Genomic DNA, 288,358 nt, shown 5'->3' on the forward strand with positions numbered 1-288,358 from the left:
TAAGGATGGTGCCCCTATCCTCCTAGTGTAGCTACAGAGGAAGGGAACTCCTTCGATTTGGTGGTGAGGAAGGTGGCTGAGGTCTTGGACCTTCAGCTACCCTCAGTGGCAGTCAAGACAGATGTACTGACAAAGGTGCTTCATCTGCGGTTCACTCACTCAGAAGCCCTTCTCCCTGTTAATGAAGTCTCACTGATGTCCTGCTCGAGGCAGGGATCAGGCTCTGCATAGGGGTGCCTGTGCACAAGACATTTTCCCCACCACCATTGCCACACTCCTGAGAACCAAGCTTTCCTCAGCCTGCACCCCACCCTTGAAAGCCTGGTCGTCCAGGACCCCACTTCCAAAGTCAACTCTGGCTCATTCTCAACCACCCAATGAATAGAGAATCCAAGAGGCAGGACACCTTTGGGAAGAGGATGTCTCTTCTGCCAGCCTTGCACTGAGTTGGTGATCCCTACGTGCCTTTCGGACCAGTACGCCCACATGGTTTGTGATTTGGTTGTGCAAGTGCTGCTCATGGTCTCGAAGGAGGCCTGAACCATACTTAATGCAGATAGCAGAGATGCAGCAAAGTTCACCATCTGCTAAGAGCTGGGTACAACTAACTTGGTAGGCAGAGCGATTGTGTTGTCAGTGGAACTAAGACGCCATGCCTGGCTGAGATCGACTGGCTTTTCGGGGATGTCCAGGCATCCCTAGTGGACATGTCCTTCAATGCCACCCGTCTCTTTGGAGAAAAGGCAGATGAAGTGCTGGAGCACTACAAGGACTGCCAATCAGCTGTCATGCCATTGGCCTCTCCCTGACACCCCAACCCTGTTCTGCCTTCTGCCTTTTACCTCTTCTGTGGCTACGGTAGGGGCTATCAACTTTGTCAATTCTCGCCCAGCCACCAGGGCCCACAGACTCCCCAGTCCTTTCATGGCCACAGACACAGATGTGGTTCCCACAATGCTTGTGGGACAATCAGCCAGAGGTAGACCTGGTCTGCCACCAATACCTGCCGCCCAGGCAGACGCAGCATCCAAACCACTGAAGTTTGCCCTTATATCATCACAGGCACCCAGTGGGTGACAGGATCTGATATTACCTGCCCCATTTGACAGTCCATAACACCAGACAAGTGGCTACTTCAGACCGTTCAGCAGTTACTCCATCCCTTTTCTAAAAACCCCACCACCCATGCCATCATTCTCAGACCGGCTGATGGAGGACCACCTATCCCTGCTCCATCAGGAAGGACAGGATGTTTTGGCCAAAGGAGCCATTGAGAGGGTGCCAGCATCAGAACTAAATTGTTATTCCTGCTAGTTTCTGATACCCAAAAAGGAGATCTCCACCCTATTTTAGAACCACATCCCCTCAGTTTCCTTCTGAAGAAGGAGTAATTCAAGATGCTTACTGTAGCTCAGATTCTCTCTGCCCTAGACCCTGGAGACTGGATAGCTGTGCTGGACTTGCAGGACACCTATTCCCCTATTGTTGTCTTGCCTGCCTACAGTCACTCCCTCTGGTTTACGGTGGGCCACAAACATTATCAGTTTGTTGTGCTTCCTTTTGGCCTTACCATTGCCCCTCTGGTGTTCCCCAAGGTGTTGGCAGTGGTTGCAGCACACCTGTGGAGGTCAGAGGTTCCAGTCTTTCTCTACCTCGATGACTGTCAGTTGCGATTACCGATGAGTACTCCTCTCACACCTCTTAGATTTGACTTAGCCCTAAATGAGATCCACAATGAGATTTCCCTAAGACCTCTTATGAACTGGGTCCGTCTTTGGACATCCGAATATCTGTCCACCTACCAAGTAGCAGTAGCTGAGCTTTTAGCGGACGGTGGTGTATTAAAAATCCCTTGGCTTAAATACATTAGAGATACGTGCCAATTTATCAAAATGGAGGAGGTGTGGAGAGATCCTTGTAATCTAACAAAGGAAGTAAAGGCACAAATAAGTCGGTGTTACTGGGAGACCATCTTGGTGCAAACTTGGACCAATAAGGTCCATGGTAGCAGGACGCTACAGTTTTTAGACCATAAATGTAGCCCTAAATTTGAGGCCTACATGGATAACATCAATCCCCCTATGTCAAAACCCTTTTAATTAAATTTAGGCTAGGGATATTGTCACTTAATACATTCACTGTAAGATGGAGCAAGGAGGATCATAAATCGAGCTTTTGTCATTTCTGTTCTGAGCAACCAGAGACACTCGCACACTTTGTTTTTTTTGTCCTAGATACTCGGTGTCCAGGAAGAAGTGGATTATCCCTTTATGTAGACTAATGGGGATAAGGAAACATAACACATCCTTGCGAATTCTTGCAAGTGACCCAAGTGACAAGGTAGTTTTTCCAGTCGCAAGGTTTCTACAAAGCGCATGGGCATTAAGAACTAGAGAAAATGCGGCTGATTGATTGGTATAGCCATAACCACTTTAGGCAAAAGAAGACTACTATGTGCAATCAAGCTACGAAGGCTTAGCTTTAAAAAAACAAAAAACAAACAAAAAAAATGAAACTATGATATTAGTCTTGTATTGTTGTTATAATCCTGTATATCAAACATTAATTTTAGATCAAATTATTTTAGGCAGAACAGACCACTATGTGGAACTACGAAAAGATAGGCACACAGGATTTTACAACTTGATATCCGTCCTGCATTGTTTTTATAATTGAGTTTTAACAATTTAACCCAGTAGAAATGTAAGCGCTTTTTAATGTATTATGTGGAACCCTTCTTTTTATCTTTCTATAATTTTCATGTATGATTATGGTTTGCTGTTTATTGGATACTTTTATGGCTTTTAGCTGAAATAAAGTTATTTATTGATTATTGATTGATTGACTGTTGGTTGAAGGTGGGTTTGCCCGAGGCAGTCGTCTCCCACATGCACTACTAAGGCAGACCTCCTGCATGTGCTGAGGTTCACTCTCAGCATGCCAGGGACACACTTGATTCTCGCTCAGATGCTCCCTTTCATCAGAGCGTTTCTGGATATGGTGCAGTTTTGGGCCTATCCTCTGGATATTTGGGCTATGATTCTGATGTTTCAGTCTCTATCCTGGATTTCACTGAGATTGAACCTGAGGCTTCTGGGTCTCAGGGTCTTCTGCATCCTGCTGATAACACATGCCCTTTGGCATATGGATGCTCTGCAGTAGGATCTGAAGTTCCAGTGGGCACAGCACCAGAGGAATCTCTCCAATCTGGTCCAAATATCATAGAGAATTGCAAAAGACCTGAGCTGTCTATAGTGACAGACGTGTCACTCCTGGGCTGCATCGGCCATCTGGATGAGGTGGGGATCAGAGGACTCTGGCAGATTCTCAACTCTACATAAACTTGCTGGAGCTGAGAGTGAGCCGAGTGGTATTGAATACCTTCCTCTCTTCTATCAAGGAAAGGCTCATTCAGGTGCTCATGGACAACACCACTGCCATGTGGTATTGCAAGAAAGCAGGGCGGGTGGGGTTGTGGACCTTCTGTCAAGAGGCCCTGTGTCTCTGGACATGGCTGGAACATTAGGGCATTCTATGGTGGTTCAGCATCTGGCGGGCTCTATGAAAATCACAGTGGTCTAACCCAGTCTTTGATGCCTAGGAGATTATGTATGATGTCTCCATCTGGAGGTGGTGCAAGGTCTCTATAGAAATTGGGGAGAATTTTGGTTAAATCTATTCACCACCCCTGAGAACGCTCACTGTCAGCACGTATGTGCTGGAGTTTCCAAGGCGACTCTTGCTCTGAGACTCATTTTGTCTCGAGTGGAACTCGAGCCTTGTGTACGCCTTTCTGCAGATACCACTCCCGATCAGAGTTCTCAAGAAGATCAGGAATGACCAGGTCCAAGTCAATCTTGTGCCTCTGGATTGGACACAGAGAGTATGTTATCCCAAACTCCTAAGCATGAGCATCGGTCCTCCAGTCAGGCGATCACTTCGGGTGGATCTCCTGTTGCACCCGAACCTGCATACACTGCCTTCATACATGAAAATTGAGCTGCAGCAGTTAACAGTTTTTGATCTTCCTTCAGAAGTCTGTGATGTAATTCTGGCAGCCAGGGGTCCCTCAGATAAGCCAGTATATGCCTGCCGTTTGGGCAAATTTGTGGCTTGGTCCATCTCCAAAAATGTTTATTAATGCACCTCTGTCTGACGTTTTGTTGATTGTTCTGTTATTAGCCCGTCAAGGCATTGCTTTGGGCACAGTTAAAGGGTATCTGTCAGCCATTTTGGCATTCTTGCGGTTGCTGGGTCAGCCCTCCCTGTTTAAGTCACCAGTTGTGACTTGTTTTCTCAAAGGACTTCAGCATATGTTCCCTCCAAAACCCTTCATCATGCCCCAATGGGGCCTAACCTAGTTCTAACTTTGTTAATGCACGCGCTCTTCGAACCCTTGCATAATTGCCCCATTCATTTGCTGACCATAAAAACAGCCTTTCTAGTGGCCGATATATGGGCCAAAAGGGTTACTGGACAGCAGGCACTTTCTATGCACCCTCCTTAAACAACTTTCTACCCAGACAAATAGGTTCTGAGAACACGTCTCTTTCCTACCAAAAGTGGTAATGCTTTTTCATGTAGGCCAGTCCATCACTTTGCCTACCTTCTTTGCTCTCTCTACGCCTCACCCCTCCAAAGAGGAGGAGGGACGCCACTTCCTGGAACCAAAGAGTGTTGTCGTTCTCAATTGATCGTACTATAGAGTCCTGACTTGACAATCAACTCTTCATTGGATTTGTTGGGGGCAAAGAAAGAAAGAAAGGAAGGCTGTGCAGAAAAGGACCATCTCTCGAATGATATTGCTCTGGATTAAAATCTATTACTTGTGGGCCAAATAGTAACCACCTGAGGGCTTGCATGCTCAGTCCACCAGGGCCAAGGCTGAGACCACTGTGTTTACTTGTGTAATCCTAGTCCTAGACATCTGCCAAACACTGCTGACCAGGTCAGTTGTGATAGGCACTTTGCCAATTTTGTTCTCTAGAACTTCCTGCTCTAAATCTGTTCGCAGACCCACCTCCGGAGAGGTAATGCTTGAGTATCTATTCTAAGGTAAGGAATCTGCAGCTAGAAGTCTCTATCAGATGAACAAGTTACTTACCTTCAGTAACACCTTATCAGGTAGAGATTCTATCTAGCTGCAGATTCCCTTCCAACTCTCGCATCCTCCCTACTCTGTGAATCGATGTATCTATATAAGGTAACCCTTATAAGATCCTTAGTATCTACGCACTGGTACGTCAGTAACCTTCATGGCTACGCACTTCTGTTAGGAAAGATCGTGAAAAGTAACTAACGTCAGCATGCTGGGGTGGCACCTATAGGGGCACTGCACATGTCCCTTCCGGCGTGGGCGACACAGAGTCGAAAAACACCAACTACTCGTGTGCAGGGGTATTGCTCCAAAGGTTTCAGATCCAGTCTGCCACCTGGGGATTATTTTAAAGTAAGGAATCTGAGGCTAAATAGAATATCTACCAGATAATCTATTACCAAAGGTAAGTAACTTGTTTGTATGAAGCATTTGGATTATGATCTCAATTTGTCAGCCTTTGTCCTAGGTCTTGGTGAGAGCAGTTGTGAGGTTTCTTGATCTGTTGACCTCCTGCTTGTGAAATACGCCAGGTAGAATATGTGTGCTCTGCAGTGGAATTTGAAGTCTCAGTAGACCCAGCACCCACAAAAGGAATCCTGTCAGATCCCATACTGGTGTTTGTTAGACTCCAATGGGAATAGTGGCAGACATATCTCCCCACCCCACCCGAGTGTATGGTGGTGAGAGATGCATCACCACTGTATCAGGTGAGTTAGAGATCAAAGGGCTGTGGACTGTGGTGGAAACCCAGCTTCACGTCAATCTGTTTTAGTTGTGATTTATTCGCTTGGTGCCGAAGACCTTCCTGTTGTTCATCAAAGAGAGGCTGGTGCAGTTTCTAACAAACATCAATGAGGTAGAAAAATAACAAGCAGGGTCTAGTGAAGTCGTGTGTCTTTTGTCAAGAAGCTCTGTGCCTCTGGAGTTGGCTGTAGCATCAGAGCATCTGCCAGATGGTGAATAACTGGGAGGCTCCTTCAAATGCCAGGGTGGATGAGCTCAGCCCCCAGTGTCTGGCAGATGACAAATAGCAATTGCACCCTGAGGTGGTGTAGGAAAGTACCATCTTTCTTCGCATGTTACCCCCATTTTTACGTGTATGTCAGTATGTTTTTGCCTGGCTCACTAGGATCCTGCTGGTCAGGACCCAAGTGCTCATAGTTTGTGGCCTAATGTGTGTGTTGTCAGTAGTGCTTAACTGTGTCACTGAGGCTCTCCTAACCAGAACCTCAGTGCTTATGCTCTCTCTGCTTCTAAATTTCTCACTTTAGGCTAGTGACTTCATTTACCAATTCCAATTGGAACACTGGACCCCCCTTATAAGTCCCTATTATATGGTACCTAGGTACCCAGGGCATTAGGGTTCCAGGAGATCCTTATGGGCTGCAGCATTTCTTTTGCCACCCATAAGGAGCTCAAACAAACCCTTTTACAGGACTGCCACTGCTGCCTGCGTGAAATAATGCACACACTATTTCACAGCCATTTTTACTGCACTTAAGTAACTTATGAGTCATCTATATGTCTAACCTTCATTTACTGAAGGCTAGGTGCAAAGTTACTAAGTGTGAGGGCACCCTTGCACTAGCAAAGGTGCCCCCACGCTGTCCAGGGCCAAATCCCCAGACTTCGTGAGTGCGGTGGCGCCATTACACACATGCACTACAAATAGGTCAATACTTATATGTAGCTTCACAATGGTAACTCCAAATATGGCCATGTAAGGTGTCTAAGATCATGGAATTGTCCCCCATTCCAAATCTGGTATTGGGGAGCCAATTCCATGCATCCTGGGGGCTCCACCATGGACCCCCAGTACTGCCAATCCAGCTCCCTGAGGCTTGCACTGCAGCTACAACTGCTGCCTCCTCACAAACAGCGTTCTGCCCTCCTGGGTCGGAGCAGCTCAGTCCCAGGAAGACAGAACAAAGCATTTCCTTTGTGAGAAGGGTGTTACACCCTCTCCCTTTGAAAATAGGTGTTACAGGCTCGGGAGGGGTAGCCTCCTAGAGCCTCTGGAATAGCTTTGAAGGGCACAGATGGTGCCCTCCCTGCATGCCAGTCTACATTGGTTCAGGGACCCCCAGTCCCTGCTCTGGCACGAAACTGGGCAAAGGAAAAGGGAGTGACCACTCCCCTGTCCATCACCACCGTAGAGGTGGTGCCTAGAGCTCCTCCAGTGTGTCCCAAACTTTAGCCAGCTTGTTTTCCAAGGTGTGGGGACACTCTGGAGGCCTCTGAGTGGCCAGTGCCAGCAGGTGACGTCAGAGACCCCTCCTGATAGGTGCATACCTGGTTAGGTAGCCAGTCCCCCTCAGGGCTTTTTAGGGTCTCTCCTGTGGGTTTCCCTTCAGATTCTGCTTCCAAGTTTCCATCAAGAATCATCTGCAACTACTACTTCATCCTCTGACCTCGGATCGACCGCAGACTGCTCCAGGAACCGCTGTAACTGCAACAAAGTATCAAGAAGGGCTACTTCGATTCTGCAACTTCAGCTCTAGGCAGCAACTGCAACAGTTTCCACGGTGTGCATGCTCTAGGGACTCCCTGTCTTCACCCTGCACCAGAAGGACCGAGAGTCTCCCGTGGAGTGACGGAGTCACTTCCCTGCTACAGCAGGCACCTTCTAAGACAACGACCGGATCTCTTGGACTCCTCTCCTGGTGACGAGTGGGCTCCTTGGAACACAGGTGGTGTACCCCTTCGACACAGACTGTCCTAAGGTCCTGCTGCCCAAATTTGGAGGAGAAAAGAGCTTGCCTTCCCTTTTTGCAACAGTACCCCTTTTCACTGCGTCATCTTCACCTCCTGATGCCTCTGTGCACTATTTGAAAGAATCCTTTGTGCACAGCCTGCCCCAGGTCCCCAGCACTCTATCCTGCGACACTCAACTCACTGAGTTTTTCTCCGGCGGCGTGGGAAATTCTTTTGTAATGCTGCAACAACCGCAATTTGCACCTTCTTTGTCCCTGTGCCCTGGGACCTCCGTAGGTGCTGCCTGGTCATCTGTGGGTTCCCTCCAGTGTTGGGAGCCACCTCTGCCTCCTCAGTCTGAGTTGAGGCCCCCAGGTCACTCCTGGGTCCAGGCAGTGCCATTTTGATGCAATCCTCAACATTGCTTGAACTAAGGCTTGCTAGACGAATCCAGCGCTGCACCTCGCCTGCATCCAACATCTCCACGTGGGACATCCTTTGCATCACGCAGGAACCCACAGCCATCTTCTTTGGTGCTCTTCTGCAGTTCAGCCTAAGCTGCTCTGCTACAGCTACCTCTATCAGCCTAAGCTGCTAGAACACTACTACATTTCACTAATAAGGGATACCTGGTATAAGCTGTAGGTACCCAAGGTAACCACTACAAGCCAGGCCAGCCTCCTACAGGTGGCACATGGCATCTTTCGACAATAGAGAGGACCCTGGATGGACCTTTTTTTGACAATGCAGAGATCGCGCTGTGTCACAGCTTTTGCATATTATAGTTCCCAAAACAGCTATGTCTAGAAGGCTCATTCAAGCTAGAGAGGCGAACAGACCTCCTACATGCTTATCCACCTCTGCCTCCACTACCCTAAGTTCGGAAGAAGATTGGGAACAACCAGTTCTAAGTCATCCTTCTGTCTCCGGATTGGGCCAAGGGAGAGTGGTACTTGGAACTTTAGGTCAGGAGCACCTGTCCGTTGACCATTCAAGAGGATCTTCTGCCACAGCAACAGACAGTGTCCTGGAACCGAACCTGCACAACCTGTACCTCAATGCATGTAGAATGAGTGGCAGCAGTTGGCTGCTCTTGTAGTGCTTTTGGTCTAAGTCCACTTCACAGACTCACCACAGGAGCTACTGCTATATGGATGGCCATTATATGCAATATCGCTCAGTCACTTATGTGGTGGAACAGGGACAGTGCAGTACAGCATAGCAACAGATAGAGGCACACAGGAGCACTGCTGAAAAAGTTTTCAGATTCAGTATGGCACCTCATAGCTGACAAGTTCCTCAGGTCCACATGTGATGTGCTGCTCCAGTGCATGTTTTTCTCTTTGAATTCTGAGACTTGTAATTGTGGTTTACAATGGAATAAAGCTTGCTGGAAAGTTGGGTAATTGCTCAGGATCCCAGTTCCGGATGCTATTTCTGGCCGGACCTGGGTTCTGACTGATCCAGGGAAACATGCTCAATTTGTTCTGGTGCCATTTTCCAACACCAGGACACATTTCAGCAGCACCAGCACATAGTCTGCATTTCATTTGGAGCAGCAACATTCAGAGGGCTTTCTTATTTACTGTTCCAGCTGGGCACAAAACAAGGGCCTGATTACAAGGGCTATCAGCCCTCCTGTTTTAGCATAATACTTGATGAGAATTATTTGGAGCCTAACACCTAGATTTTGAGCAGTGGTAGAAAACAAGGAGCACAGCATGCTATCACTTCACAAGTGCTCAAGTTAAAGTATGATTTGGGAGCAGGTTTTTAACTTTGTTCAACTTTCTATCTAATAGTTGTGCTTCCACTGTAACGATGCAAGATTTATTTGTCTTTATAAGTAATTACGCAAATATTGACGTAGATAGAACCCATTTTTTTTAATTTAATGTTTTTAAATTGCTTCTCATCCCAGGATAGGGTGCAAGAGTACTTTACATCACACATACTCAGGCACAACAAATCATAGGTGTGTAAATCATTGTACAGGAAATGTTACATAAAACAAGGTGGTTAATAACTTATAAGGTGTATGAATCACATACCATCCATACTTATAGACATTATGCGCCTGATTACGACCTTGGCGGATGGGATACTCTGTCACAAACGCGATTGATATAAGCCCGCCGTATAACAAGTTCCATTATATTCTATGGAACTTGCAAAACGGCGTGCTGGATATCGGTCATGTTTGTGACAGAGTATCCCATCCTCCAAGGTCATAATCAGGCACTATATGTTAGGCGTGAACAGTCAGAAGAAATTGAAAATTAGGATATAAATCTTTCACGCAATGACAGTGGATGTCTGTGCTACTAAGACTTTACTACTTCCCAAAGGAGCTCTTCTTAGAATAACAACAGATTGAGAAAACCTAATAAGGATAGAAACCCATGACTTACAGTTTGCATGCGGCTCCTTGATGCTGATAAATAGTTGCCAGTGCTAAATTAGAAGGCTCGCAACTTATGAACTGGAGGTAACAAAATGATCTCTGTGTCAGAAGCAGTGGCCTGTTTGCCTATCTAAATAAAACACAAATCTTTGAGCTGCATGTTACACAATGTGCTTTGGAGCAGGCACAATAACCCTCTATACTACTTTATGAGTCAAAACTGTGATTGGACAAAACACAAAACTCTCCCAGCACTGTGTTAACCACTAGAGTTACCTTGTCATCATTATAATTCTTTCAGAATTGTTGGGCACACAATGAACTCAGCAGCAGCTGTCTTGTAAGATATTTTGAAATGCAGCCTCTTTGTGAACAATTAAATAATCTTGAACAGATTTACTTTCACATATGTGTGTGTTGCCAGTTTCTTTGCAGCAAATTCTTTTTTTTTTTTAAATAAATGTATAAATTGACTGTCAGATTGTGCATTTCGAGATCTGCCCCTCTGACTCCATCACATTTCTTTTACCACACTTTGACTCCCAAATTATCAGTTTCCGGGATAGTTTTTTCCCCAATTCCAGCACTGGGAATAAAGAAGACTACAAGTCCCAGCATTCAAAGAAAATCCTGGACTGGTTCAGAACATCATGCATGGACTGGGAAAACTTGGCAGGGCTGGTGCCTGGGGATATTACAGTCTGGGTTTAGATAGAGTAACCACAGTAGAAAGTGTTACAGAAGTTATGTAACTTGTTGAGAACAAGGCAACTTTCATCCATACAATATAACAAGAGTAACAAGCACTTGCAATGCAATGAGTCTCGCATTTGCTCGAGTTAGAGCTATTAGTGTTATAAATTCCTAACTGGACTTTTCTTGCCACTTAAATTGAAAATGAAAAGTAAAAACAGTTGACACAAGTGAGCTGATTCAAAGTGCCATGAGCATGAGCCCAAAGGGGAGACACAAAAAGAAAAAGAAGTTTGCTCACAGTAAGACATATCGGCAGCTGTGCAGTTACCCATGTAACAGGGTAAGTCTGCAAGATGGTAACAAAACTGCCCCAAGGGGGGGACAAACCTAAAGCATCTACCAATGATAACAAAGGATTTTTGAAAGGCAAACCCAGGAAAGGTTGAAAGTGATGGGTGTGGTTAAAATCCCACAATACTTACAACAGGTCAAAGCGCTTGCGTGCTCAACCTAAAAATGACTAAAAAGTATAGTAACAAGAAACAACAAGCCTTGGCATAGTCAATAGGTCACGTCTATGCAATTGTGTTTTAGCCATGTGGTACACCAGTATGGCTGCTGTTCGGCATGGCTAAAAGTTAGTTTGTGCAGTGGGGTGGAGTGGGGGAAGACTCAGTAGATTGGAATAGGGTAGGTTGGGGGTATAGTGGAGTAGAGTGGGATACAGTAGGGTAGAATGGAGATGGGTGGATTGGTGTTAGGGAGTTGATTAGATTAGCATTTTTAGATCGGAGTGGGGTAGATTGAGTTGAAGTCGGGGTAGTGTGGGGGTGGAGTAGATTTGAGTAAGGGAGAATGGAGTGGAGTAGATTGCAGTAGGATAGATTAGGGTTGATTGGAGTGGAGTGGGGGTAGACTGTGAAAGAGTTGAGCACAGGGGACTGGGATAGATTAGATTGGGGTGGGGTAGATTGGAGTGTGGTGGAGTAGGTTAGGGTGGAGTGGGATAAATTGGAGTAAGACAAACAGGAGTGGGATGGATTTTGATAGATTGGAGAGGAGTGTGGTAGACTGGAATGGAGTAGGTTGAAGTGGACCTCCGTGTCTTTAATAAAATCTAGACTTTCAAACACCACGCCTAGGAAAATCTCAATTTTATTGCAAGACCGAAGGCTCATATCATGCTTGTTCAAAGCAATGATATAACTGGGTCATATGGATGATTAATTGGTTTACAGTAAAAAGTTCTAAACGTATTAACATTTGACCAATATGCAGATCTGAGAATGTCATGTAAACTTGCCCATGGTCAGAAAGCCCAAGAGGCCATTGCTGTTCTGAATGAATGGGTGCCAAAGGAAGTGGTACAAATGTCTGCCAAGGACATGACCCACCTAACCCAACATGCCAAAGAAGGAGCAGACACAGGCTTATGGGTTTTTTAAAAGGAAATAAGGAGTTGGGAAGAGGAGGAACTTCTGAGATCTGTAGTTCGGGAAACATATGTTTTTAAACAATTGCCAATACATAATTTAGAATGCAAGGGTTAAAAAGGATTATGAACTGATGATAGATTAGTTTTGGTACATCTATTGACTTTAAAATGAACTCCTAAAGAAGAATAATAGAAAGAGGAAACATCTAGGACTTTAACATCAGAGACACATTAGATAAAAACCAAACACAAAAGCATAGTCAGTTCAGCAGATAAATGTTTGAGAAATAAGCCAGCATTGTCTGGTCATTAGCAGATAAATGTTTGAAAGATTAATCAGCATTGTCTAGCCATGAGATAAATAAGCGAAGTACCAAGTTAACATCCCACATAACATTGTACTTGGGAACAGGAGGTTTAGCAAAACATGCTCCCTTTAACAGGAAACAAACCAATGGGTGTTCACCAATAGGTCTTCCATTCACTTGCACCTGTTCTGCAGATATTGCTGATCTGTAAGTATTAATGTTGTGATACGTTTTCCCTTGAGATGCAAGGTAAGCTAGAAAATTTACTAATAAGGTTACACTGGCTGAAAGGGGATCTGAATCCCTGTCCAAACACCAGCTACAGTAGACCAACCAAGATGATTTGTATACATTTGCTGTGCCCGGAGCCCAGGATTGTTGGATAAATGGGGCAGCCTACTCCAAAATTCCTGGGGTTCTGCGGGAAGCCCTGAAATCCTCCATGCTATGAGGGATAGGAAGCCCTCTAAAACTAAATTGTGATGAAGACCCTGATGGTTGAGAAGCAAATCGGGACATGAAGGAATCCACACTGAGCGGTCCAATGATAGTTCTAATAACGTTGGGTACCAAGGTTGGGATTGCCAAAAAGGAGTGATCAGAACAAGGGATGACTGTTGTCTGCGGGCTTGAGCAAGGACTCAGGCAATGAAAAGGATTGTAGGAAAGGCATATAGGAGGGATTGAGGCCATGACTATAGGAAAGCATCTGTGGCAAGGGCTAGAGGACCTGTTCTCCTACTGAAAAAACAAAGGAGATGAGTATTGATGCAGGCAACAAAAAGGCCTATTGATATGGTCACGAAGCTAGGATAAAGATGATTGAATACTGAAGGATGAAGTCTCCAGTTGGTTGAATTGTGAAAATTTCTGGAAGACCAGTTGACCACCATGTTCAAGTTGCCTGGAAGATAATCTGCTTTGACAGAGATATTCCTTTGGAGGCAAATTCCGAAAGACTCCTAGCGAGAGTTGCCAGAGGTTTGAATCTTGTACCTCCAAGCAGGTTTAGGTGCCAAAGATTTAAAGCAATACAACTGAATAGTAAAGGGTTAATAAATGCTGAGAGCCTGCAGAGAGGGCCAGGGCCTTAAGGGAAGCATGTTAGAGGGCAGGCCAAAGGCTGGGAAGCTGTAGAAAGAAGAGAGCAAGGACACATTGAAGCGGATGCTTTCAGAAACCTGAAACCTCCCTCAGAGGTGAGCGCAAATTCAGCGCGCCGACAGAGAAATCTTCAAGGAATGTAGAGCAGCCTCCCTCAAAGTCTCAGAAGAGTTGCAACAGAAGTTAACAAACATTCTAAAGGAGTGCTGCAAGCGCAAGAACAGCAGTGCGAAGTAAGGTTTTAACCATTAACAAGCATGAGTACATAATGTTTAACACAATATTAAATATGTGCACACAATAAAAATATAATTGTGAGCAGAGTACATATCTTAACTGCAAGTAGCAAGAAAAGAGGGCTTGTTGCGCTTAGTCAAGATAATTATTATTTCCAAAGCATCTTATTGGTTATAATACTGTGATGTAATGTTGTAGTTCTTTCCTAGGGGTTTCTGGGGATTGATGTTTTTCGTGGCTGCAATGTTAATAAAGCAGGACAAGTAAACATAATGTGAGCCCCCGGTATTGTAATAAAATGTAGTCAACCCTGCTACATAATAAAATATTTTCTTTATTATTATTATATCCTTTCGATCATAGCGGACAAACTAAAACGGTTTAATTAAAATTCATATTTTTTCTTATTTCTGGCTATCCAATTCATAAAAAGAGATATGAACTCAACAGTTCCTACTGTAGCAGCATGGCGTCAAAGACACTCTCGCCTTTTCTATCCATTCTTCAGAACTTTGCTTTCTAGTCTTTTCATGCTCACTCTCTGGAGCGGCTTGCGTCAGTCTCTCGTCTAAAGTCTCCTGACCTCTTCCGGATGTTGTGCCGCTCAGCTGCTCCCGTGAAGTCACGTGACATTAGTTCGGTTCGGGATCACGTGCTTCGAACCCGGCAGGGTCTGCAAAGAAGATGATGCGGCCGTGGCTGCTCTGTTTACCCTGTATCCTGGGGGTCGTCCTCCACCAGGGGGGCGCCGCAGAGGAAGGGTACAAGAGAAAGGTGAGTTAATACCCTGCGAGGGTGAAAGTGTGACCGAACGTGTCACCCGTGAAACTCTGAGAGGTCGAGAGAACGAGGGGCGAAGTGGTCACTTGGTTGGAGAGTGAAGAGGCAGAACCATCCGACGAAGTTAACTTGGTTTGTTTTTTGTTGTTGGATTGGATCGTGATTGTGTGAAAAGAGACGGGGTGGTGGAGAGAGAATAGCTGCGGTTCCTTCACGTGGACGTAACCTAGTGGGAGAGACAATTCCCATCGGCGGAGGCCTTTGCTGGGAGCCGCAGGCAGAGTTCCGAGCGTCAACAAGCCTCAGTTTTCGGTCGGTTAAATTACTTTGTGGAAGGAGTGTCGTGACAATGGCGGAAGTTAAACCAATCTGCTTGCTCAACTTTATCGGTTCTCTTTAAACCCGTGTAACCAGTTCGACTCATCAAACCCAAGCGCACCTTCTGGAACAGAAAAGTGGCAAGGGATTCACACGCACTTGGAAGAATGCACCGCAGTCTGTATTCGCCCCACCCTAGCAAGTGGGGTTTCATGGCCCCACTGCCTTCCCCCTAGGGCGCCTTACCCCCCGAGCTTCCAGCTCAGCGAATGAAGTCAAGTCTCTGTTCTCGAGTACTCGGATCACCTATCCTCATTTCTGAACCGTGACTCTGCGCTATTGTAGTAACAGACCACCACGCAGAGGAGTGGGAGACACTAAGGGCCAGATGTAGCAAAGGGTTTTTCCCATTCTGTGTCAATGGGAAAATGTGTTCGTACATATGGCCCTAACTTTCTTGATGCTAGCCCTGCGGACTTTATATTGACCCATTTTAAATTGCTCATGGTCTTCGAGATGCAGGCTACAGTAATCGTGTACAATCAACATTTTGAAGTGAAATATAGAGGCAGGTTTGCAAGTATGCCGTCTTGTTGTTTACGTTCTGCAAAGTAATCAGAGCGGATGTCAAAAACATGTTTACAAACCTCGCATCTTCATGTTCCAGGCTTCGGTTTGGAGGAGAAAAAGTAGAATAAACAAGATATTATTAGCAACATTTCGAAACCTAAAGTACAACAGGACTAAACAGAAGCCATTCTTTCGTGTTGCAGCATCTATAATAAAATTCAAACTTTAGTTTTATAAAACAAAATCTATATGTTCTTGCATCATTGAAGTAGGAGAACACATTTTTTTGCTATTGTCTGTATGTCAGCTGACTTAATCATTTCTTTATGTTTGCTTTCTGGGATATCGTTGACCATAATCAAGTTTTCAGTCAGCAGAAATCACTATGCCTCTCAAGAAGATACTGGAATAATTAAGAAAATCTGTAGTAGTTTTTGAATTGGGTGAATAATGTTCTCTCTGTATGAAGCATTTATAACATATTTAATTGTGCTGTGGGTCAATTTCTCTTTAATGAGCGATGCCGTTGCCTGGTAAAAGCAACAGATGATGTTTTTTGTAGGTTTGGACGCCTACCTGGTCAAAATGCTGATTAAGATCAAGAGAAACCATTAAAAATGCAAACTATTGAGGGCAGTGGCAGTCCTTGTGAGTTAGAGGATGAACATTATTTGCTGGTCCATCATCCGTTTAGGTATTCTCCCATGTCAAGACACTTCAGTGGCATTAAGATGGTGCTTAGCAGGCATGTGGTTAATTGGAGTTGAGACGATTTGTTAAAAGTATTGTACTTTTTGTTAAATTCGCAGCAGCTAGTAGAACCATTATAGTCTACTGTTCTCTTTGCACTTTAGTATTCACCCTGAATCTGCTGTCCTTTGAGAGCAATTGTAAGCTGTAGGGCAGCTGTCCCTTTCAGAAAATTTGCTCTCAACATATGAGGAGTCACATCGCCATTGTTCTTATTTACAATAGAGAGGCAACCTGAATGAATGCTATCCAAAGAGAAGATCGATCAAAGTAAAAATCAAAGCAGAATAGGTAGTCCTTTTGACCTTTATTCTTGTTCTTTATCAATGCATGTACAAGCACAACCTCTTTTTCAATACACACACAAGCGCAGCCAACGTATTTCACCCTGTGAAGGGCTTACTCAGGGCATTTTCTAGTGAGAAAGGAGTTGTGGACCAACTAAAGTTCTAAAATTTCCTTCTAGGATAGCAGTCATCCGAATACCATTCAATCTAACAGAACTTTAGTCATACCAGAAAAACCCTGCTATATTATGCACCCTTAGTACAAAGCACATCAGGATGAAAACTGAGAGCCCCTATCAATTTGAGACATTTTACAGATAATAACAATGTGAGTAGGCCACACTTGGAAGAGGGCATGGCCCCAGAAAAGAAAGAAACATATCCATCCGAAAAAAAAGTATTGCCAGTATCCCATATCTCTTTTAGCCCCACAATATGGTGATCTTTAAAATAAAAAAAAATACAGCCTTCTACCATCAGGTTGCTTATTGGCTAGGCCAGCTCAAGAGATGTTCGTCTTGGATATTGCTGTGGGAATTAGGCTGGGCAATAGCACATCAACACTCCCCTGTATCGGAAGTGTGTTTGTGTCAGAGTTGATCAGTCAGTCGTTACTCTAGGTTGCTTAATGGATCAAATCTGTTCTCTGACTGCATTCTTTCTGCCTTGACTTGCTACCTTGCCTGTTTCCCTAACAATTTCATAAAGGTTCTCTCATGGGTAGAAAAATATGGTGGGTAAAAGTACCTTAATTGAAATACCTTGAGCCTTGTTAGGGTGGGGCTGATCTGAGAGTCTTGACATATTAATTGCCCTGCAGTATATGGTTGATTGAAGTTGATAACAATACAGTTCCCCTCCAGAGCTTTCTCCTTAGGCCCTATCCACTCAATTCTTCTGACCATAATAATGTGGGGTGGTATATGATCCCCACCCCCATCTTACACCTGTGCATTACTTTGTTTTTTGATTGGAGGGTAGTTTCATTCAATTCGTGTCTTAAAGATGGAACTCCAGTTAATATTGGTACCAGAGGAGTCGATTCAGAGGCAAGTGGAGTCTGCCTAAAAGAATAAGGAAAGGGTTGCTCCTCCGGTCATCCTCATCAGCACTTCTTCAATTGGGTTTGTCTAATTGGTTACTATATAACTAGGTCAGTGGGGATTCAAACCTCTCGCGGCCCGAGCTCCTATACTGCCATGAGTAGTAAACTGATGTCTATAGTTCTCCCTCTAGCCGGTTCAGTTCCAGGCCACATTAGAGGAGTGATGGAGGGGGCAATTCTGTGCTGAAATACTATGATGATCTTGCAATGGATTTAACAGCTCAGCACAGGGGCATTTGTTATTTGCTCTTGAAGTAAGTTTATCAGTCAAAGCAGGGCCTACATTTATAAGATTAGACTCTGTTGGAGACATTTTCGCAAGCAGGCAGCCAGTGCATTCTTTGACTTTCCCAAGTAGATTATTCAACAGTGGTTCAAGACTCAACGCAGTTCGATAGAGGAGTTAAGTCGTCATTAGCTACCTTGGGCAACATATCCACCTTTAGAGCAGTGCCGTCTTCAATTATATTAGCTTTACCTGTAGCGGACCCTTTTTTCACCCCCATATCTTTTTTTTTTTTCTCTCTTTTCTCTTAGCTGGCTGAACCAGTTCAAAAGAAGTACATGGTTCAGGATGACTCTCCGCCACCGTAACCCCCATTTGGGCTTGGTTCCTTAATGGGGCAATTATTGATCATGGGCCTAGCAACTCTTCTTCTTCCTCCTCATTTGACAGGCCAAGAAGGTTTTAGGGTATTCCCCTACCAAACCTCGTTCTTCTTCTACAGAATCAAATTTGTTCATTTAAGGCTCCATCACAGAGCTTAAATATGAAATAATGGATGGGCAGTCCCCCAGGCCTCCCTGAAGCAGCTGCGCTTAAAGAACAAAAAGAATTTCCTCTTACATATGGCCCACCTCGGCTTCCTCTGGGCTCTGACTGCCAGAGGCAGGCCCACTCTTGGCTTTAACTTTTCGCGGGTGCGACCAATGAACATCCTGCACCATTGGGAGAAAAGGGTCCTTATGAAGCCCCTTTCTGGCATGCCATTGTAGTGCCCCATTTGCTACGTGAGCAACACTCTGGGGGCTGAACCTTGCCCCTGCCAACAACACAAAAGCATCCTGGACATACATTTACTATCCCATCAGATGTGTATGCTCGAGGCTTTGACAGAGCAATACCATGACAGCACAAAATATCCTTTACAATTGTAGTGATTGCAGTCCAAGTGAAATAGTAGTATCAGCCTGATACCATCAAATAAAATGCTCATGTGGGTACAGATCTTGATTAGTGGAACAAATACAAAAGCTTTGTTGTCCTGACAAGTGATGTGCTGTCATCAAATACTGCATATGGATTGTCACCAATATTTTTATGGATTTTATGCAAAATGATATAAGATAATAATTGTAGAATTTCATTTTTGGTATCTGGATTGTCATAGTCTCCTTGAGTTTCTGTAATTGACTGTTTCAAAGAAGGTACATTCTCTGCATGCAAATTGAGAAATTTATGGAAATTCCCGTCACTGTCATCAGCGTATTGAAGTGCAAGGGCTTGTTTTGCAACACTAGCAGTGGTATGACTCAATTTGTTAAGACAAAGCCAGTTTTCTTGTGTTGTTGGAATTGCATTGATAACTGATCAGTCAATTGGTTGTTCTCCTTTATAATCTGACACTTGCCTTACTGCATGTAAATGACCATAACTGTTCTAGGGCTTGTTGAACATTTCTAATCATTCTTCCAGTTGCTATGACAGGTATTGCAAAATGCTTCCTCTATGTTCTTTGAAACTCAGCTAAATTCAGTGACTTAACTGTGGGACAGTGAAAGCAAAACCCTCCTGCCACTGGTGCTGTAGTACAGGCGTGAAACATCCTAGAACAGTCTTCCCTGAAAATGCAGAATGTGTTTTCTCTTAGTTTGTGACTGTGTTACAATGATTTGAAATCACATGGTGCTCCTGTGTTGTTGGTTTGGTGTCACCGTGTTTCCAAGTGTTCTCTTGTTATCCTGAAGACTGGTGGTTGTGGCACAAGAATTGTTTCTGAACTTGTCAGTAGTGGTGCAACTTGATAAAATGCTCATGGTGCGCGATCACTCTATATTTCTAAGTCTGCGCTGCTCCTACTCCTTATTTAATACCAGACTACAGATCAGTAATTTCATAACAATCTATCTGATTAGTTCGCAGCATATGATTATAGGTTCACTTCACTTTGCTATTTCTTTGCAAATAATTTACAGAAGACCATCCTAGGGAAAAGAGAAACAAAAATTGTTTCCAATTTGGTGACATAGGAAACAATCAACTAAAGCTTTTACATTGCAATCTTTCGCATGTAGTCAATATGGGTAGTGCTAGGTGCAAAACCTATCTCTTGTCTGCTGCTTTAGTTGGTACCATTAGTTTCTGTAACAAGACGAGCATTCTAGCCAGTGACTTACCTGACCAAGTATCCCAGGGCACTTTTTACGGTGGCAGAGTATACTATGTGAAAGAGATCATTAGCGGAAGGCGAAAGACGGGAGTGTCTAGCATGTCTTACAATATCCAAGTGCTTTTGTACTCATGCCAAAAAGAAATTGGGAAACATCATGCAACATTTGTAAGCTTTTTGATTCTGCCCACAGTAATACCAGTAGTACTAAACACTTATTTATAGTGCACAGCATGGAAAGGGAAATGTATAGATGACGCGATGGCTGAGAAAGAGAGTCCATTATTCCCAAACAGATTGGGCAAGTCATACATTTTGTACACCAGGCACGGCAGTGTAGTATACTTAGTAGTAGTAGTAGTAGTATTAGAAGCAGCAGTAACTGCCCTCTTCTATGTATATTTTTCTCCACTCACTGGCTATAAAGTGCTGGTCTGACCAAATACTGGATTTTGGTGTCTAGTGGTGCTGTGTTAACCGCCAGTCCAGGCCTCTGATAACTTACCAGTAGATAATACTTCTGGTGAACTGGAGCCCAGTCTTTGGGCTGGTGGTGGAAGAAACGCTGGCTACTAAAGGGAAGTGCAAAGTTGGTCCTGTTCAGTGATTACAATTGTGGGACAGCTATACAGGGATGAGACTGAGGAATATGCCCTAGAAGTACCATTCATTTTGGGTCAAATCAACACCAGGCTTTAAACTCTATACAGTTCCTAGGGCAATTGGGAATGACGAGCATTGCTAAATATTTATTTTGCCTCCGACATGTGAGCTGTGGCAAGACTGAGTTAAAATGCTAAACTCGTCACATGTATATTGAGTGTTAATGTGCTATATCACTATTCCACAAAAGTGTTTATCTGGCTACAGCACTGGCAAGAGTAACTGCCTCACATTGCTTTAATAATCATTTGGGGAATATTTAGTCTTCGCTGCACTACATTTAAAGTAAATGTTTTTATTACAAAGAAGTGGAAAATTTAAATGTTGCCAAACTTTTTAACTGGATCGTTCTGAAAATACTGGTGATATAGCTAAACATTTGGCCCGGTGATGGCACCCGTTTGTACTACACAAATAATTCTTCTAGCCTAGAAAGCACACTGGAAGTTTTTTCAAAGCATTACATATTTGTTGAGCTTTTGATAAGGTGTACGCTGCCAAATTATGATGTGCATAGATGGCAGCATTTGCGGAGGCGAATTTGGAAAAACAAAACTGAGTAATTAGCCCAGTAATATAAACTGAAGAAATATTTGTATGGTTGATTTTATTTATTTGGTTTTCACTGGACTTAGTGCGTAAAATGAGCTGATACTAAACACTATGGTTGTGCTATTAGTATTGGATGAACTGTGTTCGTATTTATAGGATGACCATGGTCTTAATTTGAAATAGCATGCTTTTATTGTATCTTTACGGTATTTTTACCTAATATAGTTAATTGACTGACAGAATTGAAGGAAGTCAATCTGCAATACAGCATTTACTATTTAAGCAAAATATGCAGTCTGAAATTTATAATTTGTACAAAATGTTAAATTGGGCCGAGAATTGACCTCCCTTCATTGCCTGTTTTCACTGACCCTGCACTGCTGAGCTACTTTTAATATAGCCTTAGAACCCGCCGTAGCGGGCTCTACCGGCTATTAAAGGCCCGCTCCCCGCGTTAAATGCCCGAGCCGAAGGCGGGTTCTAAGGCTATTAGAACATTCTGCCACTCAGGGCAGAATGTTCGATTAAAAAAAAAAAAATGTTCACGGAGCCCGAGGGGATTAAAATCCCCTCGGGCTCTGTGAGGCTTTGTTCAAAGCTGTTGCTGTGAACAAAGCGAACATTGGAATGTTGGCGCTGCGGGCTTTTACCGGCCAGTAAAAGCACGCAGCACTCCATTGTTTTCAATGGAGCCCCCAGCATTCCAATGTTCTAATATATGTTAGCTTTTGAAATCTGTAAAACAGTCTGAACTCAAAAATTTCCCTCTGCTGAAATGTCAATCGTGACCTTATTTTTAAGTCTTGCCTACAGCTGTCTGTAGACGAGGCCTAAAAGAGCAAGACCGTTAATATCTTGTATTTGCTAAACGTAATCACATCATCCTTCCTTTACTCAGTGCCATCTCTAGTTGCACTGCTTCTGTCTGCTGACAAAATATCTCCAGGCCTGTACATATATTTTAATTGAATCTATTTGACTAATTAACCTTCACCACGAATTCTGTATCTGGGGCCAATTTACATTATGTTGACCACTGTGAAAGAGGGTATGTAGTTATCCAACCCAGGGATGTGTTTTGTTTTCAGGATTGCTTCATTTCAATCCTATCTATATAAGGTGCTGTAATAGCCTGAAAACCACCCATCTGTCTTGTATACTTTGCCTCTTAACGGCCTTTCTTACATATTCTTTTTAGCCCCCCCAATCTTTTAACTATGCTCACCACTACTCATTTTTTTTGTTTTACAAAACTTTGAACTACAGTTGCTACAACCAGTATCACTGGAAATGATTCTCAGGATCTAGTATTTCAATTTTTCTCTTGCCACTGTTCCAGCTAATCCTCTATGTACCATTTATCTTCCTAAAACAGTCACTGAACCATCACAGCCTCTGCTGCATCGGAGAAAATTTATGCAACCCTTAAAGCACTGTTATGATGATAGCCACCATGTCGCACGAAAGTTTCCATCAAAAAAGTCTGTGCTGCCAGAGACCTGTACCCTAGTTGCTCTAAATATATGTTTGGGGTTCAACACGCCTCCCATTCCCTCCTGCCACAAAGCACACTCCCTGGCGCTACTGCATTTGGTGCAGAAATACAGTACTAATAACTGATGCACTTTTTATGGTGTTGGAAGGATTTTTGGGCAATCAACACTACCAGATGGGCCAGCTTGAAATGGTCTCTGTGTTGGCCATTTTTTTTTTTTTTGGACTAATAGGCCATGACATTACCAAAAAGTAGCCCCTGCACTGCCCTTTCAAGCTAGCCCATCTGGCAGTTCCAAACTGCCCGAAAAGCCAGTCAGACACTGCCCTTTCCTTAACTGAGTGACATCTGACCTTGCCTTTTACCTTTTGTATGAGCCCTCTGTGTCAGTAGTTGTGTACGAGCAATCTTGCTAATTGGTCCTGTTTAGAGCCCATGAGTGTCAAGGTCATTGTTGGCACTCCAACCTCTTTAAATCCCCTCAGCACCCTCTTACACCCTTCTGCTTTTTTGCAGGACTAACAAACAGGAAATCATCAATGTCTTGCTGTGTGTGCTCTCATCTCAACTTTTCTTCTCCGCCATTGGAGGAAATGTATCAAACGTTTCAAATGTTGTGCATGCCACAGAACAGCCCCTGGACGTTAATCTGGAGTTGTTGATTTTAAATTAGAAATCACCCAGATTCATTGGCTGCTGCCGAAAGACACTTTTAAAATAAATCTTTGTTTTTGACAAGTACACAGAATCTTCTCATCAGTATATGGCAATACTACATTAACATATTCTTCTAGTAAATAAGAAAGTATTCAATGAGTGAAAGGCGCTACCAACCCTTGATGCCTGCTGACTAGGAGGGTGCACTGATCCGGGTGAATACTTCAAAGACCCTGACTACCAGCCAAGTACTGGTCCCCATACAATTTAAATAGATTATCAGACACTCACTCAGTCAGTAAACGTAAAGTTCAATCCAGTAGTCCAACCATAAAGTTCATAACAACAATTCAGCTTTAATAGTCCATATTCTCAATCATCTAATATTACATACAAAGTTTGATGAAATATTTTGATTCTCAGTAGACCAATTGCTTAGGATAATTTTCGGACCCAGTTCGCCTAATTCAGCTTTTATAGACCATATTCCTCAATCATCTAATGTTACACACAAAGTTCGATGAGATGTGTTTTGATTCTCAGTAAACCGATTGCAAGTGAACTTCACATTGGGTCCCCGGTAAATATTACCAATCCGGTGTAACCTTAGGATAATTTTCAGATCCAGTCAGCCAACACGTGTTTCGTCAGGGATATTGCCCCTCTGACTTCTTCAGGGCTGTACTAATATATATCGCTCAAATTAGTCAAACTCATTCAATACTCCTTCAAAGTTATTGTGATTAATCATGCAATGTAAAGCTTGTGATTGTACATGCCAGATGTTCCACCAATTTACCTTCTGTTAATGTGACACAAATATTCTTAATGGTAGTAACTTCATACTGACAAATGTGAAGATTTAGGAAAACCGTGCAAGTTCTATTCCTCCTAACAAGGTGCTAGTCCCAACTAGTAAACACTATAGCCTGTGTGTATGCACAGACCCTTGTGTCTAACACCAATAGTGCGAACAGTCTAACCTTGGAAAATAGGTTCGTCCCTTCGAATACACTCACAGTATTTGTTGTTGATGAATTAATCTCAGTAAAGCATTTTCAAGGTCAATATTATTAGATTGTGGTTAGCCTGTCCAAATAACAGAACAGCAGTGTCCAGTATAAACTCGAAATTAATAATTGATGCCTCTATATTCCATAGAACAATATTACACCTAACCCCCTAGGGTATTAATTAGCCAGAACCATAATCCAAGCATCTAATCCCACTTTATAGTCTTAAGAAAAGTTTATGCCTCCTCCGTTAAGCTACTTAATCATCATATCATTTGCTCATAAATCGTCAGTAAAAATGAGAGTGCTCATAATAGCTAGGTTACCTGAGTTTCGATTATAGTTATCTCTGGGATTTCTCTTACCTCAACATATGAAATTGCCCATATCAGTGTCCTGATCCGTGAATGCGAGTACGCTCATCACTTGAGCTTAACCCGCAATGAGAGAGAAATAGCCGTGTGCTCGCGTCCAACGCGTGTACGTAAAGTGAAAACGTGTGTGTCCTGTCCCGCTTTCCATAACACGTGCATAGACACAAACAGAGGACTCGGATCCCCTCGCTTACAGCAGAGAGACGTTCTCTAAATCGTAACGATAATCACAGATATTAAGTACCACATCAACTGCTTCAATATTAATCTTATGAATCAGAGTAATATCATTATAACTGATCAATTACACATTGCAAATGTACACTATTATTCCTAACCATAATTCTACTGGCTTCAGTGTATCAGCTTAAAACCTATACTCATAACAGCGATGACAGAACTATCGTAATGTAAATCCAAAACCTTACTCATAACAGCAATGACAAACCTATCGTAAAATAAATCCAATTATAGTAAACAGACGGAGTAACAGAGACCTCCCCGTCCTCCTCCTAGCAGTGAAAATAAAGTTTACAATGTCGAACGTATCCTTATGACGAATGGTGGCGCAGTCTCGGAGTAATAGGAAGGTTGCTAGACCAGCTATCATTTATAGTGGCATTGAGGGCAGGCTCTTGCCTTGTATCCACTGAGGTCTGGATGGGAAACTTGTTATTCATCAAGTACAGGGTCCAGTGGATTTGACTGGAGATAATTGTGCAGAGGTTGCCAGATATCACGGTGGTGGGATGTGGGTGGCAAAAAATTATGCTAAAGTTGTTTGTTGCAATCTATGAGGTCTGTGAGCCAGGCCATGAACATTGGCGCAGTCCTTTTCTGCATTTGCAAGCCACCCTTCTCTTGGCCAGTGGTAATGCTAGTGCCACTTACCTCCAGCATTAGGTGGATACATCTTTTAGATAGCCTAGTAGTGCCACCATGAGGGATAATGGTTTTCCTTCTTTTGTCGTGATAGAACAGTCTGTATTTCAAGACAGTAGGATTTTACAGTGCCACAGGACCATGCCAAGTGCAAGAAATCTGTTCCTGCTGCCCCACATCCATCACAGTGATCTCCTGATCTCAGTCCAACTCTATGCAAGCTGACTGGGGTATAATAGGCTGTCTGAAGAAACTTGTAATGAAGGATCCAGAGTCGGCTGCTGAAGACATCTGACCCGTCTGCATGCAAGAATATCTCCATTGTTCATTAGTCAGTACAATTCCCCAGCTCTGTCTCCCATCGCTGTCAAGTTGTCCACTAGGGGTCAGAGTATTCTCCATGTGCCGAACGATAACAGGATGAAACTAGATGCTTGCTGTCTATTGCTGGCAAAAGGTTATGTACGGTACTAAGGACATAGGGTTCAGCCGGGGAGTCTATGATGGCAGCCTTGCTATTGCATTTCAGTCTAAAGTATACAAATATCTCAAGGGATGATTAAGAAGTGTCTCCCATATACTCCGCTTGCGTGAGCAACGTGCCATTTCTATAAAGATCATCCCACTTGAAACCCCTCGTTTTAAGTTGAGATCTAACCAACATTTCATGTGTGACTAGCAGAAGTGGGTGAAAGTCGAGCAGGAGTCTTAGCGCGTACATGAGGCCCTTGACTACCTGGCTCCAAATTTATTCCCAAGCTTTATTGGTACAGGCAACAATGGATGGACTTGCTGTGATTTTGGGATGTGGGATCCCTGTGAACGAAGGAGGAGGGATGAGGGATTAGAGCCATATAGCACTTTTCTACGGGTAGACAGCTTAGTGTGCGTTAGTGGACAAATTATACAGTTACATATCTCGTGCCTCAAATCCACGCAGGCTAACTCAATCTCATGTGATTTTAATCCAATAAAGAATGTTTTAGTGAGTCAGATGGAAATATTTGAGGAAAGCTACAATAGCTACAATTGTTTCGGAAGACGTATGCTCTTCATCAGAGCTATCTGTCCTGCCAAGGACAGCAGCAGTGAAATCCAGCAAGTAATCTGGTTAGAAATATTACTGAAAGTGACTCAGTAATTAGCACAGATCACTTCCTCCCTGGTTCAATGCACCCATAAGTCTAAATATTTGCGTCCCTCTGTGCACCGTTGCAGGGGGGAGTCTGGGGTGTACTGCATTGTTTTAGGTGTGAGTGGGAAAAGCTGAAACTTTCCCCAATTGATATACACTCCCAATAGGTTTATAAACCTGAGGGAATCTTCCAGGACCTCATTTAGATGTGAATGGGGGTCTCCCTAGTGAAGGGTGATATCATCCGCAAATAGCAAAATTAAAAGATGCCTACTAGTGTAGCAGATGGCATATTCTCTGTAAAGTTGTCGCAGCTTGGAGGCCAGAGCCTCCATTTTCAGGGAAACAAATGTGGTGATAGTGGGCACCCTTGACAGGTGCCTCTCAACATTTCAAAGGAGTTTGAAACTGTTGGGGATGGTTGAATAATAGGAGAATCCAGGCCATGAATGTTTCCGTAAGGTCCATTCGGGTAAGCTTGTAAGTAGTTCCACTCCAGCAAGTCGTATGTGTAGGTGACATCCAAACAAACCACCTCCACTCTCAGTTAAGGATTTATATCCTGCAAAACTGTAATCAGCGTTCCTGGATTGTGAGAGGTAGAGCGTCCAGGATAAAGCATGACTGGTCTGGGGGTACTAAGAGCGTCATCAGGAGGGTCAGATTATTTGCCAGTAATTTAGCCAGTATTTTTATGTCTCTGTTTATGAAAGGGAGGGGCCTGTACAAATTACACTGTTCTGGAGATTTCCTGGGTTTTAGCAGCACAATAATCAGAGCTTCACACATGGCTGAAGAGAGTTACCCTGACTGGCATGCTTCTTCAAAGATTGTGAGGAGTATAGAGGCTAGGGTGTCAGTGTATTGCTTGTAGAATTCTTTAGGGAGCCTGTCTGGCCCTGGTGGTTTCCCAGATGGGAGTTGATTTATTACAAAAATAAATTTATTTTCACTGAATGCTTGGTCCAAAAAAGTTCAAAGGGCATCGCTCACTCATCCTAAAGCTACATTGTCAAGGTAGGGGGGGTCATCTCTTCCAGTGCAACATGTTTGGGTGTGTATAGGGAGAGGAGAAAGGCAGTAAGTGTGTGCAGAATGCAAGTGGTGTGTGTGTGTATGTATGTATGTGTGTGTGTGTGTACATATGCCCTCGAGGATCCTGAATACTGACAATAGGGTTGTTTCACCATGGCGCCCGATGTCTTCCTTGCCCTTTCCTCCTCCATATTTTCTTGCCTCTGTAGATATCCTACAAAACTGACATCCTCTGGTGGCTAATTCATTGTATTTCATCAGTTTCGTCCTGATCTGGTTTGCTATTGTTGGGTCATGGCCAGCTGATTGCTGCATTTTTTAAAAGCTTTAATTCTCTCTCTCTGGCCAGGAGAGAGTATCTTGAAGTGTATGCCATACTCCTCTTTTGGAAATGCATAGCCCCCTGATAGCATCTTTAAATGTCTCCCATACTGTATAGATCAATTCAACAGACCCCCTTGTAAAGTAAAAAAAAAATCTTTTATTTCCTGTTAAAATTTGTCTGCAAACAGACGGCCCAGCAGGTTAACTGGGGAGAGATGCCAGCGCCATCTTAGCCCTGGTAGGGCCACAGCTGATGTTTCTAGTTCTAGTAAGACTAGAGAGTGATCAGAGAAAGTGTGCACCAGGTAGCTGAACCTAGCACATCCAAGTTCCCGCTCCTCTGGACACCAGACGAAAGTCTAGCCTTGACCAACCACTGTTTACCTTTTGAGTGCTGTCGAGTAAGTGATGCGTCCGCCAGATCTTGATGAGATTGTGTGCCATGATGATGTCCCATAGATGACGAGAGGATGCTCCTCGGTAGCAGACTTGGACCTGACATCAATCTACTTGTTCTTTGATGTTACAGTTAGTGTCCTCCCAAAAGCAGAGAGAGGTTGGGTTCATGCACATAATCTTTTGACAGAGGCCCTTGAAGTCATGGTGGTCTGTGTTAGGACCATAGCAATTAACAATAGTGATTGGGAGTGACCAGAGCAATCATTATGTATGCACCGGTCGTCTATATGAGACCCCTGAGGTGTGAAGGGTACTCCTCTTCGCATCAGGACTACTATTCCCCCCCCCACTACACCCCCAGCATACATAGAGTAGGAGGGTAAACAGTCTAAATGAGGCCCATTTTGCTGCAAAACATTGGGAGTGGCACAGACCAACTTGTTTCCCTTGCTGTAAGCCTATACCAACTCTGTGCCTCCGTAAATATGACTTGATGTGCCTACGTTTACGGGAGTTGTTCAGACTGCACACGGTCCACGTTACGCACCTATAGGGTGTGTGTGATCTGCCATTGGAGTTACCTGTTACATCAGCCAGGATATAAGAGAAGTCAAGGAATAGCGATTATGTACCTTTGAAAGGGGGGGTGTCAGCCATCTGGCTCTGTGTCTACATTGCCATGTTATGCCATGTGAAGTTAGAGTTGCATGTCACCTTACCCTTGCTTCCTCACCCACCCACTTTGGTGGCTCTATCCCACCAAGAATGCAATCTCATTTAAAAAAAGAATTACTATGAAGAACAACAAGCCAATTAAACACCATAGATGCTTTAAAATAACCTTATTCAAACCAGAGGGGTAGCCTTTGGTGAACGTCTTAGAGCCGAGGGGGTCCACTCTGACAAGCCATGGGCATTGGAGGTAGAATTAGTACAGAATCCCCAGGGCGCATTCGGAGAGTCAGTATGTTCTGCATTCATATGATAGGTCCGTTTTGGAAGAAGCCAGGTCGTGGAGACAACGTAAACTGCGTCAATTGAATGCTGGTTGCGACAGACAGTTCTGTCTGTGGAGCTGATCAGGTATGATGGGTCTGGATCCGCCAGTGGGGAGGGGAATCTGGAAGATGCATACGAGTGGGTGCCACCACCTTTCTGTAATGGTATCTTTACACAGGCAATCCCAAGCTTCATGTGGGTAGTTGAAGATGTGTTTGCCATCCTGCACTGCTACTGTAAAATCTGTAAATAGGGAAATGTCATTGCCATCAGAATTCAGGGTGCACTTTTCTCAGGTTACATCCCGGTCACGGAAATTTAAAAGTCTATCTATAACGGGTCTCACGGGTGCACAGGCGGGGACCTTTCAGCTAAGCAACAATGTGCTCGCTTCACTTTTATCATGCAAGAAAATAATTCTGGCCCAAAGAGTGCTTCCAGTCTGCTGATGTCTGTAGATTTGGGGAGTCCTAGATTTCGGATATTATTTTGCCTGGGGCATGCTTCTTGGTCCTCATCCTGCTATCCAACTTTTAGGACTTTTTCCATAGTGAGGAGAGCTCCAGTGCTAAATGTCAGAGCAATTGCAACATTAGAAATACATTCTATTCTTTAGCCTCTTGCAGCCTCTAATGTGTTGATAGTGCCTACTTTAGCATGTTAAACCAAGACCTGTTCACTTTGCCAATGTTTTTTTTTTTTTTTTGTAAACAGCTGCCACCCACCCCTTGCCCTATCATTTTGACCGATGCTTCTTCCATCAAACTCAACTTTTTTTTTATTTTTTTTTGATTTGCACACTTTGGTCTGGGGTACTTATAGAGTTGTTCAACTAGCTAGCAATCTGTATGTGGTGCACAACAGGCAAGCTTTTTTGTTGTAAAGTTTATCCTTGACAATCATTTATTGCTATTGATTGGCAGGATCATAGTGGATTGTATAAGAAATGTTATTTTTTGTTATTAATATTGGTTAAAAAAAGTGACTCTTGTACAAAATTTAAACTCGCTAAATTTTTCATAATCCCTTGAAATACTGGCTAACAGCCCACAAGCCTGTATCTGAATTTGAGTCTTGGAAGCAGACTTGGTGTTATGTTAGTACCCTAAATATTACTGCAGCTAACTATTGGGCCTTGTTGCTACTACACTACCCCTTAGCAAACAGAAGTAGGAAATCTCACTCTTGCATTTCATTTCCAAAGGTCACCATCTATCAATCGCTATGTGATTCTTCTTTTCATTTACTTTTTCTAAGAGCCTGCTCATTTCAAGTATGGGGTTTTACCACTGTTTAATAAGTTGTAAGGATTCTTCCCCTTGCCTAATGATCAAAACCCACTGTTAAAATGTTATTGGCAATTTGTTGTCCTTCTGCTAGTGGTACTGTTGATTGTTTAGTTAAAGTTAGGCACAGCAGTAACCTCCCTGAAATGAGCTTCCTTTTCGTAAGTGTTTCTTTTCAAGGTAGGATGGGTGATTATTTGCATCACTGTATGGGAAGCTCAAAAATATACTGGCACTTCATGAAATGACAGCCTAATTTTTCTTATGAGATCTACCTAAAATTAGTTGTCTCTGAGCAGTGTTTGTGTTCAGAAAAATAAATATTGAAAACATTTATGATTCTCTCCTGCAGGTTCACATCGAATTCAATTCCACATATAAAGGAACAACTGTAAATCTCCTGCACATAAGGGCTGTAGGACTGGAGGACACTGTTCACTATGTGTGGAGCACCATGGGAGTCCCTACCATGCTTCTTGTGCATACAAACAGTGCACATAGCATGCTGCATTTGAATTGGACCAAACTGGTATCCTCCAGCCCCTTTAAGGCGATTCAGATTGAACCTTCCACAAGTGTCCAGCACGCCACAGCTTTAATGTTTACCAGGGTAAGTCCTGAAAAGGTTGAGATCCATTGGATCAAGAAGTAGAAGAAATGTGTACGTTCGTCAAATGCGAATGAATCCACAAGATCAAGATATGTAAGTGATCTGGTTGTCCGTTTTTGGTCTGAGAGCAAACCACTTAGTAAGCTGAAAAATAAACCTATATCGGTTTGATCAGAGGATGTTAATTTTCACTGTTGCCTTTGTAATAAAATCTACTGTAATTTGCCCGCAGTATTTCTGATCATAATGCACTCAAACAGAATGGTGCAATTTTGAGCATAAGGAATAATAACAGTTGAACAAAATAGGCACAAGATGGGTGTGGTTGTTTCTACCTATTGCCAAAGTAAGGGTTAGAAAGTCCCTTGTATGACAAGGTCATTAAACTAATACAACCTAAAGTCCTGTGCTGTGTGTGTGCTTTTGTCCCTTTCCAACAGTGGCAAAATTACCGACAATCACTCGGTGATGCTACATCAAATTAGCCATTGCCACTTAGGGTTACAGGTAACGGCAACAAAAAATGACACTGAATAGTTGACTAGAAAAGTTGATCATCTGTTCCCTACAATAAGTTTTAAAACCTAACCTGAATTGTAAGCACAACCTGAACTCTTATATTTAACTTAATAATGTGTCTTAAGGCAGGCAAAGGAGATACATAAAAAACAATTAGAATGAACTTGCAGGGTTACACAGAACAAAATGTGTGACACTAAACCCATTTGAGACAAGCAAGAGAAAGTGGGAACTTGGTAGACCAGAGTGTCTCTGGAATAAGAGCACAGGATGAGTCATGAACTGTCCCCAAGGATTCCAGCCTTGTTTAATCTAAAAACTGTGCAAAAAGTTAAAAAAACAATGAAGTATGTTAGAAACAGGAACTCAAGCCCACTTGATAATTAAACATGTACATCTTATGAGTCGTTCAGAGGCAACGTTTGATATTTGCTTTGAAGTGAGATTTACTGTCTTTCTAAAGTAACATGGAGTTTTGTCCCATGTGGGACTTGCAGCATAGGTTCATGAGTATAATACTTTATTAAATTGCTGCTAATGCTAAATGTATTTTATTGCTGTTCTGTGATCTTTTGACGTTCTGATCAACTGCCATTTCTGATTTCTAAACAAGACTGCATTTCAGAGACAACGTTAGATAATTTAATCTGGGTGAATTTTGGCTAATTCCTGCCATAAGGGCCTCTCAACCGATTTATTTCCATGGGCAGCAGTATGCAACATTCAGACGCCTCTAAAGGGATATGCCAAATATTGTAAGCAATTTATTGAAATGTCGGTTTCCTAAGTAGTTGTTAACCTGTGTTGGCTGATGCCTTCCAAAGAGTAAGCTGTCTCTCAAGCACAAATGTAAATTCACTATTTCCTGAAGAGTTGTGGGAACAGTCTGCATTCTACTTTTTCCAACGAGTAAGGGATTGTTGATGACAGCTGAATATGTGAATGTGGTCTGGATGCTTTATAACCATGCTTGGGAAGAGTATTTTTATGGTCTTTGAATTTTGTATGATATAAGTACTGGACTCTGTAACACCCACTATCAAAAACTATTTCCTTACTGTAATTCAAGCAACAGTGAAATGGTTTCTACCTGAACTTTTAGCAATGAGGCAAATAAAAAATGGACCAAAATATCTACTGATCACAGACAAATAATGTTGGCTACAAAGATACCAGCTGCTCTTACAAAATATATAGCTATGGTTATATCATTTATAATTCTCATTCTGCTTGGCAGGATTGTTTCCACTTATGTTTCCCAGCAGAAGCCTTTGTGATGGATCCCCTTTCTCCAGCATGACCTTCTAGTCCCTGGCAATATAAATGTAGTCCATAGACTGGGACTGTGGTTTCTCTTTTTATTAATTGAGGCAAGATCTTGCTTGTCCTTAAGCATTCTCCAATAGCCCACACAAGGCTATTTGTGCATCCACCAGTCATGCTCTTCTTTTGTGCTCCAGCCACCCCAAAGGCGATCCGTTTTTGCTCCACTCAGCTAGAACCCTCTTCTCTATGAGAGATGCTGTCTTGTCTCTTCTCCAGGCTCTTGTAGCAGCACATAGTGTTTCAGTGTTTCTGCCTTTTGACAGTAAGGAGGCTCTCCGAAAGACTAAACGTAAGAGGAACAATGTCTCTACAGGAGCTCAGAAACTGCATCTCTAGCGCCCAGGCAGTCAAGGAAGAATACAATGAAGTTGCATATAACCCAGCACCTACAAGTCCCTCCACATTCTCGAGGCATTCCATTATACATCAGTATCTCAAAGCAAAATAGGCACATATACAAGAGGATATTTTATAACCAAGTCCCTCCTTTGGGTACAGGATACAACTGAAACACAGAAGAAAGGATTTAATTCTTCTCAAAGCCTGTCAAATCTATCCATGATCACATAATCCTCTGAGTAATCACATAGACTTCAGAATAGCTGTTGGAATCCTGGTTTATAATGACTTTCCAACATCTCTGCTTATTTCATTTAATTTGTGCTTAGAGAATTAGAATGCCACAATATGTTGTATAAGTGCTCTACAAACTCTATTACAGTATTGGATAGCATCTAAGAGTGATCCTATAAGGATTTCCAATGCTCACTTTCCCTAGAATTTCCTGTCACTCAATGGTGTATGGAATCGCTATTAAACATAGCTAACAGACTTGGATCATTGATGAAATGCACCGTAAAGCCATGCAGATTATAAGTAGTAAATAGGTTTAATGAAGAATAAGAACCCCGCCAAGATAGTTGATGTTGAACCACCAGAGTTTAGAATAACACACATACTATACAACATTTTGTGCATCATTCATAGTAGAAAACAGAGAAAACACTTAAAGTGATGCTTTGATATTATGTTTTCACCACTTCCCTCATCACCAATCTCGCTAATCAATAAAACAGTACTTTATTCGATTAAAATAATTAATCCTAAAAGTGCACAGTTAAAATATGTAATAAACTTAATTTCACATTTAAAAGTGCACCGACCTCACTAAGATGAAACCTGCTCTCCACTTCACTGTTTCCTAACACTAATGAATTTCTTATCAGCTCTCTGGTTTTAAATGGCATTCTGTAGGCTGGAAGGGTCTTACCTGGGCTTATAGCCCACCCGTTGTTTACAGTCTGTTGTCTTTATGGTCCCTCGTTTGTTTTGCATCCTATTTGATGACTTTCCTTATCGTAGCTTGTCCTTCTTTTATAGCCCCTTTACCTTCTCTCTGAAGGACTGGTTTCTGCCCTTTAAATTTTAGGGAACTACTTATTTCTTTTTACCTAGGCACTCAATTGAGTGCCTGTGTTTTCCAGCTGTGTCTCATACGTACTTCTCTACCCCCTCCCGAGCTGTACTCACACCCATTTTCCATTTCCTCTCACTCCGTGCACTCATTGTGCAGTTCCCAGTATTTCACTGTCGATTGGGTTGTTTAGTATTTTTAGAGGCTGTCATGCCAGTATGTAGGCAATTCCTTCAACGGACTTTGAAATATTTGCAGTGGTCTTGCGTAACCTGTTTACCTTTTAGATAATGTTTCACCAGACATGGGAAACCTGCTCTCTTGATGCTTCTTTCGATTAGACCAGCTTGTTTCTTTTTTTCCTTGCAGCAATGTCATTTAGTTTGTTTAATTTTTTCAGTGGATACATCGTTGCATTTACTTTACTTATGTTCATGACCGTGAAGCACTGCATTTTTAAGTACTTTCACTGTAACATCTCCTGTTACTGCCCTACTTAATGACACCTGTGCTAAATAAATGTTTTGTTTAAGATTCTTTTTAAGACGCCTCTGATGCTTGCTGCTGCTTCACCAAATCTTGAGGGCCAAGCTCCATCTTTCACTAGGTCATCATGGCACTCACACTTGAATGCATTATTGCAAGTGCCGGTCATGGTCCCTAAAGTATTCTGTATATTTTACTGTGTTGGAAAGTATTGTTTAATCACGCTCTGTAGGTTTTTATGATGCGTTTGAAAATGCTGTTACATCTCCTTGAATTGCTGTATTTATATTTACACTTTCTTACACTTTTATTTGACTTGATTTTATTAGATATTTGTATGCTGTGGATCTGACAATGGTATCGTTGTTAAAGGGCCACATTTCCATTTCTGTTGTGCTTTTGGTGCTGTTAGTTTTAGAGATCCTGTCAGCCGTTAATATGGCTTAAGCTACACCAGTCCCAGGAGTAAAAGGTTAATGCATGGAAGGACTCATTTCAATGTCCATTCCTGAAAAGCTGTTGAATGCTGTTCATATGTTCACTGGAGCTGCCACCATCTGTCACTAGATGATATGTTTTTCAGTTTCACGCTGTTTCCTTTTTTATGTTTGAGCTTCAGTCTCTCTCGCTCTCTCACGCTCTCTTCCCCCCGCCTTTTTTTATAATCAAGCATTTATTTAAAATCTCTTTGTGGCTCTAAAGCTTTTAATAACATATTTATATAACTCCTGTTTGTGATGGATATTTCTAGCTGCATATTCCTCATCTTTTGACTATCCCCAGGTGCCAGACTGGATCTGGAAGATTTAAACAGCATTGCTCCCAAACGTTGATTGATGGTACTGTGGGGCTCGGCTTTGACATATTTCACTGCTGGAAGTGATGATGGAGCCACATATAAATGACACCTCTGTATGTCAATGTAATTTCCTTCTTTCTGAGCCTTCGGGATGGGGATTGGTACCTCGCTCCCACAAAAAAGGACGTTTTTACAGTGTGCACATGTCCATTCCTAAAACTGTAGTGTTTAATCCTTTTAGGGACTATTGTAAACAGTTGTCTGTGACAGATCCACCTGAGGTGTGCCGCTGGTGTTTGGTTTCAGGACACAAAAAGGCCCTGTGCAGAGAGTGTGAAGTGAAACTGTACATCGCTGAACACCGAAAGAAAGTATCTTCCTTTGAAGTAGGGTTTGGACTTGTTCTTGCTCTTGGGGCCGCTCCCATGAAAGGTCCTTGTTACAGTCCAAGTCTTCTGGTAAGTCATAATGAAAGCAGAAGGAGGTGAAGCAGGATTTGTCCCAGTCCAGCCAGTCTCAGCGTGAGAAGTCAAATAGACGATTGGGTGCCTCTCAGTCCACACTGAGGAGCCAGTTTTGCAACTGCTCCGATGCACCCTGAGTTTCTTGAGTCACTGGCGATGATGCAAAAGACTGAGGCCTTTAAAGAGGCCTTGTTGCAAATCTTTTGCTCTCTTCAGATGCCCTTTTGGGATTCAAGATCATGCAAAGACCTTGTGTCGGATTACTGCTGGCAGGCCACCCTCTGCACCTCCTGAACCCATCTCTGGTTCCTCTCCAGTTCCAGTTCCGGAGCCAACTTTCAATCTGTCACTGAAATCCATGCCACTCTCCTTGACATTCACGCAGGCCCGACACCACCAACCCTGGAGGATGACCCTGCCACCAAAGTCCTTTCTGACCACATGGCAAAATTGTCTCTAAGTGGAGGTGAAGGGTATTATTTTTCCGACACTATGATGAGGGCAATTTGAGCATGGACTTACTGGAGGCCAGTGGGGTGGATGTTTTTCTGGACACTGGGTGAAATACTTTCTTGGTTCTTCAATGGACGAGAGTGCCTCCTTCGCCATGGTTATGATATGGGCAGTGGAGGTATTAGATTTGCAGGTGCCAACTATGGAAGTCCAAAATAATGTATTAACTACAGTTTTCCTTTCCACCTGGTCAAATTCTTCTCAGCCATTACTTCCATTTAATGATACCCTGGCTTAAATCCTAATGAGCTCCTTGTCTAGGCCTTGCTCCTGCCTGACTTCTTGACACAGTACACTCTACACCATAAACTTTGGTGATTTAAGCTTCTATTAGCAGGCTGAACCCAGAATCATTTCCTACAGTTCCACCCAGACAGACTCTAACCGTTAAGAAGCTTTTGGGAAAAGGATTTTTTCTTTGGCCAGTCAAACCTCTGGTCAGTCAGTGCCAGCTGCTTGCCAGGGATAAATTCACATTCTTTATGGCATATGGGTGGTGAGATCTTGCCAGCCATCGCTGAGGAATTTCGAGCTAACTTGGCTCAAACAAACCCTGGTGATCAGGATGTGGCAAAATACATCATACATTTAGAATTAGATACCATCAACGGCTTGGGTGGTCATATTGACACTAGCCTGGTGCGCTTTAATTAGAAAACATGGAATTTGTGGTGACGGGCATGCCTCTTTTGATAGATTAAACAGATCTTTAGTACCTTTAACAATTTTGCCCCTTTTGATGCTACTTCTGAGGGTTGGAGTACCAGCTTCACCAAGGGCCACCGCCCCCACAGCAAGCGCCCTTGCTCTTTCATGGTCATGGAGGCGGTGAAGTAAGCATCATCTAGGCCATGAGGGACAATAGACTTTCCATCCCTGCCAGTCCGGCTTCTGCCGCAGGCCACTCTGGTTTGCTCATAATCGTGTGCAACCACCCTGTGGGAGCCAGGATCAGAAATTTCCTCCAAAGTTGGGAAAATAAAACATCTGGGAGGTGAGTCCTTCAGGTAGTCTGAGACTATGCTCTGCCATTCCTTTCTGACCCGCTGCATCTTACACCCACATCAAAACATCTTGCAGATGATCACTTGTCCATCATGCTTCAAGAAGTGCAGACTCTTTAAGCCCAAGGAGCAATTGAGCGAGTCCCAGCCCTGGAAATAGGGACTGGCTGTCACTCCCGCAAGTTCTTCCTGCCAAAGAAGGGAGGAGACCTTGGTCATATAGTAGAGCTGCAGGGCACCTGCTTTCATGTACCTTTCCTTCAGTTCCACAGATGCTACTTGCAGTCCAAGATGAGCCAGGAGCATTAGCAATTTCTCGTCCTCTCCGTCACCTCATAAGTGCCACTCGGATCTTCACAATAGTGATGCAGTGGTCACAGCACACCTTTTGGAGTTTGGGAATGCCAGTTTTTGCCTTCCTTGATGCCTGTGAGTTGAAAGCAGACTCACCGTACTCAGTCGTGTACCACCTCCAGATGACTGAACATCCCTACTTAACTGGTGATCACTGTCAACTTGTTGGAATCGCACATGACTCCATTGCGGAGGCTCCCTTTCATTGCACCAATCTTGGTTACGGCACAGTTTTGGGACTTTCCTTCATCATGAGTCCACAATATTTGGGCTACGATCTTGATGTTTTACTCCTCAGAGACTTCTGGACTTTTGAGTCCTGAATTCTGCTTATTGACTATGCCTATGTTGGCTCTGCAGTAGAACCTGAAGACTTAGAGGGCACAACTCCAGGGGAATCTGTTGAATTCCATAAAAATTTCAGAGGAAATTGCAAAAATATTGCAATGGTGGCTCAGTGGCAGTTGGACCGGCGGCAGACCCCTCTCCCTGCCCCACCCAGGGCTGACTGTAGTGGCTGATGCATCAGTTATTAGATGGGAACCACTGTCTTGGAGAAGTTGAGATCAAAGGACTATGGTCTCTGGCTGAGACCTGACTCCATATCAATCTGCAGGAGTTGCAGGCCATTTGCCTGGCGCTGAAAGCCTTTCTATAATCAAGCAAAGAGGGGTTGGTTGAGGTTCTCTTGTACAACACTGCCTCCATGTGGTACTGCAAGAAGCAGGCAGAGTGGGGTCCCGAGTTATCTCCCAAGAGGCCCTTCACTTCTGTAGCTGCCTTATAGAGTATCAGGGCATTTCCCTGATCGTAAACCACCTGGTGGAGCCCAGGCAGACAAATGAAAAGGCACCTGGTGGATCACAAATGACAGTTATATCCTTCCAACAATGCCGCCACAACCAAGAATGTGCTGTGTTAAATATTTTGCATGCTGGCATTTGTAAGAATTCTGTCTCTTGGAGGAATTCGGATGGATTGGAGCACAGAACTCCTGTATGCCTTTCCACTTCTGCCTCTCCTGTCTTGAGTTCAGAAGTCAGGAAAGACCAGGCCCAAGTCTTTCTAGCTGCTTTGGATGGGCCAGGAGAGTGTTGTATCAAGAACTTCTCTGCGTGAGTATCAGGCTACCACTTCTGGAAGATCTCCTGCCGCAGCAGCATGGCAAGGTCCTGCTCCGGAACCAGTGCAATATGCACATCCATGTATATAAATTGAGTGCCGGCAATTGCATATGTTTGATCGTCCTTCCAAAGTGTGGATGTAATCCGTGCCACCAGGTATCGCTCCACAGTCTGTCGACTCCTTGCACTGGGACAAGTTTGTAGCCTGTTGTGATACTTACAATACAGACCCATTGCAGGTCAAACTTTTGATGCCTTGTTTGTTTCATCTCTGGCCCACCAAGGACTAGTAGTGGGCCCTGTCTGACCTTTTTAATGTTAGCCGAACCAGCCATTCTTCTTCAAATCACCTGTTGTGATTACATTTCTCCAGGGTTTTACACGTTTACCTCAAAACCCTTTATGATGCCACAAAGAGATTTCTATATGGTCCTCAGTATCCTTTTGGTCTTTTTTTGAATCAATACATATGTAATATGTACCTGCTGCATCTCCTGATTATGGTGACTGCTCCTGGTTTGCCGTAACTTATACTTGTTGCATGAGTGAACTCGCATTTTTTTCCCAGACCGTGTGGCACAAACCTCATCCTAAGCCTCAACAGTGAAGGAGATCCCAGCTTTTCATGTTCGGCAATCCATCACTCTCCGCCTCACCCTTAAAAGAAGAGGAGAAACCCAATCACCTGGATCACAGAAGAGCTTTTAAATCAATCACTCCACAAAGTCTGTCGACTCCTTGCACTAGGACAACTTTGTAGCCTGTTGTGGTACCTACAATAGAGACCTATTGCATGTCAAACTTTCGATTCCTTGTTAGTTTCATCTCTGGCCCACCAAGGACTTGTAGTGGGCCCTGTCCACCTTTTAACATTTGCCTAACCAGCCAGTCTTCTTCAAATCACCTGTTATGATGACATTTCTCAAAGGTTTGACACGTTTCCCTCCAAACCCTTTATTATGCCACAGAGGGATCTCAATTTGGCCATCATTATCCTTTTGGTCTTTCTTTGAATCAATTCATATATATCTGCTGCATCTCCTCATTCTGGTGACTGTGGCCCTGGTTGCAGTAACTTATGCCAAAGACTCTGGGGTGGATGATCTGCTTTTTTGGGTTTTCTGAGGTGAACAAAGACAAGACATTGGAGAATAGGGATGGCTCAAGATGGATAGCTCTCTGCATAAACATTTGCTACGTACCGGCCCAAAAGTATCCTCCAAAAGGACTGAGGGTCCAGTCCACCAAGGCCAATGCTGCAAACACTACACTGGCACACCGAGTGCCTGTCTTTAACTTCTGTTAGACCACAACGTGGGAGTTAGTGCACACATTCACGAATCACTACTGCTTTGACTGCCAGGTCTGATAGGAAGGGAATATTGGCTGCTCGGCCTGAAGGTCTTTTTGGTGCGAGTCTTTCAAAAGACCAACTTCCTTTGGTGGGACATGGCTTCCATTTTAAAGGTAAGGTATGGTTAGAAGTGTCCATAAGTAGAATAAGTTACTTCCCTTTGGTAAACCTCTTTCTGGTGTATACTCTTTCAAACCGCATATTCCTCACTCCCACCCTCCTGATTCTGTGGAAGGGTCTTTTTTTTTCAAATAAAAAGGTCCCAAGCTATTGATTTGCGCACTGGTACCTCTGATTATTTTTGGACTCTGCAACTGAAGGGAGGGTTAGAGTCATTAAAGAAACTGACATCAATGCCCAGGAGCTGTGCTTTATATGAGGGTTCAACATCCCTTACGGGGCAGAATGAAATTAATGTGAAGCCAGACAGAACCAGCCTCCAGTGCGTGGGACCAACGCTGTTAAAAATTGTGTGTCTGGGAATATTCTAAAGGTGATGAAGCTGCAGTTAGGGAATCCACCAATAAGAGCTTTACCTAAGGTAAGTAACCTTTCTTCTGGGTGGTTTAATTTCAGCCATCTGAAATACATTCTGACAATACCTAATCTTCTGAAGCTCATGTATTAAACCATCAACAAATTGATGAATTTTCATACCTCAGCCCCACTACAGATCTTAGCTCACTACTAGTAATTTAATTCACCACATAGAATCTGGCATAAACATCACTGCAGGCCCATCTAGCTCCAGTCTAATTCTGCTTCCTGACATCTCAAAATGGCAGTATCATATGTAACGGTATTAACAAAGTCCTTACTAGCAAGTCTCTCCACCATTTCCCCCCCTTTAACCTATGCCTGGTCAGGATCATAAATAAAATATCTCAAAATGGGCAACCTAGCGCAGAAACCTGCTAAGTGAACAATGAGCATTAGAACCATAAAGGGACCTAGAGAGCTGGTCAAAGCTGCCAGCTTACTGAAAATCATAACCTGCATGTGTGTCTTTCATACTTCTTAATTCATTACACTGCTAAGCGCTGCGTCCCATAAAACGATAACCGGGCCTGAACGTTCCTCATGCATCACAGGGAAACACTTCCTACACAAGATGAAAACAAGACACCCCACTATTCCAACCACACATCTTACTAGGTGTAGTGTTCTACCCATGTAAGCCAGCGGTTCAGCACCCCACATTGGGCTAGGAAGTGCTATATAACTGTTGCAATGCAATACAATACAATATACTATCTACTTCTCAACAAACGTGATATTGTATTTTACAGAGAGAAAGTGCAGGCTTCCTCTTCTGACTCAAAAACGTTTACAGTTCAAAAGTTCACTTACATTATATGGACAATGGACAGCAGGGATCAGTTTTGTTCATAGAGTTGTAACTTGTTAAAAACTCCCAAAGAACATTTTCAAACTTCTTCCTGCTTTTTGTCCAATTCATCCAAGTAACAGGCACCCATGTCCACTACTCCCAATAACACCTTTCCATTTCTAATCCACTTCTATTATTCTGTCCCTACTTAAAACACTACTAATTGCGAGACCTCGAGAGCCCAAATTTACCACAACTGATCCACTAAAAATAACATATTATTAATCTGCTATTTAACTCTAATCTTGGGTTCCAGAGTAGCATACTACTCGCTGAAAAGTGCTTAAATGCCTCTTTGAGGATAGTAAGCACTATATTAATTTGATTTATGATTACAAACCGCCCACAATGGGCCAGACACAGTTGCTACATTAACTGCACAGTAAAAGTTAAGTTTTTCATTTCACCATTATGTAGCATGTTTGACATCACTGGCCTCTCTACTTTCAGAGCGGAAGCTCTGTCCTGTGTGTCAGTGAACGTTTTTGTTCCTAAATACCACTTTACCCTCAATCTTTATGCTGGTTATCGCTCCTTTCTGAACTGTACAGCGTCCAAACCCAATGTAAAATTTGTTCCCACATAATTCCAGTGTTGTAAACTGCTGCGCTGTTTTGGGAGTTTCATTTTTCAGCTTCTCTTCCTGCGTTACCTTCATCTTTCTGCTTCTCAATGAACGAAGGTATTCTTTTCGGTGTTATTTTACACGTCTTTAACATTCATCATCTTAGCAATATACACGTGTTTCACGTCTCCTGTTTGGTTTCTTGGACTTCGTAGGTCTGACAATGTTTTCCTTCAGCTAGTGTGAAGGAGCGCATTCCCATTATTAAGTTTACTTTAAAAAGTCCCATTTTTTATTTGTCATATTCTCGTGCCATCTGACGGTGTGGCCTCCAGCTTGACAAACCAGACAGGTCAGACATGACGCATTTTAATAACTGGTTACAGAAACGTACCAATATTTCCCTTGTCGTGGGTTTTGTCCACCTTTTAAAAAGTGAAGCGCTGCACTCTTCTATGCTCTAATTGCCACAGCTTTTCTTACCATGCTGCTTTATATCCCAACATCAGATAATTATTCGTAAAGTGAACCAGAAGAGTGGCTTGGCGCCGATTACCAGATATTCCTTGTTACCCATCTCAAGCATACTAAATGTATTGACCTCAGAACGGTGAAAGGCTGAGTGGATCTGCCAGAATTTCAACCTCTGACCACGAGGTCATATTCCGTCTGCTCAATGCAAAGTTATTGTGTTTGCAAGCTAGTATGTAATGTGCTTTGCTCAGTGATCTGCAGTACTGCTTAGAATCTAATTTCAGCTTTTATTTTACAAACGTTTATAGGATAGAAGAGTTTTTGACAGATTTTTATAAAGATCTACACTTCCTTTTTTTAAATTCCATTTTACAAGAACTTAGGAGGTGGAGTTTTAATTAATTTCATGCAACCACTGAGAATTCTGCAGAAGCTATAGTTAAGAAACTTAGGTCCCTGATAAAGTAAGTGTGTTGGTATAACTGTCTTTTATACCTTTTGTAATCATTCATATATATATTTCTCTTTCTAGTCGAAGCTCTCCTTCACCTATCCGTCACTTTCATTTTCAAGTTGTTGAATAGTAGTTTGCCCTGCCTTAAATGATGTTTATTACCCCATTTCAAGCAGTACAGCCATCAAACCTTTGTTTAGCATTTCCTTACGTACTTTTATGCCCCTGAAGTGTTGCACTCTTCAGTATTTTCATTGTTACTTCTTCACTTACTGTGCTACTTTGGAACATAACCCCATATACATGTTTGTTAAGTGAATGTTCGCCAGAAGGGTATCTTGGCACTGTAATCCACATGTTTATTTTTCCCACAACTCAAGACTACTAATTTTATAGACCTCAATGTAATGAAAGGCTGGGTTGATCTACCAGGATCTGCACTTGAGACCATGACGTCAAACGCAGGTCCCTGCAGTAGTCCAGTGTGCCATTATGAACACTTTGCAATGGGCTTAATAAATGCAATCCTTTTGGACACTTTTTAACTTGCATTTCATGCTCCGTGCTCATTCTTCTAGCAATAGCTCAACACACATATTACAGGCAAGACCTGTTGAGTTTGCCAGTGCTTGTTGTACTTGGTTTGGACTAATCCAGCTCTCTGCTTCACTGTGCCAACTTCCTTAATTCGTTTCCTACCACATAACCATTATGGAGACAGTTTTGTTCTAGCCACACACCTCTTGAATATGTCTGTTGACACCACTGCTATCTGTATAGCCTCCAGAATAGTTGGCCGAAAACATCTCCCTCCACACTGTTTAATTGACTAATCCATTTGGTAAAGCCACTTCATTACACCTCTTGATCACTCTGATCATTCTTTATACAATATCATTGCCTTGCGGTGGGTACAAACCTATTTTCTAATTAACCAGATGTCACGGGCAACTTGTCTTTTAGGTCTTTGCCCCACTGGAACTGCAGAAAGGTCTTGATTCTTGCAAGTTCTGCCTTGAGCTAAGTAAGGGCGGCCCTTTCTGGTAGCCACGGTGCTGCCGATGGAGGAACGCCAAAAAGCAGTCCGTGCCCTCCAGAGGGAGTCCAGAGGGAAAAAACCCAAAGGGAAAAACCTTTAAAGCAGGAACTCCCTGGAACAAAAAAGAAGCAAAAAGGTAAGTCTTCCAACAGGAAAAATAATACCGGAAAAATAACTGGAGAAAAAAAGTAGCAGGAGCGAAGATCACCACCAAAGGAAGTGTTGCAGCGCAAGGAGAACAAGAATCACTCACCTTATATACCCAAGAACAGGAAATGACCAACAGGAAGTAGAAAGTCACCATATTGGATTGGGAATGAAACATAGAAATATATAGAGAAAAGACACCATGTTGAAAAAGGTTCCTAACACATGCAGGGAAAAAGAAGGCATGCTAGGAAAAAGAAAGAACATAGCTGCTGAATATACACTTAAAAAAACAAGGAAAGAAAGAAAAAGGACAGGCTCACCAGGTAAGCGAGGGGTGTAGGGGAAGATGCCCAAGTGAATGCCAGAGGCATATCAGCACAAAATATTCTTGTTGGGATTGTACCTTTACAAGACATGATTATCTCAGAAAAACTTTTTTTCTCAAAGTGCTGTAACCAACTCCACTACGATCCTGGTATTCCGCATTCTACCACATTTTGGCTCACCAATTAGGTTGTATAGTCAAAAAACACTAGTAAATAGTGCTATACCACATGCCAGTCTATGTCAAACACCATCTTCACCCATGGCCAATATGTAACTTAAGCTGGTGGCAGAGTTGGCCTTGTTGTTTTCATCTTGTTGCTAAAAATACAGTTTTACCTTTTATTCTACTGTAGAACACATCTTGGGCCACCAGTTAGCCTACTTAAGTGAACTTAGTTTTCTGCTTATCCCTGCCGGTGTGCATAAAGCTGTGCAGCTGAAATTAGTTTGCTGCATAGGCAAGTGCTGGTCCCAGAAGATGTAAATCACCTCCACGATTCCAAGGGATCTTCTCATCTTCACACTCTACATGGAGATCGTTTGTACTCTACTCTCATAGAAAATCACATCAAAATTTGCCAATAATACGCAACTATATTTGAAAGCCTCCTCCTTTTCTCAAGACATCCACTGCTTCACATCATCTAGACCTAGATGTCCACCCCCCACATGAAGGTTAATCACACAAAAACAAAAGTTCTGCCTTTCATTTATAGGAACAAGCATCATCTATTCCAAATTATTCTCATCGATATAAACGTGGGCATGTTAGAACCCCTAACTTTCTTCCAGTGCTAATTCACTCTTTCACCTTGGACACCAGTCTCTCTCTCTCAAATAACACCTCATCAGAAAAGCTGAGACTGCCTCATAATGTCTCTTTCTACTGAAGAAAGTTAAACCATTCCACTTGTCACAGCACACCTAATCATGGTCCTCAAGAAATGTACCCACATCACCTTCACACTGTTGGTACTGAACTGATTTCTCTTGCCAATCCACTCCATCTTCGCAACCAGCTGCATCATCATCTACAAAGCCATCACGACTTGTACGCCTGTCGTTCTGGCTGGAAAAGAAGTGCAAGAAATAACAAGTCAAAAGGCCTTCTCAATCTATGCAATCAGGCTATGGAACAACATTCCTGTATCCATTAACACTGCCCTGTTCCTTCTCCAAATTAGAAAATAGCTGAAGACGCCCTCTTAAAAGAACACTACATCTTGATGGAATGACAGTCCACTTTCGCTCATAGCCACTAACTCCCAATTTCACACTGGTTGTGTCTTTTCATTGGAGTCTGTACATTGTTCCACTGACTTGTGGCTATGTTTGAATGTATACACATACATACATAATCCTTTTCCACAACTTCTACGATGCTCAACTCTTCTCCAACCTGCTGGAAGTTAATTTCCTTGCCCACCGAAGTTTGCTTATTCAGCAGTCCTTGAACCACTCAGTCTTATCATTCCATTATGTAACACATCCTCCCTTTGTGCCTATTCTCACTCTTCCTTTACCATGATTCTCTCTTGTATGCACATTTCCAAATAATTCCAGCTCAAGATTACCTTCTTTTCGGTTAATACGGTTAATATACATTTCAAACAAGTATTCTGTCGCATTAATCGGTCACCTAAAAAGACACTTTACATCAAAATGTTATCTGTGAAGCCAGCCAGTCACCTCTAGCCCCTGGTGTGGTTTTGTTGACTTTGTGTGAGAATACATGTACAGGCAGCTTATGATCAATCCTAATTAATGAGGACAGTCTCCACAGAAAAATCTTAATGCTTTATTACTCACTATCATGCTAACACTGCCCTTCTTATCACTGAGTAGTTAGCCTGGCAGAAGATTGTTTTCATCTAAAAGCCATATAAATAGGGAACTTCATGAAGAAACATGATTAACTTTTGTTCCAGTTAGAGCTGTAAATGTATGCAAACCATGCTGAAACTGGAAAGCGGGGAAGATTATTTTTCTTTCCAGTCTTGATTTAAACAAAAGTAACTCCTCCTAAGCTCATTCTGTGTAAGCTGCCATACTGAAGCAATGGAGGATGTGACGGGAAGAAAGATTGCTGGTTTATCCACTGTGTAGCTGAGTGCAGTTGTTTTCCTGATGATCTAAGGCCCAGATTGCCTAAACAGAGGGACACGTTTTTCCTTATGTGGAGCTACTCATTTTTCTGCAAGAGTGGGAAGTGAGTTATTCTTCCTAGTCCTCCCAGTTTTCAGGTGTATTAACATTTGCAGTTGTCTTTATTTGACACTTTCGTGATAAATGCTTGTAATGCTATAGTTCCAAGCCTAAATTTTAAATACATGAAAATCAGGCTCCTGGTATTGTGTTGAGATAAAAGTTTTGGCCATTTTTAGGTCTTGCGTTAGCGAAGACCTTTTAGATTTTTATTATTAAAATTATAGATAAAAGATACTTCCAGCAGCTTTCAGCACGCCCATTTCAGCCTTTGGTATGTTTGTGTGTCATTCACATTGTTATTCTGCCATTTACTGCTGACGGCATGAGGCAGTGGGTCAGCCCACTTTAGTCATAGGCTAACTTTGTTGCGAGTGACTGCGTACTGCCCTTTCACAAGCAGCACACCGACACGCAAAGTACTTCTTACCCAACATGGACTATTGTGGTAACATGTGCTTTTTAAGATCAAAACCATTTAAGATCAAAACCATTTTTGCTTTAACCCAGTGTTTTTTCGGTCTGGTGTTAGCCAAGACCTTTCGATTTTTCTAAAATATGTATAACATACTTACATATACAGGCTTTCAGCTACGTCCCTTCATCCATTGGTCTGTTGTTGTGTCATTAACATTTTCCACAGATCAACCACACCCTTATTGTCTCATTGATTGTACTTCAGCCTACTTTGCACCCAACTTGGATTTCACCTATCACTAAACCGTTTCTTTCACGCTGTAATCTTCTTTTTACCTTGTACATGCTCCAGACCCTGAAGCCAGATCTACTGATTTCAGTGCTACCTACAGAGTAGCCCATACCGAAATTTGCAGCCATCATGGTGACATCTAGGAGGGAGGCCCAGTCGATAGTGGAGGAGAAAACATGTAATGAGGAACTAAGAGATGCTGTGTTATGCCCGCATTATTGCACGTGATGCACAACCTTTTCAGCTCTAACTCTGATCATCTTCAGGTGGTACAGCATGATTCATACAATAGTAATATAGCAGCCTATTTACTGTCAACCTCTTCTGATACAGCACTCTGCTGGAGTATGCAAGTATGCTGGACAATTTCCCCTGACATAGAAATGGAGAATGCTTCAGGACCAGCCCCCAGGGAACTCAACACTTTTCAACTTAACCTGAGGAAGGAAGCTGGCATACTAAAATGCCTCTTCCCGCTGTGGAGTGTAGGATGACTATTATAACTGAGGTACTACTACACTCTCCTACATCCTTGGCTGAGCGACTTCTGCCTGCTCAGGAAATCAGTGAATAAGGTGAGGGAAAAGTCCACATTAGTCCCTGCAGTAAACCAAATGGTTGCACAGTGATATAGGTTAGCATGGCACAACCATCCCTGTTTAAGAGTATCTGCTTCAAAATCAGTTCAGTAGGTGAGAATCCTCACTGTTCCCACCCAATCCCTTACTGAAGAATTATGATGTGTCACACTTGTTAATGTTCCAGCCTAGATTGATGTACTGTAACTTCTCAAATGGATCAACACTTCTTTGTCTCCGCCTCTTAAGCACACATTAAAAATAGAAGGGGAATGGACTTTGATGCCATATGGTTCCAGTCATTTCACATGGGTGTCTTTTCTGTCACTGTGACTGAGCCCGCTCTCCCTATTGTCAATGGAGAGCTATTGAAAATGTTCAGATCTAATATGGCGCCTAAGCATAATTCAACAGCTGAGGAATTTGCAGGTAGAGATAGTATATAGTGTATCCGCTAGAAAGAGTGTTAGGGAAGGTAAGTAACTATTTGTTAATGCTAAAGGTGATCTTGTAATGGACATTTGTGTTGTTGTTGTAGGTCTTTGAGTATTACGATGGTAACAATACAGCGGACTTCACTCACATCTCAAAGCCAAATTTCTACCCTGCGTACGATCTTGAGTACCTTGTTTGGGAGCATGGGGATTGGATCTTCAATGCAAGTACTCGGACAGCAGTGTTTCGTGGTGCAAATGCTTCTGACTCTAGCCACTTCCAGAATGGTAGCATCTCTTTCCAGGTAAGTATATGTTTGTAAACAGCTATTCAGTACATTGAATAACAGCCTGTTGTGTCAGAAAATATGTCTGGAATTTGCTCTTGGATTGCAAAGCTAGCTAGGGGTAGAAAAACAAACAGTACTCTGATGTTTACCTTAATATGTTTATGCACCCTTCTTTTTTACTTACTATTGAAGTATATTTCACAGTCCTACTCTATATTCACCACACATGTAGTTTTATTAAATTCTTTATGAAGTCTTTTCATGCATCATATTTAACTTGTCCTCCTGTTAAATACGGTTACAGAACAAGACTTTTCTTTGCTCTGTTAGGCTTTTCCTGTATTTGAGGTTCTTTAGAGAATTTCAATGGGGAATGAATTTCAATCTTTGTAGTTGGCTCGCTTTGGTATAGGCTGATTCCTAACCTTCATGCAATTCCCCTGCCACCCTCTGTTTGCTTTTAGAAGTGGTGTAGGCAGAGTAGGATTTTAAGTTGATTGCATTACAGGGGTAATAAAATATCTACTTGTCAATGAGGCAGGTTGCGTCATAAATCTACTTGTCCTGTAAAAAATAAAAAATCTACTTGTTCCTTTGGTGCCATGTAGTGCGGTGACAAATTACGGCAGCAATTCCATTATATAAGAGCTCCAATAATAGCCTCTCTGATTATGCCAGGGGCTAGTACTGTAGGGCTTCAATATTAGCAGGTTTCTTATTTTGCCACCTTTCTGCAGCTCATCATAGTGGGTTGGAGGAAGCAGTAAACAATAATTTACTGCCTTTGAGTCTGTGCAAACATACTAACTTGCATGTTTTAGGGGTTTTCACCAGCTCTTCTATAATCTTTTCCCATACTCGGAAATGTTGGAAATTTACTACTGACAAGGGCAGAATTAGAAGTTCTTCCAGGGTTGGGATAAAGTTGTTAAAGGGAAACTGAACTCGTAAAGGCTCGATATATTTTTTGCATGAGCAAATCTACACATGCATATTTGCTTGTACTAAAATGCAGTTCACAAATATTTTCTAGAAGTACGATTTCCGAGTCTACTTCTGTAAATTCTTATGAATTAATGAAAGCCATAATTCTGCATTAATGCAGAGACCTATACCACAGGTGCAGTTTTGTGACTTTCTTTAAGAATTAGGCTCTTGACTAGGTCTGGCGTTAACCAAGGCCTTTTTGTTTTTATTAGAATTCTGTTTCTGTCTCTATCCATCTATTGATTGGATTTACTGTGAGTGATAGCATTCTGCTCTTTCATAAGGAGCATATTGGCACACAAAGTAGTTTAGTTCAGTGCCCAGAACTACTTTGGCAATGTGTGCTTTTGGAGATCGATTTTTGTTTTTTTGCCTTTTGCTGATGTTTGGTACAATGGTGAGGGTCTGGCAGCTCCAACAACATTACATTTTTACAAGAGCCATGTCGAAACAAGATCTACGTTTACAAAACCAAAAAACTGAACAGCAATATTGCGTCTGTTGGCTTTGCCAGAGCTTGTTTATTTTCATGTTTTTCATAATCTTGTTAAAACTAGTTACATTAATTTTCCATTATGAATATTGTTTGGAAATACTAGCATGCATCAAAACATTTTACTGAATGATGCTTCAAAGAAATGGTACCTAAACTTTCACAGTAATTTAGCGAAACTTTTTTTTCAGTTGTTTTTTTTTCTGAACATTTTATTTTGAAAGTAAGGAATCCTCAATCTTGCTTACAAGCTTCTGCAAACATTTGCATCCAATCAGAGCATTCTGGGAATATTACGCACGGCTTCATATTGTTAAACTCTTCAAACACGCATGTCCACACTTTATTCAGTGGAACCACAGTCAGTAGCGCAGTCTGCGCTTACAACAATTATTTAGAGAGCTCACCCTAATAATAAAGGTTTTGCACTGATGAACAAGAAATAGAAGTTCAAACAGCTTTATTGTATAGACACAAATAGGACCTTAACTGCAGATAGCTCCCTTCCCTGTAAACTGGCAACTAATGGGTTTGTGTTTCAGGGGGCTAGGCCTGCGTGTCCCAAGGACAAAATAAATGTGAAGACTTATTTTCCTTGACCCCAAGCAATAAGTCCTGGGTGTTGGGCTATAGGAATTCCACACATCTGGACTTTATCACACTTGATGCTACTTGGAGGTTTTGTGGAATGCCATTTGGTCTGCCATCCACAGCATCTTGATTTACCTATGAGAGTAGAGTCAATGTTGTTGAAGCTCTCACAGAAATGGTCATGCAGGGGGTACTCTAAGTCTTGCTGTGTGGAAATTGTGTTTGAGCTGATGAGAAATGTGGGGTATTACACAGCTGTGTCAGTTGTAGATTTTTTTTTTTTTTTAAACCAGATTTTATTGATTTTATAAACAATTCAAAACAGCTTACACTTTACTTCCATCTTCACATCTCTCTGTTTAGCACATTTGTCTTAATTTATTTGCGTGCCTAAACTGGTAGGGATTCATTTTTAGTAAACATTATTTATTTGCTAGCAATAAATTCCAACTCCCCCCCCCCCCCTCACCCCCCCCAATCCCACTTATTTAGTGATAATACATTTGCAACAGAGAAGCTAGAGACTTTCAATTAACTCAATTGAGTCTTTGGGAGTTATTTGTATATGTAGGGGTCTTCTGATTTTGTCAATGGGAAGGCCTTATTCTGTTTTTGAGTGTTGAATGTTTTTGTGCATTCGTATAGGTAACTTGGACTTGGTTATGGAGTGTTGGGGGAATGCTGTATGGATGGCTCAGTTCTAAGTGAATCCATAATTAATTCCCAGTTTTCTGATACTTCGGGAGGTCTGATCCCGGTTTTGGCTTCTTTTTGCAGCAGTAGCCCACCTAATTAGTTCATTTTTCCAGTTTATTAGCTTAGGACCCACAGGATTTTTCCAGTTGCTGGCTATTTCTCTTTTCGCTAGTGTTAGGGCTAAGTCTAGAAATCTGTCTGAGGCTTTGTTTAGTAGAATGTGTAAATGCGTGCAAAAGGCAGGTGTCAATTGAGCATGTCACAATCTTACTTAGTATCTGGGACAATGTTTGGCAGATCTCAGTCCAGTAAGATGTCAGTGTTTGGCATTCCCAAAACATGTGATTAAATTCTGCATCTATTAATCTACACCTTGGGCAACTCCCTGTGGTTTTACTGAAGTATTTGTTAATGCAAGCGGGTGTTAGGTAGGCTTGATGTAGAACATAGAAATTAATCCGTTTAAATGTGGCATTCCGCAAAACTTTAGGCAGGTTCTGTAATATTCGTTCCCATTCTATTTCAGAGATGTCTCGGTTAATAGTTTTTTCCCATTGTTGTTTTAGATAGGGAAGGGGGACTGTATTATCTGCTCTAATCAAAGCATACAAAGTAGAAATAACCCTAGTCTTGGGATTTGAGGATGCCAGGTACGTGCACATTTCTTGCTCTGCTGGTTCAATATTTTTTGTTCGCCAGTGATTGCATATACTAGCTTTGATGGTCCCGTATGTTAAAAAATGTTTCGCCGGGATGTCCTATTGTGCTCTAAGGGTCTCAAAAGATTTCAACTTATTGTTCTCGAATAATATGCCTACCGTATTAATTCCGGCTTCCAGCCAGTCTCTAAGCTTGAGTTCAGTCCTCTTCTGAGTTATTACTTGCAGCGCACTGAGAGGAAGTTCCGCTGAATCTGGGGTCTTGGTTTTAGTTTTGTGTAAGTATGATTTCCAACATTTAGCGATTATTGTCACTTCTGGGCTGTCTTGCTTTCCTTCTTTTGTGGAGCCTAGTAGTATTTCAAACAGTCTTGCCTTCTGCGGCAAGGAGGTCTCTGCATTAGGTTTTAACACCAAGCTGTTAGAGATCCAGAGTGCCAGCCATTGTAATTGAGCCGCAAGGTAATACGACTCAAAGTCTGGAGTTGCTAGGCCCCCATTTGACATCTGTATTTGGAGCATTGTCAGAGCCACTCTTTTCCTGCCGTTACCCCATATAAATGAGCTTACTGTTGAATTCAGGTCTCTAAAGAAGGACTTAGGAATCCATATTGAGAGGGAGTGTTTGCCAGAATGTCATGCAGGATTTTATGGAGCAGACGGCGCCGCCTAAATTTCCATCAAGAATGTCTCTGGTCTCATGATATATTTTACCCCTAGATATGGGAGCCCATCCGGTATCCATCTTACCATTCCTAAATTCAGGGGGGGTTGATGATGCTTCTCTAGGGGGAATAAACCTGTTTTGTCCCAGTTTACCTTAAGGCCTGAGTGTTTTTCGAAGTTAGATAGCATTAGTTGAGCCACGGGGAGATCCCTCTGTATATCGCTCAAAAAGATCAGGAGGTCGTCTGCGTACAGGGCTATGAAGTGTCTTACGTTTCCGACCAGTATCCCAGGTCCTCCCTGTCCCGCCCTGGCTGCCGTGGCCAGGGGTTCCGTTGCCAGTGCAAACAACCGGGGAGAGAGGGGGCAACCCTGTCTCGTCCCGTGTTCCACTGTGTATCTGGACGATATTATACATCCTGTACGGACTCTAGCTGCGGGGTTAGTGTAAAGTAATTTCACCCATGCAATGTATTCAGGGCCAATTCCCATTTGGGACATAAACTTATAAAGGAAGTCCCATTCCAGACTATCAAAGGCTTTTTCGATGTCTACTGCCAAGATGCCTGGAGACTCATTTGTGGGTGTTATTCCACTCATAACTGCTATGAGCCTGCGGATGTTTCCTGCTGTGTTACGTCCTGGAATGAAGCCTGCTTGTTTTGGGTGGATGAAAGAGGGCATCAGAGGGAGGAGTCTGGTTGCCAAGATCTTGCAGAGTATCTTATAATCGAGGTTCAGCATGGAGAGGGGTCTGTATGCCCCATCCCAGTTGGATACCTGCCAGGCTTAAGCAGCGGGACTATAATGGCTTCCCTAGTAGTTTCGGGTAATAGGCCTTGGTCTTTGGTGCATTTAAACATTTTTTCTAGTCGGGGTGCGAGTATTTCACCTAGGTTTTGTAAAACTCGGCCGGCAGTACCAGGCGTTTTTCCTCTTGCCAGATCTTTCACAGCCCCTTTGATCTCATCTAGTGTGATATTTTCTTCTAGTGCGTCAGTGGGTGTTGGTTCCCAGGGTTTTAAGTTTATTGTTAATAAATATTGCTCAATTAGGTCCCTGTTTAGGTTGGATCTTTTTTGGTATAGTGATTCATAGAAAGCCAAAAACTGGGTGTTAATCTGTTCAGGGTCATGTGTTAGGGTCCCATCTCTTGTGGTCAGGCTCATTATGGGGGGGGGGGGATTTGTCTGATTGCGATACTACCCAGGCAAGCAGTTTACTCGCTATATCTCTTTCGCCATGTACTCTTACAAGGTATTGCTTATGGTCGAAACATCTGAGACGTTCGACACAATGTGCTACTTTTAATTTGATCTCTTGTATTCGGGGTTGTAAATGTGGGTTTCCAGGCCTATTTTTCTCTGTTTCTCTCAGTATAGCCTCGGCTTTCTCAGTTTCTCCTAATAAGGTCCTACGAATTCCTACTGTTTTGGCAATGCATCTCTGTAAAGAAATGGCTCCCTGTTGCAGTTACCCCCCCACTTTTTGCCTGATACTGATGCTGACTTGACTGAGAAGTGTGCTGGGACCCTGCTAACCAGGCCCCAGCACCAGTGTTCTTTCACCTAAAATGTACCATTGTTTCCACAATTGGCACACCCTGGCATCCAGATAAGTCCCTTGTAACTGGTACCTCTGGTACCAAGGGCCCTGATGCCAGGGAAGGTCTCTAAGGGCTGCAGCATGTATTATGCCACCCTAGAGACCCCTCACTCAGCACAGACACACTGCTTGCCAGCTTGTGTGTGCTAGTGAGAACAAAACGAGTAAGTTGACATGGCACTCCCCTCAGGGTGCCATGCCAGCCTCTCACTGCCTATGCAAGTATAGGTCAGTCACCCCTCTAGCAGGCCTTACAGCCCTAAGGCAGGGTGCACTATACCATAGGTGAGGGTACCAGTGCATGAGCATGGTACCCCTACAGTGTCTAAACAAAACCTTAGACATTGTAAGTGCAGGGTAGCCATAAGAGTATATGGTCTGGGAGTTGGTCAAACACGAACTCCACAGCACCATAATGGCTACACTGAAAACTGGGAAGTTTGGTATCAAACTTCTCAGCACAATAAATGCACACTGATGCCAGTGTACATTTTATTGCAAAATACACCCCAGAGGGCACCTTAGAGGTGCCCCCTGAAACTTAACCGACTGTCTGTGTAGGCTGACTAGTTCCAGCAGCCTGCCACACTAGAGACATGTTGCTGGCCCCATGGGGAGAGTGCCTTTGTCACTCTGAGGCCAGTAACAAAGCCTGCACTGGGTGGAGATGCTAACACCTCCCCCAGGCAGGAGCTGTAACACCTGGCGGTGAGCCTCAAAGGCTCACCCCTTTCACAGCACAGCAGGGCACTCCAGCTTAGTGGAGTTGCCCGCCCCCTCCGGCCACGGCCCCCACTTTTGGCGGCAAGGCTGGAGGGAACAAAGAAAGCAACAAGGAGGAATCACTGGCCAGTCAGGACAGCCCCTAAGGTGTCCTGAGCTGAGGTGACTCTAACTTTTAGAAATCCTCCATCTTGCAGATGGAGGATTCCCCCAATAGGGTTAGGATTGTGACCCCCTCCCCTTGGGAGGAGGCACAAAGAGGGTGTACCCACCCTCAGGGCTAGTAGCCATTGGCTACTAACCCCCCAGACCTAAACACGCCCTTAAATTTAGTATTTAAGGGCTACCCTGAACCCTAGAAAATTAGATTCCTGCAACAACAAGAAGAAGGACTGCCTAGCTGAAAACCCCTGCAGAGGAAGACCAGAAGACAACAACTGCCTTGGCTCCAGAAACTCACCGGCCTGTCTCCTGCCTTCCAAAGAACTCTGCTCCAGCGACGCCTTCCAAAGGGACCAGCGACCTCTGAATCCTCTGAGGACTGCCCTGCTTCGACGATGACAAGAAACTCCCGAGGACAGCGGACCTGCTCCAAAAAGACTGCAACTTTGTTTCAAGAAGCAGCTTTAAAGAACCCTGCAACTCCCCGCAAGAAGCGTGAGACTTGCAACACTGCACCCGGCGACCCCGACTCGGCTGGTGGAGAACCAACACCTCAGGGAGGACCCCCGGACTACTCTACGACTGTGAGTACCAAAACCTGTCCCCCCTGAGCCCCCACAGCGCCGCCTGCAGAGGGAATCCCGAGGCTTCCCCTGACCGCGACTCTCTGAAACCCAAGTCCCGACGCCTGGAAAAGACCCTGCACCCGCAGCCCCCAGGACCTGAAGGACCGGACTTTCACTGCAGAAGTGACCCCCAGGAGTCCCTCTCCCTTGCCCAAGTGGAGGTTTCCCCGAGGAAGCCCCCCTTGCCTGCCTGCAGCGCTGAAGAGATCCCTTGATCTCCCATTGACTTACATTGCGAACCCGACGCTTGTTCTAACACTGCACCCGGCCGCCCCCGCGCCGCTGAGGGTGAAATTTCTGTGTGGGCTTGTGTCCCCCCCGGTGCCCTACAAAACCCCCCTGGTCTGCCCTCCGAAGACGTGGGTACTTACCTGCAAGCAGACCGGAACCGGGGCACCCCCTTCTCTCCATTATAGCCTATGCGTTTTGGGCACCACTTTGAACTCTGCACCTGACCGGCCCTGAGCTGCTGGTGTGGTAACTTTGGGGTTGCTCTGAACCCCCAACGGTGGGCTACCTTGGACCAAGAACTGAGCCCTGTAAGTGTCCTACTTACCTGGTAAAACTAACAAAAACTTACCTCCCCCAGGAACTGTGAAAATTGCACTAAGTGTCCACTTTTAAAGTAGCTATTTGTGAATAACTTGAAAAGTATACATGCAATTGAAATGATTCAAAGTTCCTAATGTACTTACCTGCAATACCTTTCAAACAAGATATTACATGTTAAATTTGAACCTGTGGTTCTTAAAATAAACTAAGAAAAGATATTTTTCTATAACAAAACCTATTGGCTGGATTTGTCTCTGAGTGTGTGTACCTCATTTATTGTCTATGTGTATGTACAACAAATGCTTAACACTACTCCTTGGATAAGCCTACTGCTCGACCACACTACCACAAAATAGAGCATTAGTATTATCTATTTTTACCACTATTTTGCCTCTAAGGGGAACCCTTGGACTCTGTGCATGCTATTCCTTACTTTGAAATAGCACATACAGAGCCAACTTCCTACAATCTCCCTCTTATTACTCCCTTAAAGGCGATCCATTCTACCAGACTGTTAGTCGTGGAGCAATAGTTTAGCCACTACAGGTCTAGCTGGGGCGCCCGGCGGGGGAGGACGTGCCGGGACTCCGTGTGCTCTCTCTACTGCAAAAAACTGGGATAGGCCTTCCTCCGCTGTATTTTCCTTCAACCATTTTTCAAGGAAGTCAACCATGTTGGTTCCTTCAATTTTCTCAGGTAGACCCATGATCCTGATATTATTTCGCCTCGATCTGTTTTCAGCGTCTTCCGCCCTTAGCTCCAAGTCCTTTATTCTTTTCTCCATTTGTTGCGATGTTTTGGAAGCGTCTTGAAGCTCGGGCCCTATTTCCTTCAGCTGTCTTTCTGCGGAGGTCACTCTTTCTGCAAGGCGCCGGTGATCATCTGAGCACCGAGAAGTCTGATGCGAGAGAGTCTATTTTCTCCTCCAGAACAATTCTGGAGGCAGTGATAGCTTGCATTACATCCTGCAGTGTAGATTCTTTTGGAGCTCTTTCCTCCTCCGAGGAAAATTTCCTCGCGCCCTCTTGTTCTGGCGGTGTACTGTCCGAGACATCTCTGGTGTTATCGGCTTCTCGCCTTCTGCTTGGTTTGCCCATCTCTGGAGATGTGTGGCACTTTTGCTGGAGGTTGCTTATTTTTAAGAGGATGCAATTCTCTTGATAATGTAAGGGCAATATGGAGCCAATAAGTGTTTATTTATCTGTTTTCCAGATGATGCTGGGTGCAGGGAGGGCCCACCAGGGGGGCTACGATCCAGCACCTGGGAGGAGGTGGCCTGTCTTTTATTAAGCCAAATGGCCTATATACAGACTGTTAAACTGGTCCGATGAATAATCTGTTGGCCTTTCAGATTTGAGCTGTTGGCTGGTTTTATCAGCGTATTGGATCCTAAGGGTCAAACGTGAAACCAGTCCGTATTTTTAGTTACGCCATAGTCCCCTTCTTTATTCGATCGCTAGTTCTATATTGGCTCAACCATTAGGAGGGTCTGAATCTGTTTTGTTAGGCCGGTATTTCCCAGCTAACGATTCTCAGTTTTCTAGCTTGGGGGGTGCCCCTCTGCTCCACTCCCCCGGGAACCCCACATGGCAGGCCCGGTCAGTCTCTCATGCTCTTCCCAGCGGTCTCACTCGGGATGGGTTTCAGCCTCGTTACGCCGGGCCCCCCCTCACCTGCTACAGCTTTCTCGTTGTTCGGTTCCCTGGGCTATAGTACCCCAGGTCAGCTCCCCCCCGGCGGGTTTATCACGGTCTGCTGTGTCAGATGGACGCGCCTCCGCTCCTGATTTGATGCCGGGCCTCCTCACCTCCTCTCGCAGTGACTCTGCTGTGTCGGGCCGTTTCTTCCGACATCATCCGGTCTGCCTGTCCCTTTCTTCTCTCTGCTCGTCTTGGATCGGCAAGGTTCGATCTGGGCCGCCGTGTCTCCCTTTGTCCGCCGACCCCCTAGGCCCCGGAGCACCCGGCAGCCGCCATCTTGTCGCCCCGATCGCTCCTCCACCTCGCATCGAACCCGCTCATGTCGGAGCCCGAAACAGTGGCTTCTGGAGGTCAGAAGCCAAAAAGCGTTAGCCCGGGGGGGGGGGGGGGGGCACCACGCATTCCGCTCCCTCTATGTGGAATTTGGAGCCGAACTGAGTGTTATAGCCCCAGGGGCGAGGAGAGAAGGGCGGGAGCCTCAGGAAGAAGCTGCTACCGCCATGGCGCCAAGCCACGCCCCCTAGCTGTGTCAGTTGTAGATGTGATCTCCATAAGCAAGGAGGGAAGCAGCTAAGAAGTTGTGGAAAGCCACTTGTGATAGTAATAATGCCAAGGTTAGTGGGAGGTCTGGATTGCAGAGTAGAAATAAGAGGTATCATTCATCTGCCGTTGGTGAGTGTATGTCCCTCATACAACCCATTTTCATATAGGATGTACTCAAGTTTTGGGATCAGGTTCAGGTGGAAGAGGCAGTAGAGAATGCTGTAAGAAAAGTGAGGGATTGATGGTGAAATGCCAAGAGAGTGACAAAGTTTGTAAAACCTGGATAGAGGAACAGCCCAATATGAGGGACATGTTGAGTTCAATGAAGAGAGAGCTGCGATATTTTGAAGGGGATTAAATACTGTTCTCTTAAAATAAATTATTGGATATTATTAGTGTTAACATAGTATTTCTAGCGTATGCTGTCTGTGGTTTTTATAATTGTTTGTCCCCCATTTCTTAATGTAATTTATGTATATTACTTTAAAGATAATATTATTGGGCAAATGTGTGGTGGTCCTTCTGTGTGTTCCATTGTGGAAAACAAATAGTGCTCCATGCTGGTTTTAGTTGTTTCCGAGAACCCTATCCAGGATGTGGTTTGTCTGCCCTAGCTCATGGCACTAACAATGTTCCTAATAGTAGCATGTGTTCCTGTAGATACACATGTTGTGCTTACTCTTGCCTTCAAGTGTTGGAGTTGGATGTTTACATGTTTGTTTTGAAGAAATATTTTGAGTCTCAAGGTTTAGTGACTTCTCCCGTAGGCGGCCATGCGCATGGGCATTGACTCCATGTTAGATTGCTTTTTTCTGCCTTAGGTTCGGACGTGTACCAACAGGGAATTGTGTTTGACGTCTTGCAGCACTTCCTATCGGACCTAATTGGTTGTTTTGACTCTGGTATTAATGGAAGAAACTCTGCGCAGCAACAAATCTTCAACTTTTCTTCATTCCCCAAATGACATTCCACGAGTACCGGCCTCCCATCAATGCATCACCTGCTGGGCCTTGCCTCCAAGACTTTGTCATGAAGAATACATACATTGTAATGGAAAGCACGCCCATCCAGTACTGTCCCTGGTACCTCTCCATGTCTTGTTCATGAAGAATACATGCACTGTAATGGAAAAGATGCCCATCCCGTACAACCCCTGGTGCCACTCCAAATTCCTGTGGACCTACCACCATGGGTGTTAAATCCCAGCCTCTCTACTGACCATGACAATACCATTTGCTCGCCCGATCTCACCATTTGGAAGGCTGTTTGGCACTGATGCAAGCAGAGGTGTGCACATCAGAGGATGCGATGGTAGGAGTCTGACGACACCCTGACATCTTCAAGGTACTCAGTGTCACGGCACAGGAAGAGGCTGGCTTCTTGGAGGCACAGTCCCTCCAGTCGTCACCCAAGTCCCAGGAGGAAGAAGATCAGGCCCCTGGCTTCTCATAGTATACTATGAGTATGGTCGGCACCGACATACTAATTAAGCCAGCACAGCGGGCCCAAGTTGAGGCAAAGCACTGCCCCCAGGGTTTCGACCATTGAACCTGTTGCCAAAAAAAGCCAGCTGGACCACCTCCGCGTTTGGGCCATGGTGTAGACTGACTGAAACATTCAAAGCTGACAATGATTTCGATTCTGGGCACTCATCTATCTTGTCCATGGAGCCCAAAAATACTACACAAGATTCAGGGTCCCTTTGTAGTAGAAAGACCCATTGGTACCATCACTGATGCCCAAATAGGCACCAAAGTTGACTCTGAAACCAGTTTTGATGTTAAGAACTCATAGGCTTCTAGAGCACAATCTGTGCTGAACACATCCTCCATGTCTGACTACGAAGAGTCTGAACAATCCATTCCCCATTGGCTGCAGGAGGAGGAGGTGAGTGCACCACAGAAAACCTGTTCATTCAGACGAGCAAGATCTCCACCAAGCTCACTCCATAGCCAACCAAGACTTTTCCTTGAAAGAGGAAGTGCACCTTCAGGATGAAATTGCTCTGGAACCCCCGCCCCAAACTCCTCTAGCCTCCACGCACACAAGGTGTAATGATATGGGTACCAGCCCTCTCCCTTTTGCAACTCCACCACCTCTACTTTTCCTCCACCGCATATGTCCCCTCTTGTTACACAGCCCTGCTATATTTGCAGGAACCATATATTAGACCAACACAAACTTCACAGTATAGAAACTCAGTCTGCATACATCATCAGTAGGTGCTGCCGTAGTTTGGCTAGCTCACAGTACCACAACCACCTTCTAAAATGACCAGGGTAAACATTTTGTTGGCAACCTCCAACATGACACTGATTCCCAAGCAATTAGCGGAAACAGATCTAACCCTTTCATTAGTCACTCTTGCACACCCAAGGTAAACACAAGAAAGATGTGAAAAAGCATTTTCAAAGCATTTATTAAAATGACTGTTTTCTTGTATAAAAAAACATGTGCTGCGATTATTAGAAAAACAAGACATAACTATCGTAACTAGCATTATTTGAATGGTAAACAATATTAGCAATTCAACCATGGTAATTGTTGCCTATGTTTGCTTACTTCCATCTATATCTAATACTATACCATAGAGAGCATATCGGGAGTACCCTCTGTCGGATCAGTTAGTCCAACCTCCATAATTTGGTGTTAGGTGTCAGGAAGCCAGTACAAGTTATCCTTCTTAACAGCATAGGGGTCTATGTCAACAGGGCTTTATCTCCGTCACAGCTTGCAGAGGTTCAGTGATAGTCCCATCATAGAAGTGCTCCTCTCGCTGAGCCTTAGCATGGAAGCTGTTTATTTAATAATGTAACGTTCTTATCACACTGTGGCGGAGGCACAGAGTAGCTCATTCCTTTTGTTTGGCAAAAATTAAGGGGGTCATTATGACCCTGGTGGTCGGTGATAAAGTGGCGGTAATACTGCCAACAGGCTGGCGGTAACTACTGCCAAATTATGACCATGGCGGAAAGATATCCGAAAGACAGCCAATGTACCACACCAACAGCCAGGGCGGAAACAACAGGCACCACAGCGGTAGCTGCCTACAGCCAGGTGGACGTCAAAGTTCCGCCCACCATATTATGACCAGACAATGCGTCATCTTTTCCTAGGCAGTACCAATGACATCAAAAGCCTGGCGGAAACACTGCACAGAAGTGAAAGGACTCCCCATTGGAGACACAGGGAAGATCCAAGGTGGGGAGTGGGGGAACGCGCCTCAGCCGGAGGTGGAAACAAGACCTTTGGTTCTGGAGGGTGCAACATGCCCTGTGCTTGGTCCTGGGGAGTGATAGGCCACAGTCTCTGAAGTGGGTGTCTTCTCCACTGGTTCTGGAGGGGGCAACATGCCCTGTGCTTGGTCCTGGGGAGTGATAGGCCACAGTCTCTGAAGTGGGTGACTTCCCCACTGGTTCTGGAGGGGACAGGCTGCACAGCAGGCCATGGAGCCAGGATTACATTGCGTCCACCAGCGGTGACGCCTGCACTGTGGTGGTGGTGGTGGTGGTAGTGGTAGTGGGAGGCTCCTACACAGTCCCTGCACCCTTCCGATGACTGCACTGTGGTGGTGGTTGCAGTGGGAGGCTCCTGCACAGCCCCCGCACCCTCCGATGGCTGCACTGTGATGGTGATGGTGGTTGTGGAAGGCTCCTGCACAGCCCCTGCACCCTCCGATGGCTGCACTGCCACGGTTGGTGGTGGGGGCTCTGACAGCTGCTGGTGCAGGCTCCTTCCCCTTCTTGCCTGCTGGTGCGAAGCTCCTTCCCCTTTTGGATGGCAGGTGCAGGCTCCTTCCCCTTTTGGATGGCAGGTGCAGGCTCCTTCCCCTTTTGGATGGCAGGTGCAGGCTCCTTCCCCTTTCTGTATCTGTGGCCTGGAATCCTTTCCACCACGATCGGATGCGGATGGAACTGGGCCCGTGGACTGTGTGGCTGAGGTGCTTGCTGGGTTCTAAATACCCTGGCCATATGTGCAGGACAAAGGGGAGGGGAGGAGAGGTAAAGAAGGGGTCAGTGGTGGAAAGAAAAAGCTTTTTAGGGGCATTCGGGTGGGAAGATGGAGAAGTAATGGGAGTGGAGGATGAGGGAGTGGTTGTTGGAGGTGTTTGTCTGCTGGATTTGGGTGCAGGTGCATGGGCTGTATGCTGTTGTGATGTGGATGGCTGTTGGGTGCCTGAGTGCTTGCGTTTGTGTACTTTAGGAGGTGGGGGGGGACAGACACAGTGGGAGAGGACACAGGGGACATGTGCATGGATGTTGTGGAGGTGTCTGCCAGCGAGGTGTGTTTTCTGCTTGGTGTGGTGATGCTGGTAGTGGATGATGATGTAGTGCATGCAGGTCTGAGTGTGGACGTAACTGGGTGGGAGGTGGAGGGGAGGCAGTGGAGATAGTGGATGTTGTCATGTCTGCAACTGTTTGGTGTTTGTGGGAGTGCCTGTGGGATGAAGTGTGGAGCTTGTTTGCCTGTGACACTCTTGGGTGTTGTCTGTGCATGCTTGTCTGGCTGTGTGCTTGGGATGGGTTGGGGTTGACGAGAATGGGACTGGGAAGTGGAAGTTGGAGGGGGTGACGGTTGAAACCAGGACAATGGCTGCCATCGGAGAGGAGGTCAGAGCCTGGATCGATCTCTTTTGGGCCGCCAATCCAGTGTGAATGCCCTCCAGGAATGTATTAGATTGTTGCATCTGGGCTGCCCGCCCTCTACAGAGATGGATCTCTGGAGGTCAATAGCCTCCTCACTCAGGGAAGCAGGGCTCACTGTGGCAGGGCCTGGGGTGCCTGGGGCGAAGGAGCTGCCCACCCTCCTGGGTGAGCGGGCATGGGCAACTCGCTGAGGGGCTGCTGGGAGAGCGATGCTGGTATGGGGGTTGGCGGCTGTAACTGGAGTGGTCACACAGGTGTCCACTGCCATCAGTCTGTATTGTCCCCTCCGGTCTCCGACGTGGTGCTCCCCCTGCCCTCTGTCCCACTGGTGCCCTCAGAGTCGGTGGACTCTGCCTCCTGGGTCCTGTGGGATGCAACTCCCTCTGTCGCCCGTGCCTCTGCTCCTCTGCCAGATTATGCTAATGCACATAAGGACATTATCAATCAATCACTCACGTAATTTATAAAGTGCGCTACTCACCTGTAAGGGTCTCAAGGCGCTGGGGGGGGGGTGGGACTACTGGTTGAATAGCCATGTCTTGAGGCGTTTCCTGAAAGTAAGTCAGTCCTGGGTCTGGCATAGGTGGAGCGGTAGGGCGTTCCAGGTCTTGGCGGCGAGGTGAGAGAAGGATTTTCCTCCGGCGGTGGTGCGGCGAATGTGGGGGATGTAGGCGAGGGTGAGGCTGGCGGAATGGAGCTGGCGGATGGGAGTGTGAGTCTGTCGTTGAGGTAAGCCGGGCCTGTGTTGTGGAGGGCTTTGTGTGCGTGGGTGAGTAGCTTGAAGGTAATCCTCTTCGATACGGGTAGCCAGTGTAGGTCTCTGAGGTGGGCAGAGATGTGGTCGCAGCGTGGGACGTCGAGGATGAGTCGGGCGTAGGGGTTTTGGATACGTTGCATTTTCGTTTGTAGTTTGGCTGTGGTTCCTGCATAGAGTTTGTTGCCTTAATCCAGTCGGCTGCTGACCAGGGCGTGGGTGACAGTCTTTCTTGTTTCGATGGGAATTCACTTGAAGATCTTGCGGAGCATGCAAAGGGTGTTGTAGCAGGAAGAGGAGACTGCTTTGACCTGCTGAGTCAGGCTGAGTGTTGAGTCTAAGATGATTCCCAGGTTTTGTACTTGGATGGTGGGTGTGGGTGCGGCTCCTAGGAGATAGGCCACCAGGAATCGTTCCAAGCGGAGGGGTTGCTGCCGAAGATGAGGATCTCTGTTTTGTATGTATTTAACTTGAGGCAGCTTGATTCAATCCAGTTGGTGATGGCGTGGAGTCCATTGTGGAGGTTGTTTCTTTCTGTTGTAGGGTCTTTCGTGAGGGAGATGATCAACTGGGTGTCGTCTGCGTAGGATACTATGTTGATGTGGTGGGATCTTGCGATGTTTGCGAGAGGAGCCATGTAAACTTTGAAAAACGTTGGGCTGAGGGAAGATCCCTGGGGGATGCCACAGATGGTTTTGGAGGATTCGGACAGGTAAGGCGGATAACGGACTCTCTGGGTTCTGTCGGAGAGGAATGACGAGATCCATTCGAGGGGCTTGCCGCGGATCCCGGCGTTGTGGAGGCGTGTTTGAAGGGTGGGGTGACAAACGGTGTTGAAGGCTGCGGAGAGGTCCAGGAGGATGAGCGCTGCGGTTTCGCCTTTGTCGAGCATGGTCTTGATGTCATCTGTAGCAGCAATGAGTGCGGTCTCAGTGCTGTGGTTATTGCGAAATCCGGATCGGGAGGTGTCGAGCGCTTTGCTATCTTCCAGGAAGCGGGATAGTTGGCTGTTCACGATTTTCTCAATGACCTTCACTGGGAAGAGGAGGAGGGAGATGGGCCGGTAGTTTTTGGGGTCATCCGGGTCGGCCTTGTGTTTCTTCAACAGGGCATTGACGTCGGCGTGTTTCCAACTCTCCGGGAAGGTGGCTGTCTCGAAGGAGCGGTTGATGATGGCGCGGAGATGGGGGGCGATGATGTCGCTGGCTTTGTTGAAGATCTGGTGTGGGCCCGGGTCCGAGGGGGAGCCGGAGTGGATGGAGGCCATGGTGTTGATGGTGTCTTCATTGTTGACGTGGTTCCAACGCATAGAGGGTTAACGTTGCTTGGTGCGTTGGGTTCGTGACTGTCTGTGGTTGGCTGGTGGGTCTGTGGTTTGAAGCTGTAGTGGATGTCTTCGATCTTTCGACGGAAGTAAGTGGCGAGGGAGTTGCAGAGCTCCTGTGACGGTGGGGGTTCGTGGGAGCAGAACTTTGGGATGGAGAGTTCTTTGATGATGCCGAAGAGCTCTCTGTTGTTGTGAGCATTGGTGTCTATGCAACTTTTGTAGTAGGTTCTTTTTGTGGTGCAGATCAGCTGGTGATGTGTGCGGATGGCAGTCTTGAGGGCGATGTGGTTGGATTCGGTAGGTACAAGGTGCCCGGTCTTCTCAATTTTTCGGCATTCCCGTTTGGAGGCCTGTAGGTCGGGGATGAACCAGCTGGCCTTGGATCTGTGGTGGATGTCCGAGGGCGGAGTGGGTGTTGAGCAGAATGCAGCTGAGGTGGTTGTCTGCGACTCTGTGTCGGAGCTTGGTGGTTAGCGTGCAGGTGAAGTTGCAGGTTCTGCAGGAGAAGGGTTCTTTGGCGTGCTTCGGAGTGGACTGGAAGCAGATGGAGGAGCGTCCTGGATTGAGGGCGTGGAGGTCATTTGCTGTGTAGCGGTTGACAAGAAAGTGGGGGGGGGGGGGAAGAGAGAGAGAGAGAAAAAAAAAACACTTGGTCAATGACTGCACCAATACCATTGTGTCGTACACAGCACCCTCACACACAGGGAACAGGCTTACGCACTATGCATTGCACTACCAGTGATATGGCTAGCAACCAAGGCATGAGGAGGAGCACACACCGCCAACTGCAGCACACCTGGGACCCACGGAGCCCTGTGTAGTTGTGGATGCTAACAAGCTAGGTAGGCAGTATTATCCCTTCAGACCCCTAGATACCAGAGGACCTACGCTGCTATGTCTGGCCTGGCTTGGGTGCACCAAAGGACACACAACCACCACCTGGATACCACCCCACAGGTGTCAGTTGTAATGATAGCCACTGTACTCACCCCCTTGTGGCTGCTGTGATGCCCTCAAGCGCCCATCCAGCTCTGGATAGGCCACCACCAGTATGTAGGCCATCAGAGGGGTCAGAATTCGACAGGCACCCCTTCCTTGTTGGGAGGCCATCCCCAGCCGGACCTCTGCGGTCTTCTGTGCCCAGCATCTCGGATCCTCCCACTGTTTGCGACAGTGGGTGCTCCGCCTGCCATAGACCCCCAGGGTCCGCACCTCCTTGGAAATGGCACACCATATACCCTTCTTTTGATGGGCGCTGAGCTGCAGAGGCAATACACACAGGAAAACACCATTAGACAAACAGTCCAGCCAGTTTCTCTAGTGCCCCACCATACCCATTTATACACTATTGGCACACATAGCCCAGCACTCAATGTGTAGCCTGCGAGGATGACACCACCCCCCCCCCCTTTACACAGAGCTGTCACACACACCTCCATACATGCATCCCACATGCATTGCGCCCACAGCGTACTCATCTGTTGGTCTTGAGGCCCATACACCAGTCCGTACTGGGGTAGGACCCCATCCACTAGTCTCTCCAACTCCTCCGAAGTGAAGGCTGGGGCCCTTTCCCCAGTCACACGGGCCATGGTAGGTTCCAGACACAGATCACAGCAGCGCATGCAGTGTAGGTCCTAGGACTCTATGGAGAGTCGGATAACAAGTGAGGAATCAGATAGAAAATGGTGGTCATGTCCGCGGCGGTGCATACCGTCACCACCGGCGTTGATTACCATTGGTCACTGTACCCCACAGGGCCCCGTTTAACCAATGAGGAATTGCACGGCAGTTCCCGACCGCCTCCCACCAAGCGCACAATGTTAGCGGAATTACCTTACTTCCACCTTTCCCCCCACACAGGACAGGCGGATGCCATTTCAAAGGGATAGGGGGTGAGGGGCAGCACTATTGAATAATGCTGCATCACAGGAGAAATAGGCACATACTGGAGAAATCACACTGACCCATTGCATGTTGACGGAATGCAAACTACTGTTGTGGCTCCATTGTTCAGTTTATGACAGCGTCCTCATTGTTTTGTCCCATAGATTTCTACCACTGCGGATGAGTAGAAGATGGAGACATACCCCCTGTACAGACCCCTAGTGGACTTGGCTACACTGGAGGACAGGCACCTAATACTCACCTATAGACTGGACAGGGCCACAATCACAGAGCTGTGTGCCCAATTGGAACCTGACCTGATATCTGCTATCCATCAGCCCACTGGGATCCCCCCTCTTGTGCAAGTGCTATCAGTACTCCATTTCCTGGCAACTGGTTCTTTCCAAGTGACAGTGGGCTTGGCAGCAGGAATGTCATAGCCAATGTTCACAATAGTGCTGACAAGAGTTTTGTCGGCCCTGATAAAACACATGTGCAGCTAAATTGCTTACCCCCAGGTTGAGGATTTGGCCACAGTGAAGGTCGAGTTTTATGCAATGGGACATATCCCCTATATAATTGGGGCGATTGATGGAACACCTATTGCATTTGACCCCCCCCCCCCCGCCAGAATGAAAAGGTGTTCAGGAATCGTAAGAGTTTCCACTCGATGAATGTGCAGATGGTGTGCTTGGCAGATCAGTACATCTCCCACGCCAGTGCCAAGTATCCTGTGTCAGTGCATGATGCCTTTGTCCTAAGGAATAGCAGCATCCCAAATGTGATGGGCCAACTACAGAGGCACAAGGTGTGGCTAATATGTGAGCCGTGGTCCCACCCAGTATATGTTGGTGTATGCCTATGGTGTTGGCCATATGAGATAGTGTGTGGCTAAATGTTGTCCCTCAATATTTGCAGGTGACTCTGGTTACCCGAACCTATCATAGCTGCTGAACCTTGTGAGGAATGCCAGGACGAGGGCAGATGACGTTATAATTAGGTACATGGGTGAACTAGAAGGATAATTGAGAGGACCTTTTGGCTTCCTGAAGGCCAGGTTCCGGTGCCTCCATCAAACAGGTGTATCCCTGTGCTACTCACCCAACAAGGTCTGCCAGATAGTGGTGGCATGCTGCATGTTGCACAACCTGGCCCTCCAACATCATGTCCCTTTTCTGCAGGAGGAGGAGACTGGAGATGCCCCTGACGCAGCAGTGGACCCTGTGGACAGTGAGGATGAGGAGGCAGAGGATGAGGACAAGAGAACACCTGTGATCTGTCAATACTTCCAGTGACACACAGGTGTAAGACAGTGTAACATTGCATTTCAGTGACTTTGGTTGTAATTTGTGTGGCAATGGCATGCTGAGATTTCCCACTTCTATGCCCACTCACTGTTCCCTCTGGCAATTCATTTTGTAGATGTTGGTGATTTGACAAATACTCCTGGTGTGATCACTACAGCCAGCTACAGATCATCAATCTATGCTCATTCTATGTACAGTTAATTTGCAATGTTTGTACCTGTTTCAGAGAAATACATGTTTGATATACATGACATACTCAAAATTTTTTTTTTTCAAAGGGTGTTTATTGAAGTGCTAACATATAGGGGGAAAGTGCAATGGGATTGGGGGGTGATGAAGGAAAGTCCAGGGTATTATTCCATTCTGTTCGTAGCACATGTGCATTGTCCAAGGGGACATAGGAAGGGGAGCAATGGCAGTTCAAGGTGGACAGGGTGACTTAGTGGGAATCAGGAGAGTCTCATTTCCTAGCTAGGGTCTTGGCAAGTGTCTCTCTGGCTTTTGTCTGGATCTCAGGGAACGTTTGCGGGGTGGTTCACCTTCTGCAGGGGGAGGGGTGCTGATGGCCTGTGAGTCCTGTGGCGGGGTCTCCTGGCCACTGGCAGCAGCGAAAGTGGAAGGCTGTTCAGATGCCTGGCTAGTGTCAGGGGCCTGCTGGTGTGAGACTGCCGCCCTCATTATGTTGGCATGTCTGCCAGCACCCCTGCTATGGAGATCAGGGTGTTGTTGATGACCTGCAGGTCCTCCCTTATCCCCTGGTACTGTCCCTCCTGCAGCCACCTGTTCTCCTGCACATTGTCCAGGATCTGGCCCATCGTGTCCTGGGGATGTTGGTAGGCCCCCAGGATCTTGGAGAGTGCCTCTTGGAGAGTCTGTTCCCCAGGCTTGTCCTTCCCCTGGCGCACAGCAGTCCTTCCAGTGTCCCTTGTGGCCTGTGCCTCTGTCCTCTGAACCATGTGCCCACTGACCCCAGGTCCCTCATAGTCTTGAGTGCAAGGTATGGTCTGGGGTCCCTGTAGAGTTGGACCCACTGCTGATTGACGTGTCCTGGAGACAGAGGTATGTGTACACTGGGTGTGTGCTGTGGTGGTGTTTCCTGATGGGGGAGGCTCTGTGGTGGTGTGTGACTGGGCTTGGGTAACCGGCTGTCCACTGGTCCCTGATGGACCAGGTAACTCGTCCAGATCTTGAAAACCAGAGTTAATGTCATCACTGTGAGCCTCTTCAGTTGGGGGACTGGATAGTGCTGCACATCCTCTCCTGTGACATTGGCTGGGGTACCTGTGGGGATGTAAATGATTTATGGTTGATGTGTATGACATATTGTACATCCCCGGCTTTCCCTCTATGGTTGGTTTTGCCCTGCCAGCTTTCACTTTTGATTGTTAGTGTATGGCGAGATTGTTAGTTCTCTATGATGTGCATTCTTTAGTGATGGGTGTCCATGCAGGGCTGTGAGGGGTGTCCATGCATTGCAACAGCATGCAGGGCTTGGCATTGTGGTTAATCATATGTGTAGGTGCAGTGTGTGGGATGTAGTGGAGTGATGAGAGTAAGGGTGTGTGATGGCATGCAGGTAGGGGGGGTGATAGGAGAGAGTTGACTTACTAGTGTCCAGTCTGACTCCGGCCAGGCCCCCAGGATGCATGTTGCCAAGACTTGCTCCTCCCATGCTGTGAGTTGTGGGGGAGGAGGTGAGGGTCCACCGCCAGTCCTCTGTATAGCGAGCTGGTGTCTTGCTGCTATGGAACGTACCTTCCCCCGTAGGTCTTTCCACCTCTTCCTGATGTCGTCCCTTGTTCTGGGGTGCTGTCCCACGGTGTTTACACTGTCCACAATTCTCCACCATAGCTCCATCTTCCTTGCAGTGGATATATTTGCTGCACCTGTGCACCAAATAGCTGTGGCTCTTCCCTGACAATTTCCTCCCCCATGACCCTTAGCTCCTCCACTGTGAAACGGGGTGTCTTTGTGGTGCCATGGGTGTTATGTGAGGTGTGTTGGTGAGGGTGTGTTGGGTAATGTGTTTGGGTGTGTGATGTGGAATGTGTGAGTGGTGTATGGGTGTAAGTGGCTCTAGTTGTCTCAGTGGTCTTGTTGTCTCTCTGGTTGCAATGATTTGTATTCGTAAGGGGTTGTGGGTAATGTGGGTGAGTGTTCTATAGTGGTTTGGGGGTGTGGATGTGGTGTGTGTACAGGCGTCAGATGTGTGTTGTTTGAATTGTCCAATGTGGTGGTGTTTTGTCTGTGGGTGTCTATTGTGAGCTTGGTGGTATGTACTACCAATGGTTTACCGCCATTGTGATTTGTGGGTCCTAATGTGGCGGGCGTTGTTTTGTTCGGGTAACGGTGTGGGTTTTGATACCGCCAGTTTATCACTGGACTTTGGTCTGGTAGATATGTGTATGTGGCTGTATTCTGTCGGATTGGTGTGTGCGTCATAATATGGTGAACGGATATCCGCCGCTGTGGCAGTAAGTTGACAGCCATCAGTGTAGCGGTAAGCAGGATTTACTGCCAGGGTCATATTGAGGGCCTAAGTGTCTCCAAACCAATCCCGCAAGAAAGCAAAGCAATGTAATTGTGAAACGTACAACCCTGAAACTAGTTGCAAAAATGACAGGGTGTCAGAAATGCACATACAGCATATTCTGTGGTAAAGTGTGGAAAAGGTTACCACGGAAAGGAGATGTGAACTTAGTGTTGAATTTTAGATGGGGACTACACATAAACCATGCAACATTGTTACATACTCAATAGAGAGATCACCTCACTCTTCTTATGAGAAAGGCTACAACTTCACCCTGCTGACCCCTACTAAGCACTTTATGACCCAGGGCCTACTGATGAACCATGGGACAACTAGAATTTATATTTCCCCTACCCCTGGGCAATACAGACCTAGATTTGTATCCAACTAGCCCACCCCACAGATGATTCAGCAACGTATCATGAAGTGATACAGAGGGTGGCCACATGTCACAGAGTAGATGTGCATGTCCTTCAAGAGGACAATGACTTTGTAGTGGAGATGCTGTCCATGACACAGTGCAGTTCATCCCTGTGCTTAAGAGGATAGTGAAAACCACCACAGAAATTGTTAGAGACTCTAAAAGCAGGGGTAGTAACACATAAGGTGGATAGAAAATATGTATTTTCTCTTAATGATCCACCCTACATACAGGGTCATGTACCTCCTCCTACTTTGTGGCCCACGCTGCGTGTCATCACACAAAGGCCCAGGCCACAGTAGATGCCTCCCCTCCAGACCAGAAGAGCAAGAAAATAGGTGCTGTGGGGGGAAAAAGTAGCAGTGCAGGCGGCCACCCATTGGAGAATACCTAACTCTGTTGACCAGCTCTCCCGATATTAAGGGCACATTGGGATGAGATGCAGGTCCTCCTTAAGCACCTCCCCATGGAATATAGTCTGAGGAGAGGAATTGGTGTTGGAATGGAAGACCATCTCTAACGCTACCACCACTTGCAGTGCCCTGGATGCAACTGTCAGAGCAGCCCGAGGTTTGACAGAATTTGCTAATCCTGTTCTTTGATGGTGAACACCTCCCAGGCCCGCAGGTTGACCAGTTGCAGGAAAAACCCGAAAAGGACATAGACACCGCCAAGGCCCTGGGTGCCATTCAAACTCACCTTCTCTTTAATCACACAACATCTGTCTGAGGATGGCTCCAAGATCTCCTCCCCTGCTGGTAGGAACTCACATCAGACAAGTTGGTATTAGCAGTAGTTCAGCGCTGCTACTCCTCTGAACTTCACACACTACCATCCAGCCTTCCTCCCCACAGTCGCGTTCTCAGAAGGGAACATGTCCATCTTTAAAGAGGAAGAAGTCCATGTGATTCTTTAAGCAGGCAACAGTGCCTACAGCCAAATCAGGTGACCATCTTGCTTCTCCACCTACTTAGCTTCACCATAAATGTGGCCGAGGCCCAACTACAATGCCATCCAAGCCCACCAACAGTTGAATCCTTCCACCAGCTTGTGCCTCTTTTTTAACCACAGCATCACCTCACAGTCAGAACTGTTATGCATCTGTTGGGTATTATGGCCACGTGCATTGCTGTTGTACTTCAGGCCCGGCTACACATACACCCATTGCAACAGTGGCTTTCAGCCCATTGGTAACAGGTGGAAGGTCAGATAGAGGATCTAATGTTGGCTTGTGCTGTGGAACAGAAACAACTTGTTGTGTGCCGCAGGCCCTTCCTAAGCCCCATTCCAGAAGTCACTATTACCACAGACGCCTCACAAGCCGTGTGTGGCGCTCATCTAAATCAGACCACAATACAGGGTGTGTAGATGCCAGCAGCAGAGCCACCACATCAACTACCTTTAGCTTCTATGGATATGCCATACCCTAAAGGCTTTATTCTGACTCATCCAAGGCAAGGTAGTCGGGACAAACAACATGACTGCCACTACTACTGACAAAAGTAGGGTGGCACCCACTCACTCTACTTTTACCTGGTAGCTCAGACAATTTGGCATTAAACGGTCACCATGGCATTCACTTGATGGCAGGGTTCCTCCTGGAGTGGTAAATGTCCATGAGTGGAACTCCATCCTGGGGTCTGGCAGTAGTGCTTCAAGCACTGTGTCACTCCTGACAAACACCTCTCTGTTACCCCTGTGAATGCAAAATGCCAAAGCTTTACCTCCAGGTACCTACACCTACAGTCCATGGGCAATGCACTTGGGATCAAATGATCAGACATCTATGCCTTTACATTTTGTCCCCTCACCTGCTCATTCCGGTGGTGGTGCAGAAAATGCAGCTGTCGTGTTTGGCTCTCATACTAAATGAGACTGCTGGATTCGGGTGGCAGTCATGCGCATGAAATTATGATTTCCCATAGAAATCGTGGTGCAACAGATCTCTTCCTTTTCTCTGTTACAGTTGTCTCGCACATGCAAAGACAAACGGAAGCAGAAATCGGTTCAATATATTTATTGAATCAATTGTGTCCTAGATAAAATAGCATGTACTGCAATGATTAGGATGATAAAACAGAATAATAGCAATGCGGTGACAAGGAAAGTGAAACACAAAGTCCCACCATAGTGTCAGATTGCTAAGTGTCAGGATTCCTACCTACGCCACTAAGGTACTACTAGAGCACTGCATTGTTAGCCCTAATCTGCCCTTCAGGTTCCCTAAGACGACACCATCCCCCATACCTGAATATGATCGTAGTTAGCCTACTGAGAGTCCTCTCTCATGTAAATGGAAAGACACCAAGTCTTAACAGACCGCTGCAGTGAAGCTACAGCATGCAGTGGTGATTTTCTGGCTAGAACTCTCCCTCTAACGTATATGGGGCAGAGGGGTGTTTTATAATAAGACAGCAGCAGTTCTGAGAAACCTGCCCTAACGTAAGAATACATGTTTCTTGTGAAGTGATAGATTGTGGTGTTTGTTTTTGTACTGACTACATTTTGGAGACAGCCATGAGCAAAGCGTAGAACGAGAATGTCGCAGTAAAAGGAATGAAAACACTTCCTGTGCTAAGAGTATGAGATAAAGGAAAATAAAACATCACCACAGAAGAGAGCTTCTGCTCAGAAAACACAATGAATTGTTACTAGACTAAAGGGCAAAAACTGCAGGCCTGTGGCTAAAATAACTTGCCCATAAAAGCTACTAAAATAACCTCTCAACACATTCCCTCAGCCTAGTAGCCCCCCACACTGGTACTCTGCTCTTCTCAAGATGTCTATCAGCTCCCATGAGAAGTTGCCAACAGGCCGGATCTTCTCCCGGAGCCTACATCTCAGTAGTACTTCACCTAGCGGCTATAGCTGTTGTCATTCAAAACGGGAAACATTCCTACTACTTCCATATACCTGTAATCAAGGCATTCATGAGAGGACTTAAGAATAATTTCTCCCATGCTCCCCCAGGACCAGTGTGGAACCTTAATAGTGTGCTTACCAGACTCATTGGTCCCCCCATTCTGAACCTTTACATTCTTGTCTGCTCCAGCATCTCTCCTTGAAGAAGCCTCTCTTATAACGATAACTTCTTTATGCTGCATTAGTGAATTGCAAGCCCTCCCTGCAAAAGTCCTTCATTGAAGTCCTCAAGGATAGAGTAGTGCTCAGGACAGACTCCAAGTTCTTTCACAAGGTGATCTCCACTCTCCGTCTTAATTAGAGTGTGAGGATTTGGGTGTATTATATTGGTATGGCTGTGCGGCCTTACCATGTAATACACTCACAAAAACTTTCTCAAGTCCACTGAGGTTTGTTTGTTAAACTTATGGTCCACCCTGAATAGCTATGGCTCAGAGCAGCAAGGTGTAAACAAAGAAACTAGTGTAAAGCATTCAACAGTACCAAACAGAATAAGATTGCTACACAACACAAAATAAACCTGACACCAATTTATATAAATAGATGATATTTTTATGAATTTTAGAGCCAAGATGAGCCAAATACACAGGAGCATTCTGAAGGCACAGATTTTTGAGGAAAAGTTGGAATTTAGTTCAGCCACAATAAGTGTAATAAGGAGTATTTGGACAGTTGCCTGGCAACCAAAGTGTTTTCCAGTCCGGTTCTGAACTTTATAGCATGACCACCATACTTCAGTGGAGTGGTCCTGATGCTGGGAATGCAGGAGATGGTAGGTGCTCAAGGGTGCTCTGGATGCTGTGCGGTTGATGGGGTGTCTTTGCAGGTATTCCTCGGTCCACGGGTTAGGTGGGTTGACTTTGGCCACAGAGGTCAGGGTCCCTTAAAGTCTTCTTTGAGACAGTGGAAAGCCAGCTGTGACTGGGCTACCGGTCTCCATCCACAGCAGTCTCAGCGGTATCACTTGGTGGAGGCTGATGTTCCTTTTGGGTGACCAACTTGGATTCAGATGACAAAATATGGGTATGGCAGACTCAGGAGCAACTTTTGGCCACCTAGGCTCTGTCTCTTTTGGATGCCCGGTGGCAGTCACCTGCAATTCTTATGGAGTGGCTACTTACTAGCTGTAGTGGGATACTTCAGCCTTTGTGGTCCTGGGGATGGTTTCAGGAGGTCAGACGACTGACCATTGGAATCACTTTGGTCTGGGTCTTGGGAGTGACTTTTCTCAAAGCCAGGAGCCACAGGCCCAGTCCTCACTTTGCTAGCCCAAGGTGCAGTCCAGCAGATGGTGCAGCCTCTCTTTGCCGTGTACATGGGTCTGCAGGGCAGTCCTCCTTGGATCCACTTCCAGTTACTGCATGATCTGAGGTTGTGTGCCATATTTATACCCAGAAAGTATGGGGGGGGGGAGGGAATGATGCAGTCACTGACCAATGGGCTTCCAGGACCCCTCCCTCTTGGTGCCGACTTTCTGGCTATGTGTTGCATCTAGCAATCCAAGAGTGACTATTCTGCCCACTCTCAAGATGTCAGAATCCTTCCTTGGATGTTAGGAGCTTCTAGCCCACCCTAGAGGTGTATCTGCCTGTGGGCTACACTCCCATGGGAAAACTGGGTTGGGCACGGGCCTCCCTTCTCTGTTTCTGCTACTAGCCTGTCTACCTGACTGCCTTCCTGGTCCAAGACTTCTCACTCACCCCGCCATGGGTCTCCCCAGTGGACTACCTCATTATTTTCAGTGGTTTACTCGTTAGAAGGGCAGCGAAGCTGAACATTGACATTGCAACACCTGTCCCTTTGTCATCTGTAATTTCTGAAACGCTCCACCACAGATTGGTTTCCAGACAGCTTTTACTGCTGGTTCCGGGACTTCCTAACTCCAGCTTCGTTGCGTGCTGCACCATCAAGAATCCTTAAAAAATAGAAAGCTCCTGACCAGCGTGTACACCCCCTCTCCCCCTCTCCCCCTCTCCCCCTCTCTCCCTTCCCCTCTCCCCCTTCCCCTTTCCCTCTCCCCTTTCCCTTCTCTCTCTCTCTCTTTCTCTCTTTCTCAATTTGATTCGGTGGTGTAATACCACCTCATCTTTCATGAAGGTTGCCAGCACCGCTGCACTACTTGGGCAGTATGATAGATCATTGCGGGACTCCCTGTCCAGATTTACTGAAAAATTTCCATGGAAGGACACGCAAGATTTTCAGGAGGAAGGCAGTCTGGTTGCAAACCAGGTCATCAGTGCTGAAGCTGATGCCTCTGACCTTGCAGCTCATGGCTATTTGCATGTAATCTCTGAAAGACGTTTCTCTTGGCTCCGACTTACAGGCCTGAAACCTGAGGCCCAGCAAGAATTTTAAATCTACCCTCCACTGGAAGGCACCTTTTCGGCATACATGCCGATGACGAAATGGCAAAGATGAAAGCATAGTTGGATACTCTCAAAGCAGTGCGCCTCGAGAAGCATGAAGAATTCCAGTGCAAATTCAGGCCATATGATTGCCTCCTTATCAGCAGTGTGTTCAAACCCCTCACTGGATTCCGCACAGCAGCTTCACGCTCAATCACACTACCATCCACGAGGATGAGGAAAGAATACTTCCCCTCCCTCGGCATCTTCCTCTAAATCGCAGCCAAAGCAATGAGTTATTACTTCACTCTTTGCCTTTTCCTGCTCCAGTGGGGGGGAAGTATCTTCAAATCCTAGACGAGTGGCACAAGATCACAAGTAACAAATGCATCTTGAACATTGTTCAGAATGGTTACTTACTCATGTTCTAGTCCCCTCCTCCTAATGTCCCACCAAAAACAACATACTGTTATCTACAAGTTATATTACAAAGCGAATTAGACATGCTGCTCCAAAAAGAAGCGATCTAGGAAGTTCCTTTCTCACAGTGGGGAACAGGAATTTACTCACGCTATTTTCTAGTGCAGAAAAAAAGGCCCGACTCAAGAGTACAGACCAATTCTAGGCAATAAGGCTTCTGAACCAGTTCATTCGCAAGGAGAAATTCAGAAAGCCGCCCTTTACCAGATTTACCCCCAAACCCATCAGGGGGACTGGATGTGCTCCATCGATCTTCAGGTGGCCTACTTCCACATTCCAATTGCAAGAAAACATCAAAGTTTCTGTGATTCAGAGTGGCATCCAAGCACTACCAGTACAAGGTGTTACCTTTCGGGGTCAAATCTGCTCCTCGAACAGTCTTGAAATGCATACTGGTAGTTGTTGTTGTGTAGAAGAAAATATTTGTTTACCCATAGTTATATAACTGGTTGATCAAGAGCTTTTCCCTGGCACTTAAGCAAAAGCACAATTAGACCTGCCTTGAAACTTTACAAGATCTAGGTCTACAAGTCGGCTTCAAAAAGTCTACACATGGACTGAATCAAGGGCTACAATACCTGGGAGCGACTCTGGATACATAACTTGCAAAAGTTTATCCTTTGGAGGAGAGGTTATTCTCAAATAACATGAAATTTTGTTCTTTCCTCCATACCCCTCGTCCATCGGCCAGACAAGTAGCAGCAATTCTGGGGTCTATGGCCTCTTGCATCTTTATCGTCCCCAATGTCAGACTTCACATGAGACCGCTAGAACAAGCCCTGGAAGATCAGTGGTCTCAGTATTTGAATCTATGGGGTGACTGAATAGTTCTTACACATGACGCCAGGCAGTCACTCAAGTGGTAGATGCAGAGTCAATACCTATGGACAGTGGTGCCTTTTCACCAGAAATGTCCCACGCAGACTCTTTTCACGGATGCTTCACTCCAGGCTCGGAGAGCTCACATGGGTTCTCTGCAAGTTGAAAGCTTGTGGTTAGACAAGGAACAGCTCTATCATTTAAACATGCTGGTGCTCAGGGCAGTCCATCTAGTGTTGAAGTCTCTTTCCATCCATAGAAATTAACACTTCTAATTCAAACAGACAACAACACCATAATGCATTATTTGAACAAACCTGGAGGAATTCACTCACGTCCCCTCACTGGAAGCACAATCCATCTGGAATTGGCTACTGGCTAGAGGCCTGGCAATTTCTGCCATTCACCTACCAGGGTCACAAAACACCCAAGCAGACTCTTTAAGTCGCACCTTGTCAGAGGCCATCACTGGATTCTAAACGACGACGTCGCACAGGACATTTTTCGGAATGGTGGCAACCGCAAATAGACCTGTTTGCAGATGAAACAAACAAAAAATGCCAAGACTTTGCCTCCATATTCTACCAGCCGGGAACAAAGGGGAATGCCCTTTTGATAAGCAGATCAGGGATTTTTCTGTCCGTGTTTCCCCCTTTCCTCTGATACCAATCAACAAGTTATACAGAGCCAGGACCAGAATGATCCTGAAAAGCCCCAAAGTGGCCCCACATGTGGTGGTACATGGATCTTCTCCACTGTTGGAAAGACCAAACAGGAGGCTGCTGTGCAGACCAGATCTTCTCCACAAGTTCCGAGGGAAGATATTCCACCTGAAGCTTTCCTCGCGGAGCGTGACAGCATGGCTTCTGTTTTCCTACAGTATGGACACTTGGGTCTCTCTCAGGAATGCATGAACATTCTCAAAGAGTCAAGAAGACCATCAATAAGATGTTCTTATTCCTTTATATGGAAGGTTTTTTTTTTCATGTGGTGTATTCGTAATCATTATCATCCAATTCTGGGCCAGGAGAATGTCATATTACCCTACCTCCTTCTAGCAAAATAGGGGTTATAGTTTTCTTCTATTAAGGTACGTGGAAAAAACCAAAGACATCAGACAGTCTGATTGCCTGTTTGTAAACTATGACCCTCTGAGAACGGGCATCACCACCTCCAGATGGATAGTTTGCATTATGTTTGCTTACAAGTTGGCCAACAATCACTTGCCTGTCAGGCCCAAAACCCATTGTACAAGAGGCAAGGCGGCAAAAGTAGCCCTACCAAAGAATGTTCCGGTCTCCAAAATCTGCAAAGCTGCTACTTGGAGATCGGTGCATACTTTCACAAGACAATACTGTGTAGATTCAGATACTAAGACAGACACCCAAGTAGTGCAGGCCTCCTTGAGACATCTAAGAAATATGTTGCATTGGGGTTGGGGGGGAGATGTATATGTATGTGTGTGTGTGTGTGTATATATATCTATATCTATATCTATATATCAGCCAAAGGTAATCCTGTGTTCCTTCCAGGGCTCGCCTGTCGAGGTTGGTGCTCAGTTAATGGGCACAGGACCCATTTTAAATTTCTCCAAAAAACACAATATATAAAAATCAAAGTCTGGCACTCCTTACAAAAATATGATGGTCTTCATTTATTCAAAAAAAATTCATGAAGCAGAAACATGTGTGTGTGTGTATGTGTTTGCTTTTGATTCGTCTGCAGGAGTATGGGATGGGCTTGCTATTTTACTCCGTGCTTATGACTATTGATGAGGGTCCCCTAGAAGAGAAGGATGAGTTACTTACCTGTGATCCCAGTTCCCTTCCAGGGAAATACTCATCAAAGTCATAAGCAACACGCCCTTCTCCCCAGATGAATTTTGCATACAGCACTATATGTTTTTAGTTATTCTTCGTGCTCCGTAAAAAAATAAAAGTACTGACCGAACTGTCACCCAACAGTCCCCTCTGGGGTATGATGGGATACAGGAGGTCCTAGAGGTCTTAAATGCACGTTGCAAATATTTTCCTCTTATACTTTTAAATGTAGCCTATTGGATAATAATACCTTTGGATTCCTTTTCAGTTTTCGCTTTAATAAAGATTGTGGTTTTGCACCCTATACTTTCTCTGTCTTCTGTTTTACAGAAATGTTGGAGTCTAGTAAGAGGTTTATTAAAGGAAAACTATTGAAAGTGGCATTTTTAGCCGTTACTATAGGCTGCATAGTGGGAATATTCAGTGCTTATCAGTATTTCCTTGGAAGAGAACTAGGATTACAGGTAACTTTTTCTTGATGACCATACACATTGCCCTTTAAGGGAGGTGTCAGCATACCTCATGGTTCAAAAGACTTATTAAAAAAATAAACTCTTGCAAACATCCAAGTCCAACACTGGGTGGCAGGAGTAAGCAAAGCATGTGAATCTACATCATTACATGCTATGAACAAACGCTTACAGGGTAAGTAACATTTTCCTTACCCCCAAATTGATAGACATTTTTATATCTATATTGTTTTAGTATGACTTTAGTACATGTGTTTATTGGCACACTTCTAGATTTGTTGGAAACAGGTGCTGGCTGTGTAGAGTTCACCTACAAATCTGTGTATTGGTGGTCCATACATTGCCAAGGAAGGACCAGTACACTTGTAAGAAAGCTGTAGACTGTAGGTGTCTTAAATACTGTTGGAGTGTGTATCTTAATTTGAGGTAGGTTGGTTCTCATTTCAGATCTGTTAAATCAATTTTTACCCTTTTCCTAGGTTACTGCCTTTGACAGTACGGGCCGGGAAAATGTCCCTCCAAGCCTCCTGCATACTGCCAACAGCTCTAAGATTGAGTTTCGGATTGAAGGTGTGACCCCTCGAGGGAACTTCTCACGCTTTGGGTTGGAGATGGTTATGCTGGAGAGAAAGGGAGGCTTCAAGACAATGAAGTCTGTGCAGACGATTGATGATGAGTACACACCCACAATTTTTAAGGTACTGTGGCAGTGTTGACACAAGCCAATAAGTACAATGCCATAGTTAGTGTTTTGAGTATTACTTTTGTCATGTATGGTCATGTTGTTACTCTGAGTGTAAGGATGAAGATGTCTCTTGTATTTCGTTATTTGATTTGACTGCAGGGAGAATGTTGGTCTCTTGCCCTATAAGACTATAAGTTTTTATGCTAAGAACATATTTTCCTATCTTTTGGAAGAGCAGTTGATTCCAGAGCTGAGCATGAACAGCGGAGCTCCTTGCTGGGAATTGTACACATCTACTTCTAATTGTATATAAAGAACAGCCGTATGTATTTTGATGTTGTGTCGACTTACATACTGTGTACATATCCGCTTCTTTACAAAAGGCCTTCCAGATGGAAGAAATTAAGGCTTTATGTCCTTATGGGAGGTGGAGATTTTTAAGCTCCGTCACAGCAGAACAAGCTTCTTCTACCATTTAAACACCAATGCACACCATGCTCTTTCTAGCAGAGGCTTCTCCCTGTATTATCCATGCTATTACTAAAAGGAGCAGCTCGCAACATGAAAGGAGGTCTGCCAGAATAAATGTAATCATTTCCAAAGAATCACTTTTTTTATCAATATAATTTCAACACTGGAAAACATTGTACCTTTAGATTTGTATAAATGTTCTGGATAAGAGGTATATGTTTTGGTCAAAATAGATGTAAAAATGGAACAGATCAAGAAGGTTGTAAAAACTGACATTACGTGTCCTTTCAGTTAATAGATGCTCTGAGTGCTTAAGCTACTCTTTTTTGCTGTGACTTGTACAAGCAAATTCTTCAATCTGACTGAATTTAAAACTTTAATATCAGTAAGTTAAAAACGGTAACCTGAAACACCAGGAACAATAAATGGGAAGAATAAAAGGGAAGATAATTATATTGAACTTCGCATAAGAGGTTAGCAGAGGGGGGGGGTGAAACATATGTGAACAGCGTAAGAAACAAACTGTTAAATAAAGGGGAGCCGAATGGGAGCTCTCCCTATAGTAAGATAAATAATAAATGAAATATTGAGAAAATTACCAAAGGTGCATAAAGGATGGTGAAGTTAGGGTGTCGGTGTGTTCCTGTTAATAGAAATAATGTATAACAACATAGTTGAATGGACACCATAAACATTTTTTTAAATCTCTAACTAGCATCGGAATAAGTTGAAATTAAAATACCAAAATGAATTCAAATATTATAGAAATAAGATTCTGAGCTCAATGACCCTGAGAATAATTGTCAAAAAACAACTTCAGAGTTATTAATACACCCATTGAAGTCACATCGAGTTAGGAAACATACCATCTCATAGCTGAGGTCCCCCGGCATAATATAGATTGCTTCAGCATTTGATAGGAGAGATGCCCATTATGCTGTGAAACTCCATATCCAGTGTCGCTAAAGCAGTCTTCACTTTGATTTCAGACAAAAAAAAAAAAAGAAGTATGACCTTAGGGGAAAACATGTTGAAGAAAAGTTTTTTTTTGTTTTTTTTTCTTGCAGCATTGGATATTTTTTGTTTGAATACAATGTCAACTTTTATTTCTGGCTTTGTTTAGTTTTGTCACTGAAGTGTAAGTAAGAGAATTCATGCCACAGTAAATCTTTGTAAAGTACTGTATTTGCCATTGCCATGTAATATCTTGGCTTAGGCCTTTCTCATAAAATTAAATTGTATTTTCACCTGTTAAAATCCTGCATAGTGCATGCGTGTAGGTCATCTTTGAGGGGCTTGACTGCTCTTCAGTGCTTCTTCTTAAGTATTAGGTCTGTTCAGCTGATAAAGTGTTTTGAAACTTCTGAAATATTGGCAGAAATGCTCGGCGATTCACACTTTTGTTCTTTGAAGGCAGGAAAAGGGTAGGTCAATTGAAGCAATATGTACTAAGGACAGCTTGCCTCTGTTAATGTATTCTGTCTTATAGTTCTTATCCTGACTCCGCATCTTTTTTGGATAGATGGCCCAGATGTTATCACACGCAGAAAACAAGAGCCACACCCAGAGTTTTATGCAGTGGAAGGCGGTGGCCTACAGCTCACCTATGGCTAGACGGGATGAGGCTTTACCGTGCCAGTATTACGACCTCCAGGACCAGAATGGTACTCTGAACATGGCCAGAACGATTGCCCAAGCCTACTTTGGGGAGAACCTGCAAGAGAACCACATAATCCAAGCTCTTAACATTTCCTTTGGGATTGCTGATGGAGACTTCTATGATAATACCCACTACTTAAGTTGGTAAGTGAGTAAATTGCTGTGATGCGACTAGGCAGTTATTCATTAGTGAGTTTTCAAAATGGTGCAGCAGTGTTCTTTGGAAACTAGTAAAGGATATTTTCAGTGCACCTTCTTATATATCTGAAAATCACGAGAGCTACACCAGCCAACTCACAAGAAAAATCTGCATCAGATCCAAGACTCTGTGCACTAAAGTTTTAGCATTAAATCTTCAATTTCAATGAAATCTTGTTTTTACTGTTTGTTCATGAGATTAACTAACACCTACTTTTGATCTGATGCCTAAAGTGTTAAAGCCACTGTCGTTTAACCACTATGCTGTACTAAATATTGTTGAATTACTTGATCATCCTATAACTCATGGTTCTTATTTATCACAGTTGCGAGCTTATAGAAACAGGCAAAATGTTGGTTGTTTTTAAGCTACATCTTTGCCCAGAAACTTGTTCTAATGTAGGCTGGGACTTTACCCAATAGTTATGCTGTTCTGTAAGCCTCAAAGCATGTACAGTCTGTCCTCCTTTGTTACAATGCTCATGGGAATGTTTATAGTTGGTTTTAGTAAATTGTGTCTATCATTAGTTGGTTTTACACACTTGTGGTAGAGTTGTGAGTATGCTTTGATTCATTTTAGAGCAGTAGTTACTCTCCAAGTAATTCTAAAGATCTCTCTGAAAAATAGATTGATGCCAACTTGTTTATGGGAAGATGAGCTATGCTTTGTTTGTATGCTTTACCAGCTATCTATGGGGAACTTGATGGTTGATGCAATAAGGAAATTCCTCACTGGAAATGGATGAAATCAAGAAAAAAGAGCTGGATAATATAACAGTAATCATACGCAAGCGGCAGAAACAGTATGTTCATACCTAACCCCTTGCATTAGAGTTACATCACTTGTCTTCTTTCAGGTGATATTAATTCAGTATTAGCTTGTTTACAGCTTTAGATGTTGTTTAATGAAATCTGTTTGTCATTTCTAGCCACAGGTATTTCTTATTGATTTAGAATTTAAAAAGAAATATGTTTGTGGCGTGTGTGGCTGTAAAAAACACGTTTAGTTGAATCCTGCCATTTAGTGTTGACCTCAGATGTGTGCAAGTGGTTTTTCTTTGAAGATAGCCTTTTGAGTTAGTGACTTCTTGTCTTGCTGGCAATGTGCATGTTCATCGATGCCATTGTTACATTGTTTTCTTCTGCCATCTGGATCAAACGTGTCCCCTGCTGCGCTTCAGCACCGTTGTCAATTCGTCCTTTCCAAACTTTACCACCAGTATTGTTGTTGATTGCGCCTCCCCCACCCCGTCCATTCATCGTCATCGTCTAGGCCATCGCTTTTCAGAGCATTTTCATTATTCCCTTTGTACCGTGTGTACCCAGTGATGGAACAGACTGTCTTCTGATTCTGCCCTTGCTGCAACGCACTGCTCTCACCAAGCTAATTCCCAATCCCACAATTTGCTGTGACCTTGATGCTGCTGACACCAAAGCTAGAAGCATAAACTCTACTGTTCTCCTTTGAAGTATCTGGTTTTAAACCTAACGTCTAGCCAAATCTCTTGGCTCTTCCCTTTGACAGAGAACACCTTTTTGGTCCACACTCTCCTGGAAAAAATGAAGAAGGATAACTAGATGACCAAGGCCATGGGGGTATTGCAGACACCATTGCAACGCAGATCCTTTTGCCGCTCCTCTTATCATGGAGGATCTAAGGCCACCTCTCCTGAAACCTCACCACCTATCAGCATCACCCAGGGCAGACCATCTCGCCCAGTGGATTCTACAGAGGCTCATATAGGGGTAATAATTCCAAAGGTAGAAGCAAGGGCAGTTTTGCCCAGCCCCCCGCCACCACCTCTTAACTCTGACTTGCCAACCATCCCTCCTGAGCACAGAACACCTGTCCAGGTTGAATACAAGGAATTTTCCCTGCCTGTTGGACTATCACCTCCGACCAGTGGATGTCTGATAGTATCCAACATGGTTTTTGTCTGGAGCTCACTTCTACACCCATTAAATATTCCACCTTGCAAACGCAAAACCCTCACCATAACATCAACAATTACTCAAGGAAGAAGTTCAGTCACTTCTCAGAAAAGAGGCCATAGAACCAATGCTAATAAACCAACTCTATTTTCTTATCCCCAAGAAAGATGGGTTCCTAAGACCAATCTTGGACCTCAGACCCTTAAATAAATACATTATTTTAGAGCATTTTCATATGGTTACGCTTCAAGATGTCATTTCGTTATTGCAATAGGGAGACTTCATGGCCGCACTCGACCGGAAGGACTCTTATTTCCACATTCCTATTCACCTGATTCACATGCTGATATTTCAGGTTTGTAATAAATGGGCAACATTTCCAATCCAAAGTGCTCCCCTTCAGGGTCACAACCACCCTCAGGGTCTTAACCAAATGTCTTGCAGAAGTGGTGACTCACCTTCCCAGACAGAACTTACACATCTTTCCATATTTAGACGATTGATTCATCAAAGGGGCAACACGTAAGAAGGGCTTCCAACGCACCCAAGGCACAATAAACCTACTTCATCAATTAGGCTTTACCATCAATGCAGTCAGATACCACCTCCATCACCTTCAAGTACAACCCTACCCTGGAGCAATACTCGTCTCACAATGAGGGATAGCTCCACCTCAATGTCACACTGATACACTCTTCTGAGGTACTCTTTCCACAGTTCCAACCTCATTAGCAGATGACAGTCATGTATCTACTTGGTACCGTGGCATCATTCATAGCCATAGTACCTTACTCAAGACTAAACATGCATCTGTAGCACAACTGTTTAGCGCACCAATGGACTCAAGCGGAAGGTCAGTGGAACAATCTGGTGTTGGCAGACTGTCAAGCTTGCCACTCTGCAGTGTTGGAACACCAATAATCCAAAATGACAGCCTTTCCAAGACCCTGTCCCGCAGAGAACCATAATAACGGACACCTCCCTCACAGGTTGGGGAGTGCATTCAACATCTGAAAATGGCAAATGCCCAAACTTCGCCTCCAGGTTCCCTCACCCACAGTCCAGTGGCAATGCACTATGGGTGTGTTGGTCCGGGATATTTGCTTGTGCTTTTACACCTCTCCCACTGCTTCTGTTTGTGGTACGCAAACTTAGGCAGACATCTCTCACTCTCTTCCTAGTGGCTCCCACATGGGCATAGTAACCATGTTTCACTACTTTCCTAGAACTGTCAGTAGTGTCCCCCTATAAGTACTGCTGAACATGCAGGACCTTCTCATGCAGAGCCATGGAGAAATCAGGCACCCAAACCCCAGGTCCCTCAACCTCTTGATCTGGCTCCTCTGGTCCCAGAGTTTGGTTATTTAAATCAACCACAACCATGTATGGAGATTCTTAAAGTAGCACACAGTCTCACTACTCGTGCTCGTTATGCAGCCAAGTGGAAAAGATTTGGTTACTGTTGTCATTCAAAACACATTTAGGCTTTAACAGCCAAAGTGCAAGAAATTGTCTGTTACTTATTTCATTTACATACTACTGGTCTAGCTTTTAGATTTATAAGACTACACCTAGAGGCAGTAGCTGTGTATACATAAAACAGACAACACACTTCCCTATTCAGGATTCCTATCATTAAAGCCTTCTTAGAAGGTCTTAAAAGAATCATTCCTCCCATGGTGCCACCTGCCCCTACTCGGAATCTCAATACTGTACTAACAAGATTAATGGGCCCTCCATTAGAGCTCCTCCACTCCTGCCCCCTTCAGTTTTTATCTAGGAAAGTATAATTTCTAGTTGCGATCACTTCACTCAGACGTGTCAGTGAGCTTTTGGCTTTAACTTCAGAAGAAACTTTCTTCCAGTTACAAAGAGATAGGGTTGGCACTACATACCAATCCTAATTTTTTTCCAAAGGTGGTGTCTCAGTTTCACTTCAGTCAATCTATTGAATTGCCAGTATTTTTCCCCAACCTGACTCAGTTATGGAAAGAAATCTACACACCCTAGATGTAAAATGAGCCTGTATGTATTATGATAGAACCAAATCATTTAGAGAAACACAGCAACTCTTTTGTTGCTTTTTCAAAACCACGCAAAGGATGGGCCATTTCAAAATCGGGCATTGCATACTGGATTGTCAAATGCATTCAAACATGTTATGCTAAAATAACTTTACCTATCCATCCTAGAGCTCACTCCACTCGTAAAAAAGGAGATTCCGTGGCCTTTCTGGGAAATATACCTATGGCTGACCCATGGAAAGCAGCTACAAGGTCTACACTACACACATTTACAACACATTACTGTATAGATGGGCTGGCAGGTCAACAAGCTAACAGTGTCCAAGCTTTTCTACGTACACTATCACAAGCAATTGTAACCCCCGCAGGTTAGCTTTTGCTTTCTGAGGAGGACTGCTTTTCAGTCTATGCTAAGCATGTGTATCTACAGCCACGTATGCCTTGAACGGAAAATGTTACTTACCCAGTAAGGATCTCTTCAAGGAAAGTATTGTAGATTCACATGCACCTACTCTTCGACACAGACACTTGTGTTTGCTACAGTTACTTTTATAAGTCATCAATCATTCATTTAAGCATGGACATCTCCCTATACTGCGCTATGGTTCACATTCCATTCTCACCTGCCTTACGGGAAAACAATCTAATAATGAAGGAGTTGATGACCATGTGCATTACTACCAGGACAAGGAGACACTCTATCTTGTGATTCAAAAGACTTTCTTAGAAGAAAAATAAATTGCACATATCTGAGCCCAACACTATATGGCAGGATTATGCTAAGCGTGTGAACCTACAGCACTTCATGCAACAAACAAATGCTTACTGGGTAAGTAACATTTTCTTACTGTGGAAACCCCTACCTGGACTATTTGAAAAGATTTTCTTTTTTTTCTGATTGCCGCTGTCTGCTAAGGGTTACAGTGTGCTCTGTAGATGGGGGTAGCTTATTACCAATATTGTAAGAGACATGCGCTAATGTTATTATCTGCTCCCTCTTTCACCTTTACATGCACTTGGAAGGGAATGACATAACCATCTATTGTCCCCAGAGCAGTCCTTCTCAAGCTGGTGCAGAACTAGAATTTGGAGAATTCAGTCAAGTGCATCTTAACTTCAATTTGGACTCTTGAAAATGAACATTCTATAGTGTACTCCGAGTTTGAGTAGGTGATTCTTCCTTGAAAGACTCTACCTTGCCAAATTGGTCTAAAGCAGCATGATAAGTGCAGTGATTGTTCCCTGTCCCATTAGAAGTTCGGTGAGTCAAAACCAGGCACACAGCAAGCTGACTACAATGGCCTGCAAGGCTTGTAGGATGGGAAGAGCAGTGCCGGAACATTCAGGGGAAACCATTAGTTCGATGGCATCTGTCGCTGTAGATACACATGTTGTGCATAGCCCGCCATCTGGTGTTGGGTCGGAGTGTTACAAGTTGTTTTTCTTCGAAGAAGTCTTTCGAGTCACGGGACCGAGGGACTCCTCCTCTTTGTCTCCATTGCGCATGGGCGTCGACTCCATCTTCGATTGTTTTCTTTCCGCCATCGGGTTCGGACGTGTTCCTTTCGTTCCGGGTTTCGGAACGGAAAGTTAGCTTAAAATCGGAAAATTACGTCGGTATTGTTGCGTTCGGGATCGGATTAGATAGCATCGACATCGAATCGATACGATAACATCTCCGTTGCCCTTCGGGGTAGTTTTCGATCCCCCGTCGGGGCCTGGTCGGCCCGACCGCGTGTGACATCGACGCTGATGGAACGGACCCCGTTCGGATTCTGTCCTAAATGCCACAACAAATACCCATATACAGACCAACATTCGGTCTGTAACCTGTGCCTGTCGCCCGAGCACAGGGAAGAAACTTGTGAGGCCTGTCGTGCGTTCCGGTCCCGAAAAACGCTCCGTGACCGCCGAGCCAGAAGACTGCAGATGGCGTCCACGCCGACAGGACACCGAGAATTCGAGGAACAAGAAGAAGTAGAAGCCTTCTCGATCCATGAATCGGACTCTGACGAATTCGACGACCATGAAACAGTGAGTAAGACGTCGAAGATAGCACATAAGAAAACTGACAAGGCCCAGGGGATGCCACTGCCATCAGGCCATGGCTCAACCCATAAAATCGGTGACCGACCATTGGCACCGAAGAAGGCCGAAATAGTGCCGAGATCGTCCGACTCGGGTCGAGACACAGGCACCCAGCCATCTCGGGACCGAGATAGTGCTGCCGGCAAAGATCGACGCCGAGATAGCGGAGCCGAAGCTGCTCGACGCAGAGACAGCGGCACCGAGGAGGATCGACGCCGAGAGGGTTCGACTCGAGAAAAGTCGCCTCGGAGCCGAAAAAGAGCGTGGACATAGTTTCGGTGCCAAAACGACCTGCAACCGAGCCAACTACCGGTTCCTATTCAGAGGAACAATCACTGTCCTCTCAAATGCGAAAGCATAGATTCGAGGAGGAATTACAATCCACCGAGGTGGACCACACTCAAAAACGGATTTTTATACTGAGTGGAACAGGGAAAATAAGCACCCTTCCCCCTATTAGGAGGAAGAGGAGACTTGAATTCCAACAAGAACAAGCACCACAAACAAAACTGGTGAAGAAGGTAACTCCGCCACCCTCTCCTCCACCTGTAGCTCACATTTCACCGGCACAGACTCCGTCACATTCACCGGCTCACACCACCTTAAGCCAAGGTGACCAGGACCAAGATGCTTGGGACTTATACGACGCCCCAGTGTCGGACAACAGTCCAGAGGCGTATCCTACAAAGCCCTCACCACCAGAAGACAGCACAGCCTATTCACAAGTGGTGGCTAGAGCAGCAGAGTTCCACAACGTGTCTCTACACTCGGAGCCTGTCGAGGATGACTTCCTCTTCAACACCCTCTCTTCCACACAAAGCACCTACCAAAGCCTGCCTATGCTCCCAGGAATGCTAAGGCACGCAAAGGACATATTCAAAGAGCCTGTCAAGAGTAGGGCAATAACACCGAGGGTGGAAAAGAAATATAAAGCACCTCCCACAGATCCAGCTTTCATCACCTCACAACTGCCACCAGATTCGGTTGTGGTAGGGGCAGCTCGCAAGAGAGCAAACTCTCACACATCGGGCGATGCACCACCCCCAGATAAGGAGAGCCGCAAGTTCGATGCAGCCGGTAAAAGGGTCGCAGTACAGGCTGCAAACCAGTGGCGCATCGCTAACTCTCAAGCGCTCCTAGCGCGATATGACAGAGCCCACTGGGACGAGATGCAACACCTCATTGAGCGTCTACCCACAGAACTGCAAAAGAGGGTGAAACAAGTGGTTGAGGAGGGCCAAAACATCTCCAATAACCAGATACGCTCCTCTATGGACGCAGCGGACACAGCAGCAAGAACAATTACACGGCAGTAACCATACGAAGGCACGCGTGGCTACGAACATCTGGTTTTAAACCAGAGATACAGCAGGCGGTGCTCAATATGCCATTCAATGAGCAACAATTGTTCGGACCTGAAGTGGACACGGCAATTGAGAAGCTAAAAAAGGACACTGACACTGCAAAAGCCATGGGCGCGCTCTACTCCCCGCAGAGCAGAGGCACTTTCAACACCTTCCGCAAGTCAACCTTTAGAGGAGGGTTTTGGGGTCAAGCCACACAAGCCAGTACCTCACATTCAACACCGTCCACCTACCAGGGACAGTACCAAAGGGGAGGCTTTCGGGGCCAATACAGAGGAAGACAATTCCCTAGAAGCAGGGGAAAATTTCAAAGCCCCAAAACACCTACAACCAAACAGTGACTCACACGTCACTCATCCCCTCCACACAACACCAGTGGGGGGAAGAATAAGTCGGTATTACCAAGCGTGGGAGAAAATAACAACAGACACTTGGGTCTTAGCAATTATCCAACATGGTTATTGCATAGAATTTCTACAAATCCCTCCAAACATACCACCAAAAACACAGAATATATCAAAACAACATTCGGACCTCCTAGAAATAGAAGTTCAGGCATTACTGCAAAAGAACGCAATAGAACTGGTACCAGATACACAAACAAATACAGGGGTTTACTCACTGTACTTTCTAATACCAAAGAAGGACAAAACACTGAGACCAATCCTAGACCTCAGAACACTAAATACATACATCAAATCAGAACACTTTCACATGGTCACGCTACAGGAAGTGTTACCATTGCTAAAGCAGCAAGATTACATGACAACCTTAGATCTCAAGGACGCGTATTTCCACATACCAATACATCCGTCGCACAGAAAATACCTAAGGTTCGTATTCAAAGGAATACATTACCAATTCAAAGTATTGCCGTTCGGTTTAACAACTGCACCAAGCGTCTTCACAAAATGCCTAGCAGTAGTGGCTGCACACATCAGAAGGCAGCAAATACACGTATTCCCGTATCTAGACGACTGGCTAATCAAGACCGACTCACTGACAAGGTGCTCACACCACACAGATCAGGTCATACAAACCCTCTACAAACTCGGTTTCACCATCAACTATGCGAAATCACGCATTCTGCCGTGCAAGGTACAACAATACCTAGGAGCGACAATAGACACAACAAGGGGAATAGCCACTCCAAGTCCACAAAGGGTTCAAAATTTCCAAAAGATTATACAACGCATGTATCCAACACAAAGAATACAGGCGAAGATGATATTACAACTCCTAGGCATGATGTCCTCATGCATAGCCATTGTCCCAAACGCAAGGTTGCACATGCGGCCCTTACAACAGTGCCTAGCATCACAATGGTCACAAGCACAGGGTCAGCTTCTAGATCTGGTGTTGATAGACCGCCTAACATACCTCTCGCTTCTATGGTGGAACAATATAAATTTAAACAAAGGGCGGCCTTTCCAAGACCCAGTGCCACAATACGTGATAACAACAGATGCTTCCATGACAGGGTGGGGAGCACACCTCAATCAACACAGCATACAAGGACAATGGGACGTACATCAAGGAAAGCTGCATATAAATCACCTCGAACTACTAGCAGTTTTCCAAGCATTAAAAGCATTTCAACCAATCATAACTCACAAATACATTCTTGTCAAAACAGACAACATGACAACAATGTATTATCTAAACAAACAGGGGGGGGACACACTCGACACAGCTGTGCCTTCTGGCACAAAAAATATGGCAATGGGCAATTCACAACCACATTCGCCTAATAGCACAGTTTATTCCAGGAATCCAGAATCAACTTGCAGACAATCTCTCTCGAGATCACCAACAGGTCCACGAGTGGGAAATTCACCCCCAAATTCTAAACACTTACTTCAAACGTTGGGGAACACCTCAAATAGACTTATTTGCAACAAAGGAGAACGCAAAATGCCAAAACTTCGCATCCAGATACCCACACAGGCAGTCTCAAGGCAATGCCCTATGGATGAACTGGTCAGGGATATTTGCGTACGCTTTTCCCCCTCTCCCTCTCCTTCCATATCTAGTAAACAAATTGAGTCAAAACAAACTCAAACTCATACTGATAGCACCAACATGGGCAAGGCAACCATGGTACACAACACTGCTAGACCTATCAGTAGTACCCCACGTCAAGTTGCCCAACAGGCCAGATCTGTTAACACAACACAAACAACAGGTCAGGCATCCAAACCCAGCATCGCTGAATCTAGCAATCTGGCTCCTGGAATCCTAGAATTCGGACACTTAAACCTCACACAAGAATGTATGGAAGTCATAAAGCAAGCTACAAGACCATCCACTAGACACTGCTATGCAAGCAAATGGAAAAGGTTTGTTTGCTACTGCCATCATAATCAAATTCAACCATTACACGCATCTCCAAAGGATGTAGTGGGTGACTTACTACACTTACAAAAATCGAACCTGGCCTTCTCTTCCATTAAAATACACCTCGCAGCAATATCTGCATATCTGCACATTACCCATTCAACTTCACTATTTAGGATACCTGTCATTAATGCGTTTATGGAAGGCCTCAAAAGAATTATACCACCAAGGACACCACCTGTTCCTTCATGGAACCTCAACATCGTCTTAACAAGACTCATGGGTCCACCCTTTGAACCTATGCATTCTTGCGAAATACAATTCCTAACCTGGAAAGTTGCATTTCTCATCGCCATCACATCTCTAAGAAGAGTAAGTGAAATTCAGGCGTTTACAATACAAGAACCTTTTATCCAAGTACACAAAAATAAAGTAGTCCTAAGGACCAATCCTAAATTTTTGCCAAAGGTTATTTCACCGTTCCACCTAAATCAAACGGTAGAGCTACCAGTGTTCTTCCCACAGCCAGATTCCATAGCTGAAAGGGCACTACATACATTAGACGTCAAAAGAGCACTAATGTACTACATCGACAGAACTAAAAACATCAGAAAAACTAAACAGCTGTTTATTGCATTTCAAAAACCTCACGCAGGAAACCCAATATCGAAACAGGGTATAGCCAGATGGATAGTTAAGTGCATCCAAATCTGCTACCTTAAAGCAAAAAGACAACTGCCCATTACACCAAGGGCACACTCAACCAGAAAGAAAGGCGCTACCATGGCCTTCCTAGGGAATATTCCAATGCACGAAATATGTAAGGCAGCCACATGGTCTACGCCTCACACATTTACCAAGCACTACTGTGTAGACGTGCTATCCGCACAACAAGCCACAGTAGGTCAAGCCGTACTAAAAACCTTATTTCAGACTACTTCCACTCCTACAGGCTGAGCCACCGCTTTTGGGGAGATAACTGCTTACTAGTCTATGCACAACATGTGTATCTACAGCGACAGATGCCATCGAACTGAAAATGTCACTTACCCAGTGTACATCTGTTCGTGGCATCAGTCGCTGAAGATTCACATGTGCCCACCCACCTCCCCGGGAGCCTGTAGCCGTTTGGAAGTTAGCTTCAACTTTGTACATTTGTAAATATATTAAATCTTAAATAGGTACATACTTATTCCCTCCATTGCATGGGCACTATTACTAACAAACAACTCCTACCTCACCCTCTGCGGGGAAAACAATCGAAGATGGAGTCGACGCCCATGCGCAATGGAGATAAAGAGGAGGAGTCCCTCGGTCCCGTGACTCGAAAGACTTCTTAGAAGAAAAACAACTTGTAACACTCCGACCCAACACCAGATGGCGGGCTATGCACAACATGTGAATCTTCAGCGACTGATGCCACGAACAGATGTACACTGGGTAAGTGACATTTTCATTTCAATGTCTATGCTGTGTCTCATGTCAGCCCACGATTTATAGCTATTCTTGGCCAGATTCATTTACCCAATCCCTCAGGTACACCATACTTGTATGCTAAAGCCATATCAAACACAAAACCATTCTCCACTCGCACTATTCTATGGACGTGTGCACAGATTTATTTACTAAGGCATCTTGGCAGGTAGCCTCCCCCCAGCGCCAACTGTGATGCCCATAAAATGTCTTGTATGCTTTATCTATATCATTAGCTGAAAATGCCTTTTAGTAATTTTTTATGTAGGAACATCCCATGTTAAAATGTGTAGCAAATTGTCTGAACCCATTTCTTAACAGTCAAGTATTCTGCTGCTGAACAAACCACTTACAGAATACCCCCAGTCTCTTCCCACCCCCCCACACACACAAAGGAACTCAGGATATCTATCAACGAATCAGTGCTTGTATAGTGCAACTATTCACCCTTTCGGGTCTCAAGGCACTGGGGGGGGCGTAAGTATAGCATTTACCAGTGAGGTGGTTTTAAAAAAGCCATGTCTTCAGTTCCTTCGTGAAGCTGAGGAGGGAGGTGGTTTGTCTGATGTGGATCGGGAGGGCATTCCAGGCGGTGACTGCGAGGTAGGAAAAGGAGCGTCCTCCTGTTCTGGTTTTCCTGATGCGAGGTACTTCTGCGAGACAGAGCTGGACTGAGCGTAGGGTCCTCTGGGGTACGTGGAGGTTGAGTTGCTGGTTCAGGAAGACTGGTCTGGTATTGTGGAGGGCTTTGTGTGCATGGGTGAGGATCTTGAAGGTGATTATTTTCTGTATGGGAAGCCAGTGCAATTTACGCAGGTGTTGCGAGATGTGGCAGTGTTGAGGTATGTCGAGGACTAGTCTGGAGGTGGCGTACTGGATGTTTTGTAGCTTGCGGGTGAGTTTCTTGTTGATTCCGGCGTAGAGTGCGTTGCCATAGTCCAGTCTGCTGGTGATGAGGGTGTGTGTGACGGTTTTTCTGTGTTCGAGGGGGATCCACTTGAAAGACTTACGTAGAAGGCAGAGGGTGCTGAAGCAGGTGGAGGTGACTGAGTTGATTTGATGGTTCATGTTGAGGTTGTAGTCCCGGTTGCGGGCTTAGCTGGTGGGGGTGGGCGGGTTTCCGAGGGTGGGTGGCGACCAGGAGTTGTTCCACAAGTTGGGTTGAGGGCCCATGATCAGTACTTCTGTTATGTTTGCGTTGAGTTAAAGGCAGCTGTTTCTCATCCAGTTGGCGACTGGTTCCATGCCTTCGTGGAAGTTGTGTCTGGCTTTGTTGGGTTAGTTGGAGAGGTTGAGTTTGGTGTCGTCGGCGTTGGAGATGATGTTGATTTCGTAGCTTCTGATGAGGGTGGCTAGTGGGGCCATGTAAACGTTAAACAACGTGGGGCTAAGGGAGGACCCCTGGGGCACTCCGCAGGTGGTGGGTGTGGGGTCTGCGAGCAAAGGGGTGAGTCTCACTCGTTGAGTTCTGTCTGAGAGGAAGGATTGGACCCAGTCGAGGGCCTTGTCTCTGATGCCGGCTTCGTAAAGTCTTCTTATCAGGGCGTGATGGAAGAATATGAGCCTCCTATTCATGACAAACATACTACTTCAGAAATGATTAAATGAGGAGTAGTTCAGGACAGTGTAGCTGCACTGGACCATTTACCTTTTGGCCATAATTGCGGTTTCCAAAGATTGTTTCCCAGCTTAGCCCACAGATACCCTAGATTTGGTAGTGAAAGCACAGATTTTTACCAGGTCACTGTGTACCCAGTGCCTGTCAACCTTTCTGGAGTGATGTATGTGAGCTGGTCAGTTAGTTAACAGGCAGACAACACATCCTTATGCCCAGAATATGCATCCTAGGTTTAATGCCTGCCACAAATGTGACCGAGATTGCAGTACTTTTATCACCCTCACATTAACCACTGCAAAACATAACTGGAAAACCTGCTTCCCTCCATTGGTTGTAAAGTGGAGATCAGAGCGTGTGAATTTGGCCTAGGATGAAGATGATGATATCATATGTTTGAGAAACGGGGACAGTAAATCAATCACAATAACTGGATTAGACCCTATTCTTCTAGCATTGACCACCAAATCGGACATAAAATCGCTGTAGGCGTGCCGGTGTTGGAATGGTGTTAAGGCCAGAAATCCACTCACATGCTCCATGCATGCCTGTTGACCGCCAAATGTTTCCCTTTCTGCTTCCCATCGTGCTGAGCGGTGGGCATGTAGTGTGCTCTCTGGCAAAGCCCTGTGTTACTCCATTGTACCACACTAGTTTATCTGAGTTTTTCTCTTTACTGAACTCTTTGCCAACCTGGAACTCCTCCACTGCAGTCTTCCTGTATGAGGAACTGTCAATGAGCATCCATGTATCATTATATAATGCCTTTTCTATATGCAAAAACACAACACAGAGCAAATAAAAAAAAAAAAGGGGTCCTTTTAAGCAAACAAGCGATATTGAGAGTTCCAAAGGAGGAAAACCATCAAGGGGTCTACTCCATTTACTTCCTGGTGCCAGACGACACTTGGAGTGATCCTCAATCTGTGTATTTTTATCAAGACAAAAAATTCTATATTGCCAGATTGTACATGGTCATTCACTGTTGAGGAATGGGGACTGTGTGACAGTTATAGTCCTGAAAGATGCCTACCTGCATTTATCAATCGACACAAAACGTTCCTGAGGTCAATCGTGGGCAAGGTACATTACGACTTCAGGGTGCTCTTTTTTAATATAAGATCTGCACTGAAGGTTTTCATAACATGCCTTGCAGTGGTGGTCGCATATTAAAGGATGCTGTGGATGTGTGTCTATTGCCACCTGGATGATTTGCTGGTAAAGGTTGTCATTTATACAGTGATGTAGTCACTCCACAGATTAGGGCTATGCCTGAATCTAGAGCTGCAGAGAGAGAGAAGAGGTTCCAGGGGTAAAACTAAATTCTATAAATTCGAGTGAGGCCAAAGCGTTCCAAGTTACAATGAGGATCCTGGCACAAACATAGCAAACGTATATATAGCAAAAGAGACATTCTCTCACGATATGGGTAGTGGGAAAACTAGTGGGCTGATGGCGTCCTGCGTATCATTAATTCACCATGTCAGACTACATGTGAGAATTTAAAGAGTGTTTCAACATCAGTGGTCGGAGCCGACTGGAGTTGGGAGAATCTAGTGGTTGCCATAGAAATGGTGCAGAACAAAATTCAGTGGAATAATACAAACAGTCTCACAGTATTCAACTCTCTCTGTTGCCATGACAACAGACGTATCCATCAAGGGGTGGGAAGTCCAGATTGGGGGGGTGTAGGAAGTTGACTCTGTATGTGCTATTTCAAAGTAAGGAATAGCATGCACAGAGTCCAAGGGTTCCCCTTAGAGGTAAAATAGTGGTAAAAATAGATAATACTAATGCTCTATTTTGTGGTAGTGTGGTCGAGCAGTAGGCTTATCCAAGGAGTAGTGTTAAGCATTTGTTGTACATACACATAGACAATAAATGAGGTACACACACTCGGAGACAAATCCAGCCAATAGGTTTTGTTATAGAAAAATATCTTTTCTTAGTTTATTTTAAGAACCACAGGTTCAAATTTAACATGTAATATCTTGTTTGAAAGGTATTGCAGGTAAGTACATTAGGAACTTTGAATCATTTCAATTGCATGTATACTTTTCAAGTTATTCACAAATAGCTATTTTAAAAGTGGACACTTAGTGCAATTTTCACAGTTCCTGGGGGAGGTAAGTTTTTGTTAGTTTTACCAGGTAAGTAAGACACTTACAGAGTTCAGTTCTTGGTCCAAGGTAGCCCACCGTTGGGGGTTCAGAGCAACCCCAAAGTTACCACACCAGCAGCTCAGGGCCGGTCAGGTGCAGAGTTCAAAGTGGTGCCCAAAACGCATAGGCTTCAATGGAGAGAAGGGGGTGCCCCGGTTCCGGTCTGCTTGCAGGTAAGTACCCGCGTCTTCGGAGGGCAGACCAGGGGGGTTTTGTAGGGCACCGGGGGGGACACAAGCCCACACAGAAATTTCACCCTCAGCGGCGCGGGGGCGGCCGGGTGCAGTGTTAGAACAAGCGTCGGGTTTGTAATGGAAGTCAATGAGAGATCAAGGGATCTCTTCAGCGCTGCAGGCAGGCAAGGGGGGGCTTCCTCGGGGAAACCTCCACTTGGGCAAGGGAGAGGGACTCCTGGGGGTCACTTCTGCAGTGAAAGTCCGGTCCTTCAGGTCCTGGGGACTGCGGGTGCAGGGTCTTTTCCAGGCGTCGGGACTTAGGTTTCAGAGAGTCGCGGTCAGGGGAAGCCTCGGGATTCCCTCTGCAGGCGGCGCTTTGGGGGCTCAGGGGGGACAGGTTTTGGTACTCAGTCGTAGAGTAGTCCGGGGGTCCTCCCTGAGGTGTTGGTTCTCCACCAGCCGAGTCGGGGTCGCCGGGTGCAGTGTTGCAAGTCTCACACTTCTTGCGGGGAGTTGCAGGGTTTTTTAAAGCTGCTTCTTGAAACAAAGTTGCAGTCTTTTTGGAGCAGGTCCGCTGTCCTCTGGAGTTTCTTGTCGTCGTCGAAGCAGGGCAGTCCTCAGAGGATGCAGAGGTCGCTGGTCCCTTTGGAAGGCGTCGCTGGAGCAGAGTTCTTTGGAAGGCAGGAGACAGGCCGGTGAGTTTCTGGAGCCAAGGCAGTTGTTGTCTTCTGGTCTTCCTCTGCAGGGGTTTTCAGCTAGGCAGTCCTTCTTCTTGTGGTTGCAGGAATCTAATTTTCTAGGGTTCAGGGTAGCCCTTAAATACTAAATTTAAGGGCGTGTTTAGGTCTGGGGAGTTAGTAGCCAATGGCTACTAGCCCTGAGGGTGGGTACACCCTCTTTGTGCCTCCTCCCAAGGGGAGGGGGTCACAATCCTAACCCTATTGGGGGAATCCTCCATCTGCAAGATGGAGGATTTCTAAAAGTTAGAGTCACCTCAGCTCAGGACACCTTAGGGGCTGTCCTGACTGGCCAGTGACTCCTCCTTGTTGCTTTCTTTGTTCCCTCCAGCCTTGCCGCCAAAAGTGGGGGCCGTGGCCGGAGGGGGCGGGCAACTCCACTAAGCTGGAGTGCCCTGCTGGGCTGTGACAAAGGGGTGAGCCTTTGAGGCTCACCGCCAGGTGTTACAGCTCCTGTCTGGGGGAGGTGTTAGCATCTCCACCCAGTGCAGGCTTTGTTACCGGCCTCAGAGTGACAAAGGCACTCTCCCCATGGGGCCAGCAACATGTCTCTAGTGTGGCAGGCTGCTGGAACTAGTCAGCCTACACAGACAGTCGGTTAAGTTTCAGGGGGCACCTCTAAGGTGCCCTCTGGGGTGTATTTTGCAATAAAATGTACACTGGCATCAGTGTGCATTTATTGTGCTGAGAAGTTTGATACCAAACTTCCCAGTTTTCAGTGTAGCCATTATGGTGCTGTGGAGTTCGTGTTTGACAAACTCCCAGACCATATACTCTTATGGCTACCCTGCACTTACAATGTCTAAGGTTTTGTTTAGACACTGTAGGGGTACCATGCTCAGGCACTGGTACCCTCACCTATGGTATAGTGCACCCTGCCTTAGGGCTGTAAGGCCTGCTAGAGGGGTGACTGACCTATACTTGCATAGGCAGTGAGAGGCTGGCATGGCACCCTGAGGGGAGTGCCATGTCGTCTTACTCATTTTGTTCTCACTAGCACACACAGGCTTGTAAGCAGTGTGTTTGTGCTGAGTGAGGGGTCTCTAGGGTGGCATAATACATGCTGCAGCCCTTAGAGACCTTCCCTGGCATCAGGGCCCTTGGTACCAGAGGTACCAGTTACAAGGGACTTATCTGGATGCCAGGGTGTGCCAATTGTGGAAACAATGGTACAATTTAGGTGAAAGAACACTGGTGCTGGGGCCTGGTTAGCAGGGTCCCAGCACACTTCTCAGTCAAGTCAGCATCAGTATCAGGCAAAAAGTGGGGGGTAACTGCAACAGGGATCCATTTCTTTACACAAGCCCCCCCCAGCCCACAGGCCAGGAGACTCAGCCAAAGCTGGGAGAGTCTTCCTAGTCTGTTAGGCGAGGAAGAGTAGAGGAAATAGGCGGGTTTGTTGCAGGGCCTACTCTGCCTTACATCCTCCTGTTCAGGTCATTCCCTCTGGGGAACTGACCCACTTCCACAGTGATAGGACCTAGTCTGAACTGCCTCTTGTCTGTGCTTTTTATGTCTTCACCCATTCTCTCTATTTTGGGGTTAGAGGTATCCACCTCTGCTAATCTTATCTTAGCCAGGGTCACCCCTAGCTTACCCAAAGAGGTTACCCAGAGCTGGAGTAACCCCACCATGACCAACAGGGTCAGGGGGCCTAACTTGCTATTTGGCATGGGGTCTGACCACCATGCCAAGGATAGTGCAGCCATAAAGGCTACCACCCAGCAGAGGCCACTGACAGCTGTCAGTGCCCAGAACCACACCTTTAGCTCTTCACCTACAAGGGAAGGGGCTAAGTTACAGGCTTCTTTGGGTTCAGGGTGCCTGTCTGCTGTATTAGAGTGGGGGGTTACCACATCTTGTAGTAAACACCCTTCTTCCACTCTTTCTTCTGTTAGCTGAGGAGCCACCCACTCAGACTTAACAGTTGCCTGATTAGCCAGGACTTCTTGTGGGTCAGGTTGGACTTTATCAGAGCCACTTTTGGAGTTCTCCTCTACTGGGGCAGAATCTCCTTGGCTTGCTGGAACCTTGGCTAAAGGTTGTCCACCTTTCCTACTCTGTTTCCTTTTCTTTTTCTTCTGGGGCCTACTGGCATTTACTGCAGAGGCAGGCACTCCAGAATCCTTGGGAGAGGACTGGCCCTGGACCAGTTCTTCTCTTAGGCTCTGACTAACCCCTGGGTAGTCATTTCCAAGGAGACAATCAAGGGGGAGGTCTGTACTGACTACCACCCTTCTCCAGCTAAAAGTTCCACCCACTTCTATGGGCACAAAAGCCACAGGCCTATTAGTGACCCTGTCTGGGCTAACTCTTACTCTGGCCATCTCACCTGGGATGTACTGGTTTGAGAGCACCAGCCTGTCATGCACAATAGTGTGACTGGCACAAGTGTCTCTCAGGGCAGTGGCTGGGATTCCATTCACCTGTAGGTGGTGGAAGTGTCTACTTCCCTCTGGAATCTCCAACTCACCTGTTGGGCCCTTTTTCCAGTTGAAGGCTATGAAGACCTCCTCATCTGAGGAGTCATCCCCAATGGCTACACTGGTCACCCCTGGGATTTTGCTAGGGGGTTTGTTTTTGGGACAAGAAGTGTCCTTGGTGTGGTGCCCTGTCTGTTTACAGTTATGGCACCATGCCTTAGTGGCATCCCAGCTCTTACCCTGGTACCCACCTTTGTTTTGGGTTGTGTCTCTGGGCCCACCCACCTGGTCTGGTTTTTGGGGGCCTACAGGGGACTCTTTTTCTTTGTTCCTAGTGTCACCCACTTTCTCCTGGGGAGGCTTTGTAACCCCTTTCTTTTGGTCACCCCCAGTGGAAGTTTTGGTTACCCTAGTCTTGACCCAGTGGTCTGCCTTCTTTCCCAATTCTTGGGGAGAAATTGGACCTAGGTCTACCAGATACTGATGCAACTTTTCATTGAAGCAGTTACTTAAAATGTGTTCTTTCATAAACAAATTATAAAGCCCAACATAGTCATACACTTCATTTCCAGTTACCCAACCATCCAGTGTTTTCACTGAGTAGTCAACATAATCAACCCAGGTCTGGCTCGAGGATTTTTGAGCCCCCCTGAATCTAATTCTATACTCCTCAGTGGAGAATCCAAAGCCCTCAATCAGGGTACCCTTCATGAGGTCATAAGATTCTGCATCTTTTCCAGAGAGTGTGAGGAGTCTATCCCTACACTTTCCTGTGAACATTTCCCAAAGGAGAGCACCCCAGTGAGATTTGTTCACTTTTCTGGTTACACAAGCCCTCTCAAAAGCTGTGAACCATTTGGTGATGTCATCACCATCTTCATATTTTGTTACAATCCCTTTGGGGATTTTCAACATGTCAGGAGAATCTCTGACCCTATTTATGTTGCTGCCACCATTGATGGGTCCTAGGCCCATCTCTTTTCTTTACCTTTCTATGGCTAGGATCTGTCTTTCCAAAGCCAATCTTTTGGCCATCCTGGCTAACTGGATGTCCTCTTCACTGGAGTTATCCTCAGTGATTTCAGAGTTGTTGGTCCCTCCTGTGAGGGAACCAGCATCTCTGACTATTATTTGTGGAGTCAGGGCTTGAGAGGCCCTGCTCTCCCTAAATAGGACTGGTAGGGGGGAATTTTCCTCCAAGTCACTATCTTCATCCTCTGTGTTGCCATCCTCAGAGGGGTTGGCCTTAGCAAACTCTGCCAACAGCTCCTGGAGCTGTAGTTTGGAAGGTCTGGGGCCCATTGTTATTTTCTTTATTTTACAGAGTGACCTTAGCTCCCTCATCTTAAGATGGAGGTAAGGTGTGGTGTCGAGTTCCACCACATTCACATCTGTGCTAGACATTATGCTTCTAAAAGTTGGAATACTTTTTAAGAAACTAAAACTGGTTCTAGAATCTAATTCAAACTTTTAACAAACTTTTAAACTCTAAAAGAAATGCTAACAGGGACTAACACAAGGCCCTAGCAGGACTTTAAAGAATTTAGAAAACTTTTCAAATTGCAAAAATCTATTTCTAATGACAATTTTGGAATTTGTCGTGTGATCAGGTATTGGCTGAGTAGTCCAGCAAATGCAAAGTCTTGTACCCCACCGCTGATCCACCAATGTAGAAAGTTGGCTCTGTATGTGCTATTTCAAAGTAAGGAATAGCATGCACAGAGTCCAAGGGTTCCCCTTAGAGGTAAAATAGTGGTAAAAATAGATAATACTAATGCTCTATTTTGTGGTAGTGTGGTCGAGCAGTAGGCTTATCCAAGGAGTAGTGTTAAGCATTTGTTGTACATACACATAGACAATAAATGAGGTACACACACTCAGAGACAAATCCAGCCAATAGGTTTTGTTATAGAAAAATATATTTTCTTAGTTTATTTTAAGAACCACAGGTTCAAATTTAACATGTAATATCTTGTTTGAAAGGTATTGCAGGTAAGTACATTAGGAACTTTGAATCATTTCAATTGCATGTATACTTTTCAAGTTATTCACAAATAGCTATTTTAAAAGTGGACACTTAGTGCAATTTTCACAGTTCCTGGGGGAGGTAAGTTTTTGTTAGTTTTACCAGGTACGTAAGACACTTACAGGGTTCAGTTCTTGGTCCAAGGTAGCCCACCGTTGGGGGTTCAGAGCAACCCCAAAGTTACCACACCAGCAGCTCAGGGCCGGTCAGGTGCAGAGTTCAAAGTGGTGCCCAAAACGCATAGGCTTCAATGGAGAGAAGGGGGTGCCCCGGTTCCGGTCTGCTTGCAGGTAAGTACCCGCGTCTTCGGAGGGCAGACCAGGGGGGTTTTGTAGGGCACCGGGGGGGACACAAGCCCACACAGAAATTTCACCCTCAGCGGCGCGGGGGCGGCCGGGTGCAGTGTTAGAACAAGCGTCGGGTTTGTAATGGAAGTCAATGAGAGATCAAGGGATCTCTTCAGCGCTGCAGGCAGGCAAGGGGGGGCTTCCTCGGGGAAACCTCCACTTGGGCAAGGGAGAGGGACTCCTGGGGGTCACTTCTGCAGTGCAGTGAAAGTCCGGTCCTTCAGGTCCTGGGGACTGCGGGTGCAGGGTCTTTTCCAGGCGTCGGGACTTAGGTTTCAGAGAGTCGCGGTCAGGGGAAGCCTCGGGATTCCCTCTGCAGGCGGCGCTGTGGGGGCTCAGGGGGGACAGGTTTTGGTACTCACAGTCGTAGAGTAGTCCGGGGGTCCTCCCTGAGGTGTTGGTTCTCCACCAGCCGAGTCGGGGTCGCCGGGTGCAGTGTTGCAAGTCTCACGCTTCTTGCGGGGAGTTGCAGGGTTTTTTAAAGCTGCTTCTTGAAACAAAGTTGCAGTCTTTTTGGAGCAGGTCCGCTGTCCTCGGGAGTTTCTTGTCGTCGTCGAAGCAGGGCAGTCCTCAGAGGATGCAGAGGTCGCTGGTCCCTTTGGAAGGCGTCGCTGGAGCAGAGTTCTTTGGAAGGCAGGAGACAGGCCGGTGAGTTTCTGGAGCCAAGGCAGTTGTTGTCTTCTGGTCTTCCTCTGCAGGGGTTTTCAGCTAGGCAGTCCTTCTTCTTGTGGTTGCAGGAATCTAATTTTCTAGGGTTCAGGGTAGCCCTTAAATACTAAATTTAAGGGCGTGTTTAGGTCTGGGGGGGTTAGTAGCCAATGGCTACTAGCCCTGAGGGTGGGTACACCCTCTTTGTGCCTCCTCCCAAGGGGAGGGGGTCACAATCCTAACCCTATTGGGGGAATCCTCCATCTGCAAGATGGAGGATTTCTAAAAGTTAGAGTCACCTCAGCTCAGGACACCTTAGGGGCTGTCCTGACTGGCCAGTGACTCCTCCTTGTTGCTTTCTTTGTTCCCTCCAGCCTTGCCGCCAAAAGTGGGGGGCGGGCAACTCCACTAAGCTGGAGTGCCCTGCTGGGCTGTGACAAAGGGGTGAGCCTTTGAGGCTCACCGCCAGGTGTTACAGCTCCTGTCTGGGGGAGGTGTTAGCATCTCCACCCAGTGCAGGCTTTGTTACCGGCCTCAGAGTGACAAAGGCACTCTCACCATGGGGCCAGCAACATGTCTCTAGTGTGGCAGGCTGCTGGAACTAGTCAGCCTACACAGACAGTCGGTTAAGTTTCAGGGGGCACCTCTAAGGTGCCCTCTGGGGTGTATTTTGTAATAAAATGTACACTGGCATCAGTGTGCATTTATTGTGCTGAGAAGTTTGATACCAAACTTCCCAGTTTTCAGTGTAGCCATTATGGTGCTGTGGAGTTCGTGTTTGACAAACTCCCAGACCATATACTCTTATGGCTACCCTGCACTTACAATGTCTAAGGTTTTGTTTAGACACTGTAGGGGTACCATGCTCAGGCACTGGTACCCTCACCTATGGTATAGTGCACCCTGCCTTAGGGCTGTAAGGCCTGCTAGAGGGGTGACTGACCTATACTTGCATAGGCAGTGAGAGGCTGGCATGGCACCCTGAGGGGAGTGCCATGTCGTCTTACTCATTTTGTTCTCACTAGCACACACAGGCTTGTAAGCAGTGTGTCTGTGCTGAGTGAGGGGTCTCTAGGGTGGCATAATACATGCTGCAGCCCTTAGAGACCTTCCCTGGCATCAGGGCCCTTGGTTCCAGAGGTACCAGTTACAAGGGACTTATCTGGATGCCAGGGTGTGCCAATTGTGGAAACAATGGTACAATTTAGGTGAAAGAACACTGGTGCTGGGGCCTGGTTAGCAGGGTCCCAGCACACTTCTCAGTCAAGTCAGCATCAGTATCAGGCAAAAAGTGGGGGGTAACTGCAACAGGGAGCCATTTCTTTACAGGGGGGGCTAGTTTCAGGGGCCTAAGGAGCCAGGAGGACATGGTGAAACATATCAATCTATTGGAACTTAAAACATCTTGCCTAGCTCTAAGGGCCTTACAGGCTCAAGTTACTGAGGATCAGTTCAAATCTAAACAAATAACACAACCACTATGTTTTACCTCAACAAGTAGGGCGAAACAATGTCACATACATGTTTAAATTAGCCCAGGGAATATGTAGATTGTCTATTCAGAAAAGGAATAGCCATACACTACCAGGAGTTCAAAACATAGAAGCAGACAGTCTAAGCAGACAAACGCTTCTCACACGAGTGGAGCTAAAAGAACATGTAGTAGAAATTATCTTCTGAAAATTTGGCATACAGTAGATATGGGCCAAGAACAGCAATCAGCACTGTCCTGACCTTTGATACTGAGCCGCCCTGCGACATCAACCACCTCGAAGCCGAGCGCACCTTCCATCTCGAAGCCAAAAGCTTTGGAGCCAAAGACATTGAAGCCAAACTCCAAGCCCGGTCCCGAACCATCAGTGGAACAAATCCTGCACAAGTTACCTGAAAACTGGACACACACCAGAAGAAAATTCATATCTAGGCTGACACTGGACGAATCCTGACCAAGGCTTCACTCCTCCACCACCTAAAAGGAAGCTTACCTTAGAAGAGGCTTTGGACATGCCAGTCCCTCCTATAAGGAAGACTATGGACAAGGCCACCTGTTCTCCAACCCTTCCACATCCCTTACCACCTTCACACCCACCTCCACATTATCAGACTCTCCTTCATCACTGTATCATACAGGAGAGCAACAGGATATCTCACCACAAGGGTTTCCACATGCAGATACTGCTGGGTATGGGGGCACACAAGGAGATGACCCCTGGGACTCGTATGACATGCTGGTGCAGATCCTGATCTTTATCCTGCACACCCTTCTCCTTGTGAAGATGCCACCTATTACCAGGAAGTTATAGCTAGCGCTCCTGCATTGCATAAGGTGGAGCTATATAAAGAGCCCTTAGAGGATGATTTCCTCTTCAACACACTTTCTACCACGCATAGGACTACACAGTACCTGCGCATGTTGAAAGGCACGCTCAGACATACTAACATATTTAAAGACCTTATTAGGCTAGAGTCAAAACTCCTGGGGTAGATAAAAAAACTTAAGCCTGCACCATTTGACTCTATATACATTAGGGGTCAGCTACCACCAGAGTCCCTAGTTACCAGCACAGCACATAAGTCTACCAACTCGCAAGCTACTTTTCCTCCTGACAAGGAGAGCAAAAGAATAGATGCTGCTGGGAAAAAAGGGTTGCAGCTCAGGCTGCCAACCATTGGCATATTGCCAACTCGCAAGGTCTCCTAGCAAGATACAACCATGCCCACTGGGACAAAATGGGAGATCTACTCTAGTATCTCCCAGAGGAAGAAAAAAAGCATGACCAGGAGTTAGTCTCTGAGGGAAAACTCATAACAAACGCCTCCATACGTTGCGCTCTTGATGCTGCTGACACCGTAGCAGGAGGGGTCAATACCAGCCTTTTACTTAAGCGGCACGCCTGGCTCCAAATCTCTGGGTTTAAGGCTGAGGTTTAACAAGCTGTGTTAAACATGTCCTTTAATAAAAAAACATCTTTTTGGTTTTCAGGTAGACGCCACATTAGAAAAAATAAAAAAGGACACGGAGACAGCAAAAGCATGAGGAGCCCTCCAGACACTTGCTTCCCGTGGCACTTTTCGTTGCTCTGGGTACTTTGAAGCCTCAAAAAATACCTCTTTTGAGCCCTCAACTTCCCACCAAGAGCAACAAAGTCAGGGCTCCTACTCAAAGGGTTACTATTGTGGCTCCTATAGGGTTAGCAACGCCAGAGGTAGAGGTAAGGGTGCCTCCCCAATTTAACACCCTACACCAATGACTACCCTCTCCTGCCCCCAGATCACATAACACCTGTCGGGCAGACTACAAAATTTCCTACTCACATGGCAATTCATCACATCAGACAAGTAGTTATTAGCCATTATCCAACATGGCTATTTCCTGGAGCTCATTACCAGGCCTCCCAATATTCAGCCTCACGCTCACAGGCTATCAAAGGAACATCAAACATTACTCAAGCAAGGAGTTCAAGCTCTTCTCCTCAAAAGAGCTATAGAGCCCATCCCTCCTCAACATCAAGGGTTCAGGGGTATACTATCTGTACTTACTAATCCCCAAAAAGGACAAGCCCTTACGAACAATCTTGGAACGCAGGCCGCAAAACTAATACACAATGTATTAGTGCACTTCCATATGGTCACCTTACAAGATGCCATTTCACTTCTTGAACATGGCGACTTCATGGCTTCCACATACCAATACCCTCAGCTTATTGCAAATACGTATATGAGATAGGAAGGAAACATTACAATCGTGTTTAGTAGGTTTGTTCATTTAAAGAATGCAGCCTGCATCCCATGTATGTCATGGAATTCTGTTTCTGGGAAAATGACCTGCATTCCAAACTTGGACTGTTATGCATATCTGCCTGGGGTCGGTTGTGTGCATCTTCCTTTCTCATAATAAATCATTAACCACTCTACTGTGTGGTCTTAAAACTGGCGACGAATGTGGGATACCTGTGAGAAGATGGCTGAAGTACCAACCCCACTGAGTTGCTTGTGGGAGAGTAATGATGCGCTGCGCGCAGTACAGTGGTAACAACGCTCTGGACAAGAGGAAACCCCACTTGACAGCCGGTAAAGCAACGTCTGAGGTAAAGGCTCCATAACATTGTTGGAAGATACCTCCTACTTTATATTAAAAAGTATTACTCCCTTGTCAGCACAAGTGTGGCACCTTTCAGCAGTACAGCATTTAACAGCTGCTGTTTGTGACATTCCAAGCCCCCATGTGTTTTGTCAGCACGTGTTGAACTGTTTTACTTGATTTTGCCCTGGTGTGCGGTCTATCATGTTACTCGCTGCTAGGGTGTTAAATTTCTATTGTGACAGCCGTCTGGAGTGCGTGGCAGCAGGAACGGTTGTGGAAAGTGCCAAGCTGTGGAAGGGTGTGACGCAGAGTTAAGTGCCGGAGGACAAGGTACAAAGCAGTGTGGTCTACAGATGTCATTTGGATCTAGAATTTACCTGGTACCCATCGAAGAGCGCAGGGTGCAAATGCCGACGAGCCATGTACTTCTAAACCAAATGCTTGATTATCAGCAAGCTGACTGCTTTGTGAGCCATCTGTTGAATCCTGCCTTCTTTCATTTAAAGGGAAGTAGGACAAAGGAAATGAATGGCAGGTGATAAAGAAGGCAAGAAGGGCTAGGGAGTGGTTTTTCAGTGAAAGTGAAGAAGGGCTAAGTGTTTAGCGGATAGTTTGTTTTCTTAAACTACTCATCATTCTCTGGCTTTCAAAAAAAAAAAACTGACAAGGGATCAAATTTAAAGGGAGAACTTTTCTTGGAGTGTTACTTCTGACAACCGGAGGGACAAGGAAGCCATCTATTAACAGACTGTGAGAACAAGGCTATTGTATTGGCTTGAGAAGAACTTCTGAGAACAGTGACCACATTCTTTGTTAGTTAATTGTGGTTAGATGTGCTTTTCAGGACAGTGTCTATTTGTTGGAAATTTTGTTGAAACAAATTAAAACAGTGTAATGTGGATACTGGTCGTTTATCTTTCTTTTCACTTCCAACATGGCTGTGCAATCAGTAGCAGCTCCACCTGTCTTCTTGCAGGATCTGGCTCCCCGGTAGTGGTGTGGGAGAACTGGAAAGAAGCATTCAAAACATATTTAAAGACAATAGGTGGGGAAGGTTTTGTGGCTTAGAGGAAATTGGCCATGTTAAAACATAGTCTAGGGGTTGACGGTAGAAGAGAACCTAAAACGTTACCGATTACACATGGTGATGAGAATGAAAGTGGTGATGGGTCAGATGCTGAAGAAGGTCCTGACGATGAATATGTGATGGCCATGATGGCATTGAAGACTAATTTTGGGGAAAAATGAACCATGGTGGGAAATCACAAGTTCTATCACATGCTCGCCAACCACATGAAACGTTTGAACAGTACTTGGCTCTTTTGAGAATGTTTTCATTGTCTTGTCAGTTTAGGTACTTGCAAAAAGAATGAATTAAGGACCAGATGATTAACAGGGCAAGTAACCCCAAGATTCAGGAAAAATTATTGCAAATGAAGGATCCTACTTTAAAAAATGCTTTATCCATTACGCATCACATTGAGAATATTCTTGTTATGTGAAAGAATTAGGCAACATTTGCCACAAGAACAAGTCCGAGGAAAGTTATGTGAATGTAGTGCAGAAGGGAGGGCTCGAAAGAGATCTGCAAAAAGGAAGTAAGACAAATATGGAACCCCAAAAGGATGTGTCTAGGAAACAATGTTATAGATGCAGTAGCACATGTCACTTGGCTGCATCTAGTGCATGCCCGGCAGTGAATGCTTGATGTACAGATGGAAGAACACAGGCCATGTTTCCAGTGTATGCAAAAGGGAAGTAGGGATACTAATAAGAGTTGTTTTGAATCTTGTGAAAGAGTGTTTGGAGAATAATGATGATGATGACTCTCGGTCAGATACAGTAGAGGTCTTGGTAGTATGTGGTGTTGAAGAATGTGACTGCATAAAAGAAGAGGCGTACTACCCCTTAAGTGTTTTATAGAGGTGAATGGAGTGGAGGTGTCCATGTGTGCACATTCTTATTCTCCATATACTTTGGTGGATAAATCCATCTGTATGAGCATGAGTAAAACAAATGAATTGTTTCCCAGTGATGTGGTACCACATGGTTTTTATGGTGTTAAACTGCCTATATTAGGTTATTTAAAAGCAGAGCTGGCATACAAGAGAAGAGGTGCACAAGGGAAGGTGTATGTTGTTGAGAGAGGTAAAACCTTGTTAGGATGGAGAGAACAACGTACATTGGGAATAGTAATGGATCCACCCACCCTGACCAGGTGTTTCTTATGACTTAACCGAATGTAGAAAAGTGGAAGAATGAATATCCAAGATTGTTTTCCCATAAGGTGGGGTGTTTGAAAAAAATGAAAATGCTGGATTGTCTTAAAGGAAGGGGCTGTGTCGAGGGTACATACGGTGAGAAATGTGCCATTGGCTTTAAGGGAGCAGTTATCTGATGAGTTGAAATGTCTACGCTCAGAAGGAATTATTAAACCAATAGATGCATCTGAGTGGCTGAGCCTTTTAGAGCTGTCAAGGAAGGCGAATGGAAATATTCACATTTCTATGGATCTGTGGAATGTCAACGGAAACATTTGAGTGAATAGGCATCCCCTTTCAAAGATCAGTGAGATGTTGATGAAGGTAAGAGGTGCCTAGTGCTTTTACGTCATTAGATCTTTACTTTGCTTACCATCAAGTACATTTCCATCCGGAATCCAAGAACTTAACATTGTTTATTATGCCTGAGGGTTTATATCAGTTTTTATGGATGCCCTTCGGCTTGGCCTCTGTTCTGCTGTGTTTCAAAGGGTCAGGCAGAGTGTGCTGTAGGAGTTAGCCAAGATGTTGATATTCCATGATGACATTTTGGTGTGGAGCGAGGATAAAGAACAGCATGAATCGGTGTTGCAAAAATTGTTGTGCAGGCTGGAAGAGGCAGGATTTACAGTGGAGTTCGGAAAATGCTAATTTATGGAAGATGAAGTGGAATATTTAGGGCACACTTAGTCTAACAAAGGGCTCAAGCCAAAGTTAAAGTAAATTGAGGCAATTCAACAGGCCCCATCACCAAGAGGTAAGGATCAGTTAAAATCTTTCTGGGGTCTTGCAGAGTGTTACTCCAAATTTGTAGAGCACATTTCCGATAAGGGACGTGTTTCTGATGAAGAAGGGAACAACATTTGAGAGTTCAGGGGATTGTCAACAAGCATTTGATACCATTAAAACAGCAATAGTGAGGGCCAACATTTTGGTGCCGTTTGATCTAGCGAAGAAGTCCATTGTGGTGACAGACGCTAGTTGATATGGTTTAGTTGCTGTATTAATGCAGGAGACTAAGAGAAAGGACAGACTAGTTGTGTTCACATCACATACATTAAGGGGTGCTGAAAGGTCATTCTGTTATTGACAAGGAGTCTTTAGCGTGTTAGTGGGGAGGGTGCAGTACTACAGGACTTTTGAGTGGAAACGCATTTTGGGCTGAGGACTGACCATTGCCCCTTAATGATCTATTCACCACAAGTGGGGCAGCAAGGGCCACTCTCCGCATAGTGAAATGGTTATACAGACTACACAAATATACATTCAGTATCAGATATGTCCCAGGTCACAAGATTGTAAACACAGATTGCCTATCACTTTTGCTGCTAGAGGGTGATGCAGGAGGCAACAAGGATGATTTGGCATTGGCAGAGGTTGTTTTTGTGTGTAAGGAAGCCATATGGAAGAATAAGTGGGTGAGAGAGCTGGCAAATGGTGTGAAATTAAAATTGCTCACTGACAAATTACCCAATCTGGAGAAGCTGACTCAGTAGGAAAAGCAAGAACTGTGTGAGTATTTGATAATGTGGGACGAGTTGTATGTAGTGGGGGGTATAGTCAGGAGATGTGACAGACTAGCTGTTTCCTCCACTAGAAGATTGTTGGAACTTGTGAGCCAAGGAATGGGGGGGTGTCAGCAATGAAAAGGAAGGCCAGAAATGATTTCTGATGGCCTGGTATGGACAAGCAGATTGAGAGACATGTGATAAAATGTGAACTGTGTGTGTATTGTGATAAAATGTACAAGTGTCTGAAACACCAATTAATGAGTACAAAGGGTCTGAAACACCAATTCATGAGGTGAAGTTTCTTGAGAGCCCTTGGTTGAAAGTTGCAATAGACATTTGTGGACCTTTCAAGTGTTTGGGACCTGACTGTAGGTTTGCCCTAGTCCTGGTGGACTATCATTCAAAGTGGACGGAGATAGCATATGTCAAGGACATCAAATCCCACAACGTAATAGCTTTTTGTGAGACAAAATTCAGAAGAGAGGTGTCTGGAATCGGTGGTCTCAGACAACGGCCTACAGTTTACTAGTGATGAATTTGAATCATTTTTAAAATGGTTTAGTCGAGAGGTTTATTCGGGTGTTGGGAGAGTGCATCCAGTTAGCCTTGGGAAAAGGCTTAAGTTGGAAAGATGAAGTAAGGAAAATGCTATGGAGTTACAGAACAACTCCCCATTCTGTTACAAAAGTGACTCTATTTTTCCTGTTGAGAGGGAGAGTGGCATGCAAGGTGGTTGTGCCAGCATGGATGACTAGAGTGAACACGGTTAGCCTGGAGTAAACCTAAGACACTCAGCTTGGGCAAATACATCTTTAAGTTTCCTTTGGTTATTGACTTAGACAGGTCAGTCGAGAACAACTATGAAGTCTTGGAGAAGCAAATCTTGTAAACTTTAAATTCCGTAATCCCTTTTAGGGTAACTAAGCTGTGACATACCCTCAGCTCCTTGGTATATTGCCTCCCTTAAGCGTATGAAGCAATCTTGCAAGAAGGCAGAACAAAACTGGCATCTGGCCTATAAGGAGAACAACAAAATAGGCCTTGCGTGTATACAAGATGGGTATTATGAAGGCCAAAGCAGAGTTCTTCGCTAACACCATGTAGACTGCCCAAAATAGCGTTAAGAAGGTGTTTGGAATCACTAGAAAGCTGTCTAATCTGACTTGCTTGAATCAGGTGGTTGAGCTTTACAGGCTCTCTGTGAAGAACTTGCCACATTTGTTAGAGGAAAATTAACAAACTCTTAGAAGACTTCAATCCCTCAAGCACCTGTCTGCCTCCCCTGGAGAGTCAGGTGGGCTGCCACAATAATGTGTAGTCCCGTGGCACTGAATGTAGGAGCTGCTCTTGTAAGCTTGATCATTTCGGACTACTCTCCGAAGAAGGTTTCTGTCCTCACGCTATGGCCACTCCTTCAGGCTCGCCTGGATCCCTTGCCACATTACATTTGGAAGGAACAGGCAGAGGAGCTCTTTCCGCATCTTTGGCAAATTTGCTGTCAGTTGCAACAGTCGGGTTTTGTACCTGCCACCTGGAAAAAATAACATCATATTGCCTATTTTGAAAAAAGCCTTCTTTGGACCTTTCTATCTCAAGCAATTATAGACCAATTTCTTTATTACTTTATCCTGTGAAAATTCTTGAGCGATTTGTAATGCACTGTCTTAATATCTGGAAGCCAACAATCTGTTGGAAGGGAAACAATTTGACTTCTGCCCAGGCCATGGGATGGCAAGGGCACTGCTCACAGCCATTGATGAGCTCAGAATGAGGGTTGATGAGGGGCAATCTGTGGTTGTGATTCTATTGGGCCTCTCGGCTGCATTTGATACGGTCTGTCATAACGCACTTCTTTCCTGGCTGGCCGCTATCGGGGTGGGCGGGTCAGCTTTGGATTGGACAGATGTTGGGCGGTTGCGCTCACTCCAATTTGTTCAGAGTTTAGGAATCTGAACCAAGGTGTGCCCCAGTGCTGTGCTATCAGCCCAGTTCTCTTTAACATCTATATGGCCCCTTTAATCTCACACTCTGCAGTTGGTCAATTATGCTGACAATCCACAATTGATTTTGTTGTTGGCTGGCAGTCAACAGCTAGCCTCCTTTCATGACTGTATGCAATATATCAGGCTGTGGCTCAATTCTAACACCCTTAGGTTTAATGGGGATAAGATCGAGCTGCACTGTTGTCTATCTAGTAAGGGGCAAACTGTGCTTCACCCTAATTTATGTTCTAATCCATCGGATGGTAACATCAGGCCTGCTGACTCGGTTCGGAACCTAGGGGTTATGTTTGACAAAAAGTTCAGCGTGGAGAGCCACATTAATAAAATAGTGGGAACCTGCTTCTTGCTTCTGAGAGCTTTATGGAAGATTCTCCTGTTGCTCCCATCTTTAGTTAGTGCCCTTGTGATAAGCAGTGTCATTCTTAGTCTACTCGTCTATTGTAATGCCCTCCTGCTAGATGTTCCAAATTACTTGTTACGTCATCTGTCGCGAGTACAAGTTGTGGCTGCCAAACGTGCCCTGAATAGACCAAGAAGGGCTTCTACCTCCTTAGCATTGAATAAGTGACATTGGCTGCCGCTAAAACAAAGAATCTGGTTTAAGTCTCTGTATTTTGTTCCGAGCTCTAAAGGGGTCTGGACTGGCCCCCTTACGGAGTCTGAGGAGCTATACTGTGAATAGGGATCTCCATTCCTCCTCGGCTAATAAGGCACAGTTGGCCAAGTTTAGGAAAGCCAGGCTAGGTGGTCGGACATTTATGGTCAGGGCAGCCGGACTCTGGAATCAGCTCCCTGCACCCCCTTAGATATTTAACCGACCTTCTACAGTTTAAAAAAGCCCTTAAGACTTGGATCTTCCCTAAGTAGCTTGGTTGGGTATCTTTTGCAGTTTGTATTTTGAGCAGTACTTCTTCCTATCTTTGTTAATGGCTAGTACCAGGATACCGGTTGGTGGCAGAGCGCTTTATAAATGTAATATATGACTAAATATGGACAAGGGTGCTTGGAGGTTGAGATTGAAACAATACCAACAGAAAGATATCCACAAACATAACACAGGTTTGAGAAGTAAAGAGTTAAGTAAGGGAGAATTGGTTCAAGTGTTCAGTGAAGAGAGACCAGAACTTTCATGCACTATTGCCCCAGTTTCCAACAAACCAACAACTCAGTGAGGACAGCATGCATCTTTTAGGGAAGATGGCCTCCTGCATCGCCATCGTGCCATATGCATTATTACATGTGTTAGTTACAGGAATGTTTAGCTTGACAATGGTCTCAGTAATAGGGTCAGTTAGAGGATCTAATGTTGATAGACTGCCACACTCACTGCTCTCAGCCATGGTAGAATACCACCAACCTGTTAATAGGGTGGCCTTTTTTCAACCGTGTTCCCCACATCACTCTCACAGCGGATGCATCGCAGACTGGATGGGGTGCACACCTACAAGATCTCATAGTACTGGGTCTTTGGGATGCCATGCACCGGAGTCTCCACATCAACTACCTAGAGCTTCAAGCTGTTCGCGTAGCATTGAAAGCATTCCTACCTCATCAGACTTGAAAGGTTGTCCTAGTCAGGGTGGACAATATGGCAGACATATATTACATACAGAAACAAGGAAGGGCACAGTCTCCACAATTGTCTCACCTGTCTTAGACCATCTAGAAATGGGCTGTACATCACGACATTCACTTGTTAGCGGAATACCTTCCGGGCACAGACGTCTTTGCAGACCTGCTCAGCAGGATGCAGCACAGATGTTAGTGTTTGGCATTCCCAAAACATGTGGTTGAATTCTGCATTTATTGTCTTACATCTTGGACAACCCTCTGTGGTTTTGTTGAAGTATTTGTTAATACGGGCGGGTGTAAGGTAGGCTTGATGTAAGACATAAAAATTGATCAGTTTAAATCTGGCGTTCCGAGATGCTTTAGGTAAGTTCTGTAGTATACGTTCCCATTCTGTTTCAGAGATATCTCTGTTAAGTTTTTTCCCATTGTTATTTCAGGTATGAAAGGGGGGCTGTATTATCTGTTCTAATCAATGCATATAAAGTAGAAATAACCCTAGTTTTGGGAGTTGAGGATGCCAGGTACATGCACATACCCTGCGCTGGTGGTTCAGAATTTTTTTGTTCGCCAGTGGTTGTCTATGCTAGCCTTTATGGTCCCGTAAGTTAAAAAATGTTTCGCTGGGATGTCATACTGTGCTCTAAGGGTCTCAAACGATTTCAACTTATTGTTCTCGAATAATGTGCCTACAGTATTAACCCCGGCCTCCAGCCAGTATCTAAGCTCAAGTTCAATAACTTTTCAGAGTTATTGCTTGCAGTGCACTGAGAGGAAGTTCAGCTGAATAGGGAGTTTTAGTTCTAGTTTTGCGTTAGTGTGATTTCCAACATTCAGCTATTATTTTCACTTCTGGGCTGTCCTGTTTTCCTTCTTTTGTGGAGCCTAGCAATAGTTCAAACAGTCTTGCTTTCTGTGGCAAGGAGGGCTCTACATTAGGTTGTGACACTAGGCTGTTAGAGATCCAAAGTGCCGGCCATTGTAATTGAGCTGCAATGTAATATGACTCAAAGTCAGGTGTTGCTAGGCCCCCACTTGGCATCTGTCTCTGGAGCTTTATTATAGCCACCCTTTTCCTGCCGTTACCTCATATAAATGAGCTTACTGTTGAATTTATATCCCTGAAGAAGGACTTAGGAATCCATATCGGAAGGGCTGCGAAATGGTATAACAATCTTGGTAGTACTATCATTTTAAGGATCGCGATGCGACCCATCACCGAAAGAGGGAGTGTTTGCCAGAATGTCATGCAGGATTTTATGGAGCGGAATACGCCGCCTAAATTTCCATCAACAATGTCTCTAGTCTCATGATATATTTTTATTCCTAGGTATGGAAGCCCATCCGGTATCCATCTAACCATTCCCAAAGTCAGTGGGGGTTGATGATGTTTCACCAGGGGGAATAGACCCGTTTTGTCCCAGTTTACTTTTAGGCCTGAATGTTTTTCGAAGTTGGACAGCATTAGTTGAGCTACAGGGAGATCTCTCTGCATGTCTCCCACAAATATCAGGAGATCGTCTGCATATAAGGCTATGAAATGTTTTACATTTCCAATCAGTATTCCAGGTCCTCCCTGTCCCGCCCTGGCTGCCGCAGCCAGAGGTTCCATTGCTAGTGCGAACAACAGAGGGGAAAGGGGGCAACCCTGTCTCGTCCCGCATTCCACCACGTATCTGGATGATATAATACGTCCCGTACAGACTCTTGCTGCAGGGTTAGTATAAAGCAGTTTCACCCATGCAATATAATCAGGGTCAACTCCCATTTGGGCCATGACCTTATAAAGGAAGTCCGATTCTAGGCTATCAAAGGCTTTTTCGATGTCTACTGGCAATATGCCCGGAGACTCAGTCGAGGAGGTTATTCCATTCATGACTGCGAAGAGCCTGCGTATGTTTCCTGCTGTGTTACGACCTGGGATGAAGCCTGCTTGGTCTGGGTGGATAAAAGAGGGCATCAGCGGTAGGAGTCTAGTTGCCAAGATTTTGCTGAGTATCTTATAATCAAGGTTCAGCATGGAGAGGGGCCTGTATGCCCCCATCCCAGTTGGGTCCTTGCCGGGCTTGAGCAGCGGGACTATAATGGCTTCCCTAGTAGTTTCCGGTAACAAGCCCTGATCTTTGGCGCATTTAAACATTTTTTCCAAGCGGGGTGCGAGTATCTCAGCAAAGGTTTTGTAAAATTCATCAGCCAGGCTGTCGGTACCAGGTGTTTTTCCCCTTGCCAGGTCTTTCACAGCCCTTTTGATTTCATCCGGTGTGACATATCCTTCTAGTGGGTGTTGGTTCCCAGGGTTTTAAGTTTATGGTTAATAAATATTGCTCAGTTAGGTCCCTGTTTAGGTTGGATCTTTTTTGATATAGTGATTCATAAAAAGCCAAGATCTGGGCGTTAATCTGTTTAGGGTCGTGTATTTGGGTCCCATCACTTGCGGTCAGGTTCATTATGGGGGAGATTTTTCTGACTGCGATACTACCCAGGCAAGCAGTTTACTCGCTTTATCTCTTTCACCATGCACTCTTGCGAGATACTGCTTATGGTCGAAACATCTGAGGCGTTCGACACAGTGTGCTACTTTTGATCTGTTTTCTTGTATTTGGGGTTGTAAATGAGGGTTTCCAGGCCTATTTTTCTCTGTTTCTCTTAGTATATCCTCGGCCTTCTCAGTCTCTCCTAATAAGGTCCTACGAATTCCTACTGTTTCAGCAATGCATCTCCCTCTTATTACTACCTTAAAGGCATCCCATTCTACCAGCCCGCTAGTCGTGGTGTTGTTGTTTTCTTCAAAATACTGTTCTATGGCTTGATGGATTTCATCTCGGAAGGTGGGGATCTTCTAGTAATTCGGGTCTAAGTCTCCATGTGGGTATACATGGGATGGGGGACCCCCATCCTAATGATAGCAACTGGGGGTTATGGTCAGATATTGTGTGAGACAAGTATTCTGTGTTTAATACAAGTGAGTGTATGTCTGGTGAGCACAAGAAGGAGTCTAATCTAACATGGAGCTCGTGGAGGGCAGAGAAAAAGGAGTAGTCTTTGGAACTAGGATGTAGTTTATGCCAGGTATCGATGAGGCCCCAATTTGCCTGTCATGTGGTGAACTGTTGAGCTATCTTCACTAATGGAGAATGTGGTAGGGGAGGATGTGATCTATCTGCGCCTATGTCACTTACACAGTTAAAATCACCACCCACTATTACCGGTGCTTGCAGGAATGTCGCTAATGAGTTGGATAGTCGAGTAAAGAAGTCGCCCTGTCCTGTGTTAGGGGCATATACATTGATTAGTGCTAGGTCTTTCCCCTCCAGTCTGCCTTTGATCGCTACGAATCTCCCCTCTGGGTCCACTTTGCCATCTGTCAACTGAAATGGGACCCCTGCTCAGATCCAAATCAGAGTGCCCCTCGAGTATGCTGAATAAGTAGTATAGAATGCCTGACCTCCATCTTTTTTGTAAGGCTTTGCCCTCTTTCGATGTTAAGTGAGTTTCCTGCAACATAGCTATTTGGATACCCCTTCTCTGTAGATAAGAAGATATCTTATATCTCTTGACTAAAGAGATCATACCCCTGATGTTCCAGGTAAGGATCTTATACGATTTTGGTGTAGTCATTGTAGTGTTTTCGTTGTTCTACTAAGGGGTGGTTTATGGTAACCTACTATTATGATGGGTTCCCTGGTGATTCCTTGCTCTCTGCTCCATTTTGCAATTTCTGTGGTGATTCTCGGACCGATATTAAACCCTAGGACAAAAGTCGAACCTCTCTCGCCCAAACTTGTGTGAAATAAAAGTTAACTGTCCAACAATGTGGGGGGTGCTTCAGATAGAGAACCGAAGCTCAGCAGGGCGACCTTTCCTCAGCCCCCGGGTGGAAGAAAAACTGAAATTCAGTGGCTCCAGGATCTCGATTATCTGGTGTCAGTGGGCTAGTCTCTTCTTGCAGATTCTTAATTCAATTTTAGAAGCCGTAGGTGTACTCCTGGTTGTCCCGGAGGTTTATATATATCATATCTCCCAGGAGCTCAGTTTGTAATTCAAGAATGTACTTCAAATTATGGTGTCTGACGTCCCTGGGGTTACATCTGGGCCCTTTTGGTTAGGCATGAGTGACAAATCTGATTCATGTTCTGAGTCTGACTTGTTTACGTCACTATGTGTTTGCTTAGGTGCACTCTGTTCAGAACAGCCGAGGGATGCAGCTGCTTCCACTGCTTTTTGACGGTCGTTTAGAATCTCCAGAGGGGATGGGCTGGTGCGTCTTGATGCATTTCTGCTGTTAGATTTCCCTTTAAGGTTTAGTTGGTATTTTTCAGGGTTAATTCGTTTCTCGTTGAGATGTTGCTTGTCCATCCAGTTCCAAACCTCCTCCGCCGAGTTAAAAAACTGTGAGCCTGTTGTGGTTATTATTCGGAGTTTGGCCGGGAATAGCATTCCGTATTGGTCCCCTAGATTTCTGAGTCTCTGTTTGGCCTCCCTGAAAGAAGCTCTCTGCTTTAACACCTCTCGCGAGAAATCAGGGAAGATCCGAATCACTTGGTTGTCCAATAAGCAATCTCCCTTTTTCCTGCTTTGAGTGAGTAAATGGTCCCTGTCTTTATAGTGCAATAGTTTGGCCGCCACCGGTCTAGCGGGAGCGCCCGGCGGAGGAGGACGTGCCGGGACTCTATGTGCTCTTTCCACTGCAAAAAATTAGGATAGTCCTTCATTCACTATATTTTCTTTCAACCATTTTTCAAGGAAGTCAACCATGTTGGTTCCTTCGACTTTCTCCGGTAGCCCCATGATTCTGATGTTATTTCTTCTTGATCTATTTTCAGCATCTTCCGCCCTCAGTTCCAAATCTTTTATTCTTTTCTCCATTTGTCTTGATGCTTTGGAAGCGCCTTGAAGCTCGGGTCCCATTTCTTCCAGCTGTTTTTCTGCCGAGGTCACTCTTTCCACTAGGCACCGGTGATCGTCTCTGAGCACTGTGAAGTCTGACGCTAGAGAGTCTATTTTCATCTCAAGAGCGGTTCTGGAGGCAGCCATAGCCTGTATTACATCCTGCAGGGTAGGCTCTTTTGTGGCTCCTTCCTCCACAGAGGAAAATTTCCCCACAACCTCCTGTTCTGTGGGAGCATTGCCTGTTATGTCCCTAGTATTATCGGCTTCTCGCCTTCTATTTGGTTTGCCCATCTCTGGCGGTGTGCGGCGCTTTTGCTGGTGATCGCTTAATAGTGTAACGGCAGAATAGAGCCGATGATTGTGTTTACCTGTTTTCCAAAAGTTGCTGGGTGGGCCCACCTGGGTCCAGTACCTGGGGGGTGGTGGCCTGCCTTTTATTGAGCCAAATGTCTTAATTACAGATTATTAAGCTTGATTGGCGAACAATCTGTTGGACCTTCCGATTTGAGCTGATGGCTATTTTTATTAACGTGCCGGAACTTAGTGGTAAAGCGTGGAGCTGGGCTGTATTTTTAAGTTACGCCACCGTTCCTTTCTTTATTCGATCGCTAGTTGATTCATCTATTAGAAAGGTCTGATTTGGGTATCGGTAGGTCGGTGTCTTCCCAGCACCCGTCTTTCAGTGTTCCGGTTTTGGGGGGCGACCCTCTGCTCTGGTTCCCTGTATTTCTGGCCCGGTCGATCTCCCACCCCTTCTTTAGCGGTCTCACTGGGTTTCAGCCTCGCCACGTCAGGCCCCTTCTCACCTTTGGTTGCTTTCTCGCTATTTGGGTCTCCGGATTGCAGTACCCCGGGCCATCTCCTCCCGGTGGGTTTATCAGGGTCTACGGTGTCGGATGGTTGCGCCCTCGATCCCCTCTTGACGCCAGGCCTCCTCACCTCCTCTTATAACGTCTCTGCTGTGCCGGGCTGCCTCCTCCGGCATTGCTTGTCTGCCGGTTTCTTTCTTCGCTCTGCTCGTCTTGGACCAGTAAGGTTCGATCTAGGCCTCCGTGTTTCTCTCAGTCAGCTGAGGTGACGCCCAAGGGTGCTCTCCCGGCCGCCCAGGTCCCGGAGTGCTTGGCAGCCGCCATCTTGTCCCCTCGAGCTCTCTTCCGACTTGCATCTAGCCCATTCGTATCGAAGCCCAGACCAGTGGTTTTCAGGCGGACAAAGCCGAACATCGATAGCCCGGGGGGGCACCACACATTCCGCTCCAACTGCGTGGAATCTGGAGCCGAATTGAGTATTATAGCCCCGGGGGTGAGGAGAGATAGACAGGAGCCTCAAAAAGAAGCTGCTACCGCCATGGCGCCAAGCCACGCCCCCCCCCCAGCATGGACAGGTATGATACACAATGAAAACAATAAGGTACTCGCACCTTCTGGGGCTGAGACGAAACATTCTAATTGTTTTTGCACACGACTGCTACAGCATTGTCCTTATGGCAAGTGTTATTCTTCACAGCTGTGATTACTTTGGCTGTGTACTTCAGACTACATCAGCCACTTGCACCAATTGGCTTAACAGGACCAAGCAGAGAAAGAGTTTCAGTAATATTAGCATTAGCGACAGTACCTTGCACTGGTCTACACCTGTTTGTTCCCATTGCAAATAGCAGAAACATGAACAATATTTTCATCATGCATAGCCAAGAATTCCGTGAGCAGGGTTGGACTGGTGTATATAGCAATCTTATAGTGTCCGATGGTGCTGGTCTCATAAGTAAGTGTGTGGACCATTTTTTGTCAATTTGTGGTTCTGTTTTATGATCATATGTGCCAGTTTTTACTGTTGATTTCCCTGATATTGAATCAAACATTGCCTGCAGAAAACTCAAATCACTGCAGTCTCCCATACCACTTTTATTTCGGCGCTCAGGACTATTTTCTCTCCCACACTGACCCTACTCTTGAATATGCTCAGGACTATTTTCTCTCCCACCCTCACCCTACTTTTGAATACCAATGTAGGCACTCCAGCCCCTGCATTAGTCACAATTAAGACAAACTGGCTTTCATTCAGCACTAGTTAAATCCCCTGATTCTGCTCTCATTGTTAAGGACTCTGCCTATAGATAGAATCTGGGAGAGATCTGAGTGGAAGAAAAGTGTAAATTTAATTTTATGTTGCTTTTGGCGCCTACTTCGAAGTCTCTATCCTAATATCACAACTTGGCGCCATTACCTCTGCTATTTGCTACACAAAGATTTCTTCAAGTCCATTTTTAGGTCTGGCCTACACAGCACACGTGTTGTCTCTTTTGAACCTTTTTGTTTTCTACCAGTGGGCTTAGGGGCCCCTATTGGTTTGCTTTACTGTTACTGTCATTTACTTGCTTCTGCCTAACCCTCCTTCCTGTCCATGCGGTTTCCCCTCCTGCTAGCTTGGACACATTGTGTTCTTCTATTGCTGTTTATTTTAGGCACTACTAGGAGTGCATCTTTATCCCTCATGTACTTCTCCACATTACACAAGCCTCATGCCGTTCCTCCCTGGCTTGTCTGTGTCACTAGCCCCATCTCTCATTCTTTCCTCACTTGTGTTGCTTGCACCAATACCTTACCTGTGTTGCTTCCCCCACTCACCATCCTCCCTGCCTTATCTGTATTGCTTCTCCTGTGCCTCATCTGTGTGGCTTCAACCCACTCATCCCCTCTGTCTCATCTGTGGTGCTTCGCTATCGACCCCAACCCCAAACTTCCTGACACATCTTTGTTGCTTTAATCATGCCTCATCTATGTTGGTTAAGTTCTGACACATCTGTGTTGTTTACCCATTTACCCATATTCCATGCCTCCTCTGACTTGCTTCCACCGACACTCCTAGCCTCATATATAGTGCTTCCACCCACCCTCCCTGCCTCAGCTCTGTTGCTTCCCCCAACCCTGCCTCATCTGTGTTGCTTCAGTCATGCCACATCTGTGTTGCTTCCCTACCAAGCCTCATTTGTGTTGCTTCTACCCACTTTCCCTGCCTCATCTGTGTTGCTTCCCGTACCCACCTTCCTGTCTCATCTACGTTGCTTCCCCATCCCTCCCACCTCTTTTGTGTTGGTTCCAACATTGCCTAATCTGTGCTGCTTCCATGCCTCATCTGTGGTGCTACCCCATGCTTCATCTGTGTTGCTGTTTCATGTGTTGCTTATCCCTGTGTCGTCGTTGCTTCTGACCACCCACCCTCCCTGCTTCATCTGTGGTGCTTCAATACTCCTCATCAGTGTTGCTTTCACCACCCACCTTACCCTCCTCCTCATCACCCTGATCCTGCCTTATCTTTGTTGTTTCAGCCCCTGCTTCATATGTGTTTATTCCACCACCACCCTCCCCCCACCTCATCTATGTTGCCTCCACACTTCATCTGTGTTGCTTCTAACCCTGGCTCATCTGTGTTGCTTCCCCCACTCATCCTTGTTTGTTCCAACCCCTTCCTTATCTGTGTTGCTTTAACCAGTCACCCACTCTTCCCACCACATCCGTGTTGCTTCCCCCCACCCGCCCTCCCCGCCTCGTGGGTTGCTTCCCCCCACCCGCCCTCCCCGCCTCGTGTGTTGCTTCCCCCCACCCGCCCTCCCCGCCTCGTGTGTTGCTTCCCCCCACCCGCCCTCCCCGCCTCGTGTGTTGCTTCCCCCCACCCGCCCTCCCGCTTCGTGTGTTGCTTTCCTGCCTTGTGTGTTGCTTTCCTGCCTTGTGTGTTGCTTTCCTGCCTTGTGTGTTGCTTTCCTGCCTCGTGTGTTGCTTTCCTGCCTCGTATGTTCCTTTCCCCCACCACCCGCCTCGTGTGTTGCTTCCCCCTCCACCTTCCCCGCATCATTTGTGTTGCTTTTCCCCACCCACCTTCCCCGCCTCATTTGTGTTGCTTTTCCCCACCCACTCTCCACGCCTCATTTGTGTTGCTTTTCCCCACCCGCCCTCCCCGCCTCATTTGTGTTGCTTTAACCCACCCGCCCTCCCCGCCTCATTTGTGTTGCTTTAACCCACCCGCCCTCCCCGCCTCATTTGTGTTGCTTTAACCCACCCGCCCTCCCCGCCTCATTTGTGTTGCTTTTCCCCACCCGCCCTCCCCGCCTCATTTGTGTTGCTTTTCCCCACCCGCCCTCCCCGCCTCATTTGTGTTGCTTTTCCCCACCCGCCCTCCCCGCCTCATTTGTGTTGCTTTTCCCCACCCGCCCTCCCCGCCTCATTTGTGTTGCTTTTCCCCACCCGCCCTCCCGTCTCATTTGTGTTGTTTTCCCCCACCCGCCCTCCCGCCTCATTTGTGTTGCTTTTCCCCACCCGCCCCCCCATGCCTCATTTGTGTTGCTTTTCCCCACCCGCCCCCCCACGCCTCATTTGTGTTGCTTTTACCCACCCGCCCCCCCACGCCTCATTTGTGTTGCTTTTACCCACCCGCCCCCCCACGCCTCATTTGTGTTGCTTTTACCCACCCGCCCCCCCACGCCTCATTTGTGTTGCTTTTACCCACCCGCCCCCCACGCCTCATTTGTGTTGCTTTTACCCAACCGCCCCCCACGCCTCATTTGTGTTGCTTTTACCCACCCACCCCCCCACGCCTCATTTGTGTTGCTTTTACCCACCCGCCCCCCCAACTCACTTGTGTTGCTTTCCCCACCCGCCCTCCCCCCTCACTTGTGTTGCTTTCCCCACCCGCCGTCCCCCTCACTTGTGTTGCTTTCCCCACCCGCCCTCCCCCTCACTTGTGTTGCTTTCCCCACCCGCCCTCCCCACCTCATTTGTGTTGCTTTCCCCACCCGCCCTCCCCACCTCATTTGTGTTGCTTTCCCCACCCGCCCTCCCCACTTCATTGGTGTTGCTTTTATCACCCGCCCTCCCAACCTCATTTGTGTTGATTCCCCCAACCCACCCTCCCCACATCACTTGTGTTGCTTCCCCCACCTGAACTCCCCGCCTCATTTGTGTTGCTTCTTCAACCTGCCCTCCCCACCTCATTTGTGTTGCTTCCCAACCTGCCCTCCCCACCTCATTTGTGTTGCTTCCCCAACCTGCCCTCCCCACCTCATTTGTGTTGCTTCTTCAACCTGCCTTCCCCACCTCATTTGTGTTGCTTCCCAACCTGCCCTCCCCACCTCATTTGTGTTGCTTCCCCAGCCTGCCCTCCCCACCTCATTTGTGTTTCTTCCCCAACCTGCGCTCCCCATCTCATTTGTGTTGCTTCCCCAACCTGCGCTCCCCACTTCATTTGTGTTGCTTCCCCAACCTGCCCTCCCCACTTCATTTGTGTTGCTTTGGGCGCCCGCCCTCCCCACTTCATTTGTGTTGCTTTGAGCGCCCGCCCTCCCCTCCTCATGGGTTGCTTTGCCCGCCCGCCCTCCCCTCCTCATGGGTTGCTTTGCCCGCCCGCCCTCCCCTCCTCATGGGTTGCTTTGCCCGCCCGCCCTCCCCTCCTCATGGGTTGCTTTGCCCGCCCTCCCCTCCTCATGGGTTGCTTTGCCCGCCCGCCCTCCCCTCCCCTCCTCATGGGTTGCTTTGCCCGCCCGCCCTCCCCTCCTCATGGGATGCTTTACCCGCCCGCCCTCCCCTCCTCATGGGTTGCTTTACCCGCCCGCCCTCCCCTCCTCATGGGTTGCTTCCCCCGCCCGCCCTCCCCTCCTCATGGGTTGCTTCCCCCGCCCGCCCTCCCCTCCTCATGGGTTGCTTCCCCCACCCACCCTCCCTGCCTCCTGTGTTGCTTGACGTGTCCTCTGCATTGCTTGTAAGCGTCCTCTTTGTTGCTTGTTCCACCTGCTTTATCTGTTTTGGGTGCCCCAATCTCTTTTGTGTTGCATGCCCCACCTGCCCGGCCTCATCTGTGTTGCATGCCCCAATGCCTCATCTGTGTTGGATGCCTGTACGAAGCTGGCCCTTTATATGGTATGTGAATACCGAGTAAACGGTCTAGGGGTTCTCCAGTGAGTGGAAAGGGCTTGCTTGCTATGCAATCCCATAGTGCTCTGTTTAGGGGTAGTGTGGTCGAGCAGCCTCATGCTTAACACAAAGGAGTGCAAGACTTCTACAAATACACACAATAGTCAGATCCTAGCCATAGAAAGGGAAAGAAAAGAGATGGGCCTAGGACCCATCAATGGTGGCAGCAACATAAATAGGGTCAGAGATTCTCCTGACATGTTGAAAATCCCCAAAGGGATTGTAACTAAATATGAAGATGGTGATGACATCACCAAATGGTTCACAGCTTTTGAGAGGGCTTGTGCAACCAGAAAAGTAAACAGATCTCACTGGGGTGCTCTCCTTTGGGAAATGTTCACAGGAAAGTGTAGGGATAGACTCCTCACACTCTCTGGAAAAGATGCAGAATCCTATGACCTCATGAAGGGTACCCTGATTGAGGGCTTTGGATTCTCCACTGAGGAGTATAGAATTAGATTCAGGGGGGCTCAAAAATCCTCGAGCCAGACCTGGGTTGATTATGTTGACTACTCAGTGAAAACACTGGATGGTTGGGTAACTGGAAATGAAGTGTATGACTATGTTGGGCTTTATAATTTGTTTATGAAAGAACACATTTTAAGTAACTGCTTCAATGAAAAGTTGCATCAGTATCTGGTAGACCTAGGTCCAATTTCTCCCCAAGAATTGGGAAAGAAGGCAGACCACTGGGTCAAGACTAGGGTAACCAACACTTCCACTGGGGGTGACCAAAAGAAAGGGGTTACAAAGCCTCCCCAGGAGAAAGTGGGTGACACTAGAAACAAAGAAAAAGAGTCCCCTGTAGGCCCCCAAAAACCAGACCAGGTGGGTGGGCCCAGAGACACAACCCAAAACAAAGGTGGGTACCAGGGTAAGAGCTGGGATGCCACTAAGGCATGGTGCCATAACTGTAAACAGACAGGGCACCACACCAAGGACACTTCTTGTCCCAAAAACAAACCCCCTAGCAAAATCCCAGGGGTGACCAGTGTAGCCATTGGGGATGACTCCTCAGATGAGGAGGTCTTCATAGCCTTCAACTGGAAAAAGGGCCCAACAGGTGAGTTGGAGATTCCAGAGGGAAGTAGACACTTCCACCACCTACTGGTGAATGGAATCCCAGCCACTGCCCTGAGAGACACTTGTGCCAGTCACACTATTGTGCATGACAGGCTGGTGTTCTCAAACCAGTACATCCCAGGTGAGATGGCCAGAGTAAGAGTTAGCCCAGACAGGGTCACTGATAGGCCTGTGGCTTTTGTGCCCATAGAAGTGGGTGGGACTTTTAGCTGGAGAAGGGTGGTAGTCAGTACAGACCTCCCCCTTGATTGTCTCCTTGGAAATGACTACCCAGAGGTTAGTCAGAGCCCAAGAGAGGAACTGGTCCAGTGCCAGTCCTCTCCTAAGGATTCTGGAGTGCCTGCCTCTGCAGTAAATGCAAGTAGGCCCCAGAAGAAAAAGAAAAGGAAACAGAGTAGGAAAGGTGGACAACCTTTAGCCAAGGTTCCAGCAAGCCAAGGAGATTCTGCTCCAGTAGGGGAGAACTCCAAAAGTGGCTCTGATAAAGTCCAACCTGACCCACAAGAAGTCCTGGCTAGTCAGGCAACTGTTAAGCCTGAGTGGGTGGCTCCTCAGCTAACAGAAGAAAGAGTGGAAGAAGGGTGTTTACTACAAGATGTGGTAACCCCCCACTCTAATACAGCAGACAGGCACCCTGAACCCAAAGAAGCCTGTAACTTAGCCCCTTCCCTTGTAGGTGAAGAGCTAAAGGTGTGGTTCTGGGCACTGATAGCTGTCAGTGGCCTCTGCTGGGTGTTAGCCTTTATGGCTGCACTATCCTTGGCATGGTGGTCTGACCCCATGCCAAATAGCAAGTTAGGCCCCCTGACCCTGTTGGTCATGGTGGGGTTACTCCAGCTCTGGGTAACCTCTTTGGGTAAGCTAGGGGTGACCCTGGCTAAGATAAGATTAGCAGAGGTGGATACCTCTAACCCCAAAATAGAGAGAATGGGTGAAGACATAAAAAGCACAGACAAGAGGCAGTTCAGACTAGGTCCTATCACTGTGGAAGTGGGTCAGTTCCCCAGAGGGAATGACCTGAACAGGAGGATGTAAGGCAGAGTAGGCCCTGCAACAAACCAGCCTATTTCCTCTACTCTTCCTCGCCTGACAGACTAGGAAGACTCTCCCAGCTTTGGCTGAGTCTCCTGGCCTGTGGGCTGGGGGGGGCTTGTGTAAAGAAATGGCTCCCTGTTGCAGTTACCCCCCACTTTTTGCCTGATACTGATGCTGACTTGACTGAGAAGTGTGCTGGGACCCTGCTAACCAGGCCCCAGCACCAGTGTTCTTTCACCTAAAATGTACCATTGTTTCCACAATTGGCACAACCCTGGCACCTAGGTAAGTCCCTTGTAACTGGTACCCCTGGTACCAAGGGCCCTGATGCCAGGGAAGGTCTCTAAGGGCTGCAGCATGTCTTATGCCACCCTAGGGACCCCTCACTCAGCACAGACACACTGCTTGCCAGCTTGTGTGTGCTGATGGGGAGAAAATGACTAAGTCGACATGGCACTCCCCTCAGGGTGCCATGCCAACCTCCCACTGCCCGTGGCATAGGTAAGTCACCCCTCTAGTAGGCCTTACAGCCCTAAGGCAGGGTGCACTATACCACAGGTGAGGGCATATGTGCATGAGCACTATGCCCCTACAGTGTCTAAGCAAAACCTTAGACATTGTAAGTGCAGGGTAGCCATAAGAGTATATGGGCTGGGAGTCTGTCAAAAACGAACTCCACAGCTCCATAATGGCTACACTGAATACTGGGAAGTTTAGTATCAAACTTCTCAGAATAATAAACCCACACTGATGCCAGTGTGGGATTTATTAAAAAATGCACACAGAGGGCATCTTAGAGATACCCCCTGTATTTTACCCAATTGTTCAGTGCAGGACTGACTGGTCTGTGCCAGCCTACTGCTGAGAGACGAGTGTCTGACCTCATGCGGTGAGAGCCTTTGTGCTCTCTGAGGACAGAAACAAAGCCTGCTCTGGGTGGAGGTGCTTCACACCTCCCCCCTGCAGGAACTGTAACACCTAGCAGTGAGCTTCAAAGGCTCAAGCTTCGTGTTACAATGCCCCAGGGCACTCCAGCTAGTGGAGATGCCCGCCTCCTGGACCCAGCCCCCACTTTTGGCGGCAAGTCCAGGAGAGATAATGAGAAAAACAAGGAGGAGTCACTGGCCAGTCAGGACAGCCCCTAAGGTGTCCTGAGCTGAAGTGACTCTAACTTTTAGAAATCCTCCATCTTGCAGATGGAGGATTCCCCCAATAGGATTAGGGATGTGACCCCCCTCCCCTTGGGAGGAGGCACAAAGAGGGTGTACTTACCCTCAGGGCTAGTAGCCATTGGCTACTAACCCCCCAGACCTAAACACGCCCCTAAATTTAGTATTTAAGGGCTACCCTGAACCCTAGAAAATTAGATTCCTGCAACAACAAGAAGAAGGACTGCCTAGCTGAAAACCCCTGCAGAGGAAGACCAGAAGACAACAACTGCCTTGGCTCCAGAAACTCACCGGCCTGTCTCCTGCCTTCCAAAGAACTCTGCTCCAGCGACACCTTCCAAAGGGACCAGCGACCTCTGAATCCTCTGAGGACTGCCCTGCTTCGACGACGACAAGAAACTCCCGAGGACAGCGGACCTGCTCCAAAAAGACTGCAACTTTGTTTCAAGAAGCAGCTTTAAAGAACCCTGCAACTCCCCGCAAGAAGCGTGAGACTTGCAACACTGCACCCGGCGACCCCGACTCGGCTGGTGGAGAACCAACACCTCAGGGAGGACCCCCGGACTACTCTACGACTGTGAGTACCAAAACCTGTCCCCCTGAGCCCCCACAGCGCCGCCTGCAGAGGGAATCCCGAGGCTTCCCCTGACCGCGACTCTCTGAAACCTAAGTCCCGACGCCTGGAAAAGACCCTGCACCCGCAGCCCCCAGGACCTGAAGGACCGGACTTTCACTGCAGAAGTGACTCCCAGGAGTCCCTCTCCCTTGCCCAGGTGGAGGTTTCCCCGAGGAAGCCCCCCCTTGCCTGCCTGCAGCGCTAAAGAGATCCCTTGATCTCTCATTGACTAACATTGCAAACCCGACGCTTGTTTCTACACTGCACCCGGCCGCCCCCGCGCTGCTGAGGGTGACATTTCTGTGTGGGCTTGTGTCCCCCCCGGTGCCCTACAAAACCCCCCTGGTCTGCCCTCCGAAGACGCGGGTACTTACCTGCAAGCAGACCGGAACCGGGGCACCCCCTTCTCTCCATTCTAGCCTATGCGTTTTGGGCACCACTTTGGACTCTGCACCTGACCGGCCCTGAGCTGCTGGTGTGGTTACTTTGGGGTTGCTCTGAACCCCCAACGGTGGGCTACCTTGGACCAAGAACTGAACCCTGTAAGTGTCTTACTTACCTGGTAAAACTAACAAAAACTTACCTCCCCCAGGAACTGTGAAAATTGCACTGTGTCCACTTTTAAAGTAGCTATTTGTCAATAACTTGAAAAGTATACATGCAATTGAAATGATTCAAAGTTCCTAATGTACTTACCTGCAATACCTTTCAAACAAGATATTACATGTTAAATTTGAACCTGTGGTTCTTAAAATAAACTAAGAAAATATATTTTTCTATAACAAAACCTATTGGCTGGATTTGTCTCTGAGTGTGTGTACCTCATTTATTGACTATGTGTATGTACAACAAATGCTTAACACTACTCCTTGGATAAGCCTACTGCTCGACCACACTACCACAAAATAGAGCATTAGTATTATCTATTTGTACCACTATTTTACCTCTAAGGGGAACCCTTGGACTCTGTGCATGCTATTCCTTACTTTGAAATAGCACATACAGAGCCAACTTCCTACAATGAAACACCCTGGTCCTCTTCTCCTTGGTCTGGGTCGTCCAGTTGCCGGGGGTTCTAGGACTATCGGGTGCCAATCACCGGTGGCAGTTAGGGTGGAGGGGCCACAGAGTGGGCTGCAGGTGTGGACTGGGGGACCAGTCTGGGTATGCCAACAAGTGGGCTCAAGTCTCACAAGCCTATGGGATGCAGAGACACCAGCGGGCCTCTTCTCCTTGGCTCGGGGTGTCCAGGTACAGAGATGCAGTGGACTATCTGAGTTGCCGTCACCGGAGGTGGTCATGGTTGAGAGAGGCCTGCAGAAAGAGCCTGCAGTCATCAGAACAAAGGTTGCAGTGTGGAAACCCATGATGGACTTAGTTCCTGGTGATGCTGGGGACCAGATTGGCACAGTTGGCCAAATTCAACCCTGGATTGGAGGCTCAGGTGCAGTGGTGCTGTCCAGCAGTGTTGGTGGTCCGGAGTCCTCTTCAACAGTTCTTGGGTGCCTGCAAGGATGCAGGGGAAGAGCTCCGCCACTCCAATGGAGTTCTTTGTACTGCGGTGAAGGCTGGCAGTCTTCTAGAGCTTTTAGAAGTTTCAGTAGCAGAGGGCGAAGCGTTTTCTTCATGATTGTCGAAGTCCACAGTCAGGATAGCAGGATTGGTGCCAGTCCGTCACGGATCTTCAGTTCTTGACTTTCGCATCTCTGGAGAGTCCTCCTTCAGGTCAGCAGGGTTCTGCCTCTCTGGTGCCAGGGGCTACCCTGAATACTGAATTGTGCAGGGTAGTAGTCAATGGGTTACTGACTGTTGGTGGCACTTCCTGTGGGAAGTGGACATAACTCTGTCCCAGAAATCTTATGAATAACATATTAAAGATGGCTACTTCTGAAAAATCCTGTCCACCTTGCAGTAGCCCACCTTAAGAGTGGTACTAGTCTGGAGGTGACACACGTACCTGAACTAATTTTGCTGCCTGTCCAGGTGCTAAATGGGCTATAGACAGAGAAAGTGGCTTCCTCTCCTGTGAGGGAACACAGATTTGCATTTCAAAGGTGGCAGCCCTTTGAGGCTTGCCACCTTATGAAGAATAATCAGCAGGTCATCCTGTGGGAGGAGATGTTACACCTTCTTGCTGGACAGGCTTCTGTTCTAGGCCTCCTGAGAGCAGAAGGCTCTCACCCTAAGGGGCCAGAATGGTGTCTCAGGTGGCAGGCTGGCAGAAACTGTTCAGCGAGCACACCAGAAGCTGGTAGGGTTTCAGGGGGCACCTTTAAGTGGCCCTCTGCGTGCATGTATTGGTAAATCCAACACTACCACCGTTGTGGGTTCACCAATATGAGATGTTTGATATCAAACATCCCTATGTTCAGTGAAGTTACCACGTAGCAGGGAAACTTGTATTGATGAGTGTCTAGCACATGCATTTAAAATGGCTTCCCTGGTCGCTTACTGTGTCTGAGAATTGACAAACACATAGCAGGCATATGTCTGCTTGTGCAGGTATGGCCTTATGTAATATAATGCATCCTGCCTTAGGGCTGTTAGGCCTGTTAGAGGGGTGATTTACATATATTGCATGCAGTATTAGGGGGCGTGTTTTCACTTTTGTCTGCACCAAGACATGCAGCCACGATTTTTCAGAATTAGCCGTCCTCTTCTGTGTTGCTTGCCCCACCCGCCCACCCTCTTCTGTGTTGCTTGCCCCACCCGCCCACCCTCTTCTGTGTTGCTTGCCCCACCCGCCCACCCTCTTCTGTGTTGCTTGCACCACCCGCCCACCCTCTTCTGTGTTGCTTGCACCACCTGCTTGCCAATCCACCTGGTCTGTGGTGCCCACCTCACCTGACCTGCCTCATCTGTGTTGCTTGCTTTCCCTGCCTCATCTGTGTTGCTTGGCCCACTGGCCCACCCTCCCTGCCTCATGTATGTGGCTTGATACCACATCTGTGTGGTCTGCCCCGCCGTGCTGCACCTGGGTGGCTTGCCCCCCCCTCCCACCCTGCCTCATCTGTTTGGCTTGCCCCACCCTCCCACCCTGCCTCATCTGTTTGGCTTGCCCCACCCTCCCACCCTGCCTCATCTGTTTGGCTTGCCCTACCCTCCCACCCTGCCTCATCTGTTTGGCTTGCCCTACCCTCCCCTCCCTACCTCATTTGTTTGGCTTGCCCCAACATCCCCGCCACCTGATCTGTTTGGCTTGCCCCAACTTCCTGCCTGCATCAGCTGTTTGACTTAACCCCCCCCCCCCGGCGTCATCTGTGTGGCTCACTTGCCCCATCTGTGTGGCTTGCATGCCTGCCTCATCTGTGTGGCTTGTCCCACCCGCTCGCCCAGCCTGCCTCATCTGTGTGGCTTGTCTATCTCACCTGATCTGCCTCATCTGTGTATCTTTCCCTGCCCGCCTATGCCCCCTGCCCCATCTGTGTGGCTTGCAGCACCCCATGGATAAATACATTGTGAAAACCAATAGCCATGTCATATGCAAAAGGTGTTTACTTTCCCAGTGCTTGCTAAATAAGTGAACTGGCAAGGGTGTCAACCAGTGCTGCAAAAGAGATCATCCCAACATATGGCCTGCGACCTAATGCAGGGTAGTAGTCTTAAAATGCTTATATAACTATTTAAATCATTTCAAACCATGCCACTCAGTTTTGTGAGACCCAGAATCTAATGGGACTACGCCTAAGATCAGGATTTGACAGGGAAATAACAGTGACTATCATTCCACCTATATCATTTGGTTGTACCCGCTTCTGTGCGTGCCATAATTAGTGATTTATCGAGCTTCATAGAGTGAGGTTAATTCGTCTCATTACTCATGGTTTCCACTCCTAATTCCTGTGGATCAGAACAAGCATTTATTACATTTTGGAAGGAACGTTAGTGCCTCTGATGTACGGAAAGCTGAGAAGGATTCATTCAGATTTTAGAACACACTCGGGAAACGTTGTAAAATGAATTCTTTGGCACCTTTTCATTCTCAATGTAATCTTGTTTCTTATTGATTTCATTACATTTCTTCTCTTAAGCTTAAGGGGAAATGTAACAGTTTTAGTTCTGTTTTGCTGAAGATTGTGATTTATTCAGAACGCTTCTGTTCACAGAATACAGTGGCAACCTTTTCCGTCAGATCATTGTTTTGTGCACCAAGCATTGATGATGCTACTGTTAACTAATTTTTTTTTTATTGGTTTTGCTTCTTTACAGGTCATCTCTAATCGGCATTGGTTCCCCACCGGAGGAGTCCTTCTCCATCATGGTTATCTGTATCATGGCAGTCGCCCTGGGGTCTCCGGTACTGCTGCTTCTAGTCGGAGGCCTTGTTGTGTTCATCTGGAAGAAAAAACACTATTCTGAATATGAGCCAATAAACTGAGCAATGCATTAAAGGAACCCAAAACCCACCACAAGCAAGTTGCCCTTGCAGGCAGGGCTCGAGAAATGGGTTTCAGAGGCGGGCCCCTCATCTTGCTAGTATCCAAAACGATGTTCAAGGTCTCAGCAGCTGAATTAATTGTCCTCACCACATCTCCGGTTTCCAATTGTATTGGTGTTTTTACTCTGTTATTAATTTGGTTTCTAAGCTAATCGGCTATAAATCCATGAAGCTTCACCTCTTCTCCAAGCACAACAGATGCATACATGATCGATGTGTTCTATGAGAAAGCCGAAAGTTGAAATGCATTTTTCTTCAGTAAGTGATAGCTGAAAAGGGGACATGAAAGTGTATAGTTAAGTACCTGGAATGGAGACTGGCTTAACACCACCCAAATGCTCCCATCATCCGACCTGACTTGAACAAACTGGACTCCAGTGGTCAGTGAAAACCTTTCTTCTATAGACTTGTAAACTCGTTTGTTGTTAATTAAATGAGAACCTTCGGTGTCGGGGACAGGGGGAAAACCTATGTTCGCAGCCTGCCTTAATGTTTCTTCCCGCCCTGAAGAAAAGAACTCTGGATCAAAACCCCTCACTGCTTTATTTATACATTCATTCCTAGATTCACCAGTGGCCTTGAAGGTGCCTTGTAATGTTTGCATACGACCAGCATAAAATACAGTTGCAATCTTCATGATTAGATATGTATATATTTTCATTGTATGGACATATAGGCTATTCTTACTGTTTAAAGACGCTCAGCACCAGGAGGAGCAGAGGGCTAGTATGCCCCTACTTGCCGGCTTGGCTGCTGATCAATGATTAACCATTGCCCTGTCGGGGTCAGGAGGCTGACTCTTTGGTCTTCCCTGTGAGCATAAGAAGTGTATAATTTCTCAGTGCCTGTTGAACATTACATCCTTTCTGCTCTGTGAAGCAGCAAAACAGTATGCTGCATATTCCACTGCAAGGTATACCTCTGGTGTAGCAACTCCTGTTTTGTTAAGAAAGAAAGGGTAGCTTTTATTCATACTAGTGAGCCTCTATTGTTACGTATCGGAATAATGTTTTTTTTTTTTAAAGTAGGTGCTATGACCCTGTGTTTAGAATAAAGAAGCACATGTTTAATAATGCAGTTGCAGGGAACGCTGAATTGCTGAGAGTAAGGTTTGTGGCTGCTCTCATCTTCCTGGTACATTATGTGTTTGCACCGAAAACCATGGATTTGCGCTTTTACCCGTTTGTTTTCTGTTTTCGGACGGCTATATTTATTTTGTATTTTTTACAGGACTGGACTTATGAGGAAATGGGTGAGGAGTTAAAACTGTGCACTAAAGTCATTCATGTCTAGTATCCATGCCGAGCGTTTACAGAAGCTTGACTTTCGGGAACCTGCAGGATGGTGAAGTTAAGGTACACGATTCATGCTTGTATGCCTTAAGATGAGACTGTCAATGTAGATGACATGCCTGTTGCCCAATATAAGGGCATTCTTCCTTAACAAACTTTCACAATCAGAACTAGTCTCAAAATGAGACCATTTTAATAAGAAAAATGCTGTTTAACCCTTTTTCTTATGGATTCTGTCACGGTCCGGTCCTGCATGAAGTTTAGATCCATCCAGGTTGGTTGAAGATTTGAAACATCTGCATTGAGAAGCACAATACAAATCTTACCCTGGAGTCCGACTTCCAAGTGGCTGCAAGTCCTAAAAAAAAGCTGCTTTGTGTTTGGTTGTATAGCATTATCGTGCTGCTGCCTCGGAGTGCAGTATAATTTAGGGGCCACAAAATCAAGATTACCAAGTTTGGGTCTTTCACATGATTTGAAATTTCTCATTGTCTCTGGATGGTGCACAAAACTCCTATATTCATGATTTTCAGAAGGATGCCCACCTTGTATGTAGATCTTCTATCCCTCCTAACTAACTGCATAAATACTGACATGGACTATCCTTTTCTTTTTTTTCCTTCAACCAATGTACATTAAAGTACCTTTTTTTTCCTGTTTCTGTAACTGGCACAGCCTAACTAGGCTCCTCCTCATCTAGTTCTTTTGGGCTGCTTCATGTCCGTACTTGATACTACTTGTATTCAAATTAAGGGATTTGGCATGTGTACCTTGTTAGCTCTAAGACAGACTTCATCTTTAGGCTGAATTGTTACATGACCTTAGAACATCCTGCTCTATAGGGAATTTCAAAAGGTTTCTTGATTTTAGAAGGGCTGAAGCAGTAGCAGTGTTATGCGTCAGTCAATTGAGAGCAGAGCATAAAAAGATAGACATATGTAACAAATAAGAAATCCTCTGTTTATCCATCATTCTGTAGGACGAATGATAGGTTGGTTGAGCAGGGGAATGTTTGCAAGACCTTGTTTAGTGAAGAGAGGTCTAGTAGTCAGTGGGTATAATATTAAGGAGCTGATTCTGATTGGTAGATACATCAGTGAATCCAGTGCGTTTTTGGATCCTTTACCTATGTTGGATTTTGTAGCAGGGCAGCTCATTTTTCAGACGCCGAGCCCGCCTAACTGCAGCAATCATTAACTGTTTGTGTTATTGTTATGATAAAGCAGGGTATTATCAGTGGCATTGTAAGCAACACAGTCCACATTCCTCACATTTGGATGTTTGTCATTAAGATAGTGTTGACTGTTTATTTTCTTCAAAGTTTAAGATATGTATCTTGTTGGGACCTTTTTTTTGACAGGGACTTGTTCATTTCATTTCTTAGGTCAGTTTTCATTCTATTTTCCTTAATACATTGGAGCTTCCTAGAAAACAAGCTGTGAATCTCATTGTGCACCACCCCAGCTGTTTTTGTATTTGTTATTTGACCAATATCTTTGATACCACCTGTCACTTTGAACACCTTATGACTTTAAATGCCCCTTTTTGCACATCCCTTGTCATGGGAAATAGCCTGTTATCTCTTTGCTTTAATCTCTTTTGCCTTTTTGCACACTTGTTGTTCAGTTCAGCATAGCTCTTCGTTCTTTCGGCCCTCCTGTAAAAGTACTCATTCCTTCCATATGGTTGCATTCCCCTGCACACTCCTCTTCTCTGTAATCCACTCTTTCTTCCCATGCTATTTTCTCTTTGCAGCCTCCTCATCAAAGCCTTTCATACTTCAATTTATAAACAAACGTATTTTGCATACTCCAGTTTATCTATAAACTTTAGAACAGGTCGTCAAGGTCTGTGCATGTGTTGTGACCAGTGAGTAATATTGATCTAGTGAATTCCTGAGTAGGCACTAAATCAGTATTTCAAGAAACAAGTAAAATTGCCAAGAACTGAAAATTAAATGTTTACAGTGTTGCCTTTTATGATCTTTTCTGTAATATGTGTTTAGAGGGTAAGGGACAGAGGAGGCTGTACTACCCCGAATTGCTCTGTTTGCCAATCACAATGTTTGTTCGTATGTTTGTTTATATTGATTACAAGGATTACTGATTTCAGTTTATATACCAGTATTGGAAATTTCTTTGTATGTTACAAAAATACAAATTCAAATAAAAAAATGTATGCACATTAAAAGCAGGCAGTTCTGTTGGGAGGCCATGTCTTTATGGAGGTGGTGAGTCAATTGACGTCTCTTATGTTTCTGTGCACATATGTCGTTAAAGATCAGCAGTCATGGGGAGCGGATTTACTGGCCATGATGCGTGCATTAGATAGAATATTTTCCAAAATGATATGAAGACTGAGAGAGAAGTGTGTGTTTTATCATTGTCTAAATTAATGCATGTTTGTACTGTGAATTTATTCTGGATTCACATGCTGAGTGACCAGCTTGTTATCTTGTGGTCGGGCTAGGAAAGTCATCTTGTTAACTTGAAGACGGTGGGGTCAGTATGACAATAAATCCAGAAAGGCACTGTGATGCATTTTCAGGCTCCCAGACAGTCAGGCCTGTGCACATTTCCTTCATACTACCTTAAAAATCCAATAAAAGAAACATGGGCATTAAATACAGTGCATCTCCTGTTCTCCGCCCTCCTTGTTGCTTTTGTCCCTCTGCTTTGCCTCCCACCCGCTTCTACCCTGCCCTCTATTGCTCCACCCCAACCCCAGCCATCGATGTTGCTAACCACCCACTAGCGCTTTAATGAAACAAAAAATGCTTGCAGTAATTTGTAGGTGCCCACGTGTGTGTGTGTGTGTGTGTGTTTGTGTGCGCACATACACAATTATGTGATTGCTGCATCATAGCACCTTTTTAATTTAAAAACCAATAGGTCCTTAAACTGAGGCCTATTAGATTTGCCAATGCTTGTTTTATTTGTTAGGTGCCCACCTGAGTTATCCATCTCTAAAGGTTCACTTGGTAGCATTGACTACTCCCCTGAAGACTAAAAGGCCTACACTCTTCCCTTATACATGCTTTTCTGGAGTGGGCTAAATGGAGTAACCCCGCATGCTTCAGCCTGCCTTCCACATCGAACCTGAGAACGGTGTTTTCTAAACTTATATTGTCACATTTTCAACCAGTTCCTAGCCATTGGCGTCGCTCCTTGTGAGTGATGACAGTCTGTAGTTGCATAATGTGCGCTTACATACAAAAAGTCACTGAACAAAAAAAATCACAAACATTATCAAAGCCAAAAGTTGGCAGCCAACGCAGACCAATTGACTTTGCTAATGCTTGTTTTTGATTCTTTTCTCTGGCAGTTGATGAAATTAGAAGCAATCGAAGGGCTACGCATCGGTGCACTACAAGAACAGCATGGGCTGCTACTGGTCCAAATTAAGGTGCTTTGTCGGAGCTGTTTGTGGAGGTGCATCAGCATGGCTGGGTGAGCCCCTTTACTCTAGTAGCGAGATGCCACAGGATTCAGTTAATCTGGCAGAGTTTGAGTATCTCATCTCTAGAATATTTGAAGGGGGACGGAGTAGGAGGGTCTACATTTCCGAATCCTGGACAACCATTCACCAAAATACTCTGTGACATCACAATAAAAGCAAGCCAAAATCCATAAATACACACAACAAATCATTAAAAAATAAAGATATTAAAACATTCTTGACATGAAATAACTCTCTGCACCTAGAAAGAATTCATTATTATGATCAATCTCCCATTGAGTTCCTCAGTCACAGAGCATCCCTGAGAAAACTCACATATAAGGGATTATCTTGGTAGACAACAACTGGAAAAATAACATAGCAGGACACACTTGAGTACAATGATGGACTTTTAAAAGAGGAACAATTTAAGTGTTCCTTAGAACTTTAAAATATTTACAAAACACGAAATAGTGCATAGTATCTTGCGAGGAGATCTGATCACAACCGCAGGGGGCCTGTGCAGAAAAAATCATGCCAACCCGAGGGAATGCATGCCGGTCTGAAAGCAAGTTTAGCCTAAACCGTGTGCAGAAACCGGTCACGATTTGATGTTACTGTTGTGACTTTGTCATAGTTGATCACTCTCTCACTGGCCATGGTAGCCCTCCCTTATGCCAAGCATTATCTCCAGTGTGCCGGTAGTTTGCCACTGGTGCCTCCAAGAATTTCCTCCAGTGCATCACTAACACCATTTTGCCATTAGTGTCCTTATGCCATGTATTACCTCCAGTAACATGGGAAACAGCTGGAAAACACGTGGTCTTGTGGCTTGCTTAACCAAAAACATAAAACGTAGGGCTTCAAAAGTGAGCAGTGGAAGAACACAAGTAATGCGTCAATGCTTCACAGAAAGCACAAACAAAAGAGGAAGTAAAACCAACACAAGTTGATGAATAAAAAGCAATGGAATGATAGTGACAATTGAAACCAACTAATGGTAACCAACATGCCGGCTCTGAGCACACTGTAAGCTGACAATAGGTCTTTTTGCAAACAGACTGCATGATTTGCCTGGGGAGGCCTAAAAAGGAAACAAAATCATGAAGTAATACTATTACAAAATATACCACATAACTTCCCTTTTCTTGTGACATAATTTAGACTACCATGCAATTCCTGTGCCATTGCATACCGCAGACCTACTGGAGTCTAAAGTAGTAAACTAGACTTTCTGCTAACAAGCTTGAAAAGAAGCATAATTAAATGGAATTTATAAATATAGTGGTGAACTGGAAGCCCTCATGTGGAAAAGAAAGTGGAACAAATGTAATGAATCAGCTGGCTTGTATATGCAAAAAGTAAAGCAAAAACAATATTAGGACCTCTATTAAAGATTAGACAAGAACTACATTCCCAAAAACTATGGGGCATATTTATACTCTGTTTGCGCCGAATGTGCGTCACAAATTTTGACGCACATTCGGTGCCAACCTTGCCCCATATTTAAACTTTCACGCCTGACCCCGCGGACGTCAGGGCAGGCGTTAAGGGACCTTTTGGCTCGGAAGGAGTCCAGAGGTGCCCTCCCCTGCCCCCAAGGACACCCTCTGCCACCCCCACCCACCCCTGGAGGACACCCATGGATGGGGGGGGGCGGTGACCCATCCCAGCTAAGTGCAGGTAAGTTAAGGTAAGTATATTTTCTGTTTTATTTTTTAAAGTGGCATAGGCGTGCCTAATTTGGGCCTCCCTACATGCCACTGTGCCCAATGCCCATGCCCAGGGGACAGAAGTCCCCTGGGCATGGCCATTAGGCAAGGGGCATAACTCCGGTCTTTGCTAAGTCAGGAGTCATTGAAATGGGGCTTGTGCGTCAAAAAATGGCGCAAGTCCGGTTTGACACCTGATTTTTGCCTCAGACCTGACTTGCACCATTTTTTGACGCACAACCCCCACTTTCCCCTACGCTGGCGCTGCTTGGTGTGAGTCATTTTTTTTTTTTAACTCAGACCAGCCCGCAGTGCCGGCTAACGTCATTCCTTAAATAAGGCGCCTGCATGGCGAGTTAGAATGGCTGTAGAATTTTTGACGCACAACTGTGTTGGCGCAGTTGTGCATTAAAAAGTATAAATATGGCCCTATAGCTCATATTTATCAAGGTTTTGCATCACCCTTGCACCAGGGCTGGAATCAATCTTGGGAGGGTAACTTTGTTAAGTTTTGTGGGTGTTCTCAAGTGATGCAAAGCATTTCTCCAAATTACTTACCTTTTGAAAAGCCCCCAAAAAATCCTAGTGCCATTAGAGTGCTTGCGCAGTCATTAGGAAATCTAAGTCCTTGTTTTATGCCTGACCTCAAAATAGTGGCTGTGTTTCAGGGTCTCAGCAGTTCGCATTGTCCTGCTGTGCTCTAGAAACCAGGGACATAGGAAGCTGGCTAGTGCATTCCTCCTGTGGTATTTGTTATTCGCTGGGGTGTCCACTGTGGTGACCCGTTACTCCCATGTATTCTGGAGAGGTCAGGGTGGTCTGTGATGGATGTCATTCAGCCTTGCCAATACTTAAATAAGCAGCGTCACTGCATAGAACTTAATTCTTCTAACTCCGGATTGACCCTTGACCGCGGGCCTTCTGCTCTATGGGCTGGTATACCCATGAGCATTCTCCTACTGCAGGTTATAGGTCAGACCATGGTATCTGTACTTCGGGCGTGGGTTGCAGTGCCTCTGCCCACGCACACCAGGGATGAGTATCCTTTTGGGTAAGACTCTATTGTAGCTGATGGGGAACTAGACCATCAAGGCTGCAATGCCCTGAGGCCAGACACGGATGAAGGGCTCCAGATTCTACGGAACAAGGCTTTTGAGGATTCTGTCTCACACTTGTCAGAGGGCAACCTTTTTATAACCATACATTTGAATAAACCCGAACTACCCAACATTATTTTGTAACTATATACATCCATAGGTCGGCATACCTTGGTTACTTGTTCAGAAAAACTGCAAATCATGTTTAACACTTAGAGAGGACGGTAAAAGAGAAACTTCCTGAAACCAAGAAAAAGCAGAAAGCTAAGACTGTATCCCCTTCTCGCAGGAGTCCAGAGATGGTGATTAATAATTTGAGGAGCTGTGGAAAACAATCTGAACGCTGGGTGGGAATCAGGATTCTCAGGAGAGTAGACTTTCAGAGAATGAATAAAGAAGCAGCCAAACAGTGTATTATTGGAAAGGCGAGTATACATGCTAGAAGGCTGAGAAGGGGGCAATCATGTGACATTGAGCAGAGAATAAAAAAGAATTGAAAGGTTGTGATTCAAAACCTCATCATAAGAAGGAGGAAGCGCCTGGTATGACACAAAGGATGAAGCCTACCACAGAAGTTTTGAGTACTTTTGCAGAACAGAACATGGGCACTAGTGCTTGTGGATAGTGCAGCAGAAATAAGCACAGTTCACTAGACTCAAGTAGCATCTGGCCATGGCTCCTGTTGATGGATAAATTCAGATAGAATTATTGGATATACATGTAAATCCCCTGACACGCTTTATAATGTAGAATACAAGTAGAGGGTGATCTGTTGCTAGGAACATGTAGATCTACAGAAGCAGTTATCAGATGATTACTCCCAATACTCTTACCCTTCTTCCCAAGTACCCTAGCAGTTAAGAGAAAGCGTAGAATGGGGATGAGGCATTCCGAAGGAACCTCTCTCTGAAATGTTCAATGCCTGCCACGTTTCATTGTTTCTATTTTTGTTTCTTCTGTGTCCAACCCTTCTTTCATAGCAAAGAAAGTCTAATTCTTTAATCTGTAGATGTCTTTTTCTTTTAGTTTTAACAACCATGAAGTATTGTCTATTTATCATTATAGCTCTAAGTTAAAGTGGCATTATAGTTAGCTGTTGATGTGAAGAACTAGTTAACATTAAACACCTCAAAAACACTGAAATATGCAACTAATAGTTTAATAATTAACTATAAATTGCACCATTATCATGCACTACACATGACTCATTCAATTATGTCACATGATGACATCAATGATTATATTTATGACAACATTGTTGAAATTACTAATGTGAGCAACCACTGATTCGTACAGTGTGCTATCGGCTTAGTGAACAAGGAGTAATACAACAACTTGAATAGATGGTTGGCCTCATGAACTTGTCTGTAAGCTTTTGAAAGATGCAAAAGATGTTGAATATTTCAGAAGTGAAGCACTTCAATGTATGTCATTGTCTTTATGATTGTATTTACATGTGTTGCAATGGTTGTAGGTCACTTGAGAGTTTGCCACTGAGCAAAAATGAACAATTCACCTATTGGCTAAAGTTTGAAGGGTTGTAGGCTGACGAAGTAGAGTGTTAGTTGGTCATGGGTGTGTGTGGGGTGGGAGGGGGCAAAGGTTGTGGCAGTAGGTAAGGTCCTGCAGCTTTATTCTGTCTGCACATGGCCGGGGGCAATCCCCACCGGGGGTTTCGCACAAATGGATGAAATATGCACTGGTCTGGCCATATGGAAGCCTGCTGTCTATCCTCTATAGTAGGTTGGATGCAGGGTCTGGTGTGACGCAGGCCTGGCAGAGGACCTCAACTGTGTATGGCAAAGGTAGGAAAACGTCCTTTACCACGTAGTCTCTTCCAGCCATGCCTTTACCAGGCAGATGTCGTTGTCATGTATGGTAAGTAAGCATGAATATATTTTGAATAATAATATTTGTTGCAAGAGGTAATTTTAGAGTTCATGTGGGGGTTAGTGGTAAAGGAAGCTATGTAAGAAAAGGCCTCTTTTTGCATAGTCACCCCCACATTTTTGGGCTGATGCTGCTGGTGTTTCGACTCTGCATGGAGGCCTGATAACCAGACCGCAGCTCCACTGTGTGTACTGGCCCTATACAAATTGCATGTTGAATTGGCTACACCAAACTGACAAGTTGGTTGCCAACGCAGAACTTTTGCCTCTACTAGTCGCCGGGCATCAAAGAGGACAAATCTGAGATAGCTGAAAGTTGCACCGGTGTCTGCCTGACTCCGGAGCTATCTAAGTCTGGACTCGTCACACCCAGTAGACACTAGTCCCACCTAAGGCTTTTTTTCCCAACTGCAGTGCAGTCACTAGAAGCCCAGCAGCAGCTGGCTTGCAACTGCAACGTAGAGGCCTTCAAGGTACTCTTATCTCTGTGGCCAAGTTCACCACACTTCACCCGTGGTCAGAGAAGCAAACACAGACACCACTGGTGACAGCAACATCCTTTGAGCATCTTTTGCCTGTATCCTCAGCATCAGGGCCACTCCATTGATGTCTAGGACAGTCGTCTTGTAACGTTTGGAACTCATCTTAAAAAGTCTCAGGTGGCCAGGTAACTGTCCAAAGTCTACCCTGATCCCCAGACCTCTGTTCAGCTGGAATTGGTCACCAAACCCAAGTCTGAGTAGTCAAGCTAACTCTTCCAAACCTTAAAAAAGTTTACAAACTTTTTGTTGACCAGTGCTTGTTTGGGGTTGCATTTGAAAGTGATGATATCTTCTAAAATCGTTATCTCCAGAACAATGTGGTGGATTTTGTACATTAAGGTCTCTAAAAAAATCCTAAAAATAAAATCTATTTTTATAAATTGGTGCCCAATTTCTTTCGCATTGTGTGACTTTCTTATTTCATGGTTTGGTGCTGTTAAAACTTTACACTAAGTTCCTTTGTCAAGCCTTACTACTGTCAGCCACAGGATTGAGTTTAGGATTAAGTAAACAAGCCTGATTGGACCGAATACAGTATTTGTGAGTGCACTGCATGATAAGACTGCTCAGATATATCACATAGTACACTGAAATCCGCACAAGGTAGGGGTAATTTTGGGGTCTAGGGGTGGGTAGTGTAAATGGAGGTAAGGGTATTTTAGGGTTCAGGGGATGGGTACTTTTAGGGAGTGATGGAATGAGGGGTAAAGGGAGGTAATATTTTAGTGTTGAGGAGATGGTAGTGATAAAGGGACGTGAGGTAAACTATAGGGTTTAGGGGTGAGTAAAGGTAAGGAAGGATGATTTTAGGGTGTGGGTGATTTTTGGGGTGGGTAGTGATAAGGGTAGTTGTAGGGTTTAGGGCAGTGCTTAATTTGTAAACAAAAAAAGTGCCTGTGCTCAGCACCGGAAACAACAAGGACAAATTAAGCACAGAGCTATATGCGGCGATATACTGGAGCAACGGAGTGTGCTCGAGTTTACAGGCCAGTCTAAGCCCTGTTAAGGCCATTTTGTAACGGGCACATTACAGTAATATTTGGATGCGGACTTTATCCCTGCATAATCATGCAACCAGGGACAGGACAGGCAGGTGGAATGCGCCAGGCAGGTGTTGAATGCCAAAAGAAGGCGACGGGAAGGAGGAAGAAAGGTTGCTCAATGCGGGGAACTTTACTCCCCTTCTCGCAACAAATATAGCTGGTTGAAAGCAGAGTACACACTGGCTAGGATCTTGTGTGTTTGGATTCATGTCAGTGACACACACTAACTTACACGCACACTCACTCACTCTTGCACACTCTTACTCACACAAACCTCACTCACAACCAACCACTGACAGGCACCCATTCACATTGTGGTTCTCTCGCACAACTTTGCCAAGCTGACATATCTTCTTAACATATAAGATCGATGTTTGAGTTTTATTTCTTCCGATAGTAGGGGGAATGCCACTGCCACATGCTGTGTGTAGAGGTGTTTATCTGCGCGACCTTCAGTGCAGCCAACAGGGATCAAAGCGCCTCGTCATTCTCATCATAACGGGGGGTCACCTCGAGTACATTATCACATTCCAGTGAGCGAGGCTGCCACGGCCCTTATGGAGAATGGCTGAACACAACAATCTTAAAAGTGATCAAGGACATACATGTGAAACAAGAAAGTGCTTGGCCCATCCGTGAACCAAATTGTAACCCTGATGGACAGTGATCAGTAGCCATACCCCCTCCATGACCGCCATGGACTCCACAACCTGCAGTTGGAAGATGCATATCAGTACTGGAGCACTTGCAACACTTAATAATACTAACCACTTAGGTAGAACACTTATTTTAGGAGACTGGGACAGTTTGTATGTAGCTGTATGTGGATTAGCAGTAATCAGAACTGGCAAACATGCTTCTGTAACTCCACTGGCTCCACCTTGTGGCAGAATTACAAACTGCAGCCAGTAGTGTCACTGATGCAAGATTGACCATTCAGCATCCATGGGAAACTGCATATATTGTTACCGACACGGTATTGAGGCAGATTGTACTTAGTGCCTTGAAGTCAGTCACAACTAAAGAACCGCTTCATTCACAATATATGGGAGGTTCGTTCCTATGAGTTAACAGCCTGCGCCGGTTGTGGAAGTGGCCCACACCAGTGCATAGGGTGATGTAAGGGCTCCTAAAATAGAGCTAATGTCCGAAGGCAACACGTTTCAGAGTATAGAGCAGGGGGTCCAGTGATAGCCCAAGAGGGCTGGTACCATGCTAGCCACAGGAGATGCATTGCTTGCAATGAGTCCAAAGGAGAATCCTGACAATCTGGCTTGTAACCTGCGTCTGCAGACCCATGCCCAGGCACCGCTGTTCTAGGGTGGACAAGGGCAGTAGATGCCCTCCACATCTTTTTCTGCAATTCCCCTAAATCCTGGAATCGCCTTAGATGCTCGGCGAGATGGGCCGGCTTGATATTGCAGCAGCCTGTTTTGTAAGCAGATTGATTTTTGGGTCTTGAGTTGACACGCTTTGGAAAATCTGGAGAAGGGCAGCTTCCTTTGGAGATGCTGTGAATGGCATGCACAGTGTAGGACTTCACGCCAAAATGTTTTCCGTGAAAAATACAACACAAAAATTGAGATAAGGTATGTTATGTGCTCCTTTCCCTAAGAGGGAGTAGTTCCATCACTGAATGCTGCTGTATGTGCGTTAGGTTTATATTGCATCCCTTCCATTTTGAAAGGACACAAAGAGAAACAGTGAAAGACTTCAGTCATGCAGTAACTGAAATGAATGACCTGATTTTGACAGTTTTTTGCCGGTGTTTCAAAATGGCAGTGAGTTACCCTCCATTTTCTTTCCTCGTTAGAATTAAGGCCCTCATTACAACCCTGGCGGTCGGTCTTAAAGCAGCGGCAATACCGCCAACAGGCCGCGGGAAGATTGGCCGATTTTAGGTCAATCTGCCTCCAAGGGGGCATAAACCACTAGGCACTGGGGATTTTTTTTTTGGCGCCAATGTCGTGCAGGGGGAGCGACCCTGTAGGCAAGGGTCGCTCCCGGGGGGGCAGGGAGTTGGGGGGGGGGGGGGGGGTGACAAATTTATTTTAGGCCATTTCTGCCCCCCCTGGGGCCGGCTGAGCTAGAGGCCAAAATCCACAGGTAGGCACTGTTTTCTATGAAAAAATTTGATGTGTCCACTTTGTGTTTTGGCCATTTCCTGTCGCGGGCACTAGGCCTACCCACACAAGTGAGGTATCATTTTTATCGGGAGACTTGGGGGAATGCTGGGTGGAAGGAAATTTGTGGCTCCTCTCAGATTCCAGAACTTTCTGTCACCGAAATTTGAGAAAAATGTGTTTGTTTTTTTTAGCCAAATTTTGAGGTTTGCAAAGGATTCTGGGTAACAGAACCTAGTCAGAGCCCTACAAGTCACCCCATCTTGGATTCCCCTAGGTCTCTAGTTTTAAAAAATGAACATGTTTGGTAGGTTTCCCTAGGTGCCGGCTGAGCTAGAGGCCAAAATCTACAGGTAGGCACTTTGCAAAAAACACCTCTGTTTTCTTTCAAATAATGTGATGTGTCCACGTTGTGTTTTGGGGCATTTCCTGTCACGGGCGCTAGGCCTACCCACACAAGTGAGGTATAATTTGTATCGGGAGACTTGGGGGAACGGTGGGTGGAAGGAAATTTGTGGCTCCTCTCAGATTCCAGAGCTTTTTGTCACCGAAATGTGAGGAAAACGTTTTTTTTTTTTTTTTTTTTTTTTTTAGCCAAATTTGGAAGTTTGCAAAGGATTCTGGGTAACAGAACCTGGTCAGAGCCCCACAAGTCACCCCACCTTGGATTCCCCTAGGTCTCTAGTTTTCAAAAATGCACAGGTTTGGTAGGTTTCCCTAGGTGCCGGCTGAGCTAGAGGCCAAAATCTATAGGTAGTCACTTTGCCAAAAACACCTCTGTTTTCTTTAAAAAAAAATGTGATGTGTCCACGTTGCGTTTTGGGGTATTTCCTGTCACGGGCACTAGGCCTACCCACACAAGTGAGGTACCATTTTTATCAGGAGACTTGGGGGAACACTGTGTGGAAGGAAATTTGTGGCTCCTCTCAGATTCCAGAACTTTCTGTCACCAAAATGTGAGGAAAATGTTTTATTTTAGCCAAATTTTGAGGTTTGCAAAGGATTCTGGGTAACAGAACATGGTCAGAGCCCCACAAGTCAACCTTGGGTAGGTTCAATGAAAGTTTCTCACTAATCTTGAAGCATGTACATACTCGTGTGGCTCCCAGGATTGTTCCTCTGGACCATAACCTTTCCAATCAATTAGATAATAAAGCTTGCCATTGCGGATTTTGGAATCTAAGATTTGATTGACCTCATACTCTTCTGCAGAGCTAATCTGGATAGGACCTGGAGGAGAGTTTTGACGTAAATTTGGAGGACTGTTTTATAACAAGGCGACATGGAAAACAGGATGTATCTTTAGATGAGCTGGCAACTGCAATTTAAATGCCACTGGATTGATCACCTTGTCAACTTTAAATGGGCCTATAAATTGTGGCTGAAATTTGCGATTTCCTTTGAGACGTAAATGACGAGTGGATAACCAAACTTTGTCTCCTTTCGAAGAAATGGGGCTCTCTCTTCTTTTTCTATCAGCCTGAGTCTTATATGAATCTTTTGCTTGAATGATGTTTTTTCTAGCCCTAACGTGGTCTGCAAATCCCTTACCATCTCTTCTACGGCAGGCACTGAGGGGGTCATTCTGACCTCGGCGGTAAAAGGCGCTTGCCGCCGGTCAGAAGACCACCATAACACCGCCGCGGTCGCAGTAAACCGCCACGGTCATTCTGACCCGCAACTGGCAAACTGCCAAAAACCCAACATCAACAAATGTCCGCCACACCAAAGGTCAGCGGGAAACTGGCGATGACCAAACCTCCACCGTCACGCCAACAGAAATACGCCCATACCATTCCGACCCACAAATCCCCGCAGCGGTCTTTCAACCGCGGTATTCCATTGGCGGTACACAACGCCGCGCTCAAAATACACCCACATTTACAAAAGACATCCACATTGGATAATTCAAAATACACACACCTGAGACACATACACACACCACTCCCACACACCCAATTAAATATATAACACACACCCACATCACCCACAAACCCCTACGACCACAACTGCGACTGAAGAACAGAGAGAGACAGCACAGAATAGAGTACACCATCACACAGAGGCAAATCACAACATCACCTACACAATATCCACGCCCAAAACACCATACACCACCACACTCACCACACTCTACAACACATACACCACCCCTCACCTCATCCACACCACCCCATGGCACCCCAAAGACACCCCAGGTTCACTGACGCAGAACTCAGGGTCATGGTGGAGGAAATAGTTCGGGTAGAGCCCCAGCTCTTCGGGACACAGGTGCAGCACACCAGCATTGCCAGGAAGATGGAGCTATGGCAAAGAATAGTGGACAGGGTCAACGCTGTGGGACAGCATCCACGAAATCGGGACGACATCAGGAAGCGGTGGAACGACCTACGGGGGAAGGTGCGTTCCATGGTATCAAGGCACAACATTGCGGTGCAGAAGACTGGCGGCGGACCCCCACCTACTCCCCCAGAATTCACAGCATGGGAGGATGAAGTCTTGCACATCCTGCATCCTGAGGGCCTCGCAGGAGTAGGCGGAGGAATGGACTCTGGTAAGTCAAATCTTCACTACTTCATTCCCCCCACCCCACCTACATGCCAAATCATACCCCCACCCCCATCACACCAACTCCTTGCAAATGGCTCACCATCACAACTCACCCATCCCAAAACCTAGCCCTGCATGCGTCCACAAAGCATGGACACCCATCACCAAAGCATGCCCACTGCACACACCCATCACCCCCACAAGCCACCGTCACAAAAGCCCCCACAAGGTAATGCCAGCACTGGGGTACACGGCCACCCACCCATGACACGAAATGGCACACACAGAAGCAATAACCATACTCTTATACCCCTGCAGGACCCGAACGCCACCACACCGCCACGGAGGGTCCAGCGATGTCCATCCCACCCCCAGAAGAGGCCCCCAGTGATGACAGCAGCTCTGTCTCCCTGGACCCAGATGACCAGCCCGGCCCATCGGGGACCTCGGGACAGTCGGTTCCCCACAGACAGCCACAGGCTACAGCAGACCTAACCCCCTCTGGGAACACCAGCACAGCTCCCACCCAGCGGGCCCATGCCTCTGTCTCCAGGACACGTCAATCAGCGGTGTGTCCACCACTACAGGGCACCCAGGTTGACCCACCACCCCAACAACAACAGGGACCTGGGGGCAGTGGTAGTGGGCACACGGTCCAGGGGACAGAGGCCCAGGGAAACAGGGGAACTGGGAGGGCTGCTGTACGACAGGGGGGGGACAGGCCCAGGGAACTGACTCTCCAAGAGGCCCTCTCCTCCATCATGGGAGCATACCATCGCTCCCAGGAGACGATGGCTACGGTACTGGCCAGGTTCCAGGAGATCCAGGTACTGCAGGAGGAACAGTACATGGGGTTCAGAGAGGAACTGAGAAACATTAGTTCCGCAATGGGGACCATCGTCGTGGCCCTTAACCAGATAGTCACCACATTGCGGGACCATGTGGCACCACAAAGGGCCCCTGTCACTAGCATGGACCAGGAACAGGCTACCACCTCCGCCCGCGCTAGTGGACAGGAGGCCCCCACACAACGACAGGCCACCAGAACCCCACCTCCTGCAGAAGAAGAACCACCCCGCAAGCGGTCCCTGAGATCTCAGAAGAAGACAGAGTAGGATGCCAAGACCCCCGCCAGCAAAGGATACCCCCTGATGTCATACCACTGTCCCACATTGTCACCCTGTCCAAACTTAAACTGCCCCTGCTCCATCCTTCCACAGGCATATGGACAATGCACCTGTGAGACTGAAAACTGGACTCTGCCATGGACATTACTCCACCATCACCCATCACCATTTTACAATCATGTCCCTAAATTTAGCACTTTAATAAAATCACTTATTGCACTTAAAAAATCTGGAGTCTGCTTGTATTTTGAACAAATGTATTAGACATAACGGTGCCAAAATGTTCAGTTACATTGTGATGACAACATACCACTGTCACACAGCTGTAGTCCATGGGCAAACAAAGCAGAGGTCACGTAGTGGGGCCCACAGCTCTGAAAACGGAAGGGAAAGTCACAACTCAGTTAACAGGAACTGGGGGGAAACTCAGACAGTAGAGAGGCAGGAGACTTTAAGTAAATGTAAAATGGCGTGGTTGATTCGTACCTGTGTGCTAATGAAAATACTGTTGTATCACTGTGTCCCTGTTGTCTGTGTCGTCCCCGTCGTCTTCCTCCTCTTCACTCTCCACAGGCTCCACAGCTGCTAGAACACCACCATCTGGACCATCCTCCTGCAGGAAAGGCACCTGGCGTCGCAAAGCCAGGTTGTGAAGCATACAGCAGGCCACGATGATATGGCACACCTTCTTTGGTGAGTACATTAGGGATCCACCTGTCATGCAGGCACCTAAACCTGGCCTTCAGGAGGCCGAAGGTTATTTCTATAATCCTCCTAGTTCGCCCATGGGCCTCATTGAGCGTTCCTCTGCCCTTGTCCTGGGATTCCTCACTGGGGTAAGTAGCCACGACAGGTTGGGGTAACCTGAGTCACCTATTAGCCACACACGGTGTCTCTGTAGCTGTTCCATCACATAAGGGATGCTGCTATTTCGCATGATGTACGCGTCATGCACTGACCCAGGGAACTTGGCATTTACATGGGAGATGTACTGGTCAGCCAAACAGACCACCTGGACATTCATCGAATGATAACTTTTTTCTGTTCCTGTACACCTGCTCACTTTCACTGGGGGGAACCAAAGCCACATAGGTCCCATCAATGGCACCAATGATGTTGGGGATATGGCCAAGGGCATAGAAATCACCCTTCACTGTAGCCAAATCGCCCACCTCAGGGAAAACAATGTAGCTCCGCATGTATTTCATCAGGGCAGACAACACTCTGGACAACACCTTAGAAAACATAGGCTGAGACATCCCTGATGATATGGCCACTGTTGCCTGAAAAGACCCACTTGCCAAAAAATGGAGTACTGACAGAACCTGCACCAGAGGGGGAATCCCTGTGGGTTGGCGAATGGGGGACATCAGGTCTGGCTCCAGCTGGGCACACAGTTCCTGTATAGTGGCTCGGTCAAGTCTGTATGTCAGTATGACATGTCTTTCTTCCATTGTCGACAGGTCCACCAGCGGTCTGTACACGGGAGGATTCCTCCATCTCCTCGCAAGTCCCAGCGGACGGTGCCTAGGAAGGACAACATGGAGCACAGAGTCAAGCAACCCACAGGTACGTAACCACAGCTTGCACAGTACACGATTCGCTAGGCATTGAATGGCTTGTATGATTGGCAATGCAAGGCCTAGGCCTGTGTGACGCAGTAGATATTAAGCCATGTGGGCCCTTGAAATGGCGGCTGCCTGACCTGTGAAGTGTGACAATGGGATGTGAGGTCAATGCGCTGGCGTGGCACACCGTGGCGGTAGGCGGTCGAAGACCGCGGCGCAAAGCAGCATTGGTTAACATTGAACCCTATGGGTCTCATGAGCCAATGACGATGTGCGCCGGCGGTCGCGGTACGCACCGCCGCGGGCGTGACGGCCATTTTCTATCTGCTTAATCACTCGAGACCTGATCATCCAGAGGAGAGGACCTATTCTGCAAGTGCTGCTGTGACCTCGGTCTGGAAGAGACAATGGCTGCTGCGACTGGGGAAAGGGCCCCTGCCTTCACATCTGAGGAATTGGAGAAACTTGTTGATGGGGTCCTCCCCCAGTATGCGATACTCTACGGTCCTCCAGACCAACAGGTAAGTACACAGGGAGCACGTTGTATGGGCTATGCCTGTGTTGAGTGGGGTGGATGTAAGATGGTGGGGAGGGGAGCGAATGAGGAATGCAACGCACGACAGATGAGAGCATGTGCCACATGGCAAGCTTGGGGAGGGGGGGCCACTCACATCGACCATGCAGAAAAGTGATGATATTTCTTTTCCCACCCTGTACATGTCACATAGGTCAGCGCCCATCAGAAGATCGACATTTGGCATGCCATCGCCAAGGACGTCCGGGCCCTGGGGGTCCACAACAGACGGGGCACCCACTGCCGCAAGAGGTGGGAGGACATCCGCCGCAGGAGCAGAAAGACCGCCGAGGCTCTGCTGGGGATGGCCTCCCAACCTAGGAGGGGTGCCACAAGGCAATTGACCCCCCTGATGTCCCGGATCCTGGCGGTAGCCTACCCCGATTTGGATGGGCGCGTGAGGACATCACAGCAGACACAAGGGGGTGAGTATCAGCACATTCTGCTATATTAGCGCACAGTGGAGGTGTCTGGGTGGGGGAGGAGGGCTTTGGCTATCTCTAGGCCAGGGCGGTTTCTGTAGGCTAGGCCCCTCCGTAAAGCATGGCCCTGTGCCCCCGCCCCCCACCTCTGTAGGGTGCTAAGTACAGCTATCCATGGCCCGGGCTCACCTAGGTGTGCATTTGTCGTCCATAGACTTGTAGGCCAAGTCACAATAATTGAGTAGTGTACCCTGAGTGCGTGGCGTAGTGCAGGGGGCTTCTGTGTCTGTCCTCTCCGCCAACGGTGTCACCTATGCATGCACTCAACATTTCTTTCTTTCTTCTCCCCCCCCCTTTTTTTTGGTCTTCCTGTTCATGTGTGCATTAGTATCATCAGGCGGAGGAGAAGTGGCATCGGCGCACGAGGGAGCTGCATCTCACATGGCCCCGGAGGGCCATGCAACCGACTCGGAGTTCACCAGTGAGACGGAGGGCGAGGGGAGCTCCACAACGGGGACCCGTGGAGACGTCAGCGACACCGACACGTCCTCGGAAGGGAGCTCCCTTGTGGTGGCGGCAACATACGTGCCCACCGCAACAACAGGTACAGCCGCCACCCAGCGCACCAGCTCCGCCCTCCCAGCAGCCCCTCAGTGTTCGCCCCGTGCCCGCTCGGCCAGGAAGCCGGGCATCTCCTTCGCCCCAGGCACCTCAGGCCCTGCCCCAGTTACCCCTGCTGCCCTCAGTGCGGAGGTCATTGACCTCCTTCAGACGCTCATTGTTGGGCAGTCTACCCTTTTGAATGCCATCCAGGGGGTAGAAAGGGAGGTGCATCGGAGCAATGCATACCTGGAGGGCATTCATTCGGGTCAGGCTGCCCATCAGCGATCGTTCAACGCTCTGGCCTCAGCACTGACGGCAGCCATTGTCCCTGTCTCTAGCCTCCCTCCTCCAACTTCCTCCACCCAGTCCCACTCCCCTGTTCCTCTGCCTATCCCAGCCACACCTACAGACCAGCCTGCACACACATCAACACCCAAGGGCAGCTCATCCAGACATAGGCACCACAGATCACACAAGCATTCACCCAAGCAACATCCACATGCAGACATGCCAACAGCCACTGCCTCCTCTGTGTCCCCCTCCTCCTCGTCTCCCTCCTCCCTCCCTGTGACGTCTCCACTCACACCTGCATGCACACCACCATCAGCCAGTACGTCCATCACCAGCACACCCACCAGAACACTCCGCACACGTGCAGACACCACCCCCACTGCCATTTACACGTCCCCTGTGTCCTCTCCCAGTGTGTCTGTCACCCCCTCTTCCAAACCACACAAACGCAGGCAGCCACCCACCCAACAGCCATCCACCTCACGACAGCCTCCGTCACAAGCACCTGCACCCAAAGACAGCACACTTGACTCTCCTACAACCACATCCTCTTCCTCCACTCCCATACCCACTGCACCTACCCTTCCCATTGCTCCTAAAAAGTTTTTCCCTCTCCAAAATTAAACTCTTTGCATCACCTGACCCACCCCCTCCATCTCGTAAGCGTCCAAACAGCACCTCAGCCACCACAAGCCCTGCACCTACTAGGACCATAGTTCAGGGCTATTGGAGTCCACCAGCTCCTAGGGCAGGAACATCGGCCAGCAGCAAGGGGACAGACAGCCCACCCCCTGGGAAAAGAACCAAAAAAGGGAAGGGCCGGCGCGACAGGCCTGAGACGGCTGTCCCCAAGGACACTACCCTTGCACCGTCACCTGGCACATCCACAAAGGGAGGCAAGGGTCCCAGAGATTCGGCAAAGGAGGGCAAGGGCAGCAGGGCAGACAAGTCCGGCAGCAGGCGAGCTGCCCAGGAGGGCCCCACCAGCCCCATTTCGGGTGTGACGGAGGACACCCACGGACCCAGGACTCCAGCACAGGAGGGCCCCGCAAGCGAAAGCTCGGGTGGCGACTGAGCAGGAATTATTGGCCAGATCTGGTTCCCTAGGAACACAAGACAAGCACCGCTGAACAGGGCCCCGCCGTGACCAGCACCGCTGAACAGGGCCCCGCCGTGACCAGCACCGCTGAACAGGGCCCCGCCGTGACAAGCACCGCTGAACAGGGCCCCGCCGTGACAAGCACCGCTGAACAGGGTCCCGCCGTGACAAGCACCGCTGAACAGGGCCCCTCCAAGACAAGCACCGCTGAACAGGGCCCCTCCAAGACAAGCACCGCTGAACAGGGCCCTTCCTGTCAAGCGCCGCTCCGCTGGGCCCTTCCTGTCAAGCGCCGCTCCGCTGGGCCCTTCCTGTCAAGCGCCGCTCCGCTGGGCCCTTCCTGTCAAGCGCCGCTCCGCTGGGCCCTTCCTGTCAAGCGCCGCTCCGCTGGGCCCTTCCTGTCAAGCACCGCTCCGCTGGGCCCTTCCTGTCAAGCACCGCTCCGCTGGGCCCTTCCTGTCAAGCACCGCTCCGCTGGGCCCTTCCTGTCAAGCACCGCTCCGCTGGGCACCGCCGTCTCTGAACTGCTCCGCTGGGCCCTTCATCTCAAGCACCGCTCCGCTGGGCCCTTCCTGTCAAGCACCGCTCCGCTGGGCACCGCCGTTTCTGAACTGCTCCGCTGGGCCCTTCCTGTCAAGCTCCGCTGGGCCCTTCATCTCAAGCACCGCTCCGCTGGGCCCTTCCTGTCAAGCACCGCTCCGCTGGGCACCGCCGTCTCTGAACTGCTCCGCTGGGCCCTTCCTGTCAAGCACCGCTGGCCCATTGGCAGGGCCGGATCTGTGTCGGGCAGGGCTTCACGAAGCACTCTGGCCAACATGCCTCCTCCATAACCAGTGGAGTCTGTAATCCACCTGATGGACTGTGGCTTTGCAATTCCCAGGATGTAACAGTGGTCAACCCACCCACTGTAGAGACTTGAGAGACTGTGGCTTTGCACTCCCCAGGATGGTACAGTTGGCAACCCACCCACTGTAGAGACTTGAGAGACTGTGGCTTTGCACTCCCCAGGATGGTACAGTAGGCATGGAGGCCCCTCGTGGATTTGGCGTCGTGGACTCATGTGGCTGAGGTGCCTCCCCTTCCCTTCCCCCTGAGGTGCCTGTAGTTTTATTATCTGATGCCCCAGCAGTGTTCTCTCCAATGGAATCGGGTCTCGTGTGTGGGCTTTGCCCATGTGTTTATGCACATTGGCCCACGAACAATGGAAGGTAGCCAATATGTGCCGGACTTTTGGGCTATGTATATATTGTTCATGTTGTAATATATTTTATTTATATATTTCATATTTCACTTAACTTCAATTATGCTATAATATACTTCAATTTTAATGATTATTTTATTTTGTCTTTGCATTCTTCCGGGGGGTTTGGGGGGTGTCACTCTGACTTGTTACTCTGCATTGGTGTGTAGGGATTTGGGGGGGGGGGGGGTCGCGTATGTGTGTGCCCGTAACCTTTTCTCCTCCCCCCTCCCCTGTGTCGTAGGTGCAGTACTCACCGTTGTCGTCTGCGCCGGCGTTCGTGCTCCTGGTAGAGGAGCAGGTAGACAATAGCTGGTAGGATGTTTAATTCGGGTTCCATGCTGTCCAGATTCCTCCTGGAGTGTATAGAGGTGAGTGTTTTCCCGTTCGTAGTCTGTTTCCGCCGTGTTTTTATTGGCGGGGCTCCCGCCCCGGAAAAGGTGGCGGATTGGTGGGTCGTGATAGTGTGGGCGGTACATTGTCTGCCGCCTGTCTGTTGGCGGTGACCGCCACGCTGTTTGTTTGTCCCGCCGTGGCGGTCGGAGTGTTAAAGTGGCGGGCTATGTTGGCGGTTCCCGCCAGGGTCAGAATTCCATTCTTTTTACCGCCTGCCTGTTGGCGGGTTGGCCGCCGCTTTAACACCGACCGCCAGGGTTGGAATGACCCCCTGAATCATCTTCTTTACCCAACATTACATTAGAATGTCTACCATGGTTCAGATAAAAGGGGGTGAACCCAGTGGTGGAATGAACAGCATTATTGTAAGCAAATTCAGCTGCCCACATCAACTCGGGCCATTCCTTCTCTTGATCAAATAAATTGAGTATTAAATAGTGTACTAACTCTTGATTCACTCTCTCTGTTTGCCCATCGGTTTCAGGATGGTAACTGGTAGAGTAACGAGAATCAATTCTTAATCTTTTACTAAAAGCCTTCCAAAAGCGAGAAACAAGTTGGGGCCCCCTGTCTGAAATTAGAATTTTTGGGATACCATGGGCGCGTACTATGTGTTGTGTAAACAACTGTGCAACGTGTGGGGCTCGAGGGATTTCTTTTAAAGGAATGAAATGCGCCATTTTAGTTAAAGTGTCTACAAAAACTAGGATAGTGTTAAAACCTTGGCTACTAGAAGATCCATAGTAACAGTATGCCAAGCATGGGGTGCAGTGGGCAAAGGTCTTAACAGACCTTATGAAGCTGTTCTATTTGATTTCCCTCTTTGACATTTGTCACAAGTTGACACATATTGTCTTATCGGAGTTTTCATTTTTGGCCACCAAATTTCTCGTTGTATCAGATTTTGAGTTTTTTTAATTCCTTTGTGTCCAGCCAATTGATCATCATGATAAGCCTGAAGAATTGTTTCTTGCAGCTCCACAGTCGGAACATACATGCACCTTTAAAGTATGGCAAACCATTTTTGATTTCTCTTCCTTGGCCTTCTTTGGACCACTTCAGCATTCCTTCGAATGTTAAGTTTTCTTGAATTTCTTTGGTTAAATCTTCATACAATATGGCAGATATGAACTTCTCTTGTGGAATAATCAATTATTTTTCTGGAGGCTCTTTAACTGCACCGGTATTAATTCGGGATAGAACATCTGCCTTCCCATTTACTTTTCCTGGTCTGAAAGTGATAACAAAATCAAAGTCTGCAAAATATAGGGACCAACGCAGTTGCCTAGCTGTTAGAGTTCGAGCTGATTTTAAAAACTGTAAATTTTGGTGGTCCGTGTAAATGGTTACTTTATGCTTAGCTCCCAAAATGTAATGCCTCCACTGACGAAAAGTTTCTCTGACTGCCAAAAGCTCCTTATCCGCAATTGACTAATTTATCTCTGGTGCTGTTAATTTTCAAGAGAAATAGGCCACTGGATGTAATTGACCTGTATCTTTATGACGCTGGGAAAGGATACCTGCTATGGCAACATCTGAAGCATCTACCTCCACATAATATGGCTCATCCGGATTGGGGTGGAGCAAGATTGGAGCTGAGACGAAGGAATTCTTAAAAAAATTAAAAGCATTTTCAGCTTCTTTTGTCCACTCAAACTTCACTCCTTTCTTCAACAATCGAGTAATGGGTGTAACTGTTTGAGAAAAATTGGACATGACTCTTCGATAAAAATTAGCGAACCCCAAGAAACTCTGGATCTCTTTGACATTGCAAGGAGAAGGCCAATGTTGCACTGTCTTTATCTTGGTAGGATCCATACTAACTCCTTCTGGTGACAAAATGAATCCTAAGAACTCAACTCGTTCCACATGAAATGCACAACTCTCCAATTTTACATAGAGGTGGTTTTCTTGCAACCTTGTGAGGATGGATCGAACACGGGAAATGTGCTCCTGTAGATTGTCGGAAAAGATTAAAATGTCATCTATATAAACCACGGCAATCCGGTCGAGGAATTCTCGTAATATACCATTAACGAAATGCTGGAAAGCAGTGGGAGCATTGCATAACCCATAAGGCATCACTTGATATTCAAATAATCCGTATCGAGTCCAAAAAGCAGTTTTCCATTCATCCCCTGAAGCCACTCGTATCAAATCATATGCTCCTCGCATGTCCAATTTGGTGTAGATTCTAGCATTCTTTACTTGATCTAATAAAACTGACACTAAAGGCAGTGGGTATTGATTCTTGATGGTAACCTGATTGAGGCCTCGATAATCAATGCAAGTTCGAAGACCCCCATCCTTCTTTGGTATGAAAAATAGTGGGGATGACACTGGGGATTCAGAAGGACGAATAAAACCATTAGCAAGATATTGATCCAAAAATTCCTTAAATGTTGGTTCTCTGCTTCGGTCAATGCGTATATTCTGCTACATGGCAATATCGCACCTTGCTCCAGTTCAATTTTGCAGTCATAGGGTCGATGTGGCGGCAATTTCTCAGCCTCCTTTTCATCAAAAACAGCGACTAAATCCTCATATTCTTTTGGGATTTCTGTTGTTTTTAGTGCACAGATCATTGAAGAGTGTGATGATAAACAGGCCGCTTGAGACTTCCACTCCATCACGAAAGCAATTCTCTTTGCAGTAAGATTGTTCTTTTGCTCCATTCAATTTGTGGATTATGTTCTGTAAGCCAGGGCAGACCCAAAATGAGTTGAAATTGTGGAAAATCTATCAAATTAAAGATTATCTGCTCCTGATGCCACCCAAACCTTGCATCTGAATTGGTTCAGTCTCATGGGAAATGGGTCCTGAAGAAAGATTGATTCCATCCACAGCTCTTACTACTTCCAAAGTAGATTTCTTGATAAATCGAATACCCATTTTACGAGCGTATTTGAAATCACAGAAGTTGCCCGTCGCTCCAGAGTCTATCATAACTGAAATCCCTTGAATTTCCTTCTCAAGGGTCTTAACTGATACTGTTTGTACCAAATGTGGTGCTGCAGTTTGTAAGGTATTTGCCACTCGTTGATCTAAAGGAGTTGTCTTGGGTTCTGCTTTCATCAGAGCAACTCTCTCTACTGATGAAGCTGGCCTTTTCCCGACTGAAGAGCTTTGGGTTTCTTGGGACAGTTTTTAACAAAATGCCCAGATGCACCACAATATAAACATAGTTGATTCACTCTTCTTTTCTCTTTTTCTTCCTTAGATAAAGGACCTCGGATGGAACCAATTTGCATTGGTTCTTCTGTCGTTATCCCTTCTCCGGCTCTCGTATGATCATTTCTTACACGATCAATTCTCAGGGGAAATGGTCGATGTTCTCTTCTCTTTTCTGCTCTTCGTTCGGTTAACCGGTGGTCAATCTGTAACACAAGATCAATTTTATGACAAGACCGGAGGCTCATATTATGTGTCTCTTTTCTTATTTTATTAAACAGCAGCTGCAGCCAAAAACTACAATTCCCATGAGGCCATGAACAGCTGGCCAATGGGAAGCAAACTGTAGTCAGAATAAACCACCAATCAACAACAAAGAAGCCGTATAATACATATCCTAACTGAGAACAGCCCTCTTTTCTAAGCTGCTCGCAGTCAAGGATAAGTATTTATTTACATTATACTTTCATCTTTGGTAATTTGCGCGTTAAGCGGTATTGAGTGTTTGTCACTTGTTGATTGTATTTTCAAGCGCGTTATTACTCCGCGCTGTGTGCCCCGATTCCAGTCGGCTTGTAGCCGCATTTCCTTGGCCTCGCGCACGTGCTGCCCGATGCTCGTTTTCGGCCGCTGGATCTTCAGCGCGATCGCCGTATAAAAGTTCAGTTTCTCTGTTGACTCACCTTGCCGTCAGGTCACGTCCTTCTGTTTTTTGTTATTCCCAGCTCCGATTTAGGCTCCGAACCTCTCCCCGACTGCAGGGAGCCGTTTTTTCAACTCCCCTCACGTTTCCTGGTGCCTTTTTTCCCCGCCCAGAGGCGGAGTTAGTTTATTCAGCCAGGCTGTGAGGAAAAAAGTTACCCCCTTCAGCTCCTTACCTTTTTCTAACTAGTTTGTCCAGAAATTCTGTTTATTATGGGTAGCTCCCCATTTTCTCATGCTGCCACAGAGGAGGAGGAAGAAATTATTAAAGAAAATCTTAATGATTTTATACAGTCTTCAGTTGAACAAGCAGTCTCTGCTTCTATGGATAAATTGTCCAAGACATTACAGAATTCATTGGTTCAATTAATGTCTGAGACGATGCTGGCCCACTCTGCGGGGGAAGGCAGAGAGCGTTGAGGAATTTTGAAACATAAGACAACGTTGTTGGACAGTGAGGATTCCTCACACAAGGCGGAGGACGCGGCTCCTCAAAGGCCTCCATTGAGGGAGGGGATACTCTCTAAAACATCGTAAAAAAAATCCACTACCAAAACGAAACACATTACGCCTATTGTGATTTCCAAAATTTTAGACTCTGATGATGATGAAGCGCATGGTAACTACCCGGACTCGGATACTTCCGATAAAGACAGTAGAGACTCCGGGGGTCATTACGACATTGGCGGGCAGCTACCGCCACCCGCCAAGCGGTAACTGCCGTGCGGCCGCAAATGCAGCCGCACTCCCGCGGCCCCCATTACGACATTCTCGCTGGGCCGGCGGGCACGAACCAAGTTTGCGCCCGCCGGCCCAGCAGGGATGAGGCAGCAACATAGGAGCTGGCTCCTAATGGAGCCGGCGGTGTTGCGGCCGTGCGACCGGTTGCTATGCAGACAGTGAAAAGCTGGCTGGGGCCCTGTTAGGGTGCCCCAGGACACCCCTTACCGCCAGCCTCTTCCTGGCGGTGCAAACCGCCAGAAACAGGCTGGCGGTAGGGGTGTCATAATCCCCAGGGCAGAGCTGCTTGGTGGATTATCACCGCCGGGGCTAAAATGTCGGGAAACTGCCGGCCCCGGCGCTGCGACCGCAGCACTACTGCCGCGGTCGTAATAAGGGCCTCCGTACCGCCACACTGTTGGCGGTACGGATGCCACTTTAGCCCTGGCGGTCTCTGACCGCCAGGGTCGTAATGACCCCCTCCGTCTCTTCTTCCCCTCCTCCTAAAAAAGCAAAGACCCAATCTCTTTCGGGTTCCAAGACAGCTACGGTTTTTTATTCTGAGGGTGAACCAATGTTCGATCCTAATGATATCCAGCACCCGCTCTCTACTGAGTGGTTACCTGCGGATCATGTGGCAGAATACCTCATCTCAAAGCTACGCTCGCCCCTTGATAAACATGTTAGGTCAAAGCTCAGATCGGAGTGTCCGCGTCCCTCCCTTCCTTCAAAAATCGCGACTACTCCGGTTATAGACGCCTCTCTCATTACCTTCTTTTCCAAATTTGGAAAGGACCCTCGAAAGGGGGTTGACAAAGCCTGGTCTACATGCCAGGATAAGCTTTTGGATATGGTGGGCCCCCTAGCACGAATTTTTGACATGGCGGAAGCAGCCCGCTTGGACAATGCTAGTCTGGATCCTGTTGAGTTGTCTTTGTGGGTACAAAAAGCTGTGTGTTTATTGGGGAATGCTAACTGTGCCATAACTCATGTATGTAGGAAAGGTCTACTGCTCAAGTTGGACCCTAAGCTTGTCAGTTTGGCTATTTGGAGAATCATTTATTAAAGAACTTAGTAAATATGTTGCAACTTTCGCCACTCTGGACAAAGCCCAACAATCGTTGAAGAAGGTATTTTCCAGTCGGGTTTTCTCCAGGGCCGGGAACCGCTTTGCCAGCCGATCACACAGCAACCAAGGTTCCCATGGTTCCTTCGCCAACTCTTACCAGGAGATCAAACCTCAGCTTTACCCTCAGAAGAACCGAGGATTCAGGAGCAGAGGCGGCCGGGGCTCCTGTTTCTCTTCCCAACTCGGTAAGTCACCCTTATTCTATTCCGGTGGGAGGTCGCCTTGCTTTTTTCCTTCCAAACTGGCAGTCTCTCACAGCAGATCCTTGGATTTTGAACACAGTTCAGGGTTAAACTATAGAACTTTTTTCAGAGCCTTTTCAGGTTCTTCCTCCTCATCCGCCACAATTTTCGTTGGAAATGGAAAACATGATTTCTATGGAAGTTCAATCTCTTCTCCAAAAGCGGGCAAATTGTCCCTTGTTCTCTCGATCCTTTGGGGTTTTTCAGTTCAGTTTTCCTAGTTCAGAAGAAAAACAAGAAGATGCGTGTCCGGTGATCAACCTCAAATCGTTTAATCAGTTTGTAGTTTACCGGCATTTCAAGATGGAAACCATTCTGCACCTCAGGGATTCGCTCCTTCAAGGCGATTGGATGGTGCGGCTAGATCTCCAGGATGCTTATCTTACCGTACCTATGCATCCAGACTCCAGAAAGTTTTTGCAGTTCCAATGGCACGGTCAAATGTATCACTTTTCGTCCCTTCCGTTCGGTCTGTCCTCCGCTCCTTGGTGTTTCACGAAACTCATGAAACCAGTGGTGACCTCTCTCAGAGCTCAGGGGGTCAGGCTAATTATTTATCTAGACAACATTCTTCTTATGAACCAAAATTATTCAACCCTTCTTCATCATGTTCATCTAACCTCTTCGCTTCTATCCAATTTAGGTTTTATCATCAACGACGAGAAATCTTCCCTGACTCCAGTTCAAAGAATAGAATTCTTAGGTTTCCTGGTGGATTCCATGCCCGCCAGTCTTCTTCTCCCTTCAGCATAAATAAAGTCTATCAAATCGGAAATTCTTCAGATCTTACGCAGTTCTCGCCTTCCATCAGATCTCTAGCAAGAATCGTAGGCCTCCTATCCTCTTCAATTCAAGCTATCTTCCCGGGCCCTCTGCATTATTGAGCTCTCCAAAGGCTAAAGATTCGGCATCTTTTCAAAAAGGGTTAACTTATTCGGATTCCATGATTTTAGATCAAGATTCGCGCACAGAATTGCAGTGGTGGATAGACCATTTAGATGCTTGGAACAGCAGGACTATCTTTCCGTCAGCCCCCGATCTTGTATTAGACTCGGATGCAAGTCTGCAGGGTTGGGGAGCCCGGTGTGGTCCAATCTCGACTGGGGGCACATGGTCTCTAGAGGAGTCCAAGTTGCATATAAATTGTTTAGAGATGCTTGCCGGGTCCTTAGCGACCAGAAGCCTTGCAAGAGACAGGGTTTGTTGTTCCGTTCTGCTCAGGATGGACAATATTTCGGTGGTTCGTTACATAAATCGCTTAGGAGGAACAAAGTCCAAACCTTTGGCGGAATTAGCGAAAGGGTTTTGGGAGTTTTGTCTTCAAAACAAAATCTCAGTCCAAGCAGAATACTCACCAGGCAGTTTCAATACAGTGGCAGATTGGTATTCTCGTCATTTTCGAGATTCAAGTGATTGCAAACTTCATTGCGATGTTTTCCAGTCCATCTTCCGCAGATGGGGACCTTTTCGCGTAGACCTCTTTGCGTCCCGCCTCAATGCGCAACTTCCGCAGTTATTCAGCTGGCACCCAGATCCCGCGGCGTTAGCCTTCGATGCTTTTTCTCAGGATTGGTCAGCTTCTCTCAACTACGCTTTCCCTCCTTTCATGTTGATTCCGCGTTTGCTGGACCAAGTGCGTCGACAACAGGCGACATTAGTCCTTGTCGCTCCCTTTTGGCAGTCACAAGTCTGGTTCCCTACTTTTCTGGAACTATCAATCAAACCTCCGTTTCTGATCCCTTCCTTCCCAGACTTCTTTCCAGTCCCTTCGGTCTTCCTCATCCCCTCATCATGGACAATCTCCTAACCCTGTCTGCATGGAAAATCTCCGGGAATCCGACTCTTTCCCTTCTCTTTCGCCAGAAGCTTCAAACCTCATCGGGCTTTCTTGGGCTCCTGGAACAAAGAAAGTGTATAAATCAGCTTGGTATCTCTGGAGTAGCTGGTGTCTGGGGAAAAACACATTGATCCCGTTACAGCAGATGTAACTTTCGTAGTCAATTTTCTTGCGGCAGAAGCTAGCAAAGGCAAAACTTACCGTACTATTAACTCTTATAGGTCTGCTATATCTTCTTCTCACGTTTTCAGCAATGGAAAACCAATCGGAGAACATCCTTTGGTGGGTCGACTATTAAAGGGAGTAACATTTTCTAATCCTCCTAAACCTAAATACACTTCTTTATGGGATGTAAATGTTGTCTTTAGTTTGTTTTTGTCTTGGCCGGATAATGAGTTCCTATCTTTAGAAAAATTATCGGCCAAGTTAGCCATGTTGTTGTGCCTTGTTTCGTTCAAACGCCTTTCTGATTTTAGAGCTCTAGACATTACAGCATGGTCATTTACTCCAACAGGTGTGTTATTCAACATTCACAGACGTACAAAGACTGGTCTTTCCTCAGTTTTCTATCCTTATTTCCCAGACCATCCAAATTATGTGTTGGCCAGTGCTTAAAAGTTTATGAACATCAGACAGCCGATTTGAGAACTCCTTCCTCGTCACTACTTCTGATTTCTTTCAGAAAACCTTACAAACCGGTATCCTCTCCTAATTTAGCTCGTTGGGTCAGATGGGTTATGTCCCTTGCAGGTATTGATACGTCCGCCTTTGGGGCTCATTCAGGGGAGCTATGGCTTCCAAAGCTTTTTGGGCTGGATCTCGATTGGAAGATATTCTCAGATCGTCTGACTGGTCTAATGATAATGTTTTCATAATGTTTTATTGCAAGCCTGTTCACCATGCTTCTATAGATGTTGTTGATTTGCTTTGAAATAGCCTAATATGAGCCTCCGGTCTTGTCATAAAATGTAGATTTTCCTAGTAAGTTTACGAAGGAAAGTCTTAATTTTATTAAAGACACGGAGGCGAGTATTATCCCGCCTCTACAAATTCTAATACTTATTATTTTTGTTCCCTCCCAGTGACTTCTTCAATGACTCCACAATCTTCCTCTTAAGGATCTCAACGCTCTACACCTAGTCTCTGGTGCCACTCCTTCTACGGCTTCCGTATCCAATTTTCAAGATTCCAGGATCTTCCACATTCCATATCGGGACTGTTAATTGTGGTTCAAGAACTTTTGTCGGTGGTCATGGCGTTATGTATTTGTTGTTCTATTATTCCACTGTTTACTTATTAAGCTTGCACTAGAAAAGAGGGCTGTTCTCAGTCAGGATATGTATTATATGGCTTCTTTGTTAATTGGTGGTTTATTCTGACTACAGTTTGCTCCCCATTGGCCAACTGTTCATGGCCTCATGGGAATTGTAGTTTTTGGCTGCAGCTGCTGTTTAATAAAATAAGAAAAGAGACGCATAATACTAGCCTCTGTGTCTTTAATAAAATTAAGACTTTCCTTCGTAAACTTACTAGGAAAATCTACATTAACTCAGAAATTTCGGGTGGTCTATTTGGAACTTGTGCTAAGGCATCTTTCAATTCATCTCTCCGTCCACGATAAAATATGGTGGCTCTTTTTGACTCCAGCCAGGCAGTCTCTACAATGAGTTTATTGAAATGAGCCAGATACTTTACTTTACATTAGAGAGTTCAATTACGTTTATTGCATTGGTAATTCTTGCTTGTGAAAGTTTGTTTCTCCTGTCAATACTTTTATTTGTAAATGCTTGTTTATTAAAGTTTGCTTCTTCTTTCTTACTCCGACATGTGTTGATAACTTGTATTTGTAAATGCTTGTTTATTAAAGTTAGTTTCTCCTTTCTTACTTCGACATCTGTCGATAACTTGTATTTGTAAATGCTTGTTTATTAAAGTTTGTTTCTCTTTTAAACTCTACTTTGGTTTTTTACCGTTGCATTTGTAAATGCTTACTTGTTAACATTCATTTCTCCGTTAAACTTGGCCTTTGTTTATAACCTTGGTATTTGTAAATACTTGCTTGTTAAAGTTTGTTTTTCTTTTGACTTTGGTATCTTAAACAGGAACCTTGTAAACATAAGGTTTATTCATACATTAAACTCTGTAGCCTTGCCAAACCTCCACTGGAACGGTCTACTATCAAACTCCTCAAATAAACCTTGACAATATTTATCACGTTTTCTGTAAAATAGTCTTCAAGGGTAATTTTACCTCACAGGAGTTTCTGCTCTGAAGCGCTCTCTCTCTCTCCACACAGCTAATTCCTGTCAGACCTCAGTTGAAGTGCCAAGGAGACCCCTATCAGTGCCAGGGAAGGAATTCCCTGGGACTGATAGTGCTTACCGCCATGGATTTCATGGCGGTCTCAAACCGCATGAAATCCATGGCGGTCAGCCGGGTCAAAATACTGCCGGCGGTACCCAGGTCTCCAGCCCGGCGGTCGTCTCCGCCCTGGTGGGCGGAACGGAGAACCGGTGGATGACCATGGCGGTAACTGCCATGGTCATAATACCAAAAAAAAGACCGCCAGCCTGTTGGCGGTCTTACCGCCGCTTCTCCGCCTTCAGCCAGGGTCATAATGACCCCCATAATGTTCTTCCGGCTTTTACCAGACAGCTGTTAAAGCAGAGAAAGTTATTTGAAAAGGTTGGAAGGAAATGCACGGCTAGAGAGCAACCTCTGTGAAAATCATACATAACTTGAAAGCCCTCTTTTTCAACATGTCACAGGAGGCATGGGGCAGAGTGGCTAAAATCTTGAGGGTAGAAAGAGATAAATGTCCAAAAAAGACTTGGACATGTGACTGAAAAGAATGGACAGAAGATGACACAGTCTGGGTAATATTCGGTACAATGCAAAAGTCACAGTCAGATTGAGTTGCTGTAATTGATTTACATCAAATACCATGAGGTGAACCTAAAATCTCTACCTATATGGGTATGTTTGTTATCTGGAAACTACAGGGAGTGCAGAATTATTAGGCAAGTTGTATTTTTGAGGATTAATTTTATTATTGAACAACAACCATGTTCTCAATGAACCCAAAAAACTCATTAATATCAAAGCTGAATATTTTTGGAAGTAGTTTTTAGTTTGTTTTTAGTTTTAGCTATGTTAGGGGGATATCTGTGTGTGCAGGTGACTATTACTGTGCATAATTATTAGGCAACTTAACAAAAAACAAATATATACCCATTTCAATTATTTATTATTACCAGTGAAACCAATATAACATCTCAACATTCACAAATATACATTTCTGACATTCAAAAACAAAACAAAAACAAATCAGTGACCAATATAGCCACCTTTCTTTGCAAGGACACTCAAAAGCCTGCCATCCATTGATTCTGTCAGTGTTTTGATCTGTTCACCATCAACATTGCGTGCAGCAGCAACCACAGCCTCCCAGACACTGTTCAGAGAGGTTTACTGTTTTCCCTCCTTGTAAATCCCACATTTGATGATGGACCACAGGTTCTCAATGGGGTTCAGATCAGGTGAACAAGGAGGCCATGTCATTAGATTTCCTTCTTTTATACCCTTTCTTGCCAGCCACGCTGTGGAGTACTTGGACGCGTGTGATGGAGCATTGTCCTGCATGAAAATCATGTTTTTCTTGAAGGATGCAGACTTCTTCCTGTACCACTGCTTGAAGAAGGTGTCTTCCAGGAACTGGCAGTAGGACTGGGAGTTGAGCTTGACTCAATCCTCAACCCGAAAAGGCCCCACAAGCTCATCTTTGATGATACCAGCCCAAACCAGTACTCCACCTCCACCTTGCTGGCGTCTGAGTCGGACTGGAGCTCTCTGCCCTTTACCAATCCAGCCACGGGCCCATCCATCTGGCCCATCAAGACTCACTCTCATTTCATCAGTCCATAAAACCTTAGAAAAATCAGTCTTGAGATATTTCTTGGCCCAGTCTTGACGTTTCAGCTTGTGTGTCTTGTTCAGTGGTGGTCGTCTTTCAGCCTTTCTTACCTTGGCCATGTCTCTGAGTATTGCACACCTTGTGCTTTTGGGCACTCCAGTGATGTTGCAGCTCTGAAATATGGCCAAACTGGTGGCAAGTGGCATCGTGGCAGCTGCACGCTTGACTTTTCTCAGTTCATGGGCAGTTATTTTGCACCTTGGTTTTTCCACACCCTTCTTGCGACCCTGTTGACTATTTTGAATGAAACACTTGATTGTTCGATGATCACGCTTCAGAAGCTTTGCAATTTTAAGAGTGCTGCATCCCTCTGCAAGATATCTCACTATTTTTGACTTTTCTGAGCCTGTCAAGTCCTTCTTTTGACCCATTTTGCCAAAGGAAAGGAAGTTGCCTAATAATTATGCACACCTGATATAGGGTGTTGATGTCATTAGACCACACCCCTTCTCATTACAGAGATGCACATCACCTAATATGCTTAATTGGTAGTAGGCTTTTGAGCCTATACAGCTTGGAGTAAGACAACATGCATAAAGAGGATGATGTGGTCAAAATACTCATTTGCCTAATAATTCTGCACTCCCTGTATACCCAAATATTGCAACTGTGTATATCAATATGTCAACTTTTATGCCAAGCGGTTAAAATGAAGCCAGTTACACAAAAATTGGAAGAGACATTTCACAGGAGCAACCAAAAGGTCTACAGATCAATTATTGTGTCAGGAATTTCTCAACATCTGTGCCTTCTTTGGTACAGATAGAAGATATCTATTACTATGTATAACTACAGACTTGCACGGACGCAAAACTGTAGAAGTCTGAAGGTATATTCACTAACAATGCTTGCTTTCCCAAAAATGAGGTGGAGCGCTAAATTCCTGAGACCGAAGGAAGACCTCAGAGACCCACTTCATGGTATTTTGAGGGAAACTATGGGTTAGTTTGACAGGCGGGAACACTACTGCAGTGAAACAAGTCAGTGAGAGGGAAAGCCATAGCACAATTCCACTGTAAGGCTGGAGTGACTGTGAGAGAGAGAGATGGAGGGGAAGTTGTTAAGGTAAGACGGTGGGCTGAGAAATCCACTACAACCTCTAGAATTGAGACAGTTGACTTGTGGACGAACAGAGTACCTTGTGGTAGTCAATGAGGAAGTCAACATAATACCTCCCAACCCAGAGACTAATGTATGAGGTGGGAAATAAAGCAGTGAGACTTAGCATGGTTCAGTAACAAAGAAGAGTGACTATGGTGGGTGGAGAAAGTACGAAAACGAGAGGGAACTGAAGTCACTGAAGATGAGTGTATTGCGCAAGTCTTTGCTACATCCTATGGTAACTCATTTAGAGAGATGGGGGTAGAGGGAAGGTAAACGCGAACAGATCTCTGGAAAATGTAACCCCAATGCTCTCCACTGAAGTTTTGGAAGAAGTGGATGAACTGCTTCTGATTGAAGATGTGGAATAAAATGCTAGGCAGATGCAGCGAGGGTAAGCTCTAGGCTCCAGCACACTGCCAGGGGAGCTATTTAAGAGTCTCGCTTCTTTGATAGGGACCAACATGTTAAACATGCTTATGGAGGCCAAAGAGATAGGCTGACTGTCCAAAAACCTCTGACATGCAACGGTATTGGTCATTCACTGGAGGAGTAATGATGAGGCAATTGCACCCCTTGGTATTTAAAATCCTTATTGAATGTGAACGTGAAGATACTGGCCAAGATTTTCCCAAGCAGACTTCTCCCGGCCACACCGACCCTCATTGATCCTGATAAGCCGAGTTCATGCAGGGATGAACAACTTTGCTGAACCTACCGTGATGCAGAACTGGCTCGGCTAATAGAGAGGCATGAAAGGCCCACTGAGCTTCAATAGATGCAGAAAACTATTACAGAGAAAAGTGGTTTGCCCATATGACCCCTCAATACCTGGGCTGTATACAACAAAAGGAAAGGAATTGGTATACAATGGGGATCGATTATAATGTGGTACTTTTTACTACAATGAAATCATTCATTTTCATGGGAAATCTGCCTCAATCAGACATTGCCTGCTGGTCAACATAATGAATTTGACGTGCCAAACAGTAAATATTTCTACGATTTTCTTTTAATACTTTAAAATCTCTGGACATTAAACAGGCATAAATTAACATATGTATCACACACATCCACCATGAAAAGGTATACAAAGGATCATTTTGTTCCTTGACTATTTCTGTTAATACATGCCAACAGGTTTCATCTAATAATTTCAGTTTAAAATCCACAGGAACATATTCACAATGGCAAGAAGTCAAACAAACTTTATTATTTTCTTCTTTCAAAGAAAATTAATCCACAGTCCATTTTCTACACATCTCCCTCCAGTTATAAGGGTCGAGGCGCTTCTGCTGCATTGATTCGTGGACAAGAGAATACACATCACATCAAACATACAGGTTTTCACAAACGATAATCCTCACAAGGAGAAAGAAGTTCACATTGGAGTAAGTGAGTGTGTCCTGGGTAATATAAATTAACTGAAAAGTGCAGAGACACAGACATCTCAGTTAAGTGTGCACACTGATAGTTTTAGATATGTGGGATTTGAAGAGTCCTGTGTTTGTTTGTTTGTTTGTTTATTTTAGCAAAATCTGAAGCCGCCAAATGCAAATTCAGCTAAGATGTGAGACACCTGGGCATGCTTGCAATGGGTAAATGCGCCAGGCAGGCGATGAATCCGCCAGCCAGGGGGTATCACCGCCAGGCCGGCGATAACACCGCCAGGCCGACGGTAACACCGCCAGGCCGGCGATAATACACCCAGGCCATGCAGGTGATGATAACGCCAGACACAGGGTATCACCGCCAGGCCGGCGATAATACCGCCAGCCCGGCGGTAATACCGCCAGGCCGGCGATAATTCACCCAGGCCATGCAGGTGATGATAACGCCAGACACAGGCAGGGGGTATCACAGCCAGCCCGGCGCTAATACCGCCAGGCCGGCGGTAACACCGCCAGGCAGGCGATGAATCCGCCAGGGAGGGGGTGAATGCCAAAAGAAGGCGACGGGAAGCAGGAAGAGAGGTTGCTCAATGCAGGGAACTTTACTCCCCATCTCGCAACAAATAAAGATGGGTGAAAGCAGAGTACACACTGGCTAGGATCTTGTGTGTTTGGATTCATGACAGTGACACACACTAACTTACACGCACACTCACTCTTGCACACTCTTACTCACACAAACCTCACTCACAAACAACCACTGACAGGCACCCACTCACATTGTCGTTCTCTCCCACAACTTTGCCAAGCTGACATATCTTCTTAACATATATGATCTATGTTTGAGTTTCATTTCTTCCGATAGTAGGGGGAATGCCACTGCCACATGCTGTGTAGAGGTGTTTATCAGCGCGACCTTCAGTGCAGCCAACAGGGATCAAAGCGCCTCACCATTCTCATCATAACGGGGGTCACCTCGGTTAATTACCACATTCCAGTGTTGGGGCTCACTCCTAAAAAATAAGTACAAAAAATATATATATATATAAACATATAAAATGTATTTAAAATACTATGGGGGTCATTCTGACCCTGGCGGCCGGTGACCGCCAGGGTCACCGACCACGGGAGCACCGCCAACAGGCTGGCGGTGCTCCCGAGGGCGTTCTGACCGTGGCGGTTCAGCCGCGGCCAGAAAGGGTAAACCGGCGGTCTCCCGCCGGTTTACCACTGCCCTTGTGAATCCTCCATGGCTGCGGAGCGCGCTTCGCAGCCATGGGGATTCTGACACCCCCTACCGCCATCCTGTTCCTGGCGGGTCTCCCGCCAGGAACAGGATGGTGGTAGGGGGTGCCGCGGGGCCCCTGGGGGCCCCTGCAGTGCCCATGGCATGGGCACTGCAGGGACCCCCGTAAGAGGGCCCCGCAAAGTATTTCAGTGTCTGCTAAGCAGACACTGAAATACGCGACGGGTGCAACTGCACCCGTCGCACCCCTGCAACTACGCCGGCTCAATTCTGAGCCGGCGTCCTCGTTGCAGGGGCATTTCCTCTGGGCCGGCGGGCGCTCTTTTGGAGAGCGCCCGCCGGCCCAGAGGAAATGTCTGAATGGCCGCCGCGGTCTTTTGACCGCGGTGCGGTCATTCAGCGGCGGTACCTCCGCCGTCCGCCAAGGTCAAAATGACCCCCTATATATATATATGTATCTGCCTGTTCAGCAGTAAAATATAGCAATATTTTGTGTTTAGAGGGTTCCTAGAGCTATTGGCCCCGATGTCACTGCACCTGCTGCACCACTAAAAGCATGGCCCTAGTGCCTGCTGGATAGCTGCACTTGTGACTGCTTGTTTAGTAGTACAATTTAGCAATAACCTTTGTTTAGAGGGGTTCTAACACCTTGTGGCACCGATGCCTCTGCCCCTAGTGCACCTTTAAAACCATGACCATTGTGCCTGCAAGATAATTGCACTTGTGACTGTGTAATACTAAAATATAGCAGTATCTGGAGTTTAGAGGAGTTCTGACAACATTTGGCCCTGGTGCCATTGCGCCATTGCACCATTTGCACCATTAAAATCATGACCCTAGTGCCTGCAACATAACTGCACTTGTGACTGCCTGTTAATAAGTCATTGATAGAATAACAATTATAAATAAAACAGCCATCAACTTTTCTTTAAAAATGAGTGTGTGGTAATTTAAGAAATTAACACAAATAAGTAATATTTGCAACTGTTAATTATCTGAAATGTAATTATTATGTAATGAAAAACACAACACAATGAGCCCACTCACTGCGTGCTTTACATCTGCACACAATACTGCATTGCAAAACGGCCGACATGTTTACACACATTTCGTCAGTTGACTTGCGTTCAGTTCATCTTTTTGCGTACAAACACTAACAAGTAACCAAACACCGGAAGGTGTACTTTGGCGATGCGCTAAACACAATGTCAAAAACGGAACAGAAGAACAGGAAGTGACCTGCAAGTCAATAAAAAGCAAGTAAATTTAAGAGACAGAGGTGGTCATTCCAACCCTGGCGGTCGGTGTTAAAGCGGCGGCCAACCCGCCAACAGGCAGGCGGTAAAAAAAATGGAATTCTGACCCTGGCGGGAACCGCCAACACAGCCCGCCACTTTAACACTCCGACCGCCACAGCAGGACAAACAAACATCGCGGCGGTCACCGCCAACAGGCAGGCGGCAGACAATGTACCGCCCACCCTATCACAACTCACCAATCCGCCACCTTTTCCGGGGCGGGAGCCCCGCCGATAAAAACACGGTGGAAACAGACTACGAACGGGAAAACGCTCACCTCTATACACTCCACGAGGAATCTGGACAGCATGGAACCCGAATTAAACATCCTACCAGCTATTGTCTACCTGCTCCTCTACCAGGAGCACGAACGCCGGCGCAGACGACAACGGTGAGTACTGCACCTACGACACAGGGGAGGGGGGAGGAGGAAAAGTTACGGGCACACACATACGCGATACACCCACCCCCCCCAAACCCCCCCCAAATACCCACACACCAATGCAGAGTAACAAGTCAGAGTGACACCCCCCAAACCCCACGGAATAATGCAAAGACAAAATAAAATGATCATTAAAATTGAAGTATATTATAGCAAATTTTAAGTAATGTGAATTATGAAATATATAAATCAAATAAATAACATCATTTACAATATATACATCGGGCAAAAGTCCGGCACATTTTGGCAACCTTCCATTGATCGTGGGCCAATGTGCATAAACACATGGGCAAAGCCCACACACGAGACCCGATTCCATTGGAGAGAACACTGATGGGGCATCAGATAAAAAAACTACAGGCACCTCAGGGGGAAGGGAAGGGGGGCACCTCAGCCACATGAGTCCACGACGCCAGATCCACGAGGGGCCTCCATGCCCACTGTACCATCCTGGGGAGTGCAAAGCCACAGTCTCACAAGTCTCTACAGTGGGTGGATTGCCCACTGCTGCATCCTGGGGAGTGCAAAGCCACAGTCTCTCAAGTCTCTACAGTGGGTGGTTTGCCCCCTGCTTTATCCTGGGGAGTGCAAAGCCACAGTCTCTCAAGTCTAAACCGTGGGTGGGTTGACCACTGTTACATCCTGGGAAGTGCAAAGCCACAGTCCATCAGGTGGATAACAGACTCCACTGGTCATGGAGGAGGCATGGTGGCCAGAGTGCTTCGTGAAGCCCTGCCCGACACAGATCCGGCCCTGCCAATGGGCCAGCGGTGCTTGAGATGAAGGGCCCAGCGGAGCGGTGCTTGAGATGAAGGGCCCAGCAGAGCAGTTCAGAGACGGCGGTGCCCAGCGGAGCGGTGCTTGAGATGAAGGGCCCAGCAGAGCAGTTCAGAGACGGCGGTGCCCAGCGGAGCGGTGCTTCAGATGAAGGGCCCAGCAGAGCAGTTCATAGACGGCGGTGCCCAGCGGAGCGGTGCTTGAGATGAAGGGCGGAGCGGTGCTTGAGATGAAGGGCCCAGCAGAGCGGTGCTTGAGATGAAGGGCCCAGCGGAGCGGTGCCTGAGATGAAGGGCCCAGCAGAGCAGTTCATAGACGGCGGTGCCCAGCGGAGCGGTGCTTGACAGGAAGGGCCAAGCGGAGCGGTGCTTGAGATGAAGGGCCCAGCGGAGCGGTGCTTGAGATGAAGGGCCCAGCAGAGCAGTTCATAGACGGCGGTGCCCAGCGTAGCGGTGCTTGAGATGAAGGGCCCAGCGGAGCGGTGCTTGAGATGAAGGGCCCAGCGGAGCGGTGCTTGAGATGAAGGGCCCAGCAGAGCGGTGCTTGAGATGAAGGGGCCCAGCGGAGCGGTGCTTGAGATGAAGGGCCCAGCAGAGCAGTTCATAGACGGCGGTGCCCAGCGGAGCAGTGCTTGACAGGAAGGGCCCAGCGGAGCGGTGCTTGAGATGAAGGGCCAAGCAGAGCAGTTCATAGACGGCGGTGCCCAGCGGAGCGGTGCTTGAGATGAAGGGCCCAGCGGAGCGGTGCTTGAGATGAAGGGCCCAGCAGAGCGGTGCTTGAGATGAAGGGCCCAGCGGAGCGGTGCTTGAGATGAAGGGCCCAGCGGAGCAGTGCTTGAGATGAAGGGCCCAGCAGAGCAGTTCATAGACGGCGGTGCCCAGCGGAGCGGTGCTTGACAGGAAGGGCCCAGCGGAGCGGTGATTGACAGGAAGGGCCCTTTTCAGCGGTGCTTCTCACGGCGGGGCCCTGTTCAGCGGTGCTTCTCACGGCGGGGCCCTGTTCAGCGGTGCTTGTCTTGGTGGGGCCCTGTTCAGCGGTGCTGCTCACGGCGGGGCCCTGTTCAGCGGTGCTTCTCACGGCGGGCCCTGTTCAGCGGTGCTTCTCACGGCGGGCCCTGTTCAGCGGTGCTTCTCACGGCGGGGCCCTGTTCAGCGGTGCTGCTCACGGCGGGGCCCTGTTCAGCAGTGCTTGTCTTGGCGGGGCCCTGTTCAGCGGTGCTGCTCACGGCGGGCCCTGTTCAGCGGTGCTTCTCACGGCGGGGCCCTGTTCAGCGGTGCTTCTCACGGCGGGCCCTGTTCAGCGGTGCTGCTCACGGCGGGGCCCTGTTCAGCGGTGCTGCTCACGGCGGGCCCCTGTTCAGCGGTGCTTCTCACGGCGGGGCCCTGTTCAGCGGTGCTGCTCACGGCGGGCCCCTGTTCAGCGGTGCTTCTCACGGCGGGGCCCTGTTCAGCGGTGCTGCTCACGGCGGGGCCTGTTCAGCGGTGCTTGTCTTGGCGGGGCCCTGTTCAGCAGTGCTTGTCTTGGCGGGGCCCTGTTCAGCGGTGCTGCTCACAGCAGGCCCTGTTCAGCGGTGCTTGTCTTGTGTTCCTAGGGAACCAGAACTGGACAATATCTCCCGCTCAGTCGCCATCCGACCTTTCGCTTGCGGGGCCCTCCTGTGCTGGAGTCCTGGGCCCGTGGGTGTCCTCCGTCACACCCGGAATGGGGCTGGTGGGGCCCTCCTGGGCAGCTCGCCTGCTGCCGGACTTGTCCGCCCTGCTGCCCTTGCCCTCCTTTGCAGAATCTCTGGGGCCCTTGCCTCCCTTTGTGGATGTGCCAGGTGACGGGGCAAGGCTAGTGTCCTTGGGGGCAGCCGTCTCAGGCCTGTCGCGCCGGGCCTTCACTTTTTTGGTCCTCTTCCCAGGGGGTGGGCTGGCTGTCCCCTTGCTGCTGGACGATGTTCCTGCCCTAGGAGCTGGTGGACTCCAATAGCCCTGAACTATGGTCCTAGTAGATGCAGGGCTGGTGGTGGCTGAGGTGCTCTTTGGACTCTTACGAGATGGAGGGGGTGGGTCAGTTGTTGGAAAGAGGTCAAGGTTGGAAAGGAAAATCAATTTAGAAAGACAGGGACGGGTAGGTGTAGTGGGTATGGGAGTGGAGGAAGAGGATGTGGTTGTAGGAGAGTCAAGTGTGCTGTCTTTGGGTGCAGGTGCTTGTGACGGAGGCTGTCGTGAGGTGGATGGCTGTTGGGTGGGTGGCTGCCTGCGTTTGTGTGGTTTGGAAGAGGGGGTGACAGACACACTGGGAGAGGACACAGGGGACGTGTAAATGGCAGTGGGGGTGGTGACTGCACGTGTGCGGACTGTTCTGGAGGGTGTGCTGGTGATGGACGTACTGGCTGATGGTGGTGTGCATGCAGGTGTGTGTGGAGACGTCACAGGGAGGGAGGAAGGAGACGAGGAGGCGGGGGACACAGAGGAGGCAGTGGCTGTTGGCATGTCTGCATGTGGATGTTGCTTGGGTGAATGCTTGTGTGATCTGTGGTGCTTATGTCTGGATGAGCTGCCCGTGGGTGTTGAGGTGTGTGCAGGCTGGTCTGTAGGTGTGGATGGGATAGGCAGAGGAACAGGGGAGTGGGACTGGGTGGAGGGAGTTGGAGGAGGGAGGCTGGAGACAGGGACAATGGCTGCCGTCAGTGCTGAGGCCAGAGCGTTGAACGATCGCTGATGGGCAGCCTGACCCGAATGAATGCCCTCCAGGTATGCATTGCTCCGATGCACCTCCCTTTCTACACCCTGGATGGCATTCAAAAAGGTAGACTGCCCAACAATGATGGTCCTCAGGAGGTCAATGACCTCCTCACTGAGGGCAGCAGGGGTAACTGGGGCAGGGTCTGAGGTGCCTGGGGCGAAGGAGATGGCCGGCTTCCTGGCCGAGCGGGCACGGGGTGAACGCTGAGGGGCTGCTGGGAGGGCGGAGCTGGTGCGCTGGGTGGCGGCTGTACCTGTTGTAGCGGTGGGCACGGATGTTGCCGCCACCCCAAGGGAGCTCCCTTCCGAGGACGTGTCGGTGTCGCTGACGTCTCCACGGGTCCCCGTTGTGGAGCTCCCCTCGCCCTCCGTCTCACTGGTGAACTCGGAGTCGGTTGCATGGCCCTCCGGGGCCATGTGAGATGCAGCTCCCTCGTGCGCCGATGCCACTTCTCCTCCGCCTGATGATGCTAATGCACACATGAACAGGAAGACCAAAAAAAAAGGGAACGGAGAACAAATAAAGACATGTTGAGTGCATGCGTTGGCGGAGAGGACAGACACAGAAGCCTACTGCACTACGCCGCGCACTTGGGGTACACTACTCAATCACTGGGACATGGCCTACAAGCCTATGGACGACAACTGCCCACATAGATGACACAGGGCCATGAATAGCTGTACTAGGCACCCTACAGAGGTGGGGGGCGGGGGCACAGGGCCATGCCTCACGGAGGGGCCTAGCCTACAGAAATCGCCCTGGCCTAGGGATACCCACAGCCCTCCTCCCCCACCCAGGCACCTCCACTGCGCGCAAAGATAGCAGAATGTGCTGCTACTCACCCCCTTGTGTCTGCTGTGATGTCCTCACGTGCCCATCCAAATCGGGGTAGGCCACCGCCAGGATCCGGGACATCAGGGGGGTCAAGGTACGACTGGCATCCCTCCTACGTTGGGAGGCCATCCCCAGCAGAGCCTCGGCGGTCTTTCTGCTCCCGCGGCAGATGTCCTCCCACCTCTTGCGGCAGTGGGTGCCCCGTCTGTTGTGGACCCCCAGGGCCCGGACGTCCTTGGCGATGGCACACCAAATCTCGATCTTCTGATGGGCGCTGACCTATGTGACATGTACAGGGTGGGAAAAGAAACATCATCACTTTTCTGCATGGTCGATGTGAGTGGCCCCCCCTCCCCAACCTTGCCATGTGGCACATGCTCTCATCTGTCGTGCAATGCATTCCTCATTCGCTCCCCTCCCCACCATCGTTCATTCACCCCACTCAACCCAGGCATTGCCCACTAAGCATGGTCCCAGTGTACTCACCTGTTGGTCTGGAGGACCGTAGAGTAGCGCATACTGGGGGAGGACCCCATCCATGAGTGTCTCCAACTCTTCTGAAGTGAAGGCAGGGGCCCTTTCCCCAGTCGCAGCAGCCATTGTCACTTCCAGACCGAGGTCACAGCAGCACTTGCAGTATAGGTCCTCTCCTGTGGATGATCAGGTCTCGAGTGATTAAGCAGATAGAAAACGGCGGTTACGGCCGCGGCAGTGCGTACCGCGGCGGTGCGTACCGCGACCGCCGGCGCACATCCTCATTGGCTCCTGAAACCCATAGGGTTCAATGTTAACCAATGCGGCTTTGCACCGCGGTCTTCGACTGCCTACCGCCACGTTGTGCCACGCCAGCGCAATGAGCTCACATCACATTGTCACACTTCACAGGTCAGGCTGCCGCCATTTCAAAGGCCCACATGGCTTAATTTCTACTGCGTCACACAGGCCTAGGCCTTGCATTGCCACTCATACATGCCATTCAATGCATAGAGAATCATGTACAGTGCAAGCTGTGTGAACGTACCTGTGGGTTGATTGACTCTGTGCTCCATGTTGTCCTTCCTAGGCACCGTCCACAGGGACTTGTGAGGAGATGGAGGGCTGTTCCCGTGTACAGACCGCTGGTGGACCTGTCGACAATGGAAGAACGACATGTCATACTCACCTACAGACTTGACCGTGCCACTATACAGGAACTGTGTGCCCAGCTGGAGCCAGACCTGATGTCACCCATCCGCCAACCCACAGGGATTCCCCCTCTAGTGCAGGTTCTGTCAGTACTCCATTTTTTGGCTAGTGGATCATTCCAAACAACAGTGGCCATTTCATCTGGGATGTCTCAGCCTATGTTTTCTATGGTTTTGTCCAGAGTGTTGTCTGCCCTGATGAAATACATGCGGAGCTACATTGTTTTCCCTGAGGTGGATGATTTGGCTACAGTGAAGGGTGATTTCTATACCCTTGGACATATTCCCAACGTCATTGGTGCCATTGATGGGACCCATGTGGCTTTAGTACCCCCCAGAGGAAGTGAACAGGTGTACAGGAACAGAAAAAATTATCATTCGATGAATGTCCAGGTGGTCTGTTTGGCTGACCAGTACATCTCCCATGTAAATGCCAAGTTCCCTGGGTCAGTGCATGATGCGTATATCATGCGAAATAGCAGCATCCCTTATGTGATGGAACAGCTACAGAGACACCGTGTGTGGCTAATAGGTGACTCTGGTTACCCCAACCTGTCGTGGCTACTGACCCCAGTAAGGAATCCCAGGACAAGGGCAGAGGAACGGTACAATGAGGCCCATGGGCGTACTAGGAGGGTGATTGAGCGGACCTTCGGGCTCCTGAAGGCCAGGTTTAGGTGCCTGCATATGACAGGTGGATCCCTAATGTACTCACCAAAGAAGGTGTGTCATATCATAGTGGCCTGCTGTATGCTTCACAACCTGGCTTTGCGACGCCAGGTGCCTTTCCTGCAGGAGGATGGTCCAGATGGTTGTGTTGTGGCAGCGGTGGAACCTGTGGAGAGTGAAGAGGAGGAAGATGACGGGGACGACACAGACAACAGGGACAGAGTGATAATACAGTATTTTCAATAACACACAGGTAAGATTCAACACCGGCATTTTACAATTACTTACAGTCTCCTGCCTCTCTACTGTCTGGCCTATTCCCCCAATGTATGTTAACTGAGTTGTGACTTTCCCTTCCAATTTCAGCGATGTGGCCCCCACTGCGTGACCTCTGCTTTGTTTCCCCATGGACTACAGCTGTAGGACATTGGTATGTTTTCATCACTGTGTAACTGGACATTTTGGCAGCATTATGTTCAATAAATTTGTTCACAATACAGGCAGACTCCAGTTTGTTTTTGTGCAATAAGTGTTTTTATTAAAATGCTGAATTTAGGGACATGGTGGGAAATCGGTGATGGGTGATGGTGGAGGAATGTCCATGGCAGAGTCCAGCTTTTCAGTCTCACAGGTGCATTGTCCATATGCCTGTGGAAGGTGGAGCATGGGCAGTTAAAGGTTGGACAGGGTGACAATGTGGGACAGTGGGATGACATCAGGGGGTATCCTTAGCTGGCGGGGGTCTTGACATTCTACTCTGTCTTCTTACGAGATCTCAGGCCCCGCTTGCGGGGTGGTTCTTCTTCTGCAGGAGGTGGGGTTCTGGTGGCCTGTTGTTGTATGGGGGCCTCCTGTCCACTAGCGCCGGCGGAGGTGGTTGCCTGTTCTTGGTCCATGCTAGTGACAGGGGCCCTTTGTGGTGCCACATGGTCCCGCAATGTGGTGACAATCAGGTTGAGTGCCCCTACGATGGTGCCCATTGCGGAACTGATGCTTCTAAGTTCTTCCCTGAACCCCATGTACTGTTGCTCCTGCATGACCTGGATCTCCTGGAACCTGGCCAGTACCGTCACCATCGTCTCCTGGGAGTGGTGGTATGCTCCCATGATGGAGGACAGGGCCTCGTGGAGAGTGGGTTCCTTGGGCCTGTCCCCCCCCTGTCGCACAGCAGCCCTCCCAGTTCCCCTGTTTCCAGGTGCCTCTGTCCCCTGGACCGTGTGCCCACTACCACTGCCCTCAGGTCCCTGTTGTTGTTGGGGTGGTGGGTTAACCTGGGTGCCCTGTAGTGGTGGACACACCGCTGATTGACGTGTCCTGGAGACAGAGGCATGGGCCCGCTGCGTGGGAGCTGTGCTGGTGTTCCCAGAGGGGGTTGGGTCTGCTGTGGCCTGTGGCTGTGTGAGGGGAACCAACTGTCTCAAGGTCCCCCGATGGTCCGGGCTGGTCATCTGGGTCCAGGGAGACAGAGCTGCTGTCATCACTGGTGGCCTCTTCTGGGGGTGGGATGGACATTTCTGGACCCTCCTGGGCGGTGTGGTGGCGTTCGGGTCCTGCAGGGGTATAGAGGTATGGTTATTGCTTCAGTATGTGCCATATCGGTCAATGGGTGGGTGCCCGTGTACCCCAGGGCTGGCATTCCTGTGTGTGGGCGTTTGTGAGGGTGGCTTGTGGGGGAGATGTGTATGTGCAGTGGGCATGCTTTGGTGATGGGTGTCCATGCTTTGTGGACGTATGCAGGTCTTGGTGTTGGGATGGGTGGGTTGTGATGGTGAGCCATTTGCAGGGAGTAGGTGTGATGGGGGTGGGGGTGAGGGTGGGGGTATGATTTGGGATGCAGGTGGGGTGGGGGTGGGAAGAAGTAGTTAAGATTTGACTTACCAGAGTCCATTCCTCCGCCTACTCCTGCGAGGCCCTCAGGATGCAGGATGTGCAAGACTTCCTCCTCCCATGCTGTGAATTCTGGGGGAGTAGGTGGGGGTCCGCCGCCAGTCTTGTGCCTTGATACCATGGAACGCACCTTCCCCCGTAGGTCGTTCCAGCGCTTCCTGATGTCATCCCGATTTCGTGGATGCTGTCCCACAGCGTTGACCCTGTCGACTATCCTTTGCCATAGCTCCATCTTCCTGGCAATGCTGGTGTGCTGCACCTGTGTCCCGAAGAGCTGGGGCTCTACCCGAACTATTTCCTCCACCATGACCCGGAGTTCGGCATCTGAGAACCGGGGGTGTCTTTGGGGTGCCATAGGGTGATGTGGATGGGGTGTGGGGTGGTGTATGTGTTTTAGAGTGTGGTGAGTGTGGTGATGTGTGGTGTTTTATGCGTGGATATTGTGTGGGTGATGGTGTGGTTTGCCTCTGTGTGATGGTGTTGTCTAAGCAGTGCTGTCTATCTCTGGCTTTCTGTCAATTTTTTTTTCCGAAGGGGTTTGTGGGTGATGTGGGTGTGTGTTTTATATTGTATTGGGTGTGTGGGAGTGTTGTTTATATGTGTATCAGGTGTGTGTGTTTCAAATTGTCCAATGTGGTTGTGTTTTGTAAGGGTGTGTGTATTTTGACCGCGGCGGTGTGTACCGCCAATGGAATACCGCGGTTGAAAGACCGCCGCGTGGATTCGTGGGTCGTAATGGCAGGGGCGTTTTTCTGTTGGCGTGACGGTGGAGGTTTGGTCATCGCCAGTTTTTCGCTGACCTTTGGTGTGGCGGACTTCTGTGGATGTCGGGTTTTTGGCGGTTTGCCAGTTGCGTGTCGGAATGACCGTGGCGGTTTACCGCGGCGGCGGCGGTGTTATGGCGGTCTTCTGACCGGCGGTAAGCGCCTTTTACCGCCGAGGTCAGAATGACCCCCAGCGTGACGTTTGAATAAACAACCTGGAAGTTCAGGTACGTAAGGGGGCGAAGTACGGGCAGGTTCTAAGTCTCTTTTAAGATTTTTTTTTGTAACATAAGACTTCGCAAGCACTGTGCATAAGGCACCTAAAAAGCACACTTTCTGGACCAAGAGCTAGCTCTTTGCAAAATTTAGGGGGTCATTCTGACCCTGGCGGTAATTACCGCCATGGCTGAGGTCGGCGGTAGCACCGCCAACAGGCTGGCGGTGCACCGCTGCGCATTCTGACCGCGGCGGTTCAGCCGCAGCCAGAAACGGAAAGTCGGCGGTGTACCGCCGACTTCCCGCTGCCCTTGAGAATCCTCCATGGCGGCGGAGCGCGCTCCTCCGCCATGGGGATTCTGACACCCCCTACCGCCATCCTGTTCCTGGCGGGTCTCCACCCAGGAACAGGATGGCGGTAGGGGGTGCCGCGGGGCCCCTGGGGGCCCCTGCAGTGCCCATGCCAATGGCATGGCACTGCAGGGGCCCCCGTAAGAGGGCCCCACGAAGAATTTCAGTGTCTGCTTTGCAGACACTGAAATTCGCGACGGGTGCCACTGCACCCGTCGCACCTTCCCACTCCGCCGGCTCCATTCTGAGCCGGCGTCCTCGTGGGAAGGGTGTTTCCCGCTGGGCTGGCGGGCGGACTTTCGGCGGTCGCCCGCCAGCCCAGTGCGAAACCCAGAATGACCGCCGCGGTCTTTTGACCGCGGTACGGTCTTCTGGCGGTTCCCGCTTGGCGGGCGGCAAGCTTAGAATCACCCCCTTAGTGTAATTCCATTCAGTGTTTCAGGCTGTAGTTGTGTTACAAAATTTGAAAAATACCATTGACGTAGAATGGGGAAAAAATGTTAGGAACTTGACGGATCACCACAAAACTTTCAACATAGCAGCTGAACCGACCATATACGTTTTGAAAATTTTGTGAAGATTTGTCAAGTTATTGGCAAAAAAGAAACATGCTCTGTTTATGGAAAAAATGGTCCTAACTGTAACTGTGCTGGCGACCTCCAACAGAGACTGGCCACTTGTGGAAGAATGGCTACCTTGGTCACAGGCTAAGCCCTGTGTCAAACCTGTCCTACATATCGCTTGCAAAGGGTTGGGTGAAGAGCCTTGCTGGAACCTACACAATCAGTGTGTCTCCTAAGATGATTGGATGCAGGGTTTGGCCGGGGGGCTATGCCTGAGATGTCATGAGTGATGTCATCAATTATATCTTTTAACATGTCATGAGTAATGTAATATGTGAGGTCATAAGCAGTGCATGATTGGGGCACAAGTTAGTTCATTAAACTACAATTGGTGTATTTACCTTTTTTAGTGTTGTTTTAAATGTTGGCTTGTTTCCCATTCCAACTCCTAACTATAAAGTCACTTTAATTGTTTCTTTTCACTTAATTTCTGCTTTTTTTCAATACAACACAAGATCTTAGCACGTAACCTAACTATAATGTCACTTTAGCCTATGTTTTTTTTTTGTTGTGAAAATATCTATGTATAACATATATTTAGCTATGAAAATGGTACTAGTATAAAATTAGGGAGCTGTTAAGTGGTTGCAAAGTTAGGTAGTAAACTGATGCAGAGAGATGAGAAGATGTACTTAAACAGACATCTCTTGTTTTAACTACTTTTAGCCCCATTAACCATACGTCAAATTACTAAAAACCCATACCTCTGTAATACCCCACTAATTTCATGCCTGCATTGACATCTCAATGCTCATTTACTTCTCAAGGAAAGCTTTAAAGTCAATGGCTCGCTTCTTTTCCAACAACACGGTGTCCTGGAGTGCCTCCCTTTAGACATATATTCAGAATATTAGTGCGCTGGTTGCTCATTAGAACTCTGGGGTTAATCGGGGATTGATCACTAGGGAGTTAACTGGGAGGCTGCTGCTGGAGATGGAAGAACACGTTTGTCTCTGTATTTCAGAATTCTTACTGACATGAATTAGGAAGATATTTGAGTACTCATAGAGAATATGTCCTCATTTTAGCTTTCTAGAGCACTTACCATTTATGTGACGAAATTAACTCCATTTTATTCAAGATGGTGTTCATGTCTGTCACACTTAAATCATAGATACAGAATATTAGCGTTGTAGTTCTTCATTAGAATACTGGGGAATCAGCTTACAAACTGGTGCTGATGGAAATATATATATATATACATATATATGTGTGTGTGTGTGTGCATATATATATATATATGTTCGATGGCATGTGTAGCTGCAGATACACATGCTGTGCACTGTTCCTGCCATCTAGTGTTGGGCTCGGAGTGTTACAAGTTGTTTTTCTTCGAAGAAGTCTTTTCGAGTCACAGGACCGAGTAGCTCCTTCCTTTCGGCTCCATTGCGCATGGGCATCGACTCCATCTTAGATTGTTTTCTTTCCGCCATCGGGTTCGGACGTGTTCCTCTTCGCTCCGTGATTCGAATCAGGAAAGTATTAAAACCATCGAAAATACGTCGGTATTGTTGCGTTCAGGAATGATCTTCTATCGATACATCGGCACCGATGAGACAACTACTTCAGCGGTCCTTTGGGGCTTCCGCGCCCATCTGATGCCTGGTCGGCCCGACCACACCCATTGTCGAAGCATCATGGACCGGACCCCCTTCCGTTTCTGTCCGACGTGCCACGCCAAGTATCCTTATACAGACCAGCATCGGGTCTGTAATCTGTGTCTGTCACCGGAGCACAGAGAGGATACCTGCGAGGCCTGCAAGGCCTTTCGGTCGAAAAAGACCTTAAGAGATCGGAGGGCGAGGCGCTTACAGATGGCGTCGAAATCGTCGCAACACCTCGACGTCGAAGAGGAGGAGATGGCTATCTCCATCCAGGGATCGGAATCGGACGACTCCGACGGAGACCGACCGCCGACAGCGGGCCAAAAAAGTGAGTACGCCTGCCCCGACCCAACCCCAAAGTCAGCTAAAAAAAGCAAAAGGCCTCGGTGACACCACTGCCTGAAGGCCATGGCTGGACCCACAAAACAAACGGTGACCAAGCAACACCTTTGGCACCGAAGAAGGCAAAAATCGCGCCGAAGTCTTCCGACTTGAGTCGAGAAACCGGCGTCGAAAAAAAGTCCACATCGACTGGTCGAAGCCACTAAGCCTCGAAAGAGCCTTTCGGAGCCGAGGCCAACCATTACCATGGGTGTTTCGGTGCTGAGAAAGCCTGCTTCGGAGCTGAAAAAAGCCTCTTATACAGAGAAGCATGGGCTCTCCAAACAACTGAAGGAGAGGCACAGGTTTGGAGAGGAGCTGGATGTTGAAGAGTTTTATCAAAGTCAACCAAGATTAGAGATCCAGAAGGATACTGGAAGGATTCAAACTGTCCCTCCTCCCAAATTTAAAAGGAAATTGGCTTTTCAAACACAGACAGAGACTAAAACTGATCAGCCAAGAGCAAAAGTGGCTTGACAGAAGTCACCAACTTGACATTTCTCTCCATAAATATCGCCACCACATTCACCACAAAGGACAGGGTCGCCATTTGGCACGCCAACTGCACAGTCACCCACACATACTGGGCAAACACAGGATGATGTAGAACCCTGGGACCTCTATGACCCCCCGGTTTCAGACAATACCCCTGAGTGCTACCCCTCAAAGCCATCTCCTCCAGAGGATAGCACCTCCTATACACAAGTCCTGGCCAGGGCTGCGACATTCCATAATGTCACTATGCACTCGGAACCATTGGAGGATGACTTTCGTTTCAATACCCTGGCGTCCACGCATGCGTCATACCAAAGCCTGCCTATGCTACCAGGCATGCTTAAGCATGCACAACAAGTCTTTCAAGAGCCGGTCAAAGGAAGAGCCATTACACTGCGGGTGGAAAAAAAGTACAAACCACCCCCGTCGGACCCTGTGTTCATTACACAGCAGCTCCCACCGGACTCTGTAGTGGTTGGGGCCGCAAGGAAACGTGCAAACTCGCAATCATCAGGGGATGCACCACCTCCCGATAAAGAAAGCCGCACGTTTGACGCAGCGGGGAAGAGAGTGGCGTCGCAAGCTGCCAACCAATGGCATATCACGAATTCACAGACCCTCCTCGCCAGTTACGACCGAGCCCACTGGGATGAAATTAATGATATCATTTAGCATCTACCGAAAGAATATCAGAAACAGGCTCAACAGGTAGTTGAGGAAGGGCAAGCCATCTCCAACAACCAGATCCGTTCAGCACTGGACTCCACTGAAACTGCCGCAAGGACTGTAAACACGGCAGTCACAATCAGGAGACATGCTTGGCTACGAAGTTCAGGATTCAAACCTGAAATACAGCAGGCAGTATTAAACATTCCGTTTAACCAGCAGCAACTATTTGGGCCGGAAGTGGACACAGCCATCGAAAAGATGAAGAAGGACACTGACACGGCCAAAGCCATGGGTATGCTCTACTCTTCCCAGTATAGGGGGACATTTAGAAAGCCACAATTTAGGTAAGGTTTTAGACAGAAACCCTCAGAGGCATCCACCTCTCAAGCAAAACCCACCTATTATTCCCAATACCAGAGAGGGAGGTTTCGTGGTTCATTCTGGGGACAATTCCCAAGATCAAGGGGAAAGTTTCAGCCTACCAAGCAGACCCCCAGCAAAAAACAGTGACTTCAATGTCACACTTCCCCAACACACATCACCAGTAGGGGAAAGATTAACACACTACCACAAACATTGGTCAGACATAACCACGGACACATGGGTTCTATCAATTATCCAACATAGTTACTGCATAGAATTCACACATTTTCCTACAGATGTTTCCCCAAGAGCGCACAAACTGTCAGCACAACATCTAGACAAATAGAGGTACAAGCACTATTAACAAAACAAGCCATAGAACTAGTACCTCACCACCAGAAAGGAACAGGTGTTTACTCCCTATATTTCCTTATTCCCAATAAAGACAAAACACTAAGGGGGTCATTCTGACCCCCGCGGGCGGCGGAAGCCGCCCGCCTGGCGGGAACCGCCAGAAGACCGTACCGCGGTCAAATGACCACGGCGGTCATTTTGACTTTCCCGCTGGGCGGGCGGGCGACCACCAAAAGGCCGCCCGCCCGCCCAGTGGGAAAGCCCCAGCAACGATGAAGCCGGCTCCGAATGGAGCCGGCGGAGTTGCTGGTGTGCGACGGGTGCAGTGGCACCCGTCGCGATTTTCAGTGTCTGCTAGGCAGACACGGAAAATCATTATCGGGCCCTGTTAGGGGGCCCCTGCACTGCCCATGCCTGTGGCATGGGCAGTGCAGGGGCCCCCAGGGGCCCCACGACACCCGTTCCCGCCATCCTGTTCCTGGCGGTTTTTACCGCCAGGACCGGGATGGCGGGAAGGGGGTCGGAATCCCCCAGGGGTAAACTGGCGGAAAACCGCCAGTTGCCCTTTTCTGACCTCGGCTTTACCGCCGCGGTCAGAATTGCCCATGAAGCACCGCCAGCCTCTTGGCGGTGCTTCCGCGGCACTCTGCCCTGGCGGTTTTCAACCGCCAGGGTCAGAATGACCGCCTTAATGTCTTGAATTTCCAGTCATAATCTCCTCAGAAGTTTACAAACTTAGGGGAGACGCTATCTGTGCTTCTGTAAGTTCAGTTGAAGTGTGCGGTTTCTGTTTTGAGCATGCGCATTGAGATCGCTGAGCACTGTTCATGCTCGGAACTAGACTGCTGAACTAAGTTTCAATTTTTCCTGAAGGAACAAAAGTCCCTTGAAAGTTGGTAGTAGAAATTCAATGAAATCTGTAAATAATCCAAATGGACAATTTAGTATATTTATTGAAACAAGATAAAAAACCTTGCATTGGGGAAACATCCACATGGACTATTAAGAAGGACTTCCATACTGAGGCGTTTCACAAGTGACTCAAACAACACAAGGGTGAAGTCACTAACTAGAGGTGCCCATGCTCATGTCACCATATAAAAAATACAGCAAATTAATTAAAGGTACTCTGGACCTTCGTTACAAGCCAGGTGTCCACCATTTCGGAAATCGGGTCAGACAGTAGGTGAAGAATACCTCTCAATAATCTTTTAGTGGTTAGCGGTGGGCGCTCCTAAAGTGGGTGTTTTTGCACTGTGGCCAATATGAATACCTTCTTTGGTCGTATTGTGGAAACACTACCCCCCACTACTGTGTTCTTGATAGGAGGACATTGTTTTCCTTCTTGACCTACTTAAACTTGCTGGCTGGCAAGAAGGAAGATGACCCACCAGGGAAGCGTTCTGTAAGGCACAAAAGCGCCCAACCCTCGAGGGCAACAGGCCAAAACCCAGGCAGCTAATGATGCCTCAGGGAGTGACTATGGGGCTCATTCCAACCCTGGCGGTCGGTGATAAAGCGGCGGCCAACCCGCCAACAGGCAGGCGGTCAAAATAATGGAGTTCTGACCCTGGCGGGAACTGCCAACACAGCCCGCCACTTTAACACTCCGACCGCCACGGCGGGACAAACAAACAGCGCAGCGGTCACCGCCAACAGACAGGCGGCAGACAATGTACCGCCCACCCTATCACAACTCACCAATCCGCCACCTTTTCCGGGGCGGGAGCCCCGCTGATAAAAACACGGCGGAAACAGACTACGAACGGGAAAACGCTCACCTCGATACACTCCACGAGGAAGGAGGACAGCATGGAACCCGAATTAAACATCCTACCAGCTATTGTCTACCTGCTCATCTACCAGGAGTACGAACGCCGGTGCAGACGACAACAGTGAGTACTGCACCTACGACACAGGGGAGGGGGGAGGAGGAAAGGTTACGGGCACACAGATACGCGATACACCAATGCAGAGCAACAAGTCAGAGTGACACCCCTCAAACCCCCCGGAATAATGCAAAGACAAAATAAAATGATCATTAAAATTGAAGTATATTATAGCTCAATTGAAGTAATGGGAAATATGAAATATTAAAAATACATATTAAAGAATGAACATAGTAAAAAATATATACATAGGCTATAAGTCCTGCACATTTTGGCAAAGTTCCATAGTCCGTGGGCCAATGTGCACAAACACATGGGCAAAGCCCACACACGAGACCAGATACCATTGGAGAGAACACTGCTGGGGCATCAGATGATAAAACTACAGGCACCTCAGGGGGAAGGGAAGGGGGGGCACCTCAGCCACATGAGTCCACGACGCCAGATCCACAAGGGGCCTCCATGGCCACTGTACCATCCTGGGGAGTGCAAAGCCACAGTCTCTCAAGTCTCTACAGTGGGTGGCTTGCCCACTGTTCCATCCTGGGGAGTGCAAAGCCACAGTCTCTCAAGTCTCTACAGTGGGTGGGTTGCCCACAGTTCCATTCTGGGGAGTGCAAAGCCACAGTCTCTCAAGTCTCTACAGTGGGTGGGTTGCCCACTGCATAATCCTGGGGAGTGCATCAGATGGATTACCGACTCCACTGGTAATGGAGGAGGCATGGTGGCCAAAGTGCTTCGTGAAGCCCTGCTTGACACAGAACCGGCACTGGCAATGGGCCAGCGGTACTTGTGATGAAGGGCCCAGCGGAGCGGTGCTTGAGATGAAGGGCCCAGCGGAGCAGTTCAGAGACGGCGGTGCCCAGCGGAGCGGTGCTTGAGAGGAAGGGCCCAGCGGAGCGGTGCTTGAGATGAAGGGCCCAGCGGAGCGGTGCTTGAGACGGCGGTGCCCAGCGGAGCGGTGCTTGAGAGGAAGGGCCCAGCAGAGCGGTGCTTGAGATGAAGGGCCCAGCGGAGCGGTGCTTGAGACGGCGGTGCCCAGCGGAGCGGTGCTTGAGATGAAGGGCCCAGCGGAGCGGTGCTTCTCACAGCGGCCCCTGTTCAGCGGTGCTTCTCACGGCGGCCCCTGTTCAGCGGTGCTTGTCACGGCGGGCCCTGTTCAGCGGTGCTTGTCACGGCGGGCCCTGTTCAGCGGTGCTTGTCACGGCAGCCCCTGTTCAGCGGTGCTTCTCACAGCGGCCCCTGTTCAGCGGTGCTTGTCACGGCGGCCCCTGTTCAGCGGTGCTTGGCTTGGCGGGGCCCTGTTCAGCGGTGCTTGTCTTGGCCGGCCCCTGTTCAGCGGTGCTTGTCTTGTGTTTCTAGGGAACCAGACCTGGCCAATACTTCCTGCTCAGTCGCCATCCGACCTTTCGGTTGCGGGGCCCTCCTGTGATGGAGTCCTGGGCCCGTGGGTGTCGTCCGTCACACCCGGAATGGGGATGGTGGGGCCCTCCTGGTCAGCTCGCCTGCTGCCAGACTTGTCCGCCCTGCTGCCCTTGCCCTCCTTCGCTGAATCTCTGGGGCCCTTGCCTCCCTTTGTTGATGTGGCAGGTGATGGGGCAAGGCTACTGTCCTTGGTGGCAGCCGTCTCAGGCTTGTCGCGCCGGCCCTTCGATTTTTTGGTCCTCTTCCCAGGGGGTGGGCTGACTGTCCCCTTGCTGCTGGCCGATGTTCCTGCCCTAGGAGCTGGTGGACTCCAATAGCCCTGAACTATGGTACTAGTAGATGCAGGGCTGGTGGTGGCTGAGGTGCTGTTTGGACTCTTACGAGATGGAGGGGGTGGGTCAGGTGATGCAAAGAGGTTAATTTTGGAGAGGAAAAGTTTTTTAGGAGCAATGGGAAGGGTAGGTGCAGTGGGTATGGGAGTGGAGGAAGAGGATGTGGTTGTAGGAGAGTCAAGTGTGCTGTCTTTGGGTGCAGGTGCTTGTGACGGAGGCTGTCGTGAGGTGGATGGCTGTTGGGTGGGTGGCTGCCTGCGTTTGTGTGGTTTGGAAGAGGGGGTGACAGACACAGTGGGAGAGGACACAGGGGACGTGTAAATGGCAGTGGGGGTGGTGACTGCACGAGTGCGGACTGGTCTGGAGGGTGTGCTGGTGATGGAAGTACTGGCTGATGGTGGTGTGCATGCAGGTGTGAGTGGAGACGTCACAGGGAGGGAGGAGGGAGACGAGGAGGTGGGGGACACAGAGGTGGTAGTGACTGTTGGCATGTCTGCATCTGGATGTGGCTTGGGTGAATGCTTGTGTGATCTGTGGTGCTTATGTCTGCATGAGCTGCCCTTGGGTGTTGAGGTGTGTGCAGGCTGGTCTGATGGTGTGGATGGGATAGGCAGAGGAACAGGAGACTGGGACTGGGTGGAGGGAGTTTGAAGAGGGAGGCTGGAGACAGGGACAATGGCTGCCGTCAGTGCTGAGGCCAGAGCATTGAACGATCGCTGATGGGCAGCCTGACCCGAATGAATGCCCTCCAGGTATGCATTGCTCCGATGCACCTCCCTTTCTACCCCCTGGATGGCTTTCAAAAGGGTAGACTGCCCAACAATGATGGTCCTCAGGAGGTCAATGACCTCCTCACTGAGGGCAGCAGGGGTAACTGGGGCAGGGCCTGAGGTGCCTGGGGCGAAGGAGATGGCCGGCTTCCTGGCCGAGCGGGCACGGGGCGAATGCTGAGGGGCTGCTGGGAGGGCGGAGCTGGTGCGCTGGGTGGCGGCTGTACCTGTTGTGGCGGTGGGCACGGATGTTGCCGCCACCGCAAGGGAGCTCCCTTCCGAGGACGTGTCTGTGTCGCTGACGTCTCCACGGGTCCCTGTTGTGGAGCCCCCCTCGCCCTCCGTCTCGCTGGTGTACTCGGAGTCGGTTGCATGGCCCTCCGGGGCCATGTGAGATGCAGCTCCCTCGTGCGCCAATGCCACTTCTCCTCCGCCTGATGATGCTAATGCACACATGAACAGGAAGACAAAGAAAATGGGGGGGGGGGGGCGAAATGAAGACAGGTTGAGTGCATGCATTGGCAACACCGTTGTCGGAGAGGACAGCCACAGAAGCCCCCAGCACTAGGCCGCGCAATCAGGGTACACTACTCAGTTATTGTGACTTGGCCTACAGGTCTATGGACGACAAATGCACACATAGGTGAGGCCGGACCATGGATAGCTGTACATAGCACCCTACAGAGGTGGGGGGCGGGGGCACAGGGCCATGCCTAACGGAGGGGCCTAGCCTACAGAAAGCGCCCTGGCCTAGAGATAGCCACAGCCCTCCTCCCCCACCCAGACACCTCCACTGCGCGCAAAGATAGCAGAATGTGCTGATACTCACCCCCTTGTGTCTGCTGTGATGTCCTCACGCGCCCTTCCAAATCGGGGTAGGCCACCGCCAGGATCCGGAACATCAGGGGGGTCAATTGGCGGCTGGCACCCCTCTTACGTTGGGAGGCCATCCCCAGCAGAGCCTCGGCGGTCTTTCTGGTCCTGCGGCAGATGTCCTCCCACCTCTTTCGGCAGTGGGTGCCCCGTCTGTTGTGGACCCCCAGGGCCCGGACGTCCTTGGCGATGGCACGCCAAATTTCGATCTTCTGATGGGCGCTGACCTATGTGACATGTACAGGGAGGGAAAGGAAATATCATTACTTTTCTGCATGGTCAATGTGAGTGGCCCCCCCTCACCAACCTTGCCATGTGGCACATGCTCTCATCTGTCGTGCGTTGCACTCCTCATTCGCTCACCTCCCCACCATCTTACATCCACCCCACTCAACACAGGCATAGCCCATACAACGTGCACCCTGTGTACTAACCTGTTGGTCTGGAGGACCGTAGAGTAGCACATACTGGGGGAGGACCCCATCAACAAGTTTCTCCAATTCCTCAGATGTGAAGGCAGGGGCCCTTTCCTCAGTCGCAGCAGCCATTGTATCTCCCAGACCGAGGTCACAGCAGCACTTGCAGTATAGGTCCTCTCCTGTGGATGATCAGGTCTCGAGTGATTAATCAGATAGAAAATGGCGGTCACGCTCGCGGCGGTGCGTACCGCGACCGCCGGCGCACATCGTCATTGGCTCCTGAAACCCATAGGGTGCAATGTTAACCAATGCGGCTTTGCACCGCGGTCTTCGACCGCCTACCGCCACGGTGTGGCACGCCAGCACACTGACCTCACATCACATTGTCACACTTCACAGGTCAGGCAGCCGCCATTTCAAGGGCCCACATAGCTTAATTTCTACTGCGTCACACAGGCCTAGGCCTTGCATTGCCACTCATACAAGCCTTTCAATGCATAGCGAATCGTGTACTGTGCAAGCTGTGTGAACGTACCTGTGGGTTGCTTGACTCTGTGCTCCATGTTGTCCTTCCTAGGCACCGTCCGCTGGGACTTGCGAGGAGAAGGATGAATCCTACCGTGTACAGACCGCTGGTGGACCTGTCGACAATGGAAGAACGACATATCATACTTACATACAGGCTTGACAGAGCCACTATACATGAACTGTGTGCCCAGCTGGAGCCAGACCTGATGTCCCCCATCCGCCAACCCACAGGGATTCCCCCTCTAGTGCAGGTTCTGTCAGTACTCCATTTTTTGGCAAGTGGGTCTTTTCAGACAACAGTGGCCATGTCATCAGGGATGTCTCAGCCTATGTTTTCTAAGGTTTTGTCCAAAGTGTTGTCTGCCCTGATGAAATACATGCGGAGCTACATTGTGTTCCCTGACGTGGGCGATTTGGCTACAGTGAAGGGTGATTTCTATGCCCTTGGACATATTCCCAACATCATTGGTGCCATTGATGGGACCCATGTGGCTTTGGTTCCCCCCAAAGAAAGTGAGCAGGTGTACAGAAACAGAAAAAGTTATAATTCGATGAATGTCCAGGTGGTCTGTTTGGCTGACCAGTTCCCATGTAAATGCCAAGTTCCCTGGGTCTGTGCATGACGCGTACATCATGCGAAATAGCAGCATCCCTTATGTGATGGAACAACTACAGAGACACCGTGTGTGGCTAATAGGTGACTCTGGTTACCCCAACCTGTCGTGGCTACTGACCCCAGTGAGGAATCCCCGGACCAGGGCAGAGGAACAGTACAATGAGGCCCATGGGCGAACTAGGAGGATCATAGAAAGGACCTTCGGGCTCCTGAAGGCCAGGTTTAGGTGCCTGCATATGACAGGTGGATCCCTAATGTACTCACCAAAGAAGGTGTGCCATATCATCGTGGCCTGCTGTATGCTTGACAATCTTGCTTTGCGACGCCAGGTGCCTTTTCTGCAGGAGGATGGTCCAGATGGTGGTGTTGTAGCAGCTGTGGAGCCTGTGGAGAGTGAAGAGGAGGAAGACGACGGGAACGACACGGACAACAGGGATAGAGTGATACAACAGTATTTTCAGTAGCACACAGGTAAGAATCACCCACGCCATTTTACATTTACTTAAGGCCTCCTGCGTCTCTACTGTCTGTGTTTCCCCCCAGTTCCTTTTAACTGATTTGTGACTTTCCCTTCCCTTTTCAGAGCTGTATGACCCACTGCGTGACTTCTGCTTTGTTTGCCCATGGACTAAAACTGTTTGACATTGATATGTTGTCATCACAATGTAACTGAACATTTTTGCACTGTTATGTCTAATACATTTGTTAAGAATACAAGCAGACTCCTGATTTTCTAAGTGCAATAAGTGATTTATTTCAAGTGCTACATTTAGGTACATGATTGTAAAACGGTGATGGGTGGGGGTGGAGTAATGTCCATGGCAGAGTCCAGTTCTCAGTCTCACAGGTGCATTGTCCATATGCCTGTGGAAGGATGGAGCAGGGGCAGTTAAAGGTTGGACAGGGTGACAATGTGGGACAGTGGGATGACATCAGGGGGTATCTTATGCTGGCGGGGGTCTTGGCATCCTACTCTGTCTTCTTGTGAGATCTCAGGCCCGCTTGCGGGGTGGTTCTTCTTCTGCAGGAGGTGGGGTTCTGGTGGCCTGTTGTTGTGTGGGGGCCTCCTGTCCACTAGCGCCGGCGGAGGTGGTAGGCTGTTCCTGGTCTGGGTTAGTGACAGGGGCCCTTTGGGGTGCCACATGGTCCCGCAATGTGGTGACTATCTGGTTAAGGGCCACGACGATGGTCCCCATTGCGGAACCAATGTTCCTCAGTTCCTCTCTGAACCCCATGTACCGTTCCTCCTGCAGTGCCTGGATCTCCTGGAACCTGGCCAGTACCGTAGCCATCGTCTCCTGGGAGTGGTGGTAGGCTCCCATGATGGAGGAGAGGGCCTCTTGGAGAGTGGGTTCCCTGGGCCTGTCCCCCCCGTCGCACAGCAGCCCTCCCAGTTCCCCTGTGTTCCTGGGCCTCTGTCCCCTGGACGGTGTGCCCACTACCACTGCCCCCAGGTCCCTGTTGTTGTTGGGGTGGTGGGTCGAACTGGGTGCCCTGTAGTGGTGGGCACACCGCTGATTGACGTGTCCTGGAGACAGAGGCATGGGCCCGCTGGGTGGGAGCTGTGCTGGTGTTCCCAGAGGGGGTTAGGTCTGCTGTAGCCTGTGACTGTCTGTGGGGAACTGACTGTCCCGAGGTCCCCGATGGGCCGGGCTGGTCATCTGGGTCCAGGGAGACAGAGCTGCTGTCATCGCTGGGGGCCTCTTCTGGGGGTGGGATGGACATCTCTGGACCCTCCGTGGCGGTGTGGTGGCGTTCGGGTCCTGCAGGGGTATAAGGGTATGGTTATTGCTTCTGTGTGTGGCATTTCATGTGATGGGTGGGTGGCCGTGTGCCCAAGTGCAGGCATTCCCTAGTGGGGGCTTTTGTGAGGGTGGCTTGTGGGGGTGATGTGTGTGTGCAGTGGGCATGCTTTGGTGATGGGTGTCCATGCTTTGCAGTCGCATGCAGGGCTTGGTGTTGGGATGGGTGGGTTGTGATGGTGAGCCATTTGCAAGGAGTTGGTGTGATGGGGGTGGGGGTGAGGGTGGGGGTATGTGCTGGCATGCAGGTGGGGTGGGGGTGGGAAGAAGTAGTTAAGATTTGACTTACCAGAGTCCATTCCTCCACCTACTCCTGCAAGGCCCTCAGGATGCAGGATGTGCAAGACTTCCTCCTCCCATGCTGTAAATTCTGGGGGAGTAGGTAGGGGTCCGCCACCAGTCTTCTGCACCGCAATGTTGTGCCTTGATACCATGGAACGCACCTTCCCCCGTAGGTCGTTCCAGCGCTTCCTTATGTCATCCCGATTGCGTGGATGCTGTCCCACAGCGTTGACCCTGTCGACTATCCTTTGCCATAGCTCCATCTTCCTAGCAATGCTGGTGTGCTGCACCTGTGCCCCGAAGAGCTGGGGCTCTACACTAACTATTTCCTCCACGATGACCCTGAGTTCTGCGTCAGAGAACCTGGGGTGTCTTTGGGGTGTCATTGGGTGGTGTGGATGAGGTGAGGGATGTTGTATGTGTTGTAGAGTGTGATGTGTGTGGTGGTGTATGGTGTTTTGTGCGTGGTAATTGTGTGGGTGATGTTGTGATTTGCCTCTTTGTGATGGTCGACTCTAAGCAGTGCTGTCTCTCTCTGTCCTTCAGTCGCAATTGTGGTCGTAAGGGTTTGTGGGTGATGTGGGTGTGTGTTTTATATTGTATTGGGTGTGTGGGAGTGTTGTTTGTATGTGTATCAGGTGTGTGTATTTCAAATTGTCCAATGTGGTTGTGTTTTGTAAGGGTGTGTGTATTTTGACCGCGGCGGTGTGTACCGCCAATGGAATACCGCGGTTGAAAGACCGCCGCGTGGATTCGTCGGTCGTAATGGCAGGGGCGTATTTCTGTTGGCGTGACGGTGGAGGTTTGGTCATCGCCAGTTTTTCGCTGACCTTTGGTGTGGCGGACTTTTGTGGATGTCGGGTTTTTGGCGGTTTTCCAGTTGCGGGTCAGAATGACCGTGGCGGTTTACCGCGGCCGCGGCGGTGTTATGGCGGTCTTCTGACCGTCAGTAAGCGCCTTTTACCGCCGAGGTCAGAATGACCCCCTATATCTTTTGGGAGGATAGCCTTGTATACAGTGAGACTTTAGCACCTCTTCAAGGGGCAACAAGAGCCCTGATGGTCCCCCAGTCCTTCAGGCCCTTCCCGCTGGAGCTGTCTCGTGAAATAAACCTGGCAGGACACCTGGGCCAGGGCAAGACCTTTGCCAGGCTTATCCCCCACTTGTACTGGCCCTGGGTGAACATTTCCTCAGATACTTTCTGCAGGATTTGCTTGACCTTCCAGGCATGTGGAAAGGCAGGGCAGACGCTGAAAGCTCTCCAGAACCCCTTTTCTATCATTGGCACCTGCTTGGAAAAGGGTGGGCATCAACATTGTTGGGCCCATGATCCCAAAGACAACCTCTGGCAACATGTTTATCTTGTTATCCAGAGCCACAAAGTACCCAGAGGCCATCCCTCTGAGGACTGCAACTGCACCTGCAATGGCTAAGGCCCTAAACTTCAACTTCAAGTCTGCTTATGTGCAGTCAATGGGGAAGGAGTGTGAAGTTACTTACACATTTTCCACACTCTACCATCCATAAAACAATGGGCTTGTTGAGATGACAATACTCTCAAGGGCATGATCAAGGGCCTACCTGAGCCATGAGAAGTAAGTAGGATGCCCTCTTACTAGGTCTCTTCTTTGCTTACATGGAGGTGCCACTGAAAGGGGTTGGAGTTAGCCCCTTTGAATTGCTGTATGGACTCCCTGTAAGGGGAACTCCCAGCCTGCTTACGAAAGAGTGGGAGAAAGCTCCCAGGAAGACTTCCCAGGATGTGGTTAGCAACATGCTAGCCCTATGAAGCCAGGTGGACAAGTTTTGGAAACAAGCTTCTGAAAACCGAAGGGAAGCCAGGAGGTAATGAAGCAGAGGTATGACCACAGAGTTACCCCTGTGGGATTCACAACTGGACAGGAGGTGTGCGTGATAGAGCCAGCGGAGTCTAGGGCCCTCCAAGACTGTTGGATTGGGCAATATGAGATTGTTGAGAGGAAGTGGGAGGCTACCTACTTGGAGGACTTCGAGACCCCGAGACTCCCCCAGAGGGTTCTCCCTATCAACTGTCTCAAACCCCACTTTGAGATGTCTGAGGTCATCATGTTGCCGGTGACAGATGGTGGGGAGAAACAGGAGAGTGAACCTCTCTCTGACCTACTAGCCTCCAAAAAGAAGGATGGGTTAGTGGAAAGTGTAAACCTTTCCCTGACCCTGTCTTTAGAACAGCAAAGGGACTGTCACCAGTTGCTGGGATAATTCTCCTCTTTGTTTTCCCTCAATTCTGCGGTTACACATCTGTATATTCATGATATTGATACAAAAGACAGCCTCCCTGTCATAAACAAAATATACAGGCTTACTGACAAAGTGAGGGCCATCATCAAGGAGGAAGTCTCCAAGATGTTGGAGTTGAGGTGATTGAGCTCTCCAGTAGGCGCTGGTCCAGCCCTTAGGTGCTAGTACCAAAAGCTGCCCCACCGGGCATTTTCCCAGAATTTAGGTTCTGTGTGGATTACAGTGACTCAATTCAGACTGATGCTCATCCCATACACTGGGCTGATGAGCTCATTGATAGACTAGGGGCTGCCCAGTTCCTGACTACCAATTCAAATGCCCTTTGGATTAAAGAATGCCCCTGCCACATTCCAGAGTCTGGTAAACCATGTTTTGTCTGGCACGGGGAGCTTCAATGCTGTCTATTTGGATTGCACAGCTGCCTTCAGCAGCAGCTAAAAGGACCACCTGTTTCACCTGCAGGTAGTGCTTTAGGCTCTGTGAAATGCAAGCCTATCAAGGCCAGTAAGTGCCAGATAGGGCAAAGGAAAGTGGTGTACTTAAGACACCTGATGGGCAGGGGTAAGGTGCAGCCCGTCCAGGTCAAGATAGCAACTATCAGGGCCTGGGAGCCGCCCAAAACTCAAACTGAGGTGAGAACCTTCCTGGGCGACACAGGATATTATGGGAGGTTTGTAAAGGGATAGGGCACCATTGTTGCCCCCATGACTGAGCTGACTTTTCAGAAGCAGCCCTGAAATGTGATTTGGACCGAGATATTCCAGAAAGCATTTGACTGCCTAAAACAAGCCATGTGCACAGCTCCTGTGCTCAAAGCCTCTGACATCTCCAAGGACTTCATGGTTCAAACTGAGGCCTCACACCATGGCTTAGTTGCAGTTCCTTCACAGCTTAATGATGAGGGCTTAGACCATCCCCAGGAGCTTACATCACAGGGAACAGAGGTGGAGTGTTATTGAAAGGGAATCCTTTTCTGTGGTCTTGGCAGTGACGAAGCTGAGACCGTACCTGTTTGGGACTCACTTCCACATTCAGACAAACCACTGGACCCTCAGGTGACTAATGCAAATGAGGGATGAGAACCCAAAATTGTTGAGGTGGTCCTCCTCCCTGGAGGGAATGGACTTTGCGGTGGAACACAGACCGGGGACAGACCATGCCAATGTTGATGGTCTCTCTAGGTTCTTCTGCCTAAGTGATGAGAATTCCCAGGAGGTTGGGCAGTTATCTCTACTTTAGGCTGGGGGAGACAGGTTTGAATTGTCAGCCATAGGGTAGACTTTTCCCAAACTTTTTGCCTGCTTGTCTCCAATTGTGCTTAGTTTCTTCTTGTTGGCTTTAGGACTCAGTGCACTTTACCACTGCTAACCAGTGCTAAAGTGCTTGTGCTCTCTCCCTAAACCATGGTTTCATAGGTCTATTCTTAACTGATATATTTAATTTCCTTATAAGTCCCTAGTAAAGTCCTCTACATGTCCCCAAGGACTATAGCATGGTTCGTGCTACCCACTTAAGTAGCACTTTAAAACATGTTCAAGACCTGCCATTGTTACCTGAAAGCAGTGTTAATCTGCTATGTCGACTTGACAGTTAAAGCCCTTTGCCAAGCCTTAAACTCCCCTTTTTATTACACACTCCTAAGGTAGGCCTAGGTAGCCTATAGGGCAGCGTGCTGACTAACTAAAAGACAGAACATACACTTTAAAGTTTTACATGTCCTGGTAGTGAAAATGTCTCAAATTAATTTTTCACTACTGTAAGGCCTACCCCCCTCATTGGATATCATTGGGGATTCAGCGTTACATTTATTAAGCTGTAATTCTTAATTGAGAATGGGTAGATCTGTCTTTTTTAGTACCTATAGAACTGCAATGATAAATCCTCTTTAATGGCAAGGTTGAATTTATCATTATAATTTTGAAAATGCCACTTTTAGAAATCAAGCATTTTCCTGCTTTTGGCCTTATGGCCTCATTATGACATTGGCGGTAAGTACCGCTTACGGCCATGCCGACTGTTGCCAACATACCGCCGCCGTGGCGGATTACCGGTACCCATATTATGACACACACATAGCAATCCGTCATTATAAAGCCACACACACAAGTCCGCCAGCCCAAAGGTCGGTGATAAACTGGCGGTATCCACACCCACACTGTTACGCCAACAGAACTAAGCCCACAACATCATGACCCTCGAATCACCACGGCAGACATTCAATGGTGGTAAACCATTGGCGCTGCATACCGATGCACTCAAAATACACATACAGATACAAAACAACACCACATTGGACAATTCAAAATACAGCCACCTGACACCCATTCACACACCATACCAACATACCCACACCCCTATAAAACACACACTCACATTACCCACAACCCTTTACAACTAAAAACAAGTGCCACAAGACAGATAGCAAGACCACAGACAAGACCACAGCCACACACTACCATCACCCATACACCATCCATGTACCTTACATCACACACCCAAACACATCACCCTACACACCCTCACCCACACCACTCACACTACACCAATAGCACCACAGCGACACCCCAGGTTTTCAGAAGAGGAGCTAAGGGTCATGGTGGAGGAAATCATCTGAGTAGAGCCACAGCGATTCGGATCACAGGTGCAGCAGACATCCATTGCTAGGAAGATGGAGCTATGGCGGAGAATCGTGGACAGGGTCAACGTTATGGGACAGCACCCCAGAACAAGGGATGACATCAGGAAAAGGTAGAACAATCTACGGGGGAAGGTGCGTTCCTTGGCAGCAAGACACCAAATAGCTGTGCACAGAGGACTGACGGTGGTCCCCCCACCGCCTCCCCCACAACTAACAACACGAGAGGATCAAGTCTTTGCAATCATGCATCCTGAGGGCCTGGCAGGAGTAGCAGGAGGACTGGACTCTGATAAGTCAACTCTTTACTACTTTCACCCCCCATACCTGCATGCCATCACATACCCCAACCCTTACCCTCACTCCCATCACTCCACCACCTCCCACACACCCCCACCATCACAATGCACCCATCCCAATACCAAGCCCTGCCTTCAACACCAATGCATGGACACCCATCAAAGATCTGCATGGACACCTATCACTAAAGCATGCACACTAGAGGGAAACAGCTAGCCCACCAAATAACAACTCACACAAGGTAAAGCTGCCAGGGCAATAACAAACATAGAGCGCATCACCCCCATGCACAAGATGTCACATGCAGAAACAATAACACTGCATTTACATCCCCACAGGTCCCCCAGCCAACGTCACCAGAGAGGAGGTGCTAGCAACATCCAGTCCACCCCCCCCCGAAGATGCCCACAGTGATGACAGAAGCTCTGGACGCCAGGATCTGGATGACCAACCTGGCCCATCGAGGATCTCTGGACAGTCGGTTACTCAGGCACAGTCCCATACCACCACAGAGCCTCCCCCCTCAGGAAACACCAGCACAGTACCTACCCAGTGGACCCATACCTCTGTCCCCAGGACACATCAATCAGCAGTGTGTCCACCACTACAGGGAACCCAGGCACCCCACAAACACAGGACGATCAGGGACCTGGGGTCAGTGGCAGTGGGCACACGGTTCAGGGGACAGAGGCAGCAGGACAACAGGGAAGCTGGGAGGACTGCTGTGCGACAGGAGGAGGACAGGCCCAGGGAACCGACTCTCAAGGAGGCACTCACCGCGATCCTTGGAGCATTTCAACATTCCCAGGACACGATGGGCCATATACTGGACAAGATGCAGAAGAACCAGCGGCTGCAGGATGGACAGCACCTGGGGATCAGGGAGGACTTGAAGGACATGCACACCACCCTGGTCACCATTGCAGGGGTGCTGGCAGACATGGCCAACACTATGAAGGAGGCAGTGGCACACCACCGGGCCCCTGACTCTAGCAAAACTGATGTACAGCCCTCCACCTCCGCTGCCGCTAGTGGACAGGAGGCTCTGCCACAGGACCAACAGGCCACCAGCACCCCTCCCCCTGCAGAAGGAGAACCACCCCACAAACGTTCCCTGCAATCCAGACAGAAGCCAGAAACTATTGCCAAGACCCCTGCCAGGAAATAAGACTCTCCTGAATGTCACCCTTGTGTCCCACCCTGTCACCTTGTCTACGTTGAACTGCCATTGCTCCCCTTCCTATGACCCCTTGGACAATACACCTGTGATTCACATAGACTGGACTCTATCCTGGACTTTCCTCCACCATCACCCCAGCCCATTGCACATCCCCCTCTACTTATTAGCACTTAAATAAACACCCTCTGAAAAAATGAAGTATGTAGTATGTCAAATGATTTAACTATGTATTCGTTTAACAAGGTTTAAACACTGCAATTCAACTGAACAGTAATGTATACATAGGAATGACCTGTAGTTGTCTGAAGTCAGCACACCAGGAGCGATAGTGGGGTGCACATATCTGCAAAAAGAGATGCCAAAGGGTACAGTGAGTGGCCATTGAAGTGGGAAAATCAGCCCGCAAGTGACAATGTCAAACACAAAACTGTCAATTAAAAGTGAAGTTACACTGTCTTACCTGTGTATCATTGGAAGTATTGATTAATTATTGCACTTGTGTTGTCCTCATCCTCTGCCTCCTCATCTTCACTCTCCACAGGGTTCACTGCTGCCACACGCCCACATACCCATCTCCAGTCTCCTCCTCCTGCAGAAAAAGCATCTGGAGACGTAAGGCAAGGTTGTGTAACATACAGCATGCCACGATGATCTGGCAAACCTTCTTGGGTGAGTAGCACATGGAACCACCTGTGAAATGGAGGCAATGAAACCTAGCCTTCAGGAGGCCAAATGTCCTCTCTATAATTCTTCTAGTTTGCCCATGTGCCTCATTGTAACGTTCCTCTGCCCTTGTCCTGGGATTCTTCACAGGGGTCCGTAGCCATGAGAGGTTGGGGTAACCAGAGTTACTTGCAAATATCGAGGGACACCTGTTAGATACACACTAACCCTAAGAGCCCACACCATACCCATACATCAACATCCACTGGGTGGGAACCAGGGCTCACCTTTCAGCCACACCCGGTGCCTATGGAGTTGAGCCATCACATATGGGATGCTGCTATTCCTCAGGATAAAGGCATCATGCACTGACCCAGGCTATTTTGCATTGACATGGGAGATGTACTTGTCCACCAGTGAAAGTTATTTTGATTTCTTAACACCTGTTCATTTCTCCGGGGGGGACAAGTGCAATATGTATACCATCCATTGCCCCAATAATTTTAGGGATGTGTCCCATTGTATAGAAATCAGCTTTCACTGTGGCCAAATCCTCCACCTGCGGGAAAACAATGTATCTGGGCATGTGTTTAATCAGGGCAGACAACGCTCTGGTCAGCAATATTGAGAACATTAGTTGAGACAGTCCTGCTGCCAAGCCAACTGTCACTTGCCAGGAAATGGAGTACAGATAGCACTTGCACAAGAGGGGGGATCAGACAGATAGCAGATATCAGGTCATCCTCCAATTGTGCACAGAGCTCTGTGATTGTGGCTCTGTCCAGTCTATAGATAATGTGCCTGTCCTCCATTGTTGCCAAGTCCACCAGGGATCTGTACACAGGGGGGATGCCTCAATTTCCTAAACATCCGCAATGTTTCAATCTATGGGCCAAAACGCTAAGCAGCTGGCCAGTATCTCATATTTCCAACCACTACACTTCATTGCTGTTAGACCTGACAGCCTTAGGGTGGTCACCCCTAACTTTTTGCCTGCCTCCCTCCACTTTTTGGACACTGTTTTTGCTTGCTTTTAGACTCTGCGGTCTACTGGCGGTTCCCGCCAGACAGGCGGCTTCCGCCACCCGCGGGGGTCAGAATGACCCCCTTTGTTTGCTTTTTAAAGACTTAAGACACTCTGGGGGTCATTCTGACGGGAACTGCCAGAAGACTGTACCGCGGTCAAAAGACCGCGGCGGTCATTTTGACTTTCCCACTGGGCTGGCGGGCGACCACCAAAAGGCCGCCCGCCAGCCCAGCGGGAAAGCCCCAGCAACGATGAAGCCGGCTCCGAATGGAGCCGGCGGAGTTGCTGGTGTGCTACGGGTGCAGTTGCACCCGTCGCGATTTTCAGTGTCTGCTTTGCAGACACTGAAAATCTTAATGGGGCCCTGTTAGGGCCAGTGGCATGGGCAATGCAGCGGCCCCCAGGGGCCCCACGACACCCGTTCCCGCCATCCTGTTTCTGGCAGTGAAAACCGCCAGAAACAGGATGGCGGGAAGGGGGTCGGAATCCCCATGGCGGCGGTGCTTGCAGCGCCGCCGTGGAGGATTCCCTGGGGCAGGGGAAAACCGGCGGGAAACCACCGGTTTCCCTTTTCTGACCGCGGCTTTACCGCCGCGGTCAGAATGGCCCCTGAAGCACCGCCAGCCTGTTGGCGGTGCTTCCGCGGTCGTTGGCCCTGGCGGTCCATGACTGCCAGGGTCAGAATGACCCCCTAAGACCAATTTTAGATCTCAGGACATTAAACCTCTTCATCAAATCAGAACATTTCCACATGGTCACACTACAAGATGTAGTTCCCTTACAAAAACATGGAGAATACATGGCAACACTGGATCTAAAAGATGCGTATTTCCATATACCCATCCATCCATCTCACAGGAAATACCCCAGATTTGTCATACATACAGGGCAAACATTACCAATTCAAGGTACTGCCTTTCGGGATAACAACAGAGTATTTACAAAATGCCTCGCTGTAGTAGCAGCTCATATAAGGAGACATCACATGCACTTATTCCCATATCTCGACGATTGGCTAATAAAAGCCAACACTCAACACCAGTGTCAAAATCACACGCAGTATGTAATACCCTACACAAACTAGGTTTTTCCACAAATTACCAAAAATCTCACTTGCAGCCATCCCAACTACAACACTACTTGGGAGCAACACTCAACACACAAAGAGCAATTGCCACTCCAAGCCCACAGAGTTCAATCATTTCAAACTATGGTGTCAAACATACAACCAAATCACCAGTACACAGTCAGATTTGTCATGAAACTACTAGGCATGATGTCCTCATGCATCGCTATTGTCCCAAACGCACGACTACACATGCGGCCCTTCCAACAGTGCCTAGCAAAACAATGGACGCAGGCACAGGGTCAACTTCAGGATCTAGTATTGATAGACCGCCAAACACACTTTTCGCTTCAATGGTGGAACCCTGTAAATTTAAACAAAGGGCGGCCATTTCAAGACCCGGTGCCTCACGCCATTATCACAACAGACGCTTCCATGATGGGGTGGGGAGCACACCTCAACAATCACAATACACAAGGACAATGGGACAAGCAACAAAAACAACTACACATAAATCACTTAGAACTACTAGCGGTCTCCCTAGCAATAAAAGCTTTTCAACCCCTTCTAGTCCACAAACACATTCTTGTCAAAACAGACAATATGACAACAATGTACTATCTAAACAAACAGGGGGGACACACTCGTCACAACTATGCCTCCTAGCACAAAAGATTTGGCATTGGGCAATTCACAACAACATTCGCCTGATAGTGCAATGTATACCAGGCATTCACAATCAGTTAGCCCACAATCTCAGTCGAGATCACCAGCAAACTCACGAGTGGGAAATACATCCCCAGATTCTACAGGATTACTTCTACCGCTGTGGGACACCAGACATAGATCTGTTTGCAACAAAACAAAACGCAAAATGCCAAAACTTTGCATCCAGGTACCCACACCCTCAGTCCAAGGGCAATGCTCTATGGATCAATTGGTCAGGGATATTTGCTTATGCTTTTCCCCCTCTACCACTCATTCCCTTCCTAGTCAACAAACTGAGTCAAAACAAACTCAAACTAATACTCATAGCACCAACGTGGGCTTGCCAACCATGGTACACCACACTGTGTGTACCTCACATCAAACTCCCAAACAGACCAAATCTGTTAACACAACACAAACAGATCAGACACCCCAATCCAGCATTGCTCAGCCTAGCAATCTGGCTCCTGAAGTCTTAGAATTTGGCTATCCAAACCTTTCAAATGAGTGTATGGAAGTCATTAAACAGGCAGGAAAACCGACAACAAGGCATTGTTATGCTAATAAATGGAAAAGGTTTTTTTCTACTGCCAAGCAAACCAAATCACACCATTAGATGCCTCCATACAAAACATTGTGAGTTACTTACTACACCTACAAAAAGCAAATCTCGCTTTTTCTTCCATCAAAATTCATCTCACTGCAATCTTTGCTTACCTGCAGATTAAACATACAAAGTCACTTTTTACAATCCCAGTTATTAAAGCCTTTGTAGGAGGACTAAAAAGGATCATACCTCCAAGAACCCCACCAGTACCCTCGTGGAATCTTAATATTGTACTTACCCGACTCATGGGCCCACCTTTTGAACCCATGCATTCTTGCCAAATCCAATTCTTGACTTGGAAGGTAGCATTTCTAATAGCCATCACTTCACTACGAAGAGTTAGCGAAATACAGGCGTTCACTATCGAAGAACCATTTATACAAGTACACAAACATAAAGTGGTTCTCCGCACAAATCCAAAATTTCTGCCAAAAGTCATTTCACCGTTTCATCTAAACCAAACTGTAGAGCTCCCAGTCTTCTTCCCACAGCCAGACTCAGTAGCAGAATGAGCACTGCATACATTAGACATAAAAAGAGCGCTAATGTATTACATAGACAGAACAAAACCATTTCGTAAAACCAAGCAACTGTTCGTTGCTTTCCAAAAACCCCATGCTGGTAACCCTATATCCAAACATGGCATAGTCAGATGGATAGTCAAATGCATACAAACCTGTTACCTCAAAGTTAAAAGGGAGTTACCCATTACACTAAAGGCACACTCCACTAGAAAGAAAGGTAATATACCAATGACAGAGATTTGTAAGGCAGCCAATTTGTCTACACCTCATACGTTTACCAAACACTACTGTGTAGATGTGTTAGCAACACAACAAGCCACAGTGGGACAGGCTATACTAAGAACATTATTTCAAACAACTTCAACTCCTACAGGCTGACCACCGCTTTCGGCAGAGCTACTGCTTTGTAGTCTATGCACAGCATGTGTATCTGCAGCTACACATGCCATCGAACGGAAAATGTCACTTACCCAGTGTACATCTGTTCGTGGCATGTTGCGCTGCAGATTCACATGCGCCCTCCCCAGAAGCCTGTAGCCGTTTAAGTTGCATTTAAAGTGTATATATGTAAGTAAACATTCCTTTACCACAAACTATGTACATACATATTGTAAGGAAATGCCTCATTGTCATTTTTACCCCCTGACTTTTTGCCTTTGCTGGTGCCAAGTTATGATTTGAAAGTGTGCTGAGGCCTGCTAACCAGGCCCCAGCACCAGTGTTCTTTCCCTAAAACTGTACCTTTGTCTCCACAATTGGCACACCCTGGCATCCAGGTAAGCCTGGTAACTGGTACCCCTGGTACCAAGGGCCCTGATGCCAGGGAAGGTCTCTAAGGGCTGCAGCATGTCTTATGCCACCCTGGGGACCCCTCACTCAGCACAGACACACTGCTTGCCAGCTTGTATGTGCTAGTGGGGAGAAAATGACTAAGTCGACATGGCACTCCCCTCAGGGTGCCATGCCAACCTCACACTGCCTATGGCATAGATAAGTCACCCATCTAGCAGGCCTTACAGCCCTAAGGCAGGGTGCACTATACCATAGGTGCATGAGCACTATGCCCCTACAGTGTCTAAGCAAAACCTTACACATTGTAAGTGCAGGGTAGCCATAAGAGTATTTGGTCTGGGAGTCTGTCATACACGAACTCCACAGCACCATAATGGCTACACTGAAAACTGGGAAGTTTGGTATCAAACTTCTCAGCACAATAAATGCACACTGATGCCAGTGTACATTTTATTGTGAAATACACCCCAGAGGGCATCTAAGAGATGCCCCCTGAAAACATACCCGACTTCCAGTGTGGGCTGACTAGTTTTGCCAGCCTGCCACACACCAGACATGTTGCTGGCCACATGGGGAGAGTGCCTTTGTGTAGGAAGTTGTCTCTGTATGTACTATTTCAAAGTAAGAAATAGCATGCACAGAGTCCAAAGGTTCCCCTTAGAGGTAAGATAGTGGCAAAAAGAGAAAATTCTAATGCTCTATTTTGTGGTAGTGTGGTCGAGCAGTAGGCTTATCAGAGGGTAGTGTTAAGCATTTGTTTTACACACAGGCAATAAATGGGGAACACACACTCAAAGACAATTCCAGGCCAATAGGTTTTTATATAGAACAATATATTTTCTTAGTTTATTTTAAGAACCACAGGTTCAAGATTTACAAACAATACTTTAAATGAAAGGTACTTCACTTAGGAACTTTAGGAACTTTGAATTAGCAAAATAGCATATACAGTTTTCACACAAATGGCAATAAGCTATTTTAAAACTAGACAGTGCAATTTTCAACAGTTTCTGGGGGAGGTAAGTGTTTGTTAGTTTTGCAGGTAAGTAAACCACCTACAGGGTTCAACGTTGGGTCCAAGGTAGCCCACGGTTGGGGGTTCAGGGCAACCCCAAAGTTACCACACCAGCAGCTCAGGGCCGGTCAGGTGCAGAGGTCAAAGTGGTGCCCAAAACGCGTAGGCTTCAATGGAGAAGGGGGTGCCCGGTTCCAGTCTGCCAGCAGGTAAGTACCTGCGTCTTTGGAGGGCAGACCAGGGGGGTTTTGTAGGGCACCGGGGGGGGGACACAAGTCAGCACAAAAAGTACACCCTCAGCAGCACGGGGGCGGCCGGGTGCAGTGTGCAAACAGGCGTCGGGTTCGCAATAGGTTTCAATGGGAGACCAAGGGGGTTTCTTCAGTGATGCAGGCAGGCAAGGGGGGGGGGGGCTCCTCGGGGTAGCCACAACCTGGGCAAGGGAGAGGGCCACCTGGGGGTCGCTCCTGCACTGGAGGTCGGATCATTCAGGTCCTGGGGGCTGCGGGTGCAGTGTCCTTACCAGGCATCGGGTCTTTGAAGCAGGCAGTCGCGGTCAGGGGGAGCCTCGGGATTCCCTCTGCAGGTGTCGCTGTGGGGGCTCAGGGGGGTCAACTCTGGCTACTCACGGGCTCGCAGTCGCCGGGGAGTCCTCCCTGTAGTGTTTGTTCTCCACAAGTCGAGCCAGGGGCGTCGGGTACAGAGTGCAAAGTCTCACGCTTCTGGCGGGAAAAGGGTGTTCTTTCAAAGTTGCTTCTTTGTTGCAAAGTTGCAGTCTTTGTGGAGCAGAGCCGCTGTCCTCGGGAGTTCTTGGTCCTTCTAGATGCAGGGTAGTCCTCTGAGGCTTCAGAGGTTGCTGGACCCTGTGGAATGCGTCGCTGGAGCAGTTCTTTTGAAGTGGGGAGACAGGCTGGTAGAGCTGGGGCCAAAGTAGTTGGTGTCTCCGTCTTCTCTGCAGGTTTTTCAGCTCAGCAGTCCTTCTTCGTCTTAGGTTGCAGGAATCTATCTTTCTGTGTTCTGGGAGCCCCTAAATACTCAATTTAGGGGGGGGTTTAGGTCTGGGGGGTTAGTAGCCAATGGCTACACCCTCTTTGTGCCTCCTCCCTGAGGGGAGGGGGGCACATCGCTAATCCTATTGGGGGAATCCTCCATCTGCAAGATGTAGGATTTCTAAAAGACAGAGTCACCTCAGCTCAGGACACCTTAGGGGCTGTCCTGACTGGCCAGTGACTCCTCCTTGTTTTTATCATTATCTCCTCCGGCCTTGGCGCCAAAAGTGGGGCCGTGGCCGGAGGGGGCGGGCAACTCCACTAGCTGGAGTGCCCTGGGGTGCTGTAACAAAGGGGGTGAGCCTTTGAGGCTCACCGCCAGGTGTTACAGTTCCTGCAAGGGGAGGTGAGAAGCAACTCCACCCAGTACAAGCTTTGTTACTAGCCACAGAGTGACAAAGGCACTCTCCCCATGTGGCCAGCAACATGTCTGGTGTGTGGCAGGCTGCTAAAACTAGTCAGCCTACACTGGTAGTCGGTTAAGGTTTCAGGGGGCACCTCTAAGGTGCCCTCTGGGGTGTATGTTACAATAAAATGCACACTGGCATCAGTGTGCGTTTATTGGGCTGAGAAGTTTGATACCAAACTTCACAGTTTTCAGTGTAGCCATTATGGTGCTGTGGAGATCGTGAATGACAGACTCCCAGACCATATACTCTTATGGCTACCCTGCACTTACAATGTCTAAGGTTTTGCTTAGCCACTGTAGGGGCATAGTGCTCATGCACTTATGCCCTCACCTATGGCATTGTGCACCCTGCCTTAGGGCTGGAAGGCCTGCTAGAGGGGTGACTTATCTATACCTATAGGCAGTGTGAGGTTGGCATGGCACCCTGAGGGGAGTGCCATGTCGACTTAGTCGTTTTATCCCCACTAGCACACACAAGCTGGCAAGCAGTGTGTCTGTGCTGAGTGAGGGGTCCCCAGGGTGGCATAAGACATGCTGCAGCCCTTAGAGACCTTCCCTGGCATCTGGGCCCTTGGTACCAGAGGTACCACTTACAAGGGACTTACCTGGATGCCAGGGTGTGCCAATTGTGGAAACAAAGGTACAGGTAAGGGAAAGAACACTGGTGCTGGGGCCTGGTTAGCAGGCCTCAGCACACTTTCAAATCATAACTTGGCTTCAGCAAAGGCAAAAAGTCAGGGGGGTAACCATGCCAAGGAGGCATTTCCTTACACAACCCCCCCCCCCCCCCAAACGAAAGAGGATGAGACTAACCTTTGCCAAGAGAGTCTTCATTTTCTAAGTGGAAGATGCTGGAAAGGCCATCTGCATTGGCATGGGCAGTCCCAGGTTGTGTTCCATGTGAGAAAGTAGCCTCTTTCTAGCCTTGTTACCCCCACTTTTGGCCTGTTTGTGAGTATATGTCAGGGTGTTTTCACTGTCTCACTGGGATCCTGCTAGCCAGGGCCCAGTGCTCATAGTGAAAACCCTATGTTTTCAGTATGTTTGTTATGTGTCACTGGGACCCTGCTAGCCAGGACCCCAGTGCTCATAAGTTTGTGACCTATATGTATGTGTTCCCTGTGTGATGACTAACTGTCTCACTGAGGCTCTGCTAACCAGAACCTCAGTGGTTATGCTCTCTATTTGCTTTCCAAATTGTCACTAACAGGCTAGTGACCAATTTCACCAATTCACATTGGCATACTGGAACACCCTTATAATTCCCTAGTATATGGTACTGAGGTACCCAGGGTATTGGGGTTCCAGGAGATCCCTATGGGCTGCAGCATTTCTTTTGCCACCCTTTAGGGAGCTCTGACAATTCTTACACAGGCCTGCCACTGCAACCTGAGTGAAATAATGTCCACGTTATTTCACAGCCATTTACCACTGCACTTAAGTAACTTATAAGTCACCTATATGTCTAACCTTTACCTGGTAAAGGTTGGGTGCTAAGTTACTTAGGGGGTCATTCCGACCCTGGAGGTCATGGACCGCCAGGGCTGGGGACGGAGGAAGCACCGCCAACAGGCTGGCGGTGCTTCAGGGGCAATTCTGACCGCGGCGGTAAAGCCGCGGTCAGAAAAGGGCAACCGGCGGTTTCCCGCCGGTTTACCCCTGCCCCAAAGAATCCTCCATGGCGGCGCTGCTCGCAGCACCGCCATGGGGATTTCGACCCCCTTCCCGCCATCCTGGTCCTGGCGGTTTTCACCGCCAGAAACAGGATGGCGGGAACGGGTGTCGTGGGGCCCCATTAAGATTTTCAGTGTCTGCCTAGCAGACACTGAAAACCGCGACGGGTGCCACTGCACCCGTCGCACACCAGCAACTCCGCCGGCTCCATTCGGAGCCGGCTTCATCGTTGCTGGGGCTTTCCCACTGGGCGGGCGGGCGGCCTTTGGCGGTCGCCCGCCCGCCCAGCGGGAAAGTCAGAATGACCGCTGTGGTCATTTGACCGCGGTGCGGTCTTCTGGCGGGGGAACTTTGGCGGGCGGCCTCCGCCGCCCGCCGAAGTTGGAATGACCCCCTTAGTGTGTGGGCACCCTGGCACTAGCCAAGGTGCCCAAACATCGTTCAGGGCAAATTCCACGGACTTTGTGAGTGCGGGGACACCATTACACATGTGCACTGTACATAGGTCACTACCTATGTACAGCGTCACAATGGTAACTCCGAACATGGCCATGTAACATGTCTAAGATCATGGAATTGTCACCCCAATGCCATTCTGGCATTGGGGAGACAATTCCATGATCCCCCGAGTCTCTAGCACAGACCCGGGTACTGCCAAACTACCTTTCCCGGGGTTTCACTGCAGCTGCTGCCAACCCCTCAGACAGGTTTCTGCCCTCCTGGGGTCCAGCCAGGCCTGGCCCAGGAAGGCAGAACAAAGGACTTCATCAGAGAGAGGGTGTTACACCCTCTCCCTTTGGAAAAAGGTGTCAGGGCTGGGGAGGAGTAGCCTCCCCCAGCCTCTGGAAATGCTTTGATGGGCACAGATGGTGACCATCTCTGCATAAGCCAGTCTACACCGGTTCAGGGATCCCCCAGCCCTGCTCTGGCACGAAACTGGACAAAGGAAAGGGGAGTGACCACTTCCCTGACCTGCACCTCCCAGGGGAGGTGCCCAGAGCTCCTCCAGTGTGCTCCAGACCTCTGCCATCTTGGCAACAGAGGTGCTGCTGGCACACTGGACTGCTCTGAGTGGCCAGTGCCAGCAGGTGACGTCAGAGACTCCTCCTGATAGGCTCTTACCTGTGTTACTAGCCTATCCTCCTTCCTAAGGAGCCAAACCTCCTTTTCTGGCTATTTAGGGTCTCTGCTTTGGGGAATTCTTTAAATAACGAATGCAAGAGCTCATCAGAGTTCCTCTGCATCTCTCTCTTCACCTTCTGCCAAGGAATCGACTGCTGACTGCTGAGGACGCCTGCAAAACCGCAACAAAGTAGCAAAGACGACTACTGCAACCTTGTATCGCTGATCCTGCCGCCTTCTCGACTGTTTTCCTGGTGGTGCATGCTGTGAGGGTAGTCTGCCTCCTCTCTGCACTAGAAGCTCAGAAGAAATCTCCCGTGGGACGACGGAATCCTCCCTCTGCAACCGCAGGCACCAAAAGAACTGCATCACTGGTCCTCTGGGTCCCCTCTCAGCATGACGAGCGTGGTCCCTGGAACTCAGCAACTCTGTCCAAGTGACTCCCACAGTCCAGTGACTCTTCAGTCCAAGTTTGGTGGAGGTAAGTCCTTGCCTCCCCACGCTAGACTGCATTGCTGGGTACCGCGTGATTTGCAGCTGCTCCGGCTCCTGTGCACTCTTTTAGGATTTCCTTTGGGCACAGCCACGCCTGAGTCCCCGACACTCTAACCTGCAGTGCACAACCTCCTGAGTTGTCCTCCGGCGTCGTGGGATCTCCTTTTGTGACTTCGGGTGAGCTCTGGTTCACTCCTCTTCGTAGTGCCTGTTCCAGCACTTCTGCAGGTGCTGCCTGCTTCTGTGAGGGCTCCCTATCTTGCTGGGCGCCCCCTCTGTCTCCTCACGCAATTGGCGACATCCTGGTCCCTCCTGGGCCACAGCAGCATCCGAAAACCTTAACTGCGACCCTTGCAGCTAGCAAGGCTTGTTTGCGGTCTTTTTGCATGGGAATACCTCTACAAGCTTCTTCACGACGTGGGACATCCATCGTCCAAAGGGGAAGTTTCTAGCCCTCTTCGTTCTTGCAGAATCCACAGCTTCTACCATCCGGTGGCAGCTTCTTTGCATCCTCAGCTGGCATTTCCTGGGCATCTGCCCAATCTCAACTTTGTTGCGACTCTTGGACTTGGTCCCCTTGTTCCACAGGTACTCTCGTCCGGAAATCCACCTTTATTGCATTGCTGGTGTTGGTCTTCCTTGCAGAATTCCCCTATCACGACTTCTGTGCTCTCTGTGGAATATAGGTGCACTTTACACCTACTTTTCAGGGTCTTGGGGTGGGCTATTTTTCTAACCCTCACTGTTTTCTTACAGTCCCAGCGACCCTCTACAAGCTCACATAGGTTTGGGGTCCATTCGTGGTTCGCATTCCACTTTTGGAGTATATGGTTTGTGTTGCCCCTATACCTACGTGCTCTCATTGCAATCTATTGTGACTATACATTGCTTGTATTACCTCCTTTTGCTATTACTGCATATTTTTGGTATTGTGTACATATATCTTGTGTATATTTGCTATCCTCATACTGAGGGTACTCACTGAGATACTTTTGGCATATTGTCATAAAAATAAAGTACCTTTATATTTAGTATATCTGTGTATTGTGTTTTCTTATGATATTGTGCATATGACACCAGTGGTATAGTAGGAGCTTTGCATGTCTCCTAGTTCAGCCTAAGCTGCTCAGCTATAGCTACCTTCTATCAGCCTAAGCTGCTAGAAACACCTCTTCTACACTAATAAGGGATAACTGGACCTGGTACAGAGTGTAAGTACCCCTTGGTACCCACTACAAGCCAAGCCAGCCTCCTACATTCCACTATAAAGTCCATTCCCTGTAGGGAGATGGACCACCTCAACAGTTTTGGATTTTCACCTTTCATTTGCATTAGTCATCTGAGAGGTCTGTGGTCAGTCTGAACTACAAAGTGAGTACCAAAGAGGTATGGTCTCAGCTTCTTCAGGGACCAAACCACAGCAAAGGCCTCCCCCTCTCAATGGCACTCCAACGCTGCTCCCTGGGGAGTAACCTCCTGCTAATGAAAGCAACAGGCTGGTCAAGGCCATCATCATTTGTTTGGGGCAAAACTGCCCCTATCCCATGTTCAGAGGCATCAGTCTGCACAATGAACTGCTTGGAGTAATCTGGAGCTTTGAGAACTGGTGCTGTGCACATAGCTTGTTTCAGGGTGCCTGTTGGCATTCTACAGTCCAGTTTACCTTCTTGGGCATTTTCTTGGAGGTAAGTTCTGTGATGGGTGTCACTATTGATCTATATCCCTTCACAAACTTCCTGTAGTACCCAGTCAAGCCAAGGAATGCCCTGACTTGAGTCTGGGTTTTTGGAGCTGCCCAGTCCAGAATAGTCTGGATCTTGGGCTGGAGTGGCTGAACTTGGCCCCCACCTATAAGGTGTCCCAAGTAAACTACAGTTCCCTGCCCTATCTGACATTTGAATGCCTTGATAGAGAGCCCTGCTGCTTGCAGGGCCTTCAAAACCTTCTTCAGGTGGACCAGGTGATCCTGCCAGCTGGAGCTAAAGACAGCAATATCGTCAAGATAAGCTGCACTAAAGGACTCCAAGCCAGCAAGGACTTGATTCACCAACCTTTGGAAGGTGGCAGGGGCATTCTTTAAACCAAAGGGCATAACAGTAAACTGATAATGCCCATCAGGTGTGGAGAATGCTGTCTTTTCTTTTGCTCCTGGTGCCATTTTGATTTGCCAGTACCCTGCTGTCAAGTCAAAGGTACTTAAGTATTTGGCCGCACCTAGTTTGTCTATCAGTCTGTCTTGGTGATAGAATTAAGGGGGTTATTACAACTTTGGAGGAGGTGTTAATCTGTCCCAAAAGTGACGGTAAAGTGGCGGAAATACCACCAGCCGTATTACGAGTCCATTATATCCTATGGAACTCGTAATATGGCTGGTGGTAAATCCGTCACTTTTGGGACGGATTAACACCTCCTCCAAAGTTGTGATAACCCCCTAAGTCCTCTGTAGTCCACACAAAACCTCATCTCTCTCTTTCCATCTTTGGTGTGAGGTTTGGGGACTAAGACCACTGGGCTAGCCCAGGGGCTGTCGGAGTGCTCAATGACTCCCAATTCCAGCATCTTGTGGACTTCCACCTTGATGCTTTCCTTAACTTGGTCAGACTGTCTGAAAAATTTTTTTGGGCAGGCATGCTGTCTCCTGTGTCCACATCATGGGTACACAGGTGTGTCTGACCAGGGGTTAGGGAAAAGAGCTCAGCAAACTGTTGCAGGACCTTCCAACAGTCAGATTGCTGTTGGCCCGGGAGGGTGTCTGAATAGATCACTCCATCTACTGAACCATCTTTAGGGTCTGTGGAGAGGAGATCCTGGAGAGGTTCACTCTCAGCTTCCTGGTCCTCATCTGTTACCATCAACAGATTCAAATCTGCCCTGTCATAGAAGAGTTTGAGGCGGTTCACATGGATCACCCTTTTGGGGGACCTGCTAGTGCCTAGGTCAACCAGGTAGGTGACCTGACTCTTCCTTTCTAGCACTGGGTAAGGGCCACTCCATCTGTCCCGAAGTGCCCTGGGAGCCACAGGCTCCAGAACCCAGACTTTCTGCCCTGGCTGAAACTCAACCATAGCAGCCTTTTGGTCATACCAAAACTTCTGGAATTGTTGGCTGGCCTCAAGTTTTTTGCTTGCCTTTTCCATATACTCTGCCATCCTTGAACGTAGGCCTAGTACATAGTCCACTATATCTTGTTTAGGCTCATGAAGAGGTCTCTCCCAGCCTTCTTTTACAAGAGGTAGTGTTCCCCTTACAGGATGGCCAAACAGAAGTTCAAAGGGGGAAAACCCTACTCCCTTCTGAGGCACCTCTCTGTAGGCGAAAAGCAGACATGTCAAGAGGACATCCCATCCCCTTTTGAGTTTTTCAGGGAGCCCCATGATCATGCCTTTCAATGTCTTGTGAAATCTTTCTACAAGACCATTGGTTTGTGGATGGTATGGTGTGGTGAATTTGTAAGTCACCCCACATTCATTCCACATATGTTTCAGGTATGCAGACATAAAGTTGGTACCTCTGTCAGACACCACCTCCTTAGGAAATCCCACTCTGGTAAAAATACCAATGATGCTTTGGCTACTGCAGGGGCAGTAGTCGACCTAAGGGGAATTGCTTCAGGGTATCTAGTAGCATGATCCACTACTACTAGTATGTATTGGTTCCCTGAGGCTGTGGGATGTTCAAGTGGACCCACTATGTCCACACCCACTCTTTCAAAGGGGACCCCTACCACTGGAAGTGGAATGAGGGGGGCCTTTGGGTGTCCACCGGTCTTATCACTGGCTTGACAGGTGGCACAGGAGACACAAAACTCCTTGACCTTCTGGGACATGTTGGGCCAATAGAAGTGGTTGACTAATCTCTCCCACGTCTTGGTCTGTCCCAAATGCCCAGCAAGAGAAATATCATGAGCTAAGGTCAGAATGAACTCCCTAAACTCCTGAGGCACTACCACTCTCCTAGTGGCACCAGGTTTGGGATCTCTTGCCTCAGTGTAAAGGAGTCCATCTTCCCAATAGACTCTATGGGGGTCATTCCGACCCTGGCGGTCCATGACCGCCAGGGCCGGGGACTGCGGAAGCACCGCCAACAGGCTGGCGGTGCTTCCTGGGCCATTCTGACCGCGGCGGTAAAGCCGCGGTCAGAAAAGGGGAACCAGCGGTTTCCCGCCGGTTTACCCCTGGCCCAGGGAATCCTCCATGGGGATTCCGACCTCCTTCCCGCCATCCTGTTCCTGGCGGTTTTTACCGCCAGGAACAGGATGGCGGGAACGGGTGTCGTGGGGCCCCTGGGGGCCCCTGCACTGCCCATGCCACTGGCATGGGCAGTGCAGGGGCCCCCTAACAGGGCCCCATGAAGATTTTCAGTGTCTGCTTTGCAGACACTGAAAATCGCGACGGGTGCCACTGCACCTGTCGCACCCCTGCAAATCCGCCGGCTCCATTCGGAGCCGGCTTCCTCTTTGCAGGGGCTTTCCACCTGGGCCTGTGGGCGATCTTTTGGAGATCGCCCGCCGGCCCAGCGGGAAAGTTAGAATGACCCCCGCAGTCATTTGACCGCGGTGCGGTCTTTGGGGGGTTTCCGCCCGGCGGGCAGTGTCCGCCGCCCGCCGCGGTCGGAATGACCCCCAATGTGTTCCTGTTATTTTTCTTTTGGACTCTTCAGCAGCTTGCTGCCTAAGGCCTTCAAGAGAGGGACAGGTTTCTTGCCCCTTACACAGCTGTTCCCTTGAGGGTCCCCCTGGGCCTAGGAGCTCAACCTGATAGGGTTTTAACTCCATGGGCTCAGTTCCCTCAGAGGGCAGAACTTCTTCCTGGGAAGAGAGGTTCTCTTTTTCTTGTTGTGTGGAAGCTGGTTCCCCAGTCTTCTTTCCTTTTCTCTTAGAGGGTTGGGCCCTTTTTCCAGGCTCCAACACCACTTTTTCACCCTGAACCTTGCACTGTGCCCTTGTCTTGACACACACCAGTTCGGGGATACCCAGCATGGCTGCATGGGTTTTGAGTTCTACCTCAGCCCATGCTGAGGACTCCAGGTCATTTCCAAGCAAACAGTCTACAGGAATATTTGAGGAGACCACCACCTGTTTCAGGCCATTGACCCCTCCCCACTCTAAAGTTACCATAGCCATGGGATGTACTTTAGTCTGATTGTCAGCGTTGGTGACTGGATACGTTTGTCCAGCCAGGTATTGACCATGGGAAACCAGTTTCTCTGTCACCATGGTGACACTGGCACCTGTATCCTTCAGGCCTTCTACACTTGTCCCATTAATTAAGAGTTGCTGCCTGTATTTTTGCATATTAGGGGGCCAGGCAGCCAGTGTGGCTAAATCCACCCACCCTCAGAGACTAATGTAGCTTCAGTGTGAACCCTGATTTGCTCTGGGCACACTGTTGATCCCACTTGGAGACTGGCCATTCCAGTGTTAGAAGTGGAACCTTTCTTGGGACAGGCCTTGTCTCCAGTTTGGGGTCCTGGCTGATTACAGCTACGACACCAGGCCTTTTTGGGATCAAAGTTTTTACCCTTGTACCCAAAATTGGATTGTGAAGAGTCTCTGGACCCTCCCTCCTTAGCAGGTTTTTGGGGCCCTATAGAAGACTCTTTACTTTTCCCTTTGGATGTCTCAACACTCTTCCGCTGGGGAGTCTTTGTGACCCCTTTCTTTTGGTCACCCCCTGTGGAAGTCTTGGTCACCCTAGTCTTGACCCAATGGTCCGCCTTCTTTCCCAATTCTTGGGGAGAAATTGGTCCTAAGTCTACCAGATGCTGATGAAGTTTATCATTGAAACAATTACTTAACAGGAGTTCTTACACAAATAAATTGTACAGCCCATCATAATCATTTACACCACTGCCTTGAATCCAACCATCCAGTGTTTTTACTGAGTAGTCAACAGAATCAACCCAGGTCTGGCGCGAGGATTTTTGAGCCCCCCTGAACCTAATTCTATACTCCTCTGTGGAGAATACAAAGCCCTCAATCAGGGTAGCCTTCATGAGGTCATAGGATTCTGCATCTTTTCCAGAGAGTGTGAGGAGTCTATCCCTACACTTTCCAGTGAACATTTCCAAAAGGAGAGCACCCCAGTGAGATCTGTTTACTTTTCTGGTTGCACAAGCCCTCTCAAAAGCTGTGAACCATTTGGTGATGTCATCACCATCTTCATATTTAGTTACAATCCCTTGTGGGATTTTCAACATGTCAGGAGAATCTCTGACCCTATTTATGTTGCTGCCACCATTGAAGGGACCAAAACCCATCTCTTGTCTTTCCCTTTCTATGGCTAGGATCTGTCTCTCTAAAGCCAATCTTTTGACCATCCTGGCTAACATCAGGTCATCTTCACTGAGGCTGCCCTCAATGCTTCCAGAGTTGCTGGACTCTCCTGTGAGAGAAGCAGCATCTCTGACTATCACATTTGGAGTCAGGGTTTGAGGGACCCTGTTCTCCCTAACTAGGAGTGGGGGTGGGAAATCCTCCACTTCACTAGCTTCCTCCTCTGGGAAGGTATCCTCAGAGGGGTTCTTCTTAGCAAACTCTGCCAAAAGCTCCTGGAGCTGTACTTTGGTAGGGTTTGAACCAGTTTTAATCTTTTTGGTTTTGCAGAGAGACTTTAACTCTGACATCCTAAGATGCAAGTAAGGGGTGACTTTGAGTTCCATCACACTCTCTTCTGCATTAGAGATTATGGGGGTCATTACAACATTGGCGGTAAAAGCCGCTTAACGCCGTGCAGAAGACCGCCAATACACCGCCGCGCCCGCAGAAGTCCGCCACAGCTATTATGACCCACATTTTGGAATCCGACGAAATTCAGTCACCCACACAAGTCCGTCACACCAAAGGTCAGTGGTAAAATGGCTAAAACAAAACCTCCACGCCAACAGAAACAAGCCCATGCTATTACGACCAACGAATCCACGCAGCGGTCTTTTAACCGCGGTATTCCATTGGCGGTACACACCGCCGCACTCAAAATACACACATCTCCAAAACACCGCCACATTGGACAATTACAAATACACACACCTGACACACATACAAACACCACTCCCACACACCCAACACAAAATAAAACACACACCCACATCACCCACAAACCCCTACGACAACAAGTCTGAAAGAAGGCCAGGGAGACAGCACTGATTAGACAATCCCACCACACAGAGGAACACAACACCATCACCCACACAACATCCACGCACAAAACACCACACACCACTACACTCATCACCACATACACCACCTCACACATCCCACACACCACCCCATGGCACGCCAAAGACACCCCCGCATTTCTGAAGAGGAGCTCAGGGTCATGGTGGAGGAAATCGTACGGGTAGAGCCACAGCTATTTGGCTCACAGGTGCAGCACACATCCATAGCCAGGAAGATGGAGCTATGGCGCAGAATAGTCGACAGGGTCAACGCTGTGGGACAACACCCAAGAAATCGGGAGGACATCGGGAAGAGGTGGAACGACCTACGGGGGAAGGTGCGTTCAGCAGTCTCCAGGCACAACATCGCGGTACAGCGGACTGGCGGCAGACCCCCACCTCCTCCCCCACAACTAACAACATGGGAGGAGCAAGTCTTGACCATCATGCATCCAGAGGGCCTCGGAGGAGTCGGTGGAGGAATGGACACTGGTAAGTCAAATCTTGACTATCATATCCCCCACCCTACCTGCATGCTATCACACACCCCCACCCTCACCCCCTCACCCATCACTCAAACTCCTCACTAATGTACTAATTCCACAAACCACCCATCCCAACACCAAGCCCTGCATGACACAACTAAGCATGGTCACCCATCACTAAAGCATGCTCACTGCACATACCCATAACAACCCCCTAACCATCATGACACAAACCCCCACACAGGAATGCTTGCACTGGGGTACACGCACAACCCACCCATTGCACACCATGACACACACACATGCAATAATCATGCTCTTATGCCCCTGCAGGATCACTAAGGACCGTCACCACACCGGAGGGTCCAGACATCTCCACTCCACCCACAGAAGAGGCCCACAGTGACTATAGCAGCTCTGCCCTACTGGAGCCTGATGACCAGCCCGGACCATCGTGGGCCTCGGGACAGTCGGTTCCCCTTGCACAGGCACAGCCCAACACTGACCTTCCACCCTCTAGTAACACCAGCACAGCACCCACCCAGCGGGCCCAAACTTCCGTACCCAGGACAGGTCAATCAGCTATGTGTCCACCACTACAGGGAACCCAGGATAACCCACCACCCAAACAACAACAGGGACCTGGGGGCAGTGGTAGTGGGCACACGGTCCAGGGGACGGAGGCACAGGAACACAGGGGAACTGGGAGGGCTGCTGTGCGACAGGGGGCGGACAGGCCAAGGGAACCCACTCTCCACGAGGCCCTATCCTCCATCATGGGAGCATACCACCACTCCCAGGAGACGATGGCGACGGTCCTGGTCAAGTTTCAGGAGACCCAGCGCCTGCAGGAGGAACAGTATTTGGGGTTCAGGGAGGAGCTCAGGACCATCAGCTCTGCCTTGGGCACCATCGTAGGGGTGCTGAAGGACATACAGCAGACCTTGAGGGACACCATGGCACTCCAAGGGGCCCCGGACACTAGCCAGGACGATGAACTGCCCACCACCTCCGCCGGCGCTAGTGGACAGGACGCCCCGCCACAGGACCACCACACCAGCACCCCACCCCCTGCAGACGGACAACCACCACGCAAGCGGTCCCTGAGAACCAGGAACAGGACAGAGCAAGATGGCAAGACCCCCGCCAGGAAATGAGACCACCCTGATTGTCCCCCCACCGTCCCACTTTGTTACCCTGTCCATACTTTAACTGCCCCAGCTCCACTTCCTATGCCCAGATGGGCAGTGCACCTGTGAGACTAATAGACTGGACTCTGCCATGGACATTCCTCCACCATCACCCATCACCATTTTACAACCTCCCTCCATTTTTGAGCACCTAAATAAACACCCTTGAACCACAAAACATTCTGGAGTCAGTCTATGATTTTGTAAAATGTATTATCAATGACAGTGTCAAAATGCTTTTTTAGTTGTTAAGGCAACATACCAATGTCACACATCACAAGTCCTTGAAGGATGCATGCAGATGACACACGTTGGTAACCACACCTGTGAAACCGTAATGGAAAGGAACAACTCAGTTACCAAATAATCCCAGTAAATTACACACAGGATAGAGTAAGACGTGTGACAGTGAATGTAATGTTAAAAATGAAAATGTTCTCACCTGTGTGTCACTGGAAATATTGTTGTATGACTGACTCCCTGTTGTCGTTGTCTTCTTCCTCAGCTTCCTCCTCATCACTGTCCACAGGCTCCACAGCTGCCACAACACCGTCATCTGGACCATCCTCCTGCAGAAAAGGCACCTGGCGTCGCAAAGCAAGATTGTGAAGCATCGAGCAGGCGATGATGATCTGGCACACCTTCTTCGGTGAGTAGAATAGGGAACCACCTGTCATATGGAGGCACCTGAACCTGGCCTTCAGGAGGCCGAAGGTGCGTTCGATCACCCTCCTAGTCCGCCCATGGGCCTCATTGTAGCGTTCCTCTGCCCTGGTCCTGGGATTCCTCACTGGGGTCAATAGCCAGGACAGGTTGGGGTAACCAGAGTCCCCTAATAGCCACACACGGTGCCTCTGGAGTTGACCCATCATATCAGGGATGCTGCTATTCCACAGGATGTAGGCGTCATGCACTGAGCTAGGGAACATTGCATTTACCTGGGAGATGTACTGGTCTGCCAAACAGACCATCTGTACATTCATGGAATGATAACTCTTCTGGTTCCTGTACACCTGTTCACTCCTGTGGGGGGGGACCAGAGCTACATGGGTCCCATCAATAGCACCTATGACGTTGGGGATATGTCCAAGGGCATAGAAGTCACCTTTAACAGTAGCCAAATCTTCAACCTCAGGGAAAATGATGTATCTCCTTACGTGTTTCAGCAGGGCACACAACACTCTGGACAGCACGTTGGAAAACATGGCTGGGACATCCCTGATGCCATGGCCACTGTTGTCTGAAAAGACCCACTAGCAAGGAAATGGAGCACTGACAGCACCTGCACGTCCGGGGGGATTCCAGTGGGATGGCGGATTGGTGACATCAGGTCTGGCTCCAACTGGGTACATAGTTCCTGGATAGTGGCTCGGTCAAACCTGTAGGTGACGATTAAATGTCGCTCTTCAATTGTCAACAGGTCCACCAGCGGTCGGTACACCGGAGGATTCCGCCACCTTCTCAAATGTCCCAGCTGACGGCGCCTAGGAAGGACAACAGCGAGGATCGAGTCAACTATTTTCCAGGTATGTACCCACAGTTACACAGAACACGACACCAAACGCGAAACCCTTCCTATATGTGTGTTGAGTGTAGGCCTAGCTATGTGTGACGCAGAAGTAAATGGAGCCATGTGGGCCCCTGAAATGGCGGCTGCCTGACCTCTAAACTGGGACAATGGGATTGTGGGGTAACTGCGTTGGCGTTGCACACCGTCGTGGTAGGCAGTCGTAGACCGCGGCGCAATGCTGCATTGGTTAACAGTGGACCCTATGGGTCCCAGGAGCCAATGAGGAAGTGCGCCAGCGGTGATGATACGCACCGCCGCGGACGTCACCGCCGCAGACGTCACCGCCATTTTCTATCTGTTCAATCATTAGATACCGGATCTTCGACAGGAGAGGGCCTACACTGCAAGTGCTGCTGTGACCTCGGTCTGAAAGCGACGATGGCTGGTGCGTCTGGGGAAAGGGCCCCTGCCTTCACTGCTCAGGAGTTGGAGAAACTGGTAGACGGGGTCCTCCCCCAGTACACGCTACGCTACGGTCCTCCAGACCAACAGGTTAGTACACAGGGAGCACGTTGTATGGGCTAGGCCTGGGTGGAGAGGGCTGGTTGGAAGAGGGAAGGGGGCAGAGTTCAGGCAACATTAATGCATGTGAATGTATGTGCTACATGGCTAGGGTAGGGAGGGGGGCCACGCACGTTGACGGTGCGGTTGTTAATGACTTCTCTTCTTCCCTTGTGCATGTCATGTAGGTCAGCGCCCACCATAAGAAGGACATTTGGCGTGCCATCGCCAAGGACATCCGGACCCTGGGGGTCCACCAGAGACGGGGCACCCACAGCCGTAAATGATGGGAGGACATTCGCCGCTGGAGCAAGAAGACAGCGGAGGCTCAGCTGGGGATGGCCTCCCAACGTGGGAGAGGTGCCCGTCGCTCCATGAACCCCCTGATGTTCAGGATCCTGGCGGTGGCCTACCCTGAGTTGGATGGGCGCTTGAGGGCATCACAGCAGACACAAGGGGGTGAGTACACTCTCATTCTGCTGACTTTGCGCGCAGTGGAGGGGTCTGGGTGGGGGAGGAGGCCTGTGGGTGTACCTAGGCCAGGCAGAAATAGGTAGACTAGGCCCCTCCGTAATGCAGGCCATGTGCACCCTACCCCACCTCAGTAGAGTGCCAAGTACAGGTATAGATGCCCCTGTGGCATCCATGTGTGCAGATGTCCACCATAGCCATGTAGGCCAGATCCCAGGAATCGCATCTGTAGAGGCCAGGAGCACGGCGTAGTGCAGGGGGCTGCTGTGTCTGTATTGTCCGCCAACGGTCGCAGTATGCCATGCACTCAACCGGTCTTTCTTCTGTGTTCCCCCCCTTTTTGTGCTCTCCCTATTCTTTTGTTCATCAGCATCATCAGGCGGAGGTACAGTGGCACCGGAGCACTAGGGAGCTGCATCCCACATGGCCATGGAGGGCCACAACACGGACTCAGAATGCACCAGTGGGACGGAGGGCGAGGGGAGCTTCACGTCGGCCACCGGATCAGCAACCAGCGACACGGACTCGTCCGACGATGGGAGCTCCCTTGTGGTGGCGGCACCATCTGTGCGCCCCACTTCTACAGGTACAGCCGCCACCTCCCCTACCAGCACCGCCCTCCCAGCAGCCCCTCAGCGTTCGCCCCATCCCCGCTCACCCAGGAGGGTGGGCATCACCTTTGCCCCAGGCACCTCAGGCCCTGCCCCAGTCACCCCTGCTGCCCTCAGTGAAGAGGCCATTGACCTCCTCAGGTCATTCACTGTTGGGCAGTCTACCATTGTGAATGCCATCCAGGGTGTAGAAAGGGAGTTGCAACACGGTAATGCATTCCTGGAGGTCATTCATTGTGGTCAGGCTGTCCTTCAGCGAACCCTGCAATTTCTGGCCTCAGCACTGATGCCAGCCATTGTCCCTGTGTCTAGCCTCCCCCCTCCAACCTCCTCCACCCAGACCCAATTCCCTGTACCCCAGCCTATCCCAAGCACACCTACAGACCAGCATGCACACACCTCAACACCCAAAAGTAGCTCAGGCAAACATAGGCACCACACAACCCACAGGCACACACTCAAGCATCACCCACGTGCAGACACTGCAACATCCACTGCCTCCACTGTGTCCCCCTCCTTGTCGTCTCCCTCCTCCCTCCCAGTGTAGTCTACACTCTCACCTGCATGCACTACATCTACAGGCACTAGGACTCGCAGGAGTACACCCAGCACCACACCCCGCTCACCTGCACTCACCACCTCCACTCCTATTTACACTTCCCCTGTGTCCTCTCCCACTGTGTCTGTGACACCCCCTCCCAAAGTACACAAACGCGGACACCCACACACCCAACATCCATCCACCTCACAACAGCCTCCAGTACCTGCACCTGCACCCAAAACACCTAAAGTGACACCTCCTACAACCACCTCCTCTTCCTCCACTCCCAGACCCCCTCCAACTACCCACCCCAGTGTTTGTCAGAAACTGTCCCTGTGTAAAGTTGACCTTTTTGCCCCCCCCCCCAATTCATCAGTCCGTCGTAGCGCCTCAGCCAAAAAGCCTCCAATACCAGTGGTGCCTGTTCAAGGTGTGTGGAGTGCACCGGCCACCAGGGCAGGCAGTGTGACCCGGAGCCAAGGCACTGGCAGCCCACCCCCTGTAAAGGCTCTGAAATTGGAAAGTGGCCGACGGGACCCTGTGAAGACTCCTGGAGGCAAAACAACTCACAAGGGTTCCAGGGGGATTGCAGAGTCAGCTGTGACTCCTCCAAAGGTGGGGAAGGGCCAGAGGAAGTCTGCACAGCCTAGTGTGAGCAGCACAGCAGAGAAGGTCGGCATCCTTCCCGGCGGTTGGGACGCCACCGCCAGCACCGTCGTCACTGGTCAGGAGACCACCGCCAGAGTCATTGCCCAGGAGGGCCCAGGTATCGTCACTGATCAGGAGACCACCGCCACCGCCGGAGTCAGTGCCCAGGAGGGCCCAAGTATCGTCACTGGTCAGGAGACCACCGCCACCGCCGGAGTCAGTGCCCAGGAGGGCACAAGTATTGTCACTGGTCAGGAGACCACCGCCACCGCCGGAGTCAGTGCCTAGGAGGGCCCAAGTATCGTCACTGGTCAGGAGAACACCGCCGGAGTCAGTGCCCAGGAGGGCCCCGGCTGCCACAGCCCCGCTGGGCAATGAGGGAACGTCATGCCACACACCAATGCCCAGTCCAGAGAACGTCATGCCACACACCAATGCCCAGTCCAGAACCGCCATGGCAAAGCACCGCTGAACAGTCCAGAACCGCCATGGCAAAGCACCGCTGAACAGGGCATGCACCGCCATGGCAAAGCACCGCTTAACAGTCCAGAACCGCCATGGCAAAGCACTGCTGAACAGGGCATGCACCGCCATGGCAAAGCACCGCTGAAAAGTCCAGAACCGCCATGGCAAAGCACCGCTGAACAGTCCAGAGACCGCCATGGCAAAGCACTGCTGAATAGTCCAGAGACCGCCATGGCAAAGCACCGCTGAACAGGGCATGCACCGCCATGGTAAAGCACCGCTGAACAGTCCAGAACCGCCATGGCAAAGCACCGCTGAACAGGGCATGCACCGCCATGGCAAAGCACCACTGAACAGTCCAGAACCGCCATGGCAAAGCACCGCTGAACAGTCCAGAGACCGCCATGGCAAAGCACCGCTGAACAGTCCAGAGACCGCCATGGCAAAGCACCGCTGAACAGGGCATGCACCGGGGAAGAATGAAAAGGCCGCCACATCAAGCATCGTTATCCCATGTGCAGGTGGGACAGTGACGGGACAGGAACTTCCACGGGAGACTAATCCAGTCTGGGCACCAGTCCCCTTCCAGAACCAGAGGAGGCTGTTATCTGCTTTGGAAACTGTGGCTTTGCACTCCCCAGGATGGAATAGTGGGCATGCCACCCACTGTAGAGACTTGAGAGACTGTGGCTTTGCACTCCCCTGGATGGAATAGTGGGCATGCCACCCACTGTAGAGACTTGAGAGACTGTGGTTTTGCACTCCCCAGGATGGAACAGTGGGCAAACCACCCACTGTAGAGACTTGAGAGACTGTGGCTTTGCACTCCCCAGGATACATCAATGGGCATGGAGCCCCGTCGTGGATCTGGCTTTGCACTCCTCCGGCTGAGGTGCCCCCCCTTCCCTTCCCCCTGAGGTGCCTGTAGTATTTCTATCTGATGCCCAGGCAGGGTTCTCTCCGTGTGTGGACAGGTATCTATTGTGGGCCTCGCCCATGCATTTTTGGACTAGTGGTGCACGGACATTTCTATGTGCATATCTGAACTACTTCTCGGAATGTATATACTTTTGTATGATTTTCTAATATATCTGTATATTTTTGAGACATGTATATTGATACATTACAATGTTTGGACTAATTTTGTTTTGTCTTTGCATTCTTCCGGGGGGGTTGTGGGTTGTTACTGTGATTTTTGTGAATGCATTGGTGTGTGTGTTGTAATATGCAAGGGTGGGGGTGGGGGTGTTGCGTGTGTGTCCCCCTAACTTTTGCCTCCCCCCTCCCCTATGTCATAGGTGCAGTACTCACCGTTGACGTCGCCGGCACAGGCGTTGGTCTTCGTAAATGAGTAGGAATACAAGTGCCGGTAGGATTTGGAGTTCCGGCTCCATGGTGTCCTCCTTCCTCGTGGGATGTGTTCAGGTGAGCGTTTTCCCATTGCAGTAACTGTTTCCGCCGTGTTTTTATCCACGGAGAATCCGCCCCGGAAAAGGTGGAGGATTGGCGGGTTGTGATACTATGGGCGGTACATTGTCCTCCGCCTGTCTGTTGGCGGTGACCGCCGCTGGCGGGCGGTGTGTTAAAGTGGCTGTCTTTGTTGGCGGTTTCCGCCAGGGTCATAATTCCCTTTTTTTGTCCGCCGGCCTGTCTGCGGTATTACCGCACCTTTAACACTGTCCGCCAGGGTTGTAATGACCCCCCATGTTTCTAAAAGTTGGAATACTTTTTAAGAATCTAAAACTATTACTAGAACTTAATTCAAACTTTTACAAAACTTTTAAACTCTAAAAGAAATGCTAGCAGGGACTAATACAAGGCCCTAGCAGGACTTTTAAAAAATTAGAAAATAGCTCAAATTTCAAAAATCAGTTTCTAATGACAATTTTTGGAATTTAGTCGTGTGATCAGGTATTGGCTGAGTAGTCCAGCAAATGCAAAGTCTTGTACCCCACCGCTGATCCACCAATGTAGGAAGTTGGCTCTGTATGTACTATTTCAAAGTAAGAAATAGCATGCACAGAATCCAAGGGTTCCCCTTATAGGTAAGATAGTGGCAAAAAGAGATAATTCTAATGCTCTATTTTGTGGTAGTGTGGTCGAGCAGTAGGCTTATCAGAGGGTAGTGTTAAGCATTTGTTGTACACACACAGGCAATAAATGAGGAACACACACTCAAAGACTTAACTCCAGGCCAATAGGTTTTTATATAGAAAAATATATTTTCTTAGTTTATTTTAAGAACCACAGGTTCAAGATTTACAAACAATACTTTAAATGAAAGGTACTTCACTTAGGAACTTTGAATTAGCAAAATAGTATATACAGTTTTCACACAAATGGCAATAAGCTATTTTAAAACTAGACAGTGCAATTTTCAACAGTTCCTGGGGGAGGTAAGTGTTTGTTACTTTTGCAGGTAAGTAAACCACCTACAGGGTTCAAAGTTGGGTCCAAAGTAGCCCACCGTTGGGGGTTCAGGGCAACCCCAAAGTTACCACACCAGCAGCTCAGGGCCGGTCAGGTGCAGAGGTCAAAGTGGTGCCCAAAACGCGTAGGCTTCAATGGAGAAAGGGGTGCCCGGTTCCAGTCTGCCAGCAGGAAAGTACCCGTGTCTTCGGAGGGCAGACAAGGGGGGTTTTGTAGGGCACCGGGGGGACACAAGTCAGCACAAAAAGTACACCCTCAGCGGCACGGGGCGGCCGGGTGCAGTGTGCAAACAGGCGTCGGGTTCGCAATAGGTTTCGATGGGAGACCAAGGGGGTCTCTTCAGCGATGCAGGCAGGCAAGGGGGGGGCTCCTCGGGGTAGCCACCACCTGGGCAAGGGAGAGGGCCACCTGGGGGTCGCTCCTGCACTGGAGGTCGGATCCTTCAGGTCCTGGGGCTGAGGGTGCAGTGTCCTTACCAGGCATCGGGTCTTTGAAGCAGGCAGTCGCGGTCAGGGGGAGCCTCGGGATTCCCTCTGCAGGCATCGCTGTGGGGGTTCAGGGGGGTCAACTCTGGCTAATCACGGGATTGCAGTAGCCATGGAGTCCTCCCTGTAGTGTTTGTTCTCCACAAGTTGAGCCAGGGGTGTCGGGTGCAGAGTGCAAAGTCTCACGCTTCCGGCGGGAAACGTGTGTTCTTTCAAAGTTGCTTCTTTGTTGCAAAATTGCAGTCTTTGTGGAGCAGAGCCGCTGTCCTCGGGAGTTTTTGGTCCTTCTAGATGCAGGGTAGTCCTCTGAGGCTACAGAGGTTGCTGGACCCTGTGGGACGCATCGCTGGAGCAGTTCTTTTGAAGTGGGGAGACAGGCCGGTAGAGCTGGGGCCAAAGCAGTTGGTATCTCCGTCTTCTCTGCAGGTTTTTCAGCTCAGCAGTCCTTCTTCGTCTTAGGTTGCAGGAATCTATCTTGCTGTGTTCTGGGAGCCCCTAAATACTCAATTTAGGGGTGTGTTTAGGTCTGGGGGGTTAGTAGCCAATGGCTACTAGCCCCGAGGGTGGCTACACCCTCTTTGTGCCTCCTCCCTGAGGGGAGGGGGGCACATCCCTAATCCTATTGGGGGAATCCTCCATCTGCAAGATGGAGGATTTCTAAAAAGTCAGAGTCACCTCAGCTCAAGACACCTTAGGGGCTGTCCTGACTGGCCAGTGACTCCTCCTTGTTTTCCTCATTATCTCCTCCGGCCTTGCCGCCAAAAGTGGGGCCGTGGCCGGAGGGGGCGGGCAACTCCACTAGCTGGAGTGCCCTGGGGTGCTGTAACAAAGGGGGTGAGCCTTTGAGGCTCACTGCCAGGTGTTACAGTTCCTGCAGGGGGAAGTGAGAAGCACCTCCACCCAGTACAGGCTTTGTTACTAGCCACAGAGTGACAAAGGCACTCTCCCCATGTGGCCAGCAACATGTCTGGTGTGTGGCAGGCTGCTAAAACTAGTCAGCCTACACTGGTAGTCGGTTAAGGTTTCAGGGGGCACCTCTAAGGTGCCCTCTGGGGTGTATGTTACAATAAAATGTACACTGGCAGCAGTGTGCATTTATTGTGCTGAGAAGTTTGATACCAAACTTCCCAGATTTCAGTGTAGCCATTATGGTGCTGTGGAGTTTGTGCATGACAGACTACCAGACCATATACTCTTATGGCTACCCTGCACTTACAATGTCTAAGGTTTTGCCTAGCCACTGTAGGGGCATAGTGCTCATGCACTTATGCCCTCACCTATGGTATAGTGCACCCTGCCTTAGGGCTGTAAGGCCTGCTAGATGGGTGACTTATCTATGCCATAGGCAGTGTGAGGTTGGCATGGCACCCTGAGGGGAGTGCCATGTCGACTTAGTCATTTTCTCCGCACTAGCACACACAAGCTGGCAAGCAGTGTGTCTGTGCTGAGTGAAGGGTCCCCAGGGTGGCATAAGACATGCTGCAGCCCTTAGAGACCTTCCCTGGCATCAGGGCCCTTGGTACCAGTTACAAGGGACTTACCTGGATGCCAGGGTGTGCCAATTGTGGAAACAAAGGTACAGGTTAGGGAAAGAACACTGGTGCTGGGGCCTGGATAGCAGGCCTCAGCACACTTTCAAATCATAACTTGGCATCAGCAAAGGCAAAAAGTCAGGGGGTAACCATGCCAAAGAGGCATTTCCTTACACTTTGTCACTCTGTGGCTAGTAACAAAGCCTGTACTGGGTGGAGGTGCTTCTCACCTCCCCCTGCAGGAGCTGTAACACCTGGCGGTGAGCCTCAAAGGCTCACCCCCTTTGTTACAGCGCCACAGGGCATTCCAGCTAGTGGAGATGCCCGCCCCCTCCGGCCACGGCCCCACTTTTGGCATCAAGGCCGGAGGAGATAATGAGAAAAACAAGGAGGAGTCACTGGCCAGTCAGGACAACCCCTAAGGTGTCCTGAGCTGAGGTGACTCTGACTTTTAGAAATCCTCCATCTGGCAGATGGAGGATTCCCCCAATAGGATTAGGGATGTGCCCCCCTCCCCTCAGGGAGGAGGCACAAAGAGGGTGTAGCCACCCTCAGGGCTAGTAGCCATTGGCTATTAACCCCCAGACCCAAACACACCCCTAAATCGAGTATTTAGGGCCCCCCAGAACCTAGGAAAACAGATTCCTGCAACCCGAAGACGAAAAAGGACTGCTGACCTGAAAGTCCTGCAGAGAAGACGGAGACACCAACTGCTTTGGCTCCAGCCCTACCGGCCTGTCTCCCCACTTCAAGAAAAACTGCAACAGCGACGCGTCCCCCAGGGTCCAGCGACCTCTGAAGCCTCAGAGGACTACCCTGCATCTAAAAGGACCAAGAACTCCTGAGGACAGCGGCTCTGCTCCAAAGAAGATACAACTTTGCAACAAAGAAACTAACTTTAAAGGTCTGCACGTTTCCCGCCGGAAGCGTGAGACTTTCCACTCTGCACCCGACGCCCCTGGCTCGACCTGTGGAGAAACAACACTACAGGGAGGACTCCCCAGCGACTGCGACCCTGTGAATAGCCAGAGTTGACCCCCTTGAGCCCCTCCAGTGACGCCAGCAGAGGGAATCCAGAGGCTCCCCCTGACCGCGACTGCCTGCTTCTAAGAACCCAACGCTTGGTAAAGACACTGCACCCGCAGCCCCCAGGACCTGAAGGATCTGACCTCCAGTGCAGAAGCGACCCCCAGGTGGCCCTCTCCCTTGCCCAGGTGGTGGCTACCCAGAAGAGCTCCCGCCTTGCCTGCCTGCTTCGCTGAAGAGACCCTTGTGTCTCCCATTGAACTCTATTGCAAACCCGACACCTGTTTGCACTCTGCACCCGGCCGCCCCGTGCCGCTGAGGGTGTACTTTTTGTGCTGACTTGGGTCCCCCCGGTGCCCTACAAAACTCCCCTGGTCTGCCCTCCGAAGTCACGGGTACTTACCTGCTGGCAGACTGGAACCGGGGCACCCCCTTCTCCATTGAAGCCTATGCGTTTTGGGCACCACTTTGACCTCTGCGCCTGACCGGCCCTGAGCTGCTGGTGTGGTAACTTTGGGGTTGCCCTGAACCCCCAACGGTGGGCTACCTTGGACCCAACTTTGAACCCTGTAGGTGGTTTACTTACCTGCAAAACTAACAAGTACTTACTTCCCCCAGGAACTGTTGAAATTTGCAGTGTCTAGTTTTAAAATAGCTTATTGCCATTTTTGCCCAAACTGTACATGCTATTTTGCTGATTCAAAGTTCCTATAATATCTGAGTGAAGTACCTTTCATTTAAAGTATTGATTGTAAATCTTGAACCTGTGGTTCTTAAAATAAACTAAGAAAATATATTTTTCTATATAAAAACCTATTGGCCTGGAATTGTCTGTGAGTGTGTGTTCCTCATTTATTGCCTGTGTGTGTACAACAAATGCTTAACACTACCCTCTGATAAGCCTACTGCTCGACCACACTACCACAAAATAGAGCATTAGAATTATCTCTTTTTGCCAATATCTTACCTCTAAGGGGAACCCTTGGACTCTGTGCATGCTATTTCTTACTTTGAAATAGTACATACCGAGCCAACTATCTACACAAATCTATTCTATTGCATGGACATCTTTAGTATCATCATTCTACCACTCCTACCTCACCCTATGCAGTGAAAACAATCTAAGATGGAGTCGATGCCCATGCGCAATGGAGCCGAAAGGGAGGAGTTACTCGGTCCTGTGACACGAAAAGACTTCTTCGAAGAAAAACAACTTGTAACACTCCGAGCCCAACACTAGATGGCAGGAACAGTGCACAGCATGTGAATCTGCAGCGCTACATGCCACAAACAGATGTACACTGGGTAAGTGACATTTTGCATATATATATATATGTTTGATGGAATGTGTAGCTGCAGATACACATGTTATGCATAGGTCCTGCCATCTAGTGTTGGGCTCAGAGTGTTACAAGTTGTTTTTTCTTTGAAGAAGTGTTTTCGAGTCACGGGATAGAGTGACTCCTCCTCTTTGGCTCCAATGCGCATGGACATCTACTCAATCTTAGATTGTTTTCTTTCCGATATCGGGTTCGGACGTGTTTCTTTTCGTTCTGGTAGTTCGAGTCGGAAAAGTACTACAAACTCTCTAATTCGTCGGTATTGTTTTGATCGCGTATCATCTATCATCGACACTTCGGTACCAGTGGATCCAGCTCTTTACTTGCCCTTCGGGGCACCTGCGCCCAACTCGGGCCTGGTCGGCCCGACCAAAGCCTCGTCAAAGCATCATGGACCGGACCCAGTTTTGTTTCTTCCCTTATACGGACCAACATCTTGTCTGTAACCTGTGTCTATCTCCAGACCATCGAGAGGATACTTGCGAGGTCTGCAGATCCTTCCACTCTACGAGACCGAAGAGCGCGAAGGTTGGAAATGGTGTCGAGGAGCACCGAACGTCTCGACGTGGAAGAGGAGGAGATTATGCACACCGCAGTCTCCGTTCGGGGGCCCGACTCCGAGCAAGATTCCGACAATGACAGACCAATCATGGCAGGACAGCACGTGAATACGCCTGCCCCTGTCCCATCCAAACCCAAGCACAAGGCCTCGGGGACGCCACTGCCAGAAGGCCATGGCTCCACCCGTAAAAAGCCTTCCGGTGACCAAGCAACAACTTTGGCACCGAGAAAGGTCACGCCACCAAAGCCTTCGGACTCGAGCCGAAGCACAGGCTCCGAAATAGTCAAACACTGACCCATTGAGTCGAAGCCTCGAAAATTCCTCTTGGAGCCGAGGCCAACGTCTACTCCAGGCCTTTGGATCCCGTGAAAACCGGCTTCGGAGCCAAAAAGACCCATATATTCAGAGGAGCATGGACTTTCCAAACAACTTAAAGAAAGCCATGGATTTGCTGAGGAACTTACGCAAATGGAGGAATTTGATGAAAGGCAGGCCAGAATTCAAATTCATAAAGACACTGGCAAGATCCTCACTGCACCTCCTCTAAAAACAAAGAGGAAGCTGGCCTTTCAAGGACATTTGGACACTGATCAGCCAACGGCTAAAGTGCCAAAACCCAGACAAAAATCTCCACCTCCTCAGTTCTCACCTCACCAGTCTCCTCACCTAACTGCCTCTCCACCTACTACTCCCACTGCACAGTCTAGAGTACACTCTGCAGATTCACACCAAGATAATGTCTTGGACCTTTATGATGATCCCATTTCTGACAAAAGTCCAGACAGCTATCCGTCAAAACCATCACCCCCAGAGGATAGTACCTCCTACACTCAGGTTCTAGCTAGGGCAGCGTCATACCATAACGTAGCCATGCACACAGAACCTCTTGAGGATGATTTTCTATTTAATACATTGTCCTCAACTCACACCATGTACCAGTCTCTACCCATGCTGCTAAAACATGCACATCAGATTTTTCAGGAACCAGTTAAGGCAAGAGCAATCACTCCTAGGGTAGAAAAGAAATATAAGCTGCATCCTTCTGACCCAGTTTTCATTACCCAACAGCTACCTCCAGATTCCGTAGTGGTCAGTGCAGCAAGAAAAGGGCTAACTCCCAGTCGTCTGGTGATGCACCGCCACCAGATAAAGAAAGCAGGAATTTCGATGCTGCTGGTAAAAGAGTAGCATCACAAGCGGCTAATAATTGGAGAATAGCCAACTCCCAAGCACTACTGGCTAGGTACGATAGGGCCCACTGGGATGAGATGAAAGAGATCATCCAACATCTCCCCAAGGATCAACAGAAAAGAGCCCAGCAAATAGTCGAGGAAGGGCAGGCTATTACAAATAATCAATTTAGGTCAGCGTTAGACTCCGCAGACACAGCAGCAAGAACAATCAATACTGCGGTCACCATTAGACGACACGCATGGCTTCGGTCGTCAGGCTTTAAACCTGAAATCCAGCAAGCTGTCCTTAACATGCCATATATTGAAAAACAGCTGTTTGGCACACAGGTTGATACAGCCATTGAAAAAATGAAAAAGGACTCTGACACTGCTAAAGCCATGGGGGCTCTTTATCCAGCACAGTACAGAGGCTCATTTCGAAAGCCTCAATAAAGGGGAAGTTTTAGAGCCCAAACATCTGAGGCATCTACCTCACAATTGAAACCGTCTTACCAGCCACAGCACCAAAGAGGGGGGTTTCGGGGAACCTACAGAGGCCAATTCCCCAGAAGTAGGGGAAAATATCAGCCCTCAAAGCAAACCACACACACAAAGCAGTGACTTGCTCCATATCTTCCCTCACCACACTTCCCCTGTGGGAGGAAGACTGCAAAAGTTCCACACACACTGGTTACCCATCACAACAGACAATTGGGTCTTATCCATTTTCCAACATGGTTACTGCATAGAATTCGCACAAATTCCTCCAGATATACCTCCAAAACCCTCCCAACACATTTCAATGTTGCAAACAGAGATACAATCATTATTACTCAAACAAGCCATAGAGTTTGTATCACATCATCAAATAGGAACGGGTGTTTACTCCCTGTATTCCCTCATTCCCAAAAAAGACGGAACATTGAGACCAATACTACATCTCAGAACTCTCAATCTTTACATCCTATCAGAACACTTTCACATGGTAACACTACAAGATGTAGTCCCACTGTTACAACAAGAAGATTTTATGGCAGCACTGGATCTCAAAGATGCGTATTTTCACATACCCATCCATCCAGCGCACAGAAAATATCTCAGGTTCGTAATACAAGGAAAACATTACCAGTTCAAGGTGTTACCTTTCGGGATAACAACAGCTCCCAGAGTATTTACAAAATGCCTTGCCGTAGTCGCAGCCTACATAAGAAGGCAACATATACATGTCTTTCCATATCTGTACGACTGGCTAATAAAATCCAACAGTCAGACACAGTGTCAACACCATACACGTTATGTAATACAGACCCTACAAATCTCATTTACAACAGTATTTAGGAGCCACATTAAATACCCAAAGAGCACTTGCAAGCCCAAGTCCACAAAGGGTACAATCATTCCACAATATATTCCCACAAATTCAGCCAAACCAACAGTACACAGTCAAGTTTGTCATGAAGTTGTTGGGCATGATGGCATCATGCATCGCCATTGTCCCCAATGCAAGACTAAACATGCGGCCCTTACAACAGTGCCTCGCAAAACAATGGTCACAGGCACATGGTCAACTTCAAGATCTAGTGTTGATAGACCGCCAAACACGCATATCACTTCAGTGGTGGAATTCCACAAATTTAAAAAAGGGCAGCCATTTCAAGACCCTGTGCCTCAAGCCACAATTACAACAGATGCATCAATGATTGGATGGGGAGCACACCTCAACAATCACAACATTCAGGGACAATGGGACAACAAACACAAACAACTTCACATAAACTACTTAGAATTGCTAGCTGTATTTCTAGCACTCAAAGCCTTTCAACCTCTTCTCGTTCACAAACACATTCTCATCAAAACAGACAACATAACTACAATGTACTATCTAAACAAACAAGGAGGGACCGACTCATCACAACTTTGTCTTCTAGCACAAAAGATTTGGCATTGGGCAATACACAACAACATTCACCCTGTAGCACAGTACATTCCAGGGATTCACAATCAATTAGCAGATGTTCTCAGCCGGGATCATCAGCAAACACATGAGTGGGAAATTCACACACAGGTACTTCACAAGTACTTTCGCCAATGGGGAACACCAGACATAGATCTATTCGCCACCAGCCAAAACAAAAAATGCCAAAACTTCGCATCCAGGATCCCACACCCTCTATCCAAGGGCAATGCTCTATGGATCAACTGGTCAGGGATATTGCTTACGCTTTTCCCCCCTCTCGCGCTCATTCCATTTCTGGTCAACAAACTGCATCAAAACAAACTCATACTTATAGCGCCAACGTGGGCACGTCAACCATGGTACACGACATTGTTAGACCTATCACTAGTACCACACATCAAGCTGCCAAACAGACCAAATCTGTTGACACAAAACAAACAACTAATCAGGCATCCAAATCCAGCAATACTCAATCTAGCAATCTGGCTCCTGAAGTCTTAGAGTTTGGATATCTACATCTTCCACCAGAATGTATGTAAGTGAGTAAACAAGCAAGAAAACCCACTACCAGGCAGTGCTATGCAAACAAATGGAAAAGGTTTGTCTTTTACTGTCAACCCAAACAAATAACACCTCTTTCCGCATCCATACAAGACATTGTAGGTTATTTACTTCATCTACAAAAAGCAAATTTAGCTTTTTCATCCATAAAAATACATCTCACAGCTATTTCAGCGTATTTACAAAATATACAAAACACGTCTCTATTTAGAGTCCCTGTTATCAGAGCCTTCATGGAAGGGCTAAAACATATCGTACCACCAAGAACACCACCAGTGCCTTCATGGAATCTCAATATTGTACTCACCCGGCTCATGGGTCCACCATTTGAACCCATGCATTTGTGTCAATTTCAATATCTAACGTGGAAAGTAGCATTCCTCGTTGCAATCACTTCATTACAAAGAGTTAGTGAAATACAAGCATTCTCTATTGAACAACCCTTTATACAAGTAAACAAACATAAAGTAGTACTTCGCACAAACCCAAAATTCCTACCTAAAGTCATCTCACAGTTTCATATAAATCAAACAGTGGAACTTCCAGTCTTCTTCCCACAGCCAGACTCAGTAGCAGAAAGAGCGCTGCATACATTAGACATTAAAAGAGCTTTAATGTATTACATTGACAGAACAAAATCATTTAGGAAAACAAACAGTTATTTGTGGCATTCCAAAAACCACATACTGGAAATCCCATCTCAAAACAAGGACTAGCTAGATGGATAGTAAAATGCATCCAAACGTGTTACCTAAAAGCCAAGACAACTATTAGTAACACCAAAAGCACATTCCACGAGGAAAAAAGGTGCAACAATGGCCTTTTTAGGAAACATACCAATGACAGAGATTTGTAAAGCACCCACTTGGTCAACACCCCATACATTTACCAAGCATTACTGTGTAGATGTGTTAGCAGCACAACAAGCCACAGTTGGACAGGCTGTACTAAGAACACTATTTCAAACAACTTCAACTCCTACAGGCTGACCACCGCTTATGGGAGGAAACTGCTTTGTAGTCTATGCATAGCATGTGTATCTGCAGCTACACATGCCATCGAACGGAAAATGTCACTTACCCAGTGTACATCTGTTCGTGGCATGTTCCGCTGCAGATTCACATCCCCCGGAGCCTGTAGCTGTTAAAGTTACAACAAACATTTGTACATATGTATATATATATATTTCAATTCCATTTGCATGGACATCTCTTTTCTTTATACTCTATCACTTCTACCTTACCCTCTGCGGGAAAACAATCTAAGATGGAGTCGATGCCCATGTGCAATGGAGCTGAAGAGGAGGAGTCACTCGATCCCGTGACTCGAAAACACTTCTTTGAAGAAAAAACAACTTGTAACACTCCGAGCCCAACACTAGAGGGCAGGACCTATGCATAGCATGTGAATCTACAGCGGAACATGCCACGAACAGAACAGATGTACACTGGGTAAGTGAAATTTTCCATATATGTGTGTCATTATTCCAAGACAACAAGTCAAGGACATAGCACTTAAGTATAAATCAAAGCATTGAAGTAACCCATGCCAAGAGGAATGATTCAGCATAATTGAGACTACTCGGCTGACTAGGCACAAGCCACAGGCTCCAAATCTTGTGATGTTTGCTTGTGCACCCCTCCATCTCTATATGTCTTTTTTTTTGTCCTGCAGTAGAAGTCCATGCCCCATGCCCCAACCGACATGTAAGGAGTCAAGGGGAATCCTGAGTACCTGGCAATGTCTCTTTTGGCTACTAAGTGGGCTCAAATGTAGTATTTTAATCAGAATGTCAGACTTAATTCTCACATAAATGAGGAAGATAATGTGAACTTATAGAAAATGTCCTCTCTGGAGCACCTTCCACGACCTCCATGAGAAAATCATATGAGAAAACAATTTAGTCTCAAACATGCTTCATCAGCTCCCAGCATAGGGTCAGTATTTTTTTGCAGGGCAGAATTCTTAAAATAAGTATAACAACAACAAATGATTTATATTATTAATCTGTGGTCTCCCTTCATGTGTGTTCCTTTTTGTAATCCTCAAAAACACGCTTTCACTACAATGCATTTGAGTGGGAACAGTGACCCAAAGTCCTGTAATGGCTGTCACAACATGCTGCAAGCGCTCAAAAGATGATGGGGGAATGCTGGCAGGATGTCCAACCACTGGCAAACGCTTGGGTAGCATTCCATCCCATTGTTCTTTTGACCACCATACCCCCTCAGATTAGACCCAGCCATTCAGAAATTAGTCTTGACCTTGCTCCCACAAAAACAATCCAGCCCCAACTGCCAAGCCAGGGCCTCTGAACTAGAATACAAACAACCCCAGACTGGTTTCACACTGATTGGCCTGTTCAGTTGGGTGTAGCTTGGTTCCAGTGGCACAGTGAGCAAAGGACCTATGCTTGGGCATACATTTGAACAGGTACATCAAACACACATGTTGATAGGAGGATACTTTCCATGAATCTAACCCAAGACCCTGATTTTTTTTAATGTTTATTTGTTTTTTTGTGTGTTTCATGTAACGCTCCAAGTGGCCAAGGGAATGCCCAGATGTGTGTCCCTTGCTCACTGCCCACTGGAACCAAGCTACACCGGAAAGAAGGGTCCCAGTTAGGGTGATACCAGTCTTGGTTTTCTTGGGTTCCATTTCAGATAGGACCTGACTCGGCAGATCAGGTTGGACTGTTCCTATTGGAGCAGTGTCAAGACTGATTTGCATATAGCTGGGTTTAATCTGAGGTGGCACGGAAGAAAAATGCGTTGGAATGCTACCTTGCATGACTGCCGGTAGTTAAACTTAATGTAAGCACGCTCCCATCAGTTTTTGTGTGTTTAATGTATGCCCGCAATGGCCGAGAGTATGCCGAGAGGTGGGCCCCTTGCTAACAGTGGCACTGAGATGCAACTACACCAGACTGAAAAGGACCAATCAGGGTGGACCCAGTTGGGGGTTGCTTGTCTTGTGTTTCAGAGAGGACATAGCTTGGAAGTTCGGTCTGGACTGTTCCTATTGCAGCAGGGTCAAGAGTGATTTGCATACAGCCAGGTCCAATCTGAGGTGGCCTGGTGGCAAAAGAACGATGGGTTTGAATACTACCTGAGCAATTACCAGTGGTTAGATTGATTGCAAGCATCCGCCCACCACCTTTTGTGGTTTGTTGTCATAACATGCTGTCAATGTTGTGGCCAGCCAATTTGGTGGGAGGGGTGGTTAGGGAGGCCCTTAGGACTCCCCCAAATGCCCCGGGGGGGGTCAGAGTGTGCCCACCTTGCACGCTTTTTTTTTCTTCTAATTTTTATGATGTAGGGACCATGTCCCCCAGTCCTGCCACAATGTACTGTTCATGTTTTAGTCAGCCAATTAAGATTGACTATCCCCTTTAAATTGGCAAATCAGAGCATATATTAAAATCCGCTGTCCAGATTTACCCAACCTTTTAACGCATTCATGCCCAACCCAAGGCCTTTTAAAAAAATCTAATTTCCTGAAAATGGCTGAACGGATTTACACCAAGGGCCAGATGTATCAAAAAAGGCTTTTGAGATTCAGTAATAGCGATTTTTAAGAAATCGCTATTTCTGAATCGCAAAATGCAATGTATCATATTTGCGATTTGGTGATAGCGATTTCTTAAAAATCGCAAATGCTATTACCGAATCGCAAATAGCGATACCGGCCCCATTCGCACCTATGGGCCTGTAGGCCCATATTTGCGATTTTTTTGCTTTTCCCAAATTGCGAATTCCTAACTGGAATTTGCAAATTTGGGAAATGCAAACCGCAGGGTGCTGGGGGCCTAAGGCCCCCTCTGCTGCACTCCAAGAATTTTTTTTCAAGGACATGTAAGGCGCACACATGCCAAAGGAGCATGTGTGTGTTACATGTCAATTTTACAAATGCATTTTTAATGCATTTTTAAAATTTGCACATGGTTACCACCAAGTTCAACTTGGTGGTAATAGCGATTCCTTAATGCCCAATTCGCATTAAGGAATTGCTTGTTACATGTGGTTTAGAAATCGCAAATAAGGATTCCTTATTTGCGATTTCTTATTTAGAGAATCGCAATTTGCGATTCTCTAAACAAGCTCGCAATTTCAAGGAATCGCTATTTTAGTGATTCCTTAAATTTGCAATGCGACTGCCTTTAGTAAATACTGAAAGGCATTTTTCCATTCGCAAACGGCCATTCGCACCGTTTGCTAATGCAAAAAGCTTTGATACATCTGGCCCCAAATCACAAAAAGCATGCTTTCTGACGTTTCTAACTTTTTGCAAATTTGGCGTTATGCCATTGAACCACGTTTTTTATATCAGACAACAAAATTTGTTAACCCAAATTAATATGGAAAATCATATTTTTGGGACCCTGCCACCTATGAGGTGGCTTAACACTTTTAGAAAAATGTAGTACAGATTTGTGAAACAGTGCCAAAGTTGTTTACAAAACACAAAACACTTCCTTTGGAAACTGTGACCTATCTATGACTACACATGTGCAACTGCTACTCCTATAGTTTAGCATCATGTGACTAATAAAATCCACACAGATTTCATAGCCCTAATTTTTAACTTCTACTGGCTGGGTGCCATGTTCTTTGACACATAGTTGGACTCTTCATCCCTAACCACTAGACCAGGAACTCACCAATCTAATATGCCAAGCCTTAAACTAATTACCTACTAATAGTGCCCACTGAAGTCGGAGGTGAAGCCTGCTATAAAAGCAATCCTGACACAGTTGCAGTGCCAATAAGCCTTGCCACTCCTAGTAATCTGTGATGGAATATAGATATTCGACCTCTACTTGATACATGATAACAAACTATCCAGGAGAAATCAGTAGAGTGACAGTACAAAAAGCCCTTACCCATCCCAGATTAGAGGTAGAGGTATGTAGGCTGACTTTCCTACTCTGGCGGTTTCTTCCCAATTTCACATCCTAATTTAGGTCACCGCACAGACCTGTCTATAAAAGAAAATAATCTTAGTAAGTTAATAATCAGAAAAAAATTAAATAAGTTGCTAACTGGTAAATTTGTCGGAGCTAAAATATTAATAGTAAAGAACATTTATTTTTGTAAAACTTATTTTCTCAACACAAAAAATCAATTTTTCCCAGTAACAATTACATTTTAGATAAATTTCTACAACCTCCACAATTAACATGGATATGCAATGTATTCTCATTATTTAAGCAACGTACTATTTATTCTGCTTTTTCCTACGGATAAACGTAAAATGCATCAAACAGAAATATAAAAACATACAACATTCTTACTCATTTCTATCGAATTATATGACTCTATACATATGTTCCAGTGAATCTGGAATTCTTTAGTTATCTTTGAATAGTGTACAATTTCATAAGTGACAAAAAATAGTTGCAAAAAAATGTTTTCACACTAGTAAAAGGATTTTCTCCCATGAAAGTCTGGGTAATAATATCTATTTATGTGAGCGGGGAGTGGGCTTGCTAGGGTTGGAAGGCCATGAAAGACTGAGGGGGTCATTCTGACCCCGGCGGGCGGCAGTTGCCGCCCGCCTGGCTGGAACCGCCATTTGACCACTCCGCGGTCAAAAGACCGCTGGCGGCATTCCGACCTTCCCGCTGGGCCAGCGGGCGCTAACAATGTTAGCGCCCGCCGGCCCAGCGGGAAGGGGGCCTGCAACATTGAAGCCGGCTCCGAATGGAGCCGGTGGTGTTGCAGGTGTGCGACGGGTGCAGTTGCACCCGTCGTGCTTTTCACTGTCTGCTAGGGGGCCCCTGTCTGTTAGGGGGCCCTTGCACTGCCCATGCCACTGGCATGGGCAGTGCAGGGGCCCCCAGGGGCCCCAGGACACCCGTTCCCGCCAGCCTCTTCCTGGCGGTGTAAACCGCCAGAAACAGGCTGGCGGGAAGGGGGTCAGAATCCCCTGGGCAGGGCTGCTTGCAGCGCTGCCCTGGCGGTTTCCCCCAATGACCCCCTGAATGTGTTCGATAACTCCTCTTCAAGCCCCTCCTCACTATGAAAACAGTGGACATAGGTATGGAAGTGGAACTCCCCCCAAACTGTTTGGGGTGAGAAGTAAATGATGCCTACACCGAGGAAAAAAATGAACCTTGGTGAGAAAAATTTTTAGTAAGGGTATTTGCACTTTTACTGTTTTTTCATGGGACTTGCACAGGTTTCCAAATGTAACTGGAAAACTTACAAAAGCCCTAAATCTGCACCGAACTTGGGTACCAATCCCGTGTGCTGATTTACTGCTCTTTCCTCAAATAATGCATTTCTGTTTTTTGTTCAACATAAAAATTAGGCTTTTCTTCATATTAAACCTGCGACGTCCTCACACTCTTAACGTATCATCGAGGTACAGGGCAGTCTTTCAAATCTGAAAGAATTAAGAAATGCCAGATCTATCAAATATTCCCATTACTTGCATTTATTTAACATCTCAAACTCCAGCCTAATCAACACTGATCCTGTTGATCACCTGTCTTTCAGCTCCCTTTTCTAATGTATTTATTGTGTTTTGTCTCGCCGCCTTTATTGGGAGGTGGTGAGCTATGCATTCATTAACATTTCTATGAAAACATATTGCTATATTACTCCTAGGTCCCATCTCTGCCCGTCTGCCTTCCAGTTCTCACTTCCTTTAGTCTCTCTTTCAGTGCATACAGTTAGTTTTCAGATTCCTGATCCACTCATCAAAACTCTGTTATAGGTGCATCCTTTCAGTTTCCGTCTGTTTGTCCTTTTGCAAGTGTGGCAGCCAAAGTCAGTCAAAATTACTCCAGAGTCCAACATAATTCGACACAATACTCCACACGAGGCTCCAGAACGTGAAACAGCACACCAGATAAATCCTCCAAAAATGTAAACATCATGAGGACCCCAGAACTGGATGAAGTATTCTATGGGAGGATCAAGACCTCCACGTGAGGCCCCAGAACGCAAAACAACACACCACATAAATCCTCCAAAAATGTAAGCATCAAGAGGGCTCCAAAACTGGATCCAGACCTGCACACTGAAGTGGACACAGTATTTCAGAAGAGTTTGTCAGTGATGGACATTGTGCTCCAGAGAATCCCACCAAGATTCACAACCCATGAGATTAGATCTCGTCCGGTGATGTGTATCTTAGTCGGCACCCTGTCTTTTTTGTTATTTTAGCTCCAGTTTCACAGTATAACACAACTCTTGCTTGCTCTGCAGCCTGTTCACATTGTCTAGTCAGTGTCAGAGCATCAGGTATTATATCCTCAAAATCCCCCTCCTTCTTTGCTTCCTCATATGAAATATCTTCTAGATTGACCAAGCTCAGATTTAGTAGCACATGCAGCAAAAGGTCCTGTGACGATTTCAAAAGGATAGTCATCAGCCTGGAGAGTATGATGATTTTTTTCTCCAAAGGTCAGAAATCCATGAGTAAGAGGAGCAAGATTAGAAATTATGGGCTGTCAAACAGGGGGGCTGTGAAGTCATTGAGAGTCAGGGGACCTGGGCTTAGTGTACTTTTAGTGCAATATACAAAAGAAGTGTGGAACCAAAGTGTTAATGGTCTTTGCCGAAACCCTGCCGGCAGAACCCTCAAGCCTCTCCTTGCTAGGCCTCTGCATGCAAGATGTTCTTGCTACTTTTGCAGAGTTTACTGTCTAAACCAAGTGCTAAGTAAGACAAGGGCTCTCCTGCTGGTGAAAAATGTTTCAGCATCCAATCATCCGCACGGCCTTCAAACGCCCAGCTTATCCCAAGGAACGCTCACCGGTCTCCGGATCCACATCCCCATCCGTCTCTGAAAATTACAAGAAGAAGATCAGTTCAGTTTGATTACTAGGCTGGGAAAAGAGATAGACATTAATTTGTTTATCCCCACATGCAATTAAATCATTTCACTCTTTGATACATAGAAAGTCATGAAAAGTCAAAAAACTACACCCATCAAGTCTTGAAATTTCCCTACTTGTTCTATCACCTGAAAATCACTGGTCTCCTAATTTCGCTGTGCTTGGACCACCCCGGTTCAGCCCCTCTCTTCGTACCTCCTAAAGGCCAATGTTCCTTAGTGAGATTATTCCTCACCCACAATCAATAAAACGTGATCTATATTCTTAACCCTACTAGCTAATTATATAGTGGGCAGTACCAACTCACATGATTAACCAACTAAACTGCACTCATTTTACCAACCTTTGAAGATGAAATACTGTCATCTTCCAGTGATTCAAATCCGTGGCCTACACATCTCTTTATTGATTTTTTTTTTTGTGCTATACGTATACACACATCTCATCATAGCAGTTATTCTGCAGAGGTACATTGCCTTATTGGACAGTTTTCAACTTCAAATGGCGATTTATCGCACTGATCTGAAAATGCAGCAGTCCAATGGTTACCAGTAGCAGTCTACACCATGTTGCTGTGTCAATAATTCAGACAGTGAACACTGACCTTCACAACCAGGGCAAAGATATGTGAAATTCTATAATCCATGTTTTTAAATTTTGGACTGTGGTAAGCTTCAAATCATTTAAAAAATAAACAGTAACTGACTGTCAAACACTCGCCTGCAAGAAAAATGTGATGTTCCACAACAGGCCAGTGTCTCTGATATGTTGGTCAATATATTTTGAACTTTAGACTTTTCCCCTGGACATCATTCCTCTTTATAGTGTAGTGGTCTAGGGAACATGAGCTAATTAAGCGATTGCATCAGTAGGAAAAGAGATGGCTGCTGTCCACAATACAATCATCACGATTTGGTCTATGAGACACCCACTGCGGAGGCCTGTCGCGAACGGGCTATGCTTACACTATAAAATCAATGTCTCTTACTTGGATTTGTTGGGCAGGATGATCATTCCAACAGTAAAATTAAGTATTGTGTTAAAACTAAAATCCTTACATGGTTTTCATCAAGCACTGCATGGTGTCTAATAAAACTACCTCTACCCAAGATGAAGTGTTAGTGCATCGTTCCCAGACATGACGAGTGCAGGTTCCCCTTAACCGCCTCCTTCAACGCACTAATTTTTCCTTGTCTGTAATAATGCTGTGAGAAACCACAGTGCAGTACCGCTTTCATGTACACTACATACAGTTGAATGTTCTGTATTCTGAAATGACAGAACACAGGCTCCCTCTCAAATTTAAGCTTCTCCGGATTTTACTTTCCAGTTGCTAAGAGCAGTGGACCTAAAGTCATATGTACTATACACACACACCTGACGTCAAATCCGATAGTTTGTCTCCTCCTCAAAACAGATGCTGCAATTGGAACATCAACTGGTCCAGCAAGCTGAGGAACTGCTTTTACTCAATGCCTTGAAAAACGTATATTCTCCGTACCCCTTAATTTTGAGGTCACAGCCTACGAGACATCGCAGATTTGTCGTGTGTGAAAGACATCTTGGGGAGTTTCAGAAAGTTGATCTAGGAATGTATTCTGCCCTGTGCTTGCCATTGGTTTGAAATCTGGGAATGCATTCTGCCCTGTGCTTGCCATTGGTTTGTAACTCACATTTTCTGGCTTTCCATTAGCTGGCTGTATTTGCTTTAGATTCTCCAGCTCAAGTTCGCATCTCCCCATGCCAAAGCTGTGTTTACAGTATTCTTCCACTAACTCATTTTCTTTAATAAACAGGCCTATAAATCTTGTTGTTATCTTGTCACATTTGCTGGTCATTGGAAGACCGAGGTCAAATGTCAAGCTGTATGTTCGAGGGAGTCTGGTGTTTATTTTGCTTTTAGCTGACTTCAAAGCGAGAGCGTTTACAGAAAACTGGAATGCAGCATACTTTCCCCAGGGAGCCTGCTTGTGTCCTGTTTTTAATTTTTATTTTAGACATAGCCATCTCAAAGGTATCTCGTTCTTAAGCTGCACAAAACATTTGTCTTTCATTTGTGAGGCTTGAAGTTCACTATTGGCATTGTCAAGCCTGAACATATCTACAATAATGTTTGAAAACTATTACTTTACAAAAAAAACTTGCACTTATGTAGTCTGTTAGTACTAGTAGTATTATTGGCATTGGAAGCATGAACATATCTACAATCATCTTTGAAAACTATTACTTTACAAAAACAAAATCTTGCACTTATTTAGGGGGTCATTCCGGACCCTGGCGGCCGGCGGTATGTTGGCGGTAACACCGCCAACAGGCTGGCGGTGTTCCGCCAGCAATTCTGACTGTGGCGGAAAAGCCACGGTCATGCCGCCGGCCCCTCCACTTTCCTGCCAGGCTTCCGCCTGGCGGGCATAATCCCCAGGTCAGCGGTGCAAGCACCGCTGCCCTGGGGATTATGAGTCCCCGACCGCCAGCCTGTCCGTGGCGGTAAACACCGCCATTGAAAGGCTGGCGGTAAGGGGACTGGGGGTGCCCCTGGGGGCCCCTGCACTGCCCATGGGCATGGGCAGTGCAGGGGCCCCCAGGCATAGCCCCATCGCGCATTTCACTGCCCGAATTTTGGGCGGTGAAATGCGCGACGGGTGCTACTGCACCCGCTGCACATCAACATTGCCGCCGGCTCTATTACGAGCCGGCGGCAATGTTGATGTGCCATTTCCGCTGGGCCAGCGGACGGTAACGCTGTTACCGTCCGCTGGCCCAGTGCAAATGTCGGAATAGGGAGGCATGAATACCACCGGCAATGGCGGTATTCTGTCTGCCTCGGCAGTCTGGAGAAAAGACCACCGAGGTCGGAATGACCACCTTAGTCTGTTAGTACTAGTAGTACTAAGGTGCAATACTTCTGCATATGAATGAAATACATTTTGGGAATTTATGCAGAGACTTTTTCATATTTAGCACATTTTTTGCAAAATGTCTGTACAAATGAAGGGGGCCAGGACGTTAAATGTGCAGGACACCCTTGTTACTTGCTTTATTTCACGTCAATTAACTTGTAAATAAATGCTTGCCTGTTTTCAAGGAAGGGAGTGCATGCAAAGTTCAGGAGGGCACTTGTGAACTGCACTGACTTAGTATGACGTACTAGTACTACTAAGATGAAGCAGTTCAGGATATGAAAGAAATACATTTTTGGAATTGTTGCAGAGACACTTTCATATTGAACACTTTTTTTGCAAAATTCCTCTTCTTTGGTGAGTCCATTTAATTTGTGAAGCTGCCTTACAAATTACAAAAACGCATTTCAGTCTCAGCTTCAGCCTAACATGTGGTGATCGGGGCAATTTACACTGTTAATGGCCCATTCACTGTCAAGCACAGGATAAGATATTTTCACAGGAAAGAGCCATCCACATTGTAACAATGTAACAATGCTTGGTTTTCACTTTCATGGGTAAAGCATATGCTTTATTTATGACATCTATGACACCACATTTTGGAGAGCTGGATAAGTTTAAAGGCACTTTTTATGAAAGATTTTGTGTTTATGCTTAGCTACACAATAATTATGTATTCCATCTGCGCCTGTGCCTTTTTCGAAGCACATATATTATTGGATATAAATTATTTCATCATTTGACCTTGCAGGCGCTAGGGTCATGATTTGAATGGTGCAGCAGGTGAAGTGGTACAGGGACGAAAGTCCCAGGAATCCCACTGAATACCGTTTATTGCTAAATTGTGCTACTAAACAAGCAGTCACAAGTGCAAGTACCTTGCCGGGACTAGGTTCGTGATTTGAACAGTGAAGTAGCTGCAGTGGCACACAGGCGTTAAAGGCCAGGAATCCCACAAAACACTGATTATTGCTATATTTTACTACTGTGCAAGCAGTCACAACGGCAGGTACCTTGCAGGCACTAGGGTCATGATTCGAGTCGTGCAGCAGGTGCAGTGGCACAGTGGCCAAAAGCTCTAGGAAACTCACTGAACATAGATTATTGCTATATTATACTACTAAATAAGCAGTCACAAGTGCAGTTACCATGTAGGCACTAGGGTGCATGGTTTGGGGGCATAAATCACAGCAATATTGATTGCCTGATCATACAGTTTCCCTTTGAGGAGTAGAAACGACCTTCCATGTTGGATTTTCAGTTCCTTTATGGATATTGCCACTCCATATGTTTCAGTTTGTGTTGCTCACCTAATGTGGGTCTCCTACAAACAAACTGTATATGGCTGCATTTGTCCTACATAGAAGCAGATTGCCCCCATCTTCACCGGAGACTTTCCTCCATACATATTCCTTATAGGATTGAAGGCTCTCCATTCTCACACTTATTACCTTAGGGAGTGGGTCATATCACATCACCCCTGCAGGCATCCGGGCATCTATTAGTGCCACCCTTGCATAGCTGTGTGTGTTGCTTCTGAGCGTCCCTGCCTCCACTACACACAACTCAAACCTAAAACCTACTGAACTTCATAACTATTTTTGTATTTGGCCCTTAGCAAGGGAAAGTGTCTTGTAGCTCTCCCTTTCCCCATAGTCCAAAACATGACTCAGCGATTACTGTTCCAACTTTCATCGATGGGGTCCAGGCAGTGTAGCCCATAGGCAACCTTGCCTTATTACCTTCTGTGGTCAGCCATGGGATTTCGTGCTCTGTGCCTACCCTCCCCAACTGGCCCACCTCCTCCTTATTCATTTCAATTCTGCTCCCAATCCCAAAACATTCCCTGGAATCTACCAGACGTGACTTGGGTTCCATTCTGCAACCTTACATGAGTTTGTCTTGATGTCTGATCAGCTTCAGTAGAGATCTCATATCAGTCCTTTGTTACAACAGTTTCTGTTTCCGTTGTCTTATCGTTCATTCGTTAGTTTGGGGGTTTTCAACCACCGGTTGATATTCATCACCATTACCTGATTTCATCTATGACTAGGAGAAGGCCAGTCATTGAGCCTTGTGGGCCTCACCTTTGTTTCATATTATTTTTCTCTTCTTGTTCATGTTTGAGTGGAGCATTTTTGTTATTAGATGTGACCAGTCTGCGGTTGCAGATTTTATTCTTGATGTCGAAGGCTGATTGCAGTTCTTCTAGCCTGCTGGTTTCCCCCACTAGTAACTTTGGTGCTTTTTTCCCCGTCAGGAAAATGGAAGGAAACCCTTCTATTTCAAAGAAGATGTTGAATTGATAGGTGGATTTGTACGGTCTGTTTCCCTTGCCTTATCTTCAACGTGATGGGGTTCAACACCATCCTTCTCTGCAGCATTGTCTGCGATATGTCCTGGAACATTAAGCATGTTTCTCTTTGAAAGGAGTGCTCACCCTCCTTTCCTGCAAGCCAGTAAATCCGCTTCGTTTTCATAGAAGTAGTGAAACTTGATCACTTCATCTCTCAGTCTTGAATTCTGTTGCAAGCGTTTGGGCCTCACTCTGTGACTAGATCTAGGAAAACCTGCCAGTTGTCTCCCCTAACAGTAACAAGAGCATCCCCTCTATGAATATATTGAGATCCTGGCCCTCTGTTTCTTCTCTCAGACCTTTCCACAGTCTTCTTGGGGCCCCCTTTTTGCTCATTCAGTCCACTGGTACCAAAGGCAATCAACTTGGGCTGCACAATCCCCTCTCTACCTGCGTTGATTGTTTCGGGGACCTGTCGCCATCTTGGTGTGACCATGCATACTCTGCTTCTTGTCTCTGCTTTTTCACCAAGGCTCACATCTCACTTACCGGGCTTCAATTAAGGCCCCGTGAACAAGGTTGAAGGGTTTAAGACATCAAAATCAGGTCCAGGAGATCGGAACCAGTGGCCCTGCCATGCCGCTGCCATGGCCATGCCCCTCATCTGAAACTTTCTTATGCATTTTGCCTGTCTCACTGTAATTGTAACCTGCTTCAGCCAAGGCACCTGCATGTAATCTTTTAGCGAAATTTAACTGATTCTAAAAAACTATCTCTACTTTGGTATACATTTGAGCCTGGTCTGTACTTGGAAAGCTTGCTTCCACCAATGAATTCAAGGGAACTACAGGTCAGTTAACTGTGATTCACAGACTCTTAATTTTCCTTTGCCAAGAATTCCTTCAGAGTCCACCAAATCCGAAAGTGGAAATTTGACAGTTCCTTTCACTAAACTTCTGCTGTGGAGGGTTTCAGTGCCCTGTGGGAGAATAAGATTCCTCCATCTGTAGTTGTATCCAGAACGCTTTCAGGTAGGCCCCCTTCTTTACGCTGATCTGTTTCACATATGATATAGTCTACGATCTGGAACCTTATACATATCTGCACTTCCCTGGCTGAAACCAGCTCACGCTGTGTGTCTTCCAGGAACCGGTCCTAAACACCTGGCGGGACCTTTCACTGGAACTCACTTCAAATCTCCATTAGAGAAACTGAAAAGGTTTCCCCTGCCAACCGGAACCAACAATGGTTAGCACCGTCTTCAACCAAGCACTGCATATATGTAAATGTTAATCCTAAGTATATGTGAAGCTCATGTCTGTAATTCGTTCGGAATTGAGTTATTTTTTCCAGTTAAAGACACAAAGTTGAGCTTTGCTCCTCACATTCATATTTATCAGCTAGCCATTTAATCCATCTACTGTCCTGTGTAATGATAAAAGTGTCTTCTTTTACAACATTGTTGTTCAAAATATTTTCTGGTGCTGTGAAAGAAAATAAAAGGAATGGGACCTATTCGCCACGGCTCTGGCATACAGTACCTGATTCAAGGCACACTAACACATTTGTACCAAGCTTAGCCTTGGGAGTAAATACTGGCCAGCTTGACAGTAATTTGGTCCAGGAACCATCAGTGGCCACAGGAGGGGCTGTACACCATTGCAGTGTAGCAACTGCAGGGTTTTAGGGCCAAATCCCGCTTACCACTCTGCTCTTAACAGAATAAGGGGAAACGCTGGATCAGGATTCCTGCTGCAAGTGCTCTGGCCTGCATAGAGAAGAATAAGAAGGTTGCCTCCTGGGAGAAGAATTGATGGATTGCACACTACAGAAAAGGGCCTACCTGGAAGGAATTCATCAGCCCAAATGCTACAGGACTTTGGGAGCTGGAGTGAAGTCTGCATCATCCCTGGGTAAGAGGTCCGCCAGTTGCTGTGTGCCTGGGGAGAAATCGCTACCAACTGGCCATTTTGCCAAGGGGGAAGATCATTACCTTCATCATGTTTGGTGATCCTCTTAGACCCAGACCCCAGCAGTGCTGCAGGGAAAGCTGCGTGCCCCTTGTTCCATCCACAAGATCATAAGGATCAGCTTAGTTTCATATTCCGCAGTAGTCAGACAGGTAACTTGGTTAGGCTTTGCTGACCTCAAGTCATGAAAACCACATTAAAATCCTTTGCACTTTTAGGTAGAAGCCATTTTTAGCTTCCCAACTCTTAAACTGCATTTGCCCCTTAGTCGCTGGTGCCTATCTCCCTGGCTCGGCGGGCACTCATGCAGTTAAAGAAGATTCGCTACACAGAGAAGCCATGGGTCAGAAAGTGACTAGAGGAGTAATGTTGTTGGATTTGCAATATTGTTTTACTAAATGACAAACTTCTCTGCACCAGCTGTACCTGAAGCCCTTTCCCTCTATCTGGTCTGTTGGTGATGTCAATAAAGAGACTACTTTTAACTGGCAGATATTATACTGCCGTTCACAATTAACTATATTGTTGATTTGTTTTTTGTTTTTTACACCAATTTTCCATAAATGGGAAGTGAGTCAATATGTGGACACAACACGTTTCGTTTGGCTCCTCGAGCATTTTCTACCATCCAAAAATTTCAAATGTTTCCATCTTATTTGGTGTCCAGTATATCTTCTGCAGTATCTTTTGTTATGTTACAACTAGGTCTAGGATTGCACTTATCTTGTAACTTATTTAAATATTTAACCTACTCAGTTCTCTGAGATTTCAGCATTCAACGCAAGAACCCAATAACTTTGTTAAGTAATATATGAATATTCTCATTCATGAGAAGTTGACAGAGTTTAAAAATTGCAATGTCTATGAGAAGATTATAGCTGGACGACTAAATAATTATGTGGTTTAAAGATGGTGAATATTGCTGCTAAACACTGAGAATTTGTCACAAATGCTAATAATTTCATACTGCGCCCTATGGATGACCACACCTTCTTGTGACATTGTTTGCTTCATCAGAGTTATACTGCATTCTATAAAGTTTCATTAGAAAAATATATATTTTGTGAAAACTGTTAGGTTTATGGAGGCAGATTTAATTACTTGGAAATAACCAAACCCTAATGTTTTCATTCATCTTTAAAAAGAAAAAAATCAGCTTACTGCCTGTGCATTCATAAATGAGACCATAACATGTTCCCATAAAGGAATATTGGAAACGGGAATACTTTTATAGCTTGTTTTCCAGATTGATTACACTTGTTTTTTTCAGAAAAACTGGCAGAGTTATTTTCATATTTGTTTCGTAATGTTTATTCCAGGATATGTCTGTTGTGTCAGCTCCCATTAAGGTGGGCAATCATTATACACCTTTGTTTTTTCTAGTTTTGATATCGGTATCACAGGAGTCCTACTCCAGTTTATGCTGCAGCCTAGAAATGAGACAAATGGCTCAGTAAGCCAGGTAAATCAATATTCTCACACACCGTATACATTTAAGTAAAGTTAACGTGCAGGGTTTGTGACAATGAATTCTCTAGACAAAGTTCTCCATAAGAGAGACATCCTATTTTCTTATAGAGATCTAACAACAGGCATCCCTCGGATCCTGGATTGAAAATCTGAGAATTCCAGCCATGCTGTGAGTGCATCATCAAAATAGGCACAGGGCACTGATATGGGATGATTGATCTAAAGTTCAAAGCGCGATAGTTGATGCATAATGAGACCGCGTTGTTTTTTTTTCGAGGGCCAACGCAATCAGTGAAACATAAGGGATGCTGGGCTGCTGCATGATTCATGTGGTCTTCAGATCTTCTAAATGTTTTCTGCACTGCCTCCAAGTCTTCTTGGGCCTGGCCTGGTGCCCAATCTGATCTACAAACGGAGTATAGGTCTGCAGTCAAAGGTTATGCACAAGCTTACACATCTCAAAAAAGCACCATTCTCAGGTTTAAAGTACATCTGCCCACTGGGCTAGCTTCCAACGCGGCCCTTCCTTAGTAGATTCTGATGTTGTGGAAATAGCCTAAGTTCAGTTTGCAGTGAATGAACTTGGGTTCTTCTCCAAACTTTATCCTGTTCTTTACCCACCGATTATCCCTGTTTTTTGCACTTTTCCTAGTAGCTAAATCTACTTCTTCACCTGGCCCTAATAGCACCACTTAAAGTAAACCTAACCTGCACAAAAATAGGAATCTTGACACTAAAAACTCTACTTTATTGCCTAAAATTATCCGAATCCAAGCCCACTTTTTTTCCCCTCAACAAAAAGTTTGCGTCAATGGAAAAACATGATTTTTTTCTTTTGGCTATGCATTGTAGGGATTCTCCAAAATGGTATTATGTGTCATGGCATTGGTTGTCCAGACATTCTCATTACAGGGCTCCCAATTTTGTTGGCCAGTAAAATAGTACATAATGCACTAGGGAAACAGACATTGATATTGCAAGAGGAAAATTTAAATGTTACTCCATAATGTAGAGGATCTTCTAAAAAAGAATGGGGATTTTTTCTAATAAACTTTTTAACAAGTTACTGCCAAATGTAGCACATTAAAGCATGGCATCCAGGACATGGCTCCCAAGTGTAGACGTTTAAACAGCGACTACAAATGGGCTTTGTGAAACAGGCCCTGAAATCCACTGCAAATTGGCAAGAAAAAAGATTCATGGGTGGAACATGCTTCAAAAGGAAATGGCAGCTACTGATGACGCTGAAAAGAAGGTCTAACAAATATTCATATATCATATAATCAAAAACGTATAAGGTAGTGTGATTTTAGCAAAGAAAAATAATGTACGTGGGAAATTGTGCCCACGGAGTAGTTCGCCATTATTATAAACGGGCTTAATTAATCATGAAGAATTGACAAATGTAGTAATCCGTCAAAATTGCAAATGTATTCTATGATTTTCTTGTCAAAACTGTTATATGCTTAGCTTAAATTTAGCAGAGGCTTTGGCCTAGTCGCCTGGTCTCAAATTTAACTGCGTGGTTTTCACTTGCATTAACACAGGCAGTATTTTACTTTAAAGGTTATATTTTTCCAGTAGAGATGACTAATACATTTATCTCAAGGTTTCGTGCTAGGCCGGTTTTATCCCTTTTTAGCAAGGTCAGTTTCTGCAGGTGCGGACAATAAAAGTACTGATATCGAAATAATTGGCAAACCTTGTTGCAACTTGTGTTCCAAGGCCCCAAGGACACCTTATGTAAAAATGAGTACTAGGAGAAAGACACTATTCATTGGTCAAATTGAAGCCACCCTGTGAACCCTCCAATGGAAGACCCTGAAGTATTTGGAATGTTTCTTACTTAAACCCACCGGACAAAGAGAAGTCAGCCATTTTCTTCAATGCCATTTTGAAGTCTGATCCAAGACGCCATCTTAGACGACATCTTGATGCCCTTTTCTCCACTCCAGAGAAAGAGACTTTGAGAATTCTCACCCTAGAGACTAACTTTAAACCTGCCCCGTCTTGCCCATGCAGTAACTTTTGCCCCATTTTCCTTGCTGCCGCAAGGAAACTTGCCCTTAACTTTGCCCCTTTGAAATCTGCCCCATGCTGATCGAACCGGTACCTGAAGGACGAAGACTATTCCTTGAATGCTGATTGTATTTGGTAAATATGAAAGGATAATTGTATTATGCACTGTGTTTTCCTTCCTAGGTACCAACTGCTTATTTTGATAGGGCCCAAGCTAGAAGTTTTCTAAATTTGTGTTGATTAAATTCGTTTTGCATGAAGCCCCACATGCCAATGCTAATTAGAGGCTAGTCGAGGTATTCATCTGTTGCACCATGCTGAATTGAAATCTTGTTATGCTGACCGATGTATGAAATTAGTCAAATTCAATTGCTTATATTAGTGATTTGCATTGCCATAACCGAGTGCATTATAATTCAGATATTGCATAGATTGCGTTTCTTCCGTCGTTATGGACAACTAGTAATGTTCGTATACATATATCATTTGGTTTTGAGACTTATATACATTGTGTTAGCTTTGTTAATATAGGGAAATAAATTAATTAACTTTTAATAAACTGGTGTGGTTATTCATGACTGAAAGGTCATAGTGCGTCAAAATACAGATTGTTATTGATTCCTAATGTGTTGACTGATTATTAATTGATTTTTGGTTGTTGATTATAATTAGTTATCGATGATAGATTTGCGTGATCCGACTATTCTTGGATGAGGAGAGCCCAACTAGGTCAAAAGGCCCACTGACCTCCAGCGTGTCCAAGTAATTTATAAGGACTGGACGCGCTATCAGTAGATGGTAGCAGAGATTGATGGTTTGGCCCTTTAGGACCCCATCCGAACAATAGGCGGAGTCAAGTTAGAATTTTCTTTGATAAAACAAGTTGGAGAGATGATGATGCCCTAAGTCCCCAATGACTTTCCCGGAATCTCGGAGCTTGCGAATAGAGGATATGGAGGTGTGAGAATGTTTTCGGCGTTTCTAGTGACGGTATGAATGAAGTTAGGGTTTCGCGCTTGCACAGCTTATGCCGCAGATGACTTATGAAGTTTGTGAGGATTTTAGGGGGTTACAAACTCCAGTTGAAATTTTAGAGGAGTGGTACTCCAAGGTGTGAGAGTAGGGAAGTCGTCGAACTTCATATGTGTGTAGCACTTTGTGCAGGAAAAATTGTCCACGTGGTTGTTGATGTTGAGACGGGCCCTGCGAGGTCAAAAGACTCCGGAGTATGTTGAAAAGTGTATGAGACACTTGATTGATGTTGTAATTTGTTCGGTTTAATAGGTTGATCGGGTGTGGTCAACGAGTCAGTACGAATATTGAGGAATGAAAGAAAATTTCGACTTTGAGATTTGACGAATTCTAAGGCGCGCTAGAATAGTTCATTGATCAGTTGAGAGTAAAATTTGCGGGTCAAATTTTGCTTGCGAAAGTGGGAAACCGAGAAAGATGGAATAACTGCCGAGGCTAGTGAAAAATCCCTAAGGCTTCTGAAGCAATTGTATTACCCTTCCTGTAGTAAACCGACAGATTTGTTTTCTTCTTTTTGGTTAGTGCTCGCGGTATATTGCAGAAATTAGTTTTGAGTGAAGCTGAATGAAGGAGGACAAGCCGCAGGACTTTGTCAGCAGCAGTGTGTGGGTGTGACGTCACTAGGAGCCGCGCTGAGATAGGTTGGTTGGTGAGAAGGGTCGCGCACGGATTGGACGCAGTCCGTGAAGCGAAATTGGTGGGGAAAGGCAAGCGAAGAGTATTCCGGGAATTAAAGTCACTTATTGATTACATTTTTGAGAAAAATAAAAGACGGAAAGATTACATTTTTCAAAGCATTTAAGAGTGCCTTGAGGGGAGATGTATATATTAAAGCAAATGTAGGAGAAGAAACACCGCCTGAGGGTACACCAGCTTACATCGTGATTGAAGAAAAGGGTGTCGCACCATGTCTTTGGCTAAAGCACTGGTGTAAATTAACAGAAAAGCATGGGAGTGTAGCGTTTCCTATCCACAGGTCATTTAATTTGAGAGTTTTGGAGAATCTAAGATTTGCGCTATACAACATGAAAGTACCTCCAAGATCAGCACAATTTGAAGCGCTAGCAATTTGGGAGCTAATGGCTAGAAACCAACAACAAAAGAAATTTGAAACAAGGGTGAGAAAAGTAGAAAAGACTCTAGCGGATGCTAGATGGGATAGTACTCAAAAGGTTTGGAGATCAGACGTATTGCAGGGAATTAAATTGTTTCCAGCAATTACTGACGAAGCAGAGACGGAAGGAAGGAAAGCTACCTATAAAACAAACAGGAGTCAGTCCAGAGATAGAGAAAACAATAGAAATTCGAAAAGGTCAGACGAGTCAGACGATGAGGAGTTCATTATACAATTGCTAAATGACCGCCCATCACCATATGTGGAAAGCGAAAATGGCCCGAGCACCAGTACTGCCCCTCTAGAACCAATACAGGGTAATGTAACACCAAATTTGAGAATATCACAGAGGCAAAGCAGTTCCGATATGCCTTCTACACCACAAGTACCACAAATTCAGAGAATATATCTTGAGGTGCCTAAATTGAAACCTGTCAATGATTATCAGCCGCAGGTTCAAAGGCGCTATTGTGATGAGCATAATTTGGAAATGACTTCTAGTCTAATAGCGCAGGGAGGACAGGGTTATCAAAGACCGACGTTGATTCAAGCACAATCAACACAAGTCTTGATGCCTCAAAAGCAGATACAAGAAGTGCCGAGGTACACTCAATTAGCAGAGAACCAGTTAGATATGCCAGCAATGATGAACCATAATGTGGGAATTAACATGCCACAGAATGCGGGGAACAGACAGAATCCAGACGCAATATCCCTGCCTATCACTGTAGGTCCGCCAGTAACATTGTATATACGGGCAAAACCAAATGTACGTGACAAAGGGGTAATGACACAAAATGAGACAGGGAGAAGGTGCATAGAAAATACTCGAGAAACGACTCCGGTAGGCACACTGCTAAATAGATCTGGGTCTTTGTCGGAATTTAGTCCAATTCCAATTTGTGCTCCGTCAACTGTGGTAAGGTCAAGTGCACCACTAATAGTACCACTGACCTCAGAAACAGAAGTGCTACAGAAGCCATCAGTAGCAGTGGACGTAAGTGCCACATTAATGGGACTGAATGAACAACAGTTAACACAATGGTTGAACAGCCTGAACTCCCAACAGATTACACCCAGCGGGAAAGGAGAAGAATATTTGAATAAAATAAGATTGGGCATGGAAGCAGACGAACTAGTAGAGGGAACGATGGGTCTGAACAGGTTAGAATCATACACAGAAGAAGAGCTGAGATACATGTGCCCTAGAATTACAAGAGAAGTAAGCAGCATACATAAGAAATTACAAGAAATTGCAGACAGGAACAAGATCAATATAGGTAAGACCAAACACTTGAGCAGAAGTTACAGGTTAGACCTTGAGACAAAAGATTTTGAACACATGAGGTCTGCAGGAATGAAAACACACCTTAAAGAGATACTGCAAAGCGTGCAGGTTTGGAGATGTTTAGACAAGTGGGAGAGTAGGCGGGTCAAGAAAAAGGATAAGAAGAAAGAAAGTACCCCAGATCGGAGTGATAAAGTACAACAGAATGATGACCTGATAACCATGTTACCAATGAGAGAAACAGCAGGGGGAAAACGTGTCCATGTACCGTGGCACAGGTGCGATATTCAATCCTTTACGGATGATTTCCCCAAATTAAGAGAGAAACCGATTGAATGGTATCAAAAAACAGATAGGTTTGTGAAACTCGCAAAATGTCTTTGGGAAGACCTGAATACATTATTCGAAATTGTGGTTCCGGCAGATTTATGGGAAGATTGTAAAAGGGCCGTAGGTTGGCCAACAAGCGAACCAGAAAGAGATAGAGACACAGGTGCACCATCGCCTACGGTAATGAGTTTATACCATAAGGTGATTGAACATTTGAAAACAAAGGTTGCATCGAAAAATGTAGATTGGCAGGGAATTGACAGAACAGCACAAGAAGTTAAAGAGTCGATACATGCGTACTATGAGAGATTGTTGAAGGCGTTTAAAAATTACAGTGGTACAGAAACGATTGAGGCAAAGGACATGCTCCACTTTGTGTTCAGATTTGTGGAAGGATTGAGACCCGAAATCAGTCAGATGAATAAAATGCATTTGATTTGTTGGCAGTCAAAATCGATCGATGAAGTGTTGAATTATGCAAAATACTGCAGTGATGAGATTGAGACAAAGCAGAAAAGGTTGAAAGAAAAAGTGATGGTGATGCAGCTTAGAGCAGCTCAGACAGGTTTGCAAGGGTTGCAAGGTTTCCAACAACAGTTGCCGCAGCAGCAACAGCAGGGAAATGCTATGTTTCAGCCACAAATGAGAGGCAGAGGCCGAGGAGGTTTTGTGAATAATGGTCCTGATTTAAATACTGTTATGATTCCTAATGGTATACAGGCAATAAAGGTGATGCCATGTCACACGTGCGGAATCGTCGGGCATTGGAAACAGGAGTGCCCAATGTTGGTGCAGGAAGGCGTAGGTCAGCAAAACAATGATGTCAATCCATTTCAGAATATGAGAGGACTGAAAATGAGGGGTCCAAATCCAAATTTTCAAAATAATGTGAACCAGATGCAGGGTTTACAACCCATACAACCACAGCAGGTGCAAATGCCCTGTGTACAAATGGCCCAGTTGCAGCCAATGCAACAGCAGTTTCCCATGGTACCTAATCAGCAAATGCAAATACCCTTAGCACCAATGAATCAGCAACAAAACAGGTCACGGGTCAAGGAGTTAATCAAAATGACACAGTACACCAATTCCCGTTACACAGTGAGAATGGAATAAACAATGAATGGGAGAGTGAAAGTTCAGATGAGGAGGGAAATTGTGTGCTTGCAGCATCCTTGGAAGTTGATCAAAAAGGACCATATGTGGAAGGACGATTTATGGGTCACAGTGTTTCGTTCTTGGTTGACACAGGAGCTACACGCTCTACAGTCAGAAGTACCAAATTTGCCACTTTCGGGGAGAACGGTTCAAGTAGTGGGAGTAGCAAATAGGTATCTGACAAACCCAATCACAGATCCAGTGCAAGTCAGAATTGGTAACTATCAAGGGTCACATAAATTTGTGGTGTGTGACTCGAGTCCAATATCCCCGTTAGGGAGAGATTTGTTGTGCAAATTGGGATGCTCGATCATGTGCTCAAATGATGGAATTAAAATACAGACAAACAGTGATGAGGAAGAAGAGGACAGTTTAGGAGGGGACGAAGTGGAAACTGTTGATGAAGAGTATCCCCTGATTACTCTTTATCCAATGCTCACTGAAGCAGATATTCCCGCAGAATTACAGGAAACAGTTGGAAAGGAAGTGTGGGACATGACAGGGGAAGAAGTAGGATTGGTTAAAGGAGCAGAACCAGTGAAAGTGACTGTAAAACCCAATGCAAATTTTTCTCAGACTCCACAATACCACATGTCACAAGACACTCTCATTAAAGTCGCCCAACTCATTGATGAGTTTGTGAAAGGGGGAGTACTGAAAGAGGTACTAAGTAGTCCATGTAATTCACCAATCATGGGATTAATAAAAACCGAGTGGAAAGGTCCGAATTGTTCAGGATTTGAGAAAAATAAATTACATAATAGTCAAATGTTGCCCTGTGGTACCAAATCCAGCTGTGATAATGTTTCAAATTCCCTGTGATGCAGAGTGGTTCTCAGTCATCGACTTGTCACAAGCATTCTTTTCTGTGCCTCTTCATGAGGACAGCCAATTTCTCTTTTGTTTTAAATTCTTGGACAGAGTCTACAGTTGGTGTTGAATTCCTCAAGGGTTTTCAGAGTCACCATCAATATTCAATCAGATTCTAAAGAAAGATTTGGAATCATTGGAATTACCTTTTGAATCGACCTTGGTACAGTATATTGACGATTTGCTGATCGCATCCAAGACAGAAAATGACTGTACGGTTGACACTATTGCCCTATTGAACCATTTGGGAAGGAACGGACACAAATTGTCTCCTTCAAAGTTACAGTTCTGCCAGAAGAAAGTGAAATATTTGGGTCACCAAATAGAGAAAGGGTCGAGAAGAATAATGAAAGAGAGAATAACAAGTGTACTTCAAATGAGTCCCCCCAAAACGAGGAGGGAGGTGAGAAAGTTTTTGGGAATGGTGAGTTACTGTTGCCAATGGATTCCTAATTTCTCGGCTCTAGCCAGACCTTTGCTGAAACTGACCCAGAGAGAAGCACTGGATGAAATATTGTTGAAAAGAGATGAAATGGATGCTTTTATTGAATTAAAGGAATGCATGTGCAGAGCTCCAGCTTTAGGTATGCCTGATTACACAAAACCTTTCACATTGTTTTATCATGAACGTGATGCATGTTCCTTGTCTGTCTTGACTCAAGCCCATGGTGGCGTAAACAGACCAGTAGCATATTTTTCAGCTACTTTGGATCCAGTCGCAGCAGCCTTACCGGGATGCTTGCGTGCTGTAGCAGCAGTTGGTATCAGCCTAAATCAGAGTGAAGGAATAGTGATGGGACATCCTTTAACAGTCATGGTCCCTCACTCAGTCGAAATACTTTTGACACGTTCCCGAACACAGCACATGACCGGTGCTAGGCTTACAAGGTATGAGACAATCATTTTGGGGTCACCCAATGTGCAGCTGAAAAGGTGCACTACGTTGAATCCAGCAACTTTGTTTCCCAGTGAAAATGTTGAAATTGAGAACGCTGAAGACATCGAGCGCGACTGTCTTCAGGTGACTGAATTTTGTACAAAGCCAAGACCTGATATCAAAGACACCCCATTGGAAGAAAATGATCAAATTATTTTTGTTGATGGTTCATGTTTAAGAGATGCACTAGGAATATTGAAAGCAGGATATGCTGTATGTACAATAACTGGTGTTCTGGAGGCATCTTGGCTTCAAGGAGTTTACTCTGCACAGGTAGCGGAACTAGTAGCCCTTACTAGAGCTTGCCAACTTTCCACATTGATGAAAGTCACCATTTACACTGACAGTCAGTACGGATTTGGAATAGTGCATGATTTTGGACAATTGTGGTCACAGAGAGGCTTCATGACCTCTTCAGGATCACCAGTGAAGAATGGTGAAAGAATAAGAGAACTGTTACATGCCATCCAGTTGCCAGGAAAAGTAGCAGTGGTAAAATGCAGTGCACACTCGAAATCACAAGACTTTGTTTCTTTGGGAAACGGATATGCAGATCAAGTCGCAAGGTTTTGCGCATTGAACTGCATATTGCTCAGAGACGAATGGAACCTGATAAATGAGCCAGAACTTGAGCCAAATGAAGCCTTTGCTTTAAAAGTTGTAGACACAATTGAAGAATTGAAATTCCTACAAAATAATGTCAGTAAGGATGAGAAACTCTCATGGAGCAAATTACAATGCATAAAGAAACCAGATGATTTGTGGGTTTCAAGTGAAGGGAGATTGGTTCTACCAGACAGTCTTTTAACACAATTGGCCAGGTTGTATCATGGACAAGCCCACCTTGGAAGGGATGCCATGATTAGACTTTTTAAAATTGATTGGTTCAGTCCTAAATTCCTTCAAGTTGCTGAAGCAGTTTGCCATTGTTGCGTCATTTGCCAACAAATGAACGCAGGGAAGGGAACAGTAGTAAATTTGAGCCACATTGGAAGAGCGGGTGGGACATTCAGCAGGATGCAAATGGATTTCATTGAGATGCCTATGCATGCAGGCTTGAAGTATGTGTTGGTGATCGTGTGTATTTTCAGTCACTGGATTGAAGCATTCCCTACACGTAGAAATGACAGCCTTACAGTTGCCAAATTACTCCTGAGAGAACTAATACCACGTTTCAGATTCCCGATCTCTTTGGAATCAGATAGGGGAAGTCACTTCAATAACAAAGTAATCAAATTGTTGTGTGCAGTGCTTAACATTGAACAAAAGTTGCATTGTAGCTACCGCCCTGAAGCATCAGGACTAGTGGAGCAAATGAATGGCACATTGAAATCGAGGATGGCGAAAATATGCTCGTCCACAAACTTGAAATGGCCTGACGCATTGCCCTTGGTGTTAATGTCAATGAGAAACACACCTGATAGAAAGACTGGACTATCGCCGCACGAGATCCTCATGGGCAGAGCCATGAGGCTTCCAGCAGTTCCTGTGAATGCACTTGTAAATATTACCGATGATATGGTATTGGACTACTGCAAAGGTCTAGCTGATGTGGTACGCTCTTTTTCTCACCAGGTGGAGGCAACCACCTTGCCACCGATCCAAGGTCCAGGACACGCCCTGAAAGCAGGTGACTGGGTCGTGATAAAGAAACACGTGAGGAAATCGTGTCTGGAACCCCGTTGGAAAGGGCCTTTCCAAGTGATTCTGACAACTACCACAGCTGTGAAGTGTGCGGGAGTTCCCAACTGGATTCACGCCAGTCACACGAAAAGGGTGACGTGCCCCACAGAAGAGGAAGTTGAAGCGCTGAAGTTACCAGCGACTGACAAGAGGGTACCAGGCACAGAGACAAGACAAAGAGAACCTGGAGGCGAACAGGCAGAAATAGAGGAAGGGGAAATATTTTCTGAGGAAGAAACAGCTGATCCAATGGAGGAGAACGGAGGAGAAACATCAGGAAGTGACGAAGATCCTGAAGGTGACAAAGAGCCTGCGACAGGTGAAGAAGCAGGAGAGCCTGATCAGAGGAGGGCTTTCCCAGAAGCAGACGATACAGGAAAAGAAAAAGAAAACCTGGTTGACCTCCTAGGGGGAGAAAACGAGGCGGGACAGAGTGAAATCGTTCAACCTCTTCCAGAACTGGTAGCAGGTCCGTCAAGTGAAAACAGTGCGAAAAGGAGACAAAGCATATCACCAGTGAAATTAAGGACTAAAGAAATATTAAACGAAAGTGAAGGGCCAAAGTTGAAAGAGAAAAGGAAAGAAGTGTCTGTCGCAATAGCATCACCAAGTGAAGAGAAAGACCCAGCCAAAGAACAAGGCACCAGCGAGAGAGAATCAAAAGGAGATGCAAAATTGAAAAGGAAAAGAATACCGAGCAGAAGATATTCTGGTCCGGAGTGGACATACATAGCCGCTAACGATTGGTCAGACGAATTCCTATCTCTCAGTCTTGAGAACGAAGAAGCAGAACGTTACTTTGGCACATGAGAAATGAAAATTCCATGAACATTACCGGATAAGACATTGACAACCTGATTGACTTTGAAACCGATTTTGAGACAAAGCTGCTAACCGATAAGAGGCTAATGCTGCTACAGAAAACCGTGTGAAAATTGAACTTGTTCAGCTTTTATATATATCTGCAAATTTGATTTGAGAAAGTGTCTTCAACTTTCTGATTCTATATAGATCAGGCCAGGCAATAATACAAAGGGACACAAAATTAAGTGTTGCAAATATATATGTATAGGCTTAATAACTGCATGTATACTAATAATTATAGTTATAGTTCTTGGAATGCATGGAGAGAATGAAAGAGACGCGAATGATGCTTCTACTTCTAAACCTACTACTGAACTAACTCCTCAGCGGAAACTCGAACAAGACGAGAAATATTTACACGACAAGAAAGAGTTGTCTTCAAACGTTTTCTATCGCTTGCTGAATGAGTATGTTGAGACAATGGATGCGAAAGATTGTTATGTGTGCACACAAATACCTACCTCAGTAAAAGAAGGAGTGACATATCATAGCATGCCTCTTACGTATGGAATTTCATGTAGTTTATTAATGACCAGAGTTTATGGCCAGGAGTACATTCACTACTTTTATTCCAATTATGATGTTGTATTTGCATATATCCCCACAATAGAGCTCCTGAGTAAAACAGCAAGAGATTATTATATAAAGTTAGTTAGGGGTTTCTTTGAGCCATTGTCACCTTTTCACACAGAAAACCTTACATGCTTGCTTTCACCGATAGAGAAAAGTTTTCTAGATCACACTGATGATAGAAGGAAGGAGGAGAAGGAGAGATTAGAAAAGGAATAACACAAGAGGACATCTGTAGATAATTATGCTTTTGCCGCGATAAAGACACAAGGGAAAATATCTTTAGATGCAGTACACGTAGGGAGGCTTTGTGTATATAGGCCTAAATCATATTATGATACAATCTTTGTGGGAACGGGTGAATGTAAACATACGTTTTTGTTTCAAGCTAAATGGACGTTCATGCTGAATGGACAAGACCCAGTTATTCCAGGGATATATTATATTTGGGGAGTTAACGCCTATTATCGTCTTCCAAAAGGATGGTATGGGAGATATTATTTGGGAATAGTATTTCCAAAGATTTATCCACTAGACAACTTAAAGAAATTTCCAAGGCTGTCTGAATCACATCATGTTCAGAAAAGGGAGACAGCTTCTGGTGTGGTAGGAGATATATTTGGAGCGATGATTCCTTCAGTAGGAGTCATATTGAATTCAATTAAAACAAGAAAATTGTCTACTATTGTGGATAACATGTTGACAAAGTTCTCAGGAGCTATAATCCTGATGGATGCTGAACTTGCTGCAGAAAGAGCTATGACTCTTCAAAATTGACTTGCCTTAGACATTCTTTTAGCAAAGGATGGCGGTGTTTGCAAAATGCTTGGTACACGTCACTGTTGTTCTTATATTCCGGACAACAGCAGGCAAATTAGAAAAATGCTTACAAATTTAACTAATGAGAGTACAGATTTGAAAGAACCAGGAGTATGGGAAAAGGTTGGAAAAGGATTTGCTTCTGTGGGAAATTGGCTCAGCAACATTTGGAACAGAATATTACTGAAGATAGTAAAAGGAATATTAATAATATTAATTTGTTTATTAGGTATTTGGGGAATATGGAAAGCTATTAAAATATTGAAAATAAGAAATAAAAGGAAAAGGGAAGAGAAAGAACAAAATAAGATGGTAGAAATATACAGAGAAAAATCAAAGGGAACCAAAAGAAAGAGGGAATTGACTGAAGTGCCAAATTTCTAAAACAGAATTTTAATGGGATAAAATTTGTGGGAAGATTTGATGTGATGACATAATTAGTCATCAGAGGAGGGATTGATGACGCAGAAAAGAAGGTCTAACAAATATTCATATATCATATAATCAAAAACGTATAAGGTAGTGTGATTTTAGCGAAGAAAAATAATGTACGTGGGAAATTGTGCCCACTGAGTAGTTCGCCATTATTATAAACGGGCTTAATTAATCATGAAGAATTGACAAATGTAGTAATCCGTCAAAATTGCAAATGTATTCTATGATTTTCTTGTCAAAACTGTTATATGCTTAGCTTAAATTTAGCAGAGGCTTTGGCCTAGTCGCCTGGTCTCAAATTTAACTGCGTGGTTTTCACTTGCATTAACACAGGCAGTATTTTACTTTAAAGGTTGTATTTTTCCAGTAGAGATGACTAATACATTTATCTCAAGGTTTCGTGCTAGGCCGGTTTCATCCCTTTTTAGCAAGGTCAGTTTCTGCAGGTGTTCCAAGGACCCAAGGACACCTTATGTAAAAATGAGTACTAGGAGAAAGACACTATTCATTGGTCAAATTGAAGCCACCCTGTGAACCCTCCAATGGAAGACCCTGAAGTATTTGGAATGTTTCTTACTTAAACCCACCGGACAAAGAGAAGTCAGCCTTTTTTTACGATGCCATTTTGAAGTCTGATCCAAGACGCCATCTTAGACGACATCTTGATGCCCTTTTCTCCACTCCAGAGAAAGAGACTTTGAGAATTCTCACCCTAGAGACTTTAACTTTAAACCTGCCCCGTCTTGCCCATGCAGTAACTTTTGCCCCATTTTCCTTGCTGCCGCAAGGAAACTTGCCCTTAACTTTGCCCCTTTGAAATCTCCCCCATGCTGATCGAACCGGTACCTGAAGGACGAAAACTATTCCTTGAATGCTGATTGTATTTGGTAAATATGAAAGGATAATTGTATTATGCATTGTGTTTTCCTTCCTAGGTACCAACTGCTTATTTTGATAGGGCCCAAGCTAGAAGTTTTCTAAATTTGTGTTGATTAAATTCGTTTTGCATGATACCCCACATGCCAATGCTAATTAGAGGCTAGTCGAGGTATTCATCTGTTGCACCATGCTGAATTGAAATCTTGTTATGCTGACCGATGTATGAAATTAGTCAAATTCAATTGCTTATATTAGTGATTTGCATTGCCATAACCAAGTGCATTATAATTCAGATATTGCGTAGATTGCGTTTCTTCCATCGTTATGGACAGCTAGTAATGTTCGTATACATATATAATTTGGTTTTGAGACTTATATACATTGTGTTAGCTTTGTTAATATAGGGAAATAAATTCATTAACTTTTAATAAACTGGTGTGGTTATTCATTACTGAAAGGTCATGGTGCGTCAAAATACAGATTGTTATTGATTCCTAATGTGTTGACTGATTATTAATTGATTTTTGGTTGTTGATTATAATTAGTTATCGATGATAGATTTGAGTGATCCGACTATTCTTGGATGAGGAGAGCCCAACTAGGTTAAAAGGTCCACCGACCTCCAGCGTGTCCAAGTACAAGTAATTTATAAGGACTGGACGCGCTATCACTCCCATCTGGTACAAACAGGAGCAGAGAGTTCAGGCCCCTCCATATTCCCCATGGGAAACAAATATAGATTGGGGGCAGAAAATGCACACCACACAAAGCAGACTTTTTTGGGATGTTGAATGTCCAGTAATAAAAGAGATCTATCTTGTCAAACATAACTGACAAACGATGATTAATCACTGTTCCGGCATTGTGGCTTCTAGTCTTGCTGCTTCAAATGTGAATAATGTTTGTTATTGACATGGCAGACCTTCATTGGGGGAGATGGCTTTGTGCTGGAGGGATTTGTTGTACCTTTTCCAATACTTTGAACTATGCCCGAGCTCAGCTAGTGGACCACGTCCAGAGAGGTAAATGTTTAACCAACACCAGGCCTAAGACAAATGGTGGTCTTTTGAGCATTATACATGCAGGGAACCCTCTGCATTTCACTGCACACCTTGTGAATGGTATCAGGAATGTAGATATCAATTGAGCAGTGGCCGGAAAGCAGAATTCTTTATTTGTTGAGCTGTAAAATACATTGCTGCTACCCTGGGCCCAGTGCAAAGGCAGACATACGACAAGGCGGGCCAGTGGAATTGTCCGTCCGCAACGTTTTCCACATAATTATGGATTTGCTGCTTTTGCCAAATAATGCATCATCATCTGCTGTATAATCTGCAGATAAAAAAATGTTTTTAGCTCAAATGGATCAAACGTTACTTAAATTGCAGTGACACGTATTGCCGCACTGCAAGAGGCACTTTAAAAAGGTTGATGGATCATTTTTCCTTGCTTTGTTGTACTTGGATGCTAAACTGGAAACTATGAGGGAAACTCTTTTCCCATACTGTGCCACATTATGTAGCACAACTTGCCTTTTCTTACAGAAAAATGTAGTCACCACTGCCGCATAATTAGGTCCTTTCTCATGACACTTCAGTTAGCTTTTTGCACCCTAATGTCAAAGAATTCATGGGAAGAGCCAAGGCAGTGGCTCGATTTGGCACTAGGTGTTAAACTAATTTTTTTTAAAAAAAATTGGGAATTCATTCTACTAGGGCTTAATTTGCAAAAGGTGGCGTGCAGTGCTTAATTTGTAAATAAAAACGTGCCAGTGCCCAAAGCCCTCCTCTTAAACATGCGCGGCTGCTGCAATTAAATGTGGGAACACGGAATACTAGGGCAGCGTAATCCTGAAGCCATCTCTTCAATCCATATAAAGCCACTCCCTGCCACTTCAGCTCACTCTAGCAGCTTTCTGCTTTCTCCCATTGTGACACTTTTTCATTTTTCCCTCCCTCCGTCTTTCCCATATGTGTCTTTTGCTCGTAGCAAATGCTTGAGGCAGAAGAATAAGCCCCGGCCCGCAAAAATAAGTGCTGGTGCTCAGCACCGGAAACAACAGGCACAAATTAAGCACTGGTGGCGTGCCAGTGCCCAAAGCTCTGTTCCAGCTGAACTATTACAAATTAACGAGCGAGTAACAAGGCTGCACAGAGTTGAATTCACCCTAGGGCTCCTCAGTCCACTACCAGACCCTGCTGCTCCTTTATCTCACTCTTACTGGTTCCGGCTTTCTCCATGTGCACTTGTTTTATGGTCCTTCTCTTCCTCCTGTCTTCCCGTCTCTTGCTCGCTGTCTCTGCAGATGAAGAAAAATAAGTGCTGGTGGCTCCCTCCGGCTCAAATTAAGCAGTGATTTCCACCTTTTCTGACTACAATGACCAGACATGTTCTAAGACTGCCTCCTTGAGCTTTTACTCAACTTTCCACATATTTACTTATTTTCATTCTTTATCACCTGGTAATACATGGTTTTTGTAAACTCTGTTTGAAAAACACGTCGCTTTGCAATAGGCAACTTGTGACGCACCCAGCCGCCATTGTAAAGAAATGATGTAGCTGCTCAACTGTAATAACTTACTAAAGTTGAGTTCTGATGTCTGAGTGCCTGCTGCCTGAGCCAGCAGCCAGGGAAAAGGCAGGTCAGGTCGCTGAGAATAACTGAAGCAGCTGTTTAAAGAATGAAAACAAAACATGGCTTTTCATTCTTCTGCTTTCTAGTGACAAACAGAGAGAAAATATTTATGGCTACAAGTTTTTTTGTATTCCTTAGGTAATTTTAGAAAAGTTACAATCTTACAGCTTGTTTCTACACATTCCGAGCTACTGCGCCTTTTTTTTTTCCAAATGGATTGTATTAAATGGACGCTAATATATTTTTGCAACAAAAATCTAACAGCTTTTTTTGATGTTCTTAATATTACATTAGAGATTCTATGTTTATTATTCATGTTTGCAAATGTGCTCTCTCTTTCATATGAAAGAGCTACACTATGTGTAGGAACACTAAACACAGATTAACCAGGTGTGGGAACACCCTCGGGGAAGCCACTTGGGTGCCAAAGGGAGAGTCGGTGAACAGAAACCAAGTTTAGCCTTCGCCTAACCGATCCAATAGCAAGAGAGAGCATGAAACGTTGCCCATAGCAGCCACTGACTTACCATACCACCTTCTCAAAATAGGTTATTGAGGGCTGGAGGTACCGGCCAGAACCTTTAACTTGAGCCCCAGTATCAATAATTACTAGATCAGGATCCATGTAAAAAGCCCCTAAAGGATAAGAGCTATTGCCTTCATTTCAAATGTCACTGGCTAAGCGATCATCTTAGCCAGTGATCATCTTGCATTAGCGAGTAGAAAACTGCATGCTGATTAGTGCCTGGGAATATGGGAGTAAATCTGTGCTAAACTGGTGCACACGTCAATATAAGTGCACACAGCCACTGATGATCACTACTGTAGGCTCAATGCATGCTATCCTGAGCTATGGCTCTGGTTGCCAAGCATCAGTTTGTCCAGGTAGAGGCTATCTTCCATTTTCTAACTGCCCTTTGTCCTGGATACCATTTTGTATTTAAAAAAACCCTCTATTCTTTAAGGGCAGTGTTCTCTGAGACCTCCTCTGGCTGAGGTGGGGGTAATGAAGAGGTTTCAATAGTATACATTCGCTGGAAAGATGGTGAGCATACTCCCACATATTCTCTATGAAGGAACCAAACAAACCTTCCCTGTTTACTGACCTGCAACAATGCCTTCGGGGCTCTGATGAGGCGAGCCTGCTTCGAATCATATGATAACCTACTGGTGATATTTTCTTCTTAGCTTAATATTCCTATGTGTGCCCTGATTTATCAACCGGTAACTATTTTATGTATTTACTGGTATTTTAGTTATTATGAGTTTTTAAGCATAAAGTTCCATTTTTGCAGCAACCCCTGTGTCTTTGCTTGGAGTCCTCTAGCCATTTTGTGCTTTCTGCGCCTGGTTCAGCGATCTTGAATGGGTTATGCTAGGTAGGTGTTCACTAGTTTGGGAGGCAGCTGTGGGTCAGCACAGAGGGTGCCTCCTATACAAGAGTTGTTGGAGTACCATGCAAACACATTTTGCTGTTTGGGAAATCTTTTCCCCTGTCTAGAAAGCTAATTTTAGACCGTTTGTTGCAATTTGGCAGACTCTGGTGGCCATTTATAGTGGTGCTGGAATGCATCTGCCTTTATTGGTCTTAACGTAATACCATACTTAGGTGGATGAATAGATCAGAAGTATTGTTGTCTAAATTACTAATCCACAGTCAACTGTACTTGGTTTATCAGCTATGGCTTGAGAGGCAACAGTCTGCAGGACGTATTCTTAGCGCGGGCTTGAGCAACACACAGAAGAGTATATATGTCTCTCCTTTCCTGCCACTGGCTGTTTGGTCTATCATTCCACCTTATGGGAAAAGTTTGCATTTGAATGCATGAAGTAGTTTTTTATATCTACAAAAAGCCAATCAATCATCACACAGTTTGCTACATTCAAGCCTCTATCGATCATTTGCAGTCTAAACAGGAAAGTACCCTGTTTTTTGCTTTTCCTTCGCAGTATTGGCGATGCCAGCAGGAGTAGGTCAGGCTTTAATGTGCAAAACAGCATTTGGGCAAGCAGCACATACAAACAGCATTTCTAAATGACTGATTACATGTGGTAGAGGGACAAAGCTAGAAGTACCGACTTTGCAAATACTTGTTCCTTGGAAGTAAACCATTCCATCATTATAACCAGACCTGTAGACTGCATACAGTGTTTACAGGATGCAAATTAGCACCACAATTGTGCCTTAATTTGCAACAAGGATCCCCATCTCATCTTAGGTTTGACAACTTTTTATTAGCCTGGAAGGACAAAAAAAATCTCCTAAAACATTCAACAACAGCTGACTTGCAGATATGTAGCATTGGATTTGCTGCTTTTCAAGGTCATAAAAAAGCAGTGTCTTTTCTGCCTTGAATGCTAACAGGAACATAGGTGAGTGGCACCCTATCTCTTACCCACATTTGGGTAGTTTTTGGGCAGTCTCCGGAAGGCCTATTTTGGAGTAAGCAATGTTGTACTCCTTTACGTACTCTTACATCAAAACATCTAAAAGTGGATTAATACCTGAATATTCCAATAGCATTATTACAAATACAAAGGCTCCATGCACTCTTTTCACAATTACTAGTAGGGAGCTGGGCGTTTCGGGGCCAATTCATAAAGGCATGCAACAGTATCTAAAAAAGTACTCCTGTAGTACTACGTCTTGTACTCATAAATTATTTAGTGAATTCTCCCTACATCGTGCGCAGTAATAAGACAGCAATCCAACAATACATGGCTGGAGCAACTCGGTAGTCACCTACAGCAGCTGAAGCTTCCACCTGGGGTCAATATGAATGTTAGAAGTATACATGTGCAGGCCTGAGTTTTGAATGAGAATTGGAAAGGAAAAGGAAGGACATGCAGACATAGAGGATTTGCATGCAGGCCTAACATTCTTTAGCTAACAAACATTGGCAACTACTATTAGCTACTATTTTAGGTAGAATACCAACAACAATAATCATGGAAATTGTGCATATGTGGTCCAGGGAATGGACTGGATCTTACCCATGCTAGACACACTTTGAGATGTGGATAGTGCCCGCTGTCTCGGAGTTGCACTAGTGCTCGGTTCTGATGCGGAGCCTGCAGCCTGGGACCCCATTCTGTTTAGACGCCGATAGTCCTCCACCATCCTGGTAGGAGGATTTTCCAAGTATAGGAATGGAAATGAGTCGGACACAAGTCCATTGGTGAAAACTGTGCTGGAAGGCACGTTAACACAGTTTGTGTAGATCTCTGAGGAGATCTTCGCTGGCTTCAACCCGGACGATCTTGTTCTTGGATCGGTGTGTGGATCCGCAGAAGAGTCCATTTGGTCCTGGGGAGGGTGCTGTGACACTGCTCTAATTCCAAGTGTGTCAACAGAAGTCCACTGTCCTGGCAGATCTTGCGAAGCCTCTGCCCCGACATCTGCGAGAAAGAATGCACAATTATGGACTACAACCTATACGTCAATTCTAACTGCACTTTCCAGAATCTCCATGAGTGATAAAGGCTTCCAACCAAGTAAGAAGAGATTTATTTATACAGGTTTATAAAACACAAACATGGCCACAAGACAATGGAACACTTAGCAACAACAAAGTTATCTTGGGACTGGTGTCAATACAATAAACAAAGTGTTACACATACTGAGTAATGCAAAACTACACTAGAGTGTAGAAGGTAATGTTAGGTATATACAACTTACAGGAGAACTGATATGTCTCAATAGCAAGACTAAGAGCACCCCAGGACATAACGAATGAAACCACTTTCACTTTACAAGATCTCCAGTCTAACAAGGTCATTGGATGGGGGGCATACCCACACGACATGGCTGGTAGGATGCACCTCTGAGAGGCTCCTTGCGTCCCTGGCAATATCCTTCAGAATCCTGCCAAACTGGGACTAGTGGTTGGGTCCGCTGGTTGCCGCAGCCCATCCGCTGTTGTCTGGTGTCGGGGGATTCAGCAGCGCTGGTCTCCTGGCCGCTGAGGAACGTGAGCTGTGCCAAAGGAGACCGCGACCTGAGCCGGAGGTGATGGCCAGGGCCTCGAATGGACAGGCCGCGGGCAGTGAGCCTGGTTGCTCCGGCTGCTGCTGGCTCTGACTGGCTGGGGAGAAACAGAGTAGAGGGAGAGGGGCTGGAGGCGAGCAATGCGATAGTCGAAGGGCATCCCTACCTGCTTGACATGGCCGGGGACAGTTAGGCCACGAATCGGCCGAGAAAATCGCATCGACCCGGAGACCTGAATTGCAAGCATTTTGCTGCACACCGCTTGGGCCGTGCTGATCGGAGCGGCGGGGGCCCCGGAGAGAGAATGCGGTGAGCAGGAACAGAGGGCCCAGAGTGATTGCTGAGTGGTGGGCCCCAGCTGCGTACCCTGGAGTCTGGCAGGAGGGCTTTATCCTGGTGCTGGGCTGGCCTGCAAGCCCCAAAGGGGGCTAAGCTTTTCAGTGCGAGGGCCCGCAGCACACGCACGTTCCTATGGCCTCCCCAGAGGAACAGTGAGACTGGCTGAAGTGGAGTGAGACAGGCCCTGGAGTTACACGTGGGTCCAGAGTCTGGGCTGGACCCCCTTGGATGGGGGGGGTCACCCCTGTTGGACTGAGGCAGAGGGCATGGATCTGAGGGACCGGAGATAGTTGGTGGTCGTCTGGCGATTTTTGGATAGTGGAGTTACCCCTCTCACCCCCCCCGACTGATCCTACGGGCAGACTCTTGCCGTGCTGTTGTAGCTAGAGGGGGATTCTGAGTGATCCTTCCCAGATCCCGCCTATCAGTAAGAGTAAGCGATCGGCCCTGCTGCAGGCCAACACGATGGAGCTGTATACCACCCCAGCCCATTCTACGCAGTGAGCGACACGCCTGGCTGGGCCCAGCGAAGATACGGGGTCGGACATGCCCACCGAGGAGCCCTCTAGGGCAGAACTGCTTGCTGTAATTCATGAATCCAAGGAGGCCCTTGAGGGGAAGATCGAGTCGGTGGCGATCGAGTTAAATCTCCTTTGGGCGGACCTTCGCAAGGTATCAGACAGGGTGCAAATTACAGAGGGCTCAATTTCCAAGCTCCGGGCAGAGGTTAGTACACTGCAAAAACAGATGGCGGAGGTCACTTCCAGAGCAGGGACCCTTGAGACAAGAGTGGAAGATGTGGAAGGCAGGTCCTGTCGCAACAATGTCTGCTTCATCGGGTTCCTGGAGCAAGCCGATGGGTCTGCCATGGAAGCATTAGTGGAGCACTGGATTCGAGATGTGTTGAGGCACGTCAGACTGTCTCCATTATTTGCGATTGAAAGGGCGCACCATGCACTGGTGGCCCCCCCATAGCCCAGCATGCAGCCAAGAGCCATCATCAACCGAATACTTAACTATAAAGAGAGAGACTGCATCCTTCGGACTAGCCGGGAAATGGATTTTTTTCACAGTCATAGGATCTCAATATACTCAGACTACACCAATAAACTACAAGGGTCTCGGAAAGGATTCCTGATGGTCAAGGCTAAGCAGCATTCGCTGGGCCTCCGCTACATGCTGCTGTAGCCTAGCCATTTGAAGGTCCTATTCGGCGGCATGTCCCATTTCTTTGATGCACCTGAAGATGTTTGGAGATGGCTGGAGTTATGGGACAAGGTACCACGGGAAGGAGCAGGATCCTGGAATAAGGGGTCCGGGACTGCTCAGGAAGCCCACATCTCAAACTGGAGGTCTCGAGGGACTGCCAGGCCACGCGAGTCGTCGTCGGAAGGAGGGGAGAGCCCGACTAGCATCAAGATCCAGGAGGACGGTACGATGGCACTGACGTGCCGGGATATGGCACCTGTTCCAACAGGGACGGAGACAGATGCTGAAGCGGATGTGAACATGGACAGCACTGCCACCTGATTGTATTCTCTTTAGATGTGCTGTGTACACTCTATTTTCTGATGTTCTTCTCTATCCCCTCTCTCCCTGCTCACTCTGCCTTTGCAACTATAGGTTATTGATCATGTCTGAACGATGGGTTAGGAGCAACATGGGTGCTCTGATTTGAGTTGTATTTGTTCACCGGTTTGGGACATTATCTGCTAAAGGAACGCTGCTCTCCACTGTACGTGGTAAGCTATGTTTCAGAGGGCTGGGGTTAGGCTGTGGGTCCTGGCAGCACGGTAATTAATGGACGTGCAGTGGATGTTGTTACAGTTGTTATTCTGCCTGTACAGGATGGGGGGTGTTGGGGGTTTTGTACTGTTCAACACTGCTACTTGTTTTAGAAGGGGGATGGATACATGCAGTGCATACGCTGTGAAATTGCAGATAGCTGGGAGGGCTCATGAGGGCAGCTGGTCTGGGGGTCAGTACAAACTACTAGGGCTGGCAAAAAAGGTGTAGGTTGTCATGGCTGAACATACGAATATCTTAACCTGGAATGTCCAGGGTTTAGGGGATACTCCAAACGCTACAGGGTACATTCATTCCTTCGCCGCCATGAGATACAAATAGACTACTTGCAAGAAACCCATCTCCTGGGAGATGAGGTACAGCGGTTGGGGAAGAAATGGAGGGGACAACTGTTTTCCACCACTTACTCAACTTATGTACGGGTGTAGCCATCTGGATCGAACCTGGGGTACCCTTCAGACACATACAGTGAGGCAGATATAGAGGGACGCTATGTACTGGTTCAGAGTACGTTAGATGGTAGGGAGGTTACACTGCTTAACACTTATGCACCCAATGGGGATGATAAATTATTCTTCATGCGTATCCAGGAGTTATTGGAGGGTAGTCTCGGAACACAAATGATCTGGGGGTGGGGGATTAAAATTTCATCCTAGATGGACAGTTTGACAGCCACCCGCCAAAGCAGGGTACTAAACCACTGATGTCGTCCTCTCTCATGGTAGTTATGCCTAATCTGGGGTTCCAGGATAGCTGGCGGGATCTGCATCCAAAGGGTCACGAATACACATGCCATACATTGATTCACAACACTTATAGTTGACTGGATTGTATATTAGTGAGTGGAATAGATTTGCAGTTATTAGTGGAGGTGACACATCTGGGACAGTTCCTCTCTGATCATTCGCTGGTGTTATTGAGAATACAATGGGGTCCGCTTTAACAATGTGTACGTAGCTGGAGCATGCCCCCATATTTTTTAATGGACTCAGTGTGTTGCGACGCACTGGCGAGCACCCTTATGAATTATCTGGAGGTCAATTGGGGGTCGGCTACCACTAAGGCACTAGATTGGGAGGCCCTTAAGGCTGTAATGCGTAGGGCCTGTATGAGTGTGACATATGGAGTGCGACGCCAGCTGGAGGCCACCTTTGGGGCGAAGGAACACAGATTGGCCGTTCTACAGGGCTCTGGGGAGACGTCACAGGAGGTGCGGCAGGAGTTGCTTCAGGTTGAGAGGGAGGTGCAAACGACTTGGGACTCCCTAGATAGGTGTACACGCGGAGCATATTGCCAGCGACTTCTTATGTACTACCGTTTTTCTTTTGTGAATGTGCTGCCATGATTACAGATTCGAAATTGCCCTCCATTGACCTATCGATATGCACTGGTTGTTATTTTTATTATGTTGTTCTGTTATCAAAAAAACGAATACATTTTTTTTTTTTTAAATGATGTAATTAAATGCCACTTTAATAAAATCTGATCAAGTCTTACAAACATTCAAATAAGTATTACAACACCCTCCAACCTGATGACATTTTCAGGCACCCACAAGAGAGGCCCGAGAAGCTCAACATCCCAGAACAACATCCTAGAAGACTGGAACACAGACATGTCAACAGCCAGAGTAGATTCGACCCCATTTAATGAAGACTTTTCTGGTTCTCAAGCCACCCTCTTCTGAGGGTATCTATCACTGTAATAAAGAGAGAACTTCTTTTACTGTGAGTTAATCGACTTTTTGTGGCTTACGGACACATTTTCTAAGGTTTAAACAACCAAGAACCATCAGACTCCAAGATGGAAAATCCCTTGACCTCAGTACACCAGGCATCATACCTGAGACACTTCCCTCATAGATACTGCCAAGTGTCTTCCAAGTGAGGAATTGATGTGGCACTGCAATTAGTTTCTCATCTAATGACAACACCAAGCACACACACAAATCTCAAAGACCTGTGAATGTCTAATATCGACATCTGCACAGGGATAAGAAGACAACGAAGCAACGAAAGCGCCAGATCCAATTCCATTATGACACTTTTGTATCAAGCGCTGCAAGTCCAAGACTGCATTAAGTGTTGAGATCATACAAATTCATCCCAAAAAGCAGTTTTCATTTCCATCTCCTTGACACCGCTGTCTTCTTCCTCTATGATTTTATCATTTTTAATTTTTTAACAGTTATTCACTCACTCCAAAAATGTTTGCTTGTGCACTGCGTGGCATTGAAGAACTCCAAACATGCACACAATTTTAACATGAGAGATATCTGTCTCGCAACGTGTAATGTACTGGAACTTTATTAAGGTTGTGATATATTGATATTTTGAATTCAGTGGCACTTCAATGTGTGTTCCTCTTGTAAAAGAGGTACAGCTCCAAGAATTGTGGCCATACAAAGCAATCGCTAAAGAAAAAAATTGTTAAAAGAAAAAAGTGTTTAAGTTATAACAAAGAAAAATAAACACATTTAAAAATCTATTAATGTTTAGAATGTTATGTTATGTCTATTTGTTTTGTGCTTATCACCTGTGAAGGTATTCAGGCGCTTCACAGGTGGGTAGGTAGTTGTCTCTCTAGCGCGCTTAACAGAAAAGCCAGGTCTTCAGCTTCTTGCAAAACTCAAGAAGCAGAGAGGAGGCTCTAATGTTTTGTGGGAGGTTGTTAGATACTTTGGGGGGAGATGTTCGAGACTGCGCGGCCTCCAGCTCAGTTTTTGTGTATGAGGGGAACATAGTGAAAGTCTGACTGAGCGGAGGTGCCTGGGATGCTGATGGGAATGTACACAGCTGTTGAGGTAGGTGGGGACTGTGTCGTGCAGTGCTTTGTATGTGTGTGTGAGGAGCTCAAACTGAGTTCACTTGTGTATTGGGAGCCAGTGAAGTTTCTTGAGGTGATCTGAATGAGTTGAGGTTGGTTTAGGATGAGTCTTGTCACAGCATTTTGGATGGTTTGGAGCCTGTTCAGGAGCTTCTTGGGATAATGGCATAGCCTGTGTTGCCCAATCAAGTCTGCTGGTTGTCAGTGCCTGTGTGAGCGTTTTCCTAGTGTTCACTTGTAGCCACTTGAAGATTTTTCGCAGAATCCTCAGGATGTGGAAGCAGGAAGGTCACTGCATTTACTTGGGCTGTCATGTCAAGCTTGTAGTCTAGGATGATTCCTATGTTTCAGGCTTGAGTGGTTGGGTAGATGTGGAGCTCAGGTCTGCTGGCCACCAGGTAGAGTCTGAAGCAGAGGTTTTTCTTCTGAAGATCACCACTTCAGTTTTGTCTGAGTTGAGCTTGAGGCAGTTGGATCTAATCCAGGTGGCTACCATGGTCATGCAGGAGGCACAGTATGTTTTTGTCATGGGGGTCTTGTTGGACAGGGAAAGTATCAGTTGGGTGTCGTCTGCATAGGAAAGTATGTTGATGTTCTGTGATCTGATGAGGTCTTCCAGTGGGGTAATGTAGATGTTGAATAAGGTAGGATGGAGGAATGATCTCTGGGGGACTCTGCAGATGAGGTTATTGACTTCTGACGAGTAGGGTGGCATGGTGACTTTTTTTTTTTTCTTCTCGTGGGGAAGGAGTAGATCCAGTTGAGGGTGGTCCTTGGCTGCCTGCTTCGTGTTGTCTTCTGATCAAGGTGGAATAGGAGCCCGTGTTGAAAGCTGCTGTGAGGTAATGCAGTATGAAGACAGCTGTTTCTCCTCAGTTGAGGATCATCCTGGTGTAGCCTACTGCTGTGATGAGGGCAGTCTAGCTGCTTTGACTGTGCCGAAACCTGATTGTGTTGTGTCTAGTAGTTGATGTGCATTGAGGTAGTGGGCGAGCTGCTTGTTGGTGGCTTTCTCTATGATCTTGGCTGGGTAAGGTAGAAGGGAGAGTTAACGGTAGTTTGCTAGCTCAGTGGGGTCTGCCAAAGGCTTCTTTAGATCTGCGTTGACCAACGTGTGTTTCCAAGCGTCTGGGAAAGTTGTAGTTGTGATGGGGGTGTTCAGGATGTGGGTGAGTACTCCGCTGATTGGGAAGGTGCCCAGGTTGGAGACATGGTGGGGGAACGAGTCTATCGATGCCTCCAGAGTTGATGGTCCCCATGATAGTGGCTGAATGGTCCACAGAGATTGCCTCCCAGGTATTCAGGGAGTTTTTGTGATTTTTTTATGGGAAGGCTGGAGGTGAGAGTAAGGGGAAAGGTTGAGGGTCGAAATTGTTGTATGATAATGAGTTAAAATCAGAAACATTGAAGTACTGGATTTAAAGATGGTAAAAAGCGATGGGGTAAGAATTAGCATTAGAGATACCTTAAGGTGATGGAGTAGGGTAGGTGTGGTTCAGGGTTACAGCAAATGTTACGCTCAGGGTCACGTTTCAGGTAAGTAAGATTGTTGGGTTCTGTTTCGAGACCATGCCAAGTTAAGATTATAAAAGGGCAGGGAAATGTTCTCTGTTGGAAAGGATTTTTTTGTATAAGGTTAGTTTTATTGATGTAACAGCAATTTGTTGTGGGATTTCTCTAGAGACTCTTCTCTGTACAGTTCTTCAAGTAACAATATATCAGAAGGTTCTGCCTCTATTTTTGGCTAACAGAAGTTTGTTCCTCAGAGATCGGTAGGGCTAAGGAAGAGTCATATTGTGTCAGGCTCTGTTTGATACACTGGTGACCCAGGCCCGGCATTTCTTTTTAAATGCCCTGCCTAACCAAGCAACTGCCCAGGCCGTAACAGAAAAAATAGTGGAACGCCATACAGAAACAGTGGCGTAACAAAGGACCCCACAGCCCCTGAGTTGTGGGGGCCGAGCTCCAGGGGATTCCCTTAGCACAGTACACTGTGCACGGGCCGCAAACTCCTGACTGGGTGCATGGGGAGGGGACTCTCTCCAGGTGCTTTGCGGGGGGGCTCAAGTTTTGTTGTGCTACGGTACTGCAATGATTGCTTACTGCATTCTGGAATGACAGCTGGAGGCTTACTGGTAAATCACTCGGTTTATTCCACAGGTAGACAGATGGGCTTAACAAAATGCCAGGATGTACAATGGTAGACCCTACATGGCCATGTGGTGGGTTTCGGACCAATGTTGATCCTTCCTAGCGCTATGATAGATCCTACATGGTGCTTGAGTGGGGGTCAGCTGAGGCCCTAGTATGTGCTATGTGATACATATGGAACACTCCATACATCTTACTCAAAAGGAGACAAGACCAGAGAAAGCAAACATCGAAAAGGGGACTAGAAAAGTGCAAGTTTCAGCACACACAAAAATAACAACACAGTGTGTAACACTCCTCCATGCCTCACTTCCAACTGCGCCTACAATAAGACAGATTTTAGAAGAACAAGAGTAGAATTAAAACAAATAGGCAAAATACACAAGCATATATTTTTTGTAAATCACCTTAAAAAGGGCACAAACTTACAGCACAAAAGACAAATAAGAGGAAATCATCACGACTGACGTGCTACAACACTCACAATTACTCTTACAACTGAACCAACACGCTGCTAAGCACACTATTCCCATCTCTGTCTGACTGAACGAAGGTGCAAGCATGCACGCACAGTTGTGATCATGTACATGCTCCGAGGTGCACACAATTGTCATCTCTAAGAAACTGGGAAATGTGACACACGTGCAGGTAACTAAGAAAAAATAAATAAAAAAGCATTGATGGAATGTGTGAATTTATTTCTGCCAGTGGCAATTAGCCTGGGCAATGTGCCAGCCTATGTTTTTGATCACTGCCACTTGATTATAGAATCAACAATGCACAGAAAAGCCTGGGATTGGGGTGCTAACTGAGCTCTAGGTGGCTTAGGATGAGAACTCAGCTCTCCCCGTGAAGAAGGTACAACTGCTTCTCTGAACAGGAAGTTGATAGTGGGGAAAAGCTGTAAGATGTTTTGACTGATCAACCATCTTACTGTTGTCAATGTCTCTAACCCTCTCTGGTGTAGGCCACATTCAACACCCGGGCTCCAAATCCCGCAGCTGGGCACATTGTTGGAGGAAGCACAAAAGGGGGCCAAGGACAGAAAAGCCAAGTCCAATTAAAGCGGTGGGATTCAGGGAAGCTGATGTCTCCCGTTGGAAAGGCAGAGCTAGATACATGCAAGATCGCGTGCCCATCCAGGAGCCAAGTGTGGTGGGGGTGGTGGAAACAGGAAATTCAGCTGCAGCTGCCTGTCTTCACCTTCTTAAGATGATGGTTAATCTGTTGAGACTCGAGTTTTTTGTTTTTTTTTGTAGAGATTTAGAGAACCGATATTACATCTTTGCAGAAAAGGACTGCATAAAAAGAGCACACAACCCCAATAATCCACAGACCACAAAAAAAAAGTGTAAAAACAGTGTTGTGGGCCGTTTCTACAAAAGTACAAAAATGTTGGCAAAAACAGAGTTAGCACGATAAGCTGGGGAGCGGTGGATATGACCACTGGTAGTAAGTGAAGAAAGCTATAAATCCCTGAGAAAAGCGAAGTGGGGAGAGAAGAAATGGACTCAGTTTTCCAGCAGTGTGGTTGGAAAAATGGTCAAAACAACCTCTGGGGTGTAAAGTAAGTGCACACCTTACGCCCCTCTACACAGACTATTTTACCCCTGCTAGCTATACAGACAATTGAGTATCTGGTCCCTCAACAGTTTTGCCACTTTAGGCAGGGCTTTACTGCTTCTCAACCAGCCTTGCATGTACACAGTATTTTATCAACAACCACGGGGCAAGTAAATGAATGCTACGGGGAGGTAGTGATTAACCCAAACATTTAAAAGGTTGTGGGGGTGGATGAAGCTAACCCCCGCTGTCCTCATCCCAGACCGAGGAGAATGGACCTAAATTAACACAAGCTAATGATGGGCACCAGAAAGGTAGTACAGGGCCAACGATAAGCGATAAAACTTTGGGTCAGACTCAAGACAACATATTCAGAAGGTGTTTGCAGTGGGGAACAAAAGATATAGCAAAAGAGGTGTTAAATCACTGATCTCCACAGACTGAAAGGCCAAAGAAGATCCATCTCAGGAATTTTCCACTCTCTCAAGTTGGTCAGAACAACACTGCAACTTTAGCAACTTCAGCAGGAAAGGGCAATGGAGAATGGAACCCTATGGCGTGGTTGAATCAATGCGTGCACGAGCAATCAACAAGTCAAAACTGGTGCTACATAATTATTGCAGAGGCACTGGATACCCCGAGGACAACCTGCATTGTCTTAAGGAAATCTGTACTCCCTGCATACCTGGATAAACGCGCAACCAGTAGAAGTGAAGAAAGCCTGCAAGTAATCCTTACATGTAGTCTAATTCTGGATCAGATTCTGAATCGGTATCACGTTATTGCTATGACATACGATTCAGAAATTAAGGTATTGATCTCTTTGACATCAGATGGAAAAGAAGAGCTTGAGGAGCAATCTCAACGGAAGTAAAGTATTGCTTGAGCCAAAGAAGAGCTGTCGTTGGGGACACAGTGGAGAACCTCATTCGCT

General features: G+C 46.9%; 1 protein-coding gene across 1 annotated transcript; it reads left to right on the forward strand.

The window, feature by feature from the left end:
* Nucleotides 1–14,573: 14,573 nt before the first annotated feature.
* Nucleotides 14,574–139,775, forward strand: GLMP (glycosylated lysosomal membrane protein). Its single transcript, XM_069217998.1, has 6 exons — nucleotides 14,574–14,750; nucleotides 31,343–31,600; nucleotides 49,387–49,587; nucleotides 81,783–82,001; nucleotides 83,982–84,262; nucleotides 136,062–139,775. Exons 1-6 carry the CDS (start codon nucleotides 14,661–14,663, stop codon nucleotides 136,228–136,230), a joined length of 1,218 nt encoding a protein of 405 aa, XP_069074099.1. The 5' UTR covers nucleotides 14,574–14,660; the 3' UTR covers nucleotides 136,231–139,775.
* Nucleotides 139,776–288,358: the final 148,583 nt, after the last annotated feature.

Source organism: Pleurodeles waltl, chromosome 12, assembly GCF_031143425.1.
Source record: "Pleurodeles waltl isolate 20211129_DDA chromosome 12, aPleWal1.hap1.20221129, whole genome shotgun sequence".
Taxonomy (NCBI): Eukaryota; Metazoa; Chordata; class Amphibia; order Caudata; family Salamandridae; genus Pleurodeles; species Pleurodeles waltl.

Bases quoted from the DNA above. Each gene is read 5' to 3' on its own strand.
- GLMP (XM_069217998.1), top strand. From the start codon at position 14,661: ATGATGCGGCCGTGGCTGCTCTGTTTACCCTGTATCCTGGGGGTCGTC. The intron at 14,751-31,342 runs GTGAGTTAATAC...TCTCTCCTGCAG, and splicing joins AGGAAGGGTACAAGAGAAAG to GTTCACATCGAATTCAATTC. The intron at 49,588-81,782 runs GTAAGTATATGT...CCCTTTTCCTAG, and splicing joins ATGGTAGCATCTCTTTCCAG to GTTACTGCCTTTGACAGTAC.